Source organism: Schistocerca piceifrons, chromosome X, assembly GCF_021461385.2.
Source record: "Schistocerca piceifrons isolate TAMUIC-IGC-003096 chromosome X, iqSchPice1.1, whole genome shotgun sequence".
NCBI classification, from domain to species: Eukaryota; Metazoa; Arthropoda; class Insecta; order Orthoptera; family Acrididae; genus Schistocerca; species Schistocerca piceifrons.
Genome location: NC_060149.1, coordinates 859,720,147 through 860,008,504, shown reverse-complemented (window position 1 = coordinate 860,008,504; position 288,358 = coordinate 859,720,147). Strand labels below are relative to the sequence as shown.

Genomic DNA, 288,358 nt, shown 5'->3' with positions numbered 1-288,358 from the left:
CGTGGGTCAGCCCACGAATGCCCAGATAATTTCAGCCGTTGCACCACTGCTGGGCCCCCAGGGACTCACCACAGAATTATCGTCTACTGCTCAACAAGCCCCGTGCTGGCCTCAGGTGTTGTAGCCAGCTGCTCTCCGTACAGCAGACTGAATTTTACTCTCTTGTGCTGTCCTACCAACACTGGAATTGGCGCTGCATTTGACCCTGTGCTGCCACATGTGCTCTCCGACCAGAACAGAATGCTTGACACGGCAGGCGACACCAGTCGAGCAAGCTGGAAGAGAAGCATGTCACGAAATTAAATTTCATGCCACATGTCTCAGGAAATTGAAACTCAGGTTCTCAATTAACTTACATGGAAATTTCTTGTTGAAAGACAACATCTTTGCCCCAAAACCCTAATGGTTCAATTTAGAGAACAAATATTTTAGTAACACTGTGTAACAGTCCCACTGATATTTTTTATATATTTTGTGTAGGCACTATACGAGGATTAAAAATAATTCAGGTGTCTACAGACTTATGTAGATAATGCATCTGTAGCTAAACGTGAAAAGACAAAAGGACGCTAATAATGTTCTTACTAGTGAGTCCGGTCTAGAACATGGATCAGATAATCAAGTGCTTAACTGTAATCCGGTTAATCCCAACCGCAGTACTAAATATCGAGGTACTTTGTTTCAGATACGACATCGTGATGTAGGGATGATGGCAAACGCTGCAACTAGTAAAGAGATATTGAAGAAATATATCTGATGTGGACTGAACTCATTAAGAGAAGTGCTTAAGGAATCACTGCCTATTAGCAGACTTCTGTCTTTTTTCATTGTTTGCTAATAATGAGATGAAGTGATCTCTGATATATGATATATTGAGACTTGTAGAGCATTTATTTAGATGTACGGTGCTGGCACTCTCAACCTGCTAACTTTAAATTGCAATCGACGCTTTCCATAAACGGCTCAGAATTGAACCAATCAACTCATAATAAAGTAAGCAAAATCCTTTCTAGCTAAGATTTGTAACAATAGCGTTCATGATAAACTCGAAACAAAACGGAAAATTATCGAAAAAAGGATTTTATTTACTGGGTTTATTTGAAAGCTATCATAACAGAAGTATGGGTTGTTTCACCCATGACTCAAGTGTACTGTCCGCCGATTCATGGGTACTAACGACCGTGAGTAAAGATCGAATAGTTGCTTACGATCCGGCTCGTTCCTCAAACTTTGGCTGGCAGCGGATCAGTTTTGGTCCAAGTAAACAATGTAGAAACGAAAGTAAATAGAATTCCACTAGTTCCCTTTAGTTAACATGAAACTATTGATCTATCCTTGAACCGAATGCAAGTGAAACAGATATACTTAGAGTCAATATTCAGGATAGCCATTGCGTAGGTTGAACCAAAACTCGTGCACTCGAATGCCAAGGAGCAATTCCTTGCGTTTTAACAGCACGGACACATCGTCCCACACATTTTGGTATAAAATGGGACGTAAAAGGAAGTAAATTTGCAACACAATAATCACATGGACCTAAAGAGAAGGCAATCACCCCATAAAATCATGCAGATTTTAATGAAATAATGAACACCGCACAACGGAACCGTCTTATTGAATGATGACTAATAGGGGTGGCCCAATCAATAAGAAAATACGTTCACCACACCACAAATCGATACATTAATAACTACTCCTACAACAGGAGGACAACCTACAACAGGAACAAGTTGTCACCGTAACAATTTGGTTTACTACTATAAAGCATTAACATTTAATGAATGGTCAAGGGTTTGCAATTGTGAATTCCAGCGATGGCACAGGTGGCTGAGTAAAGTAAAAGCATAATCGAGATAATAAATCATGGACACGGCCAATGACTGCAAGAATTCTTAGTCGCGTAAAGAAAGAACTGTCTTAAAGAAAAAACCCAGAAAAATATGTACGAACACCAGTAGAAAAGTGTGTGATGGAAGCAACAAGCTGGCTGCAAACATTAAAACTGTGAAACTAGTCCCTGATGAAAGTTAACTAGCGTCACGTTCCGCGCGGTTTGGTGATTGCTTTGCCGGCTCATTGTTACCACTCTCATACAGCATGAACGTGAATGGTAGTAGCAGTAACATTTGGCAAATCTGAGTGGGGCTCACCCTCTGCACTCAGTACTAAACTGTTAACATCAAAGACTTGTCTCATTGCTCGTCTGGCAGCAAGCAAGTCTTCACCCATGGACTCCCCATCTACAAGAGTCTTCTGTCTTAACCCTCTGAAACTCGATTGTTTCTGCCAGTGTAGAAATTTCGCCGGCCAACTGCAGCAGACCTTGCGAGTTTCGACAAGTAATAATTTGGTAATAAATTAAACAAACTCTTGCCTCTGCTGATTTCGTTATGATTGACTATTAAAGCTTTGATGCCGAGAGGAAGGCAGAAAAACTCTCCGACTCTATGACAAGATTCTCAACCTGGCTAATCGAAGGCCTTCGATGTAGACACGTGGAGGAAAGCACACATTCTACAGAAATAAATATTATGAGCCAACCATAAATCCCTTTGAAAGGATGTTCCTCAAACTTTTTCCACGGTGTGGCTGTCGACGAAAATGGCGGTTTCACACTCCACCATTTTTGAAAGCTACACCTGGTCCAGATTTTGTTTTTCATAGAAGGACTCCTCCTAACACTGTTTTATGGCATACTGCCTCTGGGCCCGTCAGTGTGAGGAGGTGCAAAGCGAATTCGACTTTGCCTACCTCGCCTAATGGACAGCTTTCAGCCATGAACAAATTGATGACTCTCCCTGGTCCTTTTAAGTAAACTAACATATTGGAGTCTACTACAAAAAGCTCCCCAAGGCTGAAAAGTGACAAGCCCTTTATGATACTTACAGGCAGGGAAGAGAAATCACTGGTAGTAATGAATATTGACTGCAGTTATAATGCAACGTTAAGTGATCGACTAATTGAATATGGGGATGTGCATATAACACCTTGCTAGCGCTTTTTTAAGTAACTCTGAGATTCGCCGCCAAGTTGTGAATATATTATTGTTATCTGGAACATGGCTAAGTATTATTTCATTTGAGTTATTCGGATTTAACGGTTATTGGCAATGTAATTCCTATGCACATACCGTGAAATTAACGCACTTAATGTTGCCACCTTGTTCTGATCGGATGCAGGCACATGCCTTACGAATTTGTACCTATTAAGTTGAATCTCTTCTTACGTCTCCAAGAATTATTGTTACTTATCTCGTGGTGGCACCAAGCATTTTAATTTAAATTTTTTTGATTTATTGAGTTAGTAGCCTTGAATGATGACTTTCAGAGTCATACCATATTTGTAAAGCCTGTAACTGTTTATTTGGGTAATCGTCTTGAAGCTACTGATATTATTAAATTATTTGGGAAAGATTCAATATTGAATTCTGTCCCACTGCAGTTCACTGCTTCTGTCTTTTGTCTGTATCGTTTCATAGTATCGTGATACTGTTGTAATGCTTTTATAATCACTATCGGTGCTTCATTGCGTGTATGAAAACCCGTGTTATTCTCCCATTTATAATACTTTCCTAGATTTCATATCCACTGCCTCACAAGAAACTTACGTCAGTACTCCTACTGAGTCTTCGCAGAGTGTAGTCATTACATACCCTAACGGACCATTTTTCTCATAATATCGATCTTGCAACGTTTGGTGTTTTTTGTGTAGTTATTCAAATTATTGTAATAAACTTCTAGTTTGATCGTAATTGACTTGCAAATGTTGAAACCCGTCACATATTCTCCGTAAGCTAATAAATCCCCCAAATGGAAAATAATTCTTGCTTTTCAAGAGATAATTTAGTAGATGGTCAAACATTCCTCGCCGTGAATAAAACAACTTATCTGAGGTGCTTTTTGTCTCTGTGTGTCCGTACCGTATCAGTAGCTTTCCTCCACTGTGCAGTCCAAATTAAGGGCTTAATAAAGAATGTATGCTGTCGGGAGCTGATGACATATGCCTCACAGCAGATGAATGCTTACGGAACAAACGATTAGAGAACCAGCAACCCCGCCGCATATCGAATCCAGGGAGAATGGAAAGTCAATGACTACATGGCACAATGTGCATCTGCTGAGACAATGACAAATTAGTCGAAACTGGTAGACGATGCAGCAAAGAAGGGAGCAGAAAGTTATTACTTGCCACTGCCTATCCAGATTACTTGAATTCAAAAGTAGTAAATGGATTGTAAGATACTGTACGAATAATATGCAGTTGTGTGATACTAACACAGAAATGTGAGAACAATTTTTTTACTACATAATTATCATCGGTGTACCTTGCTTTTAAACATATAATCTGTTAGTTTCCATGCACTATGCCATTCCATGGTTTCGGTGTTTTCAGAATTGCGTCCACCTTGCTTCGGTCACACTCCTTCCCCCAAAGTTTGAAAAAGTGGAGAGTGTGATGCAGTTGTATTTAGCTGAAATAAAAAGGGAACAAGTTGGAACTATCTGTTCACTTAAGAAAGAAATCTCTGAGTCAAAAGGTTCTTGTGAATCAACATACTGGAATCAGTGTCTGTCTGTCGAGAACATATTTACAAGTTTAATTCAAATAAAATCCTATGTAACATCTAACAACCCTACCACAACAAAGTTCAGCATTTAATAACGATTGTAGTGTTGCTCACGCTGCTAAATACTGCATTTTCGGGCAACAATGATCATATTATGTGGCAGGTGTTATTAGAGCACAATTAATAAAGTCATTTCATGTAATAATAAAAAAACTAGGCACTCATCTTTTTGTGTTTCCGGCGCTGGTCTCGTCGTAAAATCATGGCTCAATCGTTGAAAATCTAGGTGGTTATGATTCCAAGCTCGGATGCAAAGAGGCCTAGGTTTTATTCTGCTATATTCAAAAGTTCTGTAGATGCGCTTCACAAAACATTCTTCAAGATTACACTTTTGCAGGACAATGGTGATGTAAAAAAATAATCAGCACTCCGAAATTAAGTTACACTTCCTTTTAATTGCTTTAATTGCAATATCACGTAAACACGAAACATCACTTCACAGTACAAAACATACTTGAAAACATCTCTCTCACAGTCACTGTTAAAGTTCACATTTTATAAGCGGACTACGTTATGCGTCTTTCCAACATGACGTCCTACACTTGACTTTCTCAACGTCCGACTTTCTAACCAGTTAACAACTAACTAACTATCGCTTACGCGCCCAAAAATCAGAGTTACAAGTACGTCAAAGATCATAGTGACAAAAGAAAGAATACACATAAGAATAATATCACTGCAATATAAACATATCGATGTATCAAAAGTGAAATCAAATCTGAATGTTGTCTCAGAAATATGTTAAGTAGTTAACAGAAATAATGTAGAATATTACTGGTATCGAGAGGTTCAGGTGAGGTACCATAATGGTTACGTAATTCAAGTACCATTACAAACAGCACAACTTGTTACAGTGGGAAAAAATGTGAGATACGAGCTAATGAAGAGAAATTATTTTTAGTCTTACATATGTCAGACTAAAACCGTATAACCTGTACTGAATGAGAGAGTAAATGTAGTGGAGAGTAATGTAGCTACTTAAGACATTGTTAAGTCCGAATACAAGTAGTGCACTACGAAATAATTAAAGGAAGTGAAGGTGGTGGTGGTAGTAGATTCCTATGCGACCAGACTGTTCAGGTCATCAGCCCCAAGGCTTACACACTATAGGAAAAATTACTGCCTCCACCTGGGACCAGGCAATATGCACGCTTATTATCCCTCTCTTCATAATTTTTCGCCAGCCAGGGTGGCCGAGCGGTTCTAGGCGCTACAGTCTGGACCGCTGCGGCCGCAGGTTTGAATCTTGCCTCGGGCATGTATGTGTGTGATGTCCTTAGGTTAGTTAGATTTAAGTAGCTCTAAGTTCTGGGGGCTGATGACCTTAGAAGTTAAGTCCCATAGTGCTCAGAGCCATTTTTTCATAATTTTTCTCAAATAATATACACTCACGTTCAGAAAAAACAGAACATCTTGAACGACTAGACATAGGCCGAAAACATTCACAGGACATGTAAAATAGTATGTTCTGCAGAAAAGATTAAATTTCAGTTACCTCGGGTCAGCGTATGTCCTGTTGCCTAGTAGGGACAGGGTCCACCAAGAGCCCTGATAACTTGTTCCATGCTTGATAGCACAAAAGGCGCAAATGGCGTCCGGTGGTCTCGCCATCCAGTCTGCATTCACCTGGTTCCAAAGCTTATATATGGTGCTTGGCATTGGGTCACAGTGTTGCACTTTTCGTTTCACCATTTCGATTGGTGACAAGTCTGGTAAACCGGCCGGCCAAGGCAAATGGATGACATCCTATTGTAGGGAAGCAGCCTACTCACGCTGTAGTAAATTCACATCAGTTTCCATTGTGTGCCAGCCAGTCTGCTGTAACTAGCTCTGACGTCATAAATGTTGCGCAATACCTTAAAAATCAAGCAAATGACCTAAAACTTTTCTAGCATGTCAGGAATAATACTAAATTAATGTGTGTTAAATATCAGTTCGATAACTTCAGCCATTTTCGAAATTTGGACGTTTTTCTGAAAAAATCATTGGCGCAACAGAAAAGAGCTAGAGACTTCAAAATTTATATTTAGATTCATCTTTCATGATGATTTAATAAAAACAGTACTTTGGATTTCACAAATTAAGATTTTAGTGGAAATTCATGATTTTCTGGTTTTCGTCTCAAAACTGAAGGAAGCAAGATAGATTAAGTAGGCTAATAAATAAGGCTAGGATGTTTAGATTTAAATAGGTTGGAGGTCCGCTATGACTATGAAAATGTGAAAAGTTTCTTTGGAATACCTATAAAATTATAGCGATAGCGGATCTCAAAAGGGCCAGTTCAGAGTTCATCTACTGCGTGCAGTGTAATTTAATTAATTCTCTCGCCCAAAATATTTAACTTAGCCACGTCAAAAATTTATTATCAATACTTACCTGCTTGCTGAATGCACATTTAAATTAGAGCTTCATCGGCCATCAGCAAAAGAAGCTATAATTTATTATGTAACTTGAAGTGGTGCGTCACTAGCCCAGCGGCTAATCGGGAGAGCCGATTTGATCAGGCGTTCCCTTAGCCGTCCGCACCGCGGCTTTATATATAAGAACGCTGCGTGAGGAAGCAAGGCCCCAGTTCTCTCCAGACGCTGAATAACACGCCATCTGTGTCGGGAGTCGCGTCGCATCGGTATCACTGCTACAAACAGCCTCGGGTGCCGTATTAAGTTACTAGAGATACGCGGAACCATGAAATCATTTCAAGTGAAATGTTAATTCTGGGATGATTTTCATTATCTAGCTTCAGTTTGCGTATTGTCGTATTTTCACGTGCTGTCGCGGGACAGACATTCAACCAATTATTTAGCGTGGCGTTTAATGAATTACTCTCCTCAAATTATGGCGAGCATTCCTTTTAACATTTAATTCGGACATTTATAGTTGCATCAGCGCATTAGACTCTGAACTGCTCTGTTAGTTAGGTTGAAAGGATACTTGTGTTTTTTTTTATCAGTGAACTTCAGAATATACTCAACTATTTTGGAAAATCGTTTTTGATTAGAAATCCCGGACAATCTCCTAATTCCTCAGAGCTATAAGCTGCAGCTATAATTGTATTCTCAGATGAAGTGGGCACTAGGAACTCTAATTACAGGCTTCACGTTTTGTTAAATCACTTTCTGGGTGCTAAAAAGTAAATAGAGAGCCAGTGTTGAGAACGGCGAAAGACAGCATTAACAACATTCTAAAAGCCTGAAACGGATTCAACATGCAAACATTTGTACTGCAACAGTTAAACGATTCATTTTTCAAACCGCCGCCCCACATATGGTGCATCGACCGGGAAATCAAATAAGTGAAAGTGATTTTTTTACTATTCGGATTCGTGAGTGAAATGCGACACGCAACTGAGTATAGAACAGTGAATGTGTTATGTGTGCATGTGGACGACGCAATTGGATTAACAACACATCTGGATTGACGGAGCTGGCACTGAATCTAGCGGTGCTGCCCGCATTGCGAGAATCCAGTCCCGCCGCACCGCAGTCGTCCGCTGGAGCAGCCGGTGCAGCGCCTGCAATTGCGGGCCACGCAAACACACAACAGCCGTCGGAGAGCCGTCTGCAGTTCAACGTGCCACGTCGCATCAGGAATCCTGGTACGCCGCGCCGGCAACGCCATACGTCGTGCAGAAGGAACTAAGTTAAGTGAAAAGCTGTTAAAAATTTTACCAACCTGCACTAAAAGACTGTCGGCGATGGAACCGCCAAAAGAAGCTGAGGTTAAACTTAAGTCAGAACCAATATCTGTTGAGGGAACTGTAAATCCAGACAACGGTTCAAATGTAAATATGCATGGAAGTAGTAATGTTAAGGTGAAACATGAAGTATTGTCTCCTGACAGTAGTGTAAAATGGGGCAATGATTCAATAATAGGAACCCCTGTAGTAAAGCAGAAATTAGAAATTGTAAATTTATTGGATGATAGTGTCCCTGATGAATTAAAAATGAAACAGTCATCAGAGATGGTAGAGTTTAAGAAGGAGAAGTTAGATATGACTAATCAATCAGAAGTTTCATTTAGTTTTGATGATTCTGGTGTTGGAGCTAGTTTTTCGTCACCTGAGTGTGATAAAAAGCCAGCTAGTGAGCAACCCAAAGATGCTGGGGCTGTTGATTTAAATATTATATTACAAGCAATAGCTGCCAGTAATGCAAAAATGACAGCTGATTTAAAATCTGATATAATTGAGGTAAATAACAGGATTGTGGCCAGTCAAACTAATTTTAATAAACGATTGGAGGTAATGGACGATACCTTCAAGGCTGGTTGCAATAAATTGAAAGAGGATCTAGACAGTTTGAATTGTAAAATTGATTACAATCATGAGGATATTAAGAAAAAGGTTGCTCAACAGTTTTCTGAAATGTATAAAACAGTTAAATCCGAAGTTGCTGAGGTTCGCAGAGACTTCCAAATGGAAGATGCGAAGCTGGAGCACAAGTTAACAGAAAAGATCGAGGCGGAATCTGAACTGTGCTCAGACAGATTTAAAGATGTTAATATAAAAGTAAACATATGTAAAGCAGATGTAGATGCAATCAAAACTGATACTGCTCATATTGTACAAAGAGTAGAAAACGTTGAAATGAAAGTAGAAAATATTAGTACTAACATTGCTAACATTGAGAGTAAAGTAGCTTCAGTGACTTCTGGTAATGGTAGTATACAACAAGTTGTAGCTGCAAACGCCGCTTTTATCGGGTGTCGGCAGTTCTTGCGGTTCGATCCAGATAAAAATATCCACCCGCTAGATTTCTGGAACGATTTTGAAGATGTGATTCCACCAACTTGGTCTGAACGAGAGAAAATCTCATTTATTAGAAGCCATTTAGCAGGTGATGCCATGCGTTGGTCAGCTGATGTTATGTTGAAGTGTAAAACATTAGTGGAGTTTAAAACAGCTTTCATTAATGAGTATTGGTCTAGCAATAAGCAGAATGAAGAGTTGAGAGAATTTTGGAGTGGAAAACGCTTCAATGCAGGCAAGGAATCAATTAAAGAGTTTGCTAGGTCATGGATTTCACGTTTATCACATTTGGACGAAAAGCTGAAGCCTGAAATGATAATACTGGGTCTTGAAGCCAAACTGCCATGGTACTGGCAAACTAGAATTATATCTGTCCCTAGAGACAATCTGGATTGTTTCATTGAATATTTGGAACGTGTAGAACGTGTTGCTGCCAATGAGGAGCAAGCACGTAATAACAGAAATGCTAATAATAATAGTAGTAATTTTAGGAACGAGCAAAATGGCAATGTAAACATCAGAACAGTAGGTGTTCGCCATCCTAAGAGAGGTAGGAATTGGGGAAATAATTATCAGAACCAACAATGGCATCCAAATGATAGTAATGTTGTTCCAAACAGATTTATGCAGGTAAACAACAGCGCGGAAAGCAATGCTATGCCAGCTAACTATAATGAAAACAAAGGAAACAGTAGTAGGCCGATGCAGGAAAACTAGTTCCCGTCTATGAGGACACTGGCGCTCACCAGGTGGTTACTTTTCCTAAGCCAGTAATTACGATAATTGGTAAGACAAATCAGAATACTCAAACTGAACATGTGGATGAAGAGTCGGTAGCATCTAAGGATACAACAGAAATATTAGATCACTCACAGTATTTGATAGATACCGTGTTAGAGACGCTTTCTAAGTGGGAAGAGAAAGAGAAGGCGCAGCAATGTAACGATAGGGAGGAGCTACAAAATACTGAATTGACAGGTGAAGAAGCAGAAGAAATTCATGCTTATATTTACGATGAAGATGATGTGCTCTTATCTAAAGTCCCTGTGCAGGATGTTGATAATGTACTAATAGATTTAGGACAGGAGATAAGTGAGAATGTAGAGGGTAGGCTGTTGAGGGTCGATGAACCCAGTAGCTGTGACCAGTTGTCACTTGAGAAGGAACCCGACGATAATGGTGAAAGTGGTTTACCTGTAACTAGTGTTATGCCCGGTCTGGAGGCACAGAATCGCTCACACTACAGTAATTTGGGTTATGTTCAGCAAACTAAATGTAATGAAGTCGTGCGGTGTTTCGATTTAAAATTAATAGGCCGACTGGAAAAGGCAGCTGAAAATGTAATTCAGGAAACCCCTACACACTGTGACCTAATTGTAATGAAGACAGATGTCGATCACTTTAGTTGGAGACAAATCCAAAAGGAACTATTAGATGAATTTGAGGAACCACCTGTACAACCTAGAATAAGCCACCCTATAATAATAGTGAATATGTTGTGTATCAATGTACGTTGTCTCTTAGACAGTGGAAGTGAGGTGAGTGCAATATCTCAGTCCTTCTTTGATGCATCACCTGGTAAAGACAAGCTTACAGTAATGAGGGTATCAGGACTAAGAATAATTGGTGCTACTGGCAAGGTTTCAAAAACGGTAAAGCAAGAAGCTTTGCTGCCCTTTAACATTAATGGTAATTTAATTGATCATCCATGTTTAATTGTAAACAATCTCAGTATTGAGGTTTTAATTGGCATAGATTTCTTGTCAAAATATCAGAGTGTTGTTGACTTTGAAAGAAGCCAGTTAAAAATGGTCTTGCCAATAACTGGAGCAATAATAGTACCTTTTAGTGATAAACATGTAGTAACTGATCATGAAACTTGGGAGCTGCCTATACGAGTTCTGAAAAATAGGAGGTATTGGGACGAAGGTGTTAATCTTAGTAACAGTAAGCTGAACACAGAAGAAGAAGCAGAAGAAGAAGCAATTATTTTAGACAAAAAAGAAGCTAAATTGCAGGAAATCGATAAGATTTCAGCTAATCAGAAGGAAGAAATGAGACAGGTTCTAAAAAGGCATCATAAAGTATTTTCAGATCGACGTGGCGTGGTCAAAGGTTATGAATGAATGCTGTAGGGAGGAGGTTGTTCTGTAACCTCTACACAGTGTGGCAGCTGTGCGGTCCCAGCTGTGTGAGATCTTCTTTCCATTTCAGGTCTCACTCATTCTTCATCTTTCCTATCCACAAAAATTTCGACCTCTTCTTTCCAGACATGAAAATTTTCTGTCATGGCTATCAAGCCATGAGTTATGTAACCATTCTATCCACCGATTAGTGAGGAACAAAACCTGATGTGGCAAACCTAACAGTGAAATGAACAACAGAGAAGTATGACGTAATTAAGATACAAATGAATTTGAGTAACAATTATGTATAGTACCCTGGTAATGGTCCACCAACAGTAATTTAAAAAGATATATGAATTCATGTACAAGCAGGATCTGAAGTGGTAGTGAAACCTAGTGTATGCATTAGAGCTAACTAAAAAAATAGCAAGAGAGAGTGCTTAGTGTTATGGAAAATATGCAGATAAGTTGTAAAAATGAACTCACCTCGTGTAGCAAGGATGGCAGTGTAATAGAATTGAACAGTGTTTGTGGTTGAGACGTGAAGGACACGTCCCTGAAGTATTTATAAGGTTGGAGCTGGCCATTATTTTGGTGTAGTGTGTGACAGGACACACCTACAGGTATTGAGGTTATGAGTTGGAGGCGTGAATGCGACCATAGGTACCCTTATGTTAGATGAGACAGAGCAGCTCATGGTGTCCTATAGGTTTAAGGAATTTAGCATTACGCTCGTCCATAATTACTTGATGCACTTTAGTGGTAGGTCTGAGAGAGACTACCTGAGGTTTCAGCGTCCGATCGAGTGGAAATGGATTGCCACGTGAGCAAACTAATCAGCTGCAATACACTATGAATATGAAATAAATGTGCTATCCTATGCTTTAAATATTAATAGAGTGAGTGTTAAATAAGTACATACACTAGCAAAATAAATAAATAACATACTGACAGACGTGAAACATTATTTTAGCTCAGCATAAATACACGTCATAGTAAGTAAGTACCTAACTGCAGATGTGGAACTGACAACAGCAGAGGACCAATAAGTGGATTTAGTAGTCAACTAAACGTAGTGTGTTTTGAACACTCACAACTGTACTATTACCAAAAGTTACTCACATGTACAAAGAAGCTGAGAAAACAACCACTAATCATACTCATACTATCTCTAAGAATAAGGTAATCAGTTAAGTGCTTAAAATACAAATGTATCAGGAATGTACCGAGCATTGGTTCAGTGTTCCGGCCCAGAAATAATAAATTCAGATTAAATATGATTTATGAATGTATGCCTTAGGAGCATAAATTTTCTCTAGTACATGACTAACGGCGTTTGGAGCCATTTGTTTACCGATTTTATGACAATTAAGTAACCACGAGAATAAAATTGAAAAAATTCTGTTAACTTTGTTACAGTAAAATATTGAAGGATAAAATGAATATACCCCATTTCATTGTGACCCACCCATAGATATTAAGTGAGCAGAGTCTGAGGCACTCTTTTTGTTTGTTCTACAGGACAAACCGGATAATGGCGGCCTAGTAGCTGCGTGAAAGCGTGGAGTGACTTGGACACAACTCACAGTGACCCCTCCCCTTTCCCCCATGTAATTTAGAGAGAACGTGAAGGACGCACACCATAGCAACTTCCCCTCCTCTACCCTTGTGAATGGAAGTGTAGGACGCCAGCCAAAGCGGCTACAACCACGTGTGTAAAAATTATTTGTGAACTTTTCTTTCAGGTTTAGAAAAGACTGCTAAGAGATAATCATCTGTTTATGTATCATGTTAAATTTCTTTGAATTTGTGTATGTAAAAATGTATTTAATGTATTTAATGGATCTAAGATTTTCATAATTTTTCAATTTGTACGTGTTTGTTTGTCTAAGGCAATATGTATGCCAAAATATTTCATTGACTTTGCTTAAAATTTTTGAGTAATGACATTGTTTAAAAGGCAGTGAACATGCCCACAATTTAAATAATTAATGTAGGTAATCAGTTTTCTTTAACGTTTCTACATGTTTATATTTCAATTTTGATTTGTCATAGGGAGTTAAAATGAACTCTTGCTTCCCTTTTTTAATTAAATTTTTTTTTCATTCATTAACATTCATAAACAAAAAATTTAAGTAGAGGGTGATGTAGGGAAGCAGCCTACTCACGCTGTAGTAAATTCACATCAGTTTCCATTGTGTGCCAGCCAGTCTGCTGTAACTAGCTCTGACGTCATAAATGTTGCGCAATACCTTAAAAATCAAGCAAATGACCTAAAACTTTTCTTGCATGTCAGGAATAATACTAAATTAATGTGTGTTAAATATCAGTTCGATAGCTTCAGCCATTTTCGAAATTTGGACGTTTCTCTGAAAAAATCATTGGCGCAACAGAAAAGAGCTAGAGACTTCAAAATTTACATTTAGATTCATCTTTCATGATGATTTAATAAAACAGTACTTTGGATTTCACAAATTAAGATTTTAGTGGAAATTCATGATTTTCTGGTTTTCGTCTCAAAACTGAAGGAAGCAAGATAGATTAAGTAGGCTAATAAATAAGGCTAGGATGTTTAGATTTAAATAGGTTGAAGGTCCGCTATGACTATGAAAATGTGAAAAGTTTCTTTGGAATACCTGTAAAATCATAGCGATAGCGGATCTCAAAAGGGCCAGTTCAGAGCTCATCTACTGCGTGCAGTGTAATTTAATTAATTCTCTCGCCCAAAATATTTAACTTAGCCACGTCAAAAATTTATTATCAATACTTACCTGCGTGCTGAATGCACATTTAAATTAAGAGCTTCATCGGCCATCAGCAAAAGAAGCTATAATTTATTATGTAACTTGAAGTGGTGCGTTACTAGCCCAGCGGCTAGTCGGGAGAGCCGATTTGATCAGGCGTTCCCTTAGCCGTCCGCACCGCGGCTTTATATATAACAACGCTGCGCGAGGAAGCAAGGCCCCAGTTCTCTCCAGACGCTGAATAACACGCCATCTGTGTCGGGAGTCGCGTCGCATCGGTATCACTGCTACAAACAGCCTCGGGTGCCGTATTAAGTTACTAGAGATACGCGGAACCATGAAATCATTTCAAGTGAAATGTTAATTCTGGGATGATTTTCATTATCTAGCTTCAGTTTGCGTATTGTCGTATTTTCACGTGCCGTCACGGGACAGACATTCTACCAATTATTTAGCGTGGCGTTTGATGACTTACTCTCATCAAATTATGGCGAGCATTCTTTTTAACATTTAATTCGGACATTTATAGTTGCATCAGCGCATTAGACTCTGAACTGCTCTGTTAGTTAGGTTGAAAGGATACTTGTGTTTTTTTTTTATCAGTGAACTTCAGAATATACTCAATTATTTTGGAAAATCGTTTTTGATTAGAAATCCCGGACAATCTCCTAATTCCTCAGAGCTATAAGCTGCAGCTATAATTGTATTCTCAGATGAAGTGGGCACTAGGAACTCTAATTACAGGCTTCACGTTTTGTTAAATCACTTTCTGGGTGCTAAAAAGTAAATAGAGAGCCAGTGTTGAGAACGGCGAAAGACAGCATTAACAACATTCTAAAAGCCTGAAACGGATTCAACATGCAAACATTTGTACTGCAACAGTTAAACGATTCATTTTTCAAACCGCCGCCCCACACTATGACACCAAGAAGGCGCGTACACATCCAGCAACATGTGGTCGTGCGTTCTCTTGCTGAAAAATGGTGTCTGGGGTGTTGTGAAGAAAGGGTACGGCTACGGGTCGCAGGATGTCATTCACGTATGTCACACTGGTCACAGCGCCCTGGATACGCACCAGCCGTGATTTTTGGATTTTTGTAATAGCACCTGACACCATAAGGCCCTGAGCTGGCGCTGTATGTCTTGTGCAAATGCAATCACTGGGATGCCGCTCGCCCTGTCTGTAGCGAACCAAAATGCAGCCATCATTTCCAAACAAACACAACCTGGATTCGTCCGAAAACACTATCTGATGCCATTCATATCCCCAGTGACGTCACTCCATACACCATTGCCGTTTTGAATGCTTCTGTACATTCGTCAAAAGTAGGCAGAGAAGTGGACGACGCGCGTGAAACCGATGTCATAATAAACGGCGGCGGACTGTCCCCCCTGATAGTGTATAATGTGTTGCACTGTTCCACTGTTGAGCCAGAGACAAGGAGGAAACAGATCTGTCCTGCAATGCCATTCGGATGAGGTGTCGATCTTGTGGGGGGGTGGGGGGGGGGGGAAGGGGAGGGTGCGGGTAGCCACCTGACCCATCTCGTGCTGTTCTATGGCCTTCCGTGAACCAATATGCAGACACTCGTTGCACTGCCGAAACACTTCGTCCCACACGAGCAACAATTTCCTAGATGGATTCATCACATTTTCTGATGCCAGTAATGCGCCCTCTTTCAAACTCAGTGACTTGACGGTACTGTTCGCGCATACGTCTGCGAGGCATCTTTCACGTCTGCTCAAGTCACATTGATCCATAACCACCGGATTATAGAGACAACGAGAGCCGCAGGCACATTTTAGCGGTAGATGGTGTTGCACAGTGATATCGATGTTAACCTTGAACCCGCGAGCCGACATGGTTCAAATGCTAATCAATTTTGCAGAACATACTAATACGAGGTGCATTCAAGTTCTAAGGCCTCCGATTTTTTTTTCCAATTAACTACTCACCCGAAATCGATGAAACTGGCATTACTTCTCGACGTAATCGCCCTGCAGACGTACACATTTTTCACAACGCTGACTCCGTGATTCCATGGCAGCGGCGAAGGCTTCTTTAGGAGTCTGTTTTGACCACCGGAAAATCGCTCAGGCAATAGCAGAACGGCTGTTGAATGTGCGGCCACGGAGTGTCATTGTTGGAAAAAGACAAAAGTCACTAGGAGCCAGGTCAGGTGAGTAGGGAGCATGAGGAATCATTTCAAAGTTGTTCTCACGAAGAAACTGTTGCGTAACATTAGCTCGATGTGCGGGTGCATTGTCTTGGTGAAACAGCACACACACAGCCCTTCCCAGACATTTTTGTTGCAGTAAAGGAAGGAATTTGTTCTTCAAAACATTTTCGTAGGATGCACCTGTTACCGTAGTGCCCTTTGGAATGCAATGGTTGAGGATTACGCCCTCGCTGTCCCAGAACATGGACACCATCATTTTTTCAGCACTGTCAGTTACCCGAAATTTTTTTGGTGGCGGTGAATCTGTGTGCTTCCATTGAGCTGACTAGCGCTTTGTTTCTGGATTGAAAAATGGCATCCACGTCTGATCCATTGTCACAACTGACGAAAAGAAAGTCCCATTCATGCTGTCGTTGCGCGTCTACATTGCTTGGCAACATGCCACACGGGCAGCCATGTGGTCGTCCGTCACCATTCGTGGCACCCACCTGGATAACACTTTTCGCATTTTCAGGTCGTCATGCAGGATTGTGTGCACAGAACCCACAGAAATGCCATCTCTGGAGGTGATCTGTTCAACAGTCATTCGGCGATCCTCCAAAACAATTCTCTCCACTTTCTCGATTATGTCGTCAGACCGGCTTGTGCGAGCCGGAGGTTGTTTCGGTTTGTTGTCACACGATGTTCTGCCTTCATTAAACTGTTGCACCCACGAACGCACTTTCGACACATTCATAACTCCATCACCACATGTCTCCCTCAACTGTCGATGTATTTCAACTGGTTTCACACCAATTGTCATAATTGTTATATGCTACCTTTCCGTTTGTATCTTTCATCATAAGAGTAGGTGGAGTGTATTTCGACTGGTACTGTTTGAATTTGTGATAGTAATCTCTTGTCTTGTGGCGATTGAAAGCATCCTCGATAGATTTTAGCGAGTCCTTATGAAATTGCCTTTTGATCTTTCTAATTTCTTTGGCGGTTGATCGTCTACCATTTATTAATTCCTCCTTGGAGCTTTCGGTTCTCTTTTGTTGGTCATTTAAGCAGGCCTTATGTTTATGTTGAATCCCTACATCGCATTCCTCATCCGACCAAGCGTGTTTCTTGCGTTTCCGTAGAGGAGCTCCTTCTTCAGTCAAGGCTTTTAGTCGACTGACAGTGACTTCTAGTTTCACACTTAAAGGTGTTCTTGATCTCTCGTAAGATATCTGATTACTAATAATACAAGTAGGATCATATGTTTTCTTTGTATCTAACTTTTAGTGTCAGTTTGATTTTAATTTCTTAAATGTAGTGGTCTGAATCACCATCGAAGCCACTCAGCACTTTAACATTATAGAGTTCCTTCTCGAATTTCTGATCCATGGCCACATGCTCTATCTGGAACTTCTCTAGCCTGACGTTAGGGCATTTCCATGTCATTAATTTATGTGGTCGTCTCTTAAATCTTGTTGTCTTCAAAATCAGTCCATATGTAGTACAAAATTGAATTAACCGTTCCCCGTTCTTGTTTGTCAGTTTCTGCGCTGGCCATCGCCCCATCACACATCGAAATTTCTTCTCTCGTCCTATCTTCGCATTACAGTCTCCAAGCAGAATTTTAATATTAGTGTCCGGTATGGTCGTCGCTAGTTGAACAAGTTCCTCCCAGAATTTTTACGTTTCATCCTTGTCAGTTCTATTTTTAACATTAGTTGGAGCATGAATATTTATGAATGTGTATCTTTTGTTTTCCACCTTAATCGTTAACAATGCCATTCTAGAGGAACTGGATGAAAAAGTCCTCAATGGAATCCAATATTCTATTATGTACCAAGAAATCCACATCGAACTGAGGAACAGTTTCTATTACCCTTCCTCCTGGTGTCCCTTATAAAGTCGATATCCTCCTGATTCAATCGGGTCCTGGTCAGTATTGCGTAACTCTTGAAGGGCTGTGATAACTATGTTCTGTTGATCCAAGACATCTGTTAAATGTTTCAGTTTACCAACTTTCCTTAAGTAATTAATATTTAGTGTTGCAAAATATGAAAATCTTCCTGGTTTGTTAAATTTTAGCACCTTCTTATGTGGAATATGTTGCATGTTTATTGATTGGCGACTCCATAGTGTCTTGTGCACTACGACCAGATAATGGGTATACTTGGAAGGGGAGACAGCTTGGTCGTATATTTTTGTTTATTATCGCAAAATCGATTTTCGGTCACTTAGTGACCATCTTTAGTGCTGTAATATATAACTTAAATTAGTAAGCACTGGTGTCAATAAGCTTACGGCGATCACATAGACTCTATGTGATCGCCGTAAGCTTATTGACACCAGTGCTTACTAATTTAAGTTATATATTAAAGCACTAAAGATGGTCACTAAGTGACCGAAAATCGATTTTGCGATAATAAACGAAAATATACGACCGATGCTGTCTCTCCCTACATGTTGCATGTTTGTTTATTCATTTACTGCATCACTAAGCGCTCCGACTCGCCTTTGTCCTCTATGTGACACCCCACCGTATCCGAATGGATAATCTCATCGTAACTGTCCAACCCGGTGGATTCTTTTAATAGAAGACCCCTCATATTTGTTTGTTTGTCTGATCACTGATCAAGTGTCTGCCCAAGATCAGGGTTTACATTTCCAGATGTGATCTGGAAAGGTGATGGGTGAATTATGGATGGTAAAAACTGAGATTAATGGGATGTGTGTTTGGTCCGCGAGAGCTATTTTATTTCGCTCAAGTCCACGAGCAAGTTGGTGAGGAGCCCCCCTATCCGCCACCTGGGACGCGCCACGTAGGAGTACACCTCTCCTCCCATCACGACACCGTAACAGGTTCGTGGTTCAGTGTCAATAAAGGATCAAGTCTCACAAAAACGCAACACCCAAACTTCCACAGAAACATATATAATTTTATGGCTTGTACTAAACCATGCTAACCCCGGCTTCTACACTCAAACACTATCGTCCTGATAGCCACTGGCCCGGCTATCTGATGTATGGGCTGTGCATATCGAGCACTTGCTCGCTCACTTAAAAGGCAACACTCGCCTATAAAACAGGGTACTTCAGCTTAAAATCCGTGCCTTAGCACGGAAACGTACTTTTCGAAGCTTCACAGTTTTCTATACATTACAGTTGACGGGTTACTTCTATTGAAGCTGCGCTACACCTCAGACTAACATAGATACATTACATTATTTTTCAACATGTTCGCCAAGTCTCTGTAAACAACGTTCTGAACGTTCTACCAGTCGTTCAAATCCTCTGCGACAGATGTCCGCATCTTGGTCACGGATCCATACGACAACCGCTGTGTGAAGTCCTCATCTCTTGCCCCTGATGTTCTCTCAGTTTGCCGAAGATTGCCTGGACACTTTCGTCTGTGGTCGACGTCGACCGCCTTCCTTCTCGATCAGCATCGCCCACTCCCGTGCGTCCTAGCTCAATTACACTAAGACTCGACGCAACATTACATTTGGTCCATATACTGCCACAATTTCAGGCTGAACCTGTGTGTGCAATTTTGTCGTTTTGCCCACAAGAACCCTATTGCCACGCGTACTTCACCGACGGAGTACGTTTCAAACCGCGCAACTTTTTGGGCAGACTCCGTACCACAGTAGTACTCTGTCTGCAGGAACTCGAACTTCCTTCTCGTAATACTCCACTCTTATTGAGCAATTGTCTGAGTGAGGGGTGACATGTGTAACTTACATTCCGAAGTCCCTATGCAATGCGGTTCATCATGAAGGATCAGTCACGTACGACGTCCGAAATACAGTATGGGAGCACCATTTCTCGAGATTCAAAGCACTCCATGAAATGAACATTAAGTGCTTCGAGCCAATCTGAATCAAAAGTAAAGTGTTGACATTTCCTGCTCCAACTAACAGAGCTTTCGTTAAGATGCTCCTTCCTGGCTGAACTTATAGAGCTTTTTCTGCCGTTGATGTCCGAAAACACCGGCCGTCGTGGGAAAACCACTCATCCCTTAAATCAGTTTACTTGAATCCTACCGTCACCCATTTAGGAGGATTACGAAGAAGTCGGTCCTTATCTTTAGGCTCAACGAAAACCCTCTTCTCCCTCCACCGGAAAACCAGCTTAGGGACTATAAAACCGAACGTGGCTAGGACGCATGTGCAACCAGGAAATGATATCATACGTTACATCATACCTGGAGAATCGACGGCCGCAGATACACTGATGCGCGAGAACATTAACACCACCCACCTACTATCGACATAAACCCGTCCAGACCATAGCAGCGTAACCTGGCGAGAAACGGCTGCTAGCTAGACACACGAATGGTGCATGTACATAGTATCAGTGAGCGTGTTGCTCGTGATCAGAATAGGGAAGGCACGCAATCCATCTCAGTTTGACCGAGAGAAAATTGTGATGGCCCAGAGGCTGGGACGAGCATTACGAAAACTACACGAATTATCGGCTGTTCGAGGAGTGCTGTGGTGAATTTCTTCAACACGTGGCGAAACCAAGGTGAAACCACGTCCAGAAGTCGTGGGATTGGGCAGCCTCCCCTCATTATAGGTGTCGGACGTCGTAAGCTGGGCAGACTGGTTAAACAGGACAGGTGGCGAACTGTGGTGGAACTAACATCAGACTTTAATGCTTGGCAGAATAAAAGTGTATCTGAATGCACAGTGCACCGGACACTCCTAACGATGGGCCTCCACAGACGACGATCCATGCATGTGCCAATGTTAACACCACGACATCAGCAACTATGACTGAAATAGGCACGTGACCATTGGCACTGGACGTTGGCACAGTAGCAGAGCGTTTCATAGTCTCATGAATCCTGATACCTTCTTCATCATGCCGATGGTGGTTCGCGAATCGGTCGTCTACCAGAACAACAGCTCGTTGACGCCTATACTGCAGGATGGAAACACGCTGGCGGCGGCTCCAACTTGGGGATCATTCAGGAGTTCAGTGGAGCTAGTGCAAGGTATCTTGATGGCCAAGGAGTATCTTACACTGCTTGTGGACCACGTACACCACTTTATGTTTCCCCTTCATATTTTCTGATGGCAGTGGAATTTTTCAGCAAGACAGTGCGCCATATCACAAGGGAATGAGAGTGTTGATGTGGTTCGAGGAACAAAATGGCGAGTTCCAATTCATGTTCTGGCTCCACAACTCGCCAGATCTGAACGCGATCGATCACATCTGGGATGTGATGGCATGTGGCATCAGAGCTCATGCCCCCATCCCCGGAATTTAGGGGAAGTAGGTGACGTGTGTGCGCAGATGTTGTCCCTACTCCCTCCAGCGACCTACCAAGGTGTGATTGCTTCCACGCCACGACGTGTCGCTGTTGTTATTCATTCCAGAGGTGAACATACGGGTTTTAAGTAGATGGTCATAATGTTCTTGCTGATCAGTGTAGTTATCTCCTGGGCAATGGTGTGTTTGGCCGCTAATGATGGTGGCGTGACTTAGCGAGGTTGGCAGAATTATGACTCGAAACCACACTGGGTATCATAGTGCTACAAGCCCGACGCGTTCCAGAAGACCAGCTGCTGTGTCTTTGTAGTCAGAATAGTGCCCTGTGGCATGTGGCATGTGGCAGGTGAAAAAAGTGTCATAATATATTGCAACAACAGGCGTGAGGGTGTTTCTCGTTATTAACCCTAAAGATTGGGATGGCTATGCCTCTTGTAGTCATTTTGTGGTGGTTATTTATTTATCGTATGGTTTCACAAGTACACATAAGTCTCTACAATCAAACTGAAATTTCCAAATGTGACAACCAGTCCAGAGTACTTGGAGTCACATGTTGCAGAGTCCTCACATCACTGTCAGATGCTCGAAGTTGGCACTGTTAACAATGTGCTCTATTGGCTGCTCCTCCACTGTGTACTCGCTGTCAGCAGGCGTGCAGAAGCCCCACCTCCTCAAGTTGTAACCACACCTTCTCATGTGGCAGGAAGCTACGTTGGAACGGAAAGGAACTGGTGCCAAATTGAAGTACTCTAGTGCACTACACGAATTTACTAAACAAACCTGGTGTCTTGATTCCAAGAGCAGCCGTAATTCCTCCTTGTTGGATCTAATGCTGTGCACATTCCATTGGAGAAGTATTATAACAAGGATTGTGGAGAAGGAAACAAATTAAGGGAAGTCACTTCGACGGCTGCTGAGTGCCAGACTTCTGAAACGCATTGGTACCTGGCGCAGAGGCTGGAAAATCTTGTCCATGAGGTCTACAGAGACGTTGACATTCTCACTGGGTCGGCCTGCGGATTCCAGGGCAGAAAAACGATGGATGGTGTGCACAGATGAAATGGTCAGCCATTAGACAGTACCACACAGAGACACCGCTGAAGAGGATCACGAAGTCGGGGAAAGGGAAGACCGTTTGCCTTTGATTTCTTGGAGCCTTTGTGGTTGGCAGGTGAAGACAAATGTTTGTTGACTGGAGGGACGTAAAACGTCTTCGTGGGAATATTCATTCTGGCCTGCCCGTTGTGTAGCAGGTGATTTCGCCACAGGAGGCGAAGATCCGGTAGCTTGTTGCGCAGCTGGAGGAGAAGGAGACAGGGATGGTTTCAGGTCTGGGTGACTGTGTCCATCATGAAGCGAGGTGTAGCAATGACAGTACTGTAAGTGCCGAATGGTAAAATGCAGTACTTTTAACTGGCCAACAACTTGCGAGCGACAGTGCAAGGCACTTTTTCCTTCACCCAGATCTCTTGGACGGCCCTCTCATCGATATAGATGGGACATTCTCGGGATGAGGCTGCACATCCGCCTCTCCAATTGTGGGGAGGAGGTGGGCAATCGCCCTCGTGAGAATCCCTACTACAAGTAATACATTTGGGTGTGTTTCTACAGGACATTCGAGTGTGGTCGTAACATTAACACTGGTAGCAGCACATCTGGTTTGGAATATACGGTCAGAGATGACTTCACAGACTGCTTTGATCTTTGATGTTAGCACTGCGCTAGCAAACATGAAAAAAAAGAGTGTGTGTATGTACTAAGGGTGGACAAATCTTTTTTAATATCCGATGGATTGAAGTGACACCTTGAGCAGATAGGTAAATAGTCTAAATAACACTGCACGAAGAATTCAGCATCCGATGGACCTCGACGCGAATTAGACAGCCGTGGAGGAGCGTAACAGCAAGCAGTTCTTTGGCAATTGATCTCCAAAAGCAAAGTGCCATTACATAAACGATAGCAATATTTCACAGGACCTTCAACTGCATCAATATTTCCCTGAATAATAAACAGATTAACTGTAGCAAAGACGTGCCCTCCTTCAGTACATGATACCATGAGGAATCAAGGTGCATCTGGAAGACTCTTGGATACATTAGACTCAATCCACTTACGTTTAGTAGAGTGGACTGAGATTGTGATTCTCTCATTGAGAGAAAATCCCCAGTAACTTCTGGCGTCTCTGATGGCGCGCTCCTTCCCGCTGGGGTCCCCATCAGAAGGGGACTCACATACCTTAGATGGCTGTTCACACCTCATGTCACACACCTCCCATACTCCTGACGGGCGGACCAAATGGCAATTTTGGAAGGTAACAGCTCAGGCAGTCACCCATACCATTGCCTGGCCTGTTCCAGGGGTATGTTGAAACCCTGTTTGTCGACTTGGGGGGCTGGGAACAACGCGTTACCAAGTCACCTGTTACGTGTCAGACGCGTGGACCAGCCTTCGGGAGCACACAGAGAGGAAGAAAAACCAAAGAGGAACCTCAGTTCTGAAGAGGAGGAGGGATAGGAGATGGAGAAAGATGAAAGAAAGAAAAACGATGTAGGGACTGTTCTGACGTCGGGCTACTAAAACATCAGAACACATTTCCAAAAATATTCCAGACGTGTTCCCAAGGGAGAGAGAGAAAGAACAGCAGGAGGATAGACCTGCAGCACGGAAAGGTGAAAGGTGCTGCAAAGACTGGGTCGCTGTGGTAGCCAAGCACGAAGTATCCAATAGTTGTGAGCCCCCATGGGAGGGGGGGGGGGGGGCAGGAACTTGTTTAGCAACATTCTCTCTGGACCAGTACATAGTGTTCGTGAATGATGCCTCACAGTACATCCTCAGCGTGGTCCTAGTGCACTGATATGCCGATGGCTCAGAACGACCTGTTGCTTTCACTTCAAAATCTCTCACTCCATGCCAGCAGTGTTACTCTCAGCGAATAAAGAAATTCTCGACAGAGTCTATGGTCTGCAGATAATTCATGTTTTTATTTGTATATCTCCAAGTTTCACCTTATTACTGACCATACACCCTTGGTTTCCTTGTTTAACACTCACAGTTCCTTACCTGACAAAGCAGCACACGAACTATGATGCTGGGTGCTGTTCTTGTCTAGCTACAATTATGAAATCCATTTTCGACCGACATCTAAACATGCCAATGCGGACACCTTGTCCTGCCTTCCTTTTGGTCCTGATCCCGACTTTGATCATGAAGAACTGCTTTGCTTCCATCTTGCTTCTGAAACACAGACCACTGTCAAAGTTTTCCCAGCTGCCATTGCCATTGACCCAGTTCTCCGCCAGGTGATTTGGTTTGTTCAACAGAGGTGTTCAGATAAACCGCCAGGCTTGGCTTTGGACCCCCTGCGCAACTGTTTTCCTTTATGGTACCGCCTCTTTGTATCTGAGAGTATTTTGCTTTTGTCAATGGAAGACTTCTCTCCCAGAGTAGCCATTGAGGAGTTCTGCGCACTAAACTGTTAGCTAGGAAACATGTTGCTTGGCCAGGGATGGATGGCGAAGTTGTCCGTTTTGTCGTGGCTTATGAAGAGTGTGCCTGACAACACCCACGGCATTTTTGTCCCTTTTTTGGCCCACTCCACGCGAGCCACGGAAACACATTCATTAGACTTTGCGGGTCCCTTCTTGAATTCCTATTGGTTCTTGTTTGTGGATGCGTTTTCCCAGTTTCCTTACGTTCTCTGGTGTTCGTCGACGTCGGCTGAGGTCACAATTCATACGATTTTGAGGGTTTCTTCTATTGTTCGTTTTACTTGTACCTTATATTCCGTTATTGGGCCCCAGTTCCTTTCTCACACCTTTCAGTTGTTTTGTTCCTGTCAGAGCATTTGTCATGTTACGGTTCCTCTATTTCATCCTCAAACAAATGGCGAGCTGGAACGACTAGTACATACGTCCAAGTCCCAAGTGAAATAAATCGTTGTGGGTACTGTGCCAGACAACACCCAACTACGTATTCATAGCACCTATCACTTCACACCTATGGGGGAGCGGAGTGCAGCTGAGCTGCTTCATGGCTGCCAGCCACACACGCTCCTCCCCATCCTCCGCCCTCCACTGCACCTGCTGCAGTCGGGTTCGTCTGGCCGCTTCGCATTGGGATATCCGGTGTGGGGACGAGGGTTTAGTTGCCAATCGAAGTGGATACCAGCCGCTGGTGTCCAACGCTGGAGACGCCACCTCTATGACGCCGCTATGGCTGACGGACTGGTGGCGCGCCACTGTGATCAGTAGCACCCCCGCTCACCACTGGAAGCTACCGGCTCACACGGGTGTAGCCCCCATCGCTGCAGCCCGCCCTGCCACCCTCCGCCTCGAGCCCTTCGTGGCCTGTTGTGGAGGGGTATCCATCACATTGGCTACATCCTGTGCGAGCGCTGCCCTGATGTGTCAGCTTCCTGGCGCCAGGCGCCAGTCTGTCTCCAGCCTCAGGTCCATTTCCACAGTCTGCTGTTCTGGCCCCCTCACTATCATTGCCTCGGCCATTGTCGCCGGTGGGTCCAGCCCCATCTCTTCTGCACTGGGACCTGCCTGCTTATGACCACGCGGAGAAGTCGATGGCACCCTCCTCCCTGGTGGTGTCGTCGGGAGCCGCTGAGGCCCACGCACTCGAGTGTGCCCGTGTCTCCGCCCCCGCCGTGGGCACCGGCTGTCATTGTTCCGGACTTGATGGATGTGTCTTTTGTCGGGCCGCCGGCGTCTCCACCGTCGTCTTGATGCCCTCTTCGCACGAAGGACAAGTGTTCTGTATCCTGCTACTAGTGCATGTGAGTGTGAGTGCGCGGAATGTAGTGACGGATGTGTACTTACATGAACCGCCAACTGTATCAGCGCGAGCCGCCCACTAGGGCTATTACTAAAATATCGATATATAGATATCTTTCCAAAAAATATCGATATATGTCAGATACGTTTTACTTGTTATATTTCGTTATATCGATATCGAAATGGCAGTAACGAGAAACGAAATTTTTATTTTATATTATATTTTTTTGGAAATTTTCGGTAAATACTTGAAATTGTTTTTTTGAAATTGTGAAGGAGTGTTACTACTTTTTAGCTTTCATCACTTCCAGTGTTGCTCTTTGACAGTGTGCAGCAAGTATAGGTGGCACAAAGATGTCGGATTGAGTTGTGGGGTGGCGATGGAAACGGATTAACAAGATTTCTGACGTGACGAAATTGCACACAAACTGCGTAAAAAACAATTTTAACTCAACCAGCGTGCTATTTCTTCACATCGGCATTCTTCAGAAACCTTTTGCTGAAAATCATGAACAAAAATCTACAAGATAATTGGTCTTTGCGGTGGGCGCGGGGACGTATGAGGGGAAATGCTGACGCAATCGGCGCTCGGCGCTACCAACAGATACTGCAACGTTTAACTTCGCCATGCAATTTTGACACTACAACTGCTACTCGAAGTCGGCATGAAGTGTTCCAGACAAATCTGATATGTGACTAAATCGAACGGCGGACCCACAGGACACCTTTTATTGTGCCACTTACAGGCGGCTACTATTATTAGGAAAGTGGCTATCGCCAATCGTGAACGTGCACCTTTTTTCCTTTCAATTCTTGCATTAAGGGGGATAAGCAGGCTGCTAACTTGTTCATGCACAGAATATCTAACAATATATCAATACTTAAATATGCAGCTCTAAAGTCGGCGGTATGTTTACAATGTACTTGCCGATATTTTTAAAGGCGGTACGTCGATATTTTTCCATACGTATATCGATACTTTTTTTCCGATATATTAAAGTCATATTCTTCTAAATATCGTTATATCGGATTCCCGATATTTCTAAAAATCTCAAAAGTCCTACAGGGCACTACAGGCCGCCTGCAGGAAGCGTGCACACGCCACAGTCTCAGCCGCACCGTCTACTGGCGACACGCGCGTAACTACGCGCGGAGCAGCGCTGATTCACTCTCACTATGTTCCTTTAGCGTTTACCGCTCACATCAGTTGTTCTGTGTATCGCTTATGTTGTCTACTTGGTTACTACACTTTGTTTCAAGCACAGGAACTTAACAAATCTCCAACCTGCAACTTAGTTTGATCAGGATCAGTAGCAAAACTTTTGATTAACAGAAATAATACAGATTCAATAGCGCGACCCACGCGTTACACAATATAATAAAGAAAAAATAACCGACTCAAAATCAGCCTACAACAGAATATACAGAAAATTAAATTTAAATATTATGCTATACTAATCCGTATGCACACTGTGAAATGATTATGTGCGAACTGCCTCTGACATAAATCAGCCCACACAGCAAAGACAAAGTCCTTCCAGTTAACAGAAAATTCTGTGTTACAATAATTACAGAATACAAATCTGAGTGCACAGTGTAAAAAGAATTTTGTGTAAACTACCAGTGACGTAAATCAGTCCACAGGGCAAAGACATCTTTAAGCGTTAACTACTCTCTGCATTTAACAGGAAATTTATGATCGTAATAATTAGAAACACAAATCCGAACGCTCATCTGACAGTATCACAACACGCGCCATTTGCTAACAGATTAATGTGGATCACACTGTATACTGTATAAAAGCTCATTAGACTTGTGACACCACGACTGGCCTCCACATTGCGGCGGTTAAGTTGTTATAAGACCACACTGCTGATGTCATCGGTCCGAACACAGACCCGGGGGGAGGGGGGTGTAGGAGGGAGCAGTGCGAATCGTGACAATGCGCCCGAGACCACTGGGCTACCCCGCGGCTACTCCAACCTGATCACGCTGCGCAAGCCTCTATATTCACGCTTTCGTCAGCTCACGGCCTCCAGATTTCGGCAAATCCCCTGGCTAAAATCAGGAGACCGATGGCCGGCGCCTTGCCAGAAAACTGCAGGCACACCTTCCTTAACCCGTCGCAATGCAGTTCAATCACGACCAGGTGTAGTGCGATAACAGGAATCCTCCGATTTCTTTGGTGGATCTTGATCCAGGTGAGCTTTGTTGCGTGGTTGTTCGTTTCAGCTTTGTCGCCACTTAGAAGTCACAGCAAAAGAACTGATATTTTCTGAATCATCCTAGAATTGTTTACGTAATTATAGACGAGTTGCTGGTGAATCTTGTAGAGCATCGTACGGGGGAGACTTCTTATGAGATGTGATCTCCTTTAGCAAGTTTATCTTAGACGCTTTCCTACTTGTGGAGCAATATTAGGTAGGACAGGTAACCACTGCATAGTGGTAGATCTTACAGTACCAGTGATAACTCTCATGGATTAATTAAGCTGTCCATTAGTCTTTGTTGTGAGGGTGCTGTTTTCCCACATGGTAGCGCAATATTCACCAGCAGAATACACAAAAACGAATGTGCCATACTGCCAAATTTGTTAGATATCTTGATGCACTGTTGCCTGGACGTCAGGGAAAGAAGCAGAATTGGGTCGTATTTTGCGGTACTGCGACTCTTTCGAAAGACCGCATGTAGCTTCTTACATGTAGCTTCCTTTGCACTTCTTTGCCACGGGGGTTGCCGCGCGGTTTGAGGCGTCATGTCACGGATTGCGCGGCCCATCCCGTCGGAGTTTCGAGTCCTCCCTCGGGCATGGGTGTGTATGCTGTTCTTAGCAAAAAATGGTTCAAATGGCTCTGAGCACTATGGGACTTAACTGCTGTGGACATCAGTCCCCTAGAACTTAGAACTACTTAAACCTAACTAACCTAAGAACATCACACACATCCATGCCCGAGGCAGGATTCGAACCTGCGACCGTAGCGGTCACGCGGTTCCAAACTGAAGCGCCTTTAACCGCACGGCCACACCGGCCGTCTGGAACGTAGAAATCTCAGTTTATTTGGGTTACGCTGAAGTCTCCATTTATGGAAGTAGTCACTCAGTTTCTTCAGACCACTTGTCAGCACACTCTCATAGTGCATAAGAGCTTTACTCTAAAAGACTAATGCTGGGTAATCCGCATATTGGATTTTCAAGGAGTCCGTGTCTTGCATGCCACTGAGGCACAGGTTAAAGAAAATGATGGCCAGAACTGATCCCTGGAGAAGTCCATTGATCAGCGTCTTCCATCTGCTAGCTTGTCTATTCAGGGAAACGCCTTAAAGCGTCTGTCAGAGCATGTTGTTTCCCAGAAACGTTAGATTTTGACATGAGATGACTTCAGTAAATTTCGACTTCAATCTCTCCCTTCACACAGTGTCATAACCTGCTGTAAGATCCATTAAAATAGCAGTCGATTTCAGACCTCGTTGAAATCCGTCTTCTACCAGAGTTGTCAATGTTCAGACCTGGTCGCAGGAGCTCCGATGTTTCCTACAGCCGCCTTTTGTGACGGAGTGATGTAGGTATTCCGCAGAGATTCAGTTGTGTGTTCTGTACCTCTGCATGTTTCCAATGCAGATTGGTGCCCGCCATGTCCGCGTCAGCCAAGAGGCAGGTCTGCATCTGTGGGCGGGCGCTCCGGCTGCTGCGTCGCGAGGCGTGGACTGGGACCGCCTGGCGCCTATTAGCATTCTGGCGGCGCCGACTCTCCTAATCCTGTTCCGAGCTGCGGCCGCAGTTCTCGGCTGTCCTCTGCCAGAAGGAGAACCAGTTAGCCCGAGGAGACGACGGGCTGGCAGCGCTAATGGTCTCACGTCACCCCACTTACCGAGGCCGTCTTGCTCGCACTTTTTGGGGGGAGGGGGGGGGGGAAGCGGTGCTTAACTAAAAGACGCAGTGGCACCGAAACTCATCGATATGACTTTCACATCTCTCTCTCTCAAACTATGTCAGCAGACCACTCGTTAAAGACTCTGCCCTTCTAGCCGAGTATAAGAAACACCCACAAGACCTGCTGAAAGTACTGTACAACATAATCAGTAAGGAGAAAAAGCACCACGAAAGCAATGGACAGGAAAAGACTGTCGCTTACCGATATTCATGGACGATAACTTTGTGATAACATTCAAAAGGTTTGCAGATTCCCTTTTTGTCTAGAATGTTCAAATGTGTGTGAATTCCTAAGGAACGAAACTGCTGAGGTCATCGATCCCTAAACTTATGCACTACTTAAACTAACTTACGGTAAGAACAAAACACACACACACACACACGAGAGAGGACTCGAACGTCCGGCGGGAGAGGCCACTCAATCCCTGACATGACGCCTGTAACCGTGCGACCACACCGAGCGGCTTTCTGTCTCGACTGGTTTTCCTGTGGCCCTGAATGTATATTACATACAAAATTCATTCATTATTAACGTTGCATCTCGTTGTACGACAAGCTTGTTGTGAAGTTTCTTTGCCGTATCTTTACTGCTTTTTTAAACGAATGGCATTATTCGCCAATCTTCTGAATCCCTCTCCTTTGTCAACCTTCTCATCTCAGAGTAGCACTTGCTACATACGCCCTTAATTATTTGTTGGATGTATTCCAGTTCCGTCCTCCTTTACCGTTTTTATCCTCTCCAGCTCCCTCTAGTACCATGTAAGTTATTCCCTGATGTCTCAACAGATGTCCTATCGTCTTGGCCCTTCTTCTGGTCAGTGTTTCCTATATTTCCCTTTCCTCGCCGATTCTACGGAGAGCATCCTCATTCGTTGCCTTACCAGTTCCCCTAATTTTCAACATACTTTTCTAGCATCAGATCTCAGATGCTTCTACCCTCTTCTGTTCCGGTTTTCCAAAAGTCCATGTTTCACTGCCATACAATGCTGTGCTCCAAACGCACATTTTCATAAATTTCTCCCTCACATTAAAGCCTATGTTTGATACTAGCGGATTTCCCTTGACCAGGAAAGCACTCTTTGTTAGTGATAGTCTGCTTTTCATGTCCTCCTTGTTTCATCCACCATACGTTCATTCACTGTCTAGGTACCAGAATGTCTAAACCTGATTTATTTCGTGACTCCCAGTTCTGATGGTGAGTTTATTGCTGTTCACATTTCTGCTACTGCTCATTACTTTCGTCTTTCTTCAATTTAATATGAATCCGTGTTCTGTACTCTTTAGACTGTTCATTTCAGTCAACAAATCCTGTGACTCTTTGGAGATAGAAAAGTCATCACCGAGGATAGCAGTGTCATAGACGATTAGGAACCTGTAAAAGGATCCTCACACGCCAATAAGTATGCGCAGTAATCTTCACCGTCTGATATCGGTACTGGCTGTCTGTGCTGCGTGTTGAAAAAGACTACAGAACTTTAAAAATACTGACGCCCCCGCAGTATATTGTAATGGTGGTATCGGACAATACATGGCAGTTCCTGGCGAGACCGAAAAAAACTTTGGCGGATCAGGAGGTGGGCTGGAAGGTAAGGATACGCCAGATATGTCGTTGCCTACAATATCACAGGAAAACAAAGATCGTGGTGTCATGGTAGTAAGTAGGAAAGTTTGGCTTACGTCTAGCAGTTGTCAGAATTGACAAACAACATGAGATCAGGTGCCCAGTGAGCATACACGGTTATTTCCCTTCCACGGTTGTCACAGTACACAATTCAGATCATGTAAGCTTTGAATCTGTAATCAATAAGTAATTGTTTTCCTCTTTGCATCATACACTAAACAAATTTCAGGCTTCACTTGTTCACTTTGTAAGTAGTTGTTGTGGTTTACGAATCTGTGCTGCCGTGAACGATTCTTTGGTCCACTGAAATACTCACTTCAAGCTTTTCGTAGTTGTTGCGCCCGTTTTTTCACCTACATCAACACTTTTCACTACTTTCATTTCCCCTCTTTCCTGTTCCAGCCGTGTATGGCACGCGAAAGGAACGACTGCCAGTAAGGCTCCGGGTGGGCTCTAATGTCTCTAATTTTATCTTCATGGGCCCTTCGTGAGATATTCGTAGCAGAAGAAATATATCTGTTGGCTCTTCTCGGAACGTACACCCTCGGAAGTGTAACAGTAAACCACACCGTCAAGCAGGATTCATCTATTCCAGTGTCTATCATTAGAGTTGCTTGATCATGTCTACGATGCTTACGTGCTCATTAAATGAAACTAACGAAAAGCGCCGCTCTTCTTTGCATCTTCTCTATTACCTCTATCAATCCTCTCTGGTCCCGCGTCCGGCCATCCGGTGACCTCGCTGTCTGGACTCCTTCCCCAAACCAACCAACCAACCAATCCTCTCTGGTACAGATCCTATACTGACGAGTGGTATTCACGTATTGGTTCAAATGGTGATTCTGAAGTTACCTTTTTTGTTGTTGGTCTACATTTCCTAAGGAATGTTCCAATGAATCATAGACTAACATCTGCCTTTACTACGATTAGTTTCATGTGGTCGTTCTGTGGTATATTCGACATATTCTGGCACCACACACTTGAGTATATACTTCGCGGGCCAGGAACGGCCCCTGCCTCACCTCGGAGGGCACTGTGCATAGTCAAGACGCTCGCAGCCACCACTGCGCCCGGGATCATCCGACGCGCCTCAAAATGGCGTGTAGGTCGCAGCACACAGGTCTGTGGTTGCGGTTCCTACTTACAGCCGCACAGTCACATATCCACGTGACACCGAGGTTGTACCCTTCTGCAGGCATCAACTTCGCTCGCCGCTCCACGCTTACAGTCCGTGTTCCGAGAGACCAACAACTTCTGCAGATCTGCGCTACGAGTTCCGCTGCGGACCCTGCTTGCCGCTATCACTCCCGCTACAGTGCCCTCGCCGTGAGCCACGTCCGCTATTGCAATTACGTCAGCCGCTCTCGATGGCGCCGCTTCGCAACATGTGCATGTGACTACCTACGAACTCATCGCCTCAAGGGACCGTGTCGTTACGTCTCCCAGCTCCTCAAGAAACTGCAGTTTTCAGGTTCTGTAGACATTCGTTTGCAGAAGTTGTATTTAGTTTGACTCTTGTAATAAACAGTTATTACTTCAAAGTTCGCATTTCAATATTGTCAACCTACAACTTTCCACTGCAAATCACTCCGCATGCATACTTCTAGGTATAACATGGAAGTAACTGCTTCCAGTGATTGTTGTACAATCGTGTACTCATAAAATAGTGGGCTTTCTGTCTATGTATACGCAATGCGTTAAATTTGTTTATGTTGAGGGTCAGTTGCGACTCTCGGCACCAATCGCCGATACTCTACAGGTCTACCTGCATTTCGCTACAACTTTCTAGCGTTGCGACTTCTCTGTATACAAAAGCATCACCCGCGAAAAGCCTCATGGAACTGCCGATATTGTCTACTATGTCATTTATACACGTTGTAGAAAGTAGCGGATTTATAACACCCCCCTGTAATACGCCCGAAATCAGTTTTACGTCTGAAGACTTCTCTCCACTGCTCTGTTTTCTAGAAACTCTTCAATGCAATGACACAGTTGGTCTGACTCTCCTGCGCTCGTATTTTGTTCATAATGCGGAAGTGTGGAACCATATCTTAGTTAAGAAACACGGCATCTATCTGGGCACCATTATTTACCACCTTTTGTGGACGAATGGTGTGATCTCGGTTTCACACGATGGTTGTCTTCTTAACCCTTACTGATTCCGCCAGCTGCAATGACCGTGCGCTTCCAGGCGCTTCAGTCCGGAACCGCGCGACTGCTACGGTCGCAGGTTCGAATCCTGCCTCGGGCATGGATGTGTGTGATGTCCTTAGGTTGGTTAGGTTTAAGTAGTTCTAAGTTCTAGGGGACTGATGACCTCAGATATTAAGTCCCATAGTGCTCAGAGCTATTTCAACCTTATTGATTCCTATAGAGGAGATTTTCGGTCTCGCGATATCTCATAGTACGAGAGCATAGAACACGTTCCAAAATTCTACAGGAGGCCTATAGTTGGTTTGACGAACCTTTTTGAAAACGAGACTACCTGTGCTTCTTTCCAATAGTCAGGAACAGTTATCTCCTCCAAAGATCTACTGTAGATCTACACTGGTGTTGGATGAGGAGCAAATTCGTTCGCATAGTCTGTGTAGAATCGTACTGGTATTCCGTTAGGTCCATTCGCCTTCCCTCCTTTGAACGATTTCAGTTAGTGTCCTGCGTTCACTTATGTCGATATCAGCCATTATCTCGTTCGTACCACGGTTTAAAGGAGGTGTTAAGTGTATGTTCCTGTGTGGAACAGTTTTGGAAAAGGCGTGTGGTATTTCGGCCGTTAGTGTGTCGGCCTCCTTTTCCATGCCATTATGATCACAGAGTGTCTGGAGAGATGACTTCGATCTGTTTGCTAGTTCAAAATTTTATTAGAATTATCGGTGAAATTCATACACAGAATTTTACGTTCTAATTCGTTGAACGCTAATTTGGGCTATGTTTAACTTTTGTTTTGTCTGTGAGGCTTTGGCTACGTTTAAATTTGCAGTGCAGCTGTCTGTGCTTTCGTAGCAGCTTTCCAACATGACTGCAGAACCACAGCGGGTGTTGCCCATCCCTTTCAACTTTGCTCGGCACATACCTGTCTGAAAGTATTGCACAGTGCTCTTGAACTTTGCCCATTGATACTCCACGTTATCACTGCTACAGATGAAATTTTCGTGCTGACCATTCAGGTAATCTGAAATCCGTTTCTCGTCGCTCTTGCTAAGCACAAACATCTTCCTACCTTTCTTTGTATTCCTATTTACAGCTGTATTCAGTGACGGTGTAACGGCCTTATGATCACTGATTTCCTGATCTATGCTAATTACCCCGAAAAGTTGGGGTCTGTTCGTCCATAGCAGATCTAAGGTGTCGGATCGCAGATTAACTTCTCATGGCTATTTTCGGATAAAGTATTTAAAACAATTTCACACGATTCCCTGCCCCTATCACCCGCCCCAATCACATTCTATAGGCGGTAAGTTGAGATCTCCACCAAACACTACATGGAGAGGAAATTACTTTAAATATTCTCCAAGTTTCCCCTAAAATGCTCTGCCAGTACCTCTGCTGAGGCAGGGGATCTAAAAAGCATCCTAAGACCATGTTAGGTCCTTCTTTAACACTTGTCTTCACCCGAATTAAGTCGCATTTGAAATCTCTACTAATATCACTATATATTACCGCATTTTAATGCTATAAACACACCTTCACCACCACCATCTATCTTTGTGATATACATTCCAGCCAGAACTTAAAATTTCATTGCTGCTAATTTGTGGTTTCAGCCGACTTTCTGTTCCAAGAGCAATGTGGACATTGTTAGCGTTTATGCACGAGACTAGCTCTGGGAACTTTCCTCATATTCTTCTGCAGTTAACTAATACTATGTTAACATTTTCCTTTCCAAACTGCTATAACTGATGTTACCCTGTATGGAATCAGAACACTTCTTATCGGGCTCGTAGAGGGATTTCACAATCCTAAAATACCCAGATGTGCACGCCACATGTACTCTTCTACCCTAGTAGTCGCTTCCTAACCCATTATGGGGAAACCTACAATTCTCCATCCGATAGCAGAGATCGAGAAGTGTGCGTCCGATACCGTAGCAGAGTCGTCTGAACCTCTGGCTTTAACCTTCCACTTTCTTGGTTCTGGGAATGATGCTGCAGAACGACAACTTCGCATCCACCCTCCGGGCGAGGCTGGCTCTCTTCACCAAATCGACCAGCCGCCTATAGGACCGAAGATGGTCTATGAAATCAGGTAACAAGTGTCATTCGGACCTACATGAACCACAGTTTGCAGTGGGGTGCATTCAGTGCTGCTGACAGAGGCTCCTCCAAATTTCGGACCAGAGCCCCCATCCCTGCAGGCAAACAGAGTGGACACTGGCCTTCTTCCCCCAGCTGCCCACTATTTTCCTGAGTTTCCATCACCTGCCTAACATTAGACCTCCCAATGACCAGACACCACCCCTCTGCATTTGCCCTGACCTCTCCGGAAGATCAGCTACTCCCAATAGGTGAGGTGTCCCATGCTGTCTCAGCATCTAGCAATACCTCAAACCTGTTTTTACAACGTAAGGAGACAGCCGTGCGATCGGCACCTAACTTCGCCTCCCATCGCCCCCTACCCGGAGATTCTGGATCTTGACACTGTGCGCTAATTAACGTCGGTCCTAAGAGTCGATTAGCCGGGACGTGGGAGAATCGGGAGACGGAACGGTATCAGGGATTCCAGGCGACGCTGTAGGCTCCAGAGGTGCCAAAGCATTCGTCTCAGCTGGCCCAACACCACCACAACGCAGGACAGCAGGGTAAAGCCTGTCGACCTTGGCCGACACAGTTTCCAGCTGTTTACATAAAGTGGCCAATTCCTCCTACATCCATACACAACAGGTGGAGCCAGTATCCATCTTTGATCAGTTGCTGTCGCGAACACAGTTAATGCAACACAAACGCAACAATCTGAATTCACTCAACGCAAGCAATAGAAAAATACTCGAAGTCTTAGAACAAAAATAAATAAAACCACTAAAACCAGCTAAACAATCAGTTACTGTTCACTTCTGCTCAAAAGTACGAAAGAATATCGCTAAACTATACGATGTTTGCAATCTGTATACGAATGAAAGGCTGTTGCTGATTATGATGACTCTGTTCTGCTATGAAGCTGGAGATCCAAGGAATATTTATTGTTTACAACGGTCAAGGAAACAAGTAAATAATGAACCACTAGAAACTTCGGCAGTGAAAAATTGCGATAAAAAGTAAACTCACTCAACGTGAACGATCGGGAAATACTCTATCCCTGCTTGCATTTCCCAAGGCAAGCAATCAATCGCAATACATGCAAGCTCCACATCATCGAGCACCGACATCTTCGCTATGAAGGTAGTGTTCTAAGTGACGCTTCCCGGAATCAAAAATTAATATTACACAACTATAAGGCACCCGTGGTCTAGGGGCTCTGTAATAAAAAAGAAAACTGAATGGAATATTCAACGATCAGCTTGAACAAATACCACATAACGTCCTCTCGGACCAAACTGCCGAGAACAATAGCGAAAAAATAGCGAAAATGGAATAGCTACATTGACAAGTAATGAAACCGATCTCGCTCTCGGATTAAAATCTCGCCACTGCTTAAATTTTGATTAAAAATCACTAACAATGGAAGACTAAGGAGTCGCTCCGATCTGTCAATAGCGTTGCCAAAGGAGGCGGAGGAGCGGACAAAGGTGCAGGGCACTCTCGTGCCTTTGGGATGGGGAATTCTCCCTAAAAAGCGGGAGACTCACCAATACATATACATATATATATATATATATATATATATATATATATATATATATATATATATATATATATATATATCATGATAATCTCTCAACTGGCAAAAGATTCCAGATTAGTAACCCATTCGGAGCTCCGGGAGCGGACTGCCAAGAGGGAGGTGAGCATGAGAAAAAGATCGAATAAGCAACGAAAGGTTAACGTTGTACGAGTTGAGGCGTGGAATGTGAGAAGTTTGAACGTGGTAGGAAACTAGAAAAGGGAAAGGCTAAGGCTCACTCTAGATATGGTGGGCGTCAGTGAAGTGAAATGGAAAGAAGACAAGGATATCTTTTTAGACGACTGTAGCGTAGTATCAGTAGCAACAGAAAATGGTGTTGCTGGAGCGGGATTCATTCTGAATAGGAATGTAGGGCAGAAAGTGAGTTATTGTGAACAGTTGGATGACAAGAGTTGTTATCACCAGAATCGACAGCAAACCAACAATGACAACAATTTCAAATTCTATTTTGGTTGGTTTCCACAGCCACAACGTGTTATGTGAATGAAAACTGGGGTGTTTCCGGGGTCTCCTAGAACGCCACCAACCCGTAACGTCGCGCCGCAAGTCACCGCTCCAGCTCCGCAGGCGCACCGGCGAAAGTCAGCCCAACTTCGCCTGGCCGACAGGAAACAAGCCTGTTCCGAGAACGCGCAAAAGACCATTAGAGGCCGCCACATATACGGACCATTTGGTGCATACGCCGCGCCATTTTCCGCAGCCAGTCCCAGCCCACATAATTAGACCAATAGCTGTCTAGTAGCCATGTGCCACGTGGATATAGCTGTCCTCACCCGGCGAGCAGCAAGCAGTTCAGTCTCCGCCAACAGAAGCAAAACTTCTGCGGCACCACGCCTCCGCCCGGACTCGACATCGCCCTTGCCACCCCGGGACCACCGCGCATGGCAACCGTGAACTCTGAGGCTGGAACTCCTTGGGTTGATCGTGAGATGGCACTTTAACTTTCTGCCTACTGTGCATGTCTAAGAAGATAGTCGTTTTCGTTTGCGAGAGAGCTTTTCAGAGGATAGTCTCGCGCAAATTTTATTTTGTTGTTTCCCAAGAACTTTTAGTTGCTAAAGAAGTTCCCTTAGTTTACACGACCGATTTTTCTTATTTGTTTTGAACTGCCAAAAGAGCACAGAACTTACGTTAGTGAACATAAACTGATTGTGTCAATAAACTGATTTGTGAGTGTAATTACTGACTTATTGCGAAAGGGCCCCAAGCCAGGACACTTCAGAAACAGGGTCCAAGTAAGGTGTATTATATTTTTCTTCTGAATCTAACTGGCCAATTTCGACCTCCGGTCATTTTCAAGTACGTGTCTTAAGCTTCCAACTTCATTTTATACTATAATGTAAAATGAAGCAGGAAGCTTCAGATACATGCTTGAAAATTACCAGAGGTCAAAACTGGCCAATCACGTATACTAAAAAAAATACAGCCTGAATGGGCCTTGTTTTTATTCACAAAACAACCATAAATCAGTTATTTTGTATGCCGACGTCGCAGTCAGAGGAGGAAGAGACAGAGAACGTATATCAGGATGTTGAACGGGCAAATCAGTACAGGAAGATGAAAATCTAACAGTCATGGGGGATTTCAGTGCGGTTGAAGAGGATGGAGTAGAAGAAAGGACCACGGGAGAATATTGACTTGGTAGTAGGAACGAGAAAGGACAAATATATTATACTAGAACTGACATGTGATTACATTTTCACGCAATTTGGGGGCATAGATCCTGAGAAATCAGTACCCAGCACAACCACCTCAGGCCGTAGTAACGGCCTTGGTACGCCCAGGCATTGAGTCAAACAGAGCTTGGATGGCGTGTACAGGTACAGCTGCACATGCAGCTTCAACACGATACCACAGTTCATCAAGAGTAGTGACTGGCGTATTGTGACGAGCCAGTTGCTCGGCCACCATTGACCAGACGTTTTCAGTTGGTGAGAGGTCTGGAGAATGTGCTGGCCAGAGCAGCAGTCGAACATTTTCTGTATCCAGAAAGGCCCGTACGGGATCTGCAACATGCGGTCATGCATTATCCTGTTGAAATGTAGGGTTTCGCAGGAATCGAATGAAGGGTAGAGCCCCTGGTCGTAACACATCTGAAATCTAACATCCATTGTTCAAAGTGCCGTCAATGCGAACAAGAGGTGACCGAGATGAGTAACCAATGGCACCCCATACCATCACGCCGGGTGATACGCCAGTATGGCGATGACGAATACACGCTTCCAATGTGCGTTCACGCGATGTCGCCAAACACGGATGCGACCATCATGATGCTGTAAACAGAGCCTGGATTCATCCGAAAAAATAACGTTTTACCATTCGTGCACCCAGGTTCGTCGTTGAGTGCAGCATCACAGGCGCTCCTGTCTGTGATACAGCGTCAAGGGTAACCGCAGCCATGGTCTCCGAGCTGATAGCCCATGCTGCTGCAAATGTCGTCGAACTGTTCGTGCAGATGGTTGTTGTCTTGTCTTGCAAACGTCCCCATCTGTTGACTCAGGGATCGAGACGTGGCTGCACAATCCGTTACAGCCATGCGGATTATATGCCTGTCATCTCGACTGCTAGTGATATGAGGCCGTTGGGATCCAGCACGGCGTTCCGTATTACCCTCTTGAACCCACCGATTCCATATTCTGCTAACAGTCATTGGATCTCGACCAACGCTAGCAGCAATGTCGCGATACGATAAACCGCAATCGCGATAGGGTGTCGCCACCGGCGCAAACCTTGTGTGAATGCTCTGAAAAGCTAATCACTTGTATATCACAGCATCTTCTTCCTGTCGGTTAAATTCCGCGTCTGTAGCACGTCATCTTCGTGGTGTAGCAATTTTAATGGCCAGTAGTGTATTTACATACCCCTCAATGGTGTGTGCATTTGCGAATCTGCACTGACATCCGACTATGTCCTCTGGGAACTTCACATTTTTGTCAGGTACATACATCTGTCGATTTCATCTCATGAAGCTCAAGTAGTTGAAGTCCGCTAAGAAGTCTTAAATGCAGTTGCAATGCTGATCCGTTACTCGATTATCTTGTATATTATTCACCGAACGACATTTCACAGCCGTATAGAATGCCTTCCGGAAGTCTAGGAATCTAGTCCCATCTTGAGCGCCGCTGTGTGCTGGTCTTTGGCTCTTATGGACGAACAAAGCGAACAAGTTTTCACAAGATACGTTCCCGAAATCCATGTTGATATTTATTTAGGGGATTTTCGTTTTACAAACAGTATCAAATACTGAGTACATCAGACGATCAGTAGCGCTCACTAATGATCCATACGTGTTGGATACCGTAGCGAAGCTGGCAGGATAAGAGGTCGCTGCGAACGAGACCTACGGATATCCCGCGGGTGATCGCCCGCAGTGAGCGGACCACTGGATCTCTATAACGAGGCGATGCGACGCTTGTATTCTCGTAACGACGGCTGGTCGTTCGCTTTTATCTGCACGGCACGTGCTGTCACCGCCATTACTGTTAACAAGGTCACCAAGGCTCCTCTTTCCCCACCCCCTCCTGCTACTCTACAAAACGAGGGGCCGTTTCTGATGTTAACAACTCGTACTGCTATCATCTTTTTCCGACAGAGCAAGCACCGGAGCAATTCCTCTTATTTCGTTTTTCCTAGAAAATCCATGGTGCAATCTGTGTCGGACATACTTACAGACATGCATATTAAAAAAACAAAACATACATTGTAACGTCACAATAGGTTTCGTTACATAGTTAAAATCAGTGTTATGTTGCTATCAGCTGATAGACATTATCAGCGTAAATTCAATTACTTTACATAGTTAATGAACAGTGAAATAATCTCAGCCGCAAATTAGACGCATGTAGAAACAATTATGGATCAAAGTCTTTTATTCTCATTACAATATGCACGTCCTGCGTCCCTATTTACATCTCCCCACCTTTTCTTAAAGTACGTGGTCAGGTGTGAATGTTTTGAGTGTGGTATCAGACAAACCAGAGATGAAGTGGGTCTCAGAATCTTCTACCAACTCTAACACAGTCAGTGTAAGGCAAAGAGCAGGAACAGGATGGTTCCACCAGAGGTGCGAAAGTCTAAAAAAAAAATAGTTTTCTTACCAGAGGTTGGTCATGGGCCTCCCCCACCACCTCGCGCTGCTCGGGAGAAAGAGCCGTGCAACGGATTCGGTGAATTTTTTTGGAAGACAGGTAAGTGACCAGACGTTCCTTCAGAACGCTGCGTCGAAATCAGGACAAAGGTATTTGAATGTTTAAATGCGTTTAATGATAACAATTTATTTATCAGAGGCTTTTTCGCGATTGATTATTTAAGAACTATTTATTGATTTTTGTTCAATTTATCCGATATAAGAATAATCTTCTCCGTTCGAGATTTCAGTTAGGACCCGCCACGTGGTGCATAGTTTCAAACTACAACCGCCGATAAAGCTAATAGAGGGAGCTGTAGCCAGTTTTTGCGATTGCTGAACATATATGCTAGCGTGTGTCGATGTTTAACAACTTACTGAAAATTTAGTGACGAGTGTAGCTTTTCTAAGATGAATCGTTTCGTATTCAAGCACTTCGCGCTGAAGATACCAGCCACGAGTCCTGGTCGATGACAGCCACTGTACATAGAAAATCTGCATAGAGAAATAGTTACGATATTTGCATTTCAGTGATAACTTAGTGCATGTGCATATATCAGCATAGTAGTAGTGACCATGTGCTCTCCGAGATTTTCCTTCCCCCCACATCCCCACAGGACGATGCAAATCAAAGGCAACACGGCTTGTAATTCAAAGGAGAAATAATCTATGTGCATAATTAAATACTCTTTGTCCATAGTTAAATGAAAATTCAAAGCAGAATTAGTGAAATGTGTATTCAAAAGATTGTTAAGAAGTAACTTCGTAAATTTGTCTAATACTGGTTAAAATAAAATTAACTTTGTTTTTCGAAGTAATTTCCATTCTCGGCTTGCTCATTTAAACCATACCTAAGAAAAGAGAATCATATCAATCACGCTGCCCCTTTACTAAAATTATTGGCACAAGACTAGATGTAGATTTCTCTGACCATTCCCAAAATTACAATTGCGTTATCCGTTGCGACTTCAAATTCAATCGATAAGATTGTATTCTGAACTTTGATGGGCCCAAACATCAATTCTAAAGCGGACCGAATGGTCATGGAAGGTTACGCTGCCGAGAAAGAAAAAGTGTGCCTAAGATCCTTCCTCACAGCAGGCTTATATGAAAATGAATGAAAGTAATCCCTGCTGATAAAATTAAGCAAACTCCCTTCTCAGCCTACCGCAGACAGGGAGAATTTACGATCTAAATACCAGTCGTTGGGAGCTTGCAACATATTATTTGCATTATACTGTGATTCAAACCACGTTGTGTGAGGCCTGCATTGAGCAGTACAGTCTTCAACATGCTACCCATAAAATTATTGTCCGCTAATATGACTTCCGCGAAACCTGCCATATCCCTTGACTCATCGACCGACTGAAACTCATACACATTTGATACCTTCCCTGTCCTATGGCAGCTGCTTTTCTTAGTGCAGAGATGAAAAAATCTCAGTTAGTCAAGGCAACCATAAAATAACTGCCCACGAAGAGCCATTCCTCGAAATCACCCCACCCCACAACAATCTGAAGTGAAGGACAGCCTTCTGCATTCCTTTACCAAGTACAACTGCTGTGAGCGGATATCACATCTGATTCTACGTGATTACTCTGTTAATTCACAATTAAGGGACTGTCAGAGGGTTCATCGAAACAACTTCAAGCTACTTCTCTACCGTTCCACTCTCGAACAGCGCTCGTGAAAAACGAACACTTAAATCTTTCCATGCGAGCTCTGATTTCTGAAATTTCATGACAAGGTCTTCCAGCAGAGCAAACCGCCTTTTGTTAATGACTGCCACCTATGCACTTGTATCGTATACGTGGTACTCTCTTAGTTATTTAGCGATAATAGGAAACGAGTGCCCTTCTTTGTAGTATTTCCTGTAAGGCTGGTCCCAGCGGAGGTTCGAGTCCTCCCTCGGGCATGGGTGTGTGTGTTTGTCCTTAGGATAATGTAGGTTAAGTAGTGTGTAAGCTTAACGACTGATGACCTTAGTAGTTAAGTCCCATAAGACTTCACACACATTTCAACATTTTTTTTGTAATTTTTCGATGTCCGCCGTCAAACCTATCTGATGCGGATTCCACACCGCACAGCAGTACTCCGTAAGAGGGCGTACAAGCGTAGTGTAAGCAGTCTCTTTAGTAAACCTCTTACATTTTCTAGGTTTTGTGCCAATAAATAGCAGTCTTTATATTGCTTTCTCCTCACAAGATTATGTATATGATTGTTCTAGTTTCAGTTATTCGTTATTGTAATCTCTAAGTACGCAGTTGAGTTTACAACTTTTAGATTTGTGCGATTTATCGTGTGACGGAAATTTAGCGGATTCCAAATAGTACTCATATGAATAACTTCACGCTTTTCTTTATTTATAGTCAACTGCCATGTTTTGGTTCAAATGGCTCTGAGACTATGGAACTTAACGTCTGAGGTCAACAGTCCCCTAGAACTTTGAACTACTTAAACCTAACTAACCTAAGGACATGACACACAGCCATGCCCGAGGCAGGATTCGAACCTGCGACCGTAGTGGTCGCGTGGTTCCAGACTGTAGCGCCTAGAACCGCTCGGCCACACCGGCCGGCTCCTCCCATGTTTTGCACCATACACATTTCTCGTCTAAATTATTTTGCAAGAAGTTTTAATCAACTGATTATTTACGAGATCGTTATCTGCAAACAGTCTAAGAGGTCTGCTGAGATTGTCTATTAAAACGTTTATGTAGACCACGAACAACAGAGGGCTTATAACACTCCCTTGGGGAATGCCAAATATTACTTCTGTTGTATTGGATAGCTTTCCATTAATTTCTACGTACTGTGACCTTTCTGACATCAATCACGAATATAGTGGCACAACTGAGGCGATACATCATAGACACGCTATTTGATTAGGATTCGCTTTTGAGGAACGCTATCAAAAGCCTTCTGGAAATCTAAAAATGTGCAATCAATTTGACGTCCCTGGATTGCACATCACACGCTTTGCAATGAAAGCCGAGCCTTTGACGCAGCCCATATAATCTGCAAAAGAAATGCGACCCCTGGCAGCTGGTGGAAACCACCTAGGGTTATGTTTTCATGAGCCGTGGTGAAATACTACGAATTGTGTGTTGGGATACAAGAGAACTGCCAACAAGCTCAAAAGAAGTAATAAGTTCGAACAAGCAGAAACAGTTTTTATCTTTGGTGGCGTAACATATTATTTACGAGTAGCGGCACAAAATCGATGAAAACCATCTACAGTTCCCTCAAGTACCATGAAAGTTATGCCCTGAGGAGTTAAAACATCTCCTGTCATCCTGCACTTTCTTTTTGTCACTGTATTCTCCTCGTGCCTTTCTTCGCCGATCCTGCGGAGAACCTCTTCATTCCTCACCTATCAGTTCATCTAATTCTCAATATCATTCCATAGCGCCACATCTCAGACGCTTTGATTTTCTTCCTTTACCGTTTTCTCACCGTCCATCACTCGCTAACACACTATAATATGCTCCAAATGTACATTCTTAGAAATTTAATCCTTAAGTAAATCTCTCTGTTTGATAACAGTAAACGTCTGTTCAGGAATGCCTTCTTACCAATGTTAGTATACTTTCTACGTCTAACTTCATATATGTTAATTTTCTTCCAAGGAAAATTCGTCCACTTCACAGCCCGCAATTTTGTTACTAATCTCATTTCTGTTACTCATCATTGCTTTCGTTTCTTTTAGGTGTACTCTCAATCCATGTTCTCTCCTCCTTATTCCGTTCATTCCAGTCGTTTCCTGTATTTATTCTTCCGTTTCACTGAGGACAGCAATTTCACCTGGCAATCTTACAGGGTGACAATTATTGAACTATATGAAATAAAATCGCTATAACTTCTGAACGGTTTGCGTGAGGACGTCCAAACCGCACGGTTTACCGCGGGGCATAATAGGAAATAGTATGGTTTGGTTTAGCGACGAAGCCCACTTTCATTTGGAAGAGTTCGTCAATAAGCAAATTTGGCACATTTGGGGGACTGAGAATCCGCATTTCGCGATCTAGAAGTCTCTTCACCCTCAACGGGTGACTGTATGGTGTGCAATGTTCAGTCGCAATGTAGTCGGTGCGATATTCCCTGATGGCACGGCGAATACCGGACGGTACGTGAAGGTGTTTCGAAGATGATTTCATCCCCATTATCCAAAGTGACCCTGATAATGATAAGATGTGGTTCATGCAAGACGGAGCTCGACCCCATCGAAGCAGGAGAGTGTTTGATGTCCTGGAGGAGCACTTTGGGGACCGTATTCTTTCTCTGGGGTACTAAGAGACCACTGACATGGGCCTCGATTGTCCGCCGTATTCTCCGGATCTGAGGACATGTGAGTCCCTTTTGTGAGGCTATATTAAAGACATGATGTAAAGCAATAACCACAAAACCTTTACTGAGCTGAAAACAGCCATTCAGGAGGTCATCGACAGCATCGATGTTCCGACACTTCAGCGGGTCATGCGGAATTTCGTTATTCGTCTGCTCCACATCATCACCAATGATGGCAGGCATGTCGAACATGTCATAACCTAAATCCAAATATCTGTAGCATCGTTTACATGCTAATTAAAGCGTGCACACACCGTAGTTTGTAGCTAATTTACGTTTCTTTTATGTAGTTCAGTATATGTCAACCGGTATCATTGGTATCCTTTCACCCTGAATTTTAACGACACTCTTGAAATTTCCTTGTATTTCCGTCAGTGCTTCTTCCACGTCCAGACTGAATAACAAGGACGAAAAAATGAATAAATGTGATACATCCATTTGAATCTGAGCACTTGGTGTTCCATTCATACCGTTCCCTCTTGGTTCTTGTACATATTGTACATAACACGTCTTTCGCTGTAGCTTACTCTTATGTTTATGAGACTTTCGAACGTCTTGCAAAGTTTTACGTTGACCATATCTTTTTCTAGGTCAACAAATCCTATGAACATCTCCTGATTTACGTACAGGTATTGCTTTCACTATCAACTGCAACTTCACAAACTTCTCTCAAGGGCCTCGTCATCACCGACTTCATTCAGCTTTATAGTATACGCAGGGCTTGGGAAAAGATGAAAGTGACAGAATAGGGAGCCCCAGATGGCAAGATGTTTAGAGAAAATAGCATTTTTGGGGCGAGACGGGCGATATACACACACAAAAAAATGTTTTGCATTACCCCAGTTCCCAGAACTCCTGAAGATAGACGTTGACTGTGGATATTGTATCACAGAAACAGTCCCTTTCACTGTTCAGAGATGTCACTAAAACTCGGCCAAAAATGTAAACACCCATGCATGAGCAGCGCTTATTATACGGAGGGGGTCCGACAGCCGATCAGTTCCAGTCATTCCATCAGGAAGGAGGTATATGGCTCGTGATCTCTGTAGTTCAACCATGTCTAGACTGCCAATACCACTGTTCGATCGTGTCCGCATTGTTACTTTGTGCCAGGAAGGGCTCTCAACTGGGAAGGTGTCCAGGCGTCTCAGAGTGAACCAAAGTTATGTTTTCGGGCATGGAGGAGATACAGAAAGACAGGAACTGTCGATGACATGCCTCACTTAGGCCGCCCAAGGGCTCCTATTGCAGTGGATGACCGCTACCTACGGATTATGGCTCGGAGGAACCCAGACAATAACGGCACCATGTTGAATAATGCTTTTCGTGCAGCCATAGGACGTTTTGTTACGACTCAAACTGTGCGCAATAGGCTGCATGATGCGCAGCTTCACTCCAGATGTCCATGCCTATTTCCACCTTTGCACCCACGACACCATACAGCGCGGTACAGATGGCCCAAACAACATGCCGAATGGACGGCTCAGGACTGGCATCACGTTCTCTGCACCAATGAGTGTCGCATGTGCCTTCAACCAGACAATCGTCGGTGACGTGTTTGGAGGCAACCCAGTCAGGCTGAACGCCTTACACACATTGTCCAGCGAGTGAAGCAAGGTGGAGTATCCCTGTTGTTTATGTATTACATGGACCGACGTACGCCACAGGTGGGCATGGAAGGCGCCGTAACGGCTGCACAATACGTGATGTCATCCTCTGACCGATAGTGCAACCATATCGGCAGCATACTGGCGAGGAATTCATCTTCATGGATGACAATTCGCGCCCCCATCGTGCACACTTTGTGAATGACTTCCTCCAGGATAACGACATCGCTCGACTAGTGTCCAGCCTGTTCTCCAGACATGAACCCTATCGAACATGCCTGGGATGGATTGAAAAGGGCTGTTTATGGACGATGTGACACACCAACCAGTCTGAAGGATCTACGCCGAATCGTCGTTGAGGAGTGGGGCAATCTGGACCAACAGTGCCTTGATGAACTTGTGGATAGTATGCCAGGACGAATACAGGCATGCATCAATGCAAGAGAACGTGCTACCGTATATTAGAGGTACCGATGTGTACAGCAGTCTGGACCACCACCTCAGAAAGTCTCGCAGTATGGTGGTACAACACGCAATGTGTGGTTTTCATGAGCAATAAAAATGGCGGAAATGATGTTTATGTTTATTTCTATTTCAATTTTCTGTGCAGGTTCCGGAACTCCCGGAACCGAGGTGATGCAAAACATTTTTTACGTGTGTATAATCCATTTACGTTAGCTTTGCCTCCAGGTGACGTTTAGCGCAGCGCAAGAGTGCAGAACGGTCTTTAGCGGGCCGTGGATTCTCGTTCCTATGCAGATATTTTTTTCTTTTTATTTGCAGTTTTTACTTTGCTAGCACTGCAAAATGAATCGAATAACGCTCTGTACATTGTATTTATTAAGTTTCTCATAAAAGGCATGAAAACAAAAGGCAAAGGAATATTTGGGATTGTAAATAAATTCCTATCTTGCATTCCAGTCAAATACATACCATTACTGGAACCCTGAAATTTTGTCTTTTTGGTATTAGGTGAAGAAATTGATCGAGAACTTCAAAACTGGATTTTGATCTTGGAGAGAGGAAAGGAAACCGCACCCCGAAAATACTGCATCAAAATACATTCCACTGCACATCACCAGCTATCCTGGGGAAATGATGCGTTAGGCGTAGTTTGCTGCTAACTGTCCGTGAGAGGGAATCTTTTATGAATGTAAACAGTTTTGTTTTTCTATAGGAACTTTACAACAATGACGTAATCGTAAAAATGTTGCTTATGTAACGATTGCCAGATACCGGGAAAACTAATTCAGTCTCAAATTTTATATAAAATGTTCTGGTGTACGCCTTACAATCCCTCCCCTGAAATCTGTCACATAATAGTTTCCCATACCGTTCTTTTTCATGCCTTTTTTTCAGAAACTGAATAATTACTACATATTAAGTATTGTTTCGATTTAATTGCATTGAAAATAACACAAGTATTGTGAATGAAACGAAATGTGTTATCGAACCCACAACCATCAGACTACCATTCTGCACTCGTGGCGCCGCGCTGACCGCTACCTGGGAGACAGAGCTAACGAAATGACTTATGCCTCTCCCGACAATTTGACCAGCGACGATACCTCACTCAACAGGCATATAAACATTAGTAATGTTTCTCTTAACTGCTGTTAGGAGCCCACAAGAAACAGAGATGTACCGGAAATTTTTCACTTTGCAAATGCAAATTACTGTTTTTATTTGTTTGAAAGTACATCTTTCTTTATTAGCCTCTTTTCATTCATGTTTCCTAAAGAAAACTCTATAATCTGATAATTTTGTTTATCAAATTTCTGCAGTCATCAAAATTGCTGATATCATTCGAGGTATACTACATATTTGGTGCCTAGTGTGGAGGTCAGTACATTAGTTTGGTGTCTCTGAAGCTGTTCCTTGTGTTCTTGGTTGCAACACTCAGTGGTCATTACGTCCCACATAAAATTTGTCCTTGTTTTAAAGTGAATAAGGCCCAAAATATTAATGTAATGCAGTCTATTTCAGTTGTGGGTCTTCAGACACGCATACTTAACTAGTGCAAATACACTCCTGGAAATGGAAAAAAGAACACATTGACACCGGTGTGTCAGACCCACCATACTTGCTTCGGACACTGCGAGAGGGCTGTACAAGCAATGATCACACGCACGGCACAGCGGACACACCAGGAACCGCGGTGTTGGCCGTCGAATGGCGCTAGCTGCGCAGCATTTGTGCACCGCCGCCGTCAGTGTCAGCCAGTTTGCCGTGGCATACAGAGCTCCATCGCAGTCTTTAACACTGGTAGCATGCCGCGACAGCGTGGACGTGAACCGTATGTGCAGTTGACGGACTTTGAGCGAGGGCGTATAGTGGGCATGCGGGAGGCCGGGTGGACGCACCGCCGAATTGCTCAACACGTGGGGCGTGAGGTCTCCACAGTACATCGATGTTGTCGCCAGTGGTCGGCGGAAGGTGCACGTGCCCGTCGACCTGGGACCGGACCGCAGCGACGCACGGATGCACGCCAAGACCGTAGGATCCTACGCAGTGCCGTAAGGGACCGCACCACCACTTCCCAGCAAATTAGGGACACTGTTGCTCCTGGGGTATCGGCGAGGACCATTCGCAACCGTCTCCATGATGCTGGGCTACGGTCCCGCACACCGTTAGGCCGTCTTCCGCTCACGCCCCAACATCGTGCAGCCCGCCTCCAGTGGTGTCGCGACAGGCGTGAATAGAGGGACGTATGGAGACGTGTCGTCTTCAGCGATGAGAGTCGCTTCTGCCTTGGTGCCAATGATGGTCGTATGCGTGTTTGGCGCCGTGCAGGTGAGCGCCACAATCAGGACTGCATATGACCGAGGCACACAGGGCCAACACCCGGCATCATGGTGTGGGGAGCGATCTCCTACACTGGCCGCACACCACTGGTGATCGTCGAGGGGACACTGAATAGTGCACGGTACATCCAAACCGTCATCGAACCCATCGTTCTACCATTCCTAGACCGGCAAGGGAACTTGCTGTTCCAACAGGACAATGCACGTCCGCATGTATCCCGTGCCACCCAACGTGCTCTAGAAGGTGTACGTCAACTACCCTGGCCAGCAAGATCTCCGGATCTGTCCCCCATTGAGCATGTTTGGGACTGGATGAAGCGTCGTCTCACGCGGTCTGCACGTCCAGCACGAACGCTGGTCCAACTGAGGCGCCAGGTGGAAATGGCATGGCAAGCCGTTCCACAGGACTACATCCAGCATCTCTACGATCGTCTCCATGGGAGAATAGCAGCCTGCATTGCTGCGAAAGGTGGATATACGCTGTACTAGTGCCGACATTGTGCATGCTCTGTTGCCTGTGTCTATGTGCCTGTGGTTCTGTCAGTGTGATCATGTGATGTATCTGACCCCAGGAATGTGTCAATAAAATTTCCCCTTCCTGGGACAATGAATTCACGGTGTTCTTATTTCAATTTCCAGGAGTGTATATTGTAACTAGTGCAAATATATTATGATCTGCAGTACCTTCCTGTTGTCCATTGATTAACTTTCTTTTTACCGAACCCAAGTTGAATCCTCTTAATAACACTTATTTTCACCTGACTAACAAAATGCGAACCCAGACTCGTGCATTCAAGTACAAATACATTATACTTCGTTGTGGTGACCTCGCATTGCCACACTAGCACAAAACAAGTAATCAGAATGTTGATGCAACTGCTCTTTCGAAGATCTCAAGGCCACTTACTTACCTTCTGTGATCCGAAAATAATTTACTAATAGAGAGTGGCTTGTTTCTGAATATTTACTACAAACATAATTAGTGTTCGTTGAAACAGCGATAGAAATATTGAATTATTTCTGTACAAAGCATTTGTGCATGACTTATGGTTGTTCACTTCTACAATCTTTCCACACTGGTACTGTGTTTAATAAATTTAGGAAAGGGCTCACTTGGAAACAAAGGTATGAGATCTCCATTTAATTCATAATTATTATTGTACCTCAAGAATACAAAGGTTTTAATGTAGGTAAAGCCGATTAATGTTACATGCAACATGTGCTGCCCTGAATACAGCCACATAAAGACCAGTTCTTAACATATTTGAAAAGCATGGAATATTCCTAATCTATATTATGAATGAAATGACAACTTGCTAAACTTGATGGCGGAACAAATGCTTCTCATAAACAGAACGAGATCTCTCGACATACAACCGCGAATCCCACTCTGACATTACATTTAGTATCTCAGTCTGAGGTATGTCAGTGAGCCAACATGGCTAGCCACACATTTGTCTACGAAAAAAACCTTGCATTAGGATCCAAGAAAGTTGCATGAGAGGTAATTTATAGTTCACTGAAGCACTTCACAAATCCACTGATGCTTTCTATTGCCCTTTCTCTCTCTCTTCCTCCCTCTCTCTTTTTCTCAACATTTTTAAATATAGCCGCTTTCATTAGCACAACATTTCGAATATTAAGAAAAGTGTACCTGCACGCAGAATAGAATGGAGAAGCTTTAATCTCCTCCAAAACCTACGAAAGTGTACTCAGCGTCTGCACACATTGTCTCCTCATTGCGCCACCCGCCGCCCCCCTCCTCCCGTCCCGTACTACCGACCGTAGAAATCGACCACTGAGTTTAGAGATAACAGCAAAAGTTGCTTACGAGTAAGCAACAAGTGATAAGCAGAGTCTCTGGAATTTGACGAATGCAAATATAGCTAGTAACTTTCACATTTTACACTATAGTGGAAGGCTATGAAGTATCGAGAGGAACCAACGCACGATAAAAAGCAGCTTACTATGGGACAGTCTTAATTCTGAATATTTTACATTCATCATTAAGATTTTTGATTTATGTTGGATACCTGCAGATTGTACTGCATATATTGTGCAAACATTGACAGAATGTCCCCAAAATTTGAATGACTAACGCAATTCCTTTTGCGTGAGGATTCATTATTAACGGCTAATTCCCGGGGAGGGGGACACCTACACAACAACCAATACGAATTTTGCGATATTACTTTTCTATCCTTTCCCAGGTGTTATTCTGTCATTAGGAGTACAAAATTGCGGCAAAATATAGTGCCATAGAACTTAATAGTGACAAAATCAAGAAAGTGAACGAGTTTTATGCTTTTCTAAATCAGAGTTACCGGCATTCTACCTCTAGAAACGAAGGTCACAAATAGACTAGTGTAGAACTAGTTCCCCAAGAACTTTTTCCACCTGCATTCAAGCTTATTACAATGCTCCGTTTTCTTAAGGGGTCATGCCTACTTACATAGTTGTTAAATCGGTGTAAGTTTTAGATGTTTAGGACGTTCTAGGAGAGACAGCCTCAACAGGAAATTTATTCAGCTATTATGTAATAGAAATCTGAAAAAATATCCGCTGTTAGGAAGGAACCCTTAAAGAAGATCCCTAAATAAGGAGGGTATTACAGCACCACATTAATTATTGTGGCAAGATCAGATCATTAGAAAACCTCGGATGTGAAGGCTTGAATGTTGAATAGTCTTCGGAAGCTTAAAGCGACATAAAAGGAACAGGCGACCATAGCCCTGAATGTGTAAACGGTCTACATGCAGAGCCGCATTTCCCAAAGCAGAAGTTGCTTTGTTGTCATACACTGTTTCTCTAATCGTTATGAAAGTGCGAGTAGGTAATCCAACAGTATGCATACTTCACACTGTAGGATATGGACTTGCTACAACATTTTTCATGTACCTGCCACGTAGTAGTCTGTTAACAAAAGTCACGACGATCATTTCATTATCCAGATGTTTGGCACGAGCTGTTCCACTGAGCTGTTCCTTAATCACTTCAGTGGAGCTCCACATTTGCACTTCAAGGAAGTGTAAGGGAAGAGCGTAAAACACAGTAACGTGTATTTTCGGAAATGAGTCTCTTTAAGTACTGCGCGACTTAACGCATATTGTTCCAAGCAAATGTTTAGCTTATTGGAAACTAACAGTTCATTTAAGACTCTTGTCAGTCTTCTAGTGATAGCTGTCAGTTACAGAATACTGTTTCTTCAGTACTGTTTCTACAGAGTTCAGATTCGTCAACTTCGAAACATCGATTGTATACAAACGCAGAGACTGATAGGTAAATGGCTTTGGTGGGTGGTAATTCAAGTTTAAAATCATTTTTATTCTATTTTAGTCTGTGGAGCTTGGATACTTTCATCGTTAGGAAAGGATGACTGATTGAAAATATTTCAGCACGCTAGTTTGTATAGTTTTAACTTGCAAGTAGCATACTCTTATAGCATTTGATTATAGCGTACGTTTAACGAAATACTTTGTTTTAAGTTTATTACCTAGCTCAAATGGATGAGGGCCACTGGCCGAAACTAGAAGCGTGCGAAGTTTGTGGGATGAAACTGTGTTCTTGACTGTACATACAGCAACAGAGATTCTCTTATGATGCTGACGAAAAATAAAACCTATTTTATCGTTGCTGTATTAAGCTACACCTTAAAGACTTTTCCATTCGTTGGTTGTATTGAGGATGAGCACATAAAGTAAGTGGGGAACTTGCTAAACCTAATCTGAGAATGTGACCTGAGGTTATTTATTACTCACTACCAATGCGTGTATTGTGGTCTACCAGTAAAGCGAGTGCCTGCAATCCCAAAGGCTGCGAGATTGAATCACGGTCGACCCACGTAATATTTTGGTCTACCTATAGCTGAACCTCTACCTCTTAGTGTGTGAAGATTCTCCGAGAATGGCATGTTGTTCGGATTCCGCCATTCCTCAATAGAATTACTGGGATTGTTTAGAGACATGCAAGTAGCCGAAGTGGCGGCCATTTGAAAGACTTACATAAGGCCATTGAATCACAAGGATTTATTATAACCGCTTACTACCTCTAGCCGTTAACGGCAGTTTCTGCCTTAGCATGCTGTTTGGCATATGCACGTGAATTTAGAACGGCGTGCAAAACTTAATGACAAAAGTACCTCCGCATGATGTGTCACTGGAATAATAATGCTCGATGAAACTTAGACTATACATAAAAAGTACAGTACACATACATGCTACAGTACAGCATGGATGGTAACTGAAAGTACTACGCAGTAAGAGCAACAGAAATGAAAGTTTTATCCAAACAACAATAATATTCTGACGTTACCTCCGTTTATAATGCTCATCTGGTCATTACAAAAGGCGATCACCTCACATGGCAATTCTTGTTCTGCAATGTGGTCCCATCTGGCCACGAGGATGATAATGTACAGGGTGGACAGCCAGTCATGGATAGAGATCTAGTTTAAAAATCAAGGCACCAGCCAGGGCTTTGATAAGTATTCTCCCAGCGTAACTTCTGCCTGCCTACATGACCCAAGTTGCCTGCTTTTCAGAATTGGGACGGTTAAAGCCGCTGACAGCAGACACCATCAGCGCTCCCCTGAATTTGCTGGCGATTCTGCGCCACCGGTTTAGCCAATAGCAATCTCGGGAGATGGATTGCATGTGTGGCTGGTAGTTCTGGAGGTCAGGCGAGAGTAGCTTCTCTCTCTTGAGTTCCAGCACTGGAATAGATCAAATGTTTTCTGACTAGCCTTCTTCCAGAGCAGACGGATCATACTATCTGCTTCTGATCTCTCGTGATTAGTACCGGCCACAAGCGGCACACACTTGAACCTCCACCTCTGCCATCCCTACTTACAATGATCTAAGCACCAACTCCTAGACCGGCAGTCAACCTATGGTCCCATCATCAGAGCCAGCTCCTTCCTGTATACTGTCATTGAGAATATGCCATGAGTTTCTTTTAGTTCTCTCTTCTAATTTCAAAGTGGCCTGCCTTGCGGCGCTCACAGTCAGCAACAGGAGGCGCTGTCACTACCAATCCCGCTCCCTACATCCTGTAGAAATTGGTGTCAGAAGGACGACTGTATTCCACGTTTCGGTCTGAAAGGAGGCTGCCAAATTTCCAGATCATGTTCAGTGTTGTGTAGCCGTTCAGCGGATGGCGCTGTCGTTACGTGAGCCGAGAGCAACAGCCGTGCCTCGCACATCCACCGATTATTTTGCGCGAGGACTGAAGTCCAATGAGCAGCCGCTGTCTGCCAGCCAGCGCTGCCACACGAGTCCATCTCGCTACTTTGGCTGGGCACGTGTCTGCCCCATTTGACTGCTGCAGTCAGCCACCTGCCCCCGATGTGCGTGTGGGGCAGCGCGATGCAGCGCACCTTTTTGTAACTTCACAGGTTCAAATGGGACCGCGTAAATTGCGACGTCATACGACTGGGACGCGAAACGCGCCTGCGTCAGGTCGCACTCCGTTGTGTGGCTTAGTTTCTCGCGCAGTGCGTCTCCCGTGTATCGCTAGCACCGTGGGAAATTTGAGGCAGGGAGCGGGAAAGTAACCCGGCCATATGCTCACATCAGCATGGCGCATATGAGCAGTGATAGTATTGCCCAAACGATAAATGTTGCCTTACTGTATACTAAATTTTATTGCCTTTGTGTAGTGTTTCGTTTTTTGCCATTTAAACGCTCCAGCTTTTTTCGTTAGTGCAATATACTTTTCTGTTATTTGTATCTGTATACTTTTGCTTTGTTCTGTTTTTCTTCTGTCAAGAAAAATGCATACATCAGTAACTGGTGAGCCATTGGCTGCTGGAATTGTTTCATATGCCTCTGCGATGTTTTCAGGTAGCAAGAAGGGACAGAGGGGAGAGAATAAGGAAGCAAGGAATATTATAAAATTATGTGATTAAGGAGCAAGGCGGGAACGTAAAACTAGGTTTTTTTCTCGTTGGGTAGTATGCTGGCGTATCTGTACGATCTGTTACAAAAATCTGGAAAGGGATCATCTCCACAGGTGTGATCGCTTTGTGCTCCTGCTAAAAAACGTCCAAGATCTGAAGTATAGAAGTCTCACTGTGATTACTTGGATATGGATGTAATAATGTAATACAACACACTGTACTACATTCATGTGAACATCACATTTCCACTGCAAGCTAGAAACAGTCGAAAAGCAGTAACAAATAATGTTTTAATTGGTTCGCCGTGATGAGGAAAAGCATTTCACTTGTTGCATGCACATTATCAGCATTAATAAACTAATTATACAAGAGGCTACACAAATGAAGAAAATTGTCGGTATTATTACGAAAGTAAGAATATCCTAAAAGAGTGTCATGATTAGATATATTTAATTTGTTGAAATGTACTGCTGACAAAGGCAGATCTACTTTCATGACAATGTTTTTCGAACTTCAGCTCACAAGGCACACATGGCTAGCTTCTGCATTCCTGTTGCGCACATTATCCTTCGCTGCTGACAATACACTGACTATTGTGTTGTGCGACATTCCAATTGTTTATTTTTCTCAATAACAACCATTTTATTCGCGATCACACATTGTCAGTTTGGCAAGCCGTAGGTGGGTAACCAGTATCTGGCATGATCCTATCATTCCACCTAAAGGAACGCTCGTCATTATTTTAATACTGCTCAGATCAAGATAAGGAATAAAATCCTCTGGTAAGTTTCCATTCCAGTTGCTCAGTGTTAAAAATACGATTGGTTACGGGGATTCCACCAAAGTTTCAACAGAATTGGCAATCTATTTTTGTGTGAGTTGTTAACCTTTTCTCATTCGAAGAAGCATCACGATTTATGAGTAACGGCCGCATTTCTCTTGGTGACAGGTTTAATTGTACTTCCTTTGTCACAGTGTAATTTGCCAAACTCATGTCACAGCAGCCATTGCGACAGAATTCCGAAACAGAGTGCCTCATTAAACAAGTAATTGGCTATTACAGAGCTCAATAGCTTATTAAAAACCTCAAAGTGTCGGTTTGCAGTAACATAAAAGAAGAAATTTCATATTTATTTTCGTACTAGGGAGCTCTTATTTCGCTACCTGTCGATAACTTTTATAAAATTACAGTCACTAGAGTGAAATAAATAGAAAGGGAAGTATAAGTAGTGATACATCACAATAGATAAAAAAGTTCCGCATGTTTAAGCACTGGCAAAACATTCTCCTCTTTGTGTGCTATCATTCGCCAAACTTTCGTTTAGATGTCTCGAGCCGTTTAGGTGATATGAGAAATGTAGCGAGTATTTCATTCTCGCGGGCGTGAGATTAGAAGTGAGCGTGCTACATAGGATCCATTTTCTCGAGATCGGAGGCAGATAGAGACCTCCTCCCAAAGGTAAACAAAAACTCAACATGTTAGCTAAATTTCATATGCAGCAACGTATGGTGTAATACGCACCAAATGCAAAATCATAGCGACCCCTAATTTTCATTGCAAACTTTTTAAGTTTTGCATAGTGTCTTACTAAAATGTGTACTTCACAATAATAATGGCCATTAGCGAGATGATGGGCACTTCGCCACGAAGCTGACATATAACGCTACAAGTAAAGCAAAAATCAAATATTTTCAGTGAATAGTTTCTGTAAAATCGTTTGAGAAAGATAACAGGTTGCGCGCAGTTCGGTTCTGTCAGCGCAGAGCATCGCCAGTTGGCACGTGCGAAATATGGTGTATGTGTCGCAATATGTGCCGGACCCGCGCGACTCGTGCAGAACGTGCGTGTCGCGCTGTAGTGTTGTGTCATGTCACACGTGCTATATGCGGCTCAGTTTGCGCCTAGCCTGAAGCAGCTTCCAAGTGGGCGTGATCTTGCTGAGCAGGGCACCGGGGCGTGAAAAACATGCAGCGAGTGTATGCCGTATCCGTGGTCTCACCAACACAATGATGAAGGCCACGAGCCCGGAAGTTGCACTCTCGCGCTGCCCAGATGCTGGCTGGCTACCCCTCAGCCATGCCCTAGACACAGAGCATCATTGGGGCTACACCGGCTGCGGACAGAAATGCTCTCACAGCGGGCCACCTTGATTGCTCAGAACCGGTGCGTGACCCACCCACCGCTTTGCCGCCTATAGGCGTCGTCCTCTTTCGCAACTGGTCACTTAGTGTTCTCTCCCCACTCCCCCCCCCCCCCGGGCAACCAACTAACCAACTTCCCGCCCTCCACCCCTCTCCCGCAGCACCAACTTCGTGCCGCCCTCGCCTGGTCGGCATCAGCCGCTGCAACTCGCGGTCGCTTGGACCACGCCGCTAGAAAGCGGGAGTCACGTACGCCACGTTGCCGACCCTCACACACAACGTGCTTCTCACCACACTGCGTCGCATTGGTTGAGTGTATTTGAACTTATAATTTACTCTCAGATCAGAAAACTACATTTTTCGCTTTTAGCTCTGAGAGGAGATTTAACTTTTGACTAAAAAGGATGCAGTGGGTTTCAAGTAACAGAGTATAGACTGCCACATACCTAACGTTATTCTGTGATAGATACATGTTTCCTAGATCTTACTTTTTCTGAGGACTTGTTAATTTGGGATTTTGAAGTTAACGTAAAGGACAATTTCAGTTTAGTCAAAATAGGATATAATCTTGCTTCACCGGAGAACAATTTTGTGTGTATTGTGCGCTACAGCGGATTTCTTATCTCAGTTTTAACTTCATTATTGTTGTAGAACTAAGTTTAAGTTGATTTCTGATACGCACTTTTCCTGTTTATTGATGGGTGAAAAGTGGAAGTACGAGGGAAAGTTTGTAGATGTACATTTCTGAATCTTATGTGTTAAGATGACTAGTGTCTCAACGGTCTTGCAGTTAGCAATATGCCTCCACAGAGAGTGAGCTATTCGTGACATTTCCCACTTTTTGTGTCACAATGCTTGCTGTATACTTTCATTTTTCTTATTACTTCAATTTCAGTGCCTCTAACGAATGTAGGTTTCTGCTCCTACACACGTAAGTTGCCACGATGCCCAGAGGCTGCGCAAGAGGGGATGTTGGCTAGTACGTCCATCAAAGGGTATATGAATGAGATTTTCACTCTGCAGTGGAGTGTGCGCTGATATGAAACTTCCTGGCAGATTAAAACTGTGTGCCGGACCGAGACTCGAACTTGGGACCTATTTCTTTCTTGGGCAAGTGCTCTACCAATTGAGCAGCCCAAGCACGACTCACGCCCCGTCCTCACAGCTTTACTTCTGCAAGTAGCAAGACACGCGCGACGTGAAAAACTATGCCCCACAATGCAGTGTGACCTGGCGCAGGCGCGTTTCGCGTCCCAGTCGTATCACATCGCAATTTGCGCGGTCCCATTTGAACCTGTGAAGCTGCGCCACACCCACATCAGGGGCAGGTGGCTGGCTGCAGCAGTCAAATGGGGCAGACGCGTGCTCAGCCAAAGTAGCGAGATGGACTCGTGTGGCAGCACTGCCTGGCAGACAGCGGCTGCTCATTGGACTTCAGCCCTCGCGCAAAATAATCGGTGGACGTGCGAGGCACGGCCGCTGCTCTCGGCTCACGTAACGACAGCGCCATCTGCTGAACGGCTACGCAACACTGAACATGATCTGGAAATTTGGCAGCCCCCTTTCAGACCAAAACGTGGAATACAGTCGTCCTGACAGCAATTTCTACAGCATGTCGGGGCGGGATTGGTAGTGACAGCGCCTCCTGTTGCTGACTGTGAGCGCTGTAAGGCAGGCCACTTTGAAATTAAAAGACAACTAAAACACAATGACGGTATACTGCAAGGGGCTGGCTCTGATGACGGAGACCATAGGTTGACAGCCAGTCTAGGACTTGGCGCTTAGATCATTGTAAGTAGGGATGGCAGAGGTGGAGGTTCGAGTGTGTGCCACTTGTGCCCAGTACTAATCACGAGAGATCAGAAGCAGATAGTACGATCCGTCTGCTCTGGAAGAAGGCTAGTCAGAAAACATTTGATCTATTCCAGTGCTGGAACTCAAGAGAGAGAAGCTACTCTCGCCTGACCTCCAGAACTACCAGCCACACATGCGATCTATCTCCTGAGATCGCTATTGGCTAAACCGGTGGCGCAGAATCGCCAGCAAATTCAGGGGAGCGCTGATGGTGTTTGCTGTCAGCGGCTTTAACCGTCCCAATTCTGGAAAGCAGGCAACTTGGGTCATGTAGGCAGGCAGAAGTTACGCTGGGAGAATACTTATCAAAGCCCTGGCTGGTGCCTTGATTTTTAAACTAGATCTCTATTCCAAAACTGGCTGTCCACCCTGTACATTATCATCCTCATGGCCAGATGGGACCACGTTGCAGGACAAGAATCGCCATGTGTGGTGATCGCCTTTTGTAATGACCAGATGAGCATTATAAACGGAGGTAACGTCAGAATATTATTGTTGTTTGGATAAAAGTTTCATTTCTGTTGCTCTTACTGCGTAGTTCTTTCAGTTACCATCCATGCTGTACTGTAGCACGTATGTGTACTGTACTTTTTATGTATATTCTAAGTTTCATCGAGCATTATTATTCCAGTGACACATCATGCGGAGGTACTTTTGTCTTTAAGTTTTGCACGCCGTTCAGAATTCACGCGCATATGCCAAACAGCATGCTAAGGCAGAAACTGCCGTTAATGGCTAGAGGTAGTAAGCAGTTATAATAAATCCTTGTGATTCAATGGTCTGATGTAAGTCTTTCAAATGGCTACTTCGGCTACTTGCATATCTCTAAACAATCCCAGTAATTCTATTGAGGAATGGCGGAATCCGAACAAAATGCAGTCTCGGAGGCTCTTCACACACTAAGAGGTGGAGGTTCAGTTATAGGTAGACTAAAATATTACGTGGGCCGACCGTGATTCAATCCCACAGCCTTTGGGATTCCAGGCACTCGCTTTACTGGTAGACCACAAGACGCGCATTGGTAGTGAGTAATAAATAACCTCAGGTCACATTCTCAGATTAGGTTCAGCAAGTTCCCCACTTACTTTATGTGCTCATCCTCAATACAATCAACGAATGGAAAAGTCTTTAAGGTGTAGCTTAATACAGCAACTATAAAATTGGTTTTATTTTTCGTCACCGTCATAAGAGGATCTCTGTTGCTGTATGTACATTACATTGTATGAATGTACACTACATTCAAAGGGGAAGTTTCAGTAGAGTGGACAAGCGTAGTGTAAGCAGTCTTTGTATCAGCCCTGTTGCATATTTTAAATGTTCTGCCAATGAATCGCAGTTTCTGGTTTGCTCTGCCCACAGAATTATCTGTGTAATTGTTCCAATGTACGTTATTCTGTTCCCTAAGTATTTAGCTGGATTTACAGCCTTCATGTTTGTATGACTTATCACATAATCGAAATTTAGCGGATTTCTTTTAGTACTCATCTGAATAACGTCACACTTTTGTTTATTCAGTGCGTACTGCCACTTTTCACAACATACAGATATCTCATCTAAATCATTTTGCATATCACTTTGGTCTTTCATGACTTTACAAGACGGTAAGTGACAGCATCATCTGCAAACAATCTAAGAGGGCTACTCAGATTGTCTCCAATGTCGTTAATATAGATTAGGAACATTAGAGGCCCTATAACACTTCCTTGGGGAAGGGCGGATATTACTTTTTTTTTTACTCGATGACTTTCCGTCTATTACTACGAACTGTTTTCTTTCTGCCAGCAAATCACGAATCCAGTCGCGGTATTCCATAGGCACGCAGTTTGGTTAGAAGACTCTTGTGACAAACGGTGTCGAAAGGCTTCTGAAAATCTAAAAATATGGAATCAATTTGACATCCGCTGTCGATAGCACTCATGACTTCATGAGTATAAAAAGCTAGTTGTCTTTCACAAGAACAATATTTTCTGAATCCCTGCTGACTATGTGTCAATAAATCGTTTTCTTCGAGGTACTTCATAATGTTCGAATACAGTATATTTTCCAAAACCCTACTGAAAATCGACGTTAGTGATATCGGCCTGTAATTCACCGGATTATTCCTACCTCTATTTCTGGGTATTGGTGTGACTAGAGCAATTTTCCGGTTTTTATGTTCGAATCCTTCTGTGAGCGAGCGGTTGTATATAATTGCTAAATATGGAGCTATTGTATCAGCATACTCTGAAAGGAACCAGACTGGTATACAATCTGGACAGGAGGCCTTGCCTTTATTAAGTGATTTAAGCTGCTTTGATACACCGGGGATATCTATTTCTACGTTTCTCACCTTGGCAGTTGTTCTTGATATTAATTCAGGATTATTTACTTCGTCTTCTTTTATGAAGGAGTTTCGAAAAACCGTGTTTAACTCTGCCTTAATGGCACTGTCATTAGTGACTTCACCGTTGTTATCACTCAGTGATGGTATTGATTGCGGCTTGCCACTGGTGTGCTTTATGTATGACCAGAATCTCTTTACGTATTCTGCCAGATTCCGAGACATAGTTTCGTTGTGGAAATTATTATAAGCATCTCACATTGAAATACGCGCTATCTTTCAGACTTCTGTAAGACTTTGCCAATCTTGGGGATTTTGCGTTCTTTTAAATTTGGAATGCTTTTTTTCGTCGCTTGTGCAACAGCGATCTGACCCGTTTTTGGTACCGTGGGGGATCATTACCATCACTTATTAATTTATGTGGTATATATCTCTCAATTGTTGTCGATACTATCTCTTTGAAATAATTCCTCATCTTTTCTACGCTTACATGATCAGAACGGAAGGAGTGGAGACACTCTCTTAAAAAGACGTTAAGAGGATTTTTATCTACTTTTTTGCGTTTTTTTTTTGATGATTGTGGGCGTTACGGTATGCAGCCTAGCAGCAACTGCCATGTGGTCACCAGTCCCTGTATCCGTCATGATATTACCTATTTGTTCAGGATTATTTGCTGCTAAGAGGTCAAGTATGATTTCGCAGCCATTTATGCCTCGAGTAGGCTCATGAACAAATTGTTCAAAATAATTTTCTGAGGAAGTATTCAGTACAATTTCGGATGACGTTTTATGCCTGCCACCAGCTTTAAACGTATAATTTTTCCAGCATATTGAGGGCAGAGTGAAGTCACCACCGACTATAATTGTATGAGTGGGGTATCTTTTTGGAATGAGACTCAAGTTTTCTTTTAACTGTTCAACTACTATATCTTCTGAGTCGGGGAGTCGGTAAAACGATCCAATTAATAGTTTATTTCGATTGTCAAGTATAACCTCTACCTATACTATTTCGCAGGATCTATCTACTTCAAATTCACTACTAGGTGAACTACTTCTGACAGCAATTAATACTACAGCACCAACAGTATTTAACCTATCCTTCCTGAACACTGTTAGGTCGTTTGAAAAAATTTAGGCTGAACTTATTTCCGCCTTTAGCCAGCTTTCCGTACCTATAACTATTTGAGCTTCAGTGCTTTCTATTAGTGCTTGGAGCTCTGGTTCTTTCCCAACACAGCTACGACAATTTACGACTACGCTACCGATCGTTTCTACAACCTTACTGAGTATTAACTGCCTCTTTTTAGATGGACACCCTTTCTGTGGTTTCCTGAGACACTCTAACCTAAAAGACCGCCCAGTCCCTTCCACACAGCCCCCGCTACTCGTGTAGTCGCTTCCTGTGTGTAGTGGACTCCTGACCTATTAAGCGGAACCCGGAAACCCACCACCCGATGGCGCAAGTCAAGGAATCTGCAGCCTACAAGGTCACAGAACCGCCTGAGCCTCTTATTCAGACTCCCTACTCGGTTCCGCACCAAAGGATCACAGTCGGTTCTATCGACGATGCTGCAGATGGTGAGCTCCGCCTTAATCTCGCAAGCAAAACTGGCAGTCTCTACCATTTCTGCTAGACGCCCGAAATCAGAGAGAATCCGATCCAAAGCGACGCACGTCATAGTTTCCGTCATGAGCCACCACTTGGAGTTGGCTGCAGCCTGTACTCTTCATGGCATCCGGAAACACCCTTTCCACATCCAGAATGACTCCTTACCGGTAAGCACACTGGTTTCCTTCTCCTTCTTGGCAGCCATGTTCCTAAGAGGCCCCATTAGGCGCCTAACGTTGGAGCCCCAAACTACCAGCAAACCCACCCCTTGTCAATGCCCAGACGTTGCGGGCCGAGAAGCATCCTCTGGAACAGCATGGACGACTGCATCCGGCATACAGACTTCATCAGCCACAGACAACGCCCGAAACCCGTTCGTCGAACGAACTGGGGAGGCCCTACGATCGGCCGCTCGGAAGGTCCTTCGCTGCCTGCCAGTCTTCGGAATGATCTCCCACTGCACCACGGGTAAGGGGTCAACCCAAGTGCAGGCAGCACCCGGCGCGGCCACAGCAGTGGAAAATCTAACGGAAAATGTAATCACTTATTTTATAAAATCATTGCAGCCATATTTATTAATATTGAAATCTGAAGTTTTGCATGTGTAAAGCAAAAGAGCTGTGTTTTAACGGAAAAATATAATAAAATATGCAGGATTAATATTTTAAATTTTTTATTGTCTTTTCTATAAGTAGCCATAACTCAAATTCTAATCATGCAATTAGTCTGAAAACTTTATTGTAGCGTCCAGAGAAGGTTATAAGACTACTGAACTACAGTTATTAATTGGTGGTAGAAATTATATCATTATCACAGTTTTCAATTTAGCACATCAAAAATTAACTTTTTTTCTACCTACAGTCATCTAAAAATCAGAATTTAATTGCAGGATCTCGTATTTTTTAGTTCCAGGGAGACAGCAATATGTTGAGAATAGTTCCTGAAAATTTCATAGCATTAGCTCATATACTTTTTGAGAAAAGGCTTCTAATAACGTAAACAATGTAAAACAGAGGAAGTGAGGTTCAAAAACTTTCTTTTCATACTTCTACATGTAATAAGCTTACCTTAAATTTAAAATCTTGTATAGTGATGCTCTTCATCCTTTAGGTTTCTCTTCTCTCCTCTTAGAATATGCCTGGCCTGTATTTGCAGGTAAGACGCTGATCTATGAGCTTTCTTGACCCTGCTCTCGTCAATGGTGTAAAATGCTTTTGTTCTAAACACACCAGGATCTGTACAGACCCTCGACAGCACTTCAATTCTGCCATTATTTCCGTTATTGTAAAATAAAATGCATCATAGGCATCTATTTTGAGTACTTCAAGTGCACGGAATATCCGCTTTGAGCATCTAATCCAAATTAAATTATTGACGCTTTCATTTGAATTTTGAGTCTTTCAGTGAAGACCCTTTCTCAATAAATCAGGGTTTGCAAGACACCTGAATGTGGGCTTAACTGCATTCATAACAGATTCTGGTAATGAGTGTTTATGTGAAAAGATCTCATTTCTGTTGTTTATCTTACACCACTCGTCTTTAGGACACAGATTGTGCATCAGTATTTTATCAGTGTATAGTTTGTGGAAAAATGTTGCCCACACAGCACGCCTCACTGCCACTAAATTATGTGTGTTTTTCCTGACAGCTCTCCCGTAAAATAACTGACGAGAACCAATTTCTTTCAGATTAAGCCTGCCTTTTCCTTCTAGCGGTTTTCCATCCTCAAGTACTTCACCTTTCTTCTCTTACTGCAAGCGACGAAGCCTACCGCCAAGCCTCTTTTGGATGTGGCGAACACATTCGAAGTTTTCTATTGTTGTATTGTACGGATTTTTATCTGTTACAGCTTTGAACGAGGAGGAGTCCCCATCATCAAGGAATTTAGTGTATCTAACACCGTACTGGTCCTCAGGTCTGGAGAACATACTCAAAACTGCAGCAGCCTCCATGCCCTCACTTGCGCCGCTATAATTTTTAGAACATACTACTACATCCTTTTCTTGCCACAGTTTCTCACTGTCTTCATTGTTGGACATTTTCCTTGTTGCAAGCTGGTGGCAGTATTTAGACATAATTTCTACATCTGAAACTTTACCTGAGTCAATACCAATAACAGATGCAACTCCATACAGAGACGCGTGATCCATTTTCTTCCAGGTGCCTGTACAGACACACATAGGTCAGTAACATCTGTAGGAGATTCACTGTCATGAATATCTACCCCAGGATCAATTTCTTTTTGGTTTATTTCCACCAATTCCCCCACTGCTTTCTTCATAGAATCTTTGGCAGTATCACATACAGCGTCAGACATTTCTTTATTTATTTTTTCAAACTTTGCACAGGGTGAAGGCATGTTCAGAAAACCACACAATAAACTGCCTCCTTCCCTGTCCTGTCCAAGGCATCTCAGAGGATATGCTAACCTAAAATTGCTTTCATAGGTACCAGCGACAGTTTTCTTGGAGGAGGAAAATGAAAATTCATAGCCACACGAATTAGAAATTAATTTAAAATCACAAGCTAGTCTCACTATTCTTTCTTCAACAACAATCATGCATTCCGTATTTCTACAACTAACATATGAATATGAAAACCTTATAGCCTGGCAGAGAATCTCTAAATCAATAAGTCTGAATCCAATGGAATCCATGTTAACATAATTCACATCTGTACAATTATCTTGTCCCAAGTTTCGATGCTGAATCTGAGAGCTTATATTCTTCATTACGAGCTGCTTCCTCTTCTTTATTCGAGCGGTTCTAGGCGCTTCAGTCCGAAACTGCGCGCCTGCTACTGTCGCAGGGTTGAATCCTCCCTCGGGCATGGGTGTGTGAGATGTCCTTAGGCTAGTTAGGTTTAAGTAGTTCTTAGTCTAGGGTACTGATGACCTCTGATGTTAAGTCCCATAGTGCTTAGAGCCATTTTTCAACCTCTCCTTTGTTGATAAACCGATTTCCATAAAACCTCCGTTTCCTAAACACAGTTTTTCCACAACCCATTATGCATAAATCTTGACTTCCACGTAAAGGTTTGCAAATTCAACCTTCCTCCTACTAATAAGTCTTAGTATTGTCAAAACGTAAATAAACCACATGCAAGAAAGTTTTCAGGCAAAGATATAGATATCAGCCAGTGATATGGATGTCAGCCAAAGATATGGAAAGAAAACGCTTTGACACTGACAAAAATTCCGCTGAAGGAAGCAGTTTCCCAAATTTCTGAAAAGGTGGGAGTGGCCGCCAGTACAGAAATACTCAGTTTAATAATTTAATGGCATTTCTAAAGCTACTATCACGATGAAATTCACACACAACATAGATTAAACTGTGTAGGTCAAGAAAATAATATATTTTTAAAAATCGATTTTTTGGACCAAAATCCATTACATCCTCCCCTAACACAATGAATGCTGATTATAGTTGTAAGATAAGGTTCAAGAATACTATAGTAACTCAGTAATCTGACAAAACACCAGTAAGATACCAACAAGCCCAGAGAGATGTAGCAGGTAGTGGATAAGTTATTGAAAGAAAGTTATTGCCAGTACGATATGAATCAGAAAATAGTGGTATAGTATTACCTGAAAGAACTAGATAACCAGTTAAGATCGAGGTAGAGAAACGATAATTATCTATAATACCACTAACTGACAAATTATGGAGATATAGAAGTCATTGTCCAAACAAATAAGCAAGTTTATGAATCATGTTGTAAACTATAAAATAATCTTGTAACCTAAAAATGTGAACTTCTAAGCAAAGTGTAAACTGAAAAAAATCTAAAAATACACATGTCTGTACAATTTAGCGTTCTAAATACAGAAACAAAGCTCAAGAGGTACAGGACATAGGGAAATTTTGCAATCTCTGAGGACAGAGAGCACAAAATTCTCCCCCAGCTGAGGAGATGTTGCGAATGTAGTAAAAAGGAGTACGCTACTCTTGCTATAAAGTTGAATCACATTAACAAAAGGTTGGGGGTAGCCGTGTGAGATGTATTGTTCCTACGAAGTTGCAGCACATTTATTGAAGATGCGTTCTGAGGGCGTGACTCGGTACAGCGCCCAGAGGCATGGCTGCCAATAAACAACTGTGCAAAAGGGGTAGCAAAAGCCGTAGCTAGTATGCTATCAGAGGCTATGAGGACGAGCGACAGAGCACTCCTGGGGGCTGTAAGACTAATTAATCTACATGTAGAGCTGTTTATATAATTTTAACTAAGTGATGTACTTAGGAATTTGATTGAAATCCTTTTTGTTAAACTCTTTCACTGAATATATGAATTACGAGTTGATCTTATCCTTTTACAGTGTGAGTTTGATCTAATTGTGAACTGTAATTCTTCGCCCTTCTTATGCATTCCTAAGTATTTCAATAAGTCATATTTGGAAGGACTATTATCCTATGAGGAAATATAAGACAGTTTCTTGAAATTACTCCAACCATTCGCCTTTTGTTTTGTTGCTCCATTTCTTTATTTTCCCAATACCGGGTTCGAACCGCCTAGGAAATCATCCTCAGATGATACGTATTTAATAATTGCCTGAAGCAGTGTGGGAGCTGTGGCAGGATGTATAAACGAAATACGAAGTGATGTGAGAATTATTCACATTGGGATAGATTTTGTTGCTTTACTTAGTAATTACTATCAGTTAGTTGGATGTTGGTTTACACAGTATTCTGGAAAACATAATGAATGTTTCCCACTGACGTTAACTGTACTCCACTTTACACACTTAGCCACAGATAACATGTTCCGGATGATTTTTTTAAAAAAAAAACCAAAGAGTATGGCTAAAGTTATGGCAAAGAGTTGGTGTTAGGACAGAGAATCTCTTTCTTCTGCTCTTTTAATAGACAGGCGTAAGTAAATACGTATATATTTCTCTATTGTGAAATAACATACAGTAATGTGCCAAAATTCTCATAGAAACAAAAGAAAAAGCTTTGGTACAGCACCACGTGACAGCCCTCTGTTTAGCTCAGCAGCACTCTTCATGGAAAGACAACAGTTCGAAATATCTGCAGTACTGTATACATTAGTCGTGTCCTTTTACCGGAAAAACTGCTTGCAAAAGTTTCAGAGCTACTCTAATGTGCCACCGATACCATGTGACAGAGTATTTACAACATTTACTGACGTACAAAGCTGAAGGATGAGAGCAATTTTCGCGTGATGTGTCACTGCCAAGTAACATAGTCCTATGAGACGTGGACGATACTCAGAAAGAACTGATGCAGTAATGTAGTATAGTACAAAAAATAACTGAAAGAAATGCTCAGTGAGGCGAACAGAAATGCCACTATTAATCAAAGACAATTATTACACTGAAGTCACTGCATTCATAATGGCCCCCTGGATATTACAAAAGGCGGGACCTGCTTCTTAATAGGGTATGTGATCTTCACGGATGACAGTGCATGCTCCACATTGTGTTCCCTTATTGGCCTCAAGGTTAAAGCGAAGGAACTGTGCAGGTGGAGAAGCTGGTGGAACGAGAGGATATTCGACGAACGGTTTCCCAGACTTAAATCCCATCGACAAAGTGTGATATGCGTTGGGGACATGTATTACAGTATGCCCACACGCACGAACGATCATCCAGCAGTTGTCAACCGCATTGGCAGAAGAATGGAACACCCTACCACTAAAATTACCTAGTCAGATATATGTACAGTGTCTAACAATCACTTCCTGAACATAGTTAATAAATTAAATAAAACAATAATTTCTACAGGAAGTCATACACATCGATTGAAAAAGGCCTTTCTGAGACTGATGTCTGAAATACTCCTCTGTGGTACTGACAAGGGGGAGAGTCAATAATTGAATCACTGAAGACTAAGAACTCTCATGGATATGATTGAGTGCCTAGCGGAATATAAAAGTACTGTCCTGCACATGTTAGTCCTATACTTAGTTATATTTGTAATTTTTTCGTTAATAGTGGTAAGTTTCCAGAACGATTAAAGTACTCAGTAGTATATCCGCTTTATAAAAGTGGGGAAATGGATAACGTGGACAATTTTAGACCTATTTCTATGCCACCAGTGCTTGATTAAGTTATTTAAGTGGCTCTCTATGAAAGGACAATTGATTGTGTTGATCACCAAATAATGCTCGAGAAATTGGACCATTATGGAATACTGGGAGATGCTCACAATTGACTCACCTCTAAGTTTAGCAACAGACAGTAAAAAGTCATTATCCACAGTGTTGAGAATGGCTATGATGTGGGCTCTGAGTGGGGCACGGTCAGATGAGGGGTGTCCCAGCGATCAGTGCAGGGGTCAATCCTCTGGTGTTACTGGCGATTCTAAAAGACTGGTATCTGCTGATGACACTTGCTTGGTAGTGGAAGATGTTGCGTGCAACACTGGCACTATTTCAAATAGAGCAGTTCATGACGTAAGTTCATGGATTGTAGAAAATAAACTGACACTAAATCACAGTAAGACTCAGTTTTTACAGTTTCTGATACAAAATTTAAAAAAAAAAACAATGTTTTAATTTCACGGAATGGCCATGTGATTGGTGAAACTGAACGTTCAGATTTTTACGTGTTCAGAAAGATAGTAAACTGTCGTGGAAAGCCCATGTTCAGGATCTTGTTCAAAGACTTACTGCTGCCATTTTTATTCGGACGGTATGTGAAGTAAGTGATAGTTCGACACTAAAAGTAATCTACTTTGCTTATTTTCATTCGCTTATGACGTACGGTATTATATTTTGGGGTAACTCTTCCTTTTCTCAACGGATAAACGGACGTTTCGGGCAATAAGTGGTGTAAATTCGCGAACCTCTTGTGGAACCCTGTTTATTAGTCTGGGTACTCTGACATTGTCCTCTCAATATACGCATTCTTTACTGTCGTTTCTTGTTAACAATGTCAGCTTATTCCTAAGAATTAGCAACTTTCGCTCAATTAATACTAGGCAGAAGTGCAATCTTCATCTGGATCACACATCTTTGATTCTTGTGCAGACAGGTGTGCAGTATACTGCTGCATCCACAAGAACTGCAAAATCTTAGCAGTAATCCACGCGCTTTCAAACCTAAACTTAAGAGTTTCCTCGTTGGTCACTCCTCCTATTCTGTCGAGAAGTTCCTTGAAAAATTTTGCTACCTCCTTATGACTTGTCTTTTTTGGGTTCATAAACATTTTATTTTATCTGTTATTACTTTTATGTTGTAATTTCATGTACTGACAAGTTTCATGACCTGGGAGATTGTCTCCTCAATTTGGTCCTATGAAACTAGACGTGCAATACAGAAAATAAATAAAAAACGCTACACGATGCTGGATTCAGGATGTGTTGTGAGTGCTGGGAGGCAGGCCACTTTGAGATTGAAAGAGAGAATGAAATGAAACTCATGGTACATTCGCAATGACAGCATACAGAAAGGGGCTCGCTTTGGGGAAGGAGGTCACAGGCTGACTAGGAGCTGGGGCCTAATTAATGAGGCACTGGGAACGGTAGAGGTGGCGGTTCACACCTATGTGGTTGGTGGCCAGTGTTAGAGATCAGAAAATCGGAGGCGGATGGAACGAAGTTATTTGCTCTGGACGAAGGCTGGTCAGAAGACATTTGTCGTACTCGAGTGCTTGAAATTACAAGAGAAAACCAACTCTGTTATGCGGTTCAGAAACTTCGACAGCCACGCATGCGACCCGCCTGCCATGCTGGCTATCGGCTAAACTGGTGGTGGAGATTTCGCCAGCAAATTCAGCAGAGGGACGAAGGTGTCTCTTGTCAGCGGCTTTAACTGGACGAAGTTGTCCCAGTTTTGAAAGGCTAGCCAACTCTTATTTAGGAAGCTGGTTTGCCAAGTAGGCGGCTTAAAATTGTGGGAGGGTTCTGTTAAAAAAATTTGTTTGTGTAAGTGTGAAGGGTCTTATACATATTTGCGTCTGAAGTGTGTCATTAACATTTGTAGCCGGCCGCGGTGGTCTAGCGGTTCTAGGCGCGCAGTCCGGAACCGCGCGGCTGCTACGGTCGCAGGTTCGAGTCCTGCCTTGGGCATGGATGTGTGTGATGTCCTTAGGTTAGTTAGGTTTAAGTAGTTCTAAGTTCTAGGGGACTGATGACCACAGTAGTTAAGTCCCATAGTGCTCAGAGCCATTTTACTTATTAACATTTGTAAATCACATAACATGCAACAACTGAAGTTTCAAGCAAAAGTTAAGACTAAATCGAAGGAACTTAATGGTAGTAATTGCAATCATGCTTATTTCAATGGAATCCGTATTTTCAGTAAATCTTGAAATACTGATAAAAATAAATGGACTTATGATAGCCACGAAATACTAGATTCAATTAGGTACATGCACTGAAATGAAAAGAATCGATTAATGGGGATGAACACAGCAAAGATCTAATTACATCAGTGGAAACCATTCAGAAATGCTAAACCTGAGAAAACTATACGGTGGTCAAAATAAAACTGGCCCACACAATATTTCATGCGTCTTAGTAGAGGCAGGCAACGGCCTTGCTGCGGTGGATACATCTGTTCCCGTCAGACCACCGATGTTAAGCGCTGTCGGGTGTGGCCGGCACTTGGATGGGTGACCATCCGGGCCGCCATGCGCTGTTGCCCTTTTCCGGGGTGCACTCAGCCTCGTGATGCCTATTGAGGAGCTACTCGACCAAATAGTAGCGGCTCCGGTCAAAGAAAACCACCACAACGACCGGGAGAGCGGTGTGGTGACTACACGCCCTTCCTATCCACATCCTCAGCTGAGGATGACACGGCGGTCGGATGGTCCCGATGGGCTGCTTGTGACCTGAAGACGGAGTGCTTAATAGAGGCACCTGTGGTGTAGAGGTGGCGTCTTTGACTAGTAATAAAAGTGTCCAGGGTCCCAGGTTAGAACATTTCCACTGCTTAAATTATGCATGAAAATCATCAGCAATGGTAGCCGAAGACTTCCGACATAAGAAGTCACCCTCGTTCCGCCAACTGCGTTGTGAAACGGGGCTGAAGAGCTGCCAGGGGTGTAGGGTGCTCTTGGGGTGAGATACTTTCCCTAAAAGGTGGAAGAATCAGTAGTGATCAACGGCATGATGATGCAGAAGGCAATGGAAATCACTACAGTAAAGATACACAATCTATATCCAAAATATATATGTCCTATGATTCAAAAAGTGTCATGATGATCTCGTCATTCGCAAAAGATTCCTGTCGAGCCCCCATTCGGATCGATGAAAGGTGACTGCCAAGGGAGAAGTGACCATGAGGAAAAGACTGAATAACCAACGAAATGGTAACGTTGTACGAATCGGGCCACGGAAAATCAGAAATTTGAATGTGGTAGAGAATGTAGAAAGTCTGAAAAGGGAAATTCTAAGGCTGAGGCTACATATAGTGGGGATTTAGCGAAGTGAAATGGAAAGAAGACAAGGATTTCTGGTCAGATGAGTATAGGATTATATCAACAGCAGCACAAAGTAGTATAACGGGAGCAGCATTCGTTGTGAATAAGAAAGCAGATCAGAGAATGAGATATTGCAAACAGCTCAGTGATAAGATTATTCTCATCAGAAACGAAAGCAAAGCAGGTACACATGGCAACGTCGCAAGCAGAAGATCACAATACAAAGAAAGTATATGAAGATACTGAAAGCGCAGTTCAGTACGTAAAGGGAGGTAAAAGTCTGGCACAGATACGCCTAGTGCGCACTTCCTCATCGTTGTTTGTGCCTTTGTGTGTGTCAAATAGTCGTTTAGTCCTTAACGTCAGTTTCTGTGTTTTTTTGTGGTTTTAGGGCGCACAACTACAATGGTCATTAGCGCCCAGACTAAGTTAGGAATGCATCGCGAGGCACAAGCTTAAAACAGCCTAAAAGGGACAATACTATAAAAGACATAGACAGGCATAGGATTAAAAAAACCGTATAATCAAATGTCCTTATACAGATTTGTCAAGTTGATAAAACGAAGAACGTAAGGAGCTACTCCTGGGTCATCCGCTAAAATGGCATCCAGAGTACATGGCAGGCCAAGATCAACGCGCAGTGTATTAAAATTCGGACAGGACGTTAAATGTGGCGTACCGTCTGCAACTGCCCACATGGACAGAACGGTGCCGGCCCAGCCGTCAGAAGATGGCGATGGCTGAACCGGCAGTGTCCAGGCCAAAACGACCTCCTCCCGCCGAGAAGGGCGTGAAGAGGTCGTCCAAGCCGCGGGAAGAGGTTTCATGGCCCGAAGCTTGTTGTCCGTAAGTGGAGACCTATCGGCATGCCACAGCGATAAAATGCGCTGACATATGACCGTGCTACAATCTGATGAAGGGACACAACATGAAGCTGTCCGAGGCCGGAGGACCTCAGCCTTGTCCGCGGCATCTGCAGCTTCGTTCCCAGGGATATCGACATGGCCAGGAACCCACATAAAGGTAACCGGTGAACTGTCGTCCACCAGCTGCTGAAGAGAGCGTTGGATCCGGTGCACGATAGGGTGAACCGGACACGGATCACTGAGGCTCTGGATGGCGCTCAGGGAATCGGAGCAGATGACATAAGCAGAATGTCGGTGGCGGCAGATGTAAAGAACAGCCTGGTAGAGGGCAAATAGCTCAGCTGAGAAGACTGAACAATAGCTATGGAGCCGGTATTTGAAACTGTGTGCCCCGACAACAAAAAGAACACGCGACACCGTCATTGGTCTTAGAGCCATCTGTATAAATAAAGATCATATTAATGAACCTCGAACGAAGTTCGACAAAACGGGAGCGGTATACCGAACCGGGGGTAACCTCCTTTGGGAGCGAGCTGAGGTCAAAGTGAACGCGAACCTGAGCCTGGAGCCAAGGTGACATTTGGCTCTCGCCCACTCGAAAGGTTGCAGGGAGTGGAAAATCAAGGTGCTGAAGGAGGCGACGAAAGCGAACTCCAGGGGGTTGCAGGGCAGAGACATACAACCCGTATTGGCGGTCGAGAGAGTCGTCAAAAATGGAACGATAAAACGGGTGGTTGGGTATTGACAATAGCCGACAGGCATACCGACAAAGCAGTATATCGCGCCGGTAGGTTAGTAGCAATTCACCGGCTTCAGCATGAAGACTCTCAATGGGACTAGTATAGAACGCTCCGATCGCAAGACGTAAATCCCGATGTTGTATGGAGTTGAGGCGGCGTAAGATAGACGGCCGTACAGTGGAATATAAGAAGCTCCCATAATCCAGCTTGGAGCGGACGATCGACCGATATAGGTGAAGTAGGACGGTTCGATCCGCTCCCCACGTCATACCACTGAGAACACGGAGGACATTTAGAGAACGGGTACAACGGGCAACCAAATATGACACATGTGGAGACCAGCTAAGTTTCCTGTCAAATGAAAGACCAAAAAATTTCGTTGTCTCCACGAATGGGAGAGCAACGGGACCGAGTGGTAAGGACGGTGGGAGAAACTCTTTGTAGCGCCAGAAGTTAATACAGACCGTCTTCTCGGCAGAAAAACGGAAGCCATTGGCGACACTCCAGGAGTAAAGACGGTCAAGACAACGCCGAAGACAGCGCTCCAGGAAACAGGTACGCTGCGCGCTGCAATAGATGGTAAAATCGTCCATTATTGGATTGATCGCTATGTCGAAGAGAGCGACGCTCAAAACGGATCCCTGTGGCACCCCATTCTCCTGGCGAAAGGCGTCGGACAGGACAGAACCCACACGTACCCTGAACTGTCGATCCATTAAAAAGGCACGAATAAAAAGAGGGAGGCGACCGCGAAGGCCTCATGTATGCATGGTGCGGAGAATGCCCGCCCTACAACAGGTGTCGTAAGCCTTCTCCAAATTAAAGAACAAAGCCGCGGTCAGGCGCTTCCTCAAGAAGTTATTCATAATGAAGGTCGACAAGGTAACCAGATGGTCAACAGCAGAGCGGCGCCTACGAAATCCACATTGTACATTGGTAACTAGGCGTCGAGATTCGAGCAGCCAAACCAAACGAGAGTTAACCTGTCGCTCCATCACCTCACAGACACAGCTGGTAAGCGAGATGGGTCGATAACTGGAAAGCAAGTGCTTATCCTTCCCCAGCTTAGAAATCGGGACAACAATAGACTCGCGCCAGCATGTGGGAACATGACCCTCAATCCAGATGCGATTATAAGCACGAAGAAGAAAACCTTTACCCGCAGGAGGAAGGTTCTTCATCATCTGAACATGAATAGAATCAGGCCCTGGAGCGGAGGACCGTGACCGGGCAAGTGCATTTTCGAGTTCCCGCATGGTGAATGGGGCATTATAACTTTCACGATTCGAGGAGCGGAAGTTAGGTGGCCTAGCCTCCTTTGCCTGCTTTCGGGGGAGGAAGGCAGGGTGGTAATGAGCGGAGCTCGAAACCTCTGCGAAAAAGCGGCTGAAGGCATTGGAGACATCCTCAGGGGCCACAACAACGTCATTCGCGACCGTGAAGCCAGAAACTGGTGAGTGGACCTTAGTGTCAGATAGCCGCGCGCAGGCTACCCCAGACAACAGAAGAAGGAGTAAAACTGCTGAAGGTGCTTGTGAAAGCAGCCCATCTGGCTTTCTTGCTTTCTTTAATAATACGACGACACTGCGCACTGATACAATTCACCACCGTAGGGTGGCGTTTAAAGGTGCGTAAAGCACGTCGACGATCACGTAAAGCGTCTCTACGTGCTGCGGTCCACCAGGGGACCGGTACGCGATGTGGAGAAGAATTAGTGTGAGGGATGGACTATTCAGCAGCAGTGAGAATGACTTCCGAGAGGTGTGCGACCTCACTATCGCAGCTTGCGAAGGTTTGATCCTGAAAGGTGGCCCTGGTAGAGAAGAGCCCCCAGTCTGCTTTGGAGATGTTCCAACTAGTTGAGCACGGAGAGGGAGTATGATGCAGGAGATGGATAACACACGGGGAGTGGTCGCTCGAATACGTATCTGAAAGTGCATACAACTCAAACCGGCGTGCGAGGTGGGTAGTACATATAGAGAGGTCTAAATGGGAATAGGTGTGAGATGTGTCCTAAAGAAAAGTAGGGGCGCCAGTATTGAGGCAGACAAGATTGAATTGGTTGAAAGGGTCTGCTAACAGGGAGCCCCTGGGGCAGGATGCTGGAGAGCCCCAAAGAGGATGGTGGGCATTGAAGTCTCCAGTTAACAAAAATAGTGCAGGTAGCTGAGCAATAATTTGCATCATGTCTGCCCTGGTAACGGCAGACGACGATGGAGTGTAAACGGTACAAATGGAAAATGGAAAAGTGGGGAGAGTAATTCGGACGGCAACTGCATGCAGGCCAGTGTGCAATGTGATGGGATCGTAGTAAATATCATCCCGGACCAGCAACATAACCCCTCCATGAGCCGGAATACCTGCCACAGGGGGTAGGTCAAAACGCACAGAGGTATAGTGTACCAAGTCAATTTGATCGCATGGGCGTAGCTCCGTTTAATTCCTCTCGGTTGAAGCGAATGCCGCGAATATTCCAATGAAGAAGTGCCATCGTGAGAAGAAAAAGAAAAAGGAGAAGCAAGAAGGGGTTACCTCGAAGGCCGCTGAGGGCCTGGCGTCGACCGAGGACTGCCGCCGCTATCAATGGGCGGAGAGTCATCGTCCATTGGTTCAATAGATGTTCGGCTACCAGCGGTGCGGCCAGGTGAAACGGATGACGGCCTGGGGCGGCAACCGCTGGGTGCGCAGGAGAAGAAACGAGCCGTGGCGGAGAAGGAGAACTTTGCTTCCTATGAGCCTTCTTGGAAGGCCGTTTATTGGAAGTACTGGTCGATGGCTGGGAGTTCGAGGTACGTAGGAAGTCCGCACGGGACGGTTCCTTCTTGAAGGCCAGTGCATCTGACTTCTGGGTCTTCGTCTTGGCAGAAGCTGATGAAGGTGCTTGTGTCTTAGGGGTGACGGGAGGATGAGGAGACGTTGACCGGGCGATCTTAGCACTGGACGAACGGACGACCGTAGTGCTGAGGTCAGATCGCATGTCTGCGTCGCCACCTCCCTGGAAGTCCGAGGAGAGGCGAGGACAGTACTGTATTTCCCCGCTGGGAGCAGCGTGGGCTTCCTACTAGCAAATAGCTTGCGAGCAGCCGAGGTGGACACTTTCTCTTTCACCCGAATTTCCTGTATACAGCGTTCTTCCTTGTAGATGGGACAGTCGCGGGAGGACGCTGCATGGTCACCCTGACAGTTCACACAACGAGGAGACGGAGGTGGACAGTCACCCTCATGGGCATCCCTGCCACAAGTGACACATATAGCCGTATTAGAACAAGACTGGCGAGTGTGGTTAAAACGCTGACACTGGTAGCAGCGCGTAGGTGTCGGGATATAGGGGCGAACAGAAAGAACCTCGTAGCCCGCCTTGATGCGCGACGGCAGCTGAACACTATCAAAGGTCAAGAAAAGTGTTTGGGTCGGTACAAGGTCATTGTTGACCTTTTTCATGACCCTATGAACAGCCGTCACGCCCTGCTCAGCGAGGAAAGACTGAATCTCCTCGTCAGTCAATCGGTCGAGTGATCTAGTATATACCACACCAAGCGACGAAATCAAAGTGCGGTGAGCTTCCACCCGGGCAGGGAACGTGTACAGGAGTGTGGCCCGAAGCAGTTTTTGGCCTGAAAGGCGCTCTCAGTTTCTAGTAACAAGGTACCGTTACGCATCCTGGTACAAGACTTGACAGATTCGGCTATGGCATCTACGCCCTTCTGGATAACGAAAGGATTGACAGATAAATGGAAATGTCGTGTGGCTAGGGCCTCCCGTCGGGTAGACCGTTCGCCTGGTGCAGGTCTTTCGATTTGACGCCACTTCGGCGACCTGCGCGTCGAGATTGACAGATGAAAAATCCTTTCGTCCTCAGATCGAGAAACTACGGGGAACTTTGAGGCAGGCGGTAGTACATTTGTCACTGGTGGCTGGTCAAGTTTCCGTTTTTGGGCAGAAGTCGAGAGAGAAGAAGAGAAATCCATTGCGGAGGAATCCCCCATGATTGCCAGCGTCTCTGATGGCGCGCTCCTTCCTTGTGGGGACCCTCTCAGAGGGCGCTCCCACCTTAGGTGAATGTTTACACCTCAGGTCATACCTCCCGAGAAACAGATGGAGGGACCAATCGGCATGGTCGGAAGGTGTCAGCTCAGGCAATAACCCCTCCCTGGGCCTGGCCTTTACCAGGGGACACGTGCGTGCCTTGCTTGTCTACCCACGGCGGGGAATTACGCGTTACCCCGTCACCGGCTACGCGTGCGAACGCGTGGATCGGCCTTCAGGCACGCGCAGGGAGGAAAGAAGAAGAGGAAAAAGGAAGGGAGAGAGGGAGAGAAAGGCCAGGCTGTCTCAAACGCCAAGGCGGTGACCAGAGGGTGGACAAGATGGCAAGGAAAAGAAGGCAAGGAGAAGAATGCAAGGAGAAGAAGGCAAGGAGAAGAATGCAAGGAGAAGAAGGCAAGGAGAAGAAGGCAAGGAGAAGAAGGCAAGGAGAAGAAGGCAAGGGAAAATGTAAGGAAGACAGTGAGAGGGAGACGGAGAAAGAAAGGAAACAAACAAAGGAAGGAAGAAACCAGAATAAGTGAAAAACCAAAATGACCACAAATATAATTCGCGGAACCGTTCGTCTCCGGACGCTGGCGCAAACTACCCCCTTGAGGGGGAGGGACTCCTTTTAGTCACTTCTTACGACAGGCAGGAATACCTCAGGCCTATTCTAACCCCCAGACCCGCAGGGGGTAGTTTCTGTGTGTGTCTGCTGGCAGCGGCATAGTCGACTCTGTAAAGTCGGCCATGGGTTCCAAGCGTTTTCCGTGAAAAGGCACAGTGAGGTTCAGTTTCGTCAAATCCACGCGTTCCGTGAAGCCAGAATCTATTGACATTCAAAAGTGACTCGTTGATAACATTTTTCTAACATCTGATCAGATTCATACTGCCTATTTTGATTCTGATAGCAGTGTCTTGATCGTTAAGTTCTGAATCACCTTCAAATACATAGGCTGCATTTGCTCCATGATTTTAAAGTTCCCTTTAAGCGTCGTGGTAGTTCCTTAAATATGGTACTTCTTGCTACGGCGGGTATGGATTACATAAATGTCCGAGTCTCCAGCCGGTGTCGACAACAATTTACTTAACGAGGTTTTGCTCCCTTTTAGTGATGTGAGGGGTATACGACACGAACGCTGGTCCACTCAACACCGGTTGCGATGTTATAGCGGAATCCGTTCAGTGGAGATGGTAGTCAAACATAACGTTCCTTCCCATCGACAGGTTTGTGGTTACCGCATTCAAATAACGTGTAGTGGATAAGAGGGGATATGCTTTCTCTTCAGTTAAGTGGCCACCATAGATCTAAATGCCCGGCGGAGGTTATTTGTACTGCAGTCTTCACTTGAACAGCGTCAAAAATTGACTTTAGCTGATCTCATTTCTCGCTCACGAGATTCGTGCCACATCTTCCCCGGGTGAGATGGAACAACAGAGGAGCGCGCAGCTTACTACTCCTGAATTTCGGCGATTAATCTCGCAGCATGGTTCTGAAATTCTTGTTGCCAAGACAGCAGTGTCCGCGGTGCAACATAAGAGACGCCGTGCACAAGATGGTGAAGAGTCGGATGCGTCTTCCCGTCACCCACTCCTTCCTAAATTAAGTGCCGAGTCATGCAGCCCTGATAGGGCCGTGGTGCGAAAACAGCTGCTTATGTCTCTAGTGTTTCTTCGCGTGTTCTTTCTGCGGTTGAGGTAACTTCTCCGGAACCACTCAGGAGTGGGGAAGTTGGTGGGACTTCTTATGTATCACTCAATAGTAACAATGTGGAGGGCCTTTAAATTTAGCAATTCCACTGATGTCACCCATTTATGTGAACTGATAGAGTTCCTTTCTGCGGAGTGGGTCTCTGAGGCTCCTTGTTTGTCACCTGCTTTGGAAAACGTTCACGAACCCTTTATCTCCCCGACAGGAGATGATGTATTTCCTCGTAGCAATGATCCAAACTGAGCGCGTAATGGCTTGTAAAAAGAAGATACATAAAGATTCCAGAGGCTGGATTACAAGCCCCCTATCCTCTGACTTGTCAGTTGACTCAGCAGTTGATCTTGAGACACATTGATCAGCATGTCGCCAGCATGTGGAAATTCGTTTCTTGTTGGTATAGTGCGCAGGCTTAAACGTTTATTTCTTCGAATGTTAATTGGGTGGAATCGGAAGTGTGGCTCCGTCACATCACTTTAATTCTTGCGCGGATGTAGAATTCTTACAAGAGGTTCCGCTGAGTCTTTTTTCTCTTCCTGTTTTTGTACTCTGCTTAATGCGGCTCCAGAATGATCCACAAGGACTGCCTTGTTTTCACAGAAAGCATTCCCACTGAATGGGTTGAAGATGCTGGTAATTGTACAGGAATAGAGTGTACTTTTCTTCGCCTGACCTTCATTCCTTTTTATGCAACGTCCGATTGTGGACGCACTTTGAGCCGTTTCCGATTTTATAAGAAAGAGGTGGCTGATTTGTGAAGGAGAAGTTTGCAGAATATTTTAAATAAGTGGTGTTTTTAAATGTGTGTTTTGCCCTGTGGATCATTCTCCCAGTTTTAATTTCTGTTGGGAATTGCCAGGTTTAGTTCACTCCTTGAAACTACAAGACGTTTTCGTCTGTAAATATCTGCATCTTGATTTACATATCATATTCTTACTACTGAAAGTAGGCTTGATAGATTTTATTTCTCCGATAGGATGCGTGATAGAATTTTGGCTGTCGATGTCATCCCAACCAGTTTCGCGCACCACCGCGCAGTAGCTGTTGCTTAAAATCACTCACGACAGTCGGTGAAATTGTTTCGATCGCCTTGGATGCTGAATACGGCGTACTTGGAGAATCCCTCTTTGGATGAGGTGATCCAGGAAGTGTGGGGCCATAGTCTCCTTTCAGCCGTGTGAATCCCCTCCATTTTGAAATGGCTGATTCAACTGGCAAAGCTGAGACTCCGACAAACGTTGATTCTGCGCTGATAGACTGCAGTAACTTCAGAGGATGCAAGAATTGTACTACTCTCCGTTACCTGGCCTTTATGATAGCGCTCAACGGGCAACCCCACGGATTGTGGACGTGGAGCATGTAAAGGCGCAGTTGTTACAGTTGAAGCAGCGTCAAATCGAAGGGTTAAGAATGCGATCCAAACCATGTTGCTTGGCAGCGGATGAACTTACTTCTTTATATCGACGGGTTCGACATCAGTCTCGCCGTAGAGGTGCGTTTATTCTTTCTCTCAATACGGAGGACGGCAATGTTGTGACGGCACAGGACATACTGCATGACTTCCATCAATTTTATGTTAGGCTGTATAAGGTACCCGTTCCTGTCTATACGTCATTCGATTTGTTTGTTCGGACTCTGGATCGTAGACTTAAACCAGCACATAATACTGCGTTTTAGATGTTTCTTCAATGTGACGATGTTTATGGCCTTACTGTCAGATCGCCTTCTCATAAATTTAAAGGATTAGATGGTCTGCCAAAGAGTTTTATGTGTGTTTTTGGCCATTATTGGGATCTACTTTTACGTTGCTTTTGAATGAGGTGGTGAAAGGGGAGCTGGCGAAATTGTGTTAATGCCTCGAAGTTCTTGGCAGCCAGCAAGTGATAAATATTTTCCGACTACCTTATTAACCCTTTGACTGATACAGATATGCTATCTTCATTCCGTACTAAGCTCGGCTTTGTTGTCGCTGTACTACCTCTGCTGAGAGACGGTGTTCCAGTCGCTATAAAATACCGGTCGTCCGATTTTAAGAAAACTCATCCTTGAAAAAAATTGATTTTTGCATATACTACAGCCTGATACCTCAGCTCGATGAAGGACTGGATTTAATTTCGTTGTTCGTCACACCTAATGTGCTGCATCAAATTAAGTAATGCACTGCACGAAATTTTGAAGAGTTTGTACAGGAAAAACGCATTGCATAAACTTTGCGTATGATTGACTTTACCTCATACGCTGCTATATATTAAGTGTAGCTAAGATATGGAAACTATATTTGAAATTGAGAGCAGAACCATATCTTATTTCATTCCTGTGTTATTGGTTTCTACACTACAGGTGGGCGGTCGCACAGGACGCTTCCTATTCCGTCCCTGCACTTCGGGAATTTCATGAACGGTTCAAGATATCGAAACGAGATTTTTTGCCAATGATATCATACAAAGAGGCACATTTGTTGTATGATAAGTAACCGAAACTTTTTATTCACAAGATATGCAAGTATCTCGTCTGCAACATGAGAGGGCAGGCAGGACCGAATGCATAAACAACCCATTATCGGCGATTAAGCGTGGCCACAGCAACTGGGGAGCGGCGGAGGTTGACGAGTTAAGTCACCGAAAGCAATCAAAGGATTAAATTTTGATTATAAGACTGTCATGAGGCCGACGACCAGAAGGCTGTCTGCGTTGCTGGAGACAACTGTTACTAACCGTCGAAGACGTATTTCTGGTCATAATATTCTGACTCCGGTCATGATGTCATATTGGTGGCTGCTGTTACTTCTGTTCCTTGTGCTCTAGCTTTTTTGGATTTTTACAAGGCGTTCGACCATTGGATTCACTATTGACGCACGAAGGGTCTTGTCTAATTTGTGTACGCGTATTTAAGATTTTGTGGCTGTCAATGGCCAACTGATAATCACAATTAACATCTGTAGTGGTTTTCCTCAGGGAACCCCGCTTTCAATGTCGTTGTTTGTTCTATCACTTGAGCCCTTTCTTCAAGAGTTTGCCACTCCAGGACAAACGAAAGGATAACGTCGGAGCGTGGGAAGTCAGATGTCTGAATGCGATAGGAAAGCTATAAAATCTGAAAAGGGAAATGCTACGGCGCATTGTAGATATAGTGGGGGGCTAGTTAAGTGAGTCCACAGCTCGTGGTCTTGCGGTAGCGTTATCGTTTCCCGCGCACGGGGCCCCGGGTTCGATTCCCGGCGGGGTCAGGGATTTTCCCTGCCTCGAGATGACTGGGTGTTTCTTCGTCTTCATCATCATCATTCATCCCCATTACGGTCGAAGGAAGGCAATGGCAAGCCACTTCCGCTAGGACCTTGCCTAGTCAGCGGTGTGGGTCTCCAGCATCGACCCCTACGCTCCTCGGACCTTATCATTAGTGGAGTGAAATCGAAAGCAGACAAAGACTTATGTTCAGACGAGTATAGGGCATTACTAACAGCTGCAGAAAGTGGCATAACGGGATTCGTTATGTATAGGAAGGTAGGATAGGGAGCGAGTTTCCTTGAACACTTAAGCGACAGAGTTGTTCTTATCAGGATTGACAGCAAACTCACACCGACAACAATAGTGCTGGTATAGATCCCGACGTCACAAGCAGAAGACGAAGAGGTGGAGAAAGTGTATGAGGATACTGAACGGGTAACTCAGTACATAAAGGAAGATGAAAGTTTGGTAAAGTTGCGCCTTATGGTGTCTGAGGATAGAGTTATGGGAGAATATGGAACTGGTAGTAGGAATGAGACAAGATAAGGACAACTTGAGTTCTGAATTGAATTTCAGTTAGTAACAGCGAACACTCTGTTCAAGAATCACAAGAGGAGGAGGCATACTTATTAAAGGAGGTGCGGGAAGATTCCAATCAGATTACATCATGGTCAGGCAGAAATTCTGACATCTGACATTGGATTGTAAGGGATGCCCAGGAGCAGATAGAGACTCAGATCAAAATTTAGTAATGACGAAGATTAGGCTTAAGCTCAAGTGACTAGTCTGGAAGGATCAACGCGCAACGAAGTGGGATAGGGGAGTTCAAAAATGGTTCAAAAGGCTCTGAGCACTATGGGATTTAGCTTCTGAGGTCATCAGTCCCCTAGAACTTAGAACTACTTAAATCTAACTAACCTAAGGACATCACACACATCCATGCCCGAGGCAGGATTCGAACCTGCGACCGCAGTGGTCGCGCGGCTCCAGACTGTAGCGCCTACAACCGCTCGGCCACGCCGGCCGGCCTATAGGGGAGTACTAAGGAATGAAGAGACACGTTTGAAGTTCACTGAGGCTATAGATACTGTGATAATAAATAGTTCACTTGAAGAGGAATGGACATCACTAAAAGGGGGAACCACAGACGTTAGAACGAAAAACACAGATACAAGAAAGGTAAGTGTGATGAAACCATGGATAACAGATGAAATACTTCGGATGATCAACTAAAGATGGTTGGTTGGTTGTGTGGGGTTTAAGGGACCAAACAGCAAGGTCATCAGCCCCTTGTTGGAAATGTGGTCCATTCCGCTAGTGTGACATCTCAGGAAAGTCAGAACAATAAAAGCGAAAAGGCTAAAAACGTAAAAGGGCAGTCATGTTGTCAATGGTAAAAACAAAATGAGGGAAGTCAGCAAGAGAACGAACCCAACACTATGCTGAAGCAGCATAGGCAAGACCACCTGTGACATAAAAGGTGCAACCGCTAGAATGTACAAGTACGTATGGGAAAAGGAGACGAACCAATCCTTTAAAAAAGGGGTAAAAACAGAGTAAAAGGGTAAGAAAAGATGATCTCGGTCAGGGAGGTGAGTCGGGAATCTCCAAACATGGCTTAAAGTGGGAGACACCCAAACACTCACCGCCCTGCCCCAACACCAGAGAGAGATTAAAAACCTTATAACTGAGAATAAAAACATCTTTCCCGGAGGAAACCGAGAACCAGAGAGACCATCCGGGAATCGTCAGCCAACATCAAAGGTAAAGTGTGGGGGAGACTGTATTTAGCACGCAGAGCCAAAAGAAGGGGGCATTCAACCAAAATGTGGGCTACTGACTGGAAGGCTCCACAACCACAAAGTGGGGGTGGCTCATCCCGCAAAAGAAAAGCATGGGTCAGCCTGGTATGGCCAATGCGGATACGACACAGTGTGGTCGACTCCTCTCGGGAGTGGCGAAAGGAACAATGCCACGGGCCTGGTGTCACCTTAATCGCACGAAGTTTATTAGACAGGGAAGTAGCCTCCAGAGATTTGGCCCATGACTGTGCGAAGTGGGATTTGATGTGAAGCCGTAAATCCGCTGCAGGAGGGGTTACAGAAAACGGAGGTACGTGACTACTCCCACAGCCAAACGATCAGCGAGCTCATTACCCGGGATACCCACATGGCCAAGGACCCAAAGGAAGTCAATGGAACAAGCAGCACGGTGAATATCAGCGAGATGGTCATGGATGGCAGAGACCAAGGGATTGCGCGAAAAACAGCGGTCAATAGCAAGAAGGCCACTCATTGAGTCCGTACATACCAAAACACGGTTGTGTTGGGACTGTTTAATAAAGGTAAGGGCCTGGGAAATTGCCATCAATTCCGCAGTAAAGACCCCACATGTAGGTGGCAGCAGATGATTTTCCGTTCCAACAGAGGACGTGAAGGCATACCCCACATGATCAGCAGATTTAGAGCCATCAGTGTAAGAAACAGCATCCCGAAACTCCCATAAAATTTGGCAGAAAAAGGAACGGAACACCATCAGCGGGATGGAATCTTTCGGACCTCGGTGGAGATCCATCCGAATTCGAAGCCGAGGAACTAACCAAGGGGGGGTGGAGGGGAGGGAGCGAGGAAGACAGGACAATGAAGGAAGCTGAAAATCACGGCAAAGAGACGCAAGGCGGAGCCCAACCGGGAAACCCGCCCGAGGGCGGGAATCGGGTGGGCGACGTCCATGGTCTGGGAACAGGATAGAATAGGAAGGATGAGTGGGAGAGGAATGGATAGCGAGTGCATAAGACATCAGAAGCTGGGAGCGCCGAACAGAAAGGGGGAGGGGGGGGATCCCAGCTTCAACCAGGAGACTATCAACAGGGCTAGTAGGGAAGGCACCAGTGGCCAAACGGATACCAGGATGGTGGACTGAATCCAGTATGTGCAGTGTGGAAGGAGCAGTTGAACCATAAACTTGACAACCATAGTCCAAGCGAGACAGAACTAGAGCACGATAAAGACGGAGGAGGAGGGAATGGTCCGCACCCCAAGAGGAGTGGTCAAGGATGCAAAGGACATTGAGTTTACAGAAACATCCTACCTTCAGATTTCTGATAAGGGGCAGCCAAGTGAGCTTGTTGTCGAAAAGAAGACCCAGGAAACGAAACTGTGCATCGAGATAGAGCTCTGGATCAGGGTGGATCGTAGTACGGCGACAGAAGTGGACCAACCGCGATTTTAGAGGAGAGAATTGAAACCCGTGGGAGAGAGTCCACGCAGAGGTACGCTGAATAGCTCCCTGGAGCTGCCGCTCTGCAGATGCCATCGAAGAGGAACTACCCCAAATGCAGAAATCATCCACATACAGGGCAGGGGCGACCAAAGGACCGACAGAGGCCACAAGCCCATCGATAGCAATGAGGAAAAGAAGGACACTCAAGACAGAACCCTGTGGGATGCCCGTCTCCTGGGTCCGTGGAGAACTAAAAACAGTACCAACTCGAACTCTGAATGACCAATGGAACAGGAACTGGCGGATAAAAATCGGGAGTGGGCCCCAAAGACCCCACTGATGAAGGGTAAGTAAGATCTGATGGCGCCAGGCCGTGTCATAGGCCTTGCGAAGGTCAAAAAACACTGCACCCAAATGGCGGCGCTGGGAAAGAGCCTGCCGAACTGCAGATTCCAAGGCAAGTAAATGATCGATTAGAGACCGTCCCTCTCGGAAGCCACACTGGTAAGGGGGCAATAGATCCAAAGATTCGAGGACCCAATTGAGCCAACGGGCTACCATCTGTTCAAGTAACTTACAAACAACATTGATCAGACTAACTGGCCGATAGCTGTCAACAGATAGGGGCTTCTTACTAGGCTTAAGGACAGGAATCACGATGCTATCCCTCCACTGAGAAGGGAAGTCACCCTGGAGCTAGATATGGTTAAACACCCGAAGAAGATGTTGCCATTGTGGAGCACTGAGATGTTGAAGCAGTTGGTTATGAATGGAATCTGGGCCAGGGGCCGTATCATGAGAAGAAGATAGAGCAGAAAGAAATTCCCATTCAGTAAAAGGGTCGTTGTAAGATTCTGACTCACAAGGGGTAAAACATAAGGTAGAAGCTTCAGCCCGCTGTTTCTGGTGAAGGAAAGCAGCTGGATAGGAGGCTGATGCTGATGCCACTGTAAAATGGGTCGCAAGATGTTCTGCAAGAAGTAATGGGTCCGCACAAAGGCCATCTTGGAGGTGAAGGCCTGGGAGAGTGGACTGCCGATGGCAACCTTGGAGAGAGCGAAGTGTAGCCCGTACCCGTGACTGAGGGATAGTAGAACCGAGGGAAGAAACAAATCGTTCCCAACATATCACCTTGCTCTGTTTGATTAAATAACGGGTTTTAGCGTGGAGGCGTTTAAAGGTAGTAAGGCTGGCTACAGATGGGTGCCTCTTAAAATGTTGCAAAGCTCGACGGGGACCACGGATGGCAATGGCAATGACCGTACTCCACCACGGGACTTGCCGGCGACGAAATGGTCCAGATAAGCGCGGGATAGCTTGGCTAGCAGCGCGAACAATCACGTCAGACACGTCACGTAAGACGTCATCAATACAACCTGACAAAGAGGGAGCAAAGACGACCTGTGCAATGTATAGAGGCCAATCGGCGGGTTGGAAAGACCAACGAGGTAACCTGTCCATCGGGGAGCGGGAAGGGAGAGAGAGAATCAATGGGAAATGGTCACTATCACAAAGGTCGTCGTGGAGCGACCAATGTAATGAAGGGAGAAGAGAGGGAGAAGAAAGAGAAAGATCAGTGGCAGAAAAGGTACCATGACCAGCACTGAAATGAGTATGGGAGCCATCATTAAGAAGGCACAAGTCGTGGTCTGCAATAAACTGGTCTATGAGAAGACCTCGTCTAGTTGGAAAGGCACTGCCCCACAAGGGATGATGAGCATTCAAATCCCAAAGGAGGAGGAAGGGAGGAGGAAGTTGCTGAAGAAGGGCAGTTAAGGCAGCAGGTGTAAAAGTCCTGTCAGGAGGGAGATAAAGATTGCAAACCGTGACCTCAGAGTCCAAGTTGACCCTAACAGCAACCGCTTCCAATGTAGTGTGAAGAGGATTCCATGTGCTACCAATTTCTGTACGGACCAACGTATAAACGCCACCAGAATCCTGCAGGGGTCCGACCCGATTTCGACAGAAAACACAGAACCCACGGAGGGTCGGTGAGTGAGCATCAGTAAAATGAGATTCCCGTAGAACCACACAAGCTGCAGAGTAAGACGAAATAAGGGATTTCAATTCCGGAAGGTGACGATAGTATCCATTACAATTCCATTGGAGAACCACAGAACGATGATTTAAATGGGGGCTGAACACGCTAAAGCCAGTCATACCGCCGGGTCCCCACCCGTCACAGACAGGGGGGGGGGGGGGGAGACATCCATGAACGACAGGTGAGAATCCGGTTGTGAAGCCGCGGATGGGACCTCTGGTGACGCCAGAGGCTCTTTTTTCCAGGACTTATGTTTCTTCTTCTTCTCAGGCTGAGATCGAAGAGGGCTGTGTGGCATAAAGGAGCCAGCTGCAGCAAGATCGGGAACAGAAAGAGACCAGGTGACCTGGGGGCCGACGGACCGTGACTCTCACGGTCGGCGCGTGGCAGCAGACCTTTGGCCTGGAAGGTGCTGGGAAGGGGCATCCCGGGAGAGGCGCCCTTGATCGGCAGACGCCGAAGGAGTGGGACACTTCACCAGCTGGGGAGGGGGAGCAGCGTCCAGAGGAGAAGGTGTGGGAGCTGCAGGAGAGGGGGGGAGGAAAGGGGTCCGGGATGGGGGTAGGGAAGGGGGAGGAAGGGGTGAAGATGTAACCAAAGCGTAACTAGATGTCATGGATACAGGGTGAAGACGTGTATACATCTTACGGGCCTCTGTGTAGGTTAAACAATCGAGGTACTTATACTCCTGTATCTCCTTTTCCTTCTTATATACTGGGCAATCTGGTGAACGTGGAGAATGACTGCCATGATAGTTTACACACACAGGAGGGGGAACACAGGGATTCCCCTGATGGAGTGGACGTCCACAGTCACCACAGAGAGGAGCCTGTAAACAGCGGGAGGACATGTGTCCAAAACGCAAGAACTTAGAATGCCTCATACGAGGTGGGATGTACGGCTTCACATCACATCGATAGACCATAATCTTAACTTTCTCAGGGAGGGTATCCCTTTCAAAGGCCAGGATAAAGGCACCAGTATCAATGCGATTGTCCTTAGGACCCTTCTGAACACGCCGAACAAAGTGAACACCCCGCCATCCAAGATTGTCCCGAAGTTCCTCATCAGTTTGAAGGATGAGGTCCCTGTGAAAAATCACACCTTCAATCATATTTAGAGACTAGTGGGGGGTAATGGACACAGGAATTGTGCCTAGATGGGTACAGGCACGAAGGGCCGCAGATTGGACAGCTGAAGCAGTTTTGATCAGCAACGAACCCGACCGCATCTTGCTCAGGGAGTCCACTTCGCCAAACTTGTCTTCAATGTGTTCCACAAAGAATAAAGTTTTGGTATTGGTGAAAGTATCCCGATCAGTCCTGGTGCAAACTAGATAACGGGGGAAAGGTTTCGCCCCTAGCCGATGGGCCTGACCCTCTTCCCAGGGGGTAGCCATGGAAGGGAAGGCCGAAGGGGCAAGAGCAGCACTCGAAGAATCAGTTCCACGCAGAGAGACGGCCGCAGAAGAACGGCCAGAGTTCTGGACCCATATGTGTTTCATTTGCATAGCGTTTGCCCTGATACCACCCACTCCGACCAGGGGCTCTCCTCACGGGCGCCACCCAGCAAGGGCTGTCTGACACGGCGGCCATTGCCGGGAGTTCCGATGCTCCAGGATGATGAGCAACCACTCCAAGGCATGCATGAGGAGGTCACAGCTCAGGTATCAGAAGTGTGATCCCTGTGTGTTCAGGGGGCTCAACCAAAAGGGTACATAGCGACCCCACCTCACGGGCTGGCCACCGTGGTGGCTATGCACCGTAGCATCAGACAACGATGTGAAAAAAAAGGTGGAATGTACTAGGAGGGCACACGTCAGAGACAGTAGGTAAGGTGCTCTGCCCTAAATGGCTCACACTACTGAGGAGAAATTTAGGAATGGAGGTCAAATCCCAGAGGGGGACCAGGGAATGCCAAAAGGAGGAGGTGATTACACAACAAAGCCAAATTGTAAAACCAACAGAACCAGGAGGACAGCGAGGGCCAACATAAGCAAGGACACCAAGAGAGGGAGAGGAGAGGGCGAGCAGAAAGGAGCAAGGAGGGCAAAGGAGCAAGGAGGGGAAAGGAGAAGGAGGGGAAAGGAGCAAGGAGGGGAAAGGAGCAAGGAGAGGAAAGGAGCAAGGAGGGGAAAGGAGGGGAAGGGGAAGGAAATGCAGCCCTGGAGAGAAAGAAGGCTGCAATAGCTCAGGGCCCCGTGCTCGCCACGCATGTATCCACAAAAGAGTTGTGGACCCCCTGGGGAGATCAACGAAAGAAGGAAGTACAAAATTGTACTAGGAAATTCAGGAATACAGTAATACATGTCACTCAGGAAATGAAATAAATAGGAAGTACAGCTAAACTAAGGCGAAATGGTTGCGCGAGAAAATGAAGAAAAAAGAAAAAGGTGAATATGACTGTCGGAAGGACTGACTCAGCACATAGAAAAGTCAAATCAACCTACGGTGAAATTAAAATAAATGTAGGTAGCACTAAGAGTACAGTGGGAATTCCACTGATAAATGGAGAGGAGAGAGCGGATAGGTGGAAAGAGCACTTTGATGGCCTCTATGACGGGGACGATTTGCCTGATATCGTGATAGGAGATGAAGTAGAAGTTGACAGTGAGAAGATAGGGGATGCAGTATTAGAATCGAGAATTAAAAGAGCTTTTGAAGAGCTAATATCGAATATGGCAGAAGGGATCGATAACATTAGATCGAAATTTTTAAAATCATTGTGGCAACTGGCAACAAAACAACTAATCTCGTTGGTGTGTAGAATGGATGAGACTGGTGATATCCATCAGACTTTAGGAAGAAACATCGTCCACACAATCCAGATAACTCATTCATCCAAGTTGTTGACAAGAATAATATACAGAAGAATGGAGAAGAAAAGTGAGGATGTGTTAGACGACTACCAGTTTGGCGTTAGGAAAGGTAAAGACAACAGAAAGACAGTTCTGACGTTGCGTTTGATAATGGAAGCAAGATTAAAGAAAAATCAGCACACGCTCATAGGATCTGTCGCCCTGGAAAAAGTGTTGGACATTGTAATATGGTGTAAGATGTTCGAAATTCTCTGAAAAATAGGGCTAACCTTTTGGGAAAGACAGGTAACACACAATATGTACAAGAACCAAGACGGAACAACAAGAATGGAAGACCAAGAACAAAGTGCACGGATTATAGAGGGTGTACGACAGGAATGTAGTCTTTCGCCCCTACTGTTCAATTTATAAATCGACGAAGCAATGATGGAAATGAAAGAAACGTTTAAGAGTGTGATTAAAATTCAAGGCCGCGAGGGATTAGCCTAGAGGTCTTAGGCGCTGCAGTCTTGGACTGTGCGGCTGGTCCCGGCGGAGGTTCGAGTCCTCCCTCGGGCATGGGTGTGTGTGTTTGTCCTTCGGATAATTTGGGTTCAGTAGTGCGTTAACTTAGGGACTGATGACCTTAGCAATTAAGTCCGATAAGATTTCACACATTTGAACATTTTTTGAAAATTCAAGGCAAAAGCATTTCAGTAATAAGATTTGCTGATGACATTGCCATCCTCAGTGAAAGTGAAGGACTATTACACGATCTGTTGAATGGAATAAACTAACTAATGAGCAGAGAACATGGATTAAGAGTAGATCGAAGAAAGACGAAAATAATGAGGAACAGTAGAAATGAGAACAGCGAGAAATTTAACATTACAATTTAAAATACGCAATCGAAATAGACGAAGTTCAGGAATTTTGTTACGACGGCCGCAAAATAACCCTGACAGGTGGAGCAAGGAGGACTTAATCAGAGTAGCACTGTCAAAGAGGGCATTCCTGGCGAAGAGAAGTCTACTAGTATCGAACACAGCTCTTACTTTGTGGAAGAAATTTCTGAGAATTTATGTTAGAAACACAGCACTGTGCATGTGGACTGTGGGAAAACCGAAACACAAGAGAAGCAAATCAATTGAGATGAGGTACTACATAAGAATGTTGAAAAAAAGGGGCAAACCAACTTTCGTCGTCTGCCACGCATGCGGAGTGCTGAAGGCGTCTTTAGTTGTCTCTGTTAAGGTGCATGAAATGATTTGTGGGCCAATTTTATTTGTGCACCCTGTTTGTTTCCGTCCGGCTGCACTCCAACCGATACTTCCTGCGTGAACACGCGCCATAACCACTGAGCTATCTAACACACCGGCGGAGGTTCGGGTCCTCCCTGTGGCATGGGTGTGTGTGTTTGTCCTTAGGATAATTTAGGTTAACCCTTTCATGCATAAAATTCATTTTTTACAGATTTTTAAAATATTAAGGTGATTACAGTTTCTTTTCAGTCCCATTATTATATTTTCACGACCAAAATATTTTTTAAGTTCTCCATTTTTTCACAACAGGAAGTGGGACACACATGTCCCATGAACCAACGCAAGATACCGTTTCTGCTGACTGACTGATTTTGTAATTTTATTTTTTTAGCCATAAACAGGATTTTGCAGAGAATAAAATAACTACAAATTATACATGCATGTAATCCTTTTATTTGTGTAGAGCCAGTGTAAAAAATATTCATTACATTTCAGTTTTCATGATACATGATCAATACTTACAAAACTTTACATGCCATGCAACTTGGAAAAACATGGTGTGGCTCAGAGTGGTACACCACAAGCAGTGCAAACAACTTTTGTTCTCTTCTCTTTAGAGTTTGTGCTGCAGAATCTGCATCGCTTCCTAGTGCCACTGTCTTTCGGTACATGTTTGCCTACGTTCACGAGCCGGACGTCATCTGGCACACTAGAGACTCCTCTCTTTGCTGGGAAGAAAGTGTTCATTGATCCCCTCTTTTTCCTGGATGAATACCCATTCATCAATTGTCTTGCTAATCTTTACAAATAATGTCTGCTGGGACACATGTGTCCCACTAATTTTATTTCGATTATAAGATAGTACAGTCGCTGAGAAGTACATTCCACACTGTATTTGTACTAAAAAATGATTATTAAGTTAATTATAAGATGAATTACTTACTTCAGACATCGCTGGAAAGGGAAAAATGATGAAAACTGAAGAATGACACAAATAAGTGGCGTTGCAGCGGCCAAATATACACGTCAGTAAACAAAACTAGTCACCGCTTCTCTATTGTCTTTGCAGTGCAGTCCCGATTTTTTTCTTACAAGGGGAGGCCGCCATTTGTGAAATTCAGATTCGATTCATACTGCGCATAATAAAAGCTCATGGCCAGAGGTGTAATGTGGCAAAGCACCAAGATGCACTTCTCAGCTGTTGTCGAGAAAATCGACATTAACTGTCGCTGCGCTGCCGCTGCGGTGAAATACTCTCTACGATTAATAAGTTTTTGCAGCGTCGTGGCGCAGCGGTAAGCGCTCGCGGTCGTAATCCGAAGGTCGCCGGATCGAATCCCGCGTCATGCAACTTTTTTTATTATTTGCTTTTTTTGTAATTCAAATGTATACACACACACACATTATATATAATTCCCGGCAATCAATTGCAACAATTATGCATATAATAAGTTGTTGAAAGTCGTTTGTCGTGGAAAAATAATACTTGAAATGAAACACAATATCACAAATAATATCCAAGTGGATACAATTTATTGAAAAGTTCGGTATACACTCGCACATCATGAACAATTAGTGACCAGAAGTAGCTGGAGTATCGCGCAAACCAGAGTGATAGTTATCATAGAAACATGGAAAACAGAAAACAGCACGACATCGAGCACATCTGATAAACGATGCGTTTTTACAAGCACAATTGTTTTTTAAATTACCTGTTGGGAAACACACCTGTTTGACATTCTGAAAAATTGTTCTATCGTTCGTCAGGTTTTATGCATACCACGCGTATCGTATCATATCGGCAAAAATCGGAGAAGACAATTGGTGGTGGACGATGGATTGGATTTTTATACAATCGTTTCTGGAGTTGATGTCACGGTTTCGCTCGATTAAAAAAGCACAATTTTGAAGGCGCTTGATCAAATTTTTTACCTGCCGGTAAAAATACACGTCACACGGTTGGACGAGAGGAGTGCACTTTGGAGGAATGACTTTTATAGTGCACGTTGGTAACTTCTTATCGTCCTGGAACATCTCATCGTATAACGCCGAGTTCGTTTGCCCACCCGAAGAGTCGATCAGAAGGAGAAGCTCTTTCTTTTGTACGTATGGTTGCAAAGCATTACGCAAGAAGTCCATGAACAAACCCGTTGTTAGTTTACCGAATTTGGAGGATGTAATAACAACGTTGGTATACTTATTGGCGTACTCGTCGACTGTCTTCTGTACTCTGGGTCCAAACGTACGTGTGGACTCTTGGAGGCATAGGAAAACAAGAGGCAAGACTCGTCCACACATCGTGATTGAATATTGTGCCGTATACGAATGCGTCACCTTGTTCATGTCGTGTCGGGTTACCAGGACAGCCTTTGACCCTTTTTCGGCGAGAGTTCTGTTGAACGTGGACTGGTAGTGGCACCCTGACAAACAAAATATAAAAATATAGTTTATATAAGAAATATACGAAATCTGTGTTGTCAATCATATATCAGATTATCATATTCTATCATCATGTCATATGACATTTGTGAACAGCTCTTTACGTACCTGTTTGATCAGCATTAATTACGAAATCTTTGTCGAAGTTAGTTATCAACGTTCGCGTCTGGATCCGAAATGTGTCCGCTGCGGCCAAAATTTCGACTTGGGTAGCCGTCTCTTTCCGGGAAACAAATTTTGTGATTTTCCGTTGCCGAATACCATGCTTCTTTTTAAATTCGGTGACCCATGTTTTTGAAGCTTTGAAGTTGAAATCTGGGAACTGACTTGCAGCGCCCAAGGCCCACTGCTGCAGGTTTCTGGTAGTAACTTGCTGGAAGTTTTGTCGAGCTTTTACGAAGCGATCATGCACCCATGAATCGATGGTACAATATTTATCAAATTTGCTACCGCCACGTTTGATTTGCTCTTCCCACCTGGATAAATAGCCCATATTTGTCAAACGAGAGCACCCTTTTTTTGTAGAGTTTTGAGACTCTAGCCTGGATGTTCTTTGGCCAGATTTACAGCTCTAATTTTGTAATCTAGAGAAATATAATCGTACCCTTTTTTTTTCTTCTCGTCCGGCTCGTATTCGTCTGATGATTCTTTGGCAATGGGACTCGTTTCAACGACTTCGTAGGCATTATTATCGTCGATTTCATTAATGTCTATCAGTTCCTCATCATGAACGAGGGTTTTTTCGGCGAGCATTTGCAGCATATTCTGGAACATTTCTTCCCCAATTACCATGGCTTCTTCGTTGACTGATGATGACGGTTCTGCTGCGATGCGATTACTGTTACGAAGGAGGCTTTCAAAATACACCAACGCATCTTTCAATTGTTGTTTCGCCACTTCACTGTGTATAGAATCTTCTTCGATCACATCACTTTCATGCGAAGGGCCCGGATCGCTCTCCAATTGTCCCGTCTCCATTTTTCCGTTTGTTTAACAGGGTGTACCAAAGCTCTCACGTACGCACTGATTTTCGACGATGTTATAAGTTGCGCTAGGGACCGCATCTACCTTCTTTCGAAGTTAGAAGGCAACTACGCTGTTATGCGGAGGCTCGTTTCGGCCCATTCAACATCTGTCCTTCAAGTGCAACGAGCGAGTAACGGAGTTTATATTTCATACCTGCCACAGCAAATTTGTGTTCGTGGGGTCTCTATTCTAATTCGAACGTTTGACTTACAATATACGTATTCGTTTCGGAATATCGTTTCTACGTCTTCTTTCAACAACTTATTATATGCATAATTGTTGCAACTGATTGCCGGGAATTATATATAATGCGTGTGTGTGTATACATTTGAATTACAAAAAAACAAATAATAAAAAAAAGTTGCATGGCGCGGGATTCGATCCGGCAACCTTCCGATTACGAACCGAGCGCTTACCGCTGCGCCACGACGCTGCAGAAAATTGTTAATCGTAGAGAGTATTTCACCGCAGCGGCAGCGCAGCGACAGTTAATGTCGATTTTCTCGACAACGGCTGAGAAGTGCATCTTGGTGCTTTGCCACATTACACCTCTGGCCATGAGCTTTTATTATGCGCAGTATGAATCGAATCTGAATTTCACAATTGGCGGCCTCCCCTTGTTAGGTTCAGTACAGTCGTCACTAGATGGCAGCACCGTGCAGAGCCGGGTAACATATATCCCGACACTCGAATTGGCGCTCAAAGTTAGTGGGACATATATGTCCCATCAACCACGAAAGGGTTAAGTAGTGTGTAAGCTTAGGGACTGATGACCTTAACAGTTAAGCCCCATAAGATTTCACACCCATTTGAACATTTACCTGGCACCGTTCAGCCTACAGGGCTGTATCAGATTCTATGTGTCACTGGTTGTTCCATCTCTGATTTGGATGCACTATCACCGGAGGTATATTCACCCTGTGTGTAAAAATATGTAGAAATAGCAACACTGTGGGAAAACAGTAGTTGAAGGACCATGGTGGGTCACCCTGCGTCATGACCCAGGGGCCTCTATGCTACTTTGGTTGGATGTAACGGCTTATAGTATTTGTGTGCCTTCCCATAATAACGACATCAAACTTATTTGATACTTGTTATATTGGGTAAAACGTAACTCTTTTAAAGAGAGCCACAACGCCATCATCGATTCAGTTTAGTGTCAGAGTACATTAAACGTCGTATGAATTGTAGTATAAGACACGAAGTTTTACTCCTTTCATCTCTGCTCTTACACATATAAGCAGAAATACCCGGACACGTCTATATAATGCGAAATTGAACCCTAGGCAAAGGCGGATCAGCCAGCACAGAACAAGTTGGGGAATATTTTGTTGTCTGTAGAGATGCAGTAACAGCCGAATGCGTCAGTCAAGAGAAGTCAGTGATGGGAATTGAAGAGGGAGGGGGGAGAAAGGAAAGGAAAGGAAATTATTTTATTTTCTTATTTATTTATTGCCAAATTATAGACCTGTTACCTGATGTTTAAAACAGGTCGTACATCTTACAATTTTCGTTTTTCATATTTTCACTGTTTTCTTTTCTTTTGTTTTATGGACTACAATTACAAAGAATGATACTTTTCAAAATAACAATAATTTAAGGTTGAAATATAAATAATGTTTTAAGAAGAGTATAAAAAGATGATAGGATAGAGGAGAGATTGGTTAATACCATCACCGAATGTGACTGACGATGAATACGTTGGAATGGTTTGTTCGAGCCGTTGACCGCCAGTCGCACACACACAGAAACACACGCGCATGCACACGCACACACACACACACACACACACACACACACACACACACACACACAGACGAATGGTTATTAGTAGAGAAATAATATTGCTTAGGAAAGGAAAGGAACGGAAAGGAAAGACACTAACGATACCAGTTGCATCGGGACTTCGTGCGGTATCAACGGCGGCGAGTGTAAATGTGTGCTGGTCCGGGGCTCGAACCTGGGATCTGCTTTTAAGCAGGTGCGGTAACCTCTGCGCCACCAGGACGCAGTGTTTATCACAAACGCACCGATTATCTCGGAACGCTCCACAGCCGACTCTCATTCCCACCTAGCGTCATGTATCGGCAGTCCCCGTCCATGCCTTCCATACTCGCTGATGTTAGACTCTCTCTAGAGTTCGAACGCAGATGTGCATCCGCATATGTCTGAAAGACCAGACACCACGCATTAGACGTCACTTGAGTAACAAATTATTGAGGGACATTACAACCCTTCTAAAGCTGCCTATGTTGACTGTTGGTGATGTGACTGTGAAGCGAAAAAAAGGGAAGTAACAGTCACGGCTAAACCATGTCCAGGAAGACCTCATGTACAGACGGACAGGGACCGTGGAGCATTGTAGAGATTCACTGGAAAAAATCGCACGAAACGAACAGAAGGAATCACTCGTGAGTTCCAGTGTACTGCCAGCGGTACAGCTAGCACAACGACCGTGTGTAGAGCGAATGGGGTACAATGGTCAAGCAGCTCGGTATGAGCCACACGTTTCTGTATTTAATGCAAAGCGACACTTCGAGTGGCTTAAAAGACGATGCCACTGGGCAGTGAATGAATAAAAAAGAATTATTTGGAGTGAATAATCACGTAATTCCATGTGGCAATCTGATGGAAGTGTTTGCGTTTGGCTAATGCCTGGAGAACATTACCTGCCATCATGTGTAGTGGGAACAGTAAAATGCAGAGGAGGTGGTTTGTCTATATGGGGGTGTTTTCGTAGTGAGGGCATTTTCCCCTTCTTGCACTTGTGGAAACACTAAATGGAGAATGATATGAACAAATTTTACTGCATTGTGTACTGCACACATTAGAGAAACAGTGCGGAGAAAATGATTGCTTCTATCAGCATCACAATGCAGGCTTTCATAAAGCAGCATCTCTGAGACAGTAGTTTCTGGACCAAAATATTTGCCAAATGGGCAGGTCTGCCGGAATCCTGACCTGAATCGAATGGTACACCTCTTGAACGAGTCAGAAAGTCGACTTCGCTCCAGACCACAGCGTCCGACTTTGCTGCCCTCTACAGTTTCTGTTCTTGATGAAGAATGAGTGGCCGCCATTCCCCCACAGACATTCACGCACCTCAATGAATGTCTCCACAGCTGAGATCGAACCTTCATAAAGGCAAAGGGGGCCACACTTAGTATTACTGTGCTCTAACTGGTGTCTGTATACTTTTAATCAGGTAGTGTATGTTCGAACTATTCGTAATTACTCAGGTTCGGTAGTTTCAAGCTTATAGAAAAATGTAGGAAGGAGGATACTTGGAATTTAGGTTTCAGTGATCGTCGCAATCTCAGCTGTTTGTCGTCGTCGTCCTGACAACTACTGATACTCTTACAGTAAGATGTTCAATGACATCAGTGAAGTGTTAATCTCTTGTTTGCACAACTTCAAAATTGGTTACAGAGTAATTTCAGTCTATGTGCAACACATTCTTCTCATCAGTTTATAACGAGTGGTAATACATTTCCCTCAGATTAACGAACTCTATTATTTACATAATTTACATCGTCGTAATATTTCAGACTTTTTGAGTCTTTTACTGAAAAAACGTTAATTTTGCGAAGCACGCTCTTTGCCATTCACTGTTCATTGCGTTTTATTAGAAGAATAAGCACACGTATACAGAATAGTAGGTATATAGTGCTCAGATGTTTTATTAAAAATTAAACAACTAATGTAGGAATGTCATTTCAGTTTAGGTGCCAAAATAAGACAAATCTGATCATACAATATAGCCAGTATTTGCGTCCGTGCTGATTTTTGTTTTATGGGCACTAGGCGGTGATCCAAGGCATATTTCTCAGACTTACGGTGCGCATTCCAGAGCTGGAGATATCACCAGAGGCGATAACGACAGAGAAACCTCTTACAATCTCAAACGAGCTCAGAAAGCCGAATGATTAAATGTATATGCTGCTATCTGAGTCGTTATATCATCTGATGACGTCTCCAGTAACCTAAGATGAAACGTTAGTCACAGAAATATGTCTTGGCCATAGTGTAATGCCCATAAAAAAATCTGCAAGAATGCAAATACTGACTGTACTATATGATAAAACTTGGCTTCTTCAGGCATGTGAAATGAAACGACACTCATAAATTAGTAATTCAATTTCGAATAAAATACGTGAACACTACATATGCGCTGGTCTTTATGCGTGTGCTTAGTCTCTTAACAAAACGTAGTAAGCAGTGAATGGCTAAGAACAGACCTCACACAGTAATTGTCTGTACACCACAACTCCATACGATATTGAACACACTTTTACAATGCAAGGTGTAACAAAAGTTTATGGCCAAGCTTTGAGGACACGCTCCTCACACATAGATGACTCCAATGTGTAAATCTGGACGTGGGTCCGGAAACACTTTACCTCCATGTTAGAGTTCACTTTCTACTTCTCTTCATAACCACATTAATCATGAGAAACACAGCGGAACAGAACGTATCAGCATTACACGAAACCTTTTCTTACATGTAATGTTTAAAAAACTCTCTTGGACGAGGAGTTCCGCCTTACGCAAGACACCTTTTTCAGTTTCGTTTTACCCAGATGTTTCAGCACTTTTTGTGCTATCTACATTGCGTTATTTTATTTTCTTGCTGTAAAATTGTTTTTACATATTAACATTTAGGGAAACTTTTGGTACAAAATATTTACAAATGTGAATGAATAATTGTTGTAAAATATTATACATCATTTGTTTACAGTTCGCAGTTGAGATATGTATTAACGACCTGACGGACTGTATGTTGTGTATAACATTATGTCTGAAGTTCCAGCTATGGCTCAATTGGCAAAAGAGTGGATGCATGCATTAGTTTACATACCTCACATGAAGCTATTGGATATTTAAGTTGGTAGTTAATCTGCTACGCAATATACAACTTGCCATCTGCAAACAGCAGAACGTAATTTTTATTTTTCTGTTTATTACGCATTTACAAACGAAAATGAGTATATATTGCGTTTTTTGTGTGTAAAGTACGGCTTTGATGTTATTTTGGTTCCTAATATGTTGTTGGCAAGGTCCATAAGCTGATTTCTTGACCGAAGGTCGTTTGACAACGCACTTTCTTCGAATTTTCGAAACATGGGCAGTGTTTTCGCCACCATTACGTTTTGTAGTAGCTGCGTGGTATTCATTTGTTTCGTGGCGTGTTTTCCTGGGTGTCGCACGCAATTTTGAAGTGTACTTGTTTTTGTGGTGTAGTAGACAACTTCCGTTAGAACTGCTGATAGCCTTGGTAGAGCGAGCGGTGACAAAACTCTTCCATCTGGTGAGCAAGACGTACGAGACAGCTGCAAAATACAAATCACTTACAGAAGAATGGAAAAACACGTAACAGGCGACCTTGGTGGAGATCACTTCGGAGTCCAGAGAAATGTAGGACCACGCGAGGCAATACTGACCCAACAACTTCTCATAGAAGATACGTTAATGAAAGGCAAACAAACGTTTCTACCATTGTAGACTTAGAGAAAGCTTTTGACAATGTTGAATGGAATGTGTTGTTGTTGTGGTCTTCAGTCAGAGACTGGTTTGATGCAGCCCTCCATGCTACTCTATCCTTTGCAAGCTTCATCTCCCAATGTCTACTGCAACCTACATCCTTCTGAATCTGCTTAGTGTATTCATCTCTTGGTCTCCCTCTACGATTTTTACCCTCCACGCTGCCCTCCGGTACTAAATTGGCGATCCCTTGATGCCTCAGAACGTGTCCTACCAACCGATCCCTTCTTCTAGTGAAGTTGTGCCACAAATTTCTCTTCTCCCCAGTTCTTTTCAATACCTCCTAATTAGTTATGTGATCTACCCATCTAATTTTCAGCATTCTTCTGTAGCACCACATTTCGAAAGCTTCTATTTTCTTCTTGTCCAAACTATTTATCCTCCATGTTTCACCTCCATACATTGCTACACTCCGCCGGCCGCGGTGGCCGAGCGGTTCTACGCGCCTCAGTCCGGAACCGCGCGACTGCTACGGTCGCAGGTTCGAATCCTGCCTCGGGCATGGATATGTGTGATGTCCTTACGTTAGATAGGTTTAAGTAGTTTTAAGTTCTAGGGGACTGATGACCTCAGATGTTAAGTCCCATAATGCTCAGAGTCATTTGAACCATGTTTGCTACACTCCATACAGATACTTTCAGAAACGACTTTCTTACACTTAAATCTATACTCGATGTTAACAAATTTCTCTTCTTCAGAAACGCTTTCCTTGGCATTGCCAGTGTACATTTTATATCTTCTCTACTTCGACCATCATCAGATATCTTCTCTACTTCGACCATCATCAGTTATTTTGCTCCCCAAATAGGAAAACTCTTTTACTAATTTAAGTGTCTCATTTCCTAATCTAATTCCCTCAGCATCACCCGACTTAATTCGACTACATTCCATTATCCTCGTTTTGCTTCTGTTGATGTTCATCTTACATCCTCCTTTAAAGACACTGTCCACTCCGTCGAACTGCTCTTCCAAGTCCTTTGCTGTCTCTGACAGATTTACAATGTCATCCGCGAACCTCAAAGTTTTTATTTCTTCTCCATGAATTTTAATTCCTACTCCGAATTTATCTTTTGATTCCTTTACTGGTTGCTCAATATAAAGACGAATAACATCGGGGATAGGTTAAACCCTGTCTCACTCCCTTCCCAGCCACTGCTCCCCTTTCATGCCCCTCGACTCTTATAACTTCCACCTGGTTTATGTACAAATTGTAAATAGCCTTTCGCTCCCTGTATTTTACCCCTAAGTCTACAAATGCTAGAAACGTAGGTTTGCCTTTCCTTAATCTGTCTTCTAAGGTAAGTCGTAGGGTCAGTATTGCCACCACACGTCACATCTGCGATAGAGTTCGCGGGTGGACCAACCGCGCCTTACGCCCATACACGTATTCTATGTTCAAAGTTTGGTCCACAGTTGGAGAGGACTAGGAGCCTTCCGCGAGGTATGCATATACGCAGACATACAGAAAACAGAGCAAACGCTCTCGGAGTGCGGAGGTGACAGGATACAGTCGAGTACAGTGCTATATTATGCCTCCCGATCAATGCATTTGGGCTAGGTGTTGGCAGGTGCGCTACATTTACAAGCAATTTTAGAACATACACTCCTGGAAATGGAAAAAAGGACACATTGACACCGGTGTGTCAGACCCACCATACTTGCTCCGGACACTGCGAGAGGGCTGTACAAGCAATGATCACACGCACGGCACAGCGGACACACCAGGAACCGCGGTGTTGGCCGTCGAATGGCGCTAGCTGCGCAGCATTTGTGCACCGCCGCCGTCAGTGTCAGCCAGTTTGCCGTGGCATACGGAGCTCCATCGCAGTCTTTAACACTGGTAGCATGCCGCGACAGCGTGGACGTGAACCGTATGTGCAGTTGACGGACTTTGAGCGAGGGCGTATAGTGGGCATGCGGGAGGCCGGGTGGACGTACCGCCGAATTGCTCAACACGTGGGGCGTGAGGTCTCCACAGTACATCGATGTTGTCGCCAGTGGTCGGCGGAAGGTGCACGTGCCCGTCGACCTGGGACCGGACCGCAGCGACGCACGGATGCACGCCAAGACCGTAGGATCCTACGCAGTGCCGTAAGGGACCGCACCGCCACTTCCCAGCAAATTAGGGACACTGTTGCTCCTGGGGTATCGGCGAGGACCATTCGCAACCGTCTCCATGAAGCTGGGCTACGGTCCCGCACACCGTTAGGCCGTCTTCCGCTCACGCCCCAACATCGTGCAGCCCGCCTCCAGTGGTGTCGCGACAGGCGTGAATGGAGGGACGAATGGAGACGTGTCGTCTTCAGCGATGAGAGTCGCTTCTGCCTTGGTGCCAATGATGGTCGTATGCGTGTTTGGCGCCGTGCAGGTGAGCGCCACAATCAGGACTGCATACGACCGAGGCACACAGGGCCAACACCCGGCATGATGGTGTGGGGAGCGATCTCCTACACTGGCCGTACACCACTGGTGATCGTCGAGGGGACACTGAATAGTGCACGGTACATCAAAACCGTCATCGAACCCATCGTTCTACCATTCCTAGACCGGCAAGGGAACTTGCTGTTCCAACAGGACAATGCACGTCCGCATGTATCCCGTGCCACCCAACGTGCTCTAGAAGGTGTAAGTCAACTACCCTGGCCAGCAAGATCTCCGGATCTGTCCCCCATTGAGCATGTTTGGGACTGGATGAAGCGTCGTCTCACACGGTCTGCACGTCCAGCACGAACGCTGGTCCAACTGAGGCGCCAGGTGGAAATGGCATGGCATGCCGTTCCACAGGACTACATCCAGCATCTCTACGATCGTCTCCATGGGAGAATAGCAGCCTGCATTGCTGCGAAGGGTGGATATACACTGTACTAGTGCCGACATTGTGCATGCTCTGTTGCCTGTGTCTATGTGCCTGTGGTTCTGTCAGTGTGATCATGTGATGTATCTGACCCCAGGAATGTGTCAATAAAGTTTCCCCTTCCTGGGACAATGAATTCACGGTGTTCTTATTTCAATTTCCAGGAGTGTAGAACGAGATGTTATGTCCTGATTGCATGGGTAGATCTGACATAAATCGATAGAATTGTGAAAAATGACGAAGGAATAGGTATAAATTGACCGAATATACACCGAAATGCGCTGAAATTGAGGAAGTACTTGCCTATCTTCTACTACACATTAGTGCACGTTAGTACACTTTAGTGCACGCTAGTACACGTTTATGTAAGTTAATGTATGTGACATTTTGTCTATAGAATAAAAAAAAACATGAACACAAATTTAACATTGTAAATATGTTTATTTATTCGGTGGGAATAGCTATAAACTGACCGAATATACACCGAAATGCGGGGAAATTAAGGAAGTACTTGCGTATCCTCAGGTTTGCGCTGAACAATTTGTACGTGGGAACGAGTATGCGGCAACAGGAGGAATCCGAGAAAACGTCGACATCGAAACGAAGGGAACCAGGGACGCAGTCAATTTTTTTCCGTTGAGACAGTATTATACTGTATGTCCATTGAGGTACTAGTGATACACGCGAGTTGACTACTGTATTTGATGCTTTTCAGGAGGAGAGAGAATGATTCAGCTTTAAACTTACTTGCATCTGCGTTAAAGGATAACAGAGAGTGGGCGGGAGGATCGATTGAGATAGAGCTGTAATGAGGTACAATTTAATGGTTGACAGCCACGTGTTCTGTATGTGGTTTAAAGCGCTGTCTACTTGCGATCGTTAACGGTAAACCTGTTGATCATCAGAGGACTTTCATCTCATGTGTGAAGAAACTTGACACATTCATCTAAACGAACTTTGATTTATGCGATCACCCATGTCGCATCTTGGGTGTAAAATCGAGACTTCAGCGACATAACTAAGATATAGGAGCTTGTGAGGCGCTGCAATCCCCTTGTACAGATTTGCCCGATAGATGTGCTGTTTACAGAATCAGTGACGTAATGACATGTAATTTTCACATGTCGGTGGTTGCTGCTATGTGTTTATCTTTTTCCTTGTAGGAGGTATCCCAACGATCATTTTATATAGGTCTGATGCAGGCATCATATAATTTCTGAACTGTGGTTGGGTATGAACATTGGACATCGTATGTCTCCGGATAGCTATACTGTGCTCTTATCATGCAGAGCAAATGTTTTACAGAAGTAGTTTTTTCGTTTTACGGTTCGATGACATAGTTTATCGTAGAGAAACCGGGAAGAAGGATGTATGTCATACACTTGAAATATATTTCTTACATTAGAATATTAATAGCACTACATTCCATACGACTGATAGGTTGGAGACGCAGACGATCTAACATTATAGCCCGTTTCAAGTGCAGAACGTTGTAGCCTTAGGACAGCGTTTGTTTATGTTCTCTGTTACCGACACCTTCCAGGTACCGATCCTAGACTGTAGAATAATACTTTAGAGTTGATAGATTGTTTTATTTACGTAAAAATGCGTCGAACTCCAACCGTCTCGATCTCCATCACGCATAAAAATAAGTGGTTTATTGTTGTTCTTAACCGTCTGCTATTACATCACACTTTGAAATCTGTTAAAATACATCGATAAGGAGTGCTAAGCTCCTCGACATGGGCGCATCTCGAGAAATCTCATGTACTTGGATCGGCAAAGACTCGGAAAGCTCAGTTCATTCAAGAGACGTGCTGTATAGCGGTCTTCTTCTGGACGGTTACAGATTAATTCGGTAACGGTGCTGCATGGCTGGTTGGTCAATGGCCGTGTGAGGATGGTCTTTGCCTCTCTAATTTTACCCTAAGACAGCGAGAATGCTTTGTGACTCCCATACGCATAGAGGTAGATCGTAAATATATCCCTATGCTCGAGGTATTAGAAAAATGTGGAGCGCTGTCTGGCACACTATGATGATTTATGTGTTCGAGAATTAGTAGTGAATGGACGTACTGCACAGTCATCTATCCACGTTCCCAATGATACTCGCAGAGTGGAGAAGGGTTGGCTTAGCTATGATACTGAAATTCGGGAGACGTGCTGTCACATCATTGGCCAGTGTTGAAGTTACTGTAAAACTGCTAAAATTGTCGCGCTATCAACTGTGATGCTTATTATTACACTACATCGGCGGTGTCTTTTCCATCCCATCCGTGCATTGGCACGCTGTTAGTTACCACATAATTACTGACTGATAGCGCTTGTCTGAGTTGGGGAAAGAGTTTTGTGGATGGGTTACACCTTTCGAGGCCTGCAATTAGTGAAATAGTGCTCGTGTACATGACTGCAATATGAGGAATCAGTCGAAAAGATACGCAGAGTTATCAGCTATTCCGTCAGTGTGAGAGACGAGTCGAAATGTAGAGCTCGTGAATGACCTTCGGACTGTAGTTTGGGAACTCCGCACAAAGCGAGGAAACTCTTCCGGTTTGCTTATGTTGTAAGTGTCTTTTATTCACAACCAGCTAATGTGTGGCGTGTTATGGTATTCACCGTAAGACACAGGAGGCAGTAGTAGCAGCAGTTTGAGGTGTAAATTCGGAGACGGACTCCGTATACCATTAGGAATGCTTGGATGGCTGCACGCTGAGCTATTCTGGGGAAGAATTGCGAAATATCTTTCTCTGGCCGGACTGCACCGCAGCTGTGCGTCAGGAAGCATTGTGAAATCTCTTTCTCCTCGCTGGACCGCACTGCCGCTATGCATCAGGGAGCGTTGTGAAATCTCTTTCTTCGCGCTGGACCGCAGCGCAGCTATGCGTCATGCCCGCATCTCGTGGTCGTGCGGTAGCGTTCTCGCTTTCCACGCCCGGGTTCCCGGGTTCGATTCCCGGCGGGGTCAGGGATTTTCTCTGCCTCGTGATGGCTGGGTGTTGTGTGCTGTCCTTAAGTTAGTTAGGTTTAAGTAGTTCTAAGTTCTAGGGGACTGATGACCATAGATGTTAAGTCCCATAGTGCTCAGAGCCATTTGAACCATTCTATGCGTCATTGCGATAGCATTGGTGCCTTGGTGACATGTTAATCGGATGAGCGTTTATAGTTCGTAATTTTTCTCTGTTGGGGGGGGGGGGGGGGGTAGAGAATAACAATGAAAGCATGTTGGGCTGACTGATGTGAGAGGACACGGATCTGCTTCAGGCTGTAGTATCTATATATAATTTGGAGACTACCACTTTGCGCGCATTTCCACCGAATGGTCAAAACACAGTCCGGCTGAAGTAACTCAGGTCGTTCTGTTTCCATATGGGTTGCAGAAGGTGGTGGATATGTGTTTCTCCGACTTCTGCTCAGTTCCGACTTAAATTGGGACGATCACATGCGGAAAGCTGTAGAAATGGGAGCAGTTGCAAAATGCGAAAGTGTGTCTTAGTGTTTGCTCGCGATCCATATCTACCAACCTCAACAAACATAATTTCTCTCGAACCGCTTTGCGCGCGTGAATGACTGTATGCTTTGTCGACATCTCGGAGCATATTAATCAGAGCTCTGCATATCACATGTTTTTTTTATATGCTTTGTCGTTCTTCTTCTTCTTGTTTCTACACCTCCTTCTTCAATAACAACAACGTCGGCTTCCATCTTCCTCTCAGTTGCGCTAATTCTGTTCTCTAGCCGGCTTTGGTTAAGTGAAAGAAGTTTATGACTGTCGTTTAATTCCCTTACAACCTTACCGAGCCTTCCTCAAGATTCTTAAATTTCATATCGGTGTACATGCGAGCATTCTGTCTATGCACACCTAACCTCTCAGACTGAGCGTCCGCCGTGCGTGCGAATTTGTCCATGGTGTAGTGTCTACTGACGCACTCAGTTATTTTGTACTTTTATACACGGAGAAACTCCTGGAAGTTCCGGCTATATCTACCTTCATTCAGATTTCGAGTTTTATCAATAACGAGAAATCTGCATTGTGAGTGATTCCAACAATCTGCACATATCTTTACAAATTCATTGTATGACATGTCGGTCCCTACGTGAACGTGGTAAATGTGTTTTAAATTGAGATTGTCTTCTTTGAAGGCGATAATGAGGTTGGGGTTATCCCTCACCAACTGTTTTGGGATCCTGGAATGTCTGATTCAAATGGTTCAAATGGTTCTGAGCACTATGGGACTTTTAACATCTGAGGTCATCAGTCCCCTAGACTTAGAACTACTTAAACCTAAAGACATCACACACATCCATGCCCTAGGCAGCATTCGAACCTACGACCATAGCAGCAGTGCGGTTCCGGACTGAAGCGCCTAGAACCGCTCCGCCACAACGGCCGGCTGTCTGACTAAGATAAGATGCTTCAACATCCATATGACGACCAAAGAAGAAATCTCTACGGATTTGATCCTATTTTTCAACTGCCATATCGTCAAATATGAAGACATTGTTAGGCTTTACCTCTTCATGTGGGGGGATGTCGTCGATTCCACTCAATGCTCTGTACGTTACACCATCTACTCCATCTAATATTTTCTGCACTAAGTGGTACTTGGGTTGAAAGAGTGTTTTGAACCAGTCACCTACAACAAAGTCTTTGCAGCGAGGGAGCTTCACCCAGCCTCCCATGATACCTACTGTGTTAGGTACTGCCGTGCAATAGACTTTTATATGATAAAGAATATGTGTGCAGCCACTATAGCGCAGTCACCTTACCAACTGAGCTACAACGGCTACACGATAGAATGAATTTCAAGTGGTATATTTAAAGGGAAGAGTGTCACATACATTAACGTACATAAAAGTGTACTGACGTCCACTCATGTGTACTAACGGGCATTAACGTATGTTAAATTTTTGTCTAGAGAAATAAAAACACAAACACAACTGAAATATTGAAAATATTTATTTATTCACTATCTACAATTATCATCAGCATGGGAAAAAAAATTCATTCATTTTTGAACGATGCAGCAGCAGTACAGTATTTGGAAAATAGCTGCTTCTTGTATCTCTCAAATTAAGCAAGTATATCTCGTAATGTTATCGGTGCACTGCAGTAGTCTGGTATTGCATCAGTAAATTTGAGTTCAAAATTTTCAACAGCTATTCGAGGAATAGCACAAGACTTCGGCACTGCAGTTACAAATGTTCAAATGTGTGTGAAGTCCTAAGGGACCAAACTGCTGTGGTCATCGGTCCCTAGAATTATACACTACTTAAACTAACTTAAGGCTAAGGACAATACTCACACCCATGCCCGAGGGAGGACTCGAACCTCCAACGGGAGGGTCCGCACGAGTAGTGATTTGGCGCCTCTAACCGCGCGGCCACTCCGCGTGGCCTGCAGTTACACAGGGACTAAAACAATGATCTATATCTTCTATGTGAATGCTGCATGTGTGAAGCCAGTAAATGATGTCACTGTATACAGCTTGAACATATGGACGCCGTCTATTTAGTCTCTCTATCGTACTAGTTACTACAATGTCTAGATTGAATAAGTTATCAAGAGTCGAGTGGTGCATGAGAATACTATGACCGTCAGCACTTTTAATTCTTAATGTAGCATCGTCATACATTGACGGAATACTCACAGTTAGACTATCACAGTACATGTCCTGGTAGGAGTGAGATGGAGCGTATTCGGTAGTCATATGCTTCTTGATGTATGTTTTTACACGACAGAGTTCATCCTACTCGTAATCAGAAAACCTCACAATATTATTTTTCGGCACATTTTCGAGCACTAACACATTTGACAGGCTACGAGGATAATGGAATGTAGTCGAATTAAATCGGGTGATACTGAGGGAATTAGATTAGGAAATGAGACACTTTGCCATTTGGGGAGAAAAATAACTGATGGTGGTCGAAGTAAAGAGGATATAAAATGTAGAATGGCAATGGTAAGGAAAGCGTTTCTGAAGAAGAAAAATTTGTTAACATCGAGTATAGATTTAAATGTCAGGAAGTCGTTTCTGAAAGTATTTGTATGGAGTGTAGCCATGTATGGAAGTGAAACATTGACGATAAATAGTTTAGACAATAAGAGAGTAGAAGCTTTCGAAATGTGGTGCTACAGAAGAATGCTGAAGATTAGATGGGTAGATCACATAACTAATGAGGAGGTATAGAATAGAATTGGGGAGAAGAGGAGTTTGTGGCGCAACTTGACTAGAAGAAGGGATCGGTTAGTAGGACATGTTCTGAGACATCGAGGGATCACCAATTTAGTATTTAGTATTGGAGGACAACGCGGAGGGTAAAAGTCGTAGAGGGAGACCAAGAGATGAATACACTAAGCAGATTCAGAAGGATGTAGGCTGCAGTAGGTACTGGGAGATGAAGAAGCTTGCAAAGGATAGAGTAGCATGGAGAGCTGCATCAAACCAGTCTCTAGACAGAAGACCACAACAACCACAACAACCGTCTTGCGAAACTTCAAGTCCTACATGAAGACTTTTTGAACCACTAACTGTTAACAGATAGCATGAGGCGAATAATGAAGGCAGCGGTGCACTGGAGGTTGGTATCTTCTCAACCACAACATCCACACCAGCGCGGTTAGCCTGCTGTTCTTGCACTGATGGTTGTACATCTCTTGTGTGATGATCAATGGACAGCGCGTTTGAAGGAGTCCAGTACTGTGAAGTCCCCTCAAATGCACTATCTGACACTGACATTAGCACCTCACTATCCTGCTGCAGCATGCTGAGAAGCTGCATTACAGGATCCTGCGTGGAAGAGTCCAAGGCCACCACGTGTGCAGACCCCAACAGGTTGGAGCCAACTGGTGCTGACTTCATGGGTGCAGCTACCAGACGAAGAAGAATATTCATAAGAATAGTATACTTGTGCTACAGAAATAATAATAATAATAATAATAATAGATAGTTACTTTTCTGCTGCTTCCTACTTCTATTCTGTTGCTGCTGTGGCGACTGACGCTTCATCTTGACTGACTGACTGACCTGAACAGAGATTGAGCTGCTGGTGAGTCCTCCTTATATACCATCCACCTACATCATCATGATGCACTGTTCATATTGGCTGAATCGTGTGATCACGTGACCTATTGAAGTGCCCTCTAACGGCGAGCTCGTGAACTAGATTAGTTCTGCGGACTGCTGGATTGGAGGCAGTTGTGTCTTGTGGACAGGGAGCTTATATGGTGCTTTTATAAAAGGCAGTCAGTTCCAACAGTAGCAGATGTTTCCATAAGATGGTTAATGCATCCTTAAAGCATCACGCTGCAAAGCATTTATTTGCAGGACCATATTTTTCGTCTTCATATGTTCGAGCATTAATGCACACTTCCATTCCACATGTAGGAGGCTATGGGGGCAGTGCCCGACTGTATGCTTACAAACAACATAGCTGTGAAACTCTAACCACACAAACACCAACAACTCATCTACAGAACACATTTGGCACAACCACGAGGATGGGGGTGAGCAGCTGATCTTCAATGGTAAATATCGAATATACGAATATGCTTACACTGAAGTGAACTGACATCAACTCGATGTCTCTCCCGTTTTGGGAGAGTGAATGCTTCATGATGAATATCTCAGTAGTTTTCGCATGTGCATGAGCATGTGCTGGTTTTGAGATGCATCCTGGCTCCATCCCTCTGCATTGCCGAAATATGCTGAACAGAATTATTAGACTTATTCCTCCTACGCTCCTCGATTCTCATAGTCTTCCATAGGTCATGTAGTGACCTATGGTTACAGTCCTCCCTCAATTGTCTGCACGTAATGCAGCTATTGAAAGCTGTTCTAGCCTTCCCATTCATCTCGATGATTGAACACTTAACGATGGTTTGACAATGACAGGTCAGCAAAGACTGAATGTGCATGACCAGTTCCGGTCATGTTTGATAATGGTACTCGCATAATCAGATGACATCATGGTAACGCCCTCTGGAGGTGGCAATATGTACTAGGCCTCATGGTGAAAACACTGCCTGCCGCCATCTTGGATAACGGTACTTGTGTCATCAGCTGACGTCACAGTAGCGCCATCTGACAGTGGCGCTGTGTACTAAGATAGTTGGAGTCTGGACCTCATGGTGTACACGCTGTTTGCCGCCATATTGGTTTATGTCACAGATGAGAGCATCCTCTGGTGGTGGCGCTGTGTACTAAGTCAGCTGGAGTCCGGAACTTGTGGTGAACACACTGGATGGGTGTACTGCATGAAAATGAGTAAATACAGACTTATGTCTATGCCCTTTTCACACAAATCCTTAGAAGGAGGTGGCAGTCAGGTTAGTGAGGTTAGTACAAGTATCATTCCTTTCACACCATTTTCGTAGCTTAGTAGAGATATGCGAATTGACCTTATCGCCAAAATTCAAATTTGCCACCAGTTGATAGGAGGAGGTGGCGGTCGGGTGACATAGGTTAGTGGAGGTACGCCAAGTAACCTATCTTCCCGAAATTTTCTTTGCTTAGTAGAGATAACCTTGGTGCCAAGAATTATCCTGTTGGAATTTGAACTTCCAGCCATTTTTCTGGGGGAGGTTGCAGTCGGGTGAGTGGGGTTAGTACAAGTGTACTTCCTTTTCCGAAATTTTCTTAGGCTGGTAGCGAAAATCCAAATGACCTTTGATTACCACCAAAGCTCAAACTTTGTGCCAGTTCATAGGAGGAAGTTATGGCTGGGTGACTTTGGTTAGTGTAGGTAGGCCAATTGAGCTATCCAAATACGATTTTCTTTGCTTAGTAGAGATAACAGTGGTGTGATGATTTATCCTGTAAGAATTTAAAGTTCCCGCTATTTTTTCGGAGGAGGGGGTGTGTGGCAAATCAAACTTCCCGCCAATATCCGCCATCTTGAATGATGTCATGGTCACCATCTTGATTTACATCATGTGCTGTTGCCAAGTCTGCATGCCACCATATTGGATGACGTCACGGCCGCCATCTTTGATATATCTGGCAACAATGCAGAGTGTCCCAGAACACTCTTTGTTCCAATACTTTATCGTCTAGCCATCCCTGTTTAGCCATCTTGCACTTACTGTCGATCTCATTTTTTAAACGTTTGTATTCCTTACTGCCTGCTTCATTTACTGCATTTTTATATTTTCTCCTTTCATCAATTAATTTCTATATCGTCTGTTACCCAAGGATTTCTAACCGCCCTCGTCTTTTTATCTACTTGATCCTCTGCTGCCCTCACTACTTCACCACTCAAAGCTACCCATTCTTCTTCTACTGTATTTCTTTCCCACATCCTTGTCAATCATTCCCTAATGCTCTGCCTGAAACTCTCTACAACCCCTGGTTCTGTCAGTTTATCCAGGTCTCATATCCTTAAATCCCATCTTTTGCAGTTTCTTCAGTTTTAATCTACAGGTCACAACCCATACATTGTGGTAAGAGTCCATATATGCCCCTGGAAATGTCTCACAATTTAACATCTGGTTGCCAAATCTTTGTCTTACCATTATATACTCTATCTGAAACCTCCCAGTATTACCAGGCCTCTTCCATGTACACAGCTTTCTTTCATGTTCTTGAACTAAGTGTTAGCTATGATTAAGTTGTGCTCTGTGCAAAATTCTACCAGGTAGCTTCCTCTTTCATTCCTTACCCCCATTCCACATTCACCTACTACATTACCTTCTCTTCCTGTCCCTACTATCGAATTCCAGTCACCAATGACTATTAAATTTTCGCCTCCCTTCACTACCTGAATAATTTCTTTTATCTCATCATACATTTCACCAACCTCTTCATCATCTGCGGAGCTAGTTGGCATATAAACTTGTACTACTGTGGTACGCATGGGTTTCGTACCTATCATGGCCACAATAATGCATTCACTATGCTGTTTGTAGTAGCTTACCTGCATTCATATTTTTTTATTCATTATAAAACCTACTCTTGCATTTCCCCTATTTTATTTTGTATTTATAACCCTGTATTCAAATGACCAGAAGTCTTGTTCCTCCTGTCACCGAACTTCACTAATTCCCACTATTTCTAACTTTAACCTATCCATTTCCCTTTTTAAATTTTCTAACCTACCTGCCCGATTAAGGGGTCTGACATTCCACACTCCGATCTGTAGAACGCCAGTTTTCTTCCTTCAGATAACAACATCATCCTGAGTAGTCCCCACCTGGAGATTCGAATAGGTTACTATTTTACCTCTGGAATATTTTACCCAAGAGGTCGCGATCATCATTTAACCACACAGTAAAGCTGCATGCCTTTGGGAAAAATTACAGCTGTAGTTTCCCTTTGCTTTCAGCTGTTCACAGTACCAGCACAGCAAGGCCGTTTTGGTTAGTGTTACAAGGCCAGATCAGTCAATCATCCAGACTGTTGCCCCTGAAACTACTGAAACGGCTGCTGCCTCTCTTCAGGAACCATGCATTTGTCTGGCCTCTCAACAGTTTGTAGTTGCACCTATGGTACAGCTATCTGCATCACTGAGGCACACCAGCCTCCCCACCAACGGCAAAGTCCATGGTTCATTGGAAGGGGGGAGGGGAGTTGACTGGTTAGCTAGAATACTCTCTTTCAAATTCTAAAGGTGGCAGGGTAAAATACAGGGAGCAAAAGACTATTTACAATTTGTAGAGAAAGCAGAGAACAGTTATAATAGTCGAGGGGCACGAAAGGGAAGCAGTGGTTGACAAGGGAGTCAGACAGGGTTCTAGCCATCCCCAATTTCATTCAATCTTTATATTGAGCAAGCAGTAAAGGAAACAAAAGAAAATTTTGGAGTAGAAATTAAGTCCAGGGAGAAGAAACAAAAACTTTGACGTTTGCCGATGACAATACAATTTTGGCAAAGACAGCAAAGTATTTGGAAGAGCAGTTGAACGGAATGGACAGTATCTTGAAATGCGGATATAAGATGAACATCAACAAAAGCAAAACAAGTATAATGGAAGGTAGTCGAATGAAATCAAATGATACTGAGGGAATTAGACAAGGAAATGTAACTTAAAATAGTAGATAAATCTTGCTGTTAAGGAAGCAAAATAACCAATTATGTCGAAATAGAGAGGATATTAGATGTAGACTGGAAATGGTAAGGAAAGTGTTTCTGAAGAAGAGAACTTTGTTGAGATCGATTATAGATTTAAGTGACAGGAAGTCCTGTCTGAAAGCACTTGTGTGGATTGTAGCCGCCTATGGCAGACGGCCTTGCCACAGTGGTAACACATGTTCCCATTATATCACCAAGGTTAACCGCCGTTGGGCTGGGCTAGCATTTGGATGGGTGACCATCTGGTCTGCCGAGCTCTTTTGGCAAGTAGGGTGCACTCAGCCCCGTTTGAGGCGAACTGAGGAGCTACTTGATTGAGAAGTAGCGGCCACGGTCTCGTAAACTGGCATAAGGCCAGGGGAGCGGTGTGCTGACGACATGTCCCTCCATATCTCTAGTACCTTCTGACGCGGAAGTCAAACACGTGCCAGAACAAATGGACGTGGTCAGCCCATAGAGGGCTCCGCCTCCGCGGCGGCTATTCTGTGCAGCGGCTCTCGTGCAGCGAGGGCGCCACTGCTATGCCACATGCAGACAGCAGCCAATAGCCGCTCCCTCCAGTTTCGTATATAGGGACCCGCTCTGCCCTAGTCCAGCTATGTCACCCTCCACAACACCAGGGTTCTGTCCTCTCCCCCCTCCTTTATCTCTTGTATACGGCCGATATGCCCAAGCCCCCTCCCACCAGTCCACCTTCTTCAGTATGCTGATGACACTGCCTTCCTGGCTCTCTATCCTACCCTTCAACGATCTCAACGTACCCTCTAAACCCACCTTAACCAGTTCACCACTTGGTGTAACCAGTGGTTCCTCCATCTCAACCCCTCCAAAACCCAGGCAATCATCATAGGCTGCACCACTCGCTCCTTTCGCCTCCATGATTTCTACCTCACCCTTTATGGTCGTCCCATCCAGCTCACCCCCACCCTGAAATACCTTGGCCTCACCCTCGACCGACACCTCACCTGGACCCCTCATCTCCAGACCATCCAGCAGAAAGCCCATTCCCGCCTCCGCCTTCTGAAACTCCTGTCTGGCCGGACATGGCGATTGCATCCTTCTACCATCCTCCACACCTACAAATCCCTCATCCGTCCTATCCTCTGATATGCCAGCGTTGCCTGGATCTCCGCCCCCACCCGCTTTTACAAGGCCCTCCAAATCTTTGAACGCCATGCACTCCGCCTTGCCTTCCGTATCCGCCTTCCTTCCTCTACACGGCTCCTGTATGAACTGATCCCCTTCCCCCGCCTCCTCCCGTTCCTCCAACATCTCCGCATCCTTTACATTGTCTGCAGGCTTGATCCCCCCCACCCTCTGGGTTCCTCCTTCGTCTCCACCCCCCGCCCATTGCCGCGTGTCTAATGTTGTATCCCTCCCTCTCTCCACCTCCACACCCTCCATCTCCTTCATCAGGGCAATTTCCAACGCCTCCCTCTCCCGGATGACGAACTTCGCCGTGACATCTACCCTTCCTTCCAACTATAACCTGGCCTTGTTCCCTCCCCCCTCCCCAGGGCCCCCTTTTTCCTCTTCCCTCCTTCTCCTAGAGCGGTGCTTCCTCCTTCCCCCCCCCCCCCCCCCGAGACCCTGCACCCCATACTTGCCTCTTTCCTTTCCACATCCCTCCCTACCTGGCCCTCTTCAGCGCGCCCCCCGCTCATCTCCCCCATCTCTTCCCCTCCCTCCCTTCTTCCGGTCTCCCTCATCTCCTTGCACCGAGCGAGGTGGCGCAGTGGTTAGCACACTGGACTCGTATTCGGGAGGACGACGGTTCAATCCCGTCTCCGGCCATCCTGATTTAGGTTTTCCGTGATTTCCCTAAATCGCTTCAGGCAAATGCCGGGATGGTTCCTTTGAAAGGGCACGGCCGATTTCCTTCCCCATCCTTCCCTCACCCGAGCTTGCGCTCCGTCTCTAATGACCTCGTTGTCGACGGGACGTTAAACACTAATATCCTCCTCCTCCATCCTCCTCCTCCTCATCTCCTTGCGCCTGGCAGATCCTCCATTTTGATCATCGTCAGTGTGCCACATCAGTGTTGTGTTTAGTGCTGTTTCTCCCGTGTATCAAGAGGTGTGATTTTAATTGTGTACTGCCTTGAGGTTCGCCGTCAGTGTTTGTTATGTGCTACGCCATCCATCGATACCTTTTATGCTCCAGTCATACTGTGCCTTGTGTTCTTTTAATTATCGCAGTGTGTGGCTTTTTGTGTGTGCTACTTTTAAACAGTTTTTATCTCCATTTTAGTCACCCTGTTTTTTTGTCTATTGCCTTCCATGATGTTCCCCCTTTTTTATATCTGTGTTCACCATATTCTCTTCTTTGTTATTTTTAAATGTCTTCTATTGTTTGTTCTATGTCTTTCGGCTGAAGAGCGGCGCATATGCTGCTGCCAGCCCGCCCCGATGGGGAATTGAAATACAATAAAGAAAAAAAAAAATACATAGTCCAGTCAGTCTGGTACTCGCTCTGGATTTCGTTTCTATCTCGGCGGTACTGCGTTCTGGTTGTTGCTCGTTGTTGACATTGCCTGGCTCAGGTTCCGAGTGGATTTACTGTTGGTGTTTGGTGTTGTGGTTTCCACAAGCCTCCGTTGTTTATCTCTTCCTTGTTGTGTCGGATCATAGTCGGTCGTGGTCGGTTGTTGCCAGTTGTCGTTGGTCTGTCGTCCGACTCGTCCTGTGACTACCCGGTGGTGCGTGCTCCACCGCCAGCGGCTTCCCCGCCTGGCGGCTCCGATCCGCAGCCCAAGGCGTTCCCACAGTTGGTTTTGGTTACTACAATATCCGCGTCCAGTTACGCCTGCGGGCTGAGGATGGCTCGGCGGCCGGTCGGTCCCGTTGGGCCTTCACGGCCTGTTGAGACGGAGTTAAATTTAGTTTAGTAGCCGCGTATGGAAGTGATGCATGGACGGTAAGTAGTCCAGACGAGAAGAGAATAGGAACTTTTGAAATGTGGTGCTACAGGCGAATGCTGTGGGTTAGATGGGTAGATCACATAACTAATGAGGCGGTACTGAATAGGACTGGGGAGAAGAGAAGTTTGCGGTACAGAAAGGATCGGTTGGTAGGACACATTCTGAGACATCAAGGAATCACCAGTTTAGTACTGGAGGGAAGCGTGAGGGGTAAAAATCGTAGAGGGCGACTAAGAGACGAACACTGTAATCAAATTAGAGGTATGTAGGTTACAGTACTTAAACGGAGATGAAGGGGCTTGCACAGAATAGAGCAGCATGGAGAGCTGCATGACACCAGCCTTCGGGCTCAAGACCACAACAACAACAATAAAATGGCTCTGAGCACTATGGGACTTAACTTCTTTGGTCATCAGTCCCCTAGAACGTAGAACTACTTAAACCTAACTAACCTAAGGACATCATACACATCCATGCTCGAGGCAGGATTCGAACCTGCGACCGTAGCGGTCGCGCGGTTCCAAACTGTAGCGCCTAGAACCGCTCTGCCGCAACAACAACAACAACACACATCTTGGTCACCAGATGGAAGTGTTTTGTCATGCCTGGCTCTCCCAAAGCTATTAGTTGTTACAACAGATTGCTGACTACTATCGGGACCTTGGTTCGAATAAAGTCTTTCAGTGCTCTGTTAAATTCTTCACGCAGTCTCATATCTCCCATGTCATCTTCACTACATCCTCTTCCGTTTCCAGTATATTGCCCTAAAGTACATCTCCCTTGTATAGACCCTCTGTATACTCCTTCCACTTTTCCGCTTTCCCTTCTTTGCTCAGGACTGGTTTCCCATCTGAGCTCATGATAATCAATCAGCTACATTTCTTTTCTGCAAAGGCTTCCTTAATTTTCCTGTAGCCAGCGTCGATCTTTCTTCTATTTATCTATGCTTCTACATCCTTACATCTGTACTCTAGTCATTCCTGCTTACCCATTTTGCACTTCCTGTCAGTCTCATTTTTTAGAAATTTGTATTCCCTGTTGCCTTCTTCATTTACTGCATTTTTATATTCTCTCCTTTCATCGATTAAATTGAATATCTCTTGTGTTACCAAAGTATTTCTACTAGTCCTCGTCTTTTTACCTACTTATTCTTCTGCGGCCTTCACTATTTCATCTCTCAAGGCTATTCATTCTTCTTCTACTGTATTCCTTTACCCTGTTCTTGTAAAACGTTCCATAAAGCTCCCTCTGAAGCTCTCCACTACCACTGGTTCTTCATTTTATCCAGGTCCCATCTCCTTACATTCCTACGTTTTTGCAGTTTCTTCAGCATTACTCTACAGTTCATAGCCAATAAATTATCGTTGGAAGTCACATCTGTCGCTAAAATGCCTTACAATTTAAATTCAGGTTCCGAAATACCTGTCTTACCATCATGTAATCAGTCTGAAACCTGGTGTCTCCAGGTCTCTTCCAGGTATACATCCTTCTTTCATGATTCTTAAACCAAATGTTAGCGATTATTAAATTATGCTCTGAGTAAAATTCTACCGGTTGGCTTGCTCTTTCTTTCCTTTCCCCCACTTCATATTCACTTACTATTTTTCCTTCTCTTTCTTTCCCTACTATTGAATACCCGTCCCCCATAACTATTAAATTTTTGTTTCACTTAACTATCAGATTAGTCTATTTTATTTCATAATACATTTCTTCAGTCTCTTCTTCACTTGCAGAGCTAATTGGCATATAAATTTGTACTACTGTGTTGGTTGTATGCTTCGTGTCTATCTTGGCTACAATAATGAGTTCATTGTGCTGTTCATTGTAGATTTTCCGCTTTCCTACTTTTTATTCATTATTAAACCTACTCCTGCATGATCCCTATTTGAATTTGTACAACCCTGTATTCACGTAAACAGAAGTCCTGTTCCTGCTGACACTGAACTTCACTAACTCCCACTACATTTAACTTAAACCTACCAATTTCCCTCTTTAATTTTTCTAACCAACCTGACCGATTAAGGGATCTGGCGTTCCACGCTGCGATCAGCAGAACGACAGTTTCGTTTCTCTTGATAGCCACATTCTCCTGTGAATTCACCGCAGGAGATCCAAATGGGGGGGGGGGCTATTTTACCTCTGGAATATTTTACGCAAGAGGATGCCCTCATCATTTAACCATACAGCAGAGCTGGATGCCGCCGGCAAAAATAACGGCTGTAGTTTCCCGTTGCTTTGAGCTGTTCGAAGCACCAGCACAGTAAGGCCGTTTCGCTTGATATTACAAGGCCAAATCTCTCACTCATCCATACTGTTGCCCCTGCAACTACTGAAATGGCTGCTGCCAATCTTCAGTAACCACACGTTCGTCTGGCCTCTCAACAAATACGCCTCTGTTGTCATTGCACCTACGGTACGGCCATCTGTCTCGCTGAGCCACCCAATTTTACATACCAACGGCAAGGGCCATTGATCGGTGAGGCAAATTCAGAAACGTCAAGGAATAACTAATTTCGATTCATTACATTCTATACTTATTTAGCTTTTTAAAGGTCTCTGTTTGTTTCTTTCCTGCTTCCCAGTTCAAAATTTAAACAGACACAGGTCTGCAACAGCAACAGTTTAGACATCACAGTCCGTATTCAACACAGACATTCAAACAAACAGAACGTCATCCGACCCGAACAATTACTAATTTCGATTTAATTGAGGTGTGCTGTAAATAATGTTCCCTCAAATTGAATTTAACGACAGAATGGGAGTTTGTGTTTGTCACAACTCACACACAGAGCCGGGCTTAGTTAGATACTGGCGGGCCGGCTGAGAGGTAATTAATCATTTTTGTCGTTGGGCGGCCACTTTGTGGGCGTTACTCCGACCGAACACGTGAAGGGCGTGCGGCGTCGAGGATCACAGGCGGCGATTAATTACCGCCGTGGCAGCCGAGCACCGCAGCCCGCTACCCCGATCAAAGAGCGGGGCCGCCGTCCGGAAATAAACGCTACCATACAGCACGACTCTCGCTGATGTCGGTACACTCGGGTTCCAGCAATCGGTCAGGTTGGTTAGAAAAATTAAAAAGGGAAATTCGTAGGTTAACGTTACATATAGTGGGAGTTAGTGAAGTTCGGTGGCAGGAGGAACAGGACATCTGTTTAGGTGAATACAGGGTTGTAAATAAAAATTCAAATAGGGATCATGCAGGAGTAGGTTTAATAATGAATAAAGCAATAGGAGCGGGGAAAAGCTTGTAGTGAACGCACTATTGTAGCCAGGATACACACGAAGCCCACAACCACCACAATAGTACAAGTTTAATGCCAACTTGCTCTGCAGATGGTGAAGAGTTTGAAGAAATATTTGATGAAAAAAATGGTTCAAATGGCTCTGAGCACTATGGGACTTAACTTCTGAGGTCATCAGTCCCCTAGAACTTAGAACTACTTAAACCTTAAACCTAATCTAACCTAAGGACAGCACACACATCCATGCCCGAGACAGGATTCGAACCTGCGAACGCAGTGGTCGCGCGCTTCCAGACTGTAGCGCCTAGATCCGCTCGGCCACTCCGGCCGGCCCTACTTGATGAAGACCGAGCGAGGTGGCGCAGTGGTTAGGACACTGGACTCGCATTCGGGAGGACGACGGTTCAATCCCGTCTCCAGCCATCCTGATTTAGGTTTTCCATGATTTCCCTAAATCGTTTCAGGCAAATTCCGGGATGGTTCCTGTGAAAGGACACGGCCGATTTCCTTCCCCATCCTTCCCTAACCCGAGCTTGCGCTCCGTCTCTAATGACCTCGTTGTCGACGGGACGTTAAACACTAACCACCACCACCACTTGATGAAGTAAAAGAAGTTATTCAGAGGGGCAAGGAATTTAATAGGCATGGGGGATTGAAATTCGATAGCAGGAAAAGGAAGAGAAGGAAACATAGTAGGTGAATACGGACTGGGGGAACGGAACGAAGGAGAAAGCTGCCTGGTACAGTTATGCGCAGGGCTTGAAACAGCAAAGCTGCCCTTCGTTTCCAGGTTTCACGATACCTACATTTACGGTACATGTGTCCTCCGCAAGCTGCCACGCAGTGTGCTCTTACTGTACCAGTAGTATATACTAATGAGCCGAAACGCTGTGACCACTGACCCCCACGAATTAAATGGTATCTACCGTCGACGTGTACAGTAAACGCGGAAGGGGAAGTGTATAGGCGGAACAGGTACGAACGACATATCATTCTAGTGGCCATACAGGCCGCAAATGGCGATACCCGCTGTTACAAGCGACATTGACAAGGTTTATATTGTTATGGTCCGGCGCCCGGGAACGGGCAACTCGAAAACGGCGAAGCTGATCGGCTGTTCACGTGTGAGCGCATTAGGCATCTATGAAAACTGGTTGAAGGTGTAGATAACAATGTGTTTGACGTCCCCACATGATTACAAAACGTGAAGGTCGGATGCTTGCCCATTCCGTAAAGCAGGATAGGCTGCGATCTGAGGCAGATCTGACGATGGGTTAGTATGCTGCCGGAGACACAAGTCTTTCGGAGTACAGTGTTCAGCGCAAATTGTCGAATACTGGGCTCCATGGTAGCCACCCTCTACTTGTTCCCGCGTTGACTCACCGATATCGTCTATTACAATTGCTTTGGGCACGGAATCATCGTCTTACACTACGTAGATGATCTTGTCCGTATACGACGTCATCCAGGTGAACGACTACTCGAAACATTCATCACACCATACACTTCGTGCCTGATATGTTCCCAGACAGCGATGGCGTGTTGCAGCTAGATAACTGTCGGCATCACAAGATCAGCGTAGTGTTACAGAAGTTTCTCGAAAATGGTAATGAAGTCACCTTGGTGACTAGGCCATGAATTTCGCCTAATCTCTACCCGATGGACCACAGCTGGAAGACAATCGGGCGCCAGCTCTGCGCCCAAAAGCTATCGGTCAATAGTTGATTCACGCGCCTTTTGTAACTTGGAGCCATGTACCTCAGAGAACTTACCAAGGACACGTCGAATTTATACCACGCGGAACCGCTGTTGTGTTGCGCACGAGAGCTGGCCAAGACGCTTTTAACTAAGTGGTCGCATTGTTTAGTGTCATCAGGGTATTTGCTCCTTTCTGATCTATTTGTGGACGGTACATGGGAAGAAAGACTGTCATCATCACTTGTATGAGCTGCAACTTCTACATCCAGTTTAAAAGATATAACATCAACTCGACTACTGAACTTCTTTCTTCCAAACTACAGATAGGAGCTGTACTATCTATCACTAAACAGCTTAATTTGAAACAACACCTGGTCAGACATGTGTCCTTTGTCGTCAAATGACGGGAACGGCCGAGGAGAAAGGTGTTCACGTCACCACTGTTGTTAATTCGGATGTCTTACGTTCAAATCAAAGTCCGACATTATCTGGCACCGTTAATTATTGAAATTAACCTGTTTCGTGACATTATCCATGTAGGTTCATCCAGTAGATCCTTTCCTATGTGACATTTCAAAAATAGAAACTTGGAAGCAGGTAAGACCTTGCACATTTTAAAGTTGAGACAGAATAGTCATACTTGAAATCATGATGGGTACGACAAGAAAGGAAGAATTAATTGATTGTTGGTATTAATGACGATCATCCTCCTTTACCTTCTCTGCATTACTGCAGATGACGTGTCAGTGAGCACATTTGTTCTGTGCATGCAGTACACGTAAGGCGCCTAGTTATTTCCACTGCACGGTGTGGAATACGAAGGTTCTGTTATAGTTCACTAACCTGCTGTCTTCAAGTTGATGTCCACAGCGCAGAAAACACCACTGAAACTGACTTTTAGCGAGGTTCTGTTATGAAATAATGTATCACTTCTTTGGGATGCCACTCACGTATTTTAATATAGCCACACGAGAAGACTACATGATCTTAATACAACACCTACTGATACAGCAAAGTACATAATCATACACAATGTTTACGAAAATGTATCTTTACACTATTTGTGGCACGTGTCTGTGCCTCATGACTACCGGAGTGAATCTTTTAATACTGAATACTGGCAAACACATCCTGCCACGGAAAACATGACTGTACACCTAGACTGCCTAATCCACAGTGACGAACAGGAACTTAAATAAAAATTGGAAATACGTCCTACGACAGACAACATGTCTGTTCTTCTCGACTGCCTAATCCAGAGTGACGAACAGCCCAAAACACTTCACGCGCCATACCAGAAAAGGCGTGACCTGAACGCTTCTGAAGTGCTTCGTCTGCAATTTCGTCAGTCTTTTGTTTTCTATTTAAACTGTTTTTAATAATTCTAAAATGACTGATTGATAGTCAGCTGTTGAGAGATATTTATATTAAAAAGTGAAGTCATTCCAAAGTGAAGTCATTCCATGAAATCAATGATTCCTATTCGCCCCTAGTCTAACCATTGGCGTGGTACACCGGTCAGATAACCAGTCCAGCGTGATGCCACTCAAAATTCGCTCACAGGCGTATAACTATAACTCTGTCCGTTCACACTGCACAATAAGTGTGTCGGCCAGCACAGTGAACAACGCTTAATCGCAAGGACTCAATATAGAGTCGCCCTTTGATTCGCTCTAGACAGAGGTGCTCTCCCAGTGAGTACGCACGCTCTCGTGACGTGTTCTCGCTCCAAGAGCGACAACAGAACGGCGCCTCTCCACGGCAGACATGAAGGGGTATATCTTTCGGTCTCTTCCATTATTCCCTCAGCTCAAGGCGTCAGAAATGTCGTCTGCCAATCAGCATTGCTTTTCTAAAACGGGAGAATGACGTTTCGTTTAAGGCGACCAATCCGGAAGCTTGTAGCTTTGGTGTTTGGCGTTTGCTGTCTCCCTGTGAAAATCTCTGGAACTGCGTGCTATGTGTAAAGAATACGTAGGCTGGCCGCTCCCACACAATGTAGCGGCACTTGCTTTTAAGGCGAACACGAGGTCATTCCCCCTTTTCACTCGGGCCCACGCTGTCTGCTATGGGCGGTCACCGGCCGACATGGGCTGGGTCGTCCTCAGAAGGGCCTGGCGTCCCGTTGTGCCGCCTCTCTCCTGAACTAAAAGCCTCTGTGACCGTCATGTCTGGAATGTATGTGTGCACGCCAGCCCCAAGTATTTCAACGACTGCCACTATGCGCTCACTTGTCAATTGCATATCGTTTACATGAATTCATACAACATTGACTTTGTCTTATCGAGTGTGGGTTCGAATGAAGGGTCTTGATGTGCCGAATAAGATTGTGAGGGCGGAACATGTCAGCAATGAAGGTCAGGAGACCACGACGTCTTGCAAAAAGACAGCAATTGGAACGCTACTGCCAGCTGATTTTTTTATGCTGTATTAATGTTGGTTCAGACGGTGTTGGGATTCGTGTTGGTTTCTCACTTGATAGTCTGCTATCGAACAAACTCTCAAGTGAAAACTTTGGGGGCGGAAGTGACGATGTTTTGAGAAAGCGCATTACAGAGACATCTATGTTGAAATGTGTTACTTATTTGTAATAATGAATAAGAAAATATATTAAGCCTGTTGTAACGCAATTATTCAATGATTTGTTACGGTTGGAAGTGTCCTTAAACAGAACACAAATTACACGACGGCTTCAGATTTCTATCAACAAGAGGGGGGAGGGGAGCGGGGGCGGAGAGGAGGGGTGAAACTACCAAGAGCTACCCTATAAGTAACGCCGACTTGACTTACACTGACATTTACCGATCACAAGAATGACGAGTTAAAGAAACAAGTATTTTAAAAAATGTTAGTTACATGTGCATGATGACCCACAGTTCTTGTCACTTTAAATACGGGTGAAACTAATTTTTCGTCTATAATAAAGTGGCAAGTCAATGGCAGTATGGCTTTATTTGTCTTGCTTTTCCACATGTCCGTTGTAACACTAAAAAAATTACATTTGTAAGGGCTTTCTCTAATGTACTTTTATCTCTTCCTATAATTTTGTGATCAGCAAACATTCTGGCAACTCATATCTGCTTTCTAAGGCATAAAGCATATAGACAGCAATAATTTGTGCATCAAGAGAACCAAGTTCTTTTTTTACTTTTGAACTGGCATCCTACAAATGACTTCTGTTAAAATATTTTTTATAGAAGCTCTCGATGCTTTTGGTTGCACCTCTTGCACTTGATGTAGCTCACAAGTTGATCCCTCACCTTTCAATTCTATAACATATTCGTGTTTCCTAGTTTTTCACCATACTTTCTTTTTAGTGGTCTCTTAAAGTAGTCCTATTCACTGTTCATATTTATAATCTTTAATGCAGATGGTACACTTTACAAGCTGACTATTATCCCCCACTTGCTTGAAATTCCAAACAGATGATTGATTTTTAACGTTCATTTTCAAAACAATAACAAAAAGTTCTATTTGTGCACCTCTTACATAAACAAAATAATCTTGAAAGCGCAGAATGTCATTAGCCAACAGAGATCATTGGTGGTGTGCGGAAAGTACTGATCGTTACATGTCGGCACCATGCGGAACACTTATTTGCTCTGTGCTTTTTGTCTCACTGCTGCCGACAGCGATTCAACATTATAGTCTCTTGATGAAGAATAATCTTATTGTTGTGTGGCATTTAAATAACGAAATGAGTGACGAAGAAGCCATTGTTGGCACTTTGAGCTCACCTCCTACGATACCCCTTTGAAGTAGGAGCCTTAGAGGCAGAATTCTTCCCCGAAAAATTGTTAACCCGGTTGCACAATAATTTAAATTCGAAAAAATGAAAATAATGGTGAGCTTATTCACTTGCTACACAAGTTTCAAGGGGTTTCAGCATTAATGGGCAAGACTTTAAGAAATATCTACAGGATTTGGAGTTTTTCAAAAACATTCCCTGGACATACACAGACAATTCTTGGCAATAAGAGATTAGTTTTGTCTCACATCAACTGAAACATTAACATTTCGCTCGAATTTATTACGAATATGCACTGCAATGATGTGAAAGCATTAGCACGTAAATACAGCTGTATATTTTAATGATTATTTCCAGCTAACATACAAATAAAATAAGGTTGGCACTCGACGGGTTGTGATTTTATCATATTCAGTTTTGCGGGAGCTGGTGCGACCTTGAAGGAACAAGCTTCACTGATCGACCACAACAGGGGCAACCAACATACGAATGATATTTGTGCTTCTGCAAAAGCAGAAGTGACGCAGGGGCATTAGCGTTGCGCCAGTGTTTTGTTTTAGAATCACTGTACACGAAAAATATACAACAGAAAAAACTTGTAAGTACCATGAGGACTCAGAAACAGAAGAGGACAGTAGCAGGTGTGTTTAATTAATAACGACAATAATTTATTATTGCATTATACACTACAATTAGAAACACTTAACAAATCTTTAAAATGTCATTATCTCCTCTACTAACTGCGTTGCATTACAGCAGCCTTATTTACATTTGTATTCCTTGCTACAAGTAAGTACGCGCACGCATTTGAAAATGAAAATCAGTATAATGCACATTCTGTTTTGGTTGGCAGGAGATCCAACACCGTGTTACTAGAAGGAGGCCGAAAGGCACGCGTTTTAGCTCACGCAGGCTGGCGTGAAGTCTGGAACAGGACAAGGAAATTAGAGTTTAGAAAAACGGACGTAGCTGGTGGAATACTTAACTTTAATCCATTAATGGTGAACGACGGTCTGACGGTACAAGAGTCACAAGATCAATACTAACTGATAATGGCGCCTTGCTAGGTCGTTTCAAATGACGTAGCTGAAGGCTATGCTAATCTATCGTCTCGGCAAATGAGGACGTATTTTGTCAGTGAACCATCGCTAGCAAAGTCGGTTGTACAACTGGGCGAGTGCTAGGAAGTCTCTCTAGACCTGCCGTGTGGCGGCGCTCGGTCTGCAATCACTGATAGTGGCGACACGCGGGTCCGACGTATACTAACGGACTGCTGCCGATTTAAAGGCTACCACCTAGCAAGTGTGGTGTCTGGCGGTGACACCACACATTCATCAATCCATGTTATTTACGGTATAGTTTTTACCATAACCATATGATCAGTATGAGATGCGCACGACCATCAGTCGTGATCAGTGGAAGACAAACAAGAAAATTCCCTCTTTCACTACCCCTCCCTCGCAGCGACCAATCTATTAACAATATAGTTCATAAACAACTTAGGCTGGTTAAGGCGCCACCATATTTGTTGTTGATTAAATACCTCTATACAACCTACTTTGGCCAACGGCCTTGCCGCAGTGGTAACACTGGTTCCCACCAGATCACCGAAGTTAAGCGCTGTCGGTCTGGGCTAGCACTTGAATGGGTGACCATCCGGTCTGCCCGGCGCTGTCGGCAAGCGGGGTGCACTCAGCCCTTGTGAAGCAAACTGCGAAGCTACTTGATTGAGAAGTAGCGGCTCGGAAACTGTCACACGGCCGGGAGAGCGATGTGCTGACCACATGCCCCTCCATATCCGCATTCAGTGAAGCCTGTGGGCTGAGGATGACACGGCGGCCGGTCGGTACATTTGGGGCCTTCATGGCCTGTTCGGGAGGAGTATAGTTTTTAGTTTTATACAATCTACATTCCCTCTGCACTCCAAACGCCATGGAGGTAATAGGAACCGACAATTTTTCAGGTGCCAATTCAAAAAGAATTACATTATAAACGATAGGAATATCGATAGATAAACGAGACTACAATTAGTGATGATTGTGCAGATACTATCGATTAATCGATAGTTTATCGATGTTCAAGTAACAGCCTCAAGACTGCCGAGGTGAACGCAGCAGCACATTGGAATGTCTTGTACTGCTTCTGCTACCGTCGCCCCTGCCACAGATAAAATGATTTACCGTAGAACCAAACTATAAATGTGTAAATCAATAATGTTGTCTCATTAGTGCCCTTGGGTGACCGATAAGCCGTTACCACCACACTTCACCCTTTGCCATCCATCCCTCTGAACCCTACACTTCCCTATTGATTGGCCCGCAGTAAAGCTAGCATGACCTGATGAGAAAAAAACTTGCAGTTTCCAGCCACAGATGTACTACTCCAGCGAACAGGTAAGTAGTAGAGAACACGTCGTGAACACCAGTCCATGGCATCAAAGGTGTTCCGTGTAACAGTAGATGCCTTTGACACAGTAAAACGATTTACAAAAAAAAGGTTCTTCTTACGAAGTTTCCCTAAAACCTTTAAACTCAGATCTCGTATGTAATAGGCGTGTGCATAGTGAGGCCCTCATTGAATGGATCCATCCCTATTGTCTCGTCATCGACGGGACCTGCTTCCCCAGCCTTGCCCTCTGCCTCGTGTTCCAGTGAAGGAAGGGGAGATGGCGTCACGCGCTGTGCCGTTAACACCGCGGCTTTATTCATAGCGGCCCCGGAAAGTTTCCGTCCTCAGCGGCAGAAGGCGAGCCGCCTCATAAAGTTGGGGACTCCCCGGATCTCGGAGCTCTCTGCCTGCTTTGCAAGAGCACGCCGGACTCATTATCAGGCAAATTGGCAAAACGGTGCACTTACCAGATAGGACGGACCCCGCAGCGAAGAATTTGTAAATGGTTCATCACGTATAAAGGAAGATAGATATTGGATGATGGAGTTTCCAACACGAGAGAGAATTTTAACTGCCTCGAAACAGGCTAGCTCTCAACTAAAGCCTTACTGACTTTGGGCGAAAATAAAAGGAAAAATAATTTGTGTCTACAAGCAAGTACTGAAACTTCGTAACACTTCAGTGCAACATTCTCCGTTTGCTACGTAGCATGTTTGTTTATGTCTATGAGCAACTGAAGTAGATACATTTCTGTTGTAGAGTGTAGCATCCCTTCCGGCAAACCGAGACAGCAGGAGAGACTGGCGTTTAAAATACCGTTAACGACGACGAGATCGTTAGAGACGGAATCCAAGCAAGAAAAAGGACGAAAAGTCTCTTGCCTATTCAAAAGAATCATCTCAGCATTCACTCCAACGACGTATGCGAGCCACAGGAAATCTAAATCGTCACGTGATAGGGTGGCCGTGTTCTGTCTCCTCTCCTCCCTGCTGGCTGGTGGCCGACGTAGGGCAGTGGTAGTGCAGCTTCACGCGCAGACTCCTGCATATTTGCTTATGCATTACCCGACGATAAAAGTGCAGCACGTAGAGAAAATGGTCAGATGTCAAAATAACTTAATACACGTACACATAATCGGCGGGTATATACCGGGACAGTTCCATTGAAAGGGCACAGCTGATTTTCTTTCTCATCTTATACACAATCCGAGCTTATGCTCCGTCTCTAAGAATCTCGGTGTCCTTCTTTCCAAATTATTAAAGATGCCGTTCTCTGTGACAGGTAGAACAGCCACCAGAGTGATTAGTGTTCCTCGTGTTTGTGTTCGTGTTCAGTGTGAAAAGAGTCAGGTACAGAATGATCACTATTGTAACAGAAGTTATTATGGAGCGAGGACTGGGTGTTAGAAAGGCGGAATGACACTCTCAAATTTTTATTACAAAAAGTCATTCAGACAAATTATTTAATCATTAATCAACTCATGCTTTTTTGGGTAGGTGGATTATGTTTAGTTAATAACTTTGAGATAAATAATACACGGAAACTCACGTCTACACTACTGGCCATTAAAATTGCTACGCCACGAAGATGATGTGCTACAGAAGCGAAATTTAACCGACAGGAACAAGATGCTGTCATATGCAACTGATTAGCTTTTCAGAGCATTCACACAAGGTTGGCGCCGGTGGCGGCACCTACAATGTGCTGACAAGAGGAAAGTTTCCAACCGATTTCTCATACACAAACAGCAATTGACCGGCGTTACCTGGTGCAACGTTGTTGTGATGCCTCGTATAAGGAGGCGAAATGCGTACCATTACGTTTCCGACTTTGATAAAGGTCGGATTGTAGCCCTACGCGATTGCGGTTTATGGTATCGCGACATTGCTGCTCGCGTTGGTCAAGATCCAATGACTGTTAGAAGAATATGGAATCGGTGGGTTCAGAACGGTAATACGGAACGCCGTGCTACATCCCAACGGCATCGTAACACTAGCAGTCGAGATGACAGGCATCTTATGAGCATGGCTGTAACGGATCGTACAGCCACGTCTCGATCCCTGAGTCAACAGATGGGGACGTTTACACGACAACAACCATCTGCACGAACAGTTTGACGACGTTTGCGGCAGCATGGACTATCAGCTCGGAGACCATGGCTGCGGTTACCCTTGACGCTGCGTCACAGACAGGAGCACCCGCGATGGTGTGCTCCACGACGAACCTGGGTGCACTTATGGCAAAACGTCATTTTTTCGGACGAATCCAGGTTGTGTTTACAGCATCATGATGGTCGCATCCGTGTTTGGCGACATCGCGGTGAATGCCCATTGGGAGCGTGTATTCGTCATAGCCATACTGGCGTATCACCCGGCGTGATGGTATGGGGTGCCATTGGTTACACGTCTCGATCACCTCTTGTTCGCATTGACGGCACTTTGAATAGTGGACGTTACTTTTCAGATGTGTTACGACCCGTGGCTCTACCCTTCATTCGATCCCTGCGAAACCCTACATTTCAGCAGGATAATGCACGAGCGCATGTTGCAGGTCCTGTACGGGCCTTTCTGGATACAGAAAATGTTCGACTGCTGCCCTGACCAGTGCATTCTCCAGATATCTCACCAACTGAAAACGTCTAGTCAATGGTGGCCGAGCAGTTGGCTCGTCACAATACGCCAGTGACTACTCTTGATGAACTGTGGAATCGTGTTGAACCTGCATGGGCAGCTGTACCTGTACACGCCATCCAAGCTCCGTCTGACTCAGTGCCCACGCGTATCAAGGCCGTTATTACGGCCAGCGGTGGAAGTTCTCGGTACTGATTTATCAGGTTCTATGCATCCAAATTTCGTGAAAATGTAATCACATGTCAGTTATAGTATAATATATATGTCCAATGAATACCCGTTTATCATCTGCATTTATTCTTGGTGTAGCAATTGTAATGGCCAGTAGTGTACAAATGATCAGCTTTTCAGAGCACTCACATAAGGTTGGCACCGGTGGCGACACCTACAACGTGCTGACATGAGGTAAGATTTGAACCGATTTCTCATACGCAAACTGCAGTTGACCGGCTTTGCGTGGTGAAACGTTGTTGTGATGCCTCGTGTAAGGAGGAAAAAAGCGTACCATCACGTTTCCGACTTTGATAAAGGTTTATCGTATCGCGACATTGCTGCTCGCGTTGTTCGAGATCCAATGACTGTTAGCAGAATATGGAATCGGAGGGTTCAGGAGGGTGATATGGAACGCCGTGCTGGATCCCAACGGCTTCGTATCACTAGCAGTCGAGATGACAGGCATCTTATCCGCATGGCTGTAACGGATCGTGCAACCACGTCTCGATCCCTGAGCCAACAGATGGGGACGTTTGCAAGACAACAACCATCTACACGAACAGTTCGACGACGTTTGCAGCTGCATGGACTCTCAGCTCGGAGACCATGGCTGCGGTTACCCTTGACGCTGCATCACAAACAGGAGCGCCTGCGATGGTGCACTTAACAACAAACCTGGGTGCACGATTGGCAAAACGTCATTTTTTACGGATGAATCCAGGTTCTGTTTACAGCATCATGATGGTGGCATCGGTGTTTGGCGACATCGCGGTGAACTCACATTGGAAGCGGGTATTCGTCATCGCCATCACCCGGCGTGATGGTATGGGGTGCCATAGGTTACACGTCTCGGGCACCTCTTGTTCGCATTGACGGCACTTTGAACAGTGAACGTTACATTACAGATGTGTTACGACCCATGGCTCTACCATTCATTCGATCCCTGCGAAACCCTACATTTCAGCAGGATAATGCACGACCGCATGTTGCAGGTCCTGTACGGGCTTTTCTGGATACGGAAAATGATCGACTGCTGCCCTGGCCAGTGCATTCTGCAGATCTCTCACCAACTGAAAACGTCTAGTCAATGGTGGCCGAGCAACTGGCTCGTCACAATATGCCAGTCAATACTCTTGATGAACTGTGGTATCGTGTTGAAGCTGCATGGACAGCTGTACCTGTACACGCCATCCAAGCTCTGTTTGACTCAATGCTGAGGCGTATCAAGGCTGTTATTACGGCCAGAGGTGGTTGCTCTGGGTACTGATTTCTCAGGATCTATGCATCCAAATTTCGTGAAAATGTAATCACATGTCAGTTCTAGTATAATATATTTGTCCAATGAATACCCGTTTATCATCTGAATTTCTACTTGGTAAAGCAATTTTAATCGCCAGTAGTGTTAATAGAACCATTTTCTTTTAAAATTTCAATCTAACTGAAATTACTTAACCAGAAAACTGTAAGGGCGTAAATATCATACACACAATTAACTGCTTGACCATAAAAACCTAAAAACCGTAATTATTATTTACAAAACTCCGTACAACAGGCACAATATTCTTATTAAGTACGATTTAGTAATTAAGTTTTACTTTCTTTTCTACAAATTTATTTTTCGCCTCACACACCAGCATTGAAAGCAGTTACTGTTACCGTCAGGCAAGCTTTAACAACCCTTAAAGTTATATTAAATTATCAGCGCTTGACAAGGATTAGTAAATTTCTCTTGTATCGCAACTTGGTTGACATCCCAGGCGCCCCATTAGCTTCAAACCCACTACGTAGACAACCGCCACGCAGCATATAGTGATAAATGGCGCGAGACTATTGGTACTAACGATATTCAATGAAGATCCACGAACGTTACAATATATCAGAGATTTCATCGTGTCGTTTGAAAAGAACCATAATTAGTTCATTGAACCCAGTATCTCTAAGAGAAGATATTCATAGGATTTTATCAAGTTGCGAGAAAATGACAACGACGTCACTGAGAGAGTAGTTTCCTCCAGATAATTTTACGTATACAATAACACAGTGGTCACACGTTACAATTTTGCTAATCATATAGCACTAGAAATTCTTACAAGTCTCATCTATTACTGACGCATAATTAGCTCTAACATAGTTTGCTAACAGCATGGGTAAAACAACCAACCCCCATGCCATTTTCTTCGGCATACTTAAATACTAGTTTCTACATACATCTGTATTTGCACGTTTGTCACTGTAATGCGAACCTTTAAAATCACTGTGCGTCTATCATATCGAAATACCTCATTCCACATCCGACTCCTCAAGTGTGGCATATGATACGCATATAATCAGAAAGGTTATGGTGAAGTGAGGTTCAGCTCTCTCTAACATACGAATTACAACTGCTCCTAAGAGAGTCAATTTGTGATTTAAGCTCAACCGTTAGCAGCAAAACGATAACAGAATATTGGTCTGTCAGCACCATTATCCGCACAGGCTGGGTAACTAGAAACGTAGGCACGCGTTATACAGCAGTAATATTGGCATACGAGTATAAGACAAGATCAGACGTACCGCTTTAATCCTTTGCTAGCCATAGATCACCCAGCATACTACTGTCGAACAAAATTGAACAATCTCTACCTCAGGCCAAAGCTGCGCATCTCCATATGCATACCCGAAAATGAAATCTGCCTAAACATCGACCTCCCCCAAAGTCCACCGACTGTCTTTAGCCAGACAGTGCGTACTGAGCCAGCCCAGGAGGAACCTGGCGTCTCCTTGTGCCAACGTACCACACACTCCTACTCTGCACACCTCTAGCTCCAGTTTCCGACCCAAATGGCACCACCGTCAAGCGTCAAAGACACTTACCAGCACGAATGTGCCACACCGTGACAGACTATGAAAATCATGGAGATGCCACGCACTAGAATGAGACAGCGTTATTAACACCTTTAGCCGAGCGGTCTAGGGCGCTGCAATCATGGACTGTGCGGCTGGTCCCGGCGGAGGTTCGAGTCCTCCATCGGGCATGGGTGTGTGTGTTTGTCCTTAGGATAATTTAGGATAAGTAGTATGTAAGCTTAGGGACTGATGACCTTACCAGTTAAGTCCCATAAGATTTCACACACAATTGATTTTTTTATTAACACCTTTTAGACGATTTTGCACCAAGACATCGTAATTCCTTCAGATATGCGTGTGTCACTCTGTAAGAAGGCTGTTTATGTTTTCATATTGGCAACGTTACGTAGCGCTCTGTATGAAAATCACTGGCTGTGCTGTGTGCAGTCTGTGGCTAGTTTGCATTTTTGTCTGCCATTGTAGTGTTGGGCAGCTGGATGTGAACAGCGCGTAGCATTGCGCAGTTGGAGGTGAGCCGCCAGCAGTGGTGGATGTGGGGAGAGAAATGGCGGAGTTTTGAAATTTGTAAGACTGGATGTCATGAACTGCTATATATATTATGACTATTAAGGTAAATACATTGTTGGTTCTCTATTAAAATCTTTCATTTGCTAACTATTCCTATCAGTAGTTAGTGCTTTCCGTAGTTTGAATCTTTTATTTAGCTGGCAGTAGTGGCGCTCGCTGTATTGCAGTAGTTCGAGTAACGAAAATTTTTGTGAGGTAAGTGATTTGTGAAAGGTATAGGTAAATGTTAGTCAGGGCCATTCTTCTGTAGGGATTATTGAAAGTCAGATTGCGTTGCGCTAAAAAATATTGTGTGTCAGTTTAAGCACAGGCACGTATAATTGTTCTAAAGGGACGTTTCAACTCAACAATAAGTAATGGACTTCGTGCAACATTCTGTGTCAGCACTCGTCATTGTACGAAGACTAGAGGCAAGCGGACTATGGAATTTGAGTCGCATACGTGCGACGCCGTTAACACAAAACAGACGCCTGCATCTGGAGTGGCGTCGTGACCGTGAATCATAGACTGTTAATGAATGGCGTCGCGAAGTGTTCAGCTGTCAATCGCGGTTCAGCACTATCTCAGGTAACCATCATCGACGTGTATGGCAACGACCTGGGAAGAGGTTCCATTCTTCCAATGTTTTAGAGCGGCATGGTTGTCTTACTGCTGAATTCACGGAATAAGAAGCCATTGACTATGACTGCAGGTCAAGGATGATTATGATTGAGCGAATAACAACAACGCAGAGGTAATTCTCGGACATCCTGTGTCCTCATGTTACCTCGCATCAGAAAGTATCGTGGTGCCATTTTTCAACTGAACAATGCTCGTCCACAGATGACACGTGTTTTTATCAACTGTCTGCATGATGTGAAGGTGCTCCCATGGCCAGGAAGATCTGTAGATCTTTCCCCGACAGAAAATGCGTGAGACTACGTCAGACGTTAATTCCGTTCCTGTGCCAGTATGCAGCATATCACGGGCCAGTTGGAAACAGTTGTGTACCATGTTCAACCAGGAGAAGACCGAACGGCTTTACGACACCCTTCGCAACCGAATCAGTACACGCGTTCAGGCCAAACGCGGTGCGACGTTATGCTGATAAGTGGGAGCTCATACTGTCAAGTTCTTTGTAAACTGTATCCGATTTCGTAATCACTGAAATATCATTACATATCCTCACAACCAGTGAAGTTTCTGTTCGTGTCCTTCTCCCCTTCTTGGTGCTTCACTTTTATTGTCAGACAGTCTAGTATCCACACGAACCTAAAATTGAGGCGTTCCTGTACAATTCGGGTCGCGTGCATATACCTCCATGCATTTGTGCCATTACTACTTAAAGCTCTGTATCTGTCGGAAGTTCTTTGTTTATGGTGGTTTTCTACATCTATATTATTACTCTTCAAATAACACCTGGCAGAGCGTTTATCGAACCACTTTCACACCATTTCTCCACCGTTCCATTCTCGAACACCGCGCGGGAGAAACGAAAACGTAAATCTTCCTGTGCAACCCACCATTTTTCTTATTTTATTATGATGATCACTCTTCCTATTTTTACATTGGTGTCAAAACAGTATTTAGTATTCGGGGATATTTCAATTTAGTTAAAATATCTCGCCGCAACGAAGAACGCCTTTGCTTTAATGGTTGCCAGTTAGTGGCGGCTCGTGAGTATGCATTCTGGGTATTCACAAATTTTTAGATTCAGATAAATGTGAAAACGTGTAATTAACAGTATCTGCTGTATAACAGTTATGTTATCAACAAGTTTATGCGACGGCAGCCACTGCCAATAATAATAACAACAGTCATAATAATAATAATAATAATAATAATAATAATAAGCATTAATTATCTGACAAAAGAAAGAATCGTTACAGTTTAGGGCGATAACGAAATTATGTGTAACATTTCGCGATCTCTGTTTCGCATTTTTGTATATATGAGAGTTTTCATACTTTTCCATTTTGTCAGACACATGTACAATATCCCTAACAGATGTATTAGTTCACGAATTTACCTCCGGACTGAAAATCGGATATTCTTGCGCTGCGCCCACAGAACAACTTGTGCGAACTGTAAACTTCCCTGTTAAATGTTCGCTTGTAATCACGCATATCTGATTTCATCACTCTCTCAATTAAAGGGTCTGCTCTCGGAGACCCTAGTTCCTTTGCGGCTAACTTTTCCTGGTAATTTATTTTTCTGTTCCCAGAATGAGATTTTCGCTCTGCAGCAGAGTGTACGCTGATATGAAACTTCCTGGCAGATTAAAGCTGTGTGCCGGACCGAGACTTTCGCGGGCAATTGCTCTACCGACTGAGCTACACAAGCACCACCCCCGACCCGTCCTCACAGCTTTATTTTTCTGTTAACATTTAAAATAGATTCAATATAGTTCATGTTTACACTGCGCAAGAAGGCTTATTCCCTCACAATAAACAACAAATTCCAAAATAAAACTGTCATTTGTGGAGAAGATAAAACTCAAGTAATAATGTCTACCAACATGATCATTTGGCTTGAAAACTAATGAGGCGCTGAGATCCATAAGCGCCTAAAGCACACCGCCGTCGAATTTCAGAAGCATGAATAAATGCTACTGTCTCACAATCGACAGTGATGCACTTCAGGCCCTTATGAGTTTCAGCGCCTCAAATGGATTACTGTATGAAAGAATTCGTAACTCAATATATTATAACTCATTTAGAAACCCACAAAATATTATCGGTTTGTTTATAAATAAATAAATCTTCTGCTACCAGTCACGATTTTCTTTATTTTACTGTTCGCACGACGCGTTTCGAGAAATAATTCCCATTTTCAAGTGCGGAATTATTCCTCGAAACGCGTCGTGCGAATAGTGAAATAAAGAAAATCGTGACTGATAGCAGAAGATTTATTTATTTATAAACAAACCTATTGTATCTACAGTCGCAGGCTTTCAAAAACCATTTATAATGGATCAAATCAGACCACAAAATATTATTGTCAGTACAACTTTAATGTATACTGACATCAGATCTAATATTACTATATAGTGACTGAATTAGCATATCTGAGGAGTGTGCTATCATCTAGCAGGATTTATGCCTGGCGAATGGGATAGAAATCTGTCGCAGTGTGCTACTGCCTGGTGGCACTGACGTAAACTTCTAGCTGAGCGGCAAGGCCTACATGTACACAGTGTGATCCGTGCACGTCCTTTATCAAATCCATATGTATCTGGCCCACAAGGCGATTACATCTTGCGAGTTGCGCTTGCTCAAAAGCACCTTAAAACGTGCCAAGCTGAAGGTGTGCTCAAGACTCTAGCCGGCCGGTGTGGCCGAGGGATTCTAGGCGCCACAGTCTGGAACCGCGCGACCGCTACGGTCGCAGGTTCTAATCCTGCCTTGAGAATGGATACGTTTTCCATGTCCTTAGGTTAGTTATGTTTAAGTAGTTCTAAGTTCTAGGGGACTGATGACCTCAGATGTTAAGTCCCATAGTGCTCAGAGCCATTAGAACCAAGACCCTGTTGCCAAGTTTCATGGAGTCTAGAGGAGCAATGGCGCAGTAGATTTGAGTGCCGTATCTTTCAAGCTACAGCTGTTATGTTTAACAGCAGTCAAAGAAAAATTACGAATAAATCCGCAAAGTATGGAATTTTGGGTGTTCACGCGCTCTTGTGCTCTTACACAGCAGCCGCCACTGTTGCTTTTGTGGCGGTGTTCGTAGCGACAAACACTTGGCTGTAGAAATGGCTTACGAAGTCACCGCCACACTTTTAATAGCGGGCCGACCGGTCCGCTGGAACAGTGAACAGAAAGATGAATACCCAAACACTCTGATTAAATAAAAGTCGGTACTTATCTTTATTGATGAAGATACAGTAACACAGTAGTGAACTCGGTGTCTACAGAAATCTGTCTAGTTCGAGTCGAAGCGGCTAGGTCAGCGTCGGCTGACGACAAACAACAACTCTGCTGCGATGAACACACAACTGACTAGCAAGTACACAATTCGGTGGCGAGTATACAACTGAGCGGCGAATACAGAACTGTCTTAGCGCTCGCGACTCCAGCGCTTAAGAAGCCAGAAGCCAGCGGTGGCGCGCGCAGACTTGCGGCGATTTCCTGTATCGCTGGAGCTACTTATGCGGACGGCGTCCGTACTTTGATGCTGCCAACCTTTTGGCAGCGGGCTCGGTTGGCATTACTGGCTAGGATACAACAGTTGCCAACCCAACATGCATATAATATACGCGATTCAGCCTCCACCCTTTCGCGATAATAGGAGACGATCAGCCTTGCTTTGAACTTTTTCGATGTCCTCCGTCAATCCTATCTGATAATGATCCCATAACGGACAGCAATTCTCTAGCAGAGGGTCGTCAAACGTTGTGCAGGCAGTCACTTTCATGGATTTGTTGTATATGCCAATAAAATTCAGTATTTGGTTTCCATTTCCCATAACATTAATTATGTGATGGTTCCAATTTAAGTTGTTCGTAATTGTTGTATTCAGGTATTTAGTTGAATTTAAAGAATTTAGATTTATGTGATTTATCGTGTAACTGAAATTTAACGAACCCTTGTGGATGACGTCACAATTTTCATTATTCAGGGTTAATTGCTGCTTTTGCACCATTCAGATATTTGTCTCTTGCTTACAACTTCATGTACATCAGTAAGTGAAGGTGGGCTACAGAGTGGTGCGACAACTGTTATAGGAAAGCTGGACAGGCGCAGAAGTGATTAACGAACAAGTTAACACAGTAAATAGAAAATAACTTGAGTTCTATTTCTCCAGTCATAGGAAGAGCCATTACAACTATTGAAGGAAGAAGTAAAGTTGAAACTTCTTTATTAAAATGTGTGTGTCTGTACTTAAATTGCTGAATGTCTAAGAAAATGAAACTTCTACCTTATTTGATTCTGAAACAGTTGAGTAAAACTGAACGTACTGAGCCTACTTTCTCTTTACTTTTTCTTATCATGTCAACACTGAGCCACAATATTCTAGCGCAACGCAATCTGATTGCTCAAAAAAATTACAACCTGACTTCAAATAATTAATTCAAAAGAATGGCCCTGACTAAAGAGAAATCTTAACAATAACCTATACATTTCATTAAGCAGTTACCTCACAAAAATTTTCTTTGCGCGATCTACTGCAATAAAGAGAGCCTCAATACTACCAGATAAATAAAACATTCTGACTACTAAGGCCACTAACTACTAATGGGCATGTGGTTAGCAAAGGGAAGATTTTGTTGCAAACCAAATATTGTATTTTTTACCTTAATAATGTGACATCCAGTTCCAACACGATTATAAATCGTCATTGACATCCAGTACAAAGATATATAATCATGAATAATTTTCAGTCTCCAAGTCGGATACTTCCAGATCGTTAGCCAACGTTAACACTTCAAAACTCTACCCTAAATCAATTCTAACTTCTCACATTAACATGCATCACTGCTGGCTGTTCACCTCCAATTGCCCAACAGTACTTCCATCACTGATGGCGACTAACTCCCAACTGCCCTATACTACTGGCGATTAACTTCGAACGAGTCCAACCAGCCACAGAGTCTCTTACAAAGAGAGCGCAGTCAGAGATCCAATGCAAAGCGCTTCACAGCGCTGCCAAAACAGAAGGAACCTACTTACAAAGTCCAGCTCCCACTGTTAACAGGGAAGAGGCTCGTTGTGCTGAGCACGATCGATGGTATTGTAACGAAGAGGGTCTAAGTACAAGTGGGACGAATAACTGTGTCTGGCCTTCCTATATCGCTCATACTACCATCCTATGTCGCTCATACTACAGAGCCGCTGGAGGTGTAGCTCAGTGGGTGCGTACCGTTGGGTCCGCCAGGTCTTGCGTGACCGCTATCGCCATCTAGCGGAAAGTTGCAATTCGGTTGCCAACATCGGGTCACCCGTGGGGTGGTATCTATACGTGATATCACGCTGTCTAAATCATTTTGCGATTGGTCGGATGATAAATGACAGCATCATCTGCAGAGTAACTAAAATGGCTGCTCAGTTTGACGCCTATGTCATGTATATGTATTGGGAACAGCAGAGGGCCTATGACACTTCCTCGGGGAGTGCCCGATATCACTTCCAGTTTACTGAATAACTCTTTCTCATTTCCGCGTTTCGTTAACAATGCTGCAGTTGAATGCCCTGCCATTGAGCTATGCCTCTTCAAACGTACGCTACAAGTAAAATAGTTTAATTATGTTTCCTGGCAAAGGTAACGTTTTACTAGCAATAAAGTCACAGAAATGGGCGTCTTAGTCACTAGATAACAAGTCTTAAATGAAGTAAAGTAAATAAGATAATTTAAAACGAAGTAATACAACAGTTGTTGTGTCAGACGGCATGTGACGCACTTGACGGTTATCCGCCCATCGTATGGAGCCGTTAAGCCCGGCGGCCCTCTTGGTGCTACCTGAGCTGAGTAGGCAGCGGGTGAGCACCGAGCCTCACCCTCTCCCTCCTCTAGTCATAATACAACACAAACAAGACACAACGCTTTACACACATCCAACATAGTCATCAGCACTCAGCAGGTGCGTTGTAGGCACAACTACCAAAGAGCGGGTGGAAAAAGACCGTTTTGTGCGTGGGAAGAAAAGCCTTCCCAATTATGTGGCTGATACTATCCATCGGAGTACCCCAGACAAAAGCTACATATCACTCATTATGTCTTCTGAAGTACGGTGATGATATTGGAGATAGAATCAGTTAGAGAAAGTAGGTATACCACTATGGAAACGGCAGACGCTAGCATGTTATGCACAGAGAAAGAAATGCAAGTAACCAGTAGAGCTCAACAAATGGTAATACATGAGCGATAACCACACTGGTCTAAGCGTTGTCTACGTGAGGTGCACCATATTCACGTAGACACATTCCTTCAGTATTTCAGCAGTGATACAACATTTGGTAAAGCACACATTTTGTAATCTGGACGGTAAACGTAGCAGGACAGATACAAATGAAAATGGTATTTCATAGCGTCTTTAATGAATGCATTACTCTGTGAAAGTAAAAATCTTGAAATATGGACAGCGAACTGGATTATTTCTGACAAATTATGTTACCTCCCGGACGTGAAACTTTCTGGCTAGCAGCAACGTAGCCCCGGCGCTAGTTGGAGGAATCCAATGCCTGACCGACAGGAAAAACACAACACTGTTCTCCCCACATCATGTGGCTAGGCAGAAGCAATCGTTACAGCATGTAATCATAATCCAGAAGATGCGGAGAGCGTCAAAAGCGTCCTTAGCTACGAAGATCAACATCAACTCAAAATAAATTCTTCTTTCGAGCGTTCGAGTATTGCAGAGCACTCGCACTGTTGCCACAAACCAGTTCAGCTCTTTTTACAATCACGCAGTCCTGCCACATTAATGTGGCCGCTTGTCAAAAGACTGGATAACCACCTTTTGCACTGCATACGTGCAAGAATACAATTACTGTGCCGAAGTTAAGTGCACTAGTTTTCACAGTAGACGATCCATGGCGCGAATAACCCAATCCACGCACTCCCACAGATTCTCGATTGGGTTTAAATCCGGAGGCTTTAGTGGCCAGGGAAGTTAAAAAAAATGGCTCTGAGCACTATGGGACTTAACATCTATGATCATCAGTCCCCTAGATCTTAGAACTACTTAAACCTAACTAACCTAATGACATCACACAACACCCAGCCATCACGAGGCAGAAAAAAATCCCTGACCCCGCCGGGAATCGAACCCGGGAACCCGGGCGTGGGAAGCGAGAACGCTACCGCACGACCACGAGATGCGGGCAAGCCAGGGAAGTACGGCAATTCATCTTGGTGCTCTTCGAACCGCGCACGTAAACTGTGAGCCGTGTGATATGTTGCATTGCCCTGCCGGTAGATACCACTGCGCTGAGGAGAAACAAACTTCATGTAGGGACGTGGTCCTCAACGACAGATGCATTCTTGTGTTGATCCATTGTTCCATTCAGAATGACGAGATCATTCAGGGAATGCCATGAAAACTTTCTGCAGACCATAGAGTTCCCCCCTCCGGTCTGGACCTTTCCGACATTTGTTGTAGGGCCGCACAAGCCAAAGGCCACCTGTCCGATGGAGCATAAAATGTGATTTATCCGAAAAGGCGACCTGCCGCCACTCAGTGGACGTCCAGTTGTGGTATTGGCGTGCAAATTCCATCTTTCGTCGCCGATGAATATCAGTCAACATGGGTGCATGAAACATGCGTGCGCCTCCTGCGGAGGCCCATACGCAGCAAAGTTCGCTCAGCTGTCGTTGAGGAAACACTTTTGGTAGCCCCCTGGTTCATCTGGGCAGTCAGTCGGTCAACAGGTGCACGTCTGTTTGCTCGTACACATCTCCGCAGCCGTCGTTCACTCCTGTCATCTATGGCCAGCGGTGCACCACAGCTGGTTCGTTGCCGGTCATGGATAGCGCCATCTTGCCATATACGTTGTACTTCAAACAGGGCAGCGTACGAACAGTTCCTAAACTCGTTCATTTCGGAAATGCTTCCACCCTTGTCCCGAAATCCAATGATCATGCCCTTCTGAATGTCAGATAAATTGCCCCATTTTCGCATTACGACAACGACTGCACTGTTCTCCGCACACCCCCCCCCCCCCCCAATCCCCGGGGCGCTCTATATACTCTCCACTGCTAGTGCTGCCACCTGCAATCTGTGAGTGGTTGTTGCACGCTGACGTCCAACATAGGGGGTGCACATTAATCTAACTGGACGGTGTAATTCAGCATCTGAAATTCACACTTTAGCCCAGACGTTAAACCATTTTGCAAATATAATTGTTTGTCACACATTTTTCATAAACAAATTAATTTTAATCTATTACATATTCACTTCTTGGTATGTACATCGTACAAACACAAAATGACCTAATGAACAGACCTAGTTGCAAATTCTCCATCTTCTGAGAATGTAACACTTCAAATTAAAAATATGAGTCCTCTCAAAATTCTGTGACTGTTCTGCAAACTGCACATTTAAGCTCACTATGTCCGCTAATATTTTTTGTCGATGTATTACTTAAAAAGAGGTAAATGTATGACGACATCAAAAGTAGGCTATCGCTCTTATTGGTATGTGGATGGTCTGCGTTACATATGTGTGTCACGTTCGTTCAAATTCATATAATGAAGTAGGCCGGCCTAAGAAACTGTCTAAACAGTTCCAAGACAAACGTTATATCAAAAGACTCTAAAACGTGCATTTCTCGTCGAAACTATTGTGTGTTGGAGGTCTCCTTTGTATCTTCGTCGTTAACCTGGGACTCCTGAACTTTTGTCGTATGGGGATGCGCAGAATAAAAGTCTTGAATCACCTTCACGGTGACTACAGCTGTAGTGGCTGTGTGCGAATACTTTTACTTTTTGGGAGCATTTTGGGATGGGTTATCTTTATGATACCCTCATTTTGACCGTTACATGGTCTTCCACAACCTTGTACCTTCCTCGATCATAAGCGAATTTAACGACCTTGTGAAGTACCCAAAATGCCGGTTGAACCAGAACACCGACAGATTTCCAGAGGTTGTTCAGGGATACTCTCTGAATATCTTGGTATCACGGGCTCACGGGCTGTAGGGGCTCCTTACAGGGTTAATGCATTTAGTTCGTCTTCTAGCTCCAATCAGATCTGTAATTCTGTTGAACTGAAAATAGTTCACAATAGCGCAAATGTCGACAGTATGAGCTGTGTCTCTTATCTCCACCCGCTCGCGGTACCTGCTGTTGACAACAGTAACGCCTTCCTTAACTCGTTGCCCCCCAGTTTGCATTCAGCAATGTTCGGTTGTGGCTAGGGTTTTGTGTTCCGACAGTTTTAGTTACAAGTTAACAGCGATACAACCATTACTAGGTCTTGAAGAGTTGGTGGATAAGCACCATATCTAAAGATTCATTGGATGCAGTGGAAGAGCGCCACAACGACATAAAGTTGAGATGAGCTCGTAGCGATGCCAGACCCTTGAGCTTACGAGAAACCAACTCTTGTGTCTTGTGTATTTCCTCAGAAACAAAGGTAACTGGACTAACAAACCGATAAACCATAACTGTTTTATTACACTGCAACGAATCCCCGAACCGTGGATTCCTTACACCAAAATACTCGGAAGGTATTCCTGAAAAACCTCTCGAAGGTTGCCGGTGGGGTTCTGGTTCACCTTTATACGCTTGTAACGTAGGAGAATATTCGAAGTCTTCACTACCTTGCATTGAAGTATGCAATCTTAGACCGTCCGCACTCGGATCGATTCGCACTCTTCGTGGACGCAAGTCGCCTCTCGTCCGTCGCTCGTGTCATACACGAGCTATGCGATGCAAGCTACATCCGTCCGATTGGCACTCATCATGGGCGCGATTTTCCTTCAGTTAACTTGCGACCTCCAGCAGGAAGCTACAAAATGTTGTTGGTTACTTCCTTCAGCGTCCCTCTGTGTAACGAAGAGCTGTGGTGATGAGGGGGATGCTGCGATGTTCTGGTGCCGGTGGAGGTAAAAAAAAAAAAAAAAATGACAACGGGAATGTTATGGGTGAATCCGTACACAGAACGAAATTTTCATTATGGTTTGTTTGTTGGTGCTAGAGAACTGCAAGAGAGTAATCCAAAGTTTTTAGCGTTCTACAGAATTTCACAGGAATTATATATGAAGGTAGTATCTGTTCCCGAAAGAACAGTTACCGTTGATGACCATGCACTTTTCGCTGGAATGAAAGGGTAATTAAATGGACACCCTAGCTGCAAACAGGCGTTGATGTACTTCATTGGGGACATGTTGAAAATGCGTGTACCGACCGGGACTCGAACCCGGGATCTCCTGCTTACGGTAAAGGTGGTTTGAAGCTCAGACTGAGACTTCAACGCTACCCATTTTTTTATTTTTTTATTTTTAGTTATTTATTTTATTTATTTATTTATTTTTCAATGTCAGACTTACAACCTTTACTGACATACATTTTGTTGTACTACCGCTTAAATAGTGTCTACAATGTCCAAATGTTGACAAATGGTGGCTAATTAGAAAATTAATTAATTAAGGAAATGAATAATACAGAAAATGTCCAAATGAAAGACATGAAGACACCGCGGATAGTACAAATACAAAAGAAACATGCTCCTGTAGCAATGAAATGAAATTCGTGTCGGGAGCGACACCTGCTCACTACCCGACGTTCGATAGAGCAAGAGAGCCATCTATCGACTCGTTCTCCAGACGTTGGTGTAAGTCTGGGTCGTCTTCTCGAAATTAACTAAGGGTCCGTAAGTGTGGTCGATGTCTATCTCGGCTTCTTCGTCTATCTCATCTCTCACCTGTCACACCCCATCTGGCAAGCCGGTCAGTAAATGTAAGTCGCAAGTAATTAGCGAAGTCTTGCCTATATTTCTTATGCTGTTGCAGCTTCGTGTGTCCATCCAGGAGAATATGCCAAAAATCCATTTTGTCCTTTTCCGATTCGTTATATCCATCTGAGCTACCGAGTGCACAGAGCATAGTGCACCTGCAGAGACTTATCCCTTGCACGCTCCCCTTGAGACCCACACTACCAACATGTCCACACCACTACATTTGTAGTGCGCGTAATAGATGTTTGCCCATTATACTCATTACTCGTGGCAGGATAATCTACCAAGTCCTGTAAGAGTTTGGGCATAGCGTGTGCGTTCGCACAAGAAGGTCAATGACCGGGAAGCCATATTTTACTATATGGCCGGGAAGCCATATTTTACTGAACATCGCCCCTCTGCGTGAGATTTGAGTCTATGCCGACCAGAAAACTGTGTATAGGGGCCTATTTCTTATCGTTTTCAATGGAGGTGTATGGAATCTTCATCTAAAAAATATTCAGCAAAGACTTTGCCTGCGTCACTTTGAAAGTTTGAAAATTTTTTCATCCTGACTCGTCTTCTCGGACCCATGGGATCAGGTGATGCTGTCATCATGTCTTCCTGAATTGCCATAGGTGGTCAAGGCATCATGGTCGGAGATGACTCAAGTGGTGATCGGTGTGATGATGTGGAGGATGGTAGTTGTTGCTGGTCAGCCGTGGTAACGTCAATCTCGGACGAAATATTTTCTGAGAAGAGGGTTATTTCGTCGAAATTTTCCATTTCGGAGACATCTGGTGTTGGTGATTGACGACGTATTGTAGGTAAATTATCAATAGGGACACCATCTACTTTTACGAAAGGAATAACAAACTGCGTTGCATCGTAACGTGGTTTCTTTTTTGTTGCTCCACTACCACTAGATTTGAGCTTAGATTCTTCACGAACGTACTCCACATTCTTCCTTGCATTCGGTCACTCTAACCGAAAAATTAAGAAGATCGTTTTAGATTAATAAGAGTAAAATTATTCACAAATAAATATCTTTTCTCACCATGGAAGATAATAATCTTTTCGCTTATCTACATGTTTAATTTCAGATCTTTGGCTACAAGATGTGCATTCGTTTCGCTGGGACTTAACGTTTGTCGGGGATAGACTACAGTTGGGTGTATAGTATCTGAAACCACGCTGATCATATGGAAGGAACTGAAAGACGCCTGTAACACGCACTGCTCGACCCTTTGTGTAGCGCTTTGTGCTACATTTCTGTTTCTCGAGGAATAGTACAAATTTGTGCTAAGACGAAGGAAATACTGCATTTTTTCGGCTCTTTTATTGTAATTGTGAAGCGACAATTGTTTTCAATGTTTTAGTGAAGATTTGAGAACTTTATAGTAACTGAGTTTAGGTGTTATTTATGTGTGAGCATCCTTGTCGTACTTGAACTCCGCATGGTGTGTTTGTTGAACATTTCGGAACATTTGGACGAACACTTAATGTTAAGAAGACCGTCACACGACTCACGAATAGTTGTGGTTCAGTGAGTGCATAAAACATGAAAGTGATTCCGGTCGGACTGGTGAACTACTTGCTGCTTTAGTGTGAAAACCTATAACAAAAATAGTAACTAGCTTGCACGAGCGATAGTTTTAACAGTAAATACGGACTTGATAGCGATTTAACACTTGTTTTAGAGGCCATAAAGCGTAATTAGTTAACTTCTTACGCTAGCAATTTAGAACCCGCACACCCGAAATTGTTACGAACTTACACATGCTGCCTCCAAGCTTCAGCTATGCGATCTTCATTTAGTCGATTTTTCTTCCACACTGCTTGTCAGCTGAACCAGTACCTATCAATGCACACTGAAGAGGACAAACTTCAACAATCTTACTGAAGGTGCAGGATTGAAGTGTTGCGAGGTATGAAGAATAGACCCTCCCCGCCGCATGTCCAACAAAAGAAATAAAGTTGCTTTATTTTAGTATGTGGTTGTACTTCCTCTCCACAATCTGGCCTTTCTACAGTTTCCTATGGTATTAAATGCAACCTAATACAATAGTTATCATTTTACTTCTCTCCCGCTAACTAAGAATAACTGTATTGCAGTCTTGAGCAGTATGGCAAAATTTTTGTTTGATAGTAATCCTGAAGTTTTCTGGCAAAAACTGTGCAGCCTTGGCATAGGAAATGTCTAGTTGTATCGGTTTAGAGATTCAAGGCCAAACAGCAATTAAACTTAACTCTGAGGAAGGCAGATGTCGGACCCAGATGTATTTGACGTATCCTAGGGATTTGTGATCCAGTTACGAAAGCAGTCGCTCACAACAGGCTGGTTCGACGAATTTCTGGCTTGGTAGACGCTGTTGGGGAGAAGCTGCGCCTCGCACAAAATTCTCAGAGATCACATTCCAGATTGAGTTGGGAAACGCCACTTTCTTCAAAATGCGTGCCGCAGAGTGACCACAGGGCGGAATTGGTTGACGCTTGTACTGAGACCTATCCCCAGTCTTCCTTCCAATGTAATTAGAAGGATGGATAACATACCCAGTACAAAACTTACACTATGCCACATAATTTACTGTCGATCTCAGAGTAAGGACGATGTACACATAGCAGAGGAAATGTACCAAAAAATATGGGTGCGACACCCATTTCCGTGGTTCTCTTCCTTCTGTTTTTAAAAGCATTCCATTGCTACGAGAGGTATCCTACTGGGACTATTTTTCATTTAGTAACTCATACATGAAGAAGGGCTGAAATTTCTCCAAGTGTTAAGAATACCTGCCACAGAACACCCCATCACCAAATATCATGCGCGTCTTATCATGACAGTATTATTTTCTGGTGTTGAGTACATAATATGTATATTATGTTACGTTGTATTCGCTTCACGATTTCTCTCACAACTATGGGCACAAACACACACACATACACACACACACACACACACACACACACACACACACACGCACGCAACGCACAGAGAGAAAGAGAGAGAGAGAGAGAGAGAGAGAGAGAGAGAGAGAGAGAGTGTAGCCAAGACTGAAGGAACAAAACAGATCAGATCTAGTCAAAGATGTCATTCCAGCATTCGCCTCAACCAATATGAAGATAGACAAGATAAAATATATTGTTCATTCCATAGAGCCATATTAAATACATTTGACTACAGGCAGGGCATGTTAGAAACACGGAAATAAAAACATATATTTCAGAAGAAACTGATGCGTTGATTTTCCTTCCACAAATCTTAAATAAAATCGTCCTGTGGCATGCTGAAAATCTGAAAAAAATAGACACTGACTATTTGCGAATTAATAATAAGCTTACAAAATGTACGTAGATGAACACATACTGAAATGCAAAAGATAGTTTCCCGGCTACTCAAATGAAATGTGTTTACTTACACTGATTGCAACACTGCGCTGAAAATATACGGAAGTCTGATATTGCGTAGAACAAATATCACACGACACGTTTAATAAAGTACATGTCGGCAATAGGGCAGAGGGCGCTGGCCATGTTAAACCATTTAGGCTACGCTGCACCTGTATTTCCTTAGAAACAAACTTTTTTACTGTTTCTGAGAAGATACTGATATGTCTTTCCCTACCTAATGGACACGCATGTAGCCCTAAGCACGTGATTTTCAGTCGTTATGTATATTGTTTTGTGAACGCTGTTGGTTAGATAACAAGATACATTACGCAGGAAAAATTTCATTCAATATGTTCAATATGTCTTTGCAAGATGTTCGGTCATTTAGACAACAAATAATTCGTATTATTCACTTTTGGCTTTGGTCAGATTATATTTTCTTAATTTCGCATCTTGTGCGGCTGACAGCTTTAGCATCTTCAATCAAGTTTTGTTGAGTTTACTGTCTCGTAACTGTGAGAACGAGAGTTCTGGCACTGGAAACCTGATCTCGAGCGACTGATCCTGAAAGACCTCCACAAGAAGATGCCGTCTATTTTCGGCCTTCAGTGCGGTAACGGCAGGATCGATGCAGCCAGTTAAGCAACGTCAATAGTGATTGCGTGCATCTGACAAGCAATGAATGTGCCCTGTTTACCACTCTGTGCGCGCCAGTCGGTCCAGGGCGCAAACGGTGCTCGGCAAATGCTACCGGCCGGCTCGGAGCGGTGTTTGTCGTAGCGCGGACCGGTCTGCAACAACACAGAGGCTTTTGTCTGCGAACGGAACACTTCCTCCTCCCAACTCCGACTTCAAAGTGTCTGCGCGGGGCGACTTCAAAGGGTCGAACAGGCAGATATTTAGCTGCCTCTCTGGCGCCACGGTGGCGTCCGGAGATTGAATTCGCAATCTGCTCTCCTCCGCTCCCAGGACTGCTTACCCTCCGCTCGCTCCCTCCCTCCGCCCTCCCTCCGTCACTCTCTTTCTCTTCCTTTCTCTCTCTCTACCTCTCTCTCTCTCTCTCTCTCCGTCTCTCTCTGTCTCTCTCTCTGCCCCCTCCCTTTCACCCTTTCTCTCTGTCTCTGCGGTAGACAGTGTCCTGCATACGTCTTCCACAAGGTCATTAGATGGTAATTTGATTACGCACGTACACTTGCATGGCAGGTAATTTCTCAGAAAATACGCAGACTAGGTTGCGTTTGTATGCATTCTTATAGATTTTACGTTTCCACGGCCTCGTGAATAAGAAAAGTAAAACACCGCTGGAGAAAAGTGCAGCGCTCTCAGGGACAAGGTCATTTTATTATGAAGTGTAGTGACAGGTAGTTAGTTCATCGTTGTAGGAGTATATGATAACATATTCAGACCAAATGAATCACGCATGTCACAGTAAAGGGTTCCCAAAACATTGCATAAATATACCGTGGAGTCCCCTCTGGCGGCAACGCAGGCATGTATTCTCGCATACGGACGATCATAAACGTTCCTAACGGCATATTGCAATAGATTGTCCCAAGCATATTGCATCTTGGTGACACGACCAAGAATTGGGAAGAAACAGCAAGACTGCTGTTGGACACATTACTGCCAGATGACATCGAGGACCAGGACTCGCACGAGCAGCGGGAAATACGTCAGGCGCTCTCGATTCCGTATCTTAACGATACAAACGTGAGCCCTTTCTCAGCAGAGGAGGTAGAAGCAACCATCTACACCTTTTCAAGAAAGAAGGCGCCTGGTCCTGATGGGATCCCTGTGGAGATCTTACAGGGACTCGCACACTTGGTCGCCCCAGCATTAAGTCGTATTTACAACATCTGTTTACAAAGGGGCTATTATCCACTAAAGTGGAAAACTGCAGAAGTTGTAATTATCAGGAAAGGCCCTGATAAAGATGCAACGGTGCCGAAATCCTATCGGCCTATCTGTCTGCTGGATGTAATGGGCAAAGCATTTGAGAAGTTGCTTGCTGACCGTCTCCAGAGTCATCGAACTCGGCATGGTATGAGTGATAGGCAGTTCGGATTCCGAAAGGGTCGCTCCACTCAGGATGCGATCAATGAGGTTTGCCGAATTGTTCACTCTGCGACATCGAAGTATGTTCTTGGCATAATGATAGACATCTCAGGGGCCTTCGACAACCTGTGGTGGCCGGCACTCTTCTCTCGCCTAAGAGAGATTGGGTGCCCGCAGCTGCTGTATGGCTGTCTGGAGGCCTACTGTGATGGAATAACTGCTAAGATAACGGCTCCTGGAGCCGTCGTATCTAAAAGAGTATCCCGTGGTTGTCCCCAGGGATCGGTGTGTGGTCTCATTTTCTGGGATATCAACATGGAACCTTTGTTGAACGTCCTGCAGGGAGAGACTGCAGTTCTGGGAATCGTTGCTTATGCGGATGATCTCGCAATTCTAGTAGAAGGTGACACTCGCAATGTGATCGAAGACCGATCACGACTGGCTATTGAATTGTTAACCAACTGGTGTGAGAAGACTAAAATGTCTATTGCACCACAAAAATCGCTATATATGCTCCTCAAAGGCAAGTTAAATAGGGACCCAACAGTCAGAATTAATGGCCAGGCAGTGTCGCGACAGAGATATGCCCGTTACCTTGGGGTATATTTAGATGAGAATTGGAGTTTCATTCCGCATATTGAGCAAATAACGACAAAGTCCTTAGCTCGGTTCAATAAGATAATATCAACTGGACAAAGAACGTTCCATCTGCCGTCAAAGGCAAAAAATATCTATCATAACAGTATATTGGCACCAATAGTAGGGCACGCATCCAGTGTGTGTGCCCACAGCCGGCCGAAGTGGCCGTGCGGTTAAAGGCGCTGCAGTCTGGAACCGCAAGACCGCTACGGTCGCAGGTTCGAATCCCGCCTCGGGCATGGATGTTTGTGATGTCCTTAGGTTTAACTAGTTCTAAGTTCTAGGGGACTAATGACCTCAGCAGTTGAGTCCCATAGTGCTCAGAGCCATTTGAACCATTTTTTGTGCCCACAGGCTAGCTCTGGTGCGGCCTGCCGCCGCTGTCAAGCGAATACAGAGGAACGTTCTGTTGAGATGCATTGGAACATTCAACACAAGTCCACCAGATGCACTGTTGGTAATTATGGGTCTATGCCCACTAGACCTAATAATAAGGCAGCACGCAGCCTTCTACTGGCTGCACAAACAGAACATTGAAAGGGTGCAAAATATAATGGGCATTCCTCTGGTAAGCGTCAAAGCCATTCGTGAAAAAGTGCTTGACATATGGCAGGACGAATGCGATGGGTCCACTACAGGCCGCAGAGTCCACGGGTTTCTACCCACAGTGAGAGGAAGGCTAAAGAACAAGATAATGAAGCCCTCACAGGGCCTAGTTCACTTCCTTACAGGACACGGTCCCTATCCCACGTACCTGAATAAGATAGGGAAAAGGCCAACACCGGAGTGTGACTGCGGTGCCCACGAAGGATCGCCAGAACACATAGTGTTTGAGTGCCCAATATACGAACAGGCTGTCTCAGTAGAGAGGCAGCTTCTGCGAACAAGAATTGTTCACGAAATATTGACAAACAGCGAATTGTTCAGCAATTGTTCACGAAATATTGACAAACAGCGAATTGTTCAGCAATTTCGCAAAATTGGTAAACTAAATCTCAAGGGAGGCCCAGCGAGCCTACCTTGGGAGACAGTAAATGCGCTTCAGATCTAATGCGCAATTGTACATATGTAAATATTACGTTGTTTAAGTCTTGACTAATAGTAGCAAGTAGTTGTAGTTAGATCAGCATGGTGGTGGGGTGAATAAAAGAGCAGTACAAATGGAGTGGTTTTTCTAGAAGTAGCGGCCCGCCTCCACGTGGCTAGGGACGGGCAACTCTCTGGCAGCGTTCCAGAGAGGCTAAGAGGCCGATGATTTACACATAGCAAAGCTGCTTAATAAATAGATAGTATGCATGCATTAATAAACCACTCCTGTAGTGCTATTAGCAGAGATATTTAGTCATAATACGCCCACTCAAAAGTATTAGAAAGTGGGTTATGCATGTTTCATAAATTTGGGAAAAAAAATCATTTGTAGCAGTTCAGCAATGGTTCTTGTAGGCCCTGGTGAACGAGTAAGCTTGCACTTGATAACGTCCCATACGTGTTCAATTGGTGATAGGTCTGGTTAACTTGCTGACCAGGGCAGTTCTTGCACACAGTCAAGCGCACGTTGCATAGGAGCAGTCTATGTGGACATACATTGACCTGCTAAAAACGCACATCACCTTCCTGTAGAAGAAACAGCAGTAGCACTACGATAACACCCTTTACAGTGTAGCAGGCATTGGTTATTGTACCCTCCATAAACACCAAATGTGATCACGAGTTTTAAATATTGGTCCCTCACAGCATGAAGCCTATGATAGGACCTGTGTGTACTCTGGACTGGTAGGACCAAGACAGTGTCGCCCCATTCTGCATTGTTGCGAGATATATTCAAGATGATGGATCCAAGGTGGCAACCATAGATGTGACATTGTCACGTTGATATAATGGCGGGAAGTTCAAATTTTGGCGGGAAAAATAGGTCAACTGGGCTACTTCCACTAACCTAACCCTCTCACCTTCTCCACCCCTCCTCCCCTCCCCACCAGGATCTGGAAACTGGTGACAAAAGAGCTCAGTCAGTGCTGAGCTGCCAGATACGACGGAAGTAAGTCTTCATTTTGTATGCACTGCTCCCTTCCCCTTCTCTCCCCCATCAGGAAATTGACAGGAAAAGGACTCAGTCCGTGCTGGGCTGCCGCATAGGATAGATGTAAGTGTTTATTTTGTATGCATTGTTTATTCAAACAATTTGAGTTGTCATAGGCATTAGCGCCATCCATTGTATTCAGCATGAGGTCTGGAGTTCAACTGACCTAGTTCACAACACAACTACCAGAGGGCACTGTCGGCCCTCCACCACTTCCCTCCCATGACGTAGTCCAAAATGGAGGTCAACAAAAAAAGTGCAGGAGCCAATAGGCACCCTGAATATGGTCACGTGACAGGCTTCAGCCAATAGGATGGCAGTATCTGATGACATCATCAGAGGGGATATAGGGCAGGCTCAGCAGCTCTGTGATCTCGATCTCACTCAGTCAGCCAGCACCAGCAGCAGTAGCAGCAGCAGAACAAGAGGAACCATGAAGCGTCAACAGCAGTTGCGATCCAGCACAGCCCTGCAGAACAGGAAGACACGGAAAAGTAGGTATCCCACATCACATCCTTGTCTGTAGTTAACATTATTATTATTTTTATTATTATTATTATTGGCTGTTTTCGTATCTTGGTCCGTATGTAACATTTCCTCCTCATTGTTCAACACTGGCCTTTGACACGTCCAATCATGCAGGGGTGAGCACCAACATGTCAACCTCTGCCACATCTAGAACTGCAGCAACCTCAGCCACCATCTTGTCAAGACCTGCACCGACCTCTGGACCTGTGGCAGCAACAACCTGCAGCACGGCTGAACCTGTAGCGACCACATGGGACCCTGCAGCACACATATACTACTTGCTGGAGCTGGACATCGGGCTATTGTTGTGAGTCCCACTCATCGATTTTAGTGACGTGGACTCGTGGTCTGCTCCAGCACAGCTAAGGCTGTTGGTGGTCCTAACCAGCAGCAGGATGGAGAACAGTACTGGTCACCCACATGCAACCTATCCCAGCAGAATATTCCTGTGCTAGCGCAGGCACAGAGTCCTGATGCTGTGGATAATAATGTGCCCGGCCATTGTGGCAGGTTATAGGCGCTTCAGTCCAGAACCACGCTGCTACTACGTTCGCAGGTTCGAATCCTGCCTCGGGCATGGATGTGTGTATTGTCCTTAGGTTAGTTAGGTTTAAGTTGTTCTAAGTCTAGGGGACTGATGACCTCAGATGTTAAGTCCCGTAGTGCTTAGAGCCATTTGAACCATTTTTGATAATAATGTATCAAGTGTACTCAGGCATTTCAGTTCTACATGCAGTTTAACTCCTAGTGGAATGAAATGTCTAAACATGGGTATAGAAGCAAGTAATGACTGGGGCTTGCATGTGGGAATAGAAATGGAGAATGCATCAAAGCACCTATTTATGAGTTCGACTGGGACGAAATATGTTGTACAGAGTGCTACATCAATAAGGAGATGACTACACAATATGATCCACCTTGTACCCCCTGGAAATTCACCTTACGGGTGTGCCACTACTTATTGCAACAATGTATGATTACTCTGGACTATGTGTGAAACTGGATGACAAGTTTGTTTCTCTATGGCATGCCTCAGTTATGAAGTTATGCAATGTGGACACTGTGCTCTGCCTTGCATTGTAGAGACTGAATCATTGGTTGCCAAGCATAGACTTTGCATACAATGATTTGTAAACTATCTATGTGTTCATAATGTACATGCTGATGATTTGGAGCAGTATGTTAGTTTGCACATGAATGTAGAACCAAAAGAGAAAGAGGTTAAATGTGCATGTGAAAACCTGAGTATTGTGAGGTACCCATTTGTCTGAAGGAGATATGAGTGGAATTTATTGCACATCAAAATGCTTTGTTTTGGAAATGTTGTACAGGTGCTAAGAAGAAGATAAAGAAAGAGTCCGACAATTTTTCTGAAATACTGCATCCGATGTACGATATTTAAATAAATTATGTGTGTAAATACAATCAAAATATGTGTCTGTGTTTTATGTCATACCTCTCTCATTATAGTCAAAGTATTACACTTATTAATATTATTATTTTCAGCGCTGTGCCTAACATCATGCAGCAGCAGACAATTGCCTCAAATGTTGCCTCACAAGTCATTGACGGAATGAATGATGAAGTTACTGGGTAAAATATATGGCTGAAGTCTCTGTGTAGCCAATAAAGCTCAGTTGGTTAAGTGATGGAGCTGTGGTGTCTATATATACTACTACCATACTTACAAGCAAATCATTAAATATAGACCAACTTCTTGCTGATACCTGATGTAGTCGGAATCATAGCAGGGTGGGTGAAACATCCTCAACACAAGAAGTTTTTTGTCAGTGACTGCTCCTGTGAAGTCGCAAAAGAAAGTAGGGGCACAACAGGGGATCAGTGCTTTTTGTTAGTGCGGGTTGCTTTCATCAGAGGCAGGTAGGTATGCACTCAGGGGAAAACCTATTGTTGTCCTTTGATTCACAGATACTTAACCTGTTGTTCTGCTAAATGGATCCTTCCTTTTGTTGACAGGCACTTAACCTAATGTGCCCCCCTCCCCACTCCCCCCCTCAGGTCTGAGTTATTCGAATACCCCCTCCCACTCTTATCAATTTGAACTACTTAATTAAACTGATCAATTAATTAACCTCTCCCACTCTGGTAAAAGACCTCCCCTCCCCACCCTCCCCCCAGAAATTGGCAGGAAAAAGACTCAGTTGATCGGTCATTTGGAGGGAATTCGGTTTCAGTGTGTGGAATATTGTTTAAACACTTTAGACAACGTATAGAATGTTATGTAATTATTTATAGCAGTGTGTGGAATATAGTTTATTTCTTTAGTTAAAGAAATAGTCTGGATACTGATTGCTGTGCATGAATTATTGTTTAAACAATTTAGACAATGTATGGAATATTGTTTATTTATGCAGTTTAGGGGGTTCGAGGCAGAGTATGGTATATATGGAAATTGGTGGCCCTTTGGTGGAGAGGAAGGACTACAGGAAATTGAAGGGTATATTGTTTATTTTAAAAAAATTGAGTTTGTGGGGTTGGATTTCTCTTGCTCGTCGTTCTCTGCTGTTTGGAAACGTGTAGGTCTTGTAAGAAGTAATTACATGAGGCAAACATGTTGCGTAACCTAATGTTCAACACTGTGCTCTGGGTGTCTTGACATAATCTTTGGCCCTTTGTCGGCACTTAACCTATTGTTCTGTTAAGTGGTTTTCTATGTTTTCCCCACTTCCTTAAACTATTATACCGTCTTTGATACCAAATTACATGCTTAGTTATGTCCTCCCATCATTTTCTAGTACACTTTTCGTATTTCACATGTTTTCTAATGCCATTTCTGGCGCATTCTCCTTTGTCACCCACTCCTTAAACTATTGTACTAAGATTTACATAAAAATTATGCAAATGAACCTAGTGTTCTGCATGTAACCTGTTCGTCTGCTCCATGTCACCCACTCACGCACACCCATCTTAGCTATTGTACCGCTAACACCATATTCATATAAAAAATTTATCCAAATTAGTTAAATCGGTATTTTTCACATGCATGGGGTAGTTTTTTTAATTCACAGCATGCTACTGATCGGTGAAATCAATAAAAAATAGCTTACACAAAACATCGCTAGTAAAAAGCAAATCCCACCATCCCCTGTCCACTGGACAGCACAGGACGCTACTCCACACACTCTCAGGAGTTGGGACGCACTGGCGGCCTCCATGAAGAGCCGATGTGGCCCTCAGCTGCAAACCACATGCACGTGTCAGTTCAGGACCTGCAAGGATGAGGCGACGGCATCCCTTTCATACTTGACACCCGATAAATTCCTGTCAAAATATGTGTTCACCTTAACACTATTGCTGGTGTGATGACATAGAGCTGCGGGTCCAGCGCTATATAAATCTGTTCCAATGCTTCCGAGAATAGCACAGGATGCATTGCTTCTAGCGATCCCTTTCTGGAAATTGTGACGTCCTGTTGTCAACATACGTCCCAGGAACGTTAAACGTTTTCACCGCCAAAAGCCTTTATTATGTCTGTGTACGCTCGTGAAAACATCGTTAATCATAAGAGCATGCTAGTTGTTTGGAAAGAGAGCACTGTCTAATCACAGGTGTGGGGAAATCAGAACAATTATGTAAACAGAATTCGAACCACTATCTTACAGAAGAGAGAAATAGCGGGAATTTTCAGTATGCTACAGCTACTGGTCTGGAGATGTCCTAATGCCACAGTCGCGGATGAGTGATGGCATCCCCACCAGAGATGAATGGTCTGCTTCAGCTTATCATTGAACACTTGCTTCCTTGGAACTTTCCATAGATACCTTGCTTCCATCTTGTTTGAATCAGTTTGTAGATGCTCCTATGCCCCAGCATGAAGGATGTCTTGTGAATGAATGGAGCATTCTCATTGGATCTTACTGGATTTGCCCTCCACATTATTGATGCTGCTAGTGTTGTAGCACTGTCCACCTTTTTTTTTCTTTCTGCAGACGAAACTTTCAGCGGCAAAACTATCTGTGACGATCACCATATTGCACTGACAATTAAACGACACTCAAACGCTAACTCACATGTGGTATATTGTGGATCTGTATCCCAACATCGCTCCAGAGATTATGCATAGTGGATGCACCTTCAAACACTATAACAAACATGACATAATGTGGATCTGCACCCCAACTTTGTTTTTGGGTTCAACGCGCGGCACATCCACACTCAAGCGGTAACTCGGGTCTACTGCGGTTTCTGGGAGCTATCCACGACACATGCATATATGTAGACATACAGAAAACAGCGTAAACGCACTGAAAATGTGTAATATCTGGGTGGAGGTGACTGGATGCTATCGAGTACAGTGTTATACTATGCCTCCCATTCAGTGCACTTTCGGTAGGTTTTGACAACTGTACCACCTGTACAAGCAATTTTAGAACGTGTGAAGAGACGTCATGTCATGATTTCATGGGTAGAAGACACGCACAAAAATTGACAGAATTGCAGAAATTACATCTGTATTGAGAGGAAATACACCAAAATGCGGGAAAAATTGAGGATGTACTTGTGTGTCTTCTGGTTGGTGTAAAAGAATTCTTGTACTTGGGAACGAGTATGTGACAGCGAGAGGAATACGAGGAAACGTTGATATGGAAGCATCGGGAACCATGGAAACCATCATTTTTTTTCGTCGAGGCGGCATTCTACTGTATGTATGTCGAGCTAATAGTAATACACATGAGTTGACTGCTGGTTTTGATGCTTTCCTGGAAAAACAGAGAACCATCTGCCTCTAAACTTACTCGCATCTGCATTAAAGGATGACATAGAGTGGATAGAGTGGTCGGTTGCGATAGAGTTGTAACGAGGTACGGTTGAATGGTACAGTGATGATGCTTTCTAGAGAGAGAGAGAGGGATAAGTTGCTGCAGCTAATTTGACCATTTTTTCCCGATGTTCTGCCAGGATGCATCAGTTGTGAGACCTCAGTTTCATAACTAAGATGACTGGAATGTATACCGCAGAGACAGGATGGACAGTGAAGGGGGAGGCGTGCTTGTACCGATAAAAAGTGCAACAGCATCGAACGAAATTGATGGCGATCCGAAATGTGAAATAATTTGCTTGAAGGTCACGGTTAAAGCAGACTCAATCATGGCAATAGGATGTCTCTGTAGGTCCCATGGCTCAGCATCTGTTGTGGCAGAACACCTGAAGGAAAATTTGAAAAATATTTCGAGTAGATTTCCCGATCATGTTATAGTTTTGGGTGAAGATTTTAATTTACCAGATATAGACTGGGAGACTCAAACGTTTATAACGGGTGGCAGCGACAAAGAATCTAATGAAATTTTTTAAGTGCATTATGTGAAAACTACCTTGAGCAGTTAAACAGAGAACCGACTCGTGGCGGTAACATATTAGACCTTCTGGTGACAGACAGACCCGAACGATTTAACACAGTTAACACAGAAGAGGCAATCAATGATCATATAGCGGTTACAGCATCGGTGATTTCGCTCAGTCTGGAACCGCGCGACTGCTACGGTCGCAGGTTCGAATCCTGCCTCGGGCATGGATGTTTGTGATGTCCTTCGGTTAGTTAGGTTTAAGTAGTTCTAAGTTCTAGGGGACTGATGACCACAGATGTTAAGTCCCATAGTGCTCAGAGCCATTTGAACCAACCATCGGTGATTTCAGCCGTAAACAGAAATATTAAAAAAGGTAGGAAGACTTCTCTGTTTAGCAAAAGTGACAAAAAGCAGATTTCAGAATACTTGATGGCTCAACACAAACGTTTTATCTCAATACAAATAGTCTTGAGGATCAATGGACAAAGTTCAAAACCATCGCGCAATATGCATTACATGAGTATGTGCCAAGCAAGATCGTAAGAGATGGAAAAGAGCCACCGTGGTACAACAACCGAGTTAGAAAACTGCTACGGAAGCAAAGGGAACTTCACAGCAAACATAAACATAGCCAAAGCCTTGCAGACAAACAAAAATTACACGAAGCGAAATGTTGTGTGAGGAGGGCTCTGCGAGAGGCGTTCTACGAATTCAAAAGTAAAGTCCTATGTACTGACTTGGCAGAAAATTCTAAGATATTTAGTTCTTATGTCAAAGCGGTAGGTGGATCAAAACAAAATGTCCTGACACTCTGTGACCAAAATGGTACTGAAACAGAGGGTGACAGACTAAAGGCCGAAATACTAAATGTCTTTTTCGGAAGCTGTTTCACAGAGCAAGACTGCACTGTAGTTCGCTCTCTAGATTGTCGCACAGATGACAAAATGGTAGATATCGCAATAGATGACAGAGGGATAGAAAAACAATTAAAATCCCTCAAAAGAGGAAAGGCCGCTGGACGTGATGGGATACCAGTTCAATTTTACACAGAGTACGCGAAGAAGCTTGCCCCCCTTCTTGCAGCGGTGTACCATAGGTCTCTAGAAGAACGTAGCGTTCCAAAAAATTGGAAAAGGGCGCATGTCATCGCCGTTTTCAGGAAGTGACGTCAAACAGATGTGCAGAGCTATAGATCTATATCTCTAACGTCGATCACATGTATAATTTTGGAACACGTATTATGTTCGAGTTTAATGACTTTTCTGGAGACTAGGAATCTACTCGGTAGGAATCAGCATGGGTTTCCAAAAAGACGATCGCCCTTGAAACTCAGAGGGCCATAGAAAAGGGTTCCCACGTAGATGCCGTGTTTCTTGACTTCCGCAAGGCGTTTGATACAGTTCCACACAGTCGTTTAATTAACAAAGTAAGAGCATATGGACTATCAGACCATTTGTGTGATTGAATTGAAGAGTTCCTACATAACTGAACGCAGCATGTCATTCTCAATGGAGAGAAGTCTTGTGAAGTAAGAGTGATTTCAGGTGTGCCACAGGGGAGTGTCGTAGGACCGTTGCTATTCACAATATATATAAATGTCGTTGTGAATAACTTCGGACGTTCACTGAGGCAATTTGCGGATGATGCTGCAGTATATCGAGAGGTTTTAACAGTGGAAAATTGTACTGAAGTGCAGGAGGATATGCAACGAATTGACGCATGGTGCAGAGAATGGCAATTGAATCTCAATGTAGACAAGTGTAATGTGCTGTGTATTCACAGAAAGAAAGATCCTTTATCATTTAGCTAGAATATAGATCAGCAACTGGAAGCAGTTAATTCCATAAATTATCTGGGACTAGGCATTTGGAGTGATTTAAAATGGAATGACCATATAAAATTAATCTTCGGTAAAGCAGATGCCAGACTGATATTCATTGAAAGAATCCTAAGGAAATGCAGTCCGAAAACAAAGGAAGTAGTTTACAGTACACTTGTTCGCCCACTGCTTCAATGCTGCTCACCGGTGTGGGATCCGTACCAGATAGGGTTGATAGAAGAGATAGAGAAGATCCAACGGAGAGCAGCGATCTTCGTTACAGGTTCATTTAGTAATCGCGAAAGCGTTACGGAGGTGATAGATAAACTCCAGTGGAAGACTGAAAGAGAGACGCTCAGTAGCTTGGTATGGGCTTCTGTTGAAGTTTCGAGAACATATCTTCACCGAGGAGTCAAGCAGTATATTGCCCCCTCCTACGTGTATCTCGCGAAGAGACCATGAGGATAAAATCAGAGAAATTAGAGCCCATACAGAGGGATACCGACAATCTTTCTTTCCACGAACAATACGAGACTGGAATAGAAGGTACAACCGCTACAGGTACTCAAGGTACCCTCCGCCACACACCGACAGGTGGCTTCCGGAGTATTGATGTAGATGTAGATGATTCTAAGTGATAGGTGTTTGTGAGGCACTGAAATCCCCGTTTATACATTTGCTTGACAGATGTCCTGTCTACAGAGTTAGTGGCAGCATGACGTGTAATTTCACATGCCGCTATGCATTTATTTGTTTGCCTCTAAGAGGTATTCTCCATTATTAACGATTATTTTATATAGGACCGATATGGGAATACTATAATTTATGAACCGTGATTGGATGTGAACAGTGGACACTATACATCTCTGGAAAGCTATATTGTGCACGCATCGCACAGAATCGATATTTTAACGAAGTAGTTTTTTCATTCTACGGTTTGTTACCAGAGTTTATCATAGAGAAAGCGGCAAGACGGATGTATGTCGTGTGCTGGAAACATATTTCTTACATTGGAACATTGACAGCATTACATTCCATACGACTAATAGGTCGGAAACTGGAGCAATCTAGCATTATAGCCTGCTTTAAGTGCGGAGCCTTGTAGACTTGGGAGTGTGTGGTTTATGTTCTCTCTTACCAGTATCTTCCAGGTACTGATCCCAGACTCTATAACACTACTTTAGAGTTGATAGTGTGGTTGATAAACGTAAAAAGGCTTAAAACTCCATCCGTCTGGAGCTCCAACATGTAGAAAACACAACCTTTTCTTGTTCTTCTTAACCACCTCCTATTACATCACAAACATTCAAATATGTTACTATACACCGATAAGGGGTGCTAACCTCCGCGACATGGGAGCATCTGGAGAAATCTTGTGTGTATGGATGGACTAATACTCGGCTAGCTCTATTCATTCACGAGATGCAGAATGTAGCGGTCTACTTCTGGTCAGCGCAGATTAAATCGGTAATGGTGCTGCAGGGCAGGCTGGTCAAAGACAGTGCGAGGGGGTCTTTCAGTCTCTAATTTTATCTGAAGACTGCGAGAATGCTCTGTGACTCCCATCCGCATAGAGATACACTACTGGCCATTAAAATTGCTACATCACGAATATGACGTGCTACAAACGCGAAATTTAACCGACAGGAAGAAGATGCTGTGATATGCAAATGATTAGCTTTTCATAGCATTAACTCAAAGTTGGTGAAACGTTGTTGTGATGCCTCGTGTAAGGAGGAGAAATGCGTACCATCACGTTTCCGACTTTGATAAAGGTCGGATTGTTACCTATCGCGATTTCGGTTTATCGTATCGCGACATTTCTGCTTGCGTTGGTCGAGATCCAATGACTGTTAGCAGAATATGGAATCGGTGGGTTCAGGTGGGTAATACGGAAGGCCGTGCTAGATTCCAACGGCCTCGTATCACTAGCAGTCGAGATGACAGGCACCTTATCCGCACGGCTCTAACGGATGGTGCAGCCACGTCTCGATCTCTGAGTCAACACATGGAGACGTTTACAAGACAACAGCCATCTGCACGAACAGTTCGACGACGTTTGCTGCAGCATGGACTATCAGCTCGGAGATCATGGCTGCGGGTACCCTTGACGCTGCATCACAGACAGAAGCGCCTGCGATGGTGTGCTCAACGACGAACCTGGGTGCACGAATGGCAAAACGTAATTTTTTCGGATGAATCCATGTTCTGTTTACGGCATCATGATGGTCGAGTCCGTGTTTGGCGACGTCGCGGTGAACGCACATTGGGAGCGTGTATTCGTCATCGCCATACTGGCGTATCATTCGGCATGATGGTATGGGGTGCCATAGGTTACACGTCTCGGTCACCTCTTGTTCGCATTGACGGCATTTTGAACAGTGGACGTTAGATTTCAGATGTGTTACGACCCATGGCTCTACCCTTCATTCGATCCCTGCGAAACCCTTCATTTCAGCAGGATATTGCACGATCGCATGTTGCAGGTCATGTATGGGCCTTTCTGGATACAGAAAATGTTCGACTGCTGCCCTGGCCAGAACATTCTGCAAATCTCTCACCAACTGAAAACGTGTGGTCAATGGTGGCCGAACAACTGGCTTGTCACAATACGCCAGTCACTACTCTTAATGATCTGTGGCATCGTGTTGAAGCTGCATGGGCAGCTGTACCTGTACACGCCATCCAAGCTCTGTTTTACTCAATGCCCAGGCGTATCAACACCGTTCAAACGGCCTGAGGTGGTTGTTCTGGGTACTGATTTCTTAGGATCTATGCACCCAAATTGCGTGAAAATATAATCACATGTCAGTTGTAGTATAATATATTTGTCCAATGAATACCCGTTTTCATCTGCATTTCTTCTTGGTGTAGTAATTTTAATGGCCAGTAGTGTAGATCGTAAATTATGCACTATGCTCGAGGTGCTAGAAACATGTAGAGTGATGTCTGGTATACTGTGACGTTGTATGTATTCGAGAATTAACAATGAATGAACGTACTGCACAGTCATCTATCTACATTCTCAATGATACTCGCAAAGTAGAGAAGGGGTGGTTTAACTACGATACTGATATTGGGAAACATGCTGTCACATCATTGGTCGGTTTTGAAATTACTGCAAATCTGCTAAAATTGTTCACACTATCAACTGTAATGGTTATTATTGTAGCATATCAATAGTCTCTTTTCCAGCCCATCCATCCACTGGTACGCTGTTGGTTACCACATAATGATTCACTGACATCGCTTGTCTGAGTTGGAGAAAGAGTGTTGGTGGAGCGGAAACACCTTCTTCGGCTGGCTAGCACCAAAACAGTGGTCGTGTTCATGACTGCAACACATGGAATCAGTCGAAACGGAAAACTGAACTATCAGCTATTTCGTCACTGTGACAGATGAGTTCAAATATAGAGGTCGTCAATCACCTTCGGACTGCAGTTTTGGAGACTCTCCACAACGCCACCACTCTTTTCCAATTTCCTTATGTTTTAACTAACTGTCTTTTAATTAAAATCATCCTGTGTGTGTGGTGTGTTATGGCAGCAGCAGTAACAACATGACTTATACCGTGCGATGTCTAGTTTTCTGTGGGAAGCAATGGATTATAATATGAGAATGTCAGTTTAGAACCTGACAAAGACCTCAAAGTCGTGTCGGAAATAAACAAAATTTATGTCAGTGTACAAAGTGTGTTACAGCAAAAAAAAAAAAAACAATGTTTCAAACAACGACATAGGGTTACAGGGAGGGTCTCTTCGACTTATACTATGGTTTGTGCGATACGGTCATCCTCTTATGGTAAGGGCGATGTAGCTTTACACTGATCCGTGCAATAGATCAACAGCTGTATATTTAATAGGATCATCACATGTGCTCGATGCGGGCAAGCAGATGGTATTTGTTTTAGATATATGGGAGGAAAGAGATGCAGTAAAAGTCTTATCGAGTTCTCTAGTGGAGCTTTAATAGTTTGTAATTTTCCTCTGTTGAATGGTACAGAATAACGAAGATAGCATGTTGGGAGGATAGAAGTTAATGGGCCCTGAGGGACGCGGACCTGCTTCGGACAACGGTACTTGTATGTAGTTTTGGGACGCACCGCAATGCAGCAGCAAATTCCTCGTTCTTCCCCCAGTTCTCGTACATTCTTTTGTACTATCTCGTGTTGCAGGAGCAAGCTTGGTTTGGTGCTGACCTTACACGTCGTACACTGTTGGCTGAGCTACGACATGTTCCCATTTGTACTGAATGGTCAAAACACTGTCCTGTCGTACTAACTCAGGTCCCTCTGTTTCTACACTGGTTGCAGAAGGTGACAAATACAGCTCTCTCCGACTTCACCTCAATTCCTACTCAAATTGGAATGATCACATGCGCAAAGCTGCAGAAATGGCGGCAGTTGCAAGAGGCATTGCTACTATCAAAAATTTTACTGTAGCTCATAGGTTCGGAAAAGGTGACTCGTTTCAGGATATGAGAGAGCCAGAAATATAATTCACTAGTGGTTGTAATCATTAAAGGACTTCTCCATAGGATCCAACGCAGGTATGTGGTTGAATGGAAAGATTTGATTCCAAATCCTAGACAGCATTTCTGCAATAGAGTGTAACACTAGAGATCTGAAAAGCTAGTGTACATTTCTTACGACCTGAATCAGCACACTATCTACTGTTCGTGATCCTTCTCAATCAACCATCGCCTGTAACTCAGTCAATATATCACCGAGCCTCTGACGTGGCATAGAGACAGAATGCATTACAAATACTGGAGAAATATCTAGTAGCAGCGTGAGGGAGTTGCAAATACCGGATTCATACAACGTTCCTTAGGCGAATCACTTTCTAATATCGGTAATTTTATTAAGAGGTTGCACCGTCGGCGATTTGCAACCGCACTGTTGGCCTGATAATATACACTCCGGCGATAACTGTCAATATTCAGTGTCACGGTATTTGCCTGGGAAAAACCACTTCATTCAGAGGTAATACCATACCTCGATTTATAAACCTAGTATAGGTTTTAATATGGATACTTGTATGCACCTGTAGAGTCAAGAGCGCTTGTGATTATAATATGGTCGTTACGCTTGTGTTTTTTAATACCTGGCGGTTTGTAAGACGATTACGCCTCTCTTTCTAAAAGACAGTGGTACCATTCGCAAGAGAAACTTACGAGACATGTCCACCGTCTGCTGATTTTCGGCCAGTACTATTTCGAATCACAGCCAATCACTTATTGGTCAAATATTATACTTAGTAGTAGGGGATACATGATAGGTTCGCCTTGAGCATCAGGCTTGTAAAGTATGTGTTTGTGTTCCGACACGTGCAAAGGAAATGACTTTGTCCAGTCGTAAGAAAGGTATGGATTTGACGTGGAATACTTTGTCAGAGTATGTCAAGTCATAAGGATGGTACAGATATTTCTATTTCCAGAGTCACAGCCGTCGACAGGGTGTGTTTCTGATACTTCGCTCATTGTTGAATGTCGTCCAATTCAGACTGCGATCGTAATATTTAATTGTAAGTACGGGGATAAAATATATATGTGGTCGTGTTTCCTAAGACGATTCTGTCTATGTGTGCTTGGGGTGCACTGCCAGTGACCTGTGGCGGGAATGATTCACTTTTCCGGCCAACGGTAGGATCTGTCCTAATAAGAGACCTGTTGAGGTGTAGGAATGTAGCTGACTTAACTGTGTCGTTCTCTAAACGGCCGAATAGCGAACTAATATTTAGTATGTGTTAGACAGTTTTCATGATCGTGTGGAAATTTGAGAAGATTCAATATAGTCGTGTGTTTGCGCTGGACCATTATTCCCTCCAATGTAAATTGTCCAGTTGACTGCTTCTGCACATTTTGCGCCTTTATTTATTTGAGGGAACATCGATTGTGGAGTGTGCATCTAGCAGGTGAAAGACAGGTGGAGGAGACGTTTGCTGGTTGTCTAGACATGAGAAACACCGTAGTTGACGTTGTAAATTATAGGGATGTTTTGGAATCCGATACATCGCTGGCATCATTAATAGTGAGTGGAAATATCAGTTTCCTCTATTTCTTTTCGAGTCTTTGCAGGCGGGATAGGTTTCTAGTTACTCAGAGGTTTACAGAACACTCCAGCTCGCTAAGGTTTTGGGTTTCTAGAGAAATAATTTCCAGTCTATATCTTCGGAATTATGTTGGGCGCGGTACGGCTATGCAAGCGGTATTGCTATGTGCTTGATATCAAGAAGTATCGCGAAAGTGGTATAATCTTCAGGCAAACCATATGAAAATTTATGTGTTCTTGTAATCCCAGAGTCTGGAGATCGGTGTAGACAGCAAGCAATCAGGTCAGGACCATATATAGTGAAGCCTTTGTGCCGAGGGGAACCGACCCAGCCTTTGTACAACAGTTCTGAGAGTGACTTTGTTCCACTGAGTGCGCTCTGGTCATGCGTTGGGGGTAGGATGACTGCCCAACCTCGCAGGAAATATCTAGTGCAGCGAGGAGTGTACCTATGGTGTATGTGCTTATGCTGTCTGTCTTCGCGGTATATGTACGAGGGTCTGGCGCTCGATAGCTATATGCAGGATGCAAAAGGGGCGATTTTGTATGGTGCAAAATACGAAGTGTATGTTTATTCAAATGGTTCAAATGGCTCTGAGCACTAAGGGACTTAACTTCTGAGATCATCAGTCCCCAAGAACTCAGAACTAATTAAACCTAACTAACCTAAGGACATTACACACATCCATGCCCGAGGCAGGAATCGAACCTGCGACCGTAACAGTCGCGCGGCTCCAGACTGTAGCGCCTAGAACCGCTCGGCCACTCCGGCCGGCTTTGTTTACTACATCGACATGGTACACGGTGATATATTGTCGGGTTAAAGATCGATTTCACGCTATAATATTCCATCTTCTGTACTCAGTGGCAGAGCAGTGTAATTGAGTAAGAGTCTTTCCGTATTTGAGGATCTGTAGGCCACTTTCCAGGGTTTAATTGTCAGTGTAATATGGTGATCTGCACAGATAGTTTTGCCACTGAAACTCTCGTCTGTAGGAAGAAAAGAAAAAGAAGACGGTGCTTCCACACTGGCAGCACCAGTAATTTGGAGGGTATATTCAGTAAGATTCAATCAGAATGATCCATTCATTCACAAGATGTTCTCTGTGCTGGGGCATAGGAGCATCTACAAACTGATTTGAACAAGATGGAGGCTAGATACGTATGGAAAGTTCCGAGAAAGCAAGTGTTCAAAGACAAGCTGAAGCAGACCATCAATCTCTGGCGGGGATACCATGACACATCCTCCACTGCGGCATTAGGACATCTCCAGACCAGTAGCCGTAGCTGAAAATTTCCTCCATTTTTCTCTTCTGTAGGACAGTGGTTCGAATTCTGTTTACATAATTGTTCGGATTTCCCTCCATCTGTTCTTACACAGTGCTCTCTTTCCAAACAACAGGAATGCTTTTATGAGTAATGGTGTTTTCGCGAGCATGCAAAGACGTGATGAGGCTTTTAGCAGTGAGAACGTTTAACGTTTCTGAGACGTATGTTGACAGCAGGACATCATAATTTCCAGGAAGAGAAAAAGTGATGTCTCGTTAGGACCGTCGGGATGAATGCAGTCGGTGTTATTGTGGGCTATTTTCGAAACAGGTCCTGGTCGCTGCTTGTAAATTTTGCAGCAATGTGTCAGCCATGCTGGGCAGGTAAGCATGGGTGCACAGCTAGAGGCAGCTCACATGTCCCGTTAGGATCGCTAGGAACAATGCACCCTGTGCTATTCTGGGAAGCATTAGAACAGATTTCTATAATGCTGGATCCACAGCTCTGCGACGACGCGCCAGCAACGGTGCCTGGGTGAACACAGATTTCGACAGGATTTTACCGGGTGTTAATTTTGAAAGAAATGCTGAAGCCTTATCCTTGTGGAACCTGAAATAACATGTGCACGTGGTTTGGCAGCTGATAACTGCATCGTCACTTCATGGGGGCTAACAGTGCATCCCGAGTCATGTGAGTGTGTGTGGTCCAGTGGACAGGGGATGGCGTGATGTGTTTTTTACAAGCGATCTTTTGTTTAAGCTATATTCCATCGATTTCACCGACCAATAGGATGCTGTGAATTAAAAGAAACTACCCCATGCATGTGGAGACTATCGATTTAATTATTTTTTCATAAATTTCGTATATCACTTTTGAGTTAGCGGTACAACAGTTACGGGGAGGGTGTGTGTGAATGGGTGACATGGAGCTGAACAGCAGGTTAAGTGGAGAACACTAAGTTCAATTGCATAATTTTTATGTAAAACACAGTACAATAGTTTAAGGGGGTGGATGACAAAGAAGAATGCGCTAGAAATGGCGTTCAAACGCATGTGAAATTCGAAAAGTGTACTAGAAAATCGTGGGAGGTTATAACTAATTAGAGACGATACAATAGTTTAAGGAAATGGGGCAGACCTGAAAAACCACTTAACAGAACAATAGGTTAAATGCCGACAAAGGGTCAAACATTATGTCAAGACACCCAGAATACAGTGCTGAACATTAGGTTATGCGATATGTTTGCTTCACGTAATTATTTCTTACAAGACCTACATGTTTCCCAACAGCAGAGAATGATGAGAGAGAGAAATCCAACCCCACTAACACTGCCATAAATTATTAAATAATATTATATACATTGTCTAAAGTGTTTAAACAATATTTCACACATTGCAACTGAAATCCCTCCAAATGACTAATCAACTGAGTCTTTTTCTTGCCAACTTCTTGGGGGAGGGTGGGAGAGGAGGGGTTTACCAGAGGAGGGAGGTTACTTAATTGATCAATTGAATTAAGCAGTCAATCAAATTGATAAGAGTGGGAGGGGCTTTTCCAATAACTTAGACCTGAAAGTGTACCTGCAGCAGCAAGGGAGGGTAGTTTCCTGATAGGTGGGGGGGAGGGGGAGGGGGATGGAGGGTAACAATAGGTTACATGTCTGTCAATGTAAACGAAGCATCCTTTTAGCAGAACAATAGGTTAAGTACCTTTCAATTAAAGGAGAGCAAAAGTGAATGAAGAACAATAGGTTAAGTACTAGTCAATCAAAGGAGAACAAGGTTTGCCCCTGAGTGCACACATGCTCCTGATGTAGGTAACTGGGCTAAAAAATGCACTGATGCCCCTGTTGTTCCACTACTAAAGGAGACCTGAAGATGAAGAAGAATGGAATACTTCTTTCTGATACTATAGATCCATCCAATTGTGGCAAGGCTAATGTCCTCATGACGCTGCTAAATCATGTAGATGAAATCCGATTTGAACATGTTTGTGTATTCTCAAAAACACTGTGTCAGCCCAAGCATCAGCTATTACATGAGGTACTGCGGGGTGTAAGAGGCGCTACATACATGGCATTCAGTGAGTGCGGTGACACCCAAAAAGGGAAAGACGAACATAGTTGACGATGTTGCTGTGGAAAACCAAGATGAAGTTCGAAAATATTTCTGTTTGGATCGTCATATGGGTTGTGATGTATTTTATCTAAGTCAAACATATTCCAGAATCCCAAAACAGTTGGACAGGGATAATGAAAACCTCATTGTAGCCTTCAAACAAGACCATCTGAATTTAAAACACATTTACCATGCACATGTCGGAACTGACATGTCGTTCATTGGTTTTGTGAAGATATGTGCCAGTTGCTGGAATCATTCACAATATGGTTTTCTCGTTATTGATAAAACAAGAGAACTGAATGATGGTAGGTACAGGCGAAACTTCCAAGAGTTTATGCCTATATAGCTCAGTAAAAGAGGTGAGTGCATCAGCATACGTTGCACAATGGACAAATTCGTACGCATGTCTAGCTCTCAACCCGAGAGAATAGATGTACATAGACAGAACATTCGCTTGTAGACGGATACGAAAATTCAGTCTATCGTGCATAAAGTTAGATATTCGCAGGGAGCTAGAGACGTTTTGCTAGACTCTTCTGAGACTAATCAATGCATTAAATAATTTAGTTAATGAAATCGGTAAGACATTAACCGACTTAATTGAAAAGGTCGAGGCTGTTGAGGGGAAAAAAGATGTAGAAGACCTTATTGTTGAGACGGGGTTGCAGGCATATAATAAAAGGAAGAAGAGCGGATGTATAAACCCTCACGCTGTAGAGAAGTCGGATAGTATACACAGAATGGCAACGAAGCAGAAAGTCATTAAGAAGCAGAAAGTCATTAAGAAGCAGAGAGTCGCTCGAGACAAATTACAGTTGCTAAGTTTAGGGCATATAGATTGACAGCAAACACTAAGAGAGACCTTTAAGCCGGTTGTTGAATCAATCAGCAGCTCTCATCAAAAACAAAACCACACGATAATGGCGGTGCTGCCATTGACGAATTCTTTATCCATCACACCCCCGGGGCAGATAAATAGGATGTACATGTTGGGTATACAGCCTATAAACGTAACTGATGACACAATACAGATTGATGATAGGCGGTTTGAGAGAACACCTGGTTTAATTTATCTTACTTTCCAAAGACCCACGAAGAAACCTATAAATGATTCAGTTAATGATAAGGAAATGTACCATGAAATACTACTTTTAATTCATGAACATACGGTCCCAAAAAGCCTGAGCTACAAGAATCATAAAATCATTATAAAATCAATACTTGATGGAGGAAACAACAGCAACATTAGCAGTAGCGAAGGTTGGATTGAGCATAAAGCAGTGAACAATCGAATCCCGCAGTATATGTATTATGACGGCCACAGCGGGCTGATAGATCAACTGCAGCTGCTCATGGCACCAGCTGCTCCAGGTAATACAGTTCTTTCCAATGAGGCTGTTTCAGTAACCTCTCAGTAAGTATGGAGACGGTAGTTTGAGAACTGCACAAACCAGCATGCAAAGCATACCCTCGTAGGAATGTTATGATCAAAGGTTGCAATGACCTATAGCAGGCTGATCCTGTAGATATGAGGGAACATTCACATGAGAGTAATAGCTTAAAATATATTTTAATGGTTATTGATACATACTCCAAATCTACCTGGGCATTACCTGTTAAAACAAAAATGGATGGAAGAGTTGCGGATGTGCTCCAGCGTTTGCTACAGACAGGGACCAATCGATGCCCACACATCCTCCAAACCCATCACGGTGGGGAGTCTTACAATAGGTAATTCAAGACAGCGTTGCAGGTGTACGGAATAGATCACTATTCAACATTCACCCACCTGAAGGCAAGTATCGTGGAGTGTCTGAACTGAACAACAAAAAGTCAAATGTGGATGTGTTTTAATATTTGTGGCTCGTCCAAATGGACAGATATCCTCCCAGAAATAATTGCAAAGTATAATAGAACCAAACATAGCACAGTTGGGGGGTGTCGATGGTCGAATTCGGGACTCCAGATGGGTGAGTTGAAGCCGGGACCCACTGTGCCACCTTTCGTCAGGAGGCCGAGCAAGTTCAATAGGGTCAAGGGGCAGTGCAGAGCGCTACGGCGGTATTCGGAAGCATTTCTTTACTCACAAAAGTTACAGTACTACAATGGCTGCAGCGTAGTGTCAGCGTGCCGCCCACAGCGTTGTCCCACTAGTCCAGCCAGCTCAGCAACTCTTGGTATGCCGACACCGCTACTGCCGTCTGCAAGGCCGCTGAGCTGGAACTCGGCCGCGCTCTCCCAGTCGCCGCTCGCCGATGCGTCTCGTCTTGCGCCGCGTAGCTTCTCTCGATTCCTGAGACTGCTACAGTCCCTAGCCCTCGCCGCCCGCCGCCCCGTTTGGCCTGCTCTGTCCGACAATGGGACAAAGGTAGATGTACTGGTTATCTGTGGCGCTCGGGCCGCCACTGCTCACAGGACAGGACCGGACTCGAACCCGCGTCCTCCAGGATGCTGTGCCGCAACTTACCGCTAGTGGTACCTGCTGGATGGCACACCTGCCACCGTCTCCGGCGCCGCTGCAGCGCTGCCGCACCTCCTGCAGCGTACGCTTCGCCCGGACCCTGGTACGCCAAAAATGGTTCTGAGCACTATGGGACTTAACTTCTGAGGTCATCAGTCCCCTAGAACTTAGAACTACTTAAACCTAACTAACCTAAGGACATCACACACAGCCATGCCCGAGGCAGGATTCGAACCTGCGACCGTAGCGGTCGCGTGGTTCCAGACTGTAGCGCCTAGAACCGCTCGGCCACTCTGGCCGGCCCTGGTAGGACAGGTGGTAAGCGAACATGGCCTGTCCTGGACCCGCTGCAGACCGCAATCACTGCCCTACTTCAGGTAGACCATGCAATCTCCAAGTACCCGGCTGCCGTTCCGTCCCGCCCCGGTGCAGTGTCCCCGGAGGTGGAATACAGCCCGAGCAAGTACACAGAAATAAAGAACAGGTTATACAGACTGGTCCCTATAAGTACAGACCAGCACAGGTCCGAACCGACTCTCGACTGACCTGGCACACACTTGTCCCTAGCTAAAATTGCCCATCTATTTATACTGTTTTTCCCCTCGGTTCTGACGTAGTGTCAGAGAGAGACAGAAACTATGGTAGGGGTAAATTCCCATATGCCAGCCACTTACACATCGCCCTCCTGGCTCTGGCCTACTGCCTTGCCTCATACGCCGCAATAACTTCAAGCAACGCTGTCGTTTCGTGCCTCGTTGTTGGACCACTCAAAACACATCGTGCGTGCAATAACGCCATCGCAGGTCCGCGCCATGTTTACCCTGTCTGGCCTACTGGCGCCACCAATTACTACACACTGTCAGCGGCCCCAGACTTCATCGCCCAGCTGCGCCTTTACTGAATTTAAGCAAAATTCCCCTTTTCTAAGACTAATACTAGAGCAGCAGCACAATTAAAACGACCATTCGATGTTTGTGATTATGGACTCATGGATACGGTGTACTATCCCATTAAAATTTAATGTAGGTGATATGCTATGTATCTCAAATGACAAGACATCATTTGAGAAATCATTCCTACCGAACTGGCCAACAGAGGTGCAAGGAACGAATCATGGAACTTATATTTTGAAGGACAGTAAAGGTGAAGAAGTTGCAGGTTGCTTTTGCACCGGAGGTTTGCAGAAAAGCTCAGAATCCGATGTGTTTCTAGAGGACAAAGTCGTAAGACATTGGGGAAATAGAATGCTAGTCAAATTCCATGGTTTTCCTGCAGTAGAAAACAGTTTGATTGATGCTAACGATTTGCTATATCATGGGGTGCACAGTTCACAACCAGCGCAGTTATATAACATGCGTGCTAGGAGACGCATTCAAGGAGGTGGTGGTATTCTAGACAAACTGAAAGTGGAATTACACATTCTGCGATATAATTACTGTGGACCTGGAGCAAAGCTTCAGAAACGCTTGGCACGAGGTGATAATGGGGTTACCCTGCTCGACGAAGTGTATATGGAACAAGCCACTGCATACACTGCAAATAAAGATCTCCGAAGCAGATAGGATTTTAGCTGATAAGAGTAAGGCTAAACTGGTAGGTCAATGCACTGCAGCATTTGTAATTGATAAAACCATGCGTGGGAAAATTGATTTGTGTTTAGGAGTGATGAATTTCAAGCGAGTTATGAATGCTGCACGTTGCTCACTAAAGTAGAAGAAGAAGGATGGGAAGAGGAGGTGTTTGAAGAACGTTATCCTGACAGCGATGTATGCAGCTAAAGCCGCTCCGAAGCAGGCGGTTGCAAGACGAAGAAGACGGTCGGTTAAAGCACTTCGAATTATACTAATACCTAAGACGTCTCGTGCTTTTCTTGCATTCCTCATCCCAAGACTCTCCGCTCTCTAGGCGGTAGAGTCCCTCGGTGGTGGTGGTGCAACTATTGCTCGAATAGTCAATAGCGCCCAAAACTCCCAAGCGCAGTTAGAAGAAACACGAAGACATAACCGCATGATGGAAGCCGCAGCCATCGGAAAAGGACTATACTTGAAACCGTACAGAAAAGGACTTGGTCTATTCTTACATAAAAAAAGCTCATTAGAAGTCCTACCAGATCGGCCATTCACAAATACTGATCTTCTTAAATTTATCAGAAATAATTCAACATTCCTAGATTCCGTGGTGTGTATTTGCGGGGTACATTAGCGAAGACTACGGGGAAAACTGGCAAATGTGCTACCGTGAATTTATATGTTGCTGGAGGTCCCGGCACGCATTGGGTGTCATATTGTATGAAAAATGAAAATACCGTCTACTATTTCGACTCATTTGGTGATCTGCGACCGCCAGAAGCATTACAACGATACTCTGCTTGCAGAAGACGCGTGTTCTACAATTTTCGGCGCTATCGGGACTGTAATACACACCTCTGCGGACATTTATACCTCATGTCTCTCTTGAGTTTTACAAAGAAGATGAACAATACATAAGAGAAAGCTTTAAACATTTTGTCATCAGTTAAGATTCAAATGCAATGTCGTACACTTTGACTTTAAAAGTACGATCATCTGTACTATGTGCAAATTACTTCCCGCCAATTGATTTTAGCATTGGTGAATGAAGTATTACATTGAATGGAATGGAGATGTACAACAGCGTCCCAAATATCACCGAGGCCAACAACAAACTGCATGTGCATATTAATGGTGAAAAAGAAATTGTGGAAATAGAACCTGGTGGGTACGATATTGCCAATTTAAGCGAAGTCTTAAAACAGTGTCGAAAAAGTATTGAGCTGCGTGCAAACATCAATGCATTTAAATCTGAAATACGGACTGTGAATGCAATGATTGACGTTAACCACAGAGGTTCAATAGGGCGCCTACTGAGTTTCACAAAAGGACAGGGTTTGAAGGAGGCTCCTACTAAATTTTACAAGTCAAATCAGACAGTGTACATACTGCCCGTCAGCACAGTTCGAGTCGAGTGTAACATTGCAATGAACTCCTATCTCAACGACAGTCTGATTCACACTATTTACGAATTCTTCCCCTCAGTTGCAATAGGATATAAGATTGTTGAGCCTACCATCAATGAAATACATCATTCAGTGCCACTTCACACATTGGACAACTTTGAGTTGCGTGTTGTGAACTAGAATAATCAGCTTGTCGATTTTTGTGGTGAGGAGATCATAGTACGATTACATCTAAGACAGGATGGGCGTATGGCATAAAACCAGTGCACGCAACCCGCAGCATGTCACTTTGCTGCCGAACTGCAAAGCGATAACACGTGCGAACTACGAGTTTCTTAAATTAGTTGGCTTGAAACCTCGCAATGACTTCCTCACCCAACACAACCAGTCCAGTAGAGTGTGATGAGCGAATTATACGTCACGAATACTTCTTACATAGCTGGCCTGTGTGGCCGTGCTGTTCTAGGTGCCTCAGTCTGGAACCGCGTGACCACTACGGTCACAGGTTCGAATCCTGCCTCGGGCATGGATGTGTGTGATGTCCTTAGGTTAGTTAGGTTTAAGTAGTTCTAAGTTCTAGGGGAATGATGACCTCAGATGCTAAGTCCCATAGTGCTCAGAGCCTTCTCACATAAACCTTACGCTTCAACCACATTTAACCAGAAAGATGAAATTAGGGTTGTCATCCAGCACCAAGACGAACTGACGCTTCCATACAAGATTTTCATATATTTGCAGCGATCATCCAAGAAAGTAGACGGCAGAGCTACAGTGCGGTCCAAGCTTCGATGTAACGCTTTAGCATACCTGCTTCAAGAGACACGCTATGAACTCAGTGGGTCTGAGGTGGACTGTACACGCAATGTTGGCATAACATCAACCCTTAAAACATACGTCACTGCATGACCCACGGATCTGAATGGTTTAGAAAATGCGGAATGGTTCTTAGACGATCCGGTGGATAGTTCTCTGTTGAGAGTGCAATCGATTTACTGCATGCATACCTCTAAAAATGCTTATGGGCTATTTTGAAGACATGAGGCAGATTATTACGATTGCTAAATAAGAACTTATTTGGGTACGGAGTTCGACGGGTGATAACTCACACATTCAAGGAGCTCAAGAGGAGAATATGATCACAGTGAGCAAGATAATACGCAAAATGCCCCACATCAGTGTATCAGACGAGGGGCGTTTGAAGCGTTTAGAAGTCCTGGATTCCGATATATATCTACCACCAACATTTCGCTCTTTGGAGGTTTTCGAGTACCCAGTGCTACCAACTGGAAACAGACAAACGTGGGCTATTACAACCTCTTCGCAGCTAGAGACACCAAGATCCATCGCACTTGCGTTTCAGACTGCTACAAGAGGAAATATAGCAAATGACTCCACTGTATTAACAGCAAGTTAAGTAATGCCAGTGTCTATCTGAATTCAGAATTCTATCCATATGACTATTTACAAGTGCAGTGGGATGAAAATGTATACAGTCTAGCATATGACATGTAAGCGAGGTTTCGTGCTTCTTACAATGAAAATTCTGAAGAAGAAGGAGGAGAGTGTCTGCCCAGTCCTCGGGAATTCAAGGAGATATCACCGATCATCGTAACAGACTGGTCGAAACAGAACGAGACAATTATGTCTGGACCTATAGATGTACAAACTGAAGTCTGATCTTCAGCAAATTTTCCGGAACAGACTGCAGCATATGCTCTAGTTCTACTTGACCGTGTGATCAACTACTGCCTGTTCACTGGTGAATGGAAAGGTGGAGGAGGAAATTAGTTTTTAACGTCCCGTCGACAACGAGGTCATTAGAGACGGAGCACAAGCTCGGATTAGGGAAGAATGGGGAAGGAAATCGGCCGTGCCCTTTCAAAGGAATCATCCCGGCATTTGCCTGAAGTGATGTAGGGAAATCACGGAAAACCTAAATCAGGATGGCCGGACGTGGGATTGAACCGTCGTCCTCCCGAATGCGAGTCCAGTGTGCTAACCACTGCGCCACCTCGCTCGGTGAATGGGAAGGTGCTGCGCCGTACCCAGAGCATTCCGCAATTGCATCTCAAGGTGTGAACATCATTGGAGACGGTCAGGGTTTCTATGATGATGAGCGTAGACAATTCGTGTTTAAAGATGTTGCTTTCGTAGCATACACAGAAGATGCAGGAATAATAGAGACATTCTCAGCTAATATTGCACCACCGAGACCTTTCAAGAATGTGAAGTGCGCTGGTACACGAGAGTGTGCTAAGTTGTTAACACATTTCTACCGTGGAATTCGCTGGGATGATCCAGGCATACCCTATAAAGATATAGTGACGTCGCTACGTGAAAGGGAAGGAGAAGGTCTCATGGATGCACCGAATCTTCAAGTTTGCTGCTATTTAAGATCTGCAATTCTATGGGTGTTCTACTTCCCATCGACTCAAGCAGAAGATGTGCGAAAATAGTGTTACTACGTCTACTTATGAAAGTGTGAAATTATTTTCAAGTTGGATGAGAAATAAATGAAATTATTTACCTCACAATTTGTGTATGATTTCTTTTCACCCTTTTCCCACTTTGACAGTGTACAGTTTCGTCCAGATACTATGTCTGTGGTTTCCTTCAAGCACAGGAGACATAATTTTAGCTATGTTTCCTAAATGTCCTTGGACGTGAAGGCTGTCGCGTGCCTCCTGCTCCCATAACCAAATTCATGTTGTGCGATAGGCGTAATTCCAATCAAGCATTCTATGTATTTTGTTACCTCCTTAATAGCACTCATCTTCAGAAGAAGTAATGTCATTTGAGACCTATAAAGCCCATATATATATATATATATATATATATAGTGTTTGAAAAAGAACTCCTTAGCTTTAATGTGTCCTAGAATCTGTACAAATTGACATACACTATTCTAGTTTGTGGTGTTCGTTTCATCAACTCTACAAGTTTGGCTCCCCTGCAATTGGCAGGTCTGCTTGACCTTGTGACGGAACCAGTGCTGTTTTTTTTTCCTCTGTTCTCTCAGTTCAGTTCAGGCTTGTATGCAGTGAAGAGGAACTCAGCAACAATGTGTACTGCGCAACAGAAAGCGCAGTGTGTTATTTGGCTTGTGAAAACTGAGTCAGTTATAACAGTGTAATGTAATTTTAGACGTCAGTATGGTGGTGAACCACCTACAGCAAAAACTATCTGTCATTGGTTGGTCTTTCAAGGGACTTGGTAGTGTTTTAAAAGCAAAATCATCAGGTAGACCGAAACCTTTTGAAAAAGTTGTTGAACAGATCCATGTTTCGTGTGTTCTGAGCCTGAAGAAGTCATTGGCCAGATCTAGTCTACGATTAGGAGTGCCTGAAGGTACTGTGTATGATGTTGTGCGTAAAAGACTTAAGTAATGTGCCTACAAATTACAGCTGTTACTTGAAATAAAACCTGCTGATAAAATCTAAAGGTATGAGTTTGCTGTTGACTTTCTACACAGAATGGATGATGATGTTAATTTCTTTTTAAGAAATCCCTTTTCTGATGAGGCTACATTTCATGTCAGTGAAACAGTTCATCATCATAACTGCAGAATTTGGCAGGCAGAGCATCCACATGAAATTATTCAGCTTCAACGTGACTTTCCCAAAGTTAATGTCTGGTGCAGTTTGATGGAAGGTCATGTGATTGGTCCTTTCATTTTTGTAGAAAAAAAAAAACGGGGACGTTTACTGTGACATGTTGGCAGAGAACCTCTTTCCCCAAATGGACGCTATTGAGGCAAAGGCCTGTGCTTTTCCAACAAGATAGCTCCCCACCTCATTACAGTAACGATGTGCATGTGGCTCTTGACACTCGCTTTCCAGGAAGATGGATAGGTAGGGTTGGCCCAATACCTTGGCCTCCACGAAGCCCAGACTCAAACCCACTGGACTTCTTAATCTGAGGCCACATAAAAAATGTTGTGTACAGTGAAAAGATCACAGACATCTATCATTTACGGGAAAGAATTGTCGCGGAGGTTTAGACATTTACACCTGAACTGTTGGTGAATACGTGGCGAGAAGTGGAATATCGTCTCGACGTGTGCAGGGCCACAAATGGATACCACGTTGACGTCTACTAACATTAAACAAAACGTGAAGGAGTTCTCTTTCTTGATAGGTATGCCTTGATGTATTTTTTCATTAACTTCCCCTTAAATTTATATTTAAACTAGGGAGTTCTTTCTCAAACACCCTGAATATATAATGCAATAGTGAATTGCTTTTCTTAAAATAACAGGAAAACGTATAGTAAAGAATTCTTTCGTCTGTTCAATTCTTTTCTTGAGATTACAATTCAGTTCTTGAGACTAAAACTCAGTTCTTGAGATTACGACATAGTTCTTGAGGTACAATTTGACTCTGATATTCCAACGTGGAAATACTTTTAACTTACATATTACTACAGTAATACTGGTTGAGAATAATTTTTAATTTCTTTTAATTTCCAGCAGCACTGGATGAGATTGTTTAAAATTTTTCCAGGTATATAAATCCACACTAACAGCTAATGCGGATATACTTTTACTGCAGCTAAATTCTGCTGTCCCAGTGGCATAGTTTTTATAATAACTCTGATGGACTGTGCACACTTAGAATCTAATTTCAACAGCTTGGAAAGTTTTTTACAATAGTGACAGTTCTTATGGACGGTGAGCTAGATAGATATATATACAATTTTAAAACAGAATCGTAATTCCACGCTACAGCGGAGTGCGCGCTGGTATGAAACTTCCTGAGGGATTAAAACTGTGTACCGAACCGAGACTCGAACTCGGGACCTTTGCCTTTTGCGGACAACTTCTTTACCATCTTTTTTTTTAATTTTATTCAGGAAGTTGTACACTATCACACAACGTATTAATCTTATATAGTAGTTGTTCCTTTTTTTTTTTTTATTTTTTTTTAAGGAAAGTCAGGGCGTGGTACCACGCCGCAATAGCAGTGGGGTCTCTTCACGGCACTGCCAGTGCGTCGAGGCCCAAACCCCTCCCACCCCTTTCTTCGTGTCCCCTGTTCGATCATAACACTAAGAAGGGGAAGGCCTCAGACACGGCCAACCGATTCGGCTCAGATTAGGCAGGTCGCTTGTGTATAATCTAAAACGAAGGACTCTAAGATATTTTGGGTCAACGCCCCCACAAATTTGAGAAAATCACCCCTAAACGTTATGCCGAGCAATCGACTCTAAATTGGAGGGACCGATAGATAATTGTAAATAGAGCATTTTTCATCATCAGGTATGGCGTCCGAAAACGCATACTTTTCCAGAAAACGAGGTAAGAACCTTTTACAAATGCCGTTTCTTTACCCACATGGTAAACGCGTTTCGGCGAAAGCACCGATAACGCTATGGCCAAGGTAACTGGCTGCGAATCGGAGAACCCGGGATCCGATCTCGAAGAAACCTCCTGGATGTTCTTCCTTTCGTTTGCATTTTTCCATATCTCAATTGATAGGGATAGGAGGGTTCATAAGGTAAGTAAATCAATAAGAATGATAATAATAAGGTAGCAAACTAATTCCCCAATAACTTTTGTTGATACTGAAGTACCGTTCCATGAAGACGAAGCAGAAGATGATTCAGTGGAAGATATACCGACTAGTGAATCGCAAAACGGTCATAACACTTTGGAAATCTCCACGTCACTGGGAATATGGGCTTCATCTGTTTCCGATGAGTATTACGAACCGGTTACTAAACGATTGAACTATGGCGCTATCCCCCTTGAAGTAAAAGTAAAGGCGGTAGCGCTAGACAGGAATCATCCAAATTGTAACTTACAAACACTGCAAAAGAATAGGGCAACAACATCCCTGAAAAGGAAGAAGGACTTGAAATTGTGGGACAGTGAAGGACAAGATACGACAAATGACAGGCGACAAATAAGTGGATATACGACCGATTTGTCGAATCTCGTTGTCGTAACGAGAACGTAACAACGGGAATACTTCAGGAGTGGGCTGCAAATGCAGCGCTTCAATATACGGCCAACAAGGATTTTACGTTTGCTGCATCATTATGTTGGGCAAGATATTTCAAATCGGAGTATAAAATTCGTCAACGGCACGTCACTAAATACGTCTCTCATAAGGAGGTACAAAATATAGAAGATATACAGAAAGTGTCGGGTCTTATCAGCACGCAAACGGCGTCACTTATGACCGGTTTTAATCGTGATTGTGTGATCAACACCGATCAAACAGGATGGGAGTATCGGGTGAACTTTCGACGCACTTTATAGCATCAGGAATAAAAACGAACGCTTGTCGCAGTTGGTAATAAAAACAAACTAACACATTCGTACACGGCGCAATATGTCATCACAACCTCTGGAAAAGAGTTGCCTTATGTTTTCCTGTGTTTACAAGAAACAAATGTTACGTTTGGTCCTCGGGTTATAGAATAGGTCAATCGTTTAACCGACTCGTTGAAAAATGTTTACATTACCTACTCCAAATCCGGGAAACTGACGAATGCGATTTACAGAACATTTCTTGAGAATCTTTTAAAACCGAACGTTGCTGATAACAAGTTTTGTCTAATATTGGATTCCTGGAGTGGACATATTCAAAATGGTTCAAATGGCTCTGAGCACTATGGGACTCAACTGCTAAGGACATTAGTCCCATAGAACTTAGAACTAGCTAAACCTAACTAACCTAAGGACATCACAAACATCCATGCCCGAGGCAGGATTCGAACCTGCGACCGCAGCGGTCTTGCGGTTCCCGACTGCAGCGCCTTTAACCGCACGGCCACTTCGGCCGGCTAGTGGACATATTAATACTACAATACATGACACAATGTTTATAGATGGCGAGGGTCAGCCGACGTGCACAGTAAAAGGAATACCGCCAAACTGCACACCTGTGTGCCAGCCGTGTGATGTTTATTTCTATCGCCAGTTTAAAAACTTTATTTCCAGGCTTCAGAATTGCAGTGTGCTTCTGGAAACCCAGCGGGAATTGCACAACAGCACGGCTGCAATAAATTTCGCAGCATAATTCATAACCAACTTTCAGCACCGATTTTTCAGGCAACGACATCGTATGCATGGTAGGCATCAAAATTAATTCCCGAAAAAGACATATTTTTAAATGTAAACCAAGTTTGTTTCTCGCCGACTCTTCGGAAGGAACAGTGTAGCTGCCGAAAGAATGCATTCATTAGATGTTCTTGGTGCCGTAAGTATATTTGTTTCGAATGTTTATGTGACAAGTACCATGCCCTAAGAAAAATGAGGACACGTAACGGTGACTGAAAGAGAGATTGTAAAGTGACCTGGAGTAACATTTCAGTTGTTTATTATCCCAAGAGGTTTGAGAAATTTATTTGCCTACCTTGTTATCATAATTCCTTATTTATTTACTTACCTTATTAACCCCCCTACCCCTATCAATTGAGATATCGAAAAATGCAAACGAAAAGAAGAACATTCGGGAGGTATCTTCGAGATTCGAACCCAAGTTCTCCGATTCGCAGCCAGTTACCATGGCCATTGCGCTACCTTATTTTTCTTTTAATCTCATTTTGTTCGTTTTCGTTCGTTGTATCTGCTCGGGGCGGACGTCGCAAGACACCCGTTTCAGTTCTTCCTTGATCCTTTAACTCAGTTTTTTTCTTTATTACATAGGTCAGCTAACCCTTTGACCGAACACGCAGAGTTACTGTGCCGGCGCTATCGGTGCTGTCAGCGAAAAGCGTTTACCATGTGGGTACAGAAGCGGCAGTTGTAAAAGTTTCTTACCTCGATTTCTGGAAAAGTATGCGTTTTCGGACCCCATACCTGATTATGAAAAATGCTGTATTTACAATTACCTATCGATCCCGCCAGTTATGAGTCGATTGCCCGGCATAACCTTTAGGGGTGATTTTCTCAAAAACGCGGAGGTGTTGACCCAAAATATCTTAGAGTCCTTCGTTCTAGGTTGTATGCAAGTGATCTACCAAATCTGAGCCGAATCGGTTGGTCGTGTCTGAGGCCTTCCCCTTGTAAGTGTGCAGAAATCTTAACACAGAACTCTCATTCTCCGATGTAAGAAACACAAAGAAACCTCTTCTCTGAGTAGAAACTGAACACTGATAAAACTTAACAAATCTTCTTGAATCACACAAATACTTTGGAAGTCGAACACGAGTAATTCTGAACAAAATGTTTTGAAAAAACTCTTCGTGTGACATAGAAGTTTCGGAAGCAAGGTAATAGTAAATAATAATAAGAACACAAGTGACTTTTAATTATCTTTCTGTTCGTTCTCGTTTAAGGTGTTGTAGTGGTTCCACATATTTAACCGACGCCCATTCTTTCAAAAATGATCTTCAGCGTGTTGCCGTAGTGCTTCTTGTGGTTGCGATACGTGCTGATTTTTGCGTATTCACACCTCATGTAAACGCGGAATTCTATCTCGTTGTCCGACCCAAGTTTGTTGATGACATAACTAACATATTTTCCTAGTAACCAGCTAATGGCGTTGGTTTTTATTTTCGGAAAGTATGTCATGTCTGGTCTCAGGAGGAGCGATGGATTTACATATTCCGTCGAGGATCTGGTGAGAAAGGCGATTTGTTGCCTGATCCAATTCCAGTTATTCACATTGCCGCCACAGGTGAATCTGTGGATGAGTGTATCCACCAGATTGCATTTTCCACAAAGGTGTGTCTGGTTTCTGCCGGCCGCGGTGGTCTCGCGGTTCTAGGCGCTCAGTTCGGAACCGCGCGACTGCTACGGTCGCAGGTTCGAATCCTGCCTCTGGCATGGATGTGTGTGATGTCTTTAGGTTAGTTAGGTTTAAGTAGTTCTAAGTTCTAGGGGACTGATGACCACAGATGTTAAGTACCATAGTGCCCAGAGCCATTTGAACCATTTTTGTGTCTGATTTCTGACATCCAGTATAACGGTAGTCGCACCAACCCTAAATATGTCTCCTCGCCATAAATAATTGGTAACAGTGGACATGATCCCTTTCGCTACTATTTTGGGGATTGGAAATACCTGCGCAATGAAATACGCTTTAGACAAAATGCAGGAGTTGATGACTCTGACTTTTTGCACCTGGGCCATAGTCCGATGGATGTTCTCCATTACAGCACCATGAACTTTCCTCCTAGTATCCGTCCAGTTGAAAGCAGCCATCCTCATCGGAAATGCCATTAAGGTTATTCCCAAAGTTTTATGTTTGTTGTCTTGTTTTGGCTCGGCTTTGAGCACTACGGGACTTAACTTCTGAGGTCATCAGTCCCCTAGAACTTAAAACTACTTAAACCTAACTAACCTAAGGATATCACACACATCCATTCCCGAGGCAGGATTCGAACCTGCGACCGTAGTGGTCGCAAGGTTCCAGACTGTAGCGCCTAGAACCGCTCGGCCACCCCGACCGGCTGTCTTGTTTCGCCCATGCCAGTCGGAGGTGATCTAGGCCCCGCAGATTCAATATTTTACTTTTGTTTTTGTTTGTCGTCGCTCCCGACGCTAGACAATACTTTTGGATTTCTCTTTCCAGTGTAACTGTCTCCTCCTTTTTGTGGCGGTGTTCGTAGCGACAAACAATTCGCTGTAGAAACGGCTTACGAAGTCACCGCCACACTTTTAATAGCGGGCCGACCGGTCCGCTGGAACAGTGAACAGAAAGATGAAAACCCAAACACTCTGATTAAATAAAAGTCGGTACTTATCTTTATTGACGAAGATACAGAAACACAATAGTGAACTCCGTGTCTACAGAGATCTGTCTAGTTCGAGTCGGAGCGGCTAGGTCAGCGTCGGCTGACGACAAACAACAACTCTGCTGCGATGAACACACAACTGACTAGCAAGTACACAATTCGGTGGCGAGTATACAACTGAGCGGCGAATACAGAACTGTCCTAGCGCTCGCGACTCCAGCGCTTAAGAAGCCAGAAGCCAGCGGTGGCGCGCGCAGACTTGCGGCGATTTGCTGTCTCGCTGGCGCTGCTTATGCGGACGGCGTCCGGACTTTGATGCTGCCAACCTTTTGGCAGCGGGCTCGGGTGGCATTACTGGCTAGGATATAACACTCCTCCCCCCCCAAATCGCCGCACCGTCGTTGAATAATGACGTGGCGAGCGTCGACGGCGGGGGAGGGGTCTGGCCGCAGGCGTAGCAGAAGAGACCGGGGCGGAGACTGTTGTCGGTGGCAGTCCCCGGTCCGCACCCCAGCATTGGCTGCGCAGGGCCTCGGGAAACACCGACTGAAAACCGAGGTCAGGGTGCACGCCTGTGACCACGGGCGCAGCTTCTGGTACTGGACGCGACGGGGCGTCGGGACCCACGAAGAGAGGCAGCGTCTCCTGACGCTGCGTCGACGGCTGCTGAGTGGGCGCCGGACAAGGCGCTGCGGTGTCAGACTCCTTGGGGGTGCCCAAGGAAAGCGGCTGCAGGACAGGCTGCACAGCCACCGCTTGGGAAGGCGGCCCGGCTGAGGGGTCGACGTCCATCAGCTCCGAAGGCGGCGGCGACTGAAGAGAGACCGCAGGCGCCGGAGCGACCACGTGGGGCGCTCCCGGATGAAGCTGCGTGGGAGGCATCAACGGGACGGGCTGTCGGCGTGGTGGCGGCGACGGCTGCTGCTGCTGCCCTGGCGGCGGCAGCGAAGTCGGAAGGCCCGGCTGGAACCCGCCGCGGACCAAATCTGTGGACAAAGAACGAGCGGCAGAATCCGGGCGGCCAGCGCGGCGCAACTGGTTCTGATGCCTCCTGTGCACCCCAGTAGCACCTTGAACAGTATAAAAACCGCGACCCTGGACACTTATCACGGTACCACGTTCCCAACGACGGCGACCGTGATAAACTCTGAAAAAAACGGCGTCGTTGCGCTGAAAACGCGTGCGATGCTCAGAAGCGGCGGGTCGATCCGGGGGGTGCAACAACCGTAGTAGGGTGCGATGACGACGGCCTTGGAGAAGCTCCGCAGGCGAAGGGCCGTCGCGTGGCGTGGTCCGGTACGACTATAGGAACGTGATGAGGGCCTGCTGACGAGAGTGCGTAGCACGAAGGCGGTCCATATGATCCTTGAATGTGCGTACAAAACGTTCCGCTGCGCCATTCGATTGAGGGTGGAACGGCGGAGTAAGAACATGGCGAATGCCATTGGCAGAACAAAAACTTTCAAATTCAGCAGAGGTAAATTGTGGACCATTGTCAGACACTAAAACTTCTGGAAGACCCTCAATACAAAAAATTGAAGTCAACGCCTGTATAGTTTGTGCAGACGTTGTAGACTGCATGGGCACAACAAACGGAACATTACTAAATGCATCTATCACGATGAGCCAACGAAAATTCCAATATGGACCAGCGAAATCAATATGTACTCGCTGCCAGGGACCGGCAGGGCGTGCCCACTCAAAATAGCGTTGAGGCGGAGCAGCTTGGTGTTCGGCACACGTCGAACAATCTGTAGACATCTGCGTAATCTGCTTATCAATGCCGATCCATGTACAATGACGGCGGGCAAGCTGCTTGGTGCGGACCACTCCCCAATGACCTTGATGCAACAAGTCGAGGACCTTGGATTGGAGCACTTGGGGAACCACTACACGAAGCTGGTCATTCTCGGTGTGTAACAGCAAAACTCCGTGCGAAACAGACAACAGATGACGTTGCGGATAATAGCGACGAACCACAGGATCCGATATGTCCTTTGCCTTGGACGGCCAGCCACGTTGAACAAAACGTAATAGTAAACTCAGATGAGGATCCGTAGCTGTCTCACGTGCCACCTGACGATAATCAATCGGAAAATCCCGGAGGGATTGATGCTCATCGGCGTCAATCTGATGGCAAGAGTCGTCAGAGGAATCGAAGACATCATCCGCAGCAATCGGCAATCTAGAAAGCGCGTCAGCGTTTGCATGCTGAGCTGTAGGGCGATACAGTATCTCATACTGGTATTGTGATAACAAAAGAGCCCAACGTTGTAGTCTCTGAGCTGTCCGCTGAGGAACTGGTTTAGACGGATGAAACAGTGACGTCAGGGGCTTGTGATCTGTTACTAAATAGAATGGTCTACCATAGAGGTAGTGATGGAATTTTGTGACACCGAACACAATAGCCAACGCTTCCTTGTCCAATTGGCTATAACTACACTGAGCTTTGTTTAGCAATTTAGATGCGAACGCAATAGGACGTTCGGTGTTACCGACTCGGTGAGACAACACAGCACCGAGGCCGAAAGAAGAGGCATCACAAGCTACCACCAGAGGCTTGTTAGGGTCGTAATGGACCAGACAACGATCATTCAATAAAGCCTCTTTAAGCTGCTGAAAGGCTGATTGGCAATCAGCTGACCACACAAACGGAACATTCTTACGGCGGAGACGATGCAACGGTGCAGCAATCTGTGATGCATTAGGTATAAACCTAATATAATATGTAAATTTGCCAAGAACTGCTTGCAATTCATGCAGATTGCGAGGGGCGGGCAAATCACGAATAGCTGCTAAATGTGACTGGGAGGGATGAATGCCTTGAGCATTAATAACATGTCCCAGATACTCCATCTCCGGAAGGAAAAATGAACATTTATCGATGTTGCAACGTAGGCCTGCCTGAGACAACACTTTAAACAAACACTCCAAATTACGGAAATGTTCAGCAGGCGTCCGACCGGACACAACAATATCGTCTAAATAGTTGCAACACGATGGCACATTAGCCAGAAGTTGTGACAAAAAACGCTGAAAAACAGCTGGAGCTGACGCACAACCAAAAGGCAAACGCAGAAAACGGAACAACCCCAACGACGTGTTTACGACAAAATACTGTTGCGATTGCTCGTCGAGGGGCAATTGCAAATATGCTTCACGGAGATCAATTTTGGAAAAGAAACGAGCTTCCCCTAACTTATCCATCAACTCGTCCGGTCTAGGCAAAGGAAAAGAATCAATGACAGTCTGAGGATTAACTGTCGACTTAAAATCAGCACACAAACGTAACTTGCCAGACGGTTTCTTTATAATAACTAAGGGAGAAGCCCACTGACTCGCTGAAACGGGTTGAATAACACCGTTGTTTTGCCAACGACGAAGTTCATCTTCTACAGGTGCCCGGAGGGCGTGAGGCACTGGACGAGCACGAAAAAGTCGAGGCTGAGCATTATCTTTTAACGTAATATGAGCGGCAAAGTTTGCAGCACAACCTAGTTCGTCTTTAAATATGTCACTGTATTGTTTACACAAATCGGTTATGCTGTCTTGAGGAACAACAACAGAATTAATTTGCAACACATTGTCTTGGATAGACAGGCCAAACAAGTCAAAACAGTGTAATCCGAAAATGTTTACACTGTCTGTAGCGCGGAGCACTGTGAATGAAACTGTATTTGTATTGCCATGGAATGTGGCAGGCACGCTACATACACCTAACACAGGAATTTGTTCTCCACTATAAGTAGCCAAAGAATGTTTTGCCGCTGAAAGTTTAGGGCGGCCGATAGCCGCATACGTAGCACTATTTATGAGAGTCACAGACGCACCAGTGTCTAATTGAAAATTGAAGGTCTTATCCTGGATGCGTAGCTTCACAAATAGTTTATTACACTGTCTCTGGATCGGTGCAGTGGAGGCGGAAGACACAAAATCAGCGCGTTTAGCGCGTGTTCGCTGCTTACGACAACACGTGGGTTGGGTGGGTGGAACAACAACTCCCGCTTCAAGTGCAGTCTGTACATTACTTTTTACAGCGTTTGAATTACGCTTGGGTCGCATAGCAGAGGGCTTGGTGGGTGGCTTATTGCGAACAAGTTTATTACCCACACGAACCGTGGAAGAGTCTTTAAACGCGACCTTCTGGGCGGGCTGGCTTTGAAGAACATGAATATCCAAGGGCTGGGCAGCACTAGAATTGTTCTTGCGTTTACGCAAACAAACAGTCTGGATGTGTCCTTTCCTTTGACAAAAGTGACAAACCGCGTTTCTTAACGGGCAACGGTCACGAGGATGAGCAAGAACACACTTAGGGCAAGACTTAACTCTATCATTTTGCACACGCGGCTGACGAATGTGTTTAACATGACGCGGCCGGCTAGTGTTTACAGTCTGACTCTGCCGGTGGGGCCGCGGGCGTGACAGAACTTGCTTAGCACAGGCAATTTGAGAAATACATGACTGATCTAACTCACACTCAGCATAGTCAAAAGTATCTTGGGCTTCAATGATGTTCATCACAGTCTCTAATGACGGGTCAGGCAACTTTAAGATAGCAGCACGAATACGAGAATCTGCAATGTTTTGAGTAATAGCGTCTCGTAACATGACATCACTGTAGGAAGCTCCACACGCACAATTAAATCGGCACTGACGGGTGAGGCCCCGTAAATCTGTTAACCACTGTTTATTTGATTGATGCGGCAGTTTCTTTAATCTGAAGAACTTGAATCTGGCTGCTGCCACATGAACTCGCGACTCGAAATACTCAGCAAGCTTGTTAACAACAACGTCATAGTCTAAAGCTTCTGGCTGGGATTCCGGGAACAACTTACAAAGTAGTCGATAGAGTTCCACGCCTGCAGTGGAAAGTAAATAAAGCAGCCGCTCAGTACCTGTGATTTTGTAGACTGTCATGTGCGCCTGCAACTGCGCGAAATATTCCCGCCATTCTTCTCTTGATGCATCAAAAGCACGGAACGGTGGTGCTGCCTGTGCTTGTTCCTTTTGTGTTGGAGGATTAGCCGCTTGTTTGTCGATTGCTTCCACCAGACTTTGTATCTGCTGACTCTGTAACAAGATCAACTGTTGTAATTCGGCAGACATAGTGAACACAAATTAAACCAGCCCCCAAAATTTTATCTCTATAATTAGTATAACAAGAACAAGTTGAACCAGCCCTGCACACGAGTTCGGAAGACCTCGTCGCCAGTTTTGTGGCGGTGTTCGTAGCGACAAACAATTCGCTGTAGAAACGGCTTACGAAGTCACCGCCACACTTTTAATAGCGGGCCGACCGGTCCGCTGGAACAGTGAACAGAAAGATGAAAACCCAAACACTCTGATTAAATAAAAGTCGGTACTTATCTTTATTGACGAAGATACAGAAACACAATAGTGAACTCCGTGTCTACAGAAATCTGTCTAGTTCGAGTCGGAGCGGCTAGGTCAGCGTCGGCTGACGACAAACAACAACGCTGCTGCGATGAACACACCACTGACTAGCAAGTACACAATTCGGTGGCGAGTATACAACTGAGCGGCGAATACAGAACTGTCCTAGCGCTCGCGACTCCAGCGCTTAAGAAGCCAGAAGCCAGCGGTGGCGCGCGCAGACTTGCGGCGATTTCCTGTCTCGCTGGCGCTGCTTATGCGGACGGCATCCGGACTTTGATGCTGCCAACCTTTTGGCAGCGGGCTCGGGTGGCATTACTGGCTAGGATATAACACTCCTTATCCCTTATTACAACACCCACGTCATCAGCATGAGCTCGTATGACAGTTTTCTCATCACTCACGGTTATGGCTGTTAATCTTGCGTGGACAGTGCGGAGAAAGGGCTCTAAAGATACGGAAAATAAAAACATAGATAACGGACTGCCCTGTGGAACCCCTCGCCTTATCTGTATGGGTTTAGATGTTTTTCCATTGATTACTATTTTCTCGTTTATACCGGTTGCAATATTTTTTAGCATGTTGACAATCTGAGGGTGGAAAGCCATTCTTGACAGCGTCGCAAAGAGGTATGTATAACGAACGCGGTCAAAAGCTTTGTTAAAATCTGTAAAGATTAAAGCACATTTCATACTTGTCACTGAGGTATTTGCAGTGACGTCTCTGTATGGAGATAGACTTTCGAATATCGTTCTGGTTGGAGAACAAGATTGATGATGACTCAATATTTAGTTGGAAAAGGCAGAGAGTCTTTTGTTGATAATACGCGAAATTATTTTGTAATCAGAATTTAGTAGCGAAAGAGGCCGAAAATTGTTTAAGTTGGTTTTGCCTTTACTCTTAGGAATCAGTACTATTTTACTTCCCTTAAACTCTGCAGCGACCGCTTTTCCGTTCAGGACCTCATTCGCCATGGAAGTGATCTTGTCTCCAATTAGAGACCAGTAGCGTTCATAAAACTCCACAGGGAGGCCATCAAGTCCCGTAGATTTTTTGAGAGGTGAGTTACGCACTGCCTCATGCACTTCATCTTTAGTAATAGGTGACAAGATGTCAGCGTTTTCTGTTTCCGACAATTGTGGACCTAAAATAGTGAGAAAGTCCTCGAGAGCTGCATCGTCCACTGTGGTAGGGGCATATAAGTTGTCATAGTACCTGTGGACTTCGGCCAGTATTTCTTTCTGGCATGTGAGCCTTATACCAGTATGCGTCTGGACTTCATCAATAAAAGTTTGACGTCTGTTTTTAGCATGCCGCACCAAGTGATACAGAGAAGCTGTTTCATCTGCTACTACTGATGTGGCTTTCGATATAATTTTTAGCCCCTCCATCTGTTGCCGTTTAATGCTTAATAACTTGGTTTTCATTTTTTTGATATCATTGAAACGAATTACGTCATCATGTGCCTGTTGATATAAGTCTCTTAAAACTTTATAATAAAGCTCCATTGTATTCCTCAACTCCCTGTGCCTCGCTACACTATACTGCATGGCAACTTTCCGCAGCCTTGGTTTAGCCCTCCTAGTCCACCAGTCAATGACTGTTGGGTGCTTGTCTGCTGTGCGGAGGCACATAGTCCACGCTACTCTTATTTCCTGTTCCGGTTCTTCGTCAGTTAAAACAGAGATATTCAAATTCCATTGGCCTCTGAATCGACGGGTTGGCTGTACACTTAAATTAAAGGAAGTTAAAAGTGTACTGTGATAGCTAAAATACACGGGAACAGTTTCAAAAATAAAAAAAATTTGCAAATTTGGTGACACGTGAATTCTATCTAGTCTGATGCGGGAGTAGCTGGTTATATACGTGAACTCGACTGACGTCGGGTGCTGAAGTTCCCACACATCCTTAGGTTGTAGATCACTTACTAACTTTTTTAACTGTGTCGAGTAGTTGAAATTGGGTTGTTGATCTTTCTGGTTTAAAACACAGTTAAAATCTCCACCTAGTATAAGAGACCACGGATTTTTCCTCAATGAATAAATTAGTCCATCTTGAAAAAACTTCGCACGATACAATTTATGGGACTTTCCTGATGGGGCGTAAAGGTTAAGCACGGTCCCATCGAAAATTTTTATGCCTACGGCTCTTCCTGATTCTAGTCGTTCGATTTCAGTCACCGGATTGCCTTCCCTTATAGGAATGGCTGTACCGATATTGGCTTCCGTAGAAACATTAACAATTTCAAAAAAGCCTGGGATCCGAAATTCCGTTATCGCAACTTCTTGTAGCAACGCGATATCTGTCCCAGACTGGTACAAGAATTCTTTTAGTGCTGCCAATTTCAAGGGTGACTGTATTTTATTAACGTTAATAGTAGTAATGCTATAAACTTGCATCACAAACATACCAGAAGAAGCTATTTGGGATAAGTATCGGTATCATTATAGCAGCAACGTGCTTCTCTACAAGTCACGATCTGTACAAGCTGTGTGCCCATTACATGTACTAACTTCCCAGATATAATTTTACTGCTTTTAAACAAAGTCCTTGAAAAGAAAATTATCCTGAAATCCTGACAATGCATTTCTGTAAGTCACTGTGGTCTTTCTCTGTCTCCCCGCCAGTGTTGGCCCTGATGACTTCATCTTTAATATTCTTTTTCTTGATGTATTTCTTCTCTGCTGTGGCTTTCGCTTGATGACGCGTGACAGCAAGACCTGGTTTCGCTCGCAGCCTCCATCGGTGGCCGTCTGGCGCAACGGCGGTGGCTTGCGAGTCGTCAATATTTGGCTCCGGCGTGTTGTCTGTTGTGTTGTCTTGCTGGCGAGGCGGTGATGCTTGTTTATTTCCTCCTTCGGCGCGGTGTTGCGCTTCGGAGTCAGCAGGTTGTTTACTTGGTACTTCCTCGTACTGTTAGCACTGTATGGGCTATGCACTTGATGCGGTTATTGCAGCTGTGACCACAGGCTCAGGGGCACATTTCTGTGAAAGGTCACTACCAGCTGCGTCACTATCTGTTGGTGGTGGTATAATTCCTTGTGCGGAAGTGGGAGCCAGATCGACCTGCATTTCATCTCCTTTTTCCACTTCCAACAGATCTTCAGGACTGGGCTTCGGCTTCCGGGCAACGGGTGTTTCACAGGAAGAGTCCTCATCAACATTTTTTTCAGTGTCCTCTAGAGGACGCTTTTTAGTGGGAATCTCGCTGTCACGGGACGGAATTTCAGCAGTTAATGCAGGTTTTAAAGACGGAAATTCATTGACATTAATTGCAACATTTTCGGAGGTAGTAACAGGATCCACGACAGCCGCCGGCTCTGTTGTATTACTGGCTGGCAACAAATCGTTGAGCGTTAATTTCCGACGTTGCATAAGGTTACTTTTTAGCACAAAAACACTGCCAGGGCAGTCCTCACGGAGGTGATCAGACTCGTTACATACATGACATATAGGGGGTTTGCCCTGACGAAACAACATGCGCCTTGTGCCCGGATTAAAGCACTGCAGCTTAAAATGCGAAGCCCACCTTTCGTTGACTATTTGCCTGACGACCCCATACTTTGAAAGGACATCTTTAATTTTCGAGTTGTCTACTTCTATGGGAATATTCAAAACCTTAACATTTCTAATTACAGACTCGGAATTCCTGAGTTTTGCAGTACTTTTAGTACAATCACGGTGTATAAAAACCGTTTCATAACCAAATTTTTCCAGAAAGCGGTCTATACTCACGGGATCGTTAAATTTTACAAAAATGCAGTATTCATCAGAGTCTAGCTATATAGTATGAACCAATTCAGAATAAAGGCGAATTACGTGGGTAATCCAGTCGTGTATTTCAAGTTCAGAGGGCTGTACTCGACGGGTGTACTTGTCGAAGGTGAAAACCACGGTGTTTTTTCTGACGGAGTTTGCCATGGTGTTCTGCAGCGAAGAAATTTCGGACAACGCCGAAATCCCATCGGCACTACGTAGAAAGACGACATGCACGAAGACCAATAGCTCAATTTATAACACTTAATTCACGTGCAAAACGCCAGTAAACAACCACGAAACCCGAAAACACTGGCGTAAACACCGAATGTTCACGGAGCAAACTTGAGGAGCGTGCGACCGCGGCGACAGCTAAAGCCAGACGTTGAGCTACCCATGCACGACTAACTTACCATCCTCACAGCTTTACTTCCGCCAATATATTGTCTCCTACCTTCGAAACTTTACATCTGCAGGTGGGGTAGGATGCCACACACCTATTGGCTATTAAAAGTACTGTTCAGAACTTCTCATCAACCGCTCTTCCTTATTGGTTCCCACAAAATTGCAGAGTCTATATAAACCGTCGTTCCCCACTCCCGGTCTCATTCAGCCATTATCAATTCGTCTCTATAGCCGTGTGTCTGCGTGTGTCTGTCTGCCAGCCTCATCAATCACTCATGAAGCGCAGCAGCAGCACCACCACCAGCGTCAGTGGCAGTACCAAACGTTGTATAATGCCTGAAGAAAAAGAATAAGGATGTGAAGTACCACGTAAGTGAATAATTTATGTTTATGGTTACGGTGTTTAAATCGAGAAAAAAGTGGTGTGTTGGAAAATGAATTCAAATTGGTAACATAATTTCTTTTTTTTTTTTTTTTTTTCTACAGCACAAATCCAGGACTTTATTTTGGATTGTGAGAGTAGACGTGAGGCGGATTAGGAAGAGGCTGGCCCGCAGCAAACTCCTCCTCATGTGGAACTCCAGTGCCTACAAACGCCGCGTGAGTATATAAAAAAGAAATTTTTGTCTTAGTAGTAGTAGCGTATTTTCTTTTTTTTTGTATCGATGGTTTATTTCTTGAGCTTTTTTTTTGTATCGATGGTTTATTTCTTGAGCTTGCTATATATGGTTCACATTCTGGAAATCCAGAAGGATTTGGAGGCACTGCTGGTGGCTGGAGAAATACATCAGCTACCCAGCGTGGAACCGCCTCCAGCAGCAACGAATACAAGACGCCAACAATCGCATAAGTTTGTAGAAAAAGAGGGAAATATCAATGTTCCAGTAGTAGTAGTAGTAGTTGTTGTTGTAGCAGTAGTTATATATATATATATATATATATATATATATATATATATATATATATATATATATATATATACCTAGGTTTCGTCTTGTTACAGCGACAGTCCTGGAAGTGCTAGACGGCATAGCTGGGCAACTGAAGGCAGTTTCGTATTTGCAAGTCTTCAGCGCCTAATAATACGGCAGAGCAGCGCTGTAAGTGTGAAAAGAATTCAAATTTTTTGTGTATGTGTCCGTAACAGTATAGTTTTTTTTAAGAAGTATATATATATATATATATATATATATATATATATATATATATATATATATATATATATACAGGGTGAGTCACCTAACGCTACCGCCGGATATATTTCGTAAACCACGTCAAATACTGACGAATCGATTCCACAGACAGAACGTGAGGAGAGGAGCTAGTGTAATTGTTTAATACAAACCATAAATAAATGCACGCAAGTATGTTTTTTAACACAAACCTATGTTTTTTAAATGGAACCACGTTAGTTTTGTTAGCACATCTGAACATATAAACAAATACATAATCAGTGCCGTTTGTTGCATTGTAAAATGTTAATTACTAATTAGTAAAGTGTCTTATCTTCCACGCCATTTTGTTAGCTTAGTAGTCATATGGGAATTGAATTTTGTTTACCGCAAAAATTAAAAGTTGCTGCCAGTTCGTAGGAAGAGGTGGCGGGTCGGGTTACTTAGGTTAGTGGAGGTAGGCCAAGTGAGCTATTTTCCTGCGAATTTCTTCGTTTAGTAGAGATAAGAGCGGTGTGTTGCATTATTCTAATGGAATTTGAACTTGCCGCCATTTTCTAGGAGATTGGGGGTTAGGTTAGGGGACGTAGCCCAGTTGGTCTATTTTCCCGCCATTTTCCTGCTGGAATTTAAATTTCCCGTCAATTTTTTTCTGGAGGGTTACGTTAGTGGAGGTAGCCCAATTGACCTATCTTCCCGCCAAAATTCAAACATCCCGCCAAAATCCACCACCTTGGATGACGTCATTGCCGCCATCTTGAATAAATTTGGCAACAATGGCATGTGGGGCCGCACCCGTGTAGTTGCACTACTGCTGCTGCAAATGTAGCTCATTCGAATGAAGTTGTTTCAATAATTTATGACTTTAGAGACAGAGGTATCATCGAATAAGTGTGGAGACTGTAGTTCAAGAAGTGGACAAACTAGGACGCAAAACGTACCCTCGAAGATATGTTATGATTAAAGTTTTGGACGATCTGTGGCAGGCGGAACTTGTCGACTTGAGCGTATATTCACGTGTGAGTAACGAATTCAAATACATTTTAATGGTCATTGATATTTATTCAAAATTTGCCTGGGCATTACCTGTGAAAGCGAAAACAGGGAAGGATATCGCGCATGTGGTTCAGCGCTGCACATACGGCGCTAAGGAAGAAGATGACAACCAAAGCGTGCATGAAAACCTGTATCCTTACAGTGTTGTATGCTGCTAAAATCGCCCTGCAGCAGAAAGCAGCGGGAAAAAATGATCGATTATATTACCCAGGGTTCCACCAATACCAAAAACGTCCTGTGAAATTATTCGCTCCCTCATTCCTGCAGTGCTAACGGCCTTGCCACAGTCGTAACACCGGTTCCCGTCAGATCACCAAAGTAAAGCGCTGTCGGGCTGGGATAGCACTTGGATGGGTGAAAATCTGGTCTGCCGAGCGCTATTGGCAAGCGGGATGCACTTAGCCCTTGTTAGGCAAACTGAGGAGCTAGTTGAGAAGTAGCCGCTCCGGTATCGGAAACTGATATACGGTCGGGAGAGTGGTGTGCTGACGACATGCCCCTCCATATCCGCATGCAGTGACGCCTATGAGCTGAGGATGACACATTGGCTAGTCAGTACCACTTGGCCTTCCTCTCCTGTTAGGGTGGAGTTTAGTTGTTTTAGATCATTCCGAGAGTAGCCGGTCTCTTAGTGGTGGGTTCACTGGCTGGGGGTGCTGCGGCTATTTCGAGGACTGCCAGGAATACACAAAATTCCCAGGAGCAACTGCAGGAGGCACGAAGATATAAAAGCTATACTTGAAACCATACAATAAAGGACTAGTTCTCTTCATAAACATAAGAAACAGTCTCTAGCAGTATTACCAGACAGGGCGCTTACCAATACAGATGTGGGGAAGTTTATTGAGAAGAAATTCAACATTCCGAGATTCCGAGGCGTGTTTATGTGGAATACATTGCCGAGGACTATGAGGAAAATGCGGAAATCCGGAGAATGTGGATTTGTGCATCTGGATGCATCAGGGGTTCTGGAACTCACTGGGTAGCATAAATTTAAAAACAGTAATATATAACGTCTACTATCTCGACTCATCTGGCTCTCTGCATCTCCCAGAAGAATTACAACGAAACCTAACAAGCAGAAGGCATGTACGATATTGATGATTTAAACGAAGTGTTAAAAAAGTCTGGAAAATGAATAGAGCCCTTTGCAAAAGCCAGTCCACATAAATCTGAAATGAGGTCGGTGAATGGTCGACTGACTTTAAGCAGAAAGGTTCAGTAGGCCCACTACTGGGTTTCACAAAGGGACAAGTCTTGAAGACTGACCCCAGTAAATTTTACAAATCTGCTTAGACAGTGGATACTTTCTCTGTCGGTACAGATTATGTTGAGTGTGACATTGCAACGAACTCATTTCTCAACGATAGGTTGGTTTATTCAACGTACGGATTCCTCCCATCATTTCGGACAGGATGGAAAATTATTGAGTCTCCTGCCAACGCTATATACCTTCCAGTGACAGTTCAGACATTGGACTACATGGGGGTGCGTATTGTGGACCGGAATAACAACTTGTTGTCTTTCGTGGTGAGGAGATCATTATACGATTACATCTAAGACAGGATGGGCGTAAGTTATAAAACCAGCCCACACAGTGCACTTCACAGCACTTCGCAGCAGAAACGCAAGGTGATAACACGTGCGAACTACAAGTTTCTTAAATCAGTAGGCTTGAAACCTTGCAATGACGTCGTCACTCAATGTATCTCACCCTGTGGAATATGATGAGCGAAGCATACGCCAGGAATAGTTCTCGCATAAACCTTGTGCTTCCACGACATTTAACAAGAACAATGAAATTAGGAATGTCACCCGTCACCAAGACGCTTTAACTCTTTCATGCAGGTGTTTCATATATCTGGATGCATCATTTATGGAAAAGAATGGTAGTCACACAGTGGGATCAAAGCTTAAACCTAATGCTTTGCCATTCCTGTAAAAGTAAAGACAATATGAATTTACTGGGGCAGAGATTGATAGTACACGTAATGTTGGCAGAGCATCAATCCTCAAAACATATGTCTCATCATCACCCTTGAATCTGAATGGTTTGGAAAATGCAGGATGGTTCATAGACGAGCCTATGGGCAGAATAGCAGACGAGTACGGCCGATTTGTTGCATGTATACCCCTCAAAATGCTTATGGAGTTCTTTGAGAAAATGCAGCGAATTTTTATGTATGCTAAACAGGAACTTATTGTGATACAGAATGCAATGAATTGCAGCTCATACATTCAGGGAGCTCAAGAGGAGAATCAAATCATCATCAGTAAAATTAAAAGAAAAATCACTGGAAGACGAGAAGCGTTTGAATCTTTAATAAGTTCTGAATACCGGTACATATCTGCCATTAACTTTCTGCTCGTGGGAGGTTTTCGAGTATCCAGTGCTACCGACAGCGAACAGACAAACAACGGATATTATAACCTTTGTGCAGGTGGAAACATCATACTTGCACTTCAGACCAATTGGAAGGGGGAATTTAGCAAATGATTCCACCGTATTTGACAACTGCAATTTAGCTAATGACAGAGTCTACTTGAATTCAGCATTCTGTTCGTATGACAATTTGCTGCTACAGTGGGATCAGGATGTATACTGTCTAGCATTTGACATAAATGCGAGTTATCGTATTTCTTACTATGAAGGTGTTGAAGAGGAAGGATGCCTACTCAGCCCACGGAGATTCAAGGAGCTGGCACCGATCATCGTATTAGACTGTTCTAAGAAGAATGAGATAATTAAATCAGGACCAACAGAGGTACGAATTTTAATCCTCACCAAATTTTCCAGAACACACTGCAGCGCATGCTCTATGCTCAATGACCATGTGATTAGCTGTTGCCCACGTGCTGGTGTTCTGGAGAGTGCTGTATAAATGACCCAGTGTTGTGTCGTTCCCAGAGCGTTTCTCAGTGACAACTAGCAGTGTGAACGTCGTTGCCGACATTCCAGGTCTTTCTGGTGGTGAGTGTAGACAATTCCTATTTAAAGACCTTTCAGTCATAGCGTACACAGAAGATGCTGTTATACAACAGACATTCTCAGCAAGAATTACATCACCCAGGACTTTCAGAGATGTGAATTGCGCAAAAACATGGTCGAGTGCAAAGTGGTCAACACGTTTCTTTCGAGGACTCCACTGCGACGAGCCTGGTATATCTTATAAAGAAGTGATGACGTCAGTATTCAATCATCTTGAGACCATCATCTACGTCAAAGGCGAGGAGGAGATCACATGGATGCAGAGAATCTTCAAGTTTGCATCCATTTAAGACCTGGAATGCTATGGGTGCCCTGCTATCTATCAGCTCAAGAAGATGTGTGAAAATAACGTTGCGTCTGCTTATGAAAATGTAAAACTACTTTTAAGTTGGATTAATGAAAATAAATGAATTTTTTACCTCACCTTCTGTGTTTTTCTTTCTTTCTATCTAGCTTCTACTTAGATAGTATGTAGCTTTACCGAGATCCTGTGTCTGTGGTTTTGTTGAAGCACAGGAGATATTATTTAGATATGATAACTATATATCTTTGGAAGCTGACACGATCACGCTCCACCTGTTCCCAAAAACTTGTATGTCCAGCGCAATAGGTGAAATACCATGCATTCATTACATATATTTTGCTTTCCTACATCTTAAATGTCACCTCCCTCACGCTTCAAACTAGTACCTTGTGCATCTTGCAAATCCTTTACACACATTTATAAGGGTAGGGATTTGTGAAATAACAACAAAGAATGGTACCGAATAAGAATTTTTTATTCAGACATAAATATTCACAGAAGTAATAGGGCCTTACATCTACAAATATTGTTGTTTTTACAAAACATGACATAATACTACTTTTAAGTAAACAGTTCTTGTTATTGTTTGAGATATTTTTTGTTCATAGTTCTTGGTTTAACAAATAATAGTACTGGTAGAACAAATTTTTTACTTTACATTGGAGTACCGATTACAGCTATTGCAGAGGTACAGTTTTTCTTACAGTAATACTATTACTATTACTAGTAAAATTCCACCCAAACAGAAGCCCTAATTTATATGCTGAGCTGAGTGCCTCTAAACATTTTACACCTCAAGCAGCTTAAGTAATTTAATAATACAATGAAGCGGATGGCCCTAAAATGTTCATCCCCAACAGCTGCACTGACATGAACTGGGTGGAACTCACACTTATAACTGGTATGATTTGGACAGCTGGTGGTAGGTGAAACATAAAGATCAATCTGTTTACACATGCACTCACACAATCACACATGCAAATGAAGTGCAAAAGAGAGAAACATTGCAAAGTATTTTTTCCCTTTATTTACAATTTTTAACAATGATCTTAGCCCAGTTTTTAATCTTTTTATATATATACTGGATATTTTTAATATTTTAATGGTTCTTATAATTTATTCCAGCACATCGTGCTTGTATATTAATCCATGCATAGCATGCCACTTACTCAGAAAAAATAACCAGAATATATTTACACACAAGCATACATATTTACACAGACCTCCACAGTCTGACACACTCACAAGCATACACATAGCCGCCTAAGCACTCATGCATGCAGGCATACCATACATCATACACATACAATATTTGCTTTACTATAAAAGAGCCATACAATTCGGCACAAGCTCTCACTCAGCCAGTCACTCACTCTTTCTCTCTCATTCAAACTATCGTAGTTCCTCCCCCCCTCACACTCCAAATATATAGTGAGGGTATGGGAAGGTTTCTGTCCCATCATCGCAAATGGCTCATTTATCTTCATGAGGTGACAATCCACCTTTACACTGCAGCACAGTGTACACCTTGTCACCTCACAATCGAATACTAGTTTGCTGTACGAAACGCGGATCTTGCGGCAGAGCACTGTGAGCACCACATGCCGCGCCTCACACACCCTTAGCCAATCTCTGGGTGGCTCCATCTGTAAGGTGTCAGGCAAATCCAACACCTTCCATGAAAACCCTGACATAATAAGCAAATCCAGTAGTATGTCACATAGCTCCGAATAAATCATGACATTAAATTAACCAAAGTAATATGAGTAACGAGTGAGCAAATGGAACACCACAGACTAACACAAGAATGTCTAAATGCATGTCATACCTTCCCACCGTGAAACAGACGCAGTTCCGAGGGGAGAAACGAGAACAGAAGCCAAGAGCAGAACCGTGTTAAGGTAGAAGGCCCTACGATAAGGGACGGACACCCACGTGCCAGCTAACCACCAGGACCACCCCCCAGCCCATGTTAGAAGATAGAGCCCTCCAGAAGAACAGTATAGATCTTACGATAAAACAAAAAGGGCCACACCAGCCGCAAGTTTTAGCGTGAGACTTTTTCGCGTCTCTGTTACGTTGCAAACGTTAAAAACATTTCCCCACCACGAAAAGTAACCGCCAGGACTACCCCCAGCCCATGTTAGAAGATAGAGCCCTCCAGAAGAACAGTATAGATCTTATGATAGCACTAAAAGGGCCACACCGGCTGCAAGTTTTAGCGTGAAACTTTTTCGCGTCTCTGTTACGTTGCAAACTTTAAAAACATTGCCCCACCACGAAAAGTATAAAGTTTCTCACTGGATAGACAGAATTTTTGTAGGCAGAGCTTAAGGTTAACATTCAGACCCTGATTGGTCAGATGAAAACACAGCCAGACAGTTTTTTTTTTAAACCAACTTCGGTAAATTGTAGAAAGGAGAAGTTAGGAAGGAGTTGCTTCCGAGACGGAGAGATGCATGGAGCTGCGCCGGCCGCCGCCCCCTGACGAACACTGACAAGGTAATGAACGCACGCGATGCCGCATTTTTGAGCGCATAAGGCTTCACTCAGATCTGCAGAAGTCTCATCTGTTACATCCCATTTTTACGTAATACTAGTGTCGATCGTCAATTAAAACTCATGGTATTCACATTTGCTACGTAAGTTAAAATCTGAAACGCGATGATTTTTGTGTTATATAATTATTGAGAAGCCACATCAGCCACTGTAATTTACGACAAGTTAGATAAGTAATTAAAGATAATTGAGGGTCACTGTAGACCATTTTGATAGTTTTCCCTTTTGTGAAACTTATTTTAAACCTAGATTATAGATGTGATATGGCATAGGTCATCCTTCGATTCATTGTAGAACTTGGAAACCCATTCAGGGAATATTCGTTCACATTTTTGTTGAACGCAGTTGGTTTTTATCATCCTGTATTAAAACATTTCCTTTTATCAATAGTGCAATTTATAAACAATGTTTTGTGAGTAGAATAAAATTTCCAATGGTAAACTAAACTACTTTTTCGACGTTATTTTTCCAGCTAACTAAAAATAGGAAAGCCTTGAACCCCTTCCACTAAATTTAGTTAGTATCAAGATTCTTTTACAGTGAGTGCAGTGGAGCTGATGCTGAAATCGATAAGTATTTGGTTATATCATCGCTAGTCTCACTGAACTCTTCTGAACTCTACATGTCATGTGTGGTCTGGCGTCTCCTTACCAGCAACAGGTCCCAGGTTCAAACGAGTCAATTCCCTAAAAAACACGCTCAGAGCGTCGTTGCGCGAAAGTGGTAGGGAGACACGACTTAGAACAAACAGAAATCACGCAGAATGTTGGACATCTACTGTATGATGCATTTTCTTATGCCCCATGGCCATTCCATTCGGTCCTAAGCAAAATATCGCATTGTTTTCTTACATTCTGCATGGTTTTACCGAAAATGGAATTATTCACTTACTTACAAAAATTTTATTCCAGATCACTAGACACGCCTGCCCTCCTTTTGCTTTTTAATTCAACATACTCCATCTATCATGAAGACTGATTAAAGGGGATCTTACATAAGCTGAGGCACTGCTTGAGATTATGATAAATAACTGTGTACCTCTGCTTGTGTTCAACAGTGGTCATCAGTTTAGGGATAGTGCTTCCTCGCAGAACTTGTTGCTCTGGACACAACGGCAAGTTGCTTGTCATTTTATGCATAATAAAAGAGTAAATGTGGTCTGCCTGCAACACATAAACTACATCAGAATCAGCTTCGAGACCCAATATTTTTCTGTCTAATCAGTCTAATTCGTTTTCGGACACCCATTGAAACACACCAACCGGCAGTGGATGCATCATGGCGTGCCCGTATAAGTTATTCACACCCAAAAACAAAATATAGCGTGAATCGAGGGGTGCGCTGAACTCCGGACCCATACGTGGATTATTTGCTTTGGCGTGTGTATGGACACACTCGCAAGGTCCCCCACGGATCCCGCGCTCAAAGAAGAGGAGCATATCAGCATCAGTCAAAAGTTCGATGCTGCGCCTCGTTTTCCTTAGTATTGCGTTCCAGGACAACACAGGGTCCAGAGAGTATGTGGCCATGTATACAATCCGGAAATTTTCAAAAATATCCACAAGTAAGCGCATGTTGGTGTCCATGTATAATCTCACGTATTCACCTTTATGGAACTGTTGAATTCGCACAAGACATTCACGACATGCTCAAAACTGCATTAGCTATGGCATAGCATGAGAGTGTACTGGTAAATAAAGATATGTTGGGTAGCCTGGTTTCGTGTACTTTCGCCTTTCTCTCCCGATACTCATACGGAGAAACTCCTTTCCCAGTCAGAAACTGAAACTTTTCCTCATCAGGATATGGAGATCAGGTGATATGCATATCCTCCCGAGGTAGAGATTCAACGAGTCTCTTGAGTAAATCCTGCATAAAACGTAGTGTGTCAAGGAAGCGGAGCGTAATTTTTGGCGTCATTCGTTTGGAGAATGAAATATACTTCTCTACACTCTCAGGTAGGACACTGACCTGATATTTCTCCCAGCCGAAATTAGCCAATTGCTCAACTACAAATTGAGCTTCATACCCACTTAAAATATGGAAGAAAACGTGTATGTGTCGTGGCAACTTATATTTCAAACTGCATGCTTTGTGAGCTGTACTGCGGAACTTCTTCATAAGATGGCAGTGGTCCCTACGGTGAGTTCCAGCTTTTCTATCTAATTGCAGCCCACAAATAAGACAGTGAACTGCATCATTATATAATTTTTTATCCTCGTCCTGCTCTCTCATGGGGATGATGTTGGTGCTGTAAATCCTGTCGGCATCCATGAGTGTTTTCCGAGCTCAGCTAGCAGCCAAACCGCAGGATAATGCCCGACGTAAGATTCATAGCAGTTAAGACGAATCATATCAGCTTGCAGTGTGGTACGCTGCTGCATACAGTACATGTTTTTGTGTTAAGGTGGTATACTGGAACTTGGAATTCAACGTTCACTAGCCTTAGTATGTCGACGAACTTGTGATTCTTCCGGATTTCTGCAGTTCACTTGCATTTGCTGGACACTGGTATAACCTCCATCAATTTATATAATTTTCCTTAAAGTATTCATCTACAACTTGACGCTTGGTAACAGTATTATTTGTATCAGTGTTGTGTCAATAAACCGTAGAAAGGTGATATATTTATTGTGTTATTCCTGGTTATAACAGTAATTATACAACACTGGGAGGTATGCAGTTGAGTGTTGAAAGTTTAAGCTGTTGACTTAGCAGTGACCTGGACATGCGTTATGGTCTGACGTTGCTAAAGAATATTGTTTCTTATTACGTCTGTATATTACAAGGTCGTTAGCCAAACACTCAAGAAACAACATACGCCACACTTATAGCCATAGGGGAAATCGTCACAGCTCTCCCAAGTCAATAAACAGAGCTATAATCAAACAAGACGAGCGAGTGCAGTGTTCTTACCTTCACTAAGATTGATCGTTGAGTTTGGCCACTGCGCAGAACAATAACACAGTCACAGAGAAAACAACAATCTTAAGTAGTAGGTTATATTTACTAGGGAGCCTCCTAGCTGTGGAAAAGTGGTAGGACAGTATAATGTATCTTATAGTTTATAGTTTAAATAAAGCATGAGTATGTAGCATTTGTGTTTGCTCTATTTATTATACGCATAACACAAGTAGTCCACACAGAGTATTTTTTATAATCTGCATTGAATTCATACAAAATAACGCTAACACTGTGGAGAGGTGCTGTTGCCAATGTGATGTATGAGAATATCGCTTATTTCGTGGAAAAACAATCGATTGTAGATGAAACGTTCCGCTCTTGGCGTAAAAAACGCTCGTAACAAACACAAGGTTAGTACTGGCTTAGAGCAGAGTTTCCTCAGTTGATCGGCCTCCTCGTGGGACCAAGCACGGTGGTGGGGCGACTCAATTCAATTGGGCGACAAAATTTTGAAGCAAACGCAACCATCTCTCTCTTGCTAGATGGGCTGCGTCGTGGTAACTCAACGTCAGATGTTCGTGCAGAAAAGGCAAAAATATCATACTCAATTACTCTCTGGGCAGAGCAGCGGCGGAACAGCGTCCCCTGCCCTCGGATAGGCCAGACGCTGGTTATGCCCACAAGAGCAAGAAGCAGGCTGCAGCCTCACTTCAGCAGAGGCTACCAATCTCCCTGTGGAGGCTTGCTTCTCCTAATGGGATTCACTAACTGCCTTCTCCCAACAACAGGACCCTGACATCAAATCTGGAGTGCACCTTCGTAGCGCGAAAATCGCAATCTTTCCTCTAAAGCCCACTTAACCAGTACTCTCAACAAAACAATCACAAAATAGTCTCAGAAAATGAAACGGTATCGCGTAGTGATATCTGACAATAATGTCACAGCGTTTTCGAAAATTACAGTTCGGACATGTACTGAGACGTCTCTTTGGTTCATCGGGTGATCGTTACCTCCTGGTGCATCGTACTCTAACTTTATTGGTTACTGTCATCGGTGTGTTCAGAAACTCAATTCAAAACTTTGATGCACTCAAACATTTTTGAAGTAAATGTACATTTTATTTCGAATTGTTTGCTGTGTCGTAAAGTCAGGATATTTGGTGTCCTGTTGATTTTCATTACTTCACTTTTTGTTAATCTGATTTTCTTGTCTGCTTCTTCAATTACTATCTGCCTGGTATTTAGTAGTTCTTCTAATTTTTGCTCATTTTTTTCCCAGTCATATCATATCATCTGCGTATATTACGATTTTCATATAATCTGCTGTAGACTCTTGGTGAACTTTCTTTATGGTGTTGCCCGCGACTATATTAAAAAGCACTAGTGAGAACACACTTCCTTACTCAACCCCTCTGTCTGTTATAAACCATTCTGATGTTTTGCCGTCTATTATAACACAATTCAGGCAGTATCTGTACATGTTTCTGATCCACAGTTCCACTCTGTTACTCAATTCCCGTCTGTTCAGACCTTGCCGTATCTCTTCCCTTCTAACAGTGTCATAAGCCCTTTTTACATCTATGAATGAAACTACGATATCTCTGCCAAGTTTCCATTTCTCTTCTACAATTTATCGGATTATAAACATGGCAATTATAGTTGATCTTTCAGGCCGAAATCCTTGTTGTTCTTCTTTTAATTGTGATTCTATCTTATTTCTGATTTTCAACAAAATTATCTTTTCATTAATCTTTATGCAGTTGTACAGTAGTGCTCTTCCTCTTTAATTTTCATAAAGCGCCTTGCTACCCTTCTTACAGATAGGTAAAACAACTGCATTTGTCGTAACATCAGGAATCTTTCCTTTTGTCCATACTACCCTCATTACTCCATACAGCCGCTGAATTCCGATAGGTCTCGTGGCTTTAATCATTTCCACTGTGAGCTCCTGTGCTCGAGGTTCTTTGTCATCTTACATTACTGATAGAGCTTTCTCTACATACATCCTCTGTAGAAGATCTCTTTCTATTTCCTCTGTGATGGTGTTATTCCATTCGTCTTCCTCTGTCTCATCACGTGTATTTGTTTCATCCTGCCTTTGACACAGTTTTTGGAAATATGCCTTGCATTCTTTCAAGACACCTCCTTCCTCACACAAAGGTCTTCCTCCTTTGTTGATGACTTTTGAGGTAGTTTCTTTTTGTTTACTTCTGTCACCTAATATGCAGTGTAAAATCTTCTTGTCATCCTTAAAATTCTCTTATGTTCCTTTTATTAATTTTTCCCATGATGTCTTCTTAGCCGATACTATCATTTTTTTTGCTACTCAGCTTAGTCGTTTCCATTTGTCTGTATGACGTTCTTTTCTGTTTTTGAATCGTTCACTCCACGCGTTATTCTTCTTCTTGAATCCTTCTGCGATTTGGTTGATGTCCTTCCACTGCTGCCTTGACTAGGGCCTGTTTGATCCTACTCCATTCTTCCTCTACATCCTCCGTTTCATCTTTACGATGCCGTATCTTTATCTCCTCCCTACATATCTCTTCGGCTTATCTATCTCTCGATTTCCCGCACTTGATTTTTGCCTGCCTTTTTCTCCGTGTGTACCTTTACGAATTTAGAAAGAATTCAAAATCCAAAATCGCTTAAATACTGTTTACTGGATAACCATCATCAGATCTGCATGTAGATGATGACACCTTTAGTGTGCTGAAACCGGTTATCCAGTAAACAGTATTTAAGCGATCTTGGCTTTTGAATTACTTCTACAACAGAGTGATCGCCCCACTACGCACTATGTGTTTTCTGAATTTCTTCTTTGTCCCTACCAGTAGTGTGTTTTTAGGTCGAGATAATGCTGGTATCATATTGACTTCGGTCACGCATCTTCCGATTTCTTCGGTATTATTATATAGTCTTCTATGGATTTCTGTTCCAAATTCCAACTCTATTTGGTAAACTTGCCTGTCGCTATCTTATCCACTTATTTCTCAGACATGTGTCTAGTAATACTTCACCATCCTCATTTTTGCGATCTTCTCCGTGGCTTCCTATGACCGTTTCGTATTCTTTTTTATCATTCCCAACTCTAGGATTAAAGTCTCCTGTAGTAACAGTATTATTAAATGTCACAGTATTTTTCAGTTTTGTCATAAGTTGTTCCTTTTCGTCTGTTCGCATCCCAGTTGAGAAACATAAACGTGGATTACACTAAGAATATTTCCTTCCATTATTACCTTAGTTTTAATAATACTGTCACTTATATTTTCCACCTTAAGTACTTTGTTCGACAGCTCTTTAGCTACTATTTATACGACACCATTTCTTCATTTGTCTCTTCCTGACCACCACATCTTATATCTTTTTTCCAGCACCCTACCATCAATTCCTATCTTTCTTACCTCGTTTCGGAATGTTCCTTTCTGTCATTATACATGTGACTTCCTAGATTCTTGCATTATTTCCTAAGAACACAACATTAATAATTCCAGTTCTTGTACAATTCTTGTGACAAATCTTTCTTTCATTGGGACCATGTTGGGCATCATTCCTGAAAGAACCTGCTAAAAGACTTTGTCTCACTCGGTATTGGTTCTTATCCTAAACTTTTTTGATGGTTAAAAGCAAATAACCCTCATATTACTTGTGTTTCATGTTTTGTAAACATGAAATGAACCATCGTTCATCTTTTCCGGTGATTCTGAAATTATACAACTTTCGAAGACTGATAACACGGTCCTCACAGTCAAATGATTAGTAAAATCAAATACGATTCTCACCATTTTCAACCTTTCATTTAGTACTGTACGTACCTCACACGCTAAACAACAGATCGCAGTTCTGCTGCTGTTTCTTTCAAGAAGTTGAGGTGCAAGTGTGTCAACAACTAAGAGTACTGAGCTTGGTACACACAGGCTTTGGTTGACCTTCCAAAACATTCATTCCTGAAAAACTGATCACGAAAGTCTAAATTTTCTCTTAGGAATTTTGGTAATATAATTTTACTAACAACCATTTTAAATTGTTTAAAACTGAACGTTCTGAAAGATTCAGTGGAAAGTTGACTGAGCACGAAAAAGTGGACTGAGCAGGAAAATTATGGAGAGTCCACTACTGGTCGTAGATTGACTTCACGTTTTATTATTTCTCTTTTAATTTGTATGTATTGTCATAGCAGGCACATATTTCGTATAGATGCTCGCAGTATGAATTGTACAACTTGCAGCCAGTACGAGTAAGAAATTGGAAACCATAACGTGATACATCCGAATGGTCAGTTATAAAAATACAACAAACGAAATAGCGCAGATAAAATTAATGGCTACAGCGAAATTATTTGTCCAATCGGCTAATGTAGCTCATGGTAGGTAATAAAGGAAAAAAATAATTAATTGCTTGCAGATTGAAATACAACATTGATGCAGAGATCGCGAATACCTCACAGTTAATGAAGTACACGAGCAATAACGCGTTACTGAAATTTTAATTTATTCCATAAATTCCATTTAACCCGGATGTTTTTTTAATTAATTTTAGAATGTAGTTTTGTTCACTGATTTTATTGTTGTTTCTGTGTTGGTGCAACGATTACTCTTTTTATCTTGCTGAAGTTCTTTCGCATCGGCCATCCTAAAACTCTGGCAGCGGTGAATTTCGCACTGTTCACTAACCACTTTCAGTATTTCTCGGTATATCAAGTTTCCAGTAAGCTTTCTAATCTACCGTGCGCACTCACAAACTTTTTTTTTGGAAGTTTGTGGTAAATCTTATGGTACCAAACTGTTGAAATCATCGGTCCCTAAGCTTACACACTACTTACCCTAACGTAAACTAACTTAAGCTAAGGACAACACACACACCCATACCCGAGGGAGGACTCGAACTTCCGACGGGGGCGAGCCGCTCGAACCGTGTGATAAGACGCCCTAGACCGTGCACTCACATTCGCTCTTGTTTTATGTAGGTTGTGTCCAGCTATCAGAGTGTCGCAAGCGATGTCAATGGTATTCTGCTCACAAACAGTTCACCTTCAAGTGTTTCCTGTTCCACCTGAACCCCTGAGCCTGTTCTTCATACAGTAGCAGGTTAGCGGCGGGGTTAAGGAGTTCCTTTTCCGGCGATAATGTTATATAATATTTACAGTCTTGGCTCTGAGAACTATGGGACTTAACATCTATGGTCATCAGTCCCCTAGAACTTAGAACTACTTAAACATAACTAACCTCAGGATATCACACAACACCCAGTCATGACGAGGCAGAGAAAATCCCTGAACCCGCCGGGAATCGAACCCGGGAACCCGGGCGTGGGATATTTACAGTCTTGGCAGGCCTTGTAATGCAATATATAGTCAGCTGATGTTAGAAAATAAAGAGAAGGAAAGCTTTTCAATTCCAAAATGTGATTGAAGCAGTAGTAAACAATCGTGAAGCAACCAACAACAACCCTCTGTTCATAGCGTATGGCGTAGTTGTCCCATTGACATATAAGTACTGGAACGTTTATAGGGGGACAATGAAGCATAGGAAAAGAAATAACTGGGTTATATCTCAGCAGTGTGTGATGGAGGTGGCTGGTAACTGCAGCTTCCGCCGTGTAGGGGAAGTTACGCAGGCAATGAACCGTATCGCCCAGTTCGATGCAGATGGAGCAGAAGGCAGAGGCTAGGACGGAGGGCAGTCCCCTAGTGACAGCTTTAAGACCCACAGAAAGCGGCGATGTGCCAAAATGGAGGCGGATGGTGGAAATCCGGACTGGGATTGGCAGTATCTTCTCTCATCTCGCTGAATATGGTCACTCCTATCACATTTCAAATGGAACTGCCGCAAGGCTACGAAAATAGTTTCTTATAACCTCCTAACGGATTATCCCGAGATAACCTGGGTTAAACTGTTTTGCTGAGAAATATTGTCCCGAGACAACCTCCAAATTTTCCCCATTCCTGCACCAACATCCCAGCTACTTCTGCTGTCACTAGCTAGTGTTTTTGCTGTTTCGCCTTTTGTGACAGCGTATTGTTACTGGCTTGTGCTCGGGAAAGTGTTGCAACATTCCCGTTTTGTTTCGTTGCATTTTGGTGCAGTTCTTGAAGTATTACGTGTACTTGCAATCTTCTAAAATGAATAGTGATTACTCCAGTGAGGAAAAGCAGTGGAGAGACATCCCTGTTTCGGGATCTGATGATGACTAATTTGAACTTCCGTTAAATGAGGAAGAACGTGAGGAAGACACCGATATATATTGGTCTGAAGTGAGTGTGTGGCATGTTTTTGCTCAAAATACTGATTACGCTCCACCAATATTTCCGTTTACTGCTAATCCCAGCTGTACGATTCCTTTTGTCGACGATGAACTTGAAATATTTGAACACTCTTTCAATGGGGATTTGATGGAAATGATACAGGTAGAAACAGCTAAATATATCAGCCAGTGTGTTCCAACCACTGGATGTAATGTTTTGCCGCCATCATGTGAAGAACTAACACTTTTCCTTGGACTAACCATTTTGCAAACCGTTGTTCAGAAAACCGAATTGCAGATGTACTCGATGTGGTGGGCATGCAAATCAACTCTATTTCTCAAACGCGGATTGTCTTAGAGGAGGTTTTGTGAAACCAAAAAGTATTTTCTGATAATGCAGTGTAAGATGTTGCAAATCACCCATATCCCAAGCTGAACAAAATATGGCCAGTTTACCAGAATCCTTATGATAAATTCAAAACTTCTTAGGTTCCTGAGCTTGACAGAACAGTAGATGAAAGTCTACTTTTGTACAAAGGACGACTGGGTTGGGTACAGTATATCCCGATGAAAAGGGTAATTATCCAGCGGATATATGTGGTCATTGAGCATTTACACGGGGAGAGGGATAGAGCTGGATGCAGACTTTACGGATTTCACAGTGTCGTCACAAGTTGTTTTGACAATTTCAAAACCACTCCTGAAGCAAGGTTATTGTCTAACGACGGAAGGCCTTTACACATGCCCACACTAGCAGATATCCTAATTTAGAAGTCCACTGATAGTTTTGTAAGAGTAAAAATGACCTGGAAAGAGATGCCACGATCTCTCCGGAATAAAAAATTAAGAAAGTGGGAAATTGCAGGTGAAAGACGAGGAAAAGTTTAACATTGCGCTGGAAAGACACGAAAGACATGGTACTTCTTTCTACTTTGTACACCATGGATATGGCGGAGACCGAGAAAAGGTCAAAGAGAATAATGAAGCCATACTTTGTGCTTGACTACAACGACGCAATGGGAGGAGTGGATCGAGCCGATCAGAGAATGGCGTCTCATCCAATACCCAGAAAGCAAGGCAAGAAATACTACAAGAAAATCTTTGTCCGTTTGCTGGAAATTTCTGTGTTGAATTCTTTTATTTCGTATGGCAAATATGGAGGGAAAAAGGATCCCTGAAATTTAGGTTGACCCTCCCGAAATAAATAGTTGGGAAATACAAAGAGAGCGCCATTTCACCTAAGCCAGACGGATAAGACGAACGCCCCAGCCATTTCGGTTGACAGAAAGGTATTTCCCAGAAGTCATCGAGCCAACAGAGAAGAAGATCAATCCGATAATAGTGTTTACAGTCTGCTCCACGAAGCAGGATGCGTATGGAAAGCGCGTCTGAAGAGAAGCACGATACTACTGCCCCCAATGTCAGGTCCCCTTGTGCGGCATACCATTCTAGTGCGGTTCTCATCTTCACAAGTCATCGGCCTTCTGATTTGTGTCTTTAAATAAGAAATTTTCATCTTTATAATGAACCGTGTACTGTAACGAGTATTTGGAGAGATTTATGTTGAGCCCGAGTTGTCTCTGGATAACACCTTTTATCCATTTACACCTAAAATATCTCCTTAGACCTTCAGGATAAACGTAGGACTGACTTGCCACAGCAATATATTATCAAAAACGTGAAAAAGTACATTTAAAAATATTGGTGAGCGTTTGAAAGTTTTTTGACAGGAATAGGTACATTAACTCATCTGATTCTAAGAACAGAATAGTTTCTACTCATACATGGTAAGAGTTCGTAAGGCTTTATTTGGCCGAAAATTTAATAAAACTTCGTAGTGTTCACACTATCTCATTCAGGAAAGAGAGATATTTTTGCGTCGATCGTGTGTAATTTAGCTCCTAGGTCAATATGAATACCTATTTAGTTGAATGATCAGCGAGACTGAGTGACACACGGAGGACTTCGGTTGTCTAGGAACTTTTTCCTTGGTGGGACGACTGGGATGGTGTGCTCTCGGTCTAGTGAGACGAATTCTGGAGATCCTTCCTTCCTCACCAATTCTCCGGCTAACATTCTAATCATTTAACTTACCAGTTGACCCAATTTTCAAAATTCTTCTACAGCGCCAGGTTTTCTTTTCTGGTTTCCTCATTGTCCATGAGTCACCTCCGTACATTTCTGTGATACAAACTTACGATCTCACATATGTCGTCCTCAAATTAGGGATGGTGTTTGATACAAGTAGACTTCTTTGGGCCAGCAATATCCTCTCTGCCTGTTTTGTGTGTCCTTGTTGCTTCATCCGCCAAGTGTTACTTTTTTCCAAGGAAATATAAACTGGGGACTACGAAGAAGATGAATCGAAGGAACTCTCCTAAGATTATAATTACTCTCATTTCTGCTGCTCCCCGTTACTTCCATCTTCCTCTTTGGTCCGTACTTCGTCGACCCCTCTTACTTGTCGCTATTCGTTTCTCTATGTATTGTATTTTACCCGCATTTCACTACAAAACACTCCTGTTTTTCTTAGAATTCGAACATATTGCACTATTTTACGTTCTCGAACACTTTCCACAGGTCTACAAACCCAGTGCTCGTGCCTTACTTTTTCTTTAAGTATTCCTTCCATTATCTATCGCAACGGCCGAGCAGCCTCTCTTGGGCACTTATCTTTCCGGAATGAAAACTGCTCTTCATCTAACAGATCCTCAGTTTTCGTTTCCATTCTTTTGTACATCCTGCTTGTAAGCAATTTTGGTGCATTTGTCTATAAAGTGATGGCGCGACAGATTTCCTACGTATCAGCCCTTATTATCATCGTGATTATGTGGACTATATTTTTTCGTAAGTGACCAGACTCAGAGTTTCTACACATCGACTTGAGTAGTCGTTTGGTTCCCACTTTCCCCAGTCACTTTAGAAATTCCGAGGGAATGTTATTTATGCCTTCAGCCATATTTAGTCGCGTTTCTTCCAAAGTCATATTAAACTCTGGCGCTAATACTGTATCACCTACGTCTAACATATCGACTCCCATTTCTTATATTATATCAAACAATTCCTCCTACTTGTAAAGGTCTTCTGGGTACTCCTACAACCTCTCCGCCCTCTTTTTCGTGTTTAACAGCGGGATCCCTGCGTGGTCTTTCTGTTGACACCTTTGCTTTCCATTCCATTAAATGTTGCGTTCACTTTTTTTATGATGAGTCAGTTCATCCGGCAACCATTTCTGTTTCTGTACCGTCGCATTTCTCCTGCAGCGATTTCCCCTTGCCCTCCCTGCACTTCGTGTTTAATTAAATTTGATGTGTCTTATATTGATGAATTCGTGTATTTCCCTGAACATTTTGTACCTACTTATTTCCTGGAGCAGTTGAAGTATGTCATCTGTTACTCAAGGTTCCTTCGCAGCTAACTTTCCTGTGTCTGTGCTCGTCCGTTCAAAAAATATGGGTCAAATGGCTCTGAGCACTATGCGACTTAACTTCTGAGGTCATCAGTCGCCTAGAACTTAGAACTAATTAAACCTAACTAACCTAAGGACATCACACACATCCATGCCCGAGGCAGGATTCGAACCTGCGACCGGAGCGGTCGCTCGGCTCCAGACTGTAGCGCCTAGAACCGCACGGCCACTCCAACCGGCTGCTCGTCCGTCCGACTACTGTGATGCCCATTGTAGAGATTTCAATTCGTCTTCAACTGAATTGCCTGCTATGGTATCTACGATATTCATTATCGCAATATTTGTCGCCAGAGCTTCAGACGCACCGTATCAATTCTTTGTTGGGGTAGTGAACTACGTCTCTTGAGACCTCTTGACAATGTGATGTATCTCCGCGATGCATAACGTCTTTTTGCACGTCCCCAACTACATTTCGTTCCCGTTACACTTTCACGTCGACGAAGGAAATCAGTGACTAACCCCACTCCTCTCTTTTGAATCTTTTCTATTTCCGTTGTTAGTCCAGCTTGATCAGCGATGAAGCCGGAAAAAAGTATTCAAAAATTGGAACACGTGTCTTACTCCTATTGTTGATGTCTTTCACGCATGAATCAAACATATTTAAGATTATTCCAAGAAATCTAGCATTTTCCGCAAGGCTTTTCGTATGATACTGTCACTTTGATGCAGCTTGCGATGCTGAGTGCTGCATTCCTGATGGGCTCGAGGGTGCGAAAACAGTTACTGAGGTCTCTAGTGTTTCTCCTAGTATTCCTTCTGCAGTTGAAGCAGCTTCCCCGGAACCACCCAAGTGTAGGGAAGTTGATGAGCCTCCTGATGTTCCAGTGATTCAGCAGTAGCAAATTGAGGCATCCGTAAGACTACCTGTTCACTTGATGTCACTCCATCTGGTGACGTCGGAACGACCAGCTGTTGTTACTTCTGTGGAGCCGCTTGGTGGCCGTGAATTCCTACCTGTCGACCCAGATTATGTAGTGCCTGACCCCTCTCTTGTGTGTCGATCTGAATTGCAAAGATCCCATCCTATGGACTAGACCACCGCCGCTCCTTGTTTTTCGTCTACTTTGGATAGCGTTCAAGAACAGCGTAGGTCCCCGACTGCCTATGCCGTATTGCCTTACAGTCGTTCTAAAAACTGCTTCCAACCCGAGCGGTAAGTGGCTCATAAAAAGAAGGAACATAAAGATTCCAGAGGCGGTGGTGGGATCCCACCACTGGACTCGGCAACGGTTCTTGACACTCATGGATGACGTAGTTCAGTTGGTCAGCACCTCGAATTTCGTTTCTTGTTGTTAAAATATGCAAGCTTGAACTCCTCTTTCTTTGAATGTTAATTAGGTGGGCCCAGGAAAAGACGCGTGGCGGATCCAGGTGGGCAGTGAGACGCTATGTGTCCTTAGCAAAAAGAGCATTGTATTACGAGTTGAGGGAGAGCAATATACAATTATAGAATGGATCGTTTGTTTGACCCTGTGCTGGACCGAGTACATGTTTGAAAGCCTATCATACAGTATTTACAATGTGCCTCTCTGTAGTCCCCGCGAATCACAACCTTGCGGTGTCAACTAACAATCAGTTACACATGCGAGTTGGCTGCTGTCATTGTTGCTTTCCTGAAAAAAAAAAAAAAAAAGAACCATTTACCTCTAAATTGACTTGTACCTGCATTAAAGGATGACAGAAAGTGGACAGACCGATGGGTTGACATGGGCTTGTAACGAGGTATGATTTAATCGTAGACTGCTGACGCATTCTAGAGAGAGAGATATGTTGTTGCAAGTCACATAACAATTTTTTTTTCGTTGTTCTGTCGGGGTAAATCAGTTGTGTAGCATAACCTGCGTTCGACTGGTATACAACTGCGTGTTCTGTGTGTGACTTAGAGCACTATCTAAATGCGATCGTTAACAGCAAACCCCTCAGTCATCAGAGGACTTCCAACTTACGTGTGATGATGATGAAACATGTCCATTCTGTTTCGGCGCTTTCCTCTAGACGAACGAAGATTTATGCGACGTACTCCATTCCCCTGTCGCATCTTCGGCATAAAACTGCGGTTTCATAACTATGGTAATTCTAAGTTTGTGACAGGTGTTAGTGAGGTACTGTAATCTCCATGTATTCACCTGCTTGATAGATGTTCTGTATACCAAGTTAGTGATAGCGTAACGTGTAATTTCACATGTCCAACACCACTCCTATCCGTTTGTCTCTCTCTTTGCTAAAGACATTCTCCGTTGCTAACGATCATTCTATACAGGGTATTACAAAAAGGTACGGCCAAACTTTCAGGAAACATTCCTCACACACAAAGAAAAAAAATATGTTATGTGGACATGTGTCCGGAAACGCTTACTTTCCATGTTAGAGCTCATTTTATTACTTCTATTCAAATCACATTAATCATGGAATGGAAACACACAGCAACAGAACGTACCAGCGTGACTTCAAACACTTTGTTACAGGAAATGTTCAAAATGTCCTCCGTTAGCGAGGATACATGCATCCACCCTCCGTCGCATGGAATCCCTGATGCGCTGATGCAGCCCTGGAGAATGGCGTGTTGTATCACAGCCGTCCACAATACGAGCACGAAGAGTCTCTACATTTGGTACCAGTGTTGCGTAGACAAGAGCTTTCAAATGTCCCCATAAATGAAAGTCAAGAGGGTTGAGGTGAGGAGAGCGTGGAGGCTATGGAATTGGTCCGCCTCTACCAATCCATCGGTCACCGAATCTGTTGTTGAGAAGCGTACGAACACTTCGACAGAAATGTGCAGGAGCTCCATCGTGCATGAACCACATGTTGTGTCGTACTTGTAAAGGCACATAAACAGCAGCACAGGTAGAGTATCCCGTATTAAATCATGATAACGTGCTCCATTGAGCGTAGGTGGAAGAACAAACTAAAATGAGCTTTAACATGGAAATTAAGCGTTTCCGGACACATGTCCACATAGCATCTTTTCTGCATTTGTGTGTGAGGAATGTTTCCGGGATTTTTTCTCTACCTCGTGATGACTGGGTGTTGTGTGATGTCCTTAGGTTAGTTAGGTTTAAGTAGTTCTAATTTCTAAGGGACTGATGACCATAGAGGTTAAGTCCCATAGTGCTCAGAGCCATTTTTGAATGTTTCCGGAAAGTTTGGCAGTACCTTTTTGTAACACCCTGTATAGGACTGCTGCAAGCATAGAATAATTTATGAACCGTGATCAGATGTGAACAGTGGGTGTTATACACTTCTGGAAGACTATACTGTGCATTCATCAGCAAGAATCGATCGATGTTTTACGGAAGTAGATTTTCCATTTTATAGCTTTTCACCATACTTTATCGTAGAGAAACCTGCGAGGGGAACGTATGTCATACGCTGGAAATATGTTTCTTACTTTCGAATATTAAAAGCGCTGCATTCCATACGACTAATAGGTCGGAAACCGCACCGTTCAAGCATTATAGCGTGTTTTACACTATGCGATCAAAAGTATCCTGACAACCCCAAAAACATACGTAGTTCATATTAGGTGCAGTTTGCTGCCCCCTACTGCCAGGTACTCCGTATTAGCGACCTCAGTAGTCATTAGACACCGTGAGAGAGCAGAATGGGGCACCCCGCGGAACTCACTGAATTTGAACGTGGTCAGATGATTGGATGTCACTTGTGTCATATGTCTGTACGCGAGATTTCCACACTTCTAAACATCCCTAGATCCACTGTTTCCGATGTGATAGCGAAGTGGTAACGTGAAGGGACACGTACAGCACAAAAGTGTACAGGCCGAACTCGTCTGTTGACTGACAGAGACCGCCGACGGTTGAAGAGGGTCGAAATGTGTAATAGGTAGACATCTATCCAGACCATCACACAGGACGGTTGAAGAGGGTCGAAATGTGTAATAGGTAGACATCTATCCAGACCATCACACAGGAATTCCAAACTGCATCAGGGTCCACTGCAAGTACTATGAGAGTTGGGGGGAAGGTGCGAAAACTTAGATTTCATGGTCGAGCGGCTGCTCATAAGCCACACATCACGTCAGTAAATGCCAAACGACGTCTCGCTTGGAGTAAGTAGAGTTGACATTGGACGACTGAACAGTGGAAAAACGATGTGTGGAGTGGCGAATCACGGTACACGATGTGGTGATCAGATGGCAGGATGTGCATATGGCGAATGCCCCGTGAACGTCATCTGCAAGCGTGTGTAGTGTCAACAGCGAAGTTCGGAGGCGTTGGTGTTATGGTATGGTCGTGTTTTTCATGGAGGGCTCTTGCAACCTACGTTTTTTTTGCGTGACACTATCACAGCACAGGCCTACATAGGTGTTTTAAGCACCTTCATGCTTTCCACTGTTAAAGAGCAATTAGGCGATGGCGATTGCATCTTTCAACGCGATCGAGCCCATGTTCATAATGCACGCCGGTGGCGCAGTGCTTATACGAAAGTAACATCCCTGAAATGGACTGGCCTACACAGAGTCCTGACCTTAATCCTATAGAACACCCTTGTGCCAGGCGTCAGCGACCGACATCGATATTTCTCGTCAGTGCAGTGCCCTGTGAAGAATGGGCAGCCATTCCCCAAGAAACCTTCCAAAACCTGATTGGACGTATACCTGCGACAGTGGAAGCTGTCATCAAGGCAAAGGTTGGGCCAACACCATATTGAATTGCAGCATTAGCAATGGAGGGCGCCACAAACGTGTAAGTCATTTTTAGGTAGGTGTCCGGATATTTTTGATTGCACGGTGTAAATGCAGAACCGTGTAGTCTTAGGAGTGCATGTTTTTATGATCTCTCTTACCAATAGCTTCTTTATACTGACCCAAGACACCAGAACAATACTTTAGAATTGATAGTGTTGTTAATTGACGTAAACTGCTTCACACTAAATCCGTTTGGCCCCCATAATGTATAGAAACCTCTCATTTCTTTTTCTTAACTGTGTGTTGTATCATTACAACACTTTCATATCTACTATCACCGCCAACATCCTAGACAAGCACGCATCTGGAGAGACTTCATGGTCTTGGATGGGTGTTGTGAGTAAGCAGTTACTGACTTGGCTCGCTCTGTTCCTTCATGAGATGTGGAATGTAGCGGTCTACTTCTGGTCAGTTGCTGATTACAAAGGTGACAGTTTTGCAGGGAGGATTCGTCAAAGATAATGCGAGGAGCTCTTTCGATCTCAAACTGGATGCTAAGAATGCGAGAATAAACTGTGACTCCCATCCTCACGGGGAAATATCGTAAATTAAGCCTTATGATCGAAGTCCTAGATATATGTACGTGGCTGTCTGGTATACTTTGGTATGTATCCCTTCGAGAATTAACAGTGAATGGACGTACTGCTCAGTCATCTATCTACATTCACAATGGTGTTCACAACGAAGAGGAGGGTTGGTTTTAGTGATGATACAGACATTGGGAAGAATGTTGCCATGTCACTGGTTGGCGTTGAAAAACTGATAAAGTTGTTAAAATTGGTCCCACTATCAGCTGCGATGGTGATCACAGTAAATCGACAGTGTCTTTTCCATCCAATTCGTCCACTGCTATGCTGTTAATTACCACATAATGACTGAGTGACATCACTTGTTTGAGATGGAGAAAGATTCTAGGAAGAAGGGCAATGCATTCTGGGGATGACTAGCACCAAAACAGTGATCGCGTACTTGACTACAGTATGAGGAATAAAATTAAATGGACCACTGAACCATGTGCTATACTGTTACTGTGAAAGACGAGTTTAAATGTAGAGGCTATCAATCACCTACGGACAGCTGTTTGGAAATGCACCACAATGTCGCACACCTACTCCAGTTTCCATATGTTGTGATTGTCTTTCACTTAAAATCATCTTATGTGTGTGTGTGTGTTGTAAGAGCAGCGTCGACATTATGTACACTGTGCGATGTGCAGCTTTCAGTCAGAGCCAATGGATTGAACGCATTAATGTCAGTTTAGAATCTGACACAAGCCTCGAAGGCATGGTAGAGAAAACAAAATGTATGGTGGTGTACAAAGCTGTGTCATACGCTGCTTGGACATGTTACAGGAGAAAAAAACAATGTACAAACAATAACACTGAGACAGAGTGACACTCTCTCGCGACTGATAGTCTGTGGGATTTGGTCCTCCTACAGTACAGGTGATGACACTTTACACTGATATACACTCCTGGAAATTGAAATAAGAACACCGTGAATTCATTGTCCCAGGAAGGGGAAACTTTATTGACACATTCCGGGGGTCAGATACATCACATGATCACACTGACAGAACCACAGGCCCATAGACACAGGCAACAGAGCATGCACAATGTCGGCACTAGTACAGTGTATATCCACCTTTCGCAGCAATGCAGGCTGCTATTCTCCCATGGAGACGATCGTAGAGATGCTGGATGTAGTCCTGTGGAACGGCTTGCCATGCCATTTCCACCTGGCGCCTCAGTTGGACCAGCGTTCGTGCTGGACGTGCAGACCGCGTGAGACGACGCTTCATCCAGTCCCAAACATGCTCAATGGGGGACAGATCCGGAGATCTTGCTGGCCAGGGTAGTTGACTTACACCTTCTAGAGCACGTTGGGTGGCACGGGATACATGCGGACGTGCATTGTCCTGTTGGAACAGAAAGTTCCCTTGCCGGTCTAGGAATGGTAGAACGATGGGTTCGATGACGGTTTGGATGTACCGTGCACTATTCAGTGTCCCCTCGACGATCACCAGTGGTGTACGGCCAGTGTAGGAGATCGCTCCCCACACCATGATGCCGGGTGTTGGCCCTGTGTGCCTCGGTCGTATGCAGTCCTGATTGTGGCGCTCACCTGCACGGCGCCAAACACGCATACGACCATCATTGGCACCAAGGCAGAAGCGACTCTCATCGCTGAAGACGACACGTCTCCATTCGTCCCTCCATTCACGCCTGTCGCGACACCATTGGAGGCGGGCTGCACGATGTTGGGGCGTGAGCGGAAGACGGCCTAACGGTGTGCGGGACCGTAGCCCAGCTTCATGGAGACGGTTGCGAATGGTCCTCGCCGATACCCCAGGAGCAACAGTGTCCCTAATTTGCTGGGAAGTGGCGGTGCGGTCCCCTACGGAACTGCGTAGGATCCTACGGTCTTGGCGTGCATCCGTGCGTCGCTGCGGTCCGGTCCCAGGTCGACGGGCACGTGCACCTTCCGCCGACCACTGGCGACAACATCGATGTACTGTGGAGACCTCACGCCCCACGTGTTGAGCAATTCGGCGGTACGTCCACCCGGCCTCCCGCATGCCCACTATACGCCCTCGCTCAAAGTCCGTCAACTGCATATACGGTTCACGTCCACGCTGTCGCGGCATGCTACCAGTGTTAAAGACTGCGATGGAGCTCCGTATGCCACGGCAAACTGGCTGACACTGACGGCGGCGGTGCACAAATGCTGCGCAGCTAGCGCCATTCGACGGCCAACACCGCGGTTCCTGGTGTGTCCGCTGTGCCGTGCGTGTGATCATTGCTTGTACAGCCCTCTCGCAGTGTCCGGAGCAAGTATGGTGGGTCTGACACACCGGTGTCAATCTGTTCTTTTTTCCATTTCCAGGAGTGTATGTAGGCGAGTTCTATCGCTGAATTGATCGATACATCTATTTTTAATTGGGGTCAGCTCGATGACAGCAGGCAGACAGTATTTGTTTTATATATATACAGGGCTATTACAAATGATTGAAGCGATTTCATAAATTCACTACAGCTCCATTCATTGACATATGGTCACGACACACTACAGATACGTAGAAAAACTCATAAAGTTTTGTTCGGCTGAAGCCGCACTTCAGGTTTCTGCCGCCAGAGCGCTCGAGAGCGCAGTGAGACAAAATGGCGACAGGAGCAGAAAAAGCGTATGTCGTGCTTGAAATGCACTCACATCAGTCAGTCATAACAGTGCAACGACAGTTCAGGACGAAGTTCAACAAAGATTCACCCACTGCTAACTCCATTCGGCGATGGTATGCGCAGTTTAAAGCTTCTGGATGCCTCTGCAAGGGGAAATCAACGGGTCGGCCTGCAGTGAGCGAAGAAACGGTTGAACGCGTGCGGGCAAGTTTCACGCGTAGCCCGCGGAAGTCGACGAATAAAGCAAGCAGGGAGCTAAACGTACCACAGCCGACGGTTTGGAAAATCTTACGGAAAAGGCTCAAGCAGAAGCCTTACCGTTTACAATTGCTACAAGCCCTGACACCCGATGACAAAGTCAAACGCTTTGAATTTTCGGCGCGGTTGCAACAGCTCATGGAAGAGGATGCGTTCAGTGCGAAACTGGTTTTCAGTTATGAAGCAACATTTTTTCTTAATGGTGAAGTGAACAGACACAATGTGTGAATCTGGGCAGTAGAGAATCCTCACGCATTCGTGCAGCAAATTCGCAATTCACCAAAAGTTAACGTGTTTTGTGCAATCTCACGGTTTAAAGTTTACGGCCCCTTTTTCTTCTGCGAAAAAAACGTTACAGGACACGTATATCTGGACATGCTGGAAAATTGGCTCATGCCACAACTGGAGACCGACAGCGCCGACTTCATGTTTCAACTGGATGGTGCTCCACCGCACTTCCATCATGATGTTCGGCATTTCTTAAACAGGAGATTGGAAAACCGATGGATCGGTCGTGGTGGAGATCATGATCAGCAATTCATGTCATGGCCTCCACGCCCTCCCGACTTAACCCCATGCGATTTCTTTCTGTGGGGTTATGTGAAAGATTCAGTGTTTAAGCCTCCTCTACCAAGAAACGTGCCAGAACTGCGAGCTCGCATCAACGATGCTTTCGAACTCATTGATGGGGACATGCTGCGCCGAGTGTGGGAGGAACTTGATTATCGGCTTGATGTCTGTCGAATCACTAAAGGGGCACATATCGAACATTTGTGAATGCCTAAAAAAACTTTTTAGGTTTTTGCATGTGTGTGCAAACTTTATTATTTGAGATTGTTACTGCGTATATATATATATATATATATATATATATATATATATATATATACGCAGTAACATCTTGTCGAGTTCTCTGTTGGGCGAAGTTAGCAGAGGTTTTATAGATCGTAGTTTTATATTCTCTGTTGTATGGTACATGATGTTTGTGTGACAGACGTGGATACACCCTGGCAGACGCAGATCTCCCTGTTGCTGCAGTACCTGTATGTAATTCGGAGACACACCTCAATGCAGTAGCAAAACCCTCGTCCTTCATCTTCCAGTTCCCATGCTGTCTTTTTTTAATATTGCCTCGTGTTGCAGGAGAAAGCTTTATTTGACGTTGACCTTACACATGACACGTGGTTGGCGGAGCTATGACAACATGTTCTCATTACCACAAAGTGGTCAAAACATAGTCCTGTCGCAGTAACTCAGCTCACCCTGTTTCTACACTGGTTGCAGAAGTGGTATATATAGCGCTTTCGACTTTTGCTCAGTTCCAACTTAGGTTGGAAATATCACATGTGCAAAACTGCAGGAATGGCACCAGTTGTAAGAGGTATAGGGACTGCCTAGAAAGCAACGTTGGAATTTTACTGTAACAGACAGGTTCAAAAAAGGTGACTCGTTTCGACATATATGAGTGCCACGAATGTGATTCTCTAGTGGCTGTAATCATTAAAGGACTTCTCCATAGGATCCAACGCAGATATGTGTTTGAATGGAAAGACTTGATTCCAAATAGCAGACAGCATTTCCTCCGATAAGAATAACACTAGTGGTCTGAAAAGCTAGTATACATTTCTTACGACCTCAACCAGCACACCATTCTCAATCAACCACCGCCTATAACCTAGTGGATATATCACAGAACCTCTGACGTGGTATCAAGACAGAATGCCTTACAAATACTGGAGAAATATCTAGTGTTGGCTGGAGGGAGTGGCAAATACTGGCTTCAAAATTCAAATGGCTCTGAGCACTATGGGACTTAACTTCTGAGGTCATCAGTCCCCTAGAACTTAGATCTACTTAAACCTAACTAACCGAAGGACATCACACACATCCATGCCCGAGGCAGGATTCGAACCTGCGACCGTAGCTGTCGCGCGGTTTCAGACTGTAGCGCCTAGAACCGCTCTGCTACCACGACAGCACTGGCTTCATGCCACGTTTCTTAGCCCAATCGCTTTCTAAATTCGGTGATTTTATTACGAGCTTACATCGCCGGCATGGTACACCCCATGCTTTTGGTCCGTTCATACCTCCCTTCAATCACCATCTATATCCAATGTCGCGGTGTTTGTATGGAAGACTACTTCATTCGCAAGCAATACCATACATTGATTTATAAAGCTTGTATAGTTCTTAACGTGGATATTGTTAGCAGTACTTGTGTGCGCCTGTAGAACCAAGACGGCCGGTGACAGTAACATACCCACTAAGATCCTGTTTTTAACATCTGTCGGCTGGTAAGATGAATACATCCCTCTCCGTAAGATGCATTGGTACCACTTGCAAGAAAAGTAAATGAGACATGTCGATCCATCGCGGATTTTCTCTCAGTATTGTTTGCTATCACTAGCATTCAGTTATTGGTGAACTGTTATACTTAGTAGTAAGAGTGCGTGATGGACTAGCCATGATTAACAGGCTTATAATGTATATGTCTGTTCTGATGTTTGCAAAGAAGATGACTATATCCTGTCATAAGGAAGGTATAGATTTGTGGTGGAAAATTGTGATAGCCATAAAGAGAATGAAAGACTTTTTTACGTGGACAATCAAGTCCAGTCATAAGAATGGTAGAGATATTTGTATATTGAGAGCTACAGTCGTCCGGAGGGGGTATTTCTGATACTTCGCTCATTGTTGAATGTCGTCAGATTGAGGCTGCAATCGTAATATTAAACTGTAAGTACAGTGATAAAATATATGTGGCTATTCTCCTAGGACAATTGAGTCTGAGGTACGGGAGAGCGTATTGCAGTGGTAGCCTGTGGCTGGAACAATTGATATTTCCGGCTTATGGTGGGAGCTGTCCAAACTGGAGAAGACAACTGGAGTACAGGAATGTAGCCGATCGAATCTCGTCACCTTCTAGGCAGTTGAGTAAAGAACTAATATTCATTAAGTGTTGGGTGGCATTCTTGATAGCGTGTGTTCTAAGTGGAAATTCCACAAGATACAATATTGACTTGCGTTTGCGCTGGACCATTGTTCTCTCCCATGTAAGTTGTGCAGTTGAATGCTTCCACAAATTTCTGTATTTATTTGGTTGAGAGAACATCGACTGTCGTGTGTGTCGTGCGCATCTAGATGGTGAAAGACAGGTGGATAAGATGTTTGCTGGTTCTCTAGACATGAGATGCACCTTAGTTGACTTTGTAAAGTAGAAGATTGATTTGGACTCTGTTGTACCATTCACATTAAAAATGGTTCCAATGGCTCTGAGCACTATGGGACTGAAATTCTGACGTCATCAGTCCCCTAGAACTTAGAACAACTTAAACCTAACTAACGTAAGGACATCACACACATCGATGCCCGAGGCAGGATTCGAAACTTCGACTGTAGCGGTTGCGCCGTTCCAAACTGTAGCGCCTAGAACCGCTCGGTCACTCCGGCTGGCTCATTGACATCGGTATTCGTTAAAAATATGAGTGCAACTACCAATTTCCTCTATTTTTTCAAGTTCACTTGTAAAGGTCTTCACAGACGAGATAAGTTTCTAGATACTCAGTAGTTTGCAGCACGTTCCACCTCACTGCACCCCGCTAAAGTTTTGGGTTTCTAGAAAAATAGTTACCACTCTTTATCTTCAGAATTATACTATGCAAGTAATTGGTAGCATATTTCTAAGTGTTTGATACCGAGAACTATCGCTTAAATGGTATGATATTCTGGCAAACCATGTGAAAATACGTATGTTCTTGTAATCCCAGTGTATGGAAATGAGTGTAGAAAGCATGGTAGCTAGCAAGCAAGTAAGTGGGTTGGGGCTGGAAGCAGCAAATTCTTTGTGCTGAGGGGGAATCAGCCGAAGCTTTGTACAACAGTTCAGAGACCGATCACTGTCCGTGGAGGAGGGTCTCATTGTGTGCTGGGGCAGTTGACTCGTGACTGTTGGCCGCCGTGAATGACTGACCGACGTATCTAGTGCTGCGAGGACTATATACAGTGCATGTGGTTATGTTTCTTCCTCGAGATCTCTCTGTTTTTGCAGTATAAAAATTGTTCAAATGGCTCTGAGCACTATGGGACTCAACTGCTGTGGTCATCAGTCCCCTAGAACTTAGAACTACTTAAACCTAACTAACCTAAGGACACCATACACACCCATGCCCGAGGCAGGATTCGAACCTGCGACCGTAGCAGCAGCGCGGCTCCGGACTGGAGCGCCTAGAACCGCACGGCCACCGCGGCCGGCTTTTGCGGTATAGGTGCAAATGTCTGGTGGTCAATAGTTATATGCAGGACACAGAAGTGATGACTTTGTATGGTGCACGATATGAATGGTGTTTATTACATCAATGTGGTATGTGGTGATATAGCCCAGTTGGAGATCAGTTTCACACTGAAAAATTCAATGTTACCTCGACAATAACAGAATAACGTAATTGAGGAAATGTCTTCGGCGATAATTTCCATATTTCATGATCTATAGACCATTTAGCCAAGGTTTAACTGGCAGTGCAGCATGACTGCTGTACGTTTTCTTTGGCCTGTACAAAACAGGTTTGCCACTGAAAGTCTCGTAACATATCTGTTGCAGAAAATGGCGGACAGTCCTTCCACAGTAGCAGCAGCAGCAGTCTGGCGGGTAAATTCGGTAAGAGCCAATCAGAATGCTCCATTCACAAGACATCTTTTCCGTGTGGCATAGGAACCTCTACATACCGGTTTGAACAAGACAGGGCAAAAGGTATTCAGAGGGTCACGTGATGTCTTCTTTCTTCGAGCATTCAGAGACACCCCCAAGCCAACCATCCACCTCTGGTGAGACCATGTCCCTCATCTGTCATTGTGACTTTAGAGCATCTCCAGACCAGAAGCAGTAGGACACCGAAAATTCACCGGAAAAGTTTCTGCCATTTTTCTCGTCTGTAGGACAGTACTTCAAACTGTTCTGGTTTTCCCGTCTGTGCTTGGACACCAGTGTGTGCCTCGAGAAGTGAGGAAAACAACGTCCCTGATTCCAGGAGCAGCCGATATTGACTAGGTCCATGCCCCGTTCCAGAAAAGTGAAGAATATCACAGTAGGTGTATGCCTGAGAAACTTGTTCTCTCTCTCTGGAAGTGCCTTCAAACAAGCAGATAAGGCTGGAAAAGTGATGAGCATCCTTTAAAAGTTACAGAGATATTGCATGTAAAATCAGATATTGCAGCTGATATTGGTTTCGGGATCTGATTCTCACAAACGCATGTGAAGTGTCTCACAGAGGATTCACAAGTGTGTCACGATTTTTTTAGAGTCTGTGTACAAGTGTGAAGCAAACTGTGGTGCAGTGATCTTTTTAAAGGTGTATTTAGAGACATATTTTTTTGAGTTTAGTAACTCCTGAAGCTGCTCATGCTCAAAGACAAGGGCATTTCCTACAAAAGCACGGTAAGTGTCTCAGGAACGGTTTCACAAGTGTGCTGGCAACTTTTATTTAGAGTCTGTGTTAAAGTGTGGTGGTATGTATCACAAATTTGAAGTAGACTACTGTGCAGAGATCTTTTGGAAAGTACATTTAGAGACATATTCTATTGGATTTCGTAATTCCTGAAGCAGCCCGTTTCAAAGACAAGGGTATCCTGTCACTGTGAAACATGAGTTTATATGTAGAGGCTATCAATCACCTTCGAACATCTTTAGGATATGGACCTCCTACATCACAGGAGGTGACACTTTAGACTGGTCTGTGCAGATGATTTCTATCACTGAATGAATCAATACATCCATATTTAATTGGGGTCAACACATATGCTCGATGCCAGCAGGCAGACGGTATTTGTTTTTTTGATATATATATGTCGGAAGACAGAAATGCAGTAACATCTTAGCAAGTTCTCTGTTGGACCAAGTTAGCAGAGTTTTTATAGATTGTAGTTTCTTTTCTCTGTTGGACAGGAGAAAATGTTCGTGTGACAGACGTGAATGCACCTTGAGAGATGCAGATCCCCTTCGGACTGCAATACCTGTAATTAATTCAGAGAGATGCCTCAATGCAGTAGGAAAATCCTTCTTCTTCTTCCTCCAGTTCCCATGCTGTCTTTTTGTGTTACTACCTCGTGTTGCAGGAGAAAGCTTCGTTTGACGATGACCTTACACATGATACATGGTTGACGGAGTTACAACAAAATGTTCTCATTACCACCAAGTGGTCAGAACACAGTCCTGTCGTATTAACTCAGCTAACCCTCTCTCTACATGGGTTTGCCGAAGTGGTAGATACAGCACTTTCCGACTTAAATTGGAACAATCATATGCACAAAGCTGGAGGTGTGGCAGGGCGGAGACTGAGAAACATTTACAAGATGCATTGGGGCTGTCTAAAACCACACAGGAATTTTGCTCTGGCGGATTGGTTCGAAAAAAGATGACTCATTTTGAGATATGAGAGTACCACAGATGTGATTCCTTAGTGGTAGTAATCTTTAAAAGACGTCTCCATAGGATCCAATGTAGGTATGTGGTTGAATGGAAATATTCGATTCCAAACTGTACCCAGCATATCTACCAGAAAACTTAACACTGTAGATCTGAAAAGACATCAATATAGCACTGAATTCTTTAAGTGATTCAGTGGATATATCGCAGAACTTGTGATGTGGCTTTGGTAGAGAATGCGTTACAAATACTGGAGAAACATCTAGCTGTGGTGGGAGGAAGCTGCAAATACCAGCTTCATACCACATTCCTAAGCCCAATCACTTTCTAAATTCGGTAATTTTATTACGAGCTTACACGATGGTGAGGTGCAGCCTGCGCATTTGGTTCGTTAATATATACCCTCCAATCACAGTCTCTTTTCAGTGTCTCGGTATTTGTGTGGAAGACCATTCAGAAGTAATAACATACCTCGATTTATAAGGCCTGTATAGCTTTCATCACTGATATCATTAGCAATACTTGTGTGTGCCTGTAGAGCCAAGACCGCTTGTGACAGTAACACAGCTGTTACTAATCTGTTTTTAACATCTGTCAGCTTGTAAGACGATTACATCTCTCTCCCTAAGACACACATGTACCACTCACAAGAAAAGAAAAATGTGATATGTCCATCCATCGCGGATTTTCGCTCTGTATTGTTTGGTATCGCCAGCATTTGGTTATTGGGGAAATATTATACTTAGTAGTAGGAGATGTGCGACAGATTCGCTGTGATCAACAGGCTTATAAAGTATTTGTGTGTTTTGACATGTGCAAAGCAAATGACTATGTCTTGTTGTAAGGAAAGGAAGCAAGCAGGTCGGGGCTTTAAACAGTAAAGGCTTTGTGCTTGGGCAGAAAGAGCCCAGCCTTTGTACAACAGTTGGGAGAGGAATTAATGTCTGTGGATGGCGCTCTGGTCACATGTCAGGCCACTATGTGTGCCGGTGCAGCTGACTCGTGACCGTTGGCTGCGATGGATGATGAACCAACCTCTCGGGAAATATCTAGTGCAGCGATGACTATAAACGGTGCATGTGCTTACGTTTTTGTTGGCACTGTCTGTCTTCGTGGTTTATGCATGAGTGTCTTGTGGTCAATAGCTACATGCAGGATACAGAAGTGATAATTTTGTATGGTGCATTATGCAAATTCTGTTCTGTACATCAATGTGGTATGTTCTGATGTAGCCCAGTTGGATATCGGTTTCACACTGAAAAATTCAAGTTTTCCTCAACAGTAGCACAGCAGTAGCAGTGGCAGTAGTTTCTATATTTCATGTTTTGTAGACCTCTTTTGCAGGGTTTAACTGTCAATGCAATGTGACAGCTGTATGTTCTTTATTTCAGTCTGTACAAAATAGGTTTGGCACTGAAAGTCTCGTAATTTGTCTGTTTGCAGGGAATGGCCAACAGTGCTCACACACCGGCAGCAGCAACAACAGTTTGACAGATAAATTCAGTAAGTTCCAATAAGAATGCTCCATTAACAAAGACATCCTATGTGTTAGGCATATACAGGGTGGTGCTTTGATCGTGACCAGGCCAAATATCTCACGAAATAAGCGTCAAACGAAAAAACTACAGAGAACGAAACTTGTCTAGCTTGAAGAGGGAAACCAGATGGCGCTATGGTTGGCCCGCTAGATGGCGCTGCCATATGTCAAACGGATATCAACTGCGTTTTTTTAAATAGGAACCACCATTTTTGTTACATATTCGTGTAGTACGTAAAGAAATATGAATGTTTTAGTTGGATCACTTTTTTCGCTTTGTGATAGATGGCGCTGTAATAGTCACAAACATATGGCTCACAATTTTAGACGAACAGTTGGCAACAGGTAGCTTTTTAAATTAAAATACAGAACGTAGGTACGTTTGAACATTTTATTTCGGTTGTTCCAATGTGATACATATACCTTTGTGAACTTATCATTTCTGAGAATGCATGCTGTTACAGCGTGATTACCTGTAAATGCCGCATTAGTGCAATAAATGCTCAAAATGATGTCCGTCAACCTCAATGCATTTGGCAATACGTGTAACGACATTCCTCTCAACAGCGAGTAGTTCGCCTTCCGTAATGTTCGCACATGCATTGACAACACGCTGACGCATATTGTCAGCCGTTGTCGGTGGATCACGATAGCAAATATCTTTCAACTTTCCGCACAGAAAGAAATCCGGGGACGTCAGATCCGGTGAACGTGCAGGCCATGGTATGGTGCTTCGAAGACCAATCAACCTTTCATTAAATATGCTATTCAATACCGCTTCACACGCACGCGAGCTATGTGCCGGACATTCATCATGTTGGAAGTACATCGCCATTCTGTCATGCAGTGAAACATCTGTAGCAACATCGGTAGAACATTACGGACGAAATCAGCATACATTTCACCATTTAGATTGCCATCGGTAAAATGGGGGCCAATTATCCTTCCTCCCATAATGACGCACCATAATTAACACGCCAAGGTCGCTGATGTTCCACTTGTCACAGCCGTTGTTGATTTTCCGTTGCCCAATAGTGCATATCATGCCGGTTTACGCTACCACTGTTGGTGAATGACGCTTCGTCGTTAAATAGAACGGGTGTAAAAAATCTGTCATCGTCGCGTAATTTCTCTCGTGCCCACTGGCAGAACCGTACACGACGTTCAAAGTCTTCGCCATGCAATTCCTGGCCTGCAGAGAAATATGGTACTGGTGCAATCGATGTTGATGTAGCATTCTCAACACCGACATTTTTGAGATTCCCGATTCTCGCGCAATTTGTCTGCTACTGATATGCGGATTAGCCGCGACAGCAGCTAAAACCCCTACTTGGGTATCATCATTTGTTGCAAGTCGTGGTTGACGTTTGACATGTGGCTGGACACTTCCTGTTTCCTTAAATAACGTAACCCTCCGGTGAATGGTACGGACCCTTTGATGACGTCGTCCAGGATACCGAGCAGCATACTGTGATATTCGCTATTTTTGGCTTCATTATAACAGCAAATGGTTAACACTTTCAGACAGAAAGCAAATACTTGTTTATAAAGAATGATTAATGTGTAATAAGGCATCGCATAGCGATGGTGGAATGTCCTAAATAATGCAATTCGTCGTCTTTGGGCGGCAACATAAACAGAAGAATACGGGTAGATACGCGCTCCTTTACTATTTTGTTCGCTGGAGAACAAATGAAACCTTGAGCGCTAAAGACTTGTACCGTTCTTCTTAAGTAAGATGGACGTAGATTTGTGGCAGTCTGATCTAATTTTTACTAAACGTATAAAAACGTGTTCCGTCTGAGTAAAGTGTAAAAAGAAGAACTGTTATAACTTATCGTGACGACGCACGAGCAACTTAAGAGGACAATGGCCATATAAAAGAGCGCTCAATGGACATGAAACGGACATAAAAATCTACCGTCATTGTAGTACTAAGCATAAGGTACGATTTATGTGTTAGTTATAATAAATATTTTTTCTGGAAATATTGAATCGTTTAGCAGTGCTCATTCCTATCATCTCCTCAGTATTATTTTCATTTTAATTCTGCATCTACATCTACATCTACAGCTAAATCCATAATCCGCAAGCCACCTGACGGTGTGTGGCGGAGGGTACCTTGAGTAGCTCTATCGGTTCTCCCTTCTATTCCAGTCTCGTATTGTTCGTGGAAAGAAGGACTGTCGGTATGTCTCTGTGTGGGCTCTAGTCTCTCTGATTTTATCCTCATGGTCTCTTCGCGAGATATACGTTGGAGGGAGCAATATATTGCTTGACTCTTCGGTGAAGGTATGTTCTCGAAACTTCAACAAAAGCCCGTACCGAGCTACTGAGCGTCTCTCCTGCAGAGTCTTCCACTGGAGTTTATCTATCAACTCCGTAACGCTTTCGCGATTACTAAATGATCCTGTAACGAAGCGCGCTGCTCTCCGTTGGATCTTCTCTATCTCTTCTATCAACCCTATCTGGTACGGATCCCACACTGCTGAGCAGTATTCAAGCAGCGGGCGAACAAGCGTACTGTAACCTACTTCCTTTGTTTTCGGATTGCATTTCGTTAGGATTCTTCCAATGAATCTCAGTCTGGCATCTGCTTTACCGACGATCAACTTTATATGATCATTCCATTTTAAATCACTCCTAATGCCGACTCCCAGATAATTTATTTCATTAACTGCTTCCATTTGCTGACCTGCTATATTGTAGCTAAATGATAAGGGATCTTTCTTTCTATGTATTCGCAGCACATTCCTCTTTTCTACATTGAGATTCAATAGCCATTCCCTGCAACATGCGTCAATTCGCAGCAGATTCTCCTGCATTTCAGCACCATTTTCCATTGTTAAAACCTCTCGATATACCACAGCATCATCCGCAAAAAGCCTCAGTGAACTTCCGATGTCATCCACAAGGTCATTTATGTATATTGTGAATAGCGACGGTCCTACGACACTCCCCTGCGGCACACCTGAAATCACTCTTACTTCGGAAGACTTCTCTCCATTGAGAATGACATGCTGCGATCTATTATCTAGGAACTCTTCAATCCAATCACACAATTGGTGTGATAGTCCATACGCTCTTACTTTGTTCATTAAACGACTGTGCGGAACTGTATCGAACGCCTTGCGGAAGTCAAGAAACACGGCATCTACCTGTGAACCCGTGTCTATGGCCATCTGAGTCTCGTGGATGAATAGCGTGAGCTGGGTTTCACACTACCGTCTTTTTCGAAACCCATGCTGATTCCGACAGAGTAGATTTCTAGTCTCCAGAAAAGTCATTATACTCGAACATAATACGTGTTCCAAAATTCTACAACTGATTGATGTTAGAGATATAGGTCTATAGTTCCGCACATCTGTTCGACGCTCCTTCTTGAAAACGGGGATGACCTGTGCCCTTTTCCAATCCTTTGGAACGCTACGCTGTTCTAGAGACCTACGGTGCACCGCTACAAGGAGGAGGGCAAGTTCCTTCGCGTAGTCTGTGTAAAATCGAACTGGTATCCCATCAGGTCCAGCGGCCTTTGCTCTTTTGAGCGACTTTGTTTCTCTATCCCTCTGTCGTCTATTTCGATATCTACCATTTTGTGATCTGTGCGACAGTCTAGAGAGGGAACTACAGTGCAGTCTTCCACTGTGAAACAGCTTTGGAAAAAGACATTTAGTATTTAGGCCTTTAGTCTGTCATCCTCAGTTTCAGTACCATTTTGATCATAGACTGTCTCGACATTTTGTTTTGATCCACCTACCGCTTTGACATAAGACCAAAATTTCTTAGGATTTTCTGCCAAGTCAGTACATAGAACTTTACTTTCGAATTCATTGAACGGCTCTCGCATAGCCCTCCTCACACTACATTTCGCTTCGCGTAATTTTTGTTTGTCTGCAAGGCTTTGGCTATGTTTATGTTTGCTTGTAAGTTCCCTTTGCTTCCGCAGCAGTTTTCTAGCTCGGTTGTTGTGTAACGTCCCCTTAGAAAAATTAATGAATTACTGTGCTGATAAACCTCTTACATTATTTGCTTTTCAAACACCTGAGCAAAACTGATCGTACTCAAATATTACTCTCTTTACTTATTCTGATCAACACTAAACTGACGTACAATATTTTTTTTTAGCGCAACGCAATCTGACTTTCAATAATGCCTACAAAAGAATGGCCCTGACTAACATTAACCTATATCTTTCGCAAATCACTTACCTCACAGAAATCTTTGTTACTCGAACTACTGCAATACAGCGAGCGCTACTACTGCCAGCTAAATAAAAGCTTCAAACTACTGAAGGCACTAACTACTGATAGGCATAGTTAGCAAAAGAAAGATTTTGATAGAGAAAAAACTATGTATTTACCTTAATATTGTTCAAAAGTCATACTATATATATCAGTTCATGACATCTAGTCTTACAAATTTACTGTCTCTGTACAGATCATCCGCTCTCAAATCTCCGCCATCTCACTCCCCACATCCACCACTGCTGGCGGCTCACCTCCAACTGCGCAACGCTACGCGCTGTTAACATCTAACTGCCCAGTACAATAGCGAATTACAACAATGCAAACCAGCCACAGGCTGCACACGGCACAGCCGGTGATTTTCATACAGAGCGCTACGTGGCGTTACCAATATAAAAACCTAAACAGCCTACTTACATAGCCCCCATGCTCCCCACAAAAAATTTTACAAATTGTTTAGGGCAGTGGCCAATACAGATTTGAAAAAATTTTTGATAATTACAATAACAAAGAAATCAAGTGCACACACTTAGTGATACAATGTTAGTCAAAAGCTAAAATTTTCTCACAGTCCATAAAGACAGTCCTTATCGTTCATCGTAGGAAAATAGCAGTGTTTTTCTCGATGTTTTAGCAGTAAAAGACAATGCACACGGAAGTAGTGGATTTCCATGCAGTCTTGAAGAAGTAGTGTTGTCCTTCCAACGGAAAGACAGTGCTGACTCTTGATATGCAAACAGCTAATGGGCCACAACAGAGCAAACCCACAGCAGAGTCAGTCGAAGTTTTGAAGAATATTGGTAGATAGGTCAACACAGAGCAGACCCACTGTAGTCCTGGTAGAGAGTATGGTATTGGTGGGCCACCAGAAGGTGCAGACCCACTGCAGTCCTCATAGAAATAATGGTATTGGTTGGCCATCAAAGGTGCAAACCCACTGTAGTCCTTGTAGAGACGGCCAGCAGCCATCTGTTGCCACTGTGCAGGTGCACAGTCACCATCGAAGAGTCTTGTGGAGAATATAGCAAGTCCATAAACCACCAGTTGTGCACTCACAAAGTTTTTGGAATTGTCCTTAGAACCAGCAATGCTGTTAATCAATCCCTTACTGGATTATTAACACACGTCCAAACACTAACAGTCCTCCTTTTCTTCACATGTTGTGCATATACTATGACCAACAGAAATATTTGCAGTGAAATGAATGCTTACAAGTTACTTAATTTGATGAACTGGTGTCAATTACAATTTTATAACATGAGAATACAATAAAAAAGGTACAAAATACATCATTAAAGAACATAACAATACAGATAGCATTTATAGTAATACGGACTTTACAAAAGAATCGAAATAACATGTACATCAGTGTTACAGGAATTATGACATAAGTACATTCATAAAAGATCAGAATAACTTTTTAAACATCAACTTCACACGTGAGCAACAAAACAGAACAGATAAATAATGTCTAAACATCTTTACAAAGTAAATAACATAGTATTAGAAAAATTCTACAACATAACTCTCATCAGCTAAACACATAAAGACAGGAAAAACACAAATACACAAGGGTACACAAACACATAGCAGAATAACACAATAGGAAAGGGCAGGGTTTGTTTGCAGTGTAACATTGGGTACTGCAGTCCAACCCAAAACTTCATTCCATAGAACTTTCGTCTTATTTCAAGATTTGTTTCCACCAAAAAAATCCAATCCAAGCATGCTTTCTGTGTTTATATGTTCACATACTTCTTACCTCATTATTTATTTTCCATTATCTTACCTCATCATTTATTTCCAAGAAAATCCTACCTAAACCTGTTGTCCCTAAGCCCTACTTTTTTGTTCATATCCCCTTTCAAAATCCTTTTTTGGCCAAACCATATTCTTATAGCTTCTCAATGCATTTCTTCCAGTTCATCACAACTCGTTCTCTCATATAGCCTATCCCATATTAAGCTAACTTAAATCTACTGAGCTCAGATGCTAAACTAAGGGACGAGGCAATGCAGCGGCACAAAGCAATTAACACAATCAGCAATGACAAAAAAATGGAAATTGGCAAAACAAGCAGCAGTATATCTAAATTAGCAAAGCAAATGCTACATTACAACTAATATAAGGCAATGTGCAGCGAATAAGAAAAATAAATCAGTAGTTAAACTGGCTTAACAGAGTAATACAAAGTGAAATTCAGTAGCACTATGCCTGGCAAACAGCAGCAGCAAATGTAATAATTTATATCTAAACATGACAAAGCTCAAGCAGAAGAAATATTACAGTAAAAATGGCCATGTTTAATACCTATGTCACATCTTAAACCTAGAGTGATGCATCACGATAAGTTACTCTAGCAGACAAGTTACCAAATTGTAAGAAAATTATTTATGCAATTCCTGTGAAGGGAAATGTCTATATTCCCTCGTTTTCTTGAAAGTAGGTCATAAAATTATTATTTATTGGATCTGTAGGCATAAAATAACTATATTAGTACATCTATTAAATTTTATTTTAACCAATGCTGCAGTGCAGCTAGATACTAGATATTAAACAAAATGAGCAATCTCTCAACTAGAAAGACAATAGATGTAAAATGTTTCTCATCATTTCATTAGGCATTTTGGTAAATATCATAAATTAAGAGCTCCACAGTGTAATCACATGTTTTCAAGTTTGAGCGTGTCGTATTTGCGATGCTTTCTACAAAGAAATGTCAATAGCGAGGATAATGGCCTTTTTTTTACCTAATGGCTTTTTCTCCAGGCGACTGGCATGCCTGGGCGCCACCTGGGTCACTTAGCTTCCTTACCGAAATATTTATGACAGCAGTTTGCGCTACAGTGACAGTCTCATATAAAAAATTTCACAGATCGAGAATTTGCGTTACAAATGTGTAGAAACAAAATCCTATAAATATAACAGTGTCCAAAAAATTTTCGCCAGCATTATGATACATTCACGCATGTACATACATTTCATAACTCTTAAAGTACCATTTCGACACTTCTTCAATATTTCATCATAACAGATATATAGCATAATCTAATTCCTCACATAGCATCAGCTTATTGATCATAAACATACCTTAGCAGCATAATACACATCGTCATCGTAATAATAACATCATAACACCTCAGTGAAATCTCAAAATCGTTGTAGTTTCCTCCAATAATCAAAACCTAAAAAAAAATCTCTGCCACTTCGATAGTGTCATCTACCTTAAACGTACTTTAAAAATCACAATCCCATACCAAATACATCATTCAGAGCTCTCATAGTATCTCAATGGTTCCGAAAAAATATGAACAGTTCATACAGTACAGACAAAATACAATTTCATAAATGTGAAGTTATCCAACCGTGTAATTACGTAAACATCTGTCACTGATATAGTAAAATAAATATTTGTCTCTCTGAGTTAAATGATCAGATAGCTGTGTAATTTATGTAGTAAAGAAATATGGTACCGATGTGTAAAGTTGTATAAGCAAATACCATATCAGCTAGGGCTCCTTGTGCTTGCCAAACACATGGTACGCAAAGTAAGCGTGTACCCCCCTGAGGATTAATGTAATTATACCATCAAGTGTTACAAATTACAGCAATGGAATGAAATGTATCACGGAAAACCTTTGTATCTTTGTAATTCAAAAATCTTTAAAAATAAATGTTTTAACTACAAAATTAATCACTGAAATATGTCTACTGTAGCCCTAAACTGTGCGTCTTGTTGTAAGATAATCTCTGTCATTACTTAATGGTAAAAAATGTGCCAAGTGTCGTAATTATCGTCGTCCGTAAGCAAAGTTCTGTGGAAGTCAATGTACTTACATCATAATAAACAAAAGCGAAGTGCTATGCCCATAGATATCGTAGTTATTACGTACAGTACCGTATCAAGAAAGTACTATACTGTAACGTATTGTTGTGCTACGAAAAAGGCTGTCTCATTGCAGCTATACCACAAAAGTTACTACTAAAACATGTTTTACTTTCCAGAATGATACAGAAAAACTGTGCAGATATAAAACAGATACAGCGCAAATGCAACAATGTAAATTGTGTCACATATTAGTAGCGACGTGATATAATCATGTAGCTGTCAAAGAAACCAAATGCTAAGTCATCTTTAATCTCACAGAATGTACTTCCAATTCAGAATGTATTTTCAAGCAAACCAAAATGTTACATTAAAATCTCATTAGCATTAACTGTATATGTTCTAAGTATGTAAGTCTAATAGTCGTTACGTAATCGTGCAACTAACAAGCAAGAATGTACACACACAATAACACTGTGTCGTCTGTTCACTATAACAATGCATTCGTAATTACTGTCTAAATATGTTCCCTAGGTTCTAGACTGGATAGTTAATTTCAAAACTTGGTTGCATGTTAACAGTTTCTAAGTGCAACAAAGAGTATTAGTGACGTGAAGTGAAAAATTTTATGGCAAAGACAAAGTTAAAAAGCAGATTATCCTTCAATAAACGGTTTTACATGTGAAAGGTGGTGTAAACCTTTACTCCTCCTAGTACGCAGAGTTTCAGTTTCAACACAATTATCATGTGGTATACGTCGGTAAGGAACACTGGAATTTATCTCAAGGTTAACTTATGTTATTTTTCTCAAGCCCAGCCGGCGCACGTGGCTGCCTGCGGTGCGAGTCATTGTCTGTCTGTTAGCGCACGCGTTATTGGGATTAGGAGACCTACAAATTCACCTTGTCAAGAGGACCCTGCCCTGTTTGAATCCCGCCAGTTCTGATGGAATTCAGGTTTGTCGTTTTGTCGGTAGTTTACATAGTTTCTTGTTTGTCGGTCATGTGATGGAGAATTTCTCCCAGAATCGTAATTGCGCGGTGGACTGTTGCGTCTGAAGTTATTCTGTCTCCCTTGATAATAATTATTTTGGTTCCCATATTGTCTGTTTCTATGGTTATCTCTGTCATATTCATTACTATGGAAGTGCGATCTTTCTCTGTAACTATTATTCTGCCCACGGTTGTCATAAGGGTGGTGTCTGTTTTGGTCACGATTTACGTTGTAAGAATAGCCTTGTCGTTCCCAGTTATTATTTCTGTCGTCACGGAATTGTGACGGATGTCACCTGTAACTGTTGTGTTCCTGTTTTCGCGTCCCGCGATTGTCAGTGTCAATTTCCAATTCTTGTAAGAGTCCCTGAAAAGCTTCAATGTCGTCTTTGCAACGTCCTGCCAAAATAATGTGTCGTAAATGTTCAGGCAATTTGATTAAGCAAATGCAGATGAGTTCTGAGGGGCTGTACGGGTTTGAAAGATACTGATTCTTATGTAACATGTCTTCGAAATATTTGACAAGACTTCAAAATTCCGATTGCTCGAAATGTTTCATCATTATGATGCTATGTTTTACTCGGTCTTGTGTAACTTGAGACCAATATGCTGAGAGGAAGGCATGATAAAATTCTCCTTCACTGTGACAATCGTGAATGACCGATCGCGTTCTTACAGCTGGTTCATTCTCTAAGTAGCCACACATAAATTATAACCTGTGCTCCAATGACCAGTTGGGAGGAAAACAATGAGAGAATTGATGAAGCCATGCTTGTGGATGAATGTCGTTGCCAGAATTGGCTTCAAATGGCTCTAAGCACTATGGGACTTAACTGCTGTGGTCATCAGTCCCCTAGAACTTAGAACTACTTAAACCTAACTAACCTAAGGACATCACACACATCCACGCCCGAGGCAAGATTCGAACCTGCGACCGTAGCGGTCACGCGGTTCCTGACTGTAGCGCCTGGAACCGCACGGCCACTCCAGCCGGCTTGGCAGAATTCTTAAATGTTTTGAATTTACGTGTAGTAATGAACAACTTATAGTCAAAATCATCACGTCGGCGAGGCGCATATCGGTCATTGTTACTCCGTTTCGGCGGTTCAATCTCAAAATTCAGTGCGCCTTGCCAACTTTAATTTTCGAAATGCCCTGTGCGATTATTTTGTGACTTTTCCGTACTTCTGAGCCCCTCTTCCCGTGTTGCAGCGCGAGTCTCCTAAGAAATATGTAATTCTTGTATTACCTGTGTCAACTGATCTTGTACTTCCCGGATTTCTCTTTTGTACTGTGTATTGATTTGATTTTGATGTTGTTTGAATTTTCTAATTTGTTCATACTCTTCTGTGTCAGTGAAGGCTATGGGTGTTGTGTCATTCAGATCATCATCTACCTTTGTAGGTAAGTTAGTGAACTGATCCGAAAGTTCGGCTACTTTCTCCGATAGTGAACTGATTTCCTCAGTGTGTTTTTCTGAACCAAGTCTCAGAATGTCCATTTGTGTTGAAATCGTATCTACTGTGTCCTTTAAGTTCTCCTGAGTTTTTGCAAGTTGCATAACCGAATCGGTAGATGCAACTGAGTCAATTTTGGCTTGCAAGGTGTCGTGATTTTCATCAACAATAGTTTGCGTTCCTTTATGGCTGCTTCGTGATTCTGTAATGCATTTTCATGACGCGAAAAAATAGGTTGGAAATGCTCACTAATTTGTGTTTTTACGTCATTATAGACTTTTTGACATTTCGATTCGATGTTATGTAACTCAGCAGTTAAACCTTCACGTGTTTGTTCAAGCGTGGTGTCTAACTTTTGAAGCTGTTTCTGTGTTTGTCTCTGATTTTGTTCCATTTGTTGTCTTAATTGTAATAATAATGTATTAGTGTCTGGAATCTGTTCCTCTATGCTTTTCGGCAGTGCATTTGCACCAGCAACATTCACATTTTGACGAGCAGGAAATGTGTCTTGACTTATTTGAGAAAACGGTGAGGACGCAAAACCTAAATCTACAGTTTCCAGAATGAGATCTACAGTATTTGCGAGATAGTGTCCTGTCATTTCGGATTCCTGAGCCGAACTGTTGCCGACCGATCGATCGATTATGCTTCTCTGTTCACTAATTATTTCACTGTCTACACCATTATTTGCCGCCCGTTCCATTTCCCTATGCACAATTACCAAATTACTACTTTGAACATTAGTTAATCCATTGCTCCGTGGCGCTAACACTCTGCTTTCGTCTTCACTGTCATTTCTCAGTTTACTTTGGAGCCTAGTATTTCGCTTTCACACGCCATAATTGTCACAATCTTTCACACGATAACACAGAAAAGCACAATTGGAAGAGTAAAATAAGAAAACACATTAACATAGCACTGAAAATAATATCTAGTTAATTGCAAGCGCAGCTTCAAAATACTACGTGCAAATCTACTTGCATGCCACATGTGTTTTACTGTACAACAATGAAAAACTACAACTACAAAGAAGATTCTCTCTACAATTACGCGCTAGCAATAAACAATAGCTACACTAATTACACTAACTACATGAAAATATCAGAAGATTCCAGTGAGGTATCCTCGGCTAAGGGTCGACATATGTAACATCCCCTTAGAAAAATTAATGAATTACTGTGCTGATAAGCCTCTTACATTATTTGCTTTTCAAACACCTGAGCAAAACTGAACGTACTCAGACATTACTCTCTTTACTTATTCTGATCAACACTAAACTGACATACAATATTTTTTTTTTAGCGCAACGCAATCTGACTTCCAGTAATCCGTACAAAAGAATGGCCCTGACTAACATTAACCTATATCTTTCGCAAATCACTTACCTCACAGAAATCTTTGTTACTCGAACTACTGCAATACAGCGAGCGCTACTACTGCCAGCTAAATAAAAGGTTCAAACTACTGAAGGCACTAACTACTGATATGCATAGTTAGCAAAAGAAAGATTTTGATAGTGAGAAAACTATGTATTTACCTTAATATTGTTCAAAAGTCATACTATATATATCAGTTCATGACATCTAGTCTTACAAATTTACTGTCTCTGTACAGATCATCCGCTCTCAAAACTCCGCCATCTCACTCCCCACATCCACCACTGCTGGCGGCTCACCTCCAACTGCGCAACGCTACGCGCTGTTAACATCTAACTGCCCACTACAATAGCGAATTACAGCAATGCAAACCAGCCACAGGCTGCACACATCGCAGCCAGTGATTTTCATACAGAGCGCTACGTGGCGTTACCAATATAAAAACCTAAACAGCCTACTTACAGTTGTACCACGGTGGCTCTTTTCCATCTCTTACGATCTTGCTTGGCACATACTCATCTAATGCATATTGTACGATGGTTTTGAACTTTGTCCACTGATCCTCAACACTATCTGTACATGAGACAAAACTTTTGTGTTGAGCCGTCAGGTACTCTGAAATCTGCTTTTTGCCACTTTTGCTAAACAGAAAAATCCTCCTACCTTTTTTAATATTTCTATTTACGGCTGAAATCATCGATGCAGTAACCGCTTTATGATCGCTGATTCCCTGTTCTGTGTTAACTGTTTCAAATAGTTCGGGTCTGTTTGTCACCAGAAGGTCTAATATGTTATCGCCACTAGTCGGTTCTCTGTTTAACTGCTCAAGGTAGTTTTCAGATAAAGTACTTAAAAATATTTCACTGGATTCTTTGTCCCTGCCTCCCGTTATGAACGTTTGAGGTTCCCAGTCTATATCCGGCAAATTAAAATCTCCACCCAGAACTATAACATGCTAAGATTACATACACCAAGATCAGCAGTCCAATGTGCGTGTTACATTGACAAAAAAAAACTGTTTCATCGTCTTCTTGCATCAGCTTTAATATAGAATTTCCCTTTTGTGTGATGTTACAGTTGTTTTTGCGCCCTTAAGAACTTTCTGGTCCGTTAGGAAATTGTTTTGTCACAACAATAACTTCACGACAGGGTATGATCGTATCTACGATCGTGAAGTAATCAGAAAGACGATAATGCAATTTCTTAATCAATAGCACGCGAGCTGTGACTGCTTCAAGCCACGCGAAACTGCAAGTAAAGACTATCCACATTTCATAATGCAATATTTTATGACAATGGTCAATCCATGATTCTTAGGCCAATTGTGATTGATAAAATAGAATGCAAACTCTCAAATTCCAACTTTTCCATTGAATAACAACATCACTTTTATTTTGTTACATCACACTTGGCGCCCGAACAGGGAACTGAACAAAAATTAGTTCAAATACTTGGAAAATTTTCTACGTGCTTGTGTTAATAAATGTTCTGTCGTTTCATGTACACATCATTCCTCTGCGAGAAAGACGGAAAATAAGCTGTTCGATAACGCAGCTTAATTACCGAGAGAAAGGAAAAGAAAACAGACGCGAATATCCTGAGACAAATAGCGGTAATTAAGCCATCAAAAAGTAAATCAGAATTTTGCATACGCAGTGTAGTGGTGCTTCAGTGGCGACGTTGCTTTTCCAAGTCGATCCATATCCTTTCTATCTCCTTCCCGCTATAGAAAATCTGCTTTATTTTATCTTTCAAAGTAAAAATCTTCGTAGTCTGATAATAGAAATTATTTTTCTCCGTTGATAGTATGGCTGTATTACATTTTCAACACGGTGGATATTTTGTGCAATTTGCAGTGAAGAGCATTTTCATTCATTTGTCTGAAACGTTGAGGTTCCATCTTGTCTTCTCGCCAGATAGAATTTCATTTTTTGCTCACGCGAGAGCGGTGCTCTTAGCGGACTCACCACGTGACTGACAAACGACGAAAGCCTTGCGTAGCACGTGATTTACTGTCGAAAATGGCAGATAGTAAACAGAGACAGGTGACAACAGGACACGGGAGTGAAGACGTTATAGTATTCCATAACCTTTACGATCGCGAACTGTAGTTCCCCGTGTGGAAACTGAACTTACTATGTCTGTAACAGGGGAATGTGACCCTAAAGTCCAAAGTCTTCCCGCTGCAACTACAAATGACATCTGTGCGTTAATGGAAATGCTGAAACAACAGTTTTACGCAGTAACTGAGACTATAAAAACACAGAATGAGACCGTTAACGCCCGATTAGATGCTGTAAGTGAATCAGTAAAAACACAAAATGAGGCTGTTAACACCCGATTATATGCTGTAAGCGAATCAGCAAAAACACAGCTAGGCACAATCAAAACAGATATGCATAAAGAAATTACGTCTGAATTAAATACCCAGTTGGGTGAGGTGCAAACTAAGATCAGCGATCAAATTCATAAAATGCAGAAAAAGGTGAAAAGTGAAATATCTGAAGTATCTGGAACACTAAACACAATAATTCAGGCAGCTACCAAAGAAATAAACTCAGTTACAAATGGTGTAGTAGAGGATCTGTCGAGGCAGACAGACTCAGTTAATATCGAAGAGCAGGTTAAGAGCACCGTGAAAGCACACGCGGAGGCATTGTCGGATCACTATGGTGAATGGATAAAGGGTAAAGATATTTTTATCGAAAAGAAGGTCAGGGAGGAGCTTAGGGAGACTATCAAGAATGTAACATACGAAATCTTAGCTGCTCCTGGTAAGTCGGGGGACACAGTGGTGTCTGAACTGGGACAGATTCGGAGGACACTTACACGGGATCTTCCTGAGTGGAAGCGGCAAGTAGTGGACGAAGTCAGAATGCTGAGAAACTAGGTAGAAAATCCGCACATGCGCACGCAAACTATAGGGAACCACTCTTTAGACGGTGACGAATGTCAGTCAACTCCTTATGGGTAACCGCCTGATTACATGCAAAACAACAGCCCCGTTGAGCCCCGAGTGGGGAAAATAAATGATCCGCCCACAATTGTGAGTTTAATGCAAGAGAAAAGTGTGATTAAGCATCACACTTTTCCTGTTTTTCATCCGCAGAAGCGAGAAATACACCCGATCATGTTCCTAAAGAATTTTTCCGGCATATTTCCCAGGAGCTGGACAGACAGACAGCGTATTCAGTTCCTCACAGGATTTATATCCGGTGATGCAGCACTATGGGGAACGGAAATGCTAGACACGTGTAGGAATTATAGAGAGAGTTCGATAAAATGTTCTTGGCAAAATTTTGGTGTAATGGGGTACAGCAGAGATTAAGGAAGGAGGTGTATTGCGCAGAAATTTTCGATGAGAAGCATGGGAGTCTCCGGCGATACTTCGAGAAGTATATAGCAAAAATTTAATTCTGGGATTCTCCGATTACTTCCAAGGACGTATGAATCTCAAAAGCAAAGTCCCTGTGTCTATTAGAGAGAAACTAGTGTCCGAAGAGGACACGGATGCGTTCCTTTCTGTGCTGGATTCCATAGATTTAATTAGCGAGGATGTGCGCTCCAAGGGTGGCAGCGGAAAATTCTTCCCTGGCAGCCAGCAGAATGCATCGACGCGGACAACAATGCGCCGAAGGAGAGAGCGCGCTACTGCGATCGCTGGTACCAACCTGCCAGCCGTTATGAAAACACAAACGGCAATAACTTTAAATGGAAGCAGAAAACCAATTACAGTAATCAGCAGAGATACCACCCAATTTACAACCACCAGGTACAACATCAGTACGGAAACCGATCCTTTAATTCTGCGCCTAAGCAGTACGGAAATTCTCCACAAACGAGTGGTAATTTTTCAAATGGGCCAGTGTACAATCAAAGTTATAGGTGGAAAAATAGCAAGGCGGAGGCTACCCAGCATACCATCAGAACAAGTTTTGACAGGATAGAGGACCGCGGAACAATTTTCAAACGGCATCAAATGTGAACTTTTCTTCACAAGGAAATGGTTTTGCCGACAACCAAAAGATAGGGCGACAGCAGCCGTCTCGAGTATTCTATTCACAAGTGAATGCACCCAGTGGATTTGACCCCTTTACACCGGCATTTGTACCACATAACCAGCACCAATATGAAACGGAACAAACACTTAAGGCCATGAATGACAAACAGACTAAACATCCTGCGGAAAATTAGAGGCAGCGCCTTTCAGCCTCCTATAGGTCACTGTGGGTTAGAGTGGGGCACTAACGAATCTTCTGGTTCTGAGTATGTTAATTCGATTCGGTACGACCATGAGACCGACTTACGAGATGACCTTGCATCTGACAAAGAAGCTCAAGACATTAATGACATTTATGACGAACAGGTCCAGGCTCCGATTAAGATTTCTATTGCCAACATTCCTGTCACAGCCATTGTTGATACAGGAGCAAACATCAATGTCATGTCATCATGTCTCTTCAGACAGGTGTCTTCTGTTTTAAAAGTTTTATCATTACCGATTCAGGGTTGCTCCATATCTGGAGCGATTGGGCTATTGAAACAGAGAGTTAGTTTACAGACACAGCCTCAACTGCAGATAGAATCAGTTTTGGTTTCTAACCTCTTGCCTACTGGAAATTTCCTTGTATGAACTGTTAATGATAAGTATTGTGTTGAACAGCGCCCGGACTACATGGTAACGGTTGCTACATGGGAACTTTAAGTATTTAATGTAAAGTATGAAAAAATTGTTTATAGTGAAGGACATGAAATGATATTTCTTCAACAAGCTGATGCAGGAAATTAAGGTTGCAGAAAGAATTTCAATGTAACTTTAAGTTAGTATATATAAAAAAAATCTGCTTGCGAGGTGATTGCCCGGAGCTATATAAATATGTAAAGGTGAGAAATGGAGGACGGTGCCTAAATAAACAATTCTCTCAAGGTACAAGAAAAATTATATTAAGTAATGTAAGTACTTGAAGTTCTGTTGTAAAAGCCCAAATAACCTGCTTAAAAAAAATACACGTTCAAAACGTCCAGACAGTGAACAGGAGTGGAGGAAATAGCTTAAAGTTCAGTTAAAGCGTGCTGTTAAATGAGAAAACAAGTAGTAACCCACATGTGTTCAAGCTGACAGGGCCGCCCGCAGGGGGGGAGGGCAGTTGCCCCTAGTGAGAATTAATTTAGTTTACGAATATAAAAAATACCTGTAACTTTAGGGCTCAGTTATGTATGATTTAAAATACCTGTAAAATTAGCACTAACATAACCGGAAAATATCGATAAAATGACGTAAAAATGATATAAAACATATGTAAACAGAAGTACAGGATGAACTAGAGCAATGAAAAACTTTAAAGAAGAATCGAACTAAAATTAGAAAATTATGATAAATTTAAAAATTGTGTGTTTTTCGTCAAGAAATCTCGTTCGTTGAAGATCTGCAAAATTGTTTTATATCCGTCTTACAGCTATCGCCTACGAAGTACCTTTATTTTTATTTCTACACCCACACGTGGTAGAAATTAACAACAGCAAGTGAGGCAACAATGGGAATAATCAGATGAACCAGCAGTTTATTGTTAACTTTTACAAATGCATTCTTGAGCAACATTTAAGCGTTTTTCCTGAAGGCACGCCCATTGTTCGTTTTTTACATATTAAAAGAATCAGTTGTGTCATAAAGGGACGTTAAACACAAACGTAAAAAAAAATGATATCTTCCTTGAAAAATAATCTGCGATACAGTATCTATATGACGAAAAATACCAAATTAAAGATAGATAGATATATAGCCGGAATATTCGAGATTTTAGTAACTGTAAACAATGCATATCTGATAAGGAAAGACCGTTTATATGTTAATAACTCTGGGCATTACTAATAAGCTATAACAAAATAAAGTGAATCTGCCGATCGACAAACTACTACATGTGTACGTGGTCCCATTAAGAATGGTACCCATGGTTAGAGTTCCATCTCGAAAATGTTGACTTATATGGTACTAAAATGTCACCCTCTCTGTTCCCACCAGCCGGCCGGAGTGGCCGTGCGGTTCTAGGCGCTACAGTCTGGAGCCGAGCGACCGCTACGGTCGCAGGTTCGAATCCTGCCTCGGGCATGGATGTGATGTCCTTAGGTTAGTTGGGTTTAATTAGTTCTAAGTTCTAGGCGACTGATGACCTCAGAAGTTAAGTCGCATAGTGCTCAGAGCCATTTGGACCTGTTCCCACCTCTCTAGGTACAAACCTCTTCATAAACTTCAACTGGCAACACAATACAGTTGCACAACAAAACACACTCAGCAAAATTTTATTCTTTCAAATTTCAAATAATGGTTGACAATTGTCAGACGCTAATATAAATTAGCGTATTGTATTATGTTCCTTTTCGTTTGCTGAAGAAGTGTTCGAGGGTACTGTGTGACCACTAATATCGCTACTTGTCTGTAGAAGTAGGCAATATTCGTCACTGGAACTACTCGCAATGAACGTGATGTAGCAGGTTTTGGCGTGAGCTACCTTCACTTCCGGAACGTTCTAGACGAGTCTTGCTATGTTCTAATAGGAACATATCGCATAAATATGTCCACATCCATCGCAAGAAACCGCTCCAAACGATCGCGCGAAACCAAAGTCGCTGGCTTGCGGTCTAATGGACACCGCGCTGTTCATTGTTGAACCAAAACCCCTTCCTCCCTCCCTCCCATCACTGTGATACGATTTCAGCTTCTGTACTTTAGTCATCGCTTAGCTCGGTTCGGCATCGCATCGCGTTAAGGGTTGTGTAAATTCATTGTGAGTTGTAAGTGGACAGTGGTGCATTATTGTGGTTTGCATAGATGTTTGTGCGTTGTGAATGTAAAAGCACAGTGTATACAGTGGGGAAATGACCGATATACGTAAGTTTTTTGTACCTCATAAGCGAATGAAAACTACAAATGAAAGTGGAGGTGTCGAAGAAGATACTGTCTATGATGAGGTATCACAGGAAAAGGGTGAGTCAAACGCAACCATCACTATTAAAAATTCCAGTAGTTGTGCTGATGGAGAAAATAAAGACTAAGCCAGTACCTCTGCTAGCTTCAAGAGCGTTGATGAAAAGGGTAGTAGTAGCCTGGTCAGTATTCCCGATGTCGGAAATTACATTGAAAAAAAGGATATTGACAATTGCCTGAAGTATAAGATTTTATTGAATCCATGGCAACCTGAAAAAACTTATAATTTTAAGAATGACATAGAGAGCACAAAAAGAACATTTCGACTAGACTGGCTGTCATTACATCCGTGGCTGGTCTATTCTAAAGCAGTTAAAGGTGCCCTCTGCAAGTTTTGTGTGCTTTTCCGCCCACGCATAATGCATGGTAGTCATCATGGCGCATTCATAAGCCGCCCATTCACAAATTTCAAAAAGTTCCATGAATGTGCAAAAATGCATATGAATTCCGAGAGGCATAAAGATGCAATAGAAAAGTTAAATAATTTCATTAGTGTGGAAGAACTCGCCAACGAGAATCTTGCGAAATTAGTACAAACTAATCATGCGAAGTTAAAATCGGTTGTTTCTTGTGTATTGTTTGGTGCATTGCATGACTTACCTTTAAGAGGAAAAACAAATTCAAATGCTGTATTTGATGATTTGTTACAATTTAGAGTACAGTCAGGTGACGAAACATTGCGGAAACCTTTTGAGGATGCGTCTAAAATAGCTACCTTTGTTTCTCATAGAACCCAAAATGATTTAATTGATGTATGCGCTGAAGTACTAAGAAATGATTTGATTAATACCATCAACAACAGCCAATCATTTTCTGTTTTGGCAGACGAAACAATGGCTATTGCAGGCACAGAACAACTTTCTCTTTCTGCCCGTTATTTTGACATTGCAACTAATGTTGTCAGAGAAGACTTCCTAGGATTTACACCATTAGCAAGGTTAGATGCAAAACATATCTCCAACACAATAATATCTACTTCATCTGCTTGGGGTTTATATCTAGAGAAAATGGTAGGACAAGGCTATGACGGGTGCAGTACGATGGCCGGTAAAATTGGCGGAGTACAGAAGATAATTGCTGACAAATATCCCAAGACTCGCTTCTATCATTGTGCTAGCCATAGACTTAATTTAGTTGTGAATGGTTTGAACACCTTACCAGAGGTTAGAAATGCCATTGGTACTATCAAAGAAGGAATTTTCTTTTTTCCGGGGGAGTACGCAAAGGAAAGTCCAAGTTGGGAACCTTCAAAAACTGTGTGAGACACACTGGTCTGAGAAGCATAAGTCTATAAGGAAATTTAATGATAAGTTTTTAGAAAATGTTGAAGCATTAGTAATTTTACATAAAGAAGGAGATCGTGAAACTAGGCAGAAAGCCTGGCAACTTTACTGCACACTTACTTCTCCAACATTTATTGTTACATTAAAAGTCATAGCAAAATATTCAGCCAAACTAGAACCTGTCACCAATATCCTATAATCAGTAGACATTAACTTGTTAGAAGTTTCAGAACACATTCAAGGAATTGTAAAAATGTTATTGGATGACAGAGAAAATGCGGAAGCCAAATTTGAAATGATAATGATAAGTGCTGAAAGCAACTCTAGTGCACTTGGAATAGATGTCACTGGCATTCGACAACCGCGAGTTGTTGCATGACAAATGCATCGTTCAAATCATCCATCAGTTTCTGTCACTGAGTACTATAGAAAATCTCTCTTTATTCCGTATTTGGATTCCCTAGTCCAGAAGAAAACAAGGCATCTTTTGAGATTTTCTGCTTGCACCCAAAGGTAATGAAATTCCAAAGCGACCTAGATATGAAAAGGATAATTGAAAATATCAAAAGAGCTTATGGCGATCCTTTAGATAACTTCACTGAAGAAGCATGGACATGGATCAGTATGTGGAAACGCGATAAAGTAGCCGAAGGAGATATTGCTGAATTAAGCCTGACTGATCTACTGGACAAAGCCAAATTCTTGCCTGCCGCAGCTTCAGCCTTGAAGATAGCCCTTACCTTACCGGCAGCCACCTGCTATGCGGAAAGATCGTTCAAGTACTTAATTACCACAGTAACATTATTCTCATTGTAATTACTTAATTAGAAAGACTTTGAAACAATTTCGTAAGTCAGATGAAACTTATCTTCTAATTATTTTTAAATCTAGTTTGAAATATATTATCACAATAGAGTAGTTGAAGACGGTTACACTGTATAAATTAGTATAGGCCCACGTCATGTTTGATTGCAGCACTCTAAGGCGCGTGAAAACGTGGCTAAGAACTACTATGGCAGATAATCGACTCACTTGTTTGTGTATGGTGTCAGTTCATCGTGATAAGATCAAATCCTTTATCGGAAAAGTGGTAGATATGTTCTTAATATTAAATTTACAACAGTATTTCAAACTACATTAATGTGTTTGTAACAATAAAACAGTCACATCATCCTTACAACCAAAGTTCACAAAATTTGTTAAGACATGTATCTGTTATGGGTTGTGGACATTATTGTGTACATTTAGTTTTTACTTTACAAAACAGAAAGTAAAGCCCTGGTTTTTTTCACTTTTCAGGGGACTAATAGAGAAAAGTGTAAATAGCAAGAAAATGTATTAAAGCAGGCGAAAATGAACGATTTATTATTACTTAAAAAGAGAAAATAATTGATTTTTACCTATTTAACAATCTGAAATTGTTATTACTTATTTTAAGCACCTATTAACATCGCTCAGCAGTGGTGCACTTACTGACATGGCGTTGTGCCTCAAAATGTGCATTTACGTGAGCAATTCAGGTTATTCCCACAACATCAACTCTTAAAATGAGACACCTTAACAGCAACTGTGTGAGAAACAGTGAATTCATCTAAAACCGATGTGGCTGACACTAGGGCGTCTGCCTGTAAGAATACAGCATAGCACACGAATCTAAACTTTGCAGAGCTGCCAAATTTTATTCGGAAATACGTTTCCAGTTTTATTTGTCTCCTCTCTATGACCATGTGGAGTCGCCACACTGGGACCAAGTTTGAAACATTTGCCAGTTACCATTTATTTCAGTATTGCAAGCGAGGGTACCATCCAGGCATTTGATCGATATGGCATATTGTAGAGAGATGGTAACTAATAAGTGACTGATGATTAATGAGACAATGATGGCTTGTTTGTGATAGTTTGATAATGACTTAGAAATGAGTGGTCTCAATCCCTTAGGAGTCACAAGGGCCACCTGTGTTTCCAGGCTTCGTTCCTGTAATATATCCCGGATGTGCCAGTTTCCAAATATACAGGAAAGATAGAAACTGATTTTCAGCGTCTTGAAGGCCTGGTCAGACACAACGCCGCAGTCTGCCTGTGCGGGTCAGGTACGGCGGATGACTGGGGCAAGGAACACCGCACGGGCAAATGCGGTTACTGCTGCGTCAGCTGTCACACCGTGGAAACGGACGGAACCTCATCACATAGCAGCCTGCACGTGTAGCGTGGTATCAAACATCTGCCTCACGCCTTTGCTGTCAAATGCGCCAGCAAATGCAAACAGCCGCACCGGGCTGCTGCGAATCTGTCTGTGTTGAAACTAGATGTCAACCGGTGCGGCGAGCCGGCCAGAGTTGCGCTCTGTGTGACCTACACCTATGTACAACAACGATGCGGCCTGGCCGTTGCCGTTTCCGTTGCTGTTCAAGGCCACAGGTCGGACCGCCAGGCCCCGCTCTTTCTGACCACGTCTTTAAGGCCGGTTGCACTCACAGCGGATATTTTCCGCCAGGTCAATTGACCGTCGCCATTGTCAGAAGTCCAGTGTTTACACACACAGCGGTAAAATCGCCGTCGCCACCGCACGAGGCAGTAGATTAAAAGCAATGTACTTTCATCACCAAACCCATTCATTTAATTTTAATCTGTTACGTAAATTATTCATTGTTTTTAAACGTACAGTTCTGTTTGAAATCAACAGACAGTAAAATCTAAGAATTGTTATTGTGTCGACTAATGAAAAGGAGAAGGAAAACCCGAATAATTTGGGATCATCATCCAATTAATTTAAGAAGAGGGGAGGATGGAGCTTTCTGAACGTTGTTTGAAGGGAAGGATGGCAAGAAATCCTTCAGTTACTTCCGAATGTCGATTGTTAATATCAGGAAAACAAGTAGTTCAGAGAGAAAAAGCTTAGGACAGGACCAAACGAAAATGGCGGCAAAATGTACAGTCTGCTAATGTAAAAACAGGTTTTACTATAGTTATAATGTTAGTTTTTTATGGTCATAACTCTGGCATGGTACTAAAAGTGCATCAGTATTTCTAAATTGCGTATAAGGGAAAACATCTGGCTTACCATGAAACGACAAACGCTCTTCAGAGAACAATAGTAATTCAGTAAGCATATTAGAATGCGTAGGCCTATTCCAAAATAGAGATGTATCACATGAAAGAATCACTCTTAGTTAGTACACTACGCAGCTGCAGAACACTATTGTTAAGTGCATAAAAGAAGCTTTCACAGTCATGGAAGTTAATTTGACCTGGTTTACACAGTTGAGTCTAGTGAACCGTTTCTTTCCAGACTATTAACTTAAATCCAACTGCGTTCACTGCATGAGCAGTTTTTCAAAGGGCTTAAACAATTATTAGTGGTAAGAAAACAATTTATTGTCGATGAAAATTTTTTGCCCCTACTGAGACAAAAACCTGCAGGCGCCCTTGTTCAAGCAAGGAGTCAATAAGCTGTAGTAAAGTAAGTTAGCTGAAATACAGTACAAAGAGAGGCAAACCATGAAGCATGAATAATGTAGCGTAAGTACACCACGAAGCCATTAATTGCCATGAAAGTAAACAGTTTCCCTGTGATCTGAGCTCAATCTTAAGAGTATATGAGGAATGTTAGCTGACGAACTGATTTCAGTAGACTCAAGGTAGTAAATAACTACACAGCAAGCCCCCTGTATCATAAATAAGTCCAAGTAAAGATCTTCAGAAGTATTGTGGTGTAATCTAAAGACCATTCAATACCCTAATTGAAGGCTAATCTGAAGAACAAGCAATGTAGTGATGTTTAAAGTTAATACTGACTATAACGAGAGTAAGATGTAGAAGTAGCAAAGCATGCTGTAATGAAAGAGGTTAAAAATTTATATATGTGTCTATGTTTATTATGATAATTTTATTTACATGCAGCTTTTATTGTAAAAATGTCTCCTAAGACACTCCTCTTATGAAATTCATTTTCCTTGTGCCCGTTCCTTTTGATCCTGTTTCATTAACTCAGACCAAGGGTCGACTTGTAAAAGGGACGTGTGCTTGGAGGCAAAGCAGTGCTTATGGGAAATGAGACACGTAGCGCGATGAACTTCGCTAGCTTTGGTAATGTTTGTTATGGACAGATTGCGTAAACCCAGTGAAATGTGGGTAATTCCATTCTTGCGAAAAATAGTAGACACGCGTTACCCAATTTTTTATTATTATTATTATTTTTATTATTATTTTACAGAGAACGATTGCTGAGTACATGAAGCGAAGAGGGAGACCTATTGTTATCCAGTCTGCCCTCAAATACAAAAATTTTGGCAAGCACGAAACAAAAGATTCAGCATTAAATGCGTACCCATTAAGTAGTAGATATGCTACGTGGCAGTAGAAAATGATCTTGGGTGCACTAAAGAATAAATGCAACGAGTGTTGCGAAATCTGTAGTTTTCATAGTGAGGAGATGAGCCCTTAAAAGAAAGTTTGAAAGAATATTTTTAGGTTCACTAGTGAAAGTAAACCTTGAGATATATAGAGTCCGTTCATAAAGCAGTTGTTCACTGGACTTAACAAAAGGAGTGACCATTAATTGAAAATATTAGCTCGTAAGTGATATTTTGCAAATAGTAGAATATAAGTCTTTCTGTACCAAAGGAGAAAACCTGCAAAATTGATTGTTTTGTAAATGAACGCTATCGACGAAGGAACTGAGCACGAATGCTGTGTGAAGATGCACACTAAAGTGCGACGTGCATAATAAGAATAACTGTTCAGTGTGTATTAGTCGTAGTGTTATACTGCAAGTGTAAAAATAAGTCAAGGCTACGACAACAGGTGCAGCGCAAAGCTCAGTGTTGTTCTAAGTGCAGCGACAGCTAAAATATTCATGGGAGGCAGTTGACAGGGAAGTATGGAGGCAGCTTCAGAGTCCGGCTCCTCCGATGGAAAACGCGCGCGAGTTGTGTGTATCGATGCACTCGCGTGATGCAAAGTTCACAAGGAAAAAAAAAAAAAAAGACCCATCGACGACCGGCAGCTCTGTTACAGCCTGAGCGCGAACGGATACTGAGTATTGGAGCTCACGCAACACTGCGCAGCCGCTGTGAATGGCTGACGTGTGGGTGACGAAACAATCCAAACTTTAAACTGCTAACCGCCATGACGTCAATCGTACATACCGGAGGAAAGACATTTGCACACGTGCGACTACATTTTCATACGTAAATTAAATAATTTTCTTGAGTGGAAGTTAAGATGAGTGAGAAGTAGATTGTCCGATTACTCAGACCTTATAGCCATTTATACCAGCACTCCTGAACGCTGCTACAATGAATTATAATCCTGTCTTGATGGACAAAGAAAATGAATGTGCACTATAGGAAGACTCTGAACTCCAGACCAGTGCCGATCCTTAACCAATGTATCCAATAGGTTGTAAGTTATACTAATAATTTTCCACTTTTTCTGTTTCATATTGTAAATAAAAACCCGAGAAGCCACTTGAATTCCTGGCACCACACAGGAAAGGACAGTTGTACTGCATGATGAACGCAGTAGACAGCAAACACACAAAGTGAAAGTATCCCCAAGTGTAGTGCTACGTTATTAAACTGTAACTGAACCACAATGAGTCAACAGACGCTCGAACATTGTCCGCTCTAGTTTAGTGAAAATAAACGCTCACTATACTCATGTATTAGTTGTTAAGCTCAAGAGAATGTAAATTCTGAATTTTATCCCCTGAAGTGAGAAATGAACGTTCACTTATTGTTATAAGCTGATATGGACCAAACTTCAATATGCACATAAATGTGAATCTTGGTATTAAGGAATGAAGTGACTGATCAACAAAGAGTGAAAAACTTTATTTTGAAAAATGATAAATATCTGATATATGTTTATAAATGTAATTTCAATTTATGTACTTAGTACGCCAGTAACATTAAGTAAGTGTCATACCAAAAATCACGAATATCTCATGAAGACATGAGGATCGAGGTAATCCTTCTGCATTCCCTCTCTCCTCATGGGAGGCGCTGTGATATTCGCTATTTTTGGCTTCATTAAAACAGCAAATAGTTAACACTTTCAGCCAGAAGGCAAATACTTGTTTATAAAGAATGATTACTGTATAATAAGGCGTCGCATAGCGATGGTGGAATGTCCTAAATAATGTAATTCGTCGCCTTTGGGCGGCAACATAAACATAAAAATAAGGATGGATATGTGCTCCTTCACTATTTTGTTCGCTGGAGAACAAATGAACCTTGAGCGCTAAAGGCTTGTACTGTTCTTCTTAAGTAAGACGGACGCAGATTTGTGGCAGTCTGATCTAATTTTTACTAAATGTATAAAAACGTGGTCCGTCTGAGTGAAGTGTAAAAAGAAGAACTGTTATAACTTATCGTGATGACGCTCGAGCGACTCAAGAGGACAATGGCCACATAAAAGACCGCTCAATGGACATGAAACGGACATAAAAATCTACCGTCACTGTAGTACTAAGCATAAGGTACGATATATGTGTTAGTTATAATAAATATTTGTTCTGGAAATATTGAATCACTTAGCAGTGCTCATTCCAATCATCTCCTCAGTATTATTTTCATTTTAATTATGCATTTTACTAAGATTACAGACACCAAGATCAGCAGTCCAATGTGCGTGTGTTACATTGACAAAAAAGAAAACTGTTTTGTCGTCTTCTTGCATCAGCTTTAATATTGAATTTCCATTTTGTGTGATGTTACAGTTGTTTTTGCGCCCTTAAGAACTTCCTGGTCCGTTAGGAAATTGTTTTGTCATTACAATAACTCCACGACCGGGTATGAACGTATCTACGATCATGAAGTAATTAGAAAGACGACAATGAAATTTCTTAAACAGTAGCAGTGACTGCTTCAAGCCACGCGAAACTCCAAGTAAAGACTATTCACATATCATAATGCAATATTTTATGACAGTGGTCATTCCATGATTCATACGCTAATTGTGATTGATAAATCAGTATGCGACATCTCAAATTCTAACTTTTCCATTGAATAACAACATCACTTTTATTTTGTTACATCACAATACATAGCACACGTCCGTTGGCCATTTTGATCACAATAGCCATACATCAACACGATATCGACCTTTGCCGCAATTGGTAAACGGTCCATTCTAACACGGATAATGTATCACGAAGCAAATACCGCCCGCACTAGCGGAATGTTACGTGATACCACTTACTTATACGTTTGTGACTATTACAGCACCATCTGTCACAAAGTGAAGAAAGTGGTCCAACTAAAACATTCATATTTCTTTACGTACTACTCGAATATGTAATAAAATGGTGGTTTCTATTTTGAAAAAAACGCAGTTGATATCCGTTTGACCGATGGCAGCGCCATCTAGCGGGCCAACCATAGCGCCATCTCGTTTCCCCCTTGAAGCTTGACGAGTTTCGTTCTTTGTAGATTTTTCGCTTGATTCTTATTTCGTGAGATATTTGGCCCGGTCACTATCAATGAACCACCCTGTATAGTCCACCGACCGTACTGTTCAATCTCCACATCAAAGAGGCAATGACGGCAATAAAAGAAAGGTTCGGGACTGGGACTAAAATTCAGGGAGACCGGACACCACTCTGAGATGAATAGGTTAGTGCGAGAGAGGGTGACGAATTCGGGAAGACTGATGACTCACTCAAACAAACACATAAAAACCAAAAATGTTTTAACAGAATGTTTCATCAAATGTTCAGAAGGTACATAAATACTGCTGTACCATGTTGTGACGTATTGACGTCAAATGGTTTCCTAGCTTAAAAGTAAAAATGCCTTATTCCACAATGCATCAAAAAAAAGTTTTGCATCACCCCAGTTCCCAGAACCCCTGAAGATAGACATTGACTGCGTTTATTGTTTCACATACACATTCCCTTTGACTGTTCCGAGATGTTTCTAAACCCATCCAATGATGTAAACAACCATGTATGAGCTGCGCCTATTAAACGGCAGGGGTCCGACAGCCGATCAGTTCCAGTCATTCCACCAGGAAGAAGGTACGCAGCTCGTTTTGTCTGTAGTTCAACCATGCCTCGACGGTCAATACCGCGGTTTCATCCTGTCCGCATTGTTACTCTGTGCCAGGAACGGCTCGCAACAAGGGAAGTGTCCAGGTGTCTCGGAGTGAGCCAAAGCGATGTTGTTCGGACATGGAGGAGACAAAGAGAGACAGGAACTGTCGATGGCATGCCTCGCTCAGGATTCCCGAGGGCTACTACTGCAGTGGATGGTCGCTACCGACGGATTATGGTTCGGAAGAACCCTGACAGCAACGCCACCATGTTAAATAATGCTTTTCGTGCAGCCACAGGACGTCGAGTTACAACTCAAACTGTGCGCAATAGGCTGCATGATGCGCAACGTCACTTCCGACGGCCATGGCGAGGGACATCTGTGTATCGAAGACACCACGCAGCTATGACGTTAAATTTATCGCAGTTCTCATTTCTGCTACTTTCGTCTTTCTTCGATTTACACTCAATCCACATTCTGTTCTCATTAGACTGTTAATTCAGCACAACACATCCTGTAATTCTTCTGCATTCTCACTGAGGACAGCAATGGCATCAGAAAATCTTGTCGTTGCTACCCTTTCACCTTAAATTTTAAACCTACTGTTGAACCCTCCTTTTATTTCCGTCTTCGATGTAAAGACTAGACCGCAGTGCCGAAAAACAGTATCCCCGTTTTATACTCCACATAAATATTTAGTTTCCTACATCTCGGTTTTAAATTGAGAAGTTGCAGTTCGTTATTTCATGCGGTGCAGTTACTCTGTTGTCATTGGTCTCACTAAACATGTAATGGAACTGCACAGAGACGTATCTTCATGCTGTATCTGATTTGTTACATCAATGATGCTGCAATAATGTCTGTGTTTGTGCTGAGTCTTGAAGGATAGCAGTCGAACTGAAGCGCGAATATCTTCCTGCCAGATGGGAGTGTGAAGTCCGAGATACAAATAAAACGGTACATATATGTTCAGAAGTTGTACACACCTACTTCCATTAGCCGCGGGGGGTAGCCACGCTGTCTTGGGCGTCTTGTCACGGATCGCGCGGCTCCTCCCGTCGCAGGTTCGAGTCCTCCCTCGGGCATGGGTGTGTGTGTTGTCCTTCGCGTAAGTTAGGTTAAATTAGGTTAATTACGGTGTAAGCGTAGGGAACGATGATCTGAGTCCCATAGTCCTTACCACAAATATCCATTTTCCTACATCAATTCAACTTTCCCGGGGATTGCAGGTTTAATCAGTGTTTCAATCAAATCCTGCGAATGGCGATTACAATTTCTTTGTTAATTTTAGCGTGCTACTATGTTGTTCGTAATGATTAATCCATTGTGTCTTCCATTATTCTATACCAAATCTCTCAGTGTGGCATTTTACAGCCGAACTCCCCAAGAAAGCAATTACATTACACTTTTCACTTTTCACTTGGTTCTGCTGATTGGTTTTCTTCCTCTTGCGGAGTCCAGATCCACAGTTTAAAACACACTTGTTGGTCTCTCTTAACAACGGAACAGTCGCCGGCTGCTGTCGACGAGCGGTTCTAGGCGCTTCAGTCTGGAACCGCGCGACCGCAACGGTAGCAGGTTCGAATCCTGCCTCGGGCATGAATGTGTGTGGTGTCCTTAGGTTAGTTAAGTTTAAGTGGTTTTACGTTATAGGGGACTAATGACTTCAGATGTTAAGTCTCATAGTGTTCAGAGCCATTTCGGAACAGTCTGGCATTTGCTTAATGATGCCCAACACTGAACTGCATTTCCAATCTCCAAATTGACTTCGTTGAACAAAACACTTACCAATTCTTCCCTTCCATATGTCTTCCTAAATAACTCGCATCTAATATTTATTCTAGACTTCAAACTCCCGCAAAATCTGATTAGAGTTTCCGAAATTACAGCAAGGATACCCAATACGTTTTGTTTTAACATTCATCTCTCCGCTGTAGCAAAATCATACAGACGTTAATAATGACCCTAAATGGGCCATGGCGTTGCTTTAAATACAGAGTAGATATAATTTTGTCATACGTCACACACAATCACTACAAAGATTTACACGAATATATAAGAAAACAGGTTTAATACTTTTACAGTCGTGCCAAATTTTTTGTAAGCAAAGAAAATATTGCGTACAATAAAAAGCGAAAACCAAAGAATAATATAAAACTATACTGCGTTCGACTGGAAAAAAGCACTGTACGCTCATTCGAAGTTTTTCATTTAGCATTTTGTAATTGGTGAGGAATACTGAATATTTTTTTATACGTTCATTGTTGGGATGGTACCTTTACACTTATGTCTAAGACCATGGTTTTAAAATTGGCCTGATGGTCCAAAACCAGTCACTATGTAGAAATGACTGTTACCGCAACTGCGGCGTGTATTGGAAGGGAAAAATCAATACCTAAATCGATGGTCCTGTCTTCTATCAGTATGCTGCAACTCAGTAAACAGATTCTTTTTGCTTAGCGTCCATATACGTCTCCGCGAAGTTTCACCATCGTCAACGTGTTCATTTATACTCTGCAAATTACGTGACAGGAAATACCGATTTTTCGATGTAACAAACTGAGTGAATGCAAATGAAATACTGGGAGACAACGTCTACTGTACTGCAAATCTCACATAGCCACATAAACGTCAGTATGTTACACTTCATTTATTATCGTGTCAGGAATACGAAGCATATTATCAGGAAAAGGAAATAGATCGCTGACACCAGTGTATCCACTGGCAGACCAGAAATTCGCCACGTCGAGTATATTTGGCGTTGCCGTGATCACGTCTTTCATGGTGCATCTGGCAGGAGACGAAGATCACTGTAGTGGATGCACAGGATCAGTCTTGCGAAAACTTGACGTTACATGAAGGCTCCACTTCTGGAAGTTGGTATTACTTCTCATGGTACCAGAGCGAAGCCTGTTGAGGGTTTTCCATGTTGTCCATTTCTCTGAATAACCAGGAGACAGCTCTTTCTTCCGAAATGTACATTTCTCCAAATGTTGCTGTTTCCCCATTTTCTCCAGAACTTTCAGATCCTTGCTTGCTGTAATGTTTCTGTAAGACCTTTACCAAGAAGTTGTCTCTTGTATTCAACCGAGGCTGTTCTGGCAGACGGCGAAATAAATGGTACGCTTCCGTAGTCATAGCTTTGCTTTTCTCGTATCTAGCAACTCTCTCGCGTCTAATTTCAGGAGGGGCTACGCCAGCAAGGCAATGGAGTATATTTACGTATTTTAAACAACCCAACAACTTGCTGTTGAGAGGAATGTTGCTACACGTATTGCCAAATGCAATGAGGTTGATGGACATCATTTTGAGCATTTATTGCGTTAATGTGGTCTATACAGGTAATCACGCTGTACCAGCGTGCGTTCTCAGAAATGATATGTTCACAAAGGTACATTTATCACATTGGAACAACCGAAATAAAATGCTCAAACATATCTACGTTCTGTATTTTAATTTAAAAAACCTATCTGTTACCAACTGTTCGTCTAAAATTGTGAGGGTCCTGGTTGACGTTTCACATGTGGCTGAACACTTCCTGTTTCCTTAAATAACGTAACTATCCGGCGAACGGTCAGAACACTTGGATGATATCGTCCAGGATACGTAGCAGCGTACATAGCACACGCCCGTTAGGCATTTTGATCACAATGGCCATACATCAACACGATATCGACCTTTTCCGCAATTGGTAAAGGGTCCATTTTAACACGGGTAACGTATCACGAAGCAAATACCGTCCTCACTGGCGGAATGTTACGTGATACCACGAACTTATACGTTTGTGACTATTACAGCGCCATCTATCACAAAGGGAAAAACGTGGTCCAACCAAAACATTCATATTTCTTTACGAACTATACGACTATGCAATAAAAATGGGGTTCCTATTTAAAAAAGCGCAGTAGATATCCGTTTGATCTATGGCAGCGCCATTTAGCGGGCCAACCATAGTGCCATCCGGTTTCCCCCTTCAAGCTAGACGAGTTTCATTCTTTGTAGTTTTTTCGTTTGATGCTTATTTCGTGAAGTATTTTGCCCGGTCACTATCAATGGACCACCCATGCAGCTGTCTATACCAATGTAGTAACGCCAGAAGATAGTAAGAATTTGCAGAACGGACTGCAGAGAACTGATGAATTGTGCAGGCTAAGGCAGTTAACCCTGAACGTAAGTAAATGTAGCATATTGTGCATACATAAGAAAAGTAATTAATTAACGTACAGCTACACTATTGATGACAAACAGCTGGGGACACCGTCTGCCGCAAAATATCCAGGCATAAAAATCCAGACCGGCCTTAAGTGGAATGACCATATAAAACATGAAGAATACTCAGTATTGTAGAACACTCAGTATAATGTCGCTTATTGAAACTGAACTACACTTCTCGAACAATCACTATATACACACTAAGAAAACAAGTAACATGTAGACGACTATTCATCAAGAGCGTCGGTGAGGTCCGCCAGAGCTGGTCATAGCTCGGCGAGAAACTGGCTGTACTGATGCTGCGCTGGCCTTATAGAGCCGGCGGAGGTCGGCGGAGTACTTCAACTTTCCCTATGTCTGTGAGGCGACATCTGCAGTAAAAGGTTCGCATTAGTCTCTAGCAAGATCTGTTTATTTTGAATAATTGTTTTCCTCTTGGTTGCGCCTGCAAGTGCAGGTGTATGTTATACGGTACACAGGGGTTTCTTGAGTGTAGTCTGCCTGGCAGGGGCCGTCTGTGGCAGACGTGACAAAACAGATAGTAGGAAAAGCAGACACCAGACTCAGATTCATCAGAAGAATCTTAAGGAAATTTAACTCATCCACGAAAGAAATGGCTTGTAAGAAACTTGTTCATCTATCAGGGATCCCTATCAGGTAGGACTGATAGAGGAGATAGAGAAGATCCAATGAACAGCGCCACATTTCGTAACGGGATCGTTTAGTTGGCGAGAGAGCGTTACTGAAATGTAATGAAAGAAAACTCCACTGGCAGATGTTACAAGAGGGGCGCTATGCATCAAGGAGAGATTTAGTATTGATATTTAGGGACAGAACTTTTCAGGGGGACTCGGACAACATATTACTTCCCCCCACATACATCTCGCGTGTTGATCACGAGGAGAAAATCCGAGAAATTAGAGCCAATACAGACGCTTACCGACAATAATTCTTCCCACGCGGTATTCGCTAGTGGGACAGGCTTGGAGGGCTCAGATAGTGTTACCGACAGTACCATCCGACACACGCCTTTAGGTGGCTTGCGGAATATTGTGTATTAATAGGCAGGTAGGTAGGGCGGAGAGTGAGTTACTGCCAACAATTGAGTGATGGGATTGTTGTCATCAGAATCGAACGTAAGCTAAGAGAAAGTATGTGGATACTGAATGGGTAACTCAGTACGTAAAGGGAAATGAAAAAGTAATAGACATGGGAGATTGGAATGCAGTTGTAGAGGAAGAAGTAGAAGAAAGGGCAAGTCTTTCGGTCCAGATGGTATACCAATCAGGTTGCTTTCAGAGTATGCAGACACAATAGCGCCTTTCTTAACAATCATATACAAACGCTCACTTGACGAAAGGTCTGTTCCTAAAGACTGGAAAGTAGCACAAGTCACACTAATATTCAAGAAAGGAAATAGGAATAACCCATTGAATTACAGACCCATATCTCTGACCTCAATTTGCAGTAGGATTTTGGAGCATATACTGTACTCGAACATTATGAATCACCTTGAATAAAATGACTTATTGATACATAACCAACACGGATTCAGAAAACTTCGCCCTTGCGCAACACAGCTAGCTCTTTATTCCCATGAAGTAATGAGAGCTGTAGACAAGGGATCTCAGATCGATTCCATATTCCTAGATTTCCAGAAGGCTTTTGATGCCGTTCCTCACAAGCGACTATTAATCAAATTGCGTGCATATGAAGTATCGTCTCAGTTGTGTGACTGGATTCATGATTTCCTCTCAGTGAGGTCACAGATCGTAGTGATAGATGGTAAATCATCGAGTAGAACAGAAGTGATATCTGGCGTTCCGTAAGGTAGTGTCATAGGCCCTCTGCTGTTCCTGATTTACATAAATGATCTAGGTGATAATCTGAGCAGCCCCCTTAGATTTTTTGCAGATGATGCTGTAATTTACCGTCTGGTAAAATCATCAGACGATCAGTTCCAATTACAATATGATCTAGAGAGAACTTCTGTATGGTGCGAAAAGTGGCAATTGCCACTAAACAAAGAAAAGTGCGAGGCAATCCACATGTATACTAAAAGACGTCCGATAAATTTTCGGTATACGATAAATCGCACAAATCTAAGGACTGTCAGTTCGACTAAATACCTACGAATTACAATTACAAGCAACTTAAATTGGAAATACCACGTAGATAATATTGTGGGGAAGGTGAAACGAAGAGTGCACTTTTTTGGGAGAACACTTAGATGATGCGACGAACCCACTTAAGAGACCGCCTACATTACGTCCGTCCTCTGCTGGGATACTGCTGCGCGGTGTGGGATCCTTACCAGGTAAGATTGACGGAGGACATCGAAAAAGTGCAAAGAAGGGCAGCCCGTTTCGTGTTATCGCTCAATAGGGGTGAGAGTGTCACTGATATGATACGCGAGTTGGGGTGGCAGTCACTGAAACAAATTCGGTTTTGTTTGCGGAGAGATCTATTTACAAAATTCCAATCACCAACTTTCTCTTCCGAATGCGAAAATATTTTGTTGACACCCACCTACGTAGGAAGAAAATATCATCATAATAAAATAAGAGAAATCAGAGATCGAAGGGAAAGATTTAGGTGTTCTTTTTTCCCACTCTCCATTCGACAGTGGAATGGTAGAGAAGTAGTATGAAAATGGTTCGATGATCCCTCTGCCAGGCACTTAAGTGTGAATTGCGGTGCAATCATGTAGATGTAGATGTAGATGTAGATAGTCAACCAGAGATTCCGAAATTAGACACTGAAATGTAAGGCGTACCCAGGAACAAATATAGGCTCAGATAACAATTTAATAGGATGAAGATGAAGAGACTGGTAAGATAGAAACAGTGCGCGACGAAGTGGTATACGGAAGTATTAAGGAATGAAGAGAAACGCTTGGAGTTCTGTGAGGCTATAGATATGCGATAATGAATAGCTCAGTAAGCAGTTCAGTTGAAGAGGAACCGACAACTCTGAACAGGGCAGTCAAAGGGTACTTGCAAAGAAACCACAATTAACAGAACAAGTAGTTCAGCTGATCGACGATAGAAGGAAGTACAAAGATGTTCAGGGAAAGTCAGAAATACAAAATTACGAGACACTTAGGACTGAAGTAAACAGAAAGAAAGGAAGTTATGGCGAAATGGTTGCATGAAAAATGTGAATAAATTGAAAAAGAATTGACCGTCGGAAGGACACAGAAAAGTCGAAACAATCTTTGGCGGAATTAAAAGTAAGGGCTGTAACATTAAGAGTGCAATGGGAATACCGACTCTTAAATGCAGGGGAGTGACAGCAGATAGGTGACAGGACTTCAATGAAAGCCTTTATGTGGGGGAAGGACTTGTCTGATGACGAGATGGACTAAGAAACATGGGTCGGTAGGAAAAATATAGCGGATCCAGTGTTAGAGTCAGGAATATTAAAGAGCTTTGGATGACTTGAGGTCAAATAAGGCGGAATATATAGATAATAATCATTGGAATTTCTAAAACCATTCTGGGAAATATCAAGAAAGCGATTACTCATGCTGGTGCGTAGAATTTATGAGGCTGGAGATATACCAGCAGACTCTCGGATAAACCTCATCCACACAATCACGAAGACAGCAAGACCGGTGAAGCTCATGCATCGAACTTGCTGAGAAGAATAATACACAAAAGAATGGAAAACAAAATTGAGGATCAGTAGGGTGACGATGAGTTTGGCTTGTGGAAAGATAAAGGCACCAGAGAGGCAGGTCTGGCGTTGTGCTTGATAATGGAAGCAAAACTGAAGAACAATCAAGTTCATGGAGTTTTTTAACGTAGAAAAAGCCTTCGATAATGTAAAGAGGTGTAAGATGTTCGAAATTCTAAGAAAAACCGTGGTAAACTATAGGGAAAGAAGGTTAATATACAACATGTACAAGGACCAAGACGGAAAAGTGGGACTGGAAGACCAAGAAAGAATTGCTCGGATTGAAAAGTGTGTAAGACATAGATGTACTCTTTCGGCCCTACAATTCAATCTACACATCGAAGAAGCAATGACGGAAATCAAAGGATGGTTGGAGAATGGGATTAAAAGTCGAGGGAAAGCATATCAGTGATGAGATTCGCTGGTGACATTGCTATCCTCTGTGAAGGGAAGAAGAATTACACGATATGATGAATGGAATGAACAGTGTAATGAGTACAGAGTAAATCGAGGAAAGAGGGAAATAATGAGACGTAGTAGAAATGAGAACTGCGAGAAACTTGACATCAGATTTGGGGATCACGAAGTTGACCTAGTTAAGGAATTCTGTTACCCAAGCAGCAAAATAACCCATGACCGACCGAGGATGGAGGGCATAAAAAGCAGCCTAGAACTCGCAAAAAGGGGATTTCTGGCCAAGATAAGTCTGCGTGTACCAAACGTAGCTCTTAATTTGAGAAAGAAATTTCTGAGAATCAAAGTTTGGGCCACAGCATTCTTTGGTAGTGGGACATGGACTATGGGTAAACCGGAACGGAAGAGAATCGAAGCCTTTGAGATGTGGTGCTACAAAGAATGTTGAAAATAAGGTAAATAGATAAGGTAAGGAATGACGAGGTTCTATGTAGAATCGACGAGGAAAGGGGCATACGGAAAACACCGACAAGGAGAAGGGCTGTGCTGAGAGGATATCTGTTAAGACATCATGGAATATCTTCCATGGTACGAGAGGGAGCTGTAGAGGATAAAATCTGTAGAGGAAGACTGAGATTGGACTACATTTAGCAAAGACGTAGGTTGTACTTGTTACTTTGAGATGAAAAGGGTGACACATGAGAAGAATCAGTGGCGGGCCGTATCATACTAGTGAGACGACTAATGACCCAAATAAATAAATAAGTAAATACAGGCGACCTATACGATAAGAATGGGGCACCTGCACAAGTTCAGAATCATAATACGTAGCGTAGTGTAGTTGCAGAGCGCACAACTACGGACAGGTGTGTCACAACATGTCGACAAATCTGCCGGTTCGATTTCTCGCATTGAATTAATTAGCGCCTATAGATAGGCATCCCAACGAACATATTTCCAAAGCTGGCTGCAGGATTCGTGCCTTCCCAGGCAGCCGTGGAGTCACGCACGCGCTCTTCCATCCATGCTGACGTTTGACGCGTCACAAACGCTGCTCACATTGAGCACATGTGAGTTAAATGACGTTTGTCTATTTTCTGGATGTATTGTAGCTTTCTCGCTATCTCTATTAAAGCCCGGGAAATACTGACGATTAACCCTTTATTTTGTATTACAAACGTTCACTGTAGCACCTAAACAGTAAACATGTAGCAGAGTACAGTGACTTATGCCACCAGTTTTTCTCACGGATTCCACTAGTCCTTACCGAGCTGCTCTCTACTACAAGACTATCTGTCGCAGTATCTTGTCAGTGCCAAATATTCCGGACTGGATTAATAAATAATAGGGAAACATGGAGATGATCGGTTAAATGCTTCAGGTAGTGTATATGTTCTACTCCCCCTTGAGTACGACACACAGAGCGTACACACAAGCTTGTGAAATAGAAAGTTCCTTCTTTGAGATAATATACAACTCGAATGTCACATTGGTTCGAATATCGGTGATGGCGTCAAAGCGTTGACACTTCATGTTGATATCAGTACTTTGTCGTTTCATGGTAGTCTCGGCACTCATGATAATTTTTCCCAGAGAAGAACTGTCCGCTTTTTTTCATGTCAGTGAAACTGAGGCAATCGTTCAACGTCGTTGTTTGTGTTCGGAAGCCTAAGTGTGTGGGACCAACGTTGCACACATTTTTGTCTTCTTCAAAACGTTCTTGAGAATGCCTTGCCCACGTTATTTAGAGACGTTCAGTTTATTGATCCATTGCGATATGTGACACCTCAACGCTGACATCCTACAGACGCATGTCCAATACTTAACACTGCCCGCACACAACCGGATGCTCTTTTGTTGCTTACAGTTTCCAGTTCAGTCCGCCACCTTAGTTACTGCGCAGACGTCGCATGTATGCCAGCAATGAAATCAGTCTCGCAATAATTCTTAAATATTTCCCCGTTCATGTACCGTAATGAGAAGTATTACTAATGCATACAGAAACATAATTCTGCCTGAAACCCAACTAACAAATATTCGTAAAATGTCAATCCCATTGTGTCGGGGACCGCCACTGGATGGTAGGAGCTCAGATGCTTTATATAAAACATTTCGCCCGCCGCAGTCGCGCTAAAATTCTTTTAGACTTCTCCGGATTACACTCCGGCGGTTTCCAGCGAGCAGTTGGCGCCGTGTTTGGAGAGGAGCTCAGGGAAGACGTGTTACGGGAGCGCCGGAGCTTCGGAAATCCCACTTGGGAAACCTCGGGAGCTTCCGGCCGAGTCTGCGTCGCAGGAGGGCAAGAAGTGGCCAATTAGGGATTTAATTAACTCGCGGCGGATCCGCTGGCTCGCGAGGGCGCTGTCTTGCGGCGGTGGACGTGACCGGCAGAGCCAACTACTGTGCGCTGCGCCACATTCGCCTCTGTGAGCCCGGCGGAGGGCTTATGGTGCGTTTTGGGTGGTCCGGTTGCTGCGTCGCCTCAGCCAATTAAGAGAAACAAAAACCAAACCCCTGTCATTGTACGAGTTAAGAATGTGCTCCAAAAAGTCTCTGCGACTCAACTACGTTATTAAGTTACTTTCGATATAGCAGACAGTTGGAAAGGTATTTGCGATCATCTAACATTAGCTGACGATAGTCAGGAGTGGTGTGACTACGAGGTCTGTCAGTGATGGACACCTAGCCATGTCTCGAGATTTCCGAAAGAAATGTACAGCCAAATACAGTGCTGGGCATTGAAACTGCAACCCCATGAAGACGCGGCATGCTAATGTCGTTAAATAAACATGAATCGAAAAACATGATTGTGTAGTGGATGTTCATCTCTCCGGCGGTTTGAATTCGCGCGCCGTCCGTCCGACGGCAAATTTGGGCAGCACTGGTCGGCAACTCGCCTCTAAGTTGTCGGCGAAGCGCCCTCTATGAGAAGCGTGGAGTGCTTGGGCCAAGCAAATAGGGGCAGTTGGCGCTGAGAATAACTTTCGTAACATTTACGTTAGGTTGTTTGGGGAAGAGACCAAACGGCGAAGTCATCGGTCTCATCGCATTAGGGAAGGACAGAGAAGGAAGCCGGCCGTGCCCTTTCAAAGGAACCATCCCGGCATTTTCCTGGAGCGATTTAAGGAAATCACGGAAAACCTGTTGCAGGATGGTCGGACTTGCGATTGAACCGGCATCCTCCCAAATGTCGTAACATTTATAGTTTGGTTGTCGCCGATGTGGTTTACGGCAATGCGGCGTCGTAGCATGGAGTGTTAATTCTTTTTCTTTTGGGATCACAGCGTTAGCCGGCAATAGTGAACTGGGGATTCCGCCTTGTTCTTTGAATTATCCGTCTGAAGGAATTGTTTTATTAAGTCTGTGGCACTGATAATGCAAAAGCGGACATTTCCTGTTGACAGAAGGTTGTTTTTTAATGATGTAGTTGACTCGTGATTTATAAAGTTTGTCGGTGAGAGTTCTTAATGTTGTTCTAGCAGTCGGTAGGATTTGTCCAGGCACGCCTTTCAATGTGATATTGGGTGATGCACAGAGATGTATTTACTACAATGTGAAGAGTTTCTTAAGTCTTTAACTTCACTGTGTCTCCGAGTGTCCACTGTTGATGTAGGATCGAGATCGGTAGTGCAGGGTGGTGTGAATGTGTTACCGACAGCCATTGTTTAGAATTGGGTAAACTTCTGGACAATCAGCTCTACAGAAAACATACTGCTGGGTGCTACGGATTTTGTGTAGCACCGATAGCAGCGGAGCAAGATTAGTGTAGTTTGAGTCTGATACGAAGTGGTATCACGAAGTGTGATCCTTTTAGCTGTTCCGTCGTAGTCGTGACACTTGTCGCAGGTTTGCCGAGGTTATGGAAAGTTTAGGTTTGTTCACTTTTTCGATTTTGCTCACTGCAGTAAGGGCCGGCAGGCTTGCTTTACACCCTTACATGGGAATGTGGTTACACACATCTTCCCAGTGTGTGTTGTCTGTGCGAAAGGCAATCAAGTTTAGCAATTTTGCTATATTACTGAAGCGTTTGCCTCTGGTCCCAAGTGGGCGATGCAATGAATGCTTTCCCTGTAATCATAATATTGGTTAAGGAATATAGGGATTAAACATTAAGGGTGCGACAGTGGTGTCCTGCATGATTCTGAGTAAAACAGGGCGTTAAGACGAGGTATGCCAGCCTACTGTTCCACTGATGGTCAGTGCGTATTCAAATTCTTTAAAAAAATTAGAATCGCTGGGGCCTCAGAGGGCCACCTCTTAGGTCCTAGAAGAGCTGCACAACGGTAATTTGTAACTGTGTTTATTGTTTTTGGGTTTAAGATAATTTAAATGAGAGGCAAAGCTGTTAAGCAAGAATTCTATATCTTAAGCTGCGCTGAGCTATCAAATACAGTCGCCTGATTTGTGTGGGTTGTGGCGTTTGGGCAGTGATGAGCTACAGTACAATGCTGCATGACATGCCCATGCAGTGGGTATTAGCAATTGTTTGGTATGTTCTGAAACGTCCCCTTTGAAAATTAATGAATGACTGTGCTGGTAAAACGTTTACGTCATTTTATACAGAAACAGCTAAGTAAAACTCAACGTACTCAGTTTTCTCTTTACTTATTCTGATCTTCACTAAACTGACACACAATATTTTAGAGCAACGCAATCTGACTTTAAATAATCCCTACATAGAATGGCCCTAACTAACAACAACCTATACCATTCATGAAACACTTACCTCACAAAAATCTTCGTTACTCGAACTACTGCAATACAGTGCGCGCCAATACTTCCATCTAAATAAAATATTCTAACTACTGAAGGCACTAACTACTGATAGGCATAGTTAGCAAATGAAATATTTTGATAGCGAACAAACAACGTATTTACCTTACGAGCGTTCAAAAGTCATAATATATATATATAATTTTGTGACATCCAATTAAACAAATTTCCTTTTTTTAATGGACACACATCCAGATCGTCTGCTCAAAACTCTGGCGTCTCTCTCCCCACATCCACTACTGCTGGCGGCTCACCTCCAACTGCACAACGCTACGCGCTGTTCACATCCAACTGCCCAACACTACACAAGCGAATATACCAACAATGAGTTCAACCAGTCACAGAATGCACACAGCGCAGTCAGCGATTTTCATACAGAGCACTACGTGGTGTTACCAACATAAAAACCTAAACAGCCTACTTAAAATGTGTTTTGTTTGTGGTGAGTGATGTCCAAAGTGTGTGTGTGTGTGTGTGTGTGTGTGTGTGTGTGTGTGTATGTATGTCCGTTGTGTTTAGTTTGCGTATATTGTGAGTGGTTCTTGTCCATGGGCCCAAATTTATCAAACTCATATTTTATATCTGATCAGTATCATCAATTAATCTTTTATCGAGTAAAACTTTTATTAATGATTTGATATAATATAGTAATTTCAATCACTGTCAGGATAGATATTTTAATTTTTTTGTGTACGTTATTGAGAGCTTAATGGAAATGAAATTCCTTTTGCTATTTGAATTCAGTTTTAACTACCTGCTGTACTTTGATAGCATGACTGTATCGCTGTTGGACTGACTACGGTTCATTGCGCTTAAAGACTTTTGAATCGTTCTAAGTGGACTGTTGCCTTATACCTGTCTTAGTTGCAGGTTGAGATTGGTGCTCATGTCTGGAGAAACTGTACATGGTGGCAGGCAGTCAAAGAATATCTTAGGGAATTGGTTTAAAACATTTATTTCAAAAGCCCAGTCAAATCTTTACTTGTTTTCTCCCAGAGCAACTTACGCTGTGCCTACGTAACACAAGTTGTCTGTCTTTCAGAACCGAGGCAGTTCTGTCCAGTTAATGCTGCTGACAAGAGACGCCTTGAGCCCTACGCTGAAACTGTTACTGAATTCACGCCATCGGTTCTAGCCAACACCGTGCGTGGGGTACCACCCACGTGTGTGGACGATGGAGCATTCCGCAGTCCAGAACACAGTTGACTCTCTTGTGATCGAGACCTCGGACAGAATAGACGTCTTCCTTGCAAAGCAGAGCCTCTGGCTCTGCGTTCCATGACCGGCCACCAACATCAATTAACATGAACCGCATCTCGTCCCGTTGCCCTCTTATTTAGTTGTTCGACCTATTAGACTGGCCTAAACCTGGTAATTTCCGACGCTAGGCGCGCCCCTTGTATGCCTTACACTGAAATATATTTTCTTTATTTTGTCTAATTTCCTGTTCTATCAGTTGACCCTGGATGCCCACTTACAAGAATTGACCGCTCGACCACCTGTACGTTATCGTCCCAAGCCGGATCCAACAACCTTCGTCCCCCTTCTCTGCCCATGAACGATACTGTGTTACCCAGTATGTCCCACTGAGCTGAACCGCGAAGACGGCAGCCCTGTAGCCAGCCAAGGGCTAAGGGATGGTTTTGTTAATAACTTTTATTCAGCTCAATCTCGTCAGTTAATTACCCTACCCCTTCACTCCCAACCGCGAAAAGTCCTGCAAACTGGTAGCAGAGTGTTGTTTTGAATTCTGAGTCGACTGAGGCTGAGCTGAGGTTAAAGAACTGTGTACATCTGAGGTTGAAATTTGTTGTAGTATATTTTGAACTGTTTCAGTATGGGTGCACGTCAGGTACATATCCGCTACTACTCAGCCTGGACGAGTTGCGTCATGAATTGCGTATTCGTGGAAATAATTATGAGGACACTATAGCAGAGCTAATCAATGTGCCTGGACAAGTCATCGGTGCACCGGTGGGGATCCAAGTGGGCAGCAATAAAGTGATGAGTGACGTGCTGGTGCCTATAAAAGCAACAGATATTGAAATGCAAGCTGTTAGGGAACATTTTATGGGGGGGAGGGGTTATCATCATTAGCACAGCAGTGAAGAATGAATTCCAGGATGTTGCATTATAAGAATAGGTTGGGAGATGTAAGCAATGCAAAAGAGAGTGAGGAAACACATCAGTAGTTGCAACAATTGGAAAAACCCTCACAGAATTTGATGGAGTGGTTTGGATCATGTTGCGAGGAAGGGATAAGTCGAATAGAGGATGGGGAACCTAATAACCTTTCAAGTGCACCAATGCAAGTTATTAAACAAGGTAATGTTTCTGCTAAGATAAAAAATCCGTTGCAGGAATTTGTTGATAATATAGAGACTTTGGGGCATAGTTCGAATGAAGATATTGTGCAGTTTTTATGTGTGTTAGGGGATTTACAAGATAATGGTTAACCCCTTGGTATTAGTGACGAAGATCTATCTATATTGGTGGCAACCGAGGGTGAAGGGGGTTGTTACAATTTCTTAAGAGTGCTAGGGCGCAAGGCCAAGTATTGGAGCAAGTGAGGCAACAGATTATTAGGGACATAGTACCCGGACATACCATGCAGGAATTAGTACACCTCCATTATGGGACGGAAAAGGAAGTCAATTAAGGAATGGATAGTTACGTCCGTTGGGTGAAAAGAAGTGTTAAGGCGCTTAGATTAGATTATACCGAGCAACAGGTACTCAGATATATTGTAGACGGTCTGAGGCCTGAGGATAGGGAAAGAGCTATCTTGTGTCATATGCCCGAGAACTACCGACATTTACATGAATTGCAGTATACAGGGCGCGATGTATGCGGACCAAAGACGGAAAGTTAATTCATCCTGTACGCCTGATAGATTGAGAAAAGGCAGAACAGCTGACAACTAAGAAAACGGCGAAGGCCGAAGGTTAGCAGAGGTATACGCATTGTGAGTATAGAGCAGCAGGCAGCTGTTGTCAAGAGGATAGTGAACCACTGTGTGCGCAGATGGATTCAGGAAGAGCTGCCTCGGCTACCGATGCCTGTTGGTTCCGACTGTATCAGCAGCACTGCAAGTTTACCCCGGTCCAGGGTGAGGTAGGCCGGTATTTGGCGGCGAATAATTCCCGTTTCAGGGTAATTGGCACCATGGATGCTATGTTGCGCGTTGACAATTCGACCTGGAAAGCTCGGCTTAGAGTGGCAGATAATCTTACCACAAAGGTGATTCTTGGCTCTGATTTTATTGGTAAAATAGGTCCGTTACCGAAGTGGTCGGACGGTTATTTTGAACTATCCTTTCTATCAACATAAGGGGTCGAACGACACGAAATCGCACAGGCTAAGAGGCAAAGATCAAGTTTCCAAGTAGGACTTTGTGAAATTCTTGACCAGTTTCAACATTTATCGAGTCAAGATAAGCAGAATATTAAATCATTATGTGCCAAGTTTCTTTGGTGTGCTTACGGATAGATGAGGGATCACCCAGTTTATTAAGTATAAGAGATAGGTTACTGACAATATTCCCGTTAGGAAACAACAATAGAGGTTGCCCCCCCCCCCCTTCCTTCCATGTATGAAGCAGTTGAAGCAGGCGATAGATAAGGTGCTACAGCAGGGAGTAATTGGGCCATTATCGTCTCCTTATTCATTACCGGTTTATACGAAGAGTAAATCCCAAGGAGGCTTTAGGCTTGTAGTGGATTATCGAGAAGTAAAGAAACGCATTATTATGCGTTCCTTTCCTCTGTCCGATGTTCATCCATGTTTCGCCTGGTTCAAGGATGTTAGCATTTTTACCACACTTGATTTGAATCAGGCATGTTACCAGACATCCCTAGAGAAGATTAACTACTTTAAGTATAGACTGGAACCTATATGAATTTAATAGGGTTCCGTTTGCACTGCATTGTATCAGTTGTAGGATGTGATATTTGAAGGCATAAAATTTGAATTTGTGAATCATTACTTTGATGATGTGGTACTATGTATTGGCTTTATGGAAGGCCACTTAAAACATCTCGAGATTGTGTTCGATAGATGACGGAATGCGGGACTTACTGTTAACCTAGATGAGGTTAAATTCTCGTGTTCATCTACACAGTTGATGAGTCATATTGTCTCTGCTGAAGGGCTGCCCACTGATAATGATAGAATAAAATATATTAGAAAATTCCCGACCTCTTCCGACGTTAAACACTTGGCGTGTTTCGTCAGGAAGGCAATTTTTTTGCGTAAGCTTATACAGCGGTTTGGACAGAAGGCAGCACCTTTTAACATGCTGAGAAAGAAACGGGTTAAGTTTCAGTGGACGGAAACCCAACAGAGAGCATTTCTAGGTCTTAAGGAGGCACTTACTGTAGCCCCAGTTATAGCCTTACCCGAATTTGATAAAACTTTTATAGTTCAGAGTGATGCGTATCAGTCAGGAGTTGGAGCTGTTCTATTTCAGTAGCATGAGGAAGACCGAAGACCAGTTGCTTTTGCTTGATGTTCATTAAACTATCTAAAACAGAGATACTTGGTCTACGAGTTGGAAGTTCTATCCATGCTGATTGCATTCGAGCGGCTTAAGCAATATTTTGAGCATACCCCTTTCAGCTGTAAAGGGAGAATCAGGTCCTGAGCTGGGTTATGGATAGACCCAGGAAAACAGGTAAGATAGCGAGATGATCTACCAGTATCTTGTCCTTTAAATTCCAGGTACAGCATATCAAAGCGGTAGATAACGCTCTGTCTAACGCTTGAGCCTCATGTGTGAGGTTCAGTCGTCATCTGTGCAAAATTCTGAGATATTAATGTGCCGTTCAGGAGAAATTAATATTATCTTATTAGAGTTTCCTGCACTCTTTCAGGGCATAGAGAATCAAGACCCCAAAGTAAACAAAATCGTTGACAAGATAAATAGCAGTGAGGACTGTTCTCCTTATTTAGTCAAGAAAGGTGTTTTATGTTACCGGAAGAGTAGCGACCATGCACCAAAATTTATGATACTTGCCGATACGGTCACTTGTCTTTTACAGTATTTTCAAGTGTCACCTATGGGTGGGCAGCTGGGGATTTATAAAACCAGAGGAAAGAAAGGTCAGGGAACGTTTCTTTCGGGTAGGAATGGACGCTGATATAAGGAGATTTGTTAAAGAATGTGAAGTCTGTGCACAGAGAAAACCTGCCCAGAATACTCTAATTGCACACCTCCTATCCAACAAAGCATCCCATGGAGAAAGTATCTGTCGATTTCCTAGGACCGTTGCTACGATTTAAACAAGGGAATGCTTACATCTTAGTGGCAGTCGACGCCTTCTCCAGATTCAAGTGGTTAATACCCACGATAATGTTGACGACTCAAGCTACGGTAAATGCATTGAAGGGGACATTTGAAGTGTTCCGCCTCAAGAAGAATTTGGTTTCTAATAATGCATCTGCTTTACTTCGACAGAATTTAAGAATTTCTCTTTTGGTATGGGAGTTAAACATCATCATATCACACCATATTACCCTAAGCCTCTTTTGCAGAAAGAGTCAATAGGAATTTGCAAGCGGCTCTCATTGCCTGTCATCATAGTGACCAAACGGGACGGGATGAGGTGTTAAAGTGGCGTGTTGAAAGGGTTTTTTTTTTCAATGTCGTAGTTGACTGGTGATTTGTACTGTTTGTCAGTGAGAGTTTTTAACGTCGTTATAGCAGTCGGTCGGATTTGTCCATTCACGCTATCTAAAGACATATTGCGTGATACATACAGATGCTTTTAGTACATTTTGTTCTGTTACTGTAGCCTGAGGATGTGGTTACACATATATACCCAATGTGTGATGTCTGTGAAAAGGGATATCTAGTTTTCCTAAATTATTGAGGCGTTTGCGACTGGCCTCATGTGGGTGATAAAGTGAAAGTTTTCGCTATTATGATAGCATTGGTTAAGGTTTTATATGCGTTAAGGATTATAGGGATTAAACATTAAATGTGTGATAGTGGTGTCTGCTTGATTCTAAGTAAAACCGCGGTGTTGAGGTGCGATTCACCAGCGTGCTGTTTCACTGCTAGGTAATGTCTACTCAAATTTAGAAGAAACTTCTTTTATCTTAGAAGTGGTGCATCACGGTAATTTAAGTTATTGTGTTCACTATTTGGGTTTAAGATAATTTAAATGAGAGGTAAGGCTGTTAAGCAAGAACTGTTTATCATAACTTTATCTTAAATTGCGCTCAGCCATCAAATAGCGCTGTGCGATTTGTTGGGTTGCGGTGTTTGGGCAGTAACGGGTTAAAGCGCAATGCTATGTGACAAGCTGGTGCAGTGGGCATAACCAATTATATTGTACGTGTATGGTTTGTAGTGGTTGATGTCCATTGTGTGTTTATGTCCGTTATATTTGGTATAAGTGTATTATGAGTCATTCTTGTCCACGGGGCGAAAGTAATTAAACTCAGATTTTATTTCTGATCAGTTTTATTAATTATAGTTTTTATGGAGTATTACTTTTATTAATGAATGGGTATACGTTAAAGATAATAATTTCAATTATTTACTTTAAGCTCTCAATAAATTACATAAATTGTTTACAACATCTGAAACTGTTTTTGTTATTTGAATTCAGTTTTAACTATCCGAAGTACTTTCATAGTCTGTCTGTATTGCTGTTGGATTAACTGCTCTTCTTTGTGGGTTAAAGACCCTGGGAACATTGTAAGTGGGCTGTTGCCTTACATCTTACGACTGGAGAAACCGTGGCACCCAGCGTGTGCCGCTGAGCTGGTAGTCCTGCAACCGCGAGGCCGGCAGCCCTCCAGCAAGCCAAGAGTATTAGCTTCATCTAAGGGTTGTTTTTGTTATTAAATGGTATTCAGATCAGCGTCGTCGTTAATTACCCCAGCCCTCGACATCCAACCGGAAAAAATTTTGCACATTTGTTTATATTTTTCTTTGTTATTTACTTATTTACTGCTATACATATCAATCGGTCGTCTTATTATTCTAAAGCGAGCAATTACTTTTGCATCCCGCCTGGAAGGCGGCGCGTGGGTCTGCTCCTGTAAACTGAAAGGTAGTCCGAATTTAGGGAGTGAGTAGGAGCAGGAAAAGGTGAAATGCTTGGTACTGCAATTAGGTTATAACTCTTTTACTTAACTTTGCGTACAGATGAGCAAGTAGGTGCGAAGCCTTTCATCCACCAACTATAACAGTTACCAGTAGTTGGACAAACTGTCATTGAGGTAATTGAAGTAACACAGTCTGTAATTCCTGGTCCCCTATGAAGCAGAAACAATGTTGCTAGGTCGTCTCCTCGGAATCAAACGGGTAGAATCTTCAGCGGCGCTCGTAGAGCTGAACACCTACGCCGTGGGATCCTAGCTATCGATACCACAATTTCGTTCTAAGCATTCCACATTTCTTTCAGTTTGACACTGAAAATGTAGTACTAAAATCTGCAGCATAATGCTACAGCTGTTTAAATAGAAAAAATAGAAATGAAATAACGTTAAAAGATTGAAGTAAATAAACCAACCGGGCCCGCCTCACTAGAGGACATTCTTGGCTGGTTGAAATGGCTCTGAGCACTATGCGACTTAACTTCTGAAGTCATCAGTCGCCTAGAACTTAGAACTAATTAAACCTAACTAACCTAAGGACATCACTCACATCCATGCCCGAGGCAGGATTCGAACCTGCGACCGTAGCGGCCGCTCGGTTCCAGACTGCAGCGCCTAGAGGACATTCTGTTTTTACTCTTGTTCAATAGTAATCAGTGATATTGGAATTGTTCAAAATTGATTACCACTCATTTTGGTATATCTAAGTACTTTCCTATATGAAACTACTGCCTAGTGGTTCTGCTGGGCTCTGCAGCACTCAAGCCTTCGCGTTACCATTTGAGTTCCTATGACTAATTTTCATTTTTTGTGTGCAATTTCAACAGTTTCTCACACTAAATGAACACGTTACGTCAACTGAAGAGGCTACTCATCAGCATCCAATTCCGACTCATCATCACCTCCTTACGAACTTTGATAGCCCGATGTACTTTTCTGTTGACTTTCTCATTGTCGAACTCCTCCTCACGGTTTTCCAGTTGGTGCTGTTCTTATCGCACCCGTACAGTGCAAACCTCGCTGATCTCGATCCATTTCGTTACGAGGTACATTAACCCGTCTTTGTCAGTAATAGCCCCATGTTCCATTCGTCTCCCTCTTCTGTGTAACTGGACGGAGTAAGGACCGAGTCCAGTAATGATATGCACTGTTCCTTTGGTTGGGGCATGTAGGCACGCTCACAGTCTGCGTTTCTTGCTTGGGAAGAAGTTAGACACATGCCTACCAGTGATCCTATCGCTTCAATTGCACTGCCATTCGTCTGTTCTTCAGGCCCCTAGCTGTATTTTGTTATTGATGTTTTCCCCTCTAATCACTTGCACTCGGACGAGTCTACCTCGTCTAAACTCAGCACACTGCTTTGTATCGTGCCTGAATATCTAGGGGGCAAATCTGCTGTATGACCAGACCAGTATAGCTTCGACAGGTGTTATACCATAACACTGAGTGCACACCTCTGGGATCGTCTACGGATGGACCTGCAGTTTTCGCAACTGTTGCACCCATACACTGGCTGCGAGGCCAACTATGGCACTGAAAATGGCGCTGTGATATACAAATGAAGATACAAATCATTAGCATTACAATGCAGTAACACAAAGCATGTCCGAGTAACTCTATGTGTATTCTGTACATGAATAAAGATTATGCAGCAGGCTTCTCATTCAAAAAAATGGTTCAAATGGCTCTGAGCACTATGGGACTTAACATCTGAGGTCATCAGTCCCCTAGAACTTATACCTACTTAAACCTAACTAACGTAGGGACATCACACACATCCATGACCGAGGCAGGATTCGAACCAGCGACTGTAGCGGTCGCATGGTTCCAGACTGAAGCGCCTAGAACCGCTTGGCCACAACGGCCAGTCTTTCTCATTCATAAACTGCATTTAAGTGAGAGGTCATGTTTTGCCTTGTGTGAGGAGAAATTTCTGCCAGAACGTGTCGCAATTCGACGGCGTCCGTGTCCTACTAAGATTGCAGTTTAGCGTTCTACGATTCTGCGATATTCCATGGCTGTTATGGTAATATGGAATCCTCAGGCTCGGGATCTCAACGACACCACGCTTCTAGCGCCTACTGTACAGGATCGTACAGCAACGTCATCTGCACTGAGCACGGGCTTGCCTGCAGGGAGACATGTCTCCACAAAGACAGTGCGACGAAGTCCGGAGCACCATAGCACAACTGAATGTTAGTACGGCGGCCGCTGTTGAAGCTTCCCTCGCTACTGCAGCAGAGAGGAGCGTGGCCACACGCAGCAGCACCGCATCGTCTACACAGATGAGACCTGGTTTTGCATACAGTATCTACATAAACTTGTCCGTCTCAGGTGTCCCCTGGGAAAGCGATCATAGTGAGATTGCATTCGTAATCCTGATACTGGTCCAAAACCTGTCGGTGTCGTATGGGGTACACAACACGAACACTTTGTTTTCATATCCTGAGGTCTGAATAGCAGGGGTCTTAACATCGTTGGAAGTGTCGTATTTTCCCAGTCTCCAAGATGTTTTCTTTCAGTAATGCTACTAAATTTGGGATGTTCTCCGTGTTGTTCGGACCTACCTCAATACAGTGTGTGTTCATAATGCACTGGTCAGCACATTATACAAACCACCTACCCAATGAAAACGTATGGTCGTCGTTTGCCAAAAGACTGCAACTCAAATCATTACAGCCATTGAACTTTGGCGTACACGTAATTCAGCATGCAAGATGCATTTAAGACCAGTCTAGAAAATATACCGAATAAGTTCAATACGCAAAAACGCAAAGACTGCAGACAATTTTTTTATCTTTCACGCTACAATGGCTAAACGAGAGACTTGCTAGTAAGAAATAGAAAGAAAGTTGAGGAAAATACTGAGGAAGACGATTTTGGGTTCTGTAAGGTTAAAGGAACGTGAGGTGCTATGGGCTGAAGCTGACTGGAGAAAGAATGATATAAATAAACAAGGAGATGCATATTTGTTCAATCGATTGGGAGAAGGTTTCGAGAGAGTCAAATTGAGTATACTGCTGATAATATTAAAAGATGTGGTTATAGGAAATACAGGAGACATACGCAAAGCAAAAGAGGAACAGAGTAGGGTGTGAGGGAATCGAAGATACGCGACTGGAAGGTGTGTAATGCAAGGATGCTCACTGTCACCGAAGCTATTCAACATACATGGAGAAGAAGTAATAGGTAAACATAGAGGATGCAGGAGAAATTTGCAAAGTAGTAAGGAGCTGGTGTTGAGTGGAAGGCCGCCGGCCGGAGTGGCCGTGCGGTTCTAGGCGCTACAGTCTGGAACCGAGCGACCGCTACGGTCGCAGGTTCGAATCCTGCCTCGGGCATGGATGTGTGTGATGTCCTTAGGTTACTTAGGTTTAATTAGTTCTAAGTTCTAGGCGACTGATGACCTCAGACGTTAAGTCGCATAGTGCTCAGAGCCATTTGGACCATTTTGGAGTGGAAGGATACTGGGCCACAAATTTACTGCCATATATATTAAAAACACAAACCATATTTAAAACACAGAAAATAACGCGCAAGACCATCTAAGCAGCTAATCCAGAATTAATTAAATCAATTTCTAATATTACACAACTCTCAGAAATTACTGAATGAAATTTAAAAAAAAATTGTGAAAACAACATTAAATTTAAAAAAATTGATAGATGCTTAGCACAGAGGTCTAATCACATTACAAGTCTATAAAATTAACCTGTATATTCCATATTACAAGGTTTCAAAAACACATTGAAAATAGGTAACAGATGATTCACATCAGCTAGCCAGTATCACATGACTCTTTGCAGATAATTAGAAGGAAGATCACTCGTTCGAAGCAATCGGAATAATCAACTACACTAAATTCTAAGTACGATACAAGTGGGAGTTGCGGCGTCAAGCAGTTTCTCTTCCTTCGCTCAACTGTGGATGGCGATCGCCACAAGACAGACAGGCACTCTCGACAAAGGAATTTATCTTCCCCAGGCCGCTTTCACTGGGCCCTCTGTAAGGCGTCAGGATTTTGGCACCTTCAAAAGATTCCGCCCCACTCCTACACATGCGATAATATAGTGATTAGACATCTGTAAACAGACCTGGAACTGTTCATTAAAGGTAACGAATATGACTAACATCATCAATTACACCTATGCACTAATACTTGTAGTTCATTTATTTGTTGGATGATGGGCTTTTATATAGAATGGCTGCTTAAGCTTAGTGGAGCTGTGGGCCCGATGCCGCACGCTGCTACCAGAGGGCAACACAAGGGGCCAACGGGGAGTCTCGGGACGGCAGCAGCTGGTCCTTGGAGGAACGCTCGCTTTGGGCGGTCGCCGAAAGTCAGAGAAAATAGTACGAATGCGGTCACCGACAGGGCTGAGAGCCGAGGCGCCGAGCTCCTCGAGGGCCATAGACGCTGTAAGAATGGCGAGAGTTGTTCCACAGTGAACGGTGCAGGATGACTTGCGCCTTGTAGTCACCGATGAAAATTGTCTCAAACAATACAGTGGTGAATTGGAGGCGAACACGTGACAGGCTGGCTCCTTGAGCCGTTAGCTGTTCTGGAACGTATACCAGACTTGTTCCCACCAAATTTTGAGTTGGACGTTCGGGGCTGGCACATTTGGTGGTAAGTTCCTGTGAGACCAAACTTCTGAGGTCATCGGTCCCTAGGTTTATACACTACTTAATCTAACTTAAACTATCTTACGCTAAGGACAACACACACACACCCATGCCCGACGGAGGACTCGAACCTCCGACGGAGGGAGCCCCGCGAACTGTGGCAAGGCGCCTCGGACTCCGCGGCTACCACTCGTGGCTGGCACATTTGCTTAAAGCGTAGGTAGGAGGGACACCTTCTGAAAAATTCGGCAAAGATATCACCATAATGGGC

The 288,358-nt window shown here is 43.4% G+C and overlaps 1 pseudogene; it reads left to right on the top strand.

The window, feature by feature from the left end:
- The first annotated feature begins 129,924 nt into the window (after window positions 1-129,924).
- Window positions 129,925-130,042, top strand: LOC124723419 (annotated as a pseudogene).
- The last annotated feature ends 158,316 nt before the right edge of the window (window positions 130,043-288,358 follow it).